The 224435-nt window shown below is 51.9% G+C and overlaps 4 protein-coding genes, 2 non-coding genes and 1 pseudogene across 24 annotated transcripts; 4 read left to right on the forward strand and 3 right to left on the reverse strand.

Moving 5' to 3' along the window:
- Positions 1–1639: 1639 nt before the first annotated feature.
- LOC133234036 (large ribosomal subunit protein uL6-like) lies at positions 1640–2197 on the reverse strand (annotated as a pseudogene).
- An 8541-nt stretch (positions 2198–10738) lies between these two features.
- On the forward strand, positions 10739–10812 carry TRNAI-AAU (transfer RNA isoleucine (anticodon AAU)). The gene has a single exon. It is a non-coding gene; the product is annotated as a tRNA-Ile (tRNA).
- Positions 10813–22256: 11444 nt separating this feature from the next.
- On the forward strand, positions 22257–36112 carry ZNF839 (zinc finger protein 839). 7 transcript variants are annotated; one of them, XR_009732233.1, is made up of 8 exons: positions 22267–22660; positions 27989–28840; positions 29751–29966; positions 31471–31563; positions 32243–32392; positions 33777–33894; positions 34054–34162; positions 35341–35426. XR_009732233.1 is itself a non-coding variant. In XM_061395422.1 (8 exons), exons 1-8 carry the CDS (start codon positions 22373–22375, stop codon positions 35538–35540), a joined length of 2001 nt encoding a protein of 666 aa, XP_061251406.1. In that variant the 5' UTR covers positions 22270–22372; the 3' UTR covers positions 35541–36112. The 7 variants fall into 7 exon arrangements, 6 of the variants coding, with proteins under 6 accessions (XP_061251410.1, XP_061251407.1, XP_061251406.1 ...); XM_061395422.1 differs by having other exon boundaries at positions 22270–22660; positions 32291–32392; positions 33777–33917; positions 35341–36112; XM_061395421.1 differs by having other exon boundaries at positions 22272–22660; positions 33777–33917; positions 35341–36112.
- Positions 36113–39194: 3082 nt separating this feature from the next.
- Positions 39195–53803, reverse strand: CINP (cyclin dependent kinase 2 interacting protein). Of its 3 annotated transcripts, none has more exons than XM_061395435.1 (5): positions 53725–53803; positions 48883–49051; positions 46653–46782; positions 40744–40873; positions 39195–39637 (listed from the first exon to the last, which is right to left on the reverse strand). In XM_061395435.1, exons 1-5 carry the CDS (start codon positions 53729–53731, stop codon positions 39435–39437), a joined length of 639 nt encoding a protein of 212 aa, XP_061251419.1. In that variant the 5' UTR covers positions 53732–53803; the 3' UTR covers positions 39195–39434. The 3 variants fall into 3 exon arrangements, with proteins under 3 accessions (XP_061251419.1, XP_061251416.1, XP_061251418.1); XM_061395432.1 differs by lacking the exon at positions 53725–53803 and adding an exon at positions 53164–53660; XM_061395434.1 differs by lacking the exon at positions 53725–53803 and adding an exon at positions 52766–52817.
- LOC133234844 (U5 spliceosomal RNA) lies at positions 47671–47787 on the forward strand. Its single transcript, XR_009732337.1, has one exon. It is a non-coding gene; the product is annotated as a U5 spliceosomal RNA (small nuclear RNA).
- Positions 53804–53896: 93 nt separating the features above from the next.
- On the forward strand, positions 53897–155016 carry TECPR2 (tectonin beta-propeller repeat containing 2). Of its 7 annotated transcripts, none has more exons than XM_061395414.1 (20): positions 53897–53986; positions 68192–68480; positions 87385–87513; positions 87912–88043; positions 93979–94136; positions 101218–101530; positions 103308–103440; positions 103869–104207; positions 105316–106268; positions 108533–108716; positions 111502–111675; positions 113373–113553; positions 114772–114913; positions 117735–117975; positions 118658–118747; positions 120075–120308; positions 128978–129126; positions 150854–150995; positions 151306–151455; positions 151749–155016. In XM_061395414.1, the coding sequence occupies exons 2-20, from the start codon at positions 68262–68264 to the stop codon at positions 151898–151900; spliced, it is 4215 nt and encodes a 1404-aa protein (XP_061251398.1). In that variant the 5' UTR covers positions 53897–53986; positions 68192–68261; the 3' UTR covers positions 151901–155016. The 7 variants fall into 7 exon arrangements, 6 of the variants coding, with proteins under 6 accessions (XP_061251398.1, XP_061251400.1, XP_061251404.1 ...); XM_061395416.1 differs by having other exon boundaries at positions 103890–104207; XM_061395415.1 differs by lacking the exon at positions 53897–53986 and adding an exon at positions 67244–68040.
- A 3617-nt stretch (positions 155017–158633) lies between these two features.
- On the reverse strand, positions 158634–161602 carry ANKRD9 (ankyrin repeat domain 9). 5 transcript variants are annotated; one of them, XM_061395430.1, is made up of 4 exons: positions 161515–161602; positions 160435–160509; positions 159706–159736; positions 158634–159569 (listed from the first exon to the last, which is right to left on the reverse strand). In XM_061395430.1, the coding sequence occupies exon 4, from the start codon at positions 159528–159530 to the stop codon at positions 158730–158732; it is 801 nt and encodes a 266-aa protein (XP_061251414.1). In that variant the 5' UTR covers positions 159531–159569; positions 159706–159736; positions 160435–160509; positions 161515–161602; the 3' UTR covers positions 158634–158729. The 5 variants fall into 5 exon arrangements, with proteins under 5 accessions (XP_061251414.1, XP_061251411.1, XP_061251412.1 ...); XM_061395427.1 differs by having other exon boundaries at positions 158634–159736; XM_061395428.1 differs by lacking the exon at positions 161515–161602 and adding an exon at positions 160922–161288 and having other exon boundaries at positions 158634–159736.
- Positions 161603–224435: the final 62833 nt, after the last annotated feature.

Below are 224435 nucleotides of genomic sequence, written 5' to 3' on the forward strand. Positions count from 1 at the left end.
AGCTTTAACTGGGCTGGGACACACTAAATAATTGTCAATGGATATCTTTTCTTTGCAGTCTCATGTTACAATTGAATATCCACTGACTATAGATAACATAGTCCCATGATTCAAAATTCAAAAATAACAAAAACAGAACAGAGTGGAAATCCTCCCTCCCACTGTTCTGTCCCCAGTTCCTCTCCACATAAAGTAGGTAACTCGTTATAAGGGATCTTTATTCTTTTTTCCCTTTCTTACATCAGTGGTAGTCTCATATAGACTCCGCTTTGTATTTTGCATTTTTTCCTTGATACTTGGATACTTTCCCCTAGCAGTACCCAAAGAGTTTCATTCTTTTATTTAATGGCTCTTCTGGTTCCTGGTTGTCTGTGTGCGCTCACTCGTGCCCCACTCTTTGCGACCCCATGGACCGTAACCCACCAGGCTCCTCTGTCCATGGGATTCTCCAGGCAAGGATACTGAAATGGGTTGCCATTTCTTCCTCTCGAGGACCTTCCTGACCCAGGGATCTGACTCTCATCTCCTTGGACTCCTCGATTGACAAGCGGATTCTTTTACCGCTGAGCCACCTGGGAAGTCCCGCCTCATGGTTGCACCATCTCTGATTTAACTGGTTCCCTGCTGGACATCTCGGTTGTTTCTAATAAGCTGATCTTTCAAACACTGCTGCAGTGACCAGCCCTGAACATACATCATGTTCCATACGTTCATGTATACACATAGGAGGAATTCTTAAAGTGGAGCTGCTGAGTCAAAAGGCTGTTGTTGTTGTTGTTCAGTCACTAGGTAGTGTCTGACTCCTTTCAACCCCATGGACTGCAGCATGCCAAGCTTCCCTGTCCTTCACTGTCTCCTGGAGTTTGCTCAAATTCATGTCCCTTGAGTCGGTGATGCTATCTAACCATCTCATCCTCTGCCTTCCTCTTTTCCTTTTGCCTTCAATCTTTCCCAGCATTAGGGGCTTTTCCAGTGAGTCGCCTCTTTGCATCAGGTGGCCAAAATATTGGAGCATCAGCATCAGTCCTTCCAATGAGTGTTCAGGATTGATTTCCTTTAGGATTGATTGGTATAATATCCTTGCAGTCCAAGGGACTCTCAAGAGTCTTCTCCAGTACCACAATTCGAAGGCATCAAAAGGTATCTACTTTGTTTTGTTTACTTCTCTTTAAAAATTTGAGTCAAAATCACATAACATAGAATCAATCATTTTAAAATATGACATTCAGTACATCCATGATACATGATGCTAAGTGAAATAAGCCAGACACAAAAGGCTACCTGTTGCAGGATTCCATTTACAGAGTAATTCCAGACTGGACAAATCCATAGAGGCAGAATGTAGATACAGGCTTCCAGGGACTGGGGGAATGAGAGTGGCTGCTAACAGGTAAGGGATTTCTTTTTATGGTGTTGACAGCATTCTGGAATTAGATAGTGGTGATGGTTGCACAACTTTGTAAGTCTAGTAAAAACCACTGAATTGTATGTATTAAATGGTTAGAATGGTCCATTATGTGAATTTTATCAAGTGAATTTAAAAAAAACCAGGGTGATTATTGCTGGTATTATTATTGTTTTTTTTTTCCAAATCAAAAGAGCTTTTATTGCATCTTTAAAATATCACAAATGAGTCCGAAGAATCATCTGGCATCTTGTGGTTTCTGTAGCCGGACCACCCAGAGCTTATTCATCAGCCTGCTGAACTGTTCCTTTTTCAGAAACATAGATACCATCCAAAAATTTCCTGATATCCTTGTGGCTTGCTGAATCTGACACAAGTTCCGTGTGGTTTCCTTCAAGACTCAGCTCATCTTCCTGGGCTTGAGGGACTGAATAAGCCATGTCTAGGCTCATCTGACCCCTGTGGATGTATTTTCCATCCCCGAAATTTTCAGATTTCAGCAAGAGAACCATTCTCCTGAATAGCAACATCGATGGGGAAGTGAGCACGCACAGACCTCATCTTGTAACAGAAGCCCAGCGTGACGCTTTTGATCATGTTCTGTACACGACTACAGATCGTGCAAACAGTAACCAGTTCCTTTTTATTTTTCCACCATTTGTCAACTTGGAGCCTCTTCTTTTTCTTTCCAAGGAGACTGAATGCTACATCGATGTGATTGAAGTCCCTCCACTGGGTGCCTCTCGGGCCCTTCACTGTGCATCCCTTCAGAGTAAGCGCAGAGTCAGACATGACTTAGCCACTGAGCACTGCTGCTGCTAGTTCAGAGTAATGTTGACATTTCTGGAACGCCGGCAGTCCAATTGCTGAGAATGGTCTACATTCTCGCAGTGGATGAGGTGTGGGTATTACTGTGGGTGGTCCTGTCCTTGTTGGCTCTGAACAGCCACATCTAATCTCTCCAGATCCCTGGAATTGATTTCTCTCTTCTTTCTCCTTGTGGTCTTTCCCCTTATGTGGGGACTTGTATTTAAGTCACATTGATCTCTCTTTCTCACACTGTCTTTTTCATATTCGTTTCTTCTACCAAGGTAGGTTCTAAGCTTCCTAGCCCACCCACCTGTCTTTTATCTCTTCTGCAGGCAGAAGGACTTTCTGGGTAGTCACTGAATACCTGTTAAAAGGTGAACAGATGAATGCATTTAACATCATCATTTGGATCTTCTATTCACCTTCACTGTGGACAATTAGTAGTGAAATCCTGAAGAAGCCCAGGGGGGGTCCTGATCCTGAGGAAGGGTCACAGCAAGGCGTCCCCGGTAGGCAGACACAGCCCTGGTGCGCCTCCCCAGGTGAGCAGGGGCTATTGGACTTCAGCCCTCCAGCGCCACGAACATCAGCACCCTGGTCTGCAACCTGCACTTTGAACCTGGAGGCCTTGGGAGAAGGGAGTGGAAGGGCCTTCGGAGTGGAAGATCAAAGGAAACAAACAGGGACCTTAGTAGGAAGGCAGAAAGGGAACTGTGTGAGATTTTGCCTAGAGCGGAGGTTCTCAATCTTTAACTTGCACTGAACTCACCTGCCTTCAGATGATTCTAGACTCTGCAGGGCCCCGACCGCAGACTTCCTGACTTTGTCATTCTGGGGTGGGACTTGAAAATTCACATCTTGGGACTTCCCTGGTGGTCCAGTGGCTAAAACTCTGCGCTCCCAATGGAGGGGGCAGAGGTTCCATTCCTGGTCAGAGAACTGGATCCCACCAGACTCAACTTTAAGACCCAGTGCAGCCAAATAAATAAGTATGATAAATATTAAAAAGAAAGAAAATGTGCATCTCCAACAGAATCGCAAGTGATGCCACTGCTGCACTTACAACCATATTTTGAGACCCACTAGCCCATTCTTTATTTAATTCTAAGACGACTAGGAAATGCTACTTCAGATTAGCCTGGGAAGTCTTTCTGTAGAGTTTATAGACAGCGGGTTCAGCCTTCTCGGGTTTCAGGTGTGTGGCCTATGTCCTTGCTTCTTTAGACCACTCTTCCACTAAAGGACAAAAGAAGAATTGACAGATGAGGAATAACAGGCTGCGAGCTCCTCCAGGGAGGCCCACCCTGAGCCCCTTGCCCGCTCAGCACAGATAGCCACCAGGCGTATGTCACATGCTCGAAAGATGCTTGTGAATGAAACCAGCCTGCATCCCTGGAGCTCTGCTTTTAAAGCTCTGCATGAATACCACCTAATTATAGCCACTTGCGCCTTTTGACTCATTCCGAAACTGTTCCTCAGACAGTTCATCCTGTATCCCAACATTAGCTTTTCCCTAATTTCCAGTCTCAAGAGATTCAAGCTATGTTTAGCAGACAATCTGTTTCTGCTGAGTTTCTTAATTAATGTTCAAAGCAGGAAATGGGCAGAAGCTAGAAAAATTAGGAAAGACAGAAATTTCATACATGTTAACCTCGATGAGGTGGATGAAACGCAAATCTACCTATGGATATTAGAAATCAGATTGATTTTAGAAAATAATGGAGTTCTCTGGTAACCTAGGGGCTGGGACTCAACGCTTTTGCTGTTGGGGCCTGGGTTCAACCCCTGGTCGGGGAACTGAGATCCCACAAGCCATGTGGCATGGCCAAAATAATAATAATAGTAATATAAAAATAAATAATAAATGTAGCTCAGAGGAAACTTAGCAAGAGCAGGAATGTAAAATAAGAGCAAGAACATTAGCCATTCAAATGAACATGAAGAATGGCAGTTAACCAAAGCAGTTATGAATGAGGTTGTGGTCAAGTGTGAATGTAAAACAAGTCAACGTCAGGCTAAAGAGGAGTCCAAGCACTTTTCCAGCAAAAAGACACATGGAACAATAGATTTTTAAGTGTGAAAGAACTTTTCTCAAGAAGAGAATAGAAAAATTCTTAAAGTAGTAGGAGAGTGAGCCAAGTGAGTGACCCCAATCAGTGAGCCAAGTGGGTGACACCAGCCGAGTTACAGGGACAGTGTTTCCTCATTTCTGAACAATGAGGATAAAAATACCCTCTGCGAAGAGCAATGCAAAGAGTGAAGAGTACATGCGACATCTCTGTCTCTCTAGAGTATGCTGTTTGATTTTTTCCCAGAGTCTGAAACCAGACAAGACCCTGTAGGACTCCTGGGCACAAAAGCCTTTCTGTGTCCCCTTTTAGTGTCTTGTTTGTAGGAAATAGACGTCATTCAGCCCCCATGACCTCCCCTGAGTCCCAAGGAGCAGGTTCACACGGTTGCCACCTAGGGAAGGGAGGAGATGTGGAGACAAAAGCGGAGCAGGCAAGCCAAAGGGGAATGGAGGGACTGACACGTGCAAATGGGCATATGTAGAATGAATAAACAAGGTCCTCCTGGATAGCACGGGAAACTGCGTTCAGTATCCTGTGATAAGCCATAACGGAAAGGAATATGAAACAGATCGTGTATATGTATGTGTGTGTGTGTATAACTGAGTCACTTTGTTGTATAGCAGTAAGTGCATCCGTACTAAGTTGCTTCAGTCACATCTGACTCTTTGTGACCCTATGGACTATAGCCAGCCAGGCTCCTCTGTCCACCGGATTCTCCAAGCAAGAATACTGGAGTGGGTTGCCCTGCCCTCCTCCACGTAATCTTCCCGACCCAGGGATCGCACCCATGTCTCCTGCATTGGCAGGTGGATTCTTTACTGCTGAGCCACCAGGGAAGCCCATTCTTTTCTACTTCACCCAGAACTCTGTCTCCAAAATTTAATTTGGTATCAGTGTATGGAGGCTGGATTCTGCATCAGGTCTAAAATAGGCCTGGCAGAGAGCAAATGTTCGATAGAGGTTCTTGACTAATCAGGAAACACCATCAGCTGTCACCTGCTCTGTCTGTCCTCTGTGATGAGGGGCAAGCCGACTTTTGATGAGTGTTGAGCATCCAGGGCAAACCTTGGGCATCCGAGGTGACTCAGTGATAAAGTGCCAAGTGACGGACACAGGTTTGATCCCCAGGTCAGGAAGATTCTCCTGGAGAAGGAAATGGCAACCCACCCCAGTATTCTTGTCTGGGGAAATCCCATGAATGGAGGAACCTGGTGGGCTACAGTTCGAGTCACACAGTTGGACACGACTTAGCAACTCAACAACAATAACGACAAGGGTAAACCTTAATCCGTGATAGGGAGGAATTGAACAGGCAGACTGACAGGTTGTAGAAGTCATATGGCCTGTTGTTGGGGATCCAGAGAGGGGAAGGTCCTTACCAAAGTCCCCCACTCACTGGTGGACCCCTGGGCTCTGACCCGGGTCTTCGGCTTCCAGCTCCCTGTGCTTCTACAGCTGTTGTGTCTAAAAGAGACCTTTATAAAAGCTCTCCAATGAATGCACGTACTCTCAAGAAGTACATTTTACAAGCCCTTGAATCAACCTATTTGTTGTAGCAAATTAGAAGCAACATCTGAAAAACCCTTCTGTTTGTCTATTTTTCTTTTGTATTGTCTAACAGCTTTGACATAGTACATATTGTACAATGAAGCATTTCACTTCTCTTTTTCCTTCCCTTCTTTTTTTTCCAGAATCGGCTGGCAAGAATTCAGCTTCAATGTTGAAAGTGCTTTGCTCTCTCTTTGTCTCTGTGCACCAGGGCCCCTAGTCAAAATGAAAAATGTAAAAAGGGGACTTCCCTGGTGGTCCAGTAGTTAAGACTCTACTGCAGGATCATGGGTTCAATCCCTGGTTGGGGAACTAAGATCCCACAAACCTCGCTGCATGGCCAAAACAGAAAAAAAAAAAAAAATGCCAGGACAAAAGGACTCGCTTCCAGATTGAAAAGGCCATGAAATGCTCAGCACAGTGAATTTGACATTCATTTAACAAATAGTTAATTGAATGTGTGCTGTGCCTGGCACTGTTCTAGGAACGTGGGATCCATGAGTGTGAGGTCGGAGGGAGAGATAAGTGATGCTTCTGCAAGCCGGGGAGCATCCAGGAAGGCCCGCAAACCGCCAGGAGCGTGGGAGCAGGCATGGAACAGGTTCTTCCTCAGAACCTTCAGAGGGAACCAACCTTGAAGACACTGTGACCTTGGACTTGTGGCCTCCAAACTGTGAGCGAATAATTGTGTTGTGTTCATCACCCAGTTTGTGGGGTTTTATTATGGCACCTCTAGGAAACAAATGGACTTCCCTGGTGGCTCAGATGGCAAAGAATCTGCCTGCAGTGCAGGAGACCCCAGTTCAATCCCTGAGTCGGAGAAGGGAATGGCAACCCAGTCCAGTATTCTTGCCTGGAGAATCCCATGGACAGAGGAACCTGGCGGGCTACAGTCCAGGGGGTCACAAAGAGTCAGACACGACTGAGCGACTAATACACACACTGAGAGGAGACGAATACAGGGGTGCCTTTATTTTCATACCAAAGGCTGCAATTTATAAACAGAATGACAAGTTTTATAAGTTGATTTTAAAGCAAACAACTAAAATCTGAGATAGTTGCGTGCAACAAAGCACCCCTTGGATATTTAAAAACCCATGTAACTATACGGGTTTAATTCTGATCATGTATGTGTTTTCCTGGACTTCCCGGGTGGCTCAGATGGTAAAGCATCTGTCTACAATGTGAGAGACCTGGGTTCACTCAAAGATTGAAAATTAGGACTTGTTTGTCCTGGAAGCCCTGTAAAATGGGGTGAGAAATGGCCGGAGAAGTTCAGAAGGGTTTGGAGAAGAGCGCTGTGCAAAAGCCCCAGCCTTCCGCCAGCGCCGGACTTCGAGGAGCCCAGGCACCCAAGTGCGCAGCTCCCTACGTCGGTCTAGGGTGCCCCCTGCCGGCTATATTTAGTCACTGCGTCTCCCGACCTTGAATCCTGAGTGGCCTTGGCCGGGAGTGCCTTGCTTGCTCAGGAAACGTGGCTGGAACAACCACGAAAGAGGGCGATGAGGCTGTGGCAAAAGAAAGTGGGGAAATGAGCAGGTTAGGTGGGGTCTTTCAAGCGGCTGTTACTCCGGCTGTGGGATTGCCAGATACAGTACAGGATGGCCAGCTGAAACCGAATTTCAGATCAACCACATACTGGTTTAGTATATGCACTAAGTCTCTTTTTCAGTCATGTCCGACTCTTTGCGACCCCATGCCAGGCTCCTCTGTCCATGGGATTCTCCAGGTTAGAATACTAGACTGGGCTGCCACGCCCTCCTCCAGGAGATCTTCCCTACCTAGGGATGGGACTTGCTTCTCTTATGTCCCCTGCATTGGCCAGGTGGGTTCTTTACCACACGGGCCACCTTTAGTATAAGTATGCCACAGGTAGTGTGCAGGACAGACTTATGCTAAGGTATTTGCTAAATCTGGCAACCCTATCAGGGCTGGGCCAGAAAAGGACAGTTTGAACTTAGAGAAATAACTTTATCTGACTTTGTTTTAAAGTGTAAGATAATTTTGAAATTAGTTCGTTTATCCATCTTGTAACTGAGAACCCCAGGACAGACCCCCTCCCCCATGTCCTCTGTGCTGGCTTCTCTCGGAAGCGCCTAAATAATAGTATCTGATGCACAGCGCCTGAGTTGTTTTACAGGTGCTAACAATCACCACCAAATGGAAGAAATTAAAATCTTGATGGCCATGAGCGCAAAGCCCCAGACCTACTGGTGCTTAAGGATTGATAATGTTAACCCCATGACACCATCCCGGTACTGCTATCACCCAATCAGAGAACTGAGTATGAGCTCATCACACACCCCGTGATGCCCCCTCCCTCACCTGGCCTTTCAAAATGCTTTGCTGAAACCCACTGGAGAGTTGGGGTATTCCGAGCACCAGCTCTGCTGGACTCCTTGCTTGGCTCCCTACAATAGATGTCGCCCTTTCCTTCACCATGACCCGGGGGCAGTAGGTGGGCTTTACAGTGAACAAACGAGGGGACCCAAGTTTGGTTCAGTAACAGCCTGACTCCTGTTTATTAATCATGTATTATTCCAGACAGGGTGCTAGACTCTGGACATTCGCCTGTAAGCAAAATGGGCAGGATGCCTGCCTACAACTCATCGTAGGCAGCTCACTCTACCCCCTTGGCTTACACCGATCTATCCTTGTCCTTCAGAACACAGTCAAGCATCCCAGTCTCCAGGAACTTGTCCAATCAACCCTCCACTAGCACCACAGTTTAATACACTCATCACGGCACCTAAGCCTGTCTAAGCACTCTAAAACCTGTCTTTGCCAGACCTGTCTATGCCTTAAGTAAGGCATAGTTTTTCCTCCTCCCTCCTTTTGAAGGTGTCTGGGAATTGTCATCATTTTGCCCTCTTTTGTTAACTAGCACATGAATAAATCATGAAATAGCTGTGGAATGGGCAATGTGACAGCCACTGCAAAGGCATAAGGTCTGTATGCAAAAAAAAAACAAAACCCCAAAACAAAACAGGAGAAAAGTGCTGGGAAGACAAAACCCAAAGACGTCCATTCCTCCAGCCGTGTGTCCCCGGGGTCTCTCGGTCCCTGAGAGGCCCGAGCCGCCTGCGCTGATGAGGCACAGGTCTGAGCTCCGTGAAGACAAGATTAGGTCTGTTTTGCTCACAGCCGAGTCCCAGGGCTTAGCGCACGGCCAGGCTGAATAAGCATGTTTTGACTGAGTGGCTGTTTGTCCACGCTTGGTTCTCCAGCCTCCCTGCTGGGGAGGTGAACAACTTCACATCTTTTCATGATATTTATTTTTTACTTCTATTTAATTGGAGGATGATTACAATATTGTGATGGTGTCTGCCATACATCAACATGAATCGGAAACCTCCCTCCCCATCCCACCCCTCTAGGTTGTCACAGAGCCGGGGCTTTGGGTTCCCTGTGCATCTTTTCATGACATTTATTTTATTTATATTTTGGCCGCATCTGGAGGCTTATGAGATCTTTCTTCCCCCACCAGGAATCGAACCTGGAGCCTTGGCAATGACAGCTCAGAGTTTTAACTACTGGGGAATTCCCTACTTAACATCTTTTCAATTAAATCTGTTCAGTTAAGATTAACTAGGCTTGGCTTCTGTTGCTTGCAACAGGGAACCTTGATGAGACATCTCCCATGGGAGCAGTTTTTTTGGAGTGATCAGACCAGAGGCCTAGACTAGGAAAAGCTGGAGCTCCTTTTCTGCACTCCTGGAGCACCTGCGCATTAGCGCTGGCCGCGAGGGCCTCTCAGGGACCAAGAGACCCCGGGGACACACGGCTGGAGGAATGGACGTCTTTGGGTTTTGTCTTCCCAGCACTTTTCTCCTGTTTTGTTTTGGGGTTGTTTTGTTTTTTTTTTTTTTGCATACAGACCTTATGCCTTTGCAGTGGCTGTCACATTGCCCATTCCACAGCTATTTCATGATTTATTCATGTGCTAGTTAACAAAAGAGGGCAAAATGACGACAATTTCTAGACATTTCCAAAAGGAGGGAGGAGGAAAAACTATGCCTTACTTAAGAAACATTGAGGAACCACTTAAAATGACATTTTCAATCACTTAGAGATATACATATAATAGAATATTAAGTACAAAAAGCAACATAAAAATTATTTTCTTTTTCACAAGGTTGCATATATTTAATACACCGCCCAATGAAAAAAGATTGGCAGGAAGGATGCCGAGACCCCAGTAGCCATTGTTTCTCGGGGCGGTGGGGAATTCGGAGGTTCTTTGGTCCTTTATCTGGTGTTCTGCATTTTCCAAACTGCATTTAGCAGTGCCCAATGCTCTTGATTGGAAAAGGCAATCACTCCAGTACTCTTGCCTGGAAAATCCCATGGATGGAGGAGCCTGGTAGGCTGCAGTCCATGGGGTCGCTAAGAGTCGGACACGACTGAGCGACTTCACTTTCACTTCTCACTTTCATGCATTGGAGAAGGAAATGGCAACCCACTCCAGTGTTCTTGCCTAGAGAATCCCAGGGACAGGGGAGCCTGGTGGGCTGCCGTCTATGGGGTCGCACAGAGTCGAACGCGACTGAAGTGACTTAGCCATGCCCTTGATACACGAAGTTTCCACGCTGTGAGATTCGCGGTGATGAATAAAAATAGCACCGAGTTGGAGAATCCTACTCCCCAGTTAAGTTTCAGGGGCAGCTTGCATTTGTCCAGTGAAAGCCTCCAATTCGCTCTAAGAAGTCTCCTCCCCTCTCCTTAAAGGCCTCAGTTGTTTTATCTGGCCCATGGGGGTGACTACGAGGACGGCTGCAGCCCCGGCCGGCGGGCGCCGGCTGGAAGTCGGCGCGGCGGACTCCGCCGGGAGGCGCTTGGTCGGCTCCATGCGGCGCAGGCGTGGATATCTGGTAAGTGAGCCGGCGGCGCTTTGTGCTCAGGTGGCCGGTTAGCTCAGTTGGTTAGAGCGTGGTGCTAATAACGCCAAGGTCGCGGGTTCGATCCCCGTACGGGCCACAGAAGGAAGACCTTTTTTTTCTTTTATTTTTTCCAGCTAATGGGTTTGTTTCACAACTGTCTTGAAAAATAGGCTTTTTGAGTGCCGTGGGGCCGCGTGCAAACAGAAGGAATCGCGGAGTCACTCTCGACTTGGGTCGAAAGTCGGGGCGGAGTGCAGAGGCGGGGCGGGGTACCCCACTCCCCGCGCGCTGGGGGCATGCTGCCCCTTTCGGGCCTATTTTAGGATACTCTCCAATGTCACTGCGGGTTGCTCCCCAATGCAGAGCTTCTGAGAGCCCTCGGGGTACCTCGGTTTTCAGTAGTTTCTTAGAGTTGAAAATCCAGCCTTGGAGTTCATTCATTCCACACGTTTTTTGTTTTTTGTTTTTTTAATTGTTGTTGTTGTTGCGGTTCTTTCTTTCTTTCTTTTTTTTACGGAACGCTTCACGAATTTGCGTGTCATCTTTGCTTAGGGGCGCTATCTCTATATCCTTCAGATTTTACTGTACGTGCTGCCAAAGCGAAGGCCATTCCACGCGTGTTTATGGAGCGCCTACTGCACGCGTCCTAGTCCAGCTGGGGAACCCGGAAGGAGACACGCATCCCGGCACGCGTGGAGACAAGCACCGGCCAGATGGCTGCCCAGTCTGTAGTGAGGGTTAGAAAGCCAATAGGGTAGCTTTCAGGACATGAGAAAAGCCCTTTCGGGCCTAACTAACTGGTGTTCCAAGCCTGGCCACCACGCTTGTCCTTGAACAGGTCTCCGTAATCATGAGATCTGTTTAGTTTAGTTTCAATGCATTTCAGTTTTAGACATTAAAGATGCTTGCTGCTTGGACGAAAAGCTGTGACAAACCTAGACAGCATATTAAAAAGCAGAGACATCACTTTGCCGACAAAGGTCTGTCTAGTCAAGTCTATGGTTTATCCAGTAATCATACGGGGATGTGTGAGTTGGACTTCATAGAAGGCTGAGCACCAAAGAATCAATGCTTTTGAATTGTGGTGTTAGGGAAGACTCTTGAGACTCCCTTGGACAGCAAGATCAAACCAGTCAATCCTAAAGGAAATCAACCCTGAATATTCACTGGAAGGACTGATGCTGAAGCTGAAGCTCTAATACTTTGGCCTCCAGATACGAAGAGGTGACTCACTGGAAAAGACCCTGATGCTGGGAAAGACTGAGGGCGAGAGGAGAAGGAAGCACAGAAGATGAAATGGTTGGAGGGCATCAATGGACGTGAGCCTGAGCAGACTCCGGAAGATGGTGCAGGACAGGAAAGTCTGTCATGCTGCAGTTCATGGGGTCGCAAAGAGTTGGGCACGGTTCAGTGACTGAACAACAATTTTTAGACAACCTACATGACATGTGTTTTTCCCCCTCAAAAACCATACCTCCACTCCACAGGGAAGGGAGGAGAGGGTGAGACAAATGGAGACAGTAGCACTGAAACGTATGTATTGCCATACGTAGAACAGAGAGCCAGTGGGAATTTGCCTAAGGAGGGAGGGAGCTGAACCCAGTGCTCTGCGACAGCCTAGAGGAGTGGGATATGGTGCGAGGCGGGAGGGAGCTTCAAGAGGGAGGGGCCACACGTATCCCTGTGACTGATTCATGTTGATGTATGACAGAAACCAACACAACACTGTAAAGCAGTTTTCCTCCAATTAAATAAAATTTTTTAAATTAAAAAAAAAAAACAAAACACAACAACAACTCTGAGCCACCAGGGAAGCTCTAAATCAATGAGAAAATAAATGAAAAGCTCAGGATGACATCAGTCCCGGTTGTCTAAGTCCTGGTGTTGTGTGGATGAAAAGCAGCAGGCAGCCAGTTATGAGGATAGTTGGTTCAAAGTCACAGCCAAGTTTGTTCACATTTTTCCATTTCTAAACCATCCTTAAAGAAAATCACGTATGGATCACACCGTCCTCACAGCAGTCCAGCAGAGCAACCATGCCATCTGAATCCATGTTTACACTAATAAAGAACCAATCGTTCCTGAAACTAGTAAGGATGTGCTTGGTCTGTTCCGCAGCCCCTGTCATAAAAGGTTTTAGTCTTTCTGGTCTCTTCTTCAAGTGTCCCTTTGATTGACCTCGTGTAATCTTCCATGCATTTCTTGTGAAACCGTGCAACCCACACTGGGACTTGAGCCCAAGGTCTTTTAACTGAGATCACACACCTGGTCTCAGGACTTCATGAAGCTCAGGTTCTTGATGTCTCATCGCAGAAAGAATTCTGTGAGAGACAAAGCGATAGGTAAGAAGTGGATTTATTTAGAGAGAAACACTCCACAGACGGAGCGTGGGCCATCTCGGAAGGCAAGAGCGGCTCCAGGGTGTGGGGTTGTCACTTTTTATTGGGGCGGGTAATTTCATATGCTAATGAGTGCCTGTGAGTATGTCACTTAGCTCGCTGATACGTTACAATGAGCATATACTGAGGCTCAAGGTCTAGTGGAAGTCTCATCGCCATCTTGCACCCCGTTGGCTGTAACCATTTATGTTGCATCCTATGGCTCTGCCATTCTTTTCAAGATTGTGCCCCACCCCCTTCCTCTCCTGTTTCACTTGTAGGCTTCTTTTGTGAAGTGGATTTCCTGCACGTGATGGCTCATGACAATATCAGTGTCAGTGATTGCTATGCTTTCAGCACCTTCATCCTTGGGGTCTTCAGCAGAGAAATTTCCACCGATGAGCGAGTGAGTCATCGGTGTTACCCTCTGTCCTGCTGGCCATATTCGCTTTCACCTCCAGACACAATCTGTCCACCACAGTGCATCTGCAACGTCCCGGATGTGGTAGATGGCAGAGAACATCTCATCATGGCTGATGAGGGCCTCGTAGATGATCGTGATGGTGACTGGAGGGAGACCACAGCGGCGCTAGCTTAGTAGGAAGCTGGAGCTCAGAGCAAACACGGTGCGGCCTAAAGTGGGGGTGAGCAGGCGGAAGAGCTCAGTAATAACAACCTGAAGGGCACAGAGAACAAACTGTTATCTGGCAAGAGAAGTGACAGTACCAAAGATAATAAACCTGTTGTAAAGACTCCCAGTTCTGTTTCAAAGGTAAAGATTAGCCTGAAGCGCTTTCTTGAGCTATTTTGCAGAATTTAAACTCCCTCCACCAGATCTACTGGAACCTAAAGGTTCATGATGTTGATGTTTTCTGACCCTCCTGATTTCAATCAGCATCTTTGCCCCACTGCTATGCTGAATTCTCCTCTGCTCAATCCCCTTCATGAATATGTATATACCACCCAAGCCCCTTCCCCAGTTTTGCTGTTTGAATTGACACCACTTTAGGAAAGACCCCTGGTGTTCTCCTTACTTCCTGCAAGGAATGCACCCTTCCTTCAGTTTTTGACTTGGCTGCCTTTTGGGTCCACACTCACCTAGAGGTGAACCCAGCTTTTGGGTAACAGAAGCATCTGGAAATCTTTTGCTACATTTTGTTTTTTGTTTTTCAGAGAGATCTTAGACCTCACATTTTTGTTAACTTTTTATTTTGTATTGGGATATAGCCAATTAACAATATTGCTATAGTTTCAGATGAACAGTGAAGCGACTCAGCCATTCATATCCGTATATCCATTCTCCCCGCCACTCCCCTCCCAGCCAGGCTGCCGCCTAGTACTGACTGGAGTTCCATGTGCTACAGAGTAGGTGCTTGTTGGTTATCCATTTTAAACAGAGCAGCGTGTACATGTCCATTCCAAACTCCCTAACTATGCTTTCCTTGGCAACAAATTCATTTTCTAAGTCTGTGAGTCTCTTTTGAGTTCATGTGTATCATTTCTTTATAAACTCCACATACAAGAGGTGTCATATGATATTTCTCCTCGTCTGTCTGACTTCACGCAGTATGACACTCTAGGTCCGTCCATGTTGCTGCAAAGGGCATTATTTCATTCTTTTTAAAGGCTGAGTAATACCCCATTGTATATATGTACCACATTTTCCGTACGCACTCCTGTGTTGATGAACATTTAGGTTGCTTCCATGTCTCGGCTATTGTAAAAAGTGCTGCAATGAACATTGGGGTGCATGTATCTTTCCAGACCATGTTTTTTTCTAGATATATGCCCAGGAGTGGGGTTGTAGGGTCATATGATCCCTCTGGGCTTCCCAGGTGGCTCAGTGGGTAAAAAACCTGACTGTGATGCAGGAGATACGGGTTTGATTCCTGGGTCGGGAAGATCCCCTGGAGGAGGGCACCGCAACCTACTCCAGCATCCTTGCCTGGAGAATCCCATGGACAGAGCAGCCCGGCGGGCTACAGTCCAAAGGTTGCAGAGTCGGCCAAGACTGAGCAACTGAGCACAGCACATGGGAGGTCTATTTTTAGGGTTTTTTTCAGTTTACCATCTGGTGGCTCAGTGGTAAAAGGGACCCCTGTCAATGCAGTATTCTTGCCTGGGAAACTCCATGGACAGGGAAGCCTGGCAGGCTAGAGTCCATGCGGTCGCAAGAGAGACACGACTTATCGACTAAAAAACAATACTGTGCTCCATAGTGGCTGTACCAATTTACATTCCTCCCCACAGTGTGGGAGAATCCCCTTCTCTCCATACCCTCTCCAGCATTTATTGTTTGTGGACTTTTTGATGATAGCCATTCTGGCCAGTTAGACTTCACATTTCTTCCTCTCAGTTTTGCAGTATGTAGCGAGAGGGCAGCTGGATGAATTTCTCACTCATAGACCAAGTCAGGCATTTTTAGATTTTTAAAAAATATTTATTATTTGCCTGCCCTGGGTCTCAGTTGCGGCACCAGAATCTCCCATCTTCGTCGCTGCAGCGGGATCTTTAGTTGTGGCACGTGAACCCTTGGATGCAGCACATGGGATCTAACTCCCCCACCAGAGATTGAACTGGGCCCCCTGCGTTAGGAGTACGAGTCTTAGCCACTGGACTGCCAGGGAAGTTCCCAGGAGTTCTTCGTTTAGCAAAGGCTTTTAAGGGTGGATGCCATCTTACGTCAAGGTCCAATCACGTTTGAAAAAATCTCAAATGAGAACATCTGCTAGACTGTTCATTCATTCTTTTCTCAAATATGCCTCAAGCTCTGACTGAAATAAGTGACAGCTCAAGTCCCCAGACTACAGGCTTAACACCTTTGGCGAGTGCTCCGTGTGTACTAAAAGTGTGATGGAGGGCTTTCCTCGGGGCTCAGTGGTAAAGAATCCGCCTGCCAATGCAGACGCATGGGTTCAGTTTCTGATCTGGGAAGATTCCACATGCCATTGGGCAACTAAGCCCGTGCATCACAACTGCTGAGCGTGTGCTCTACAGCCTGGGAACCGAAGCCCTTGTGCGACAAGAGAAGCCGTCGCAATGAGAAGCCTGCATACTGCAACCAAAGAGTAGCCCCCCGCCCGCTCTCTGAAACTAGAGAAAGCCTGCCTGCATCAGTGAAGATGCAGCACAGCCAAAAATAAAATAAATAAAGTTATTTTTTAAAAAAAGTGTGACGGGACCGTTATTATTACGAACAGTTAGGAAAACCTGGGGCTCCTGACCCCTAGAATAGGCACCTGCACTGAGATTGCATTTCACACTGAAATCAAGCAGGACCCTGTGGGCTCCTAGGCATGGAAGCCTTTATTATTTTATTGTATTTATTCATTTATTTTATTTTTGGCTGTGTTGGGTCTACGTTGCTGCGCAGGCGTTTCTCTCAGAGTGGAGTGCTACTCTCAGAGTTTCTCAGAGTGGAGGCTACTCTGTGGGTGCGGGCTTCCCTCTGCGGTGCCTTCTCTTATTGCGGAGCTCAGGCTCTAGGGCACGCGGGCTTCGGTAGTCGTGGCTCCCGGGCTCTAGAGCACAGGCTCAGTAGTTGGGGTGCACGGGCTTAGTTGCTCCACAGCATGTGGGATCTTCCCGGATCAGTGACCGAACCCATATCTCCTGCATTGCCGGGTGATTCTTTGCCACTGAGCCACCAGGGAAGACCCCGGAAGCATTTCTGTCCCCCATCTCTTGTTTGTAGGGGAGACTCCAGCCTCCATGACCTTCCCTGAGTCCCAAGGGCAGATTCCAAGAGTTGCTAATCGAGGGAGGAACAGCTAAGAAAGGGCCTGAGGCAAGACTGAAGAGCCCAGAGAAGCTCACCATGATTAGACCACTCCTGGATGGGCCCTGTACACGCTCTAGTCTTGTCAGCAACCCCGCCCTGGGGCTTTAGCTATAAAACTCCTCATCAAGTCCTCCCAGGGGAGGACACGCTATTTTGAGAGATACAAGGCCGCTGTGGCCCCTTTGCCTGGCAACGCGACAGAGCTATTCATTTCTATTTCACCCAAAACTCTGTCTCCGAGATGTGGTTCAGCACCCGTGTAGAGAGGCTGAGCTTTCGGCGTCAACACCTGGGGTGTGTACAACAGGCACCTTGTTAGATGCAGAGGCCTCGCCTAAGTTGCTGCCCTCTGAGCCCATAACTTTCCCTAAACAAGGACTTGAAAGGGTCCAGAATTCACCTCTATGGCATAAAAATTATTTTGAACAGAGGCCATTTTAGCTCCTGAAAAGTCTTTTCTGCCTAAAGTAGAGCCTTCCGGAAGAATTCGGTTGTCGTAAATCCTCTTTCCTGGGAACAACCAGGCAAGGCTGACTTTCATCCCTGGACAGGAGAAGCCGCCATCACCCCTACGCAGGCATTGTCAGGAAACTATCCTACCTCCCCTCTACTCTAGGGAAGGGCCTATTTATCTTTCCCAAGTTGTTTGTTTTCCCATAAGTGCCCTCTCCTACCATCCCTTTCCCTGTTAAGATAATGTATAAGCCCAACATTTTTCTGTGAATTCCATTGGTACATTACTAAAAATACATTATATTAAAATTTGCCTGTTCTTTTTTGTGTGTTTATGTGTGTGTTTTGGCCATGCAGCATGGTTTACTGATTAGAGATTGAATCCAGAACTCCACAGTGAAAACACCAGATCCTAGCCACTAGGCCACCAGGGAACTCCCTAATATTTGTCTTTTCTCTGTTAATCTGTCTTTTGTCAGCTTAATTCACAAGACCCCAGAGACAGAACATAAGAGGATAGAGGAAAAGTTTTTCCTCCCTGACAGGCTCAAAAAAGATATATGGGATAGTGTTCTAGATGAGGGGCCAGTCCTTTCTTAGATGTCAGAGAGGACCTGTCTGGCATTTGAGGATGAAAGGATGAGAAAGTCTTTCATTTGAAAGGTTTTTTTTTTTTTTTTTAATGAAAGAAGAAAAGGATTAAGAAATTGGAACAAATTCCACAAATCTGATCTCTTTTCTGGCCAATCCTTAGTGAGGCTACTAATGAATTAAGTCAGACACTGCAGGGAGCACAGTGCAAGGTAATTGACTATGATGATGAGATGATGCTGCTGCTGATGGTGAATGATGATCGTGGTGGTCCAGTGGAGAGAAAAAGTATCAGAAAGATTACTGGAAACTTCTCTGGTATAAATAAGCCTGGCCCCCAGCTTCCCCAACCATGAGCATCATGGATTCACCATATTACGCTGCAAATGCTAGTTTCCTCCCTTCCAGCCTAGACTGTACGTAGAGGGCAGCGATGATGACTCACCCAACAAGCGCTTAGTTAGTATTTGTTGACTGATGGCCCTACGGCCGCCTTAGTGCTTGTGGCTATAAGACACTGGGAACCGGGAGCAGCGAGGAGGGGAGATTGGGAAAGGAAGAAGAGGGTGTGGCAGAGCTGCGACTGAAGTGTGAAGAGGGGTGGGGAGGTTCCTCTGCTCATTCATTCATTCATTCATTCATGTTCATGCATCTATCATTCACTCCCTGAGCATGAACCAACGGGCACTGATGAGTGAAATGATACCCTTGAGGTGCGCCCCCTTTGGGTGAGCGGGCAGGAGGAGTGGGCCGACAGGGAAACAATTTCGGGGTTGGGGACCACACTTGATAAAAATGCACACTTCGAACTCCCTCACAGTTCAGTTCAGTCACTCAGTCGTGTCCAACTCTTTTTGACTCCGTGGACTGCAGCACACCAGGCTTCCCTGTCCATCACCAACTCCCAGACCTTGCTCAAACTCATGTGCATTGAATCGGTGATGCCATCAAACCATCTCATCCTCTGTCATCCCCTTTTCCTCCTGCCTTCAATCTTTCCCAGCATCAGGGTCTTTTCCAGTGAGTCAGTTCTTCACATTAGGCGGCCAAAGTATTGGAGTTTCAGCTTCAGCAGCAGTCCTTCCAATGAATATTCTCGACTGGTTTCCTTTAGGATGGACTGGTTGGATCTCCTTGCAGTTCAAGGGACTCTGAAGAGTCTTCTCCAACACCACAGTTCAAGAGCATCAATTCTTCAGCGCTCAGCTGTCTTTACAGTCCAACTCTCACATCCATACATGACTACTGGAAAAACCATAGCTTTGACTAGATGGACCTTTGTTGGCAAAATAACATCTCTGCTTTTTAATATGCTGTCTGGGTTGGTCATAGCTTTTCTTCCAAGGAGCAAGTAAGTGTCTTTTACTTTCATGGCTGCAGTCACCATCTGCAGTGATTTTGGAGCCCAAAAAATAAAGTCTGTCACTGTTTCCCCCTCTATTTGCCATGATGTGATGAGACCAGATGCCATGATCTTAATTTTCTAGATGTTGAGTTTTAAGCCAACTTTTTCACTCTCCTCTTTCACTCTCCCTGAAAGTTTGCATCAAGAGGCTTTTTAGTTCCTCTTCACTTTCTGCCATAAGGGTGGTGTCATCTGTGTATCTGAGGTTATTGGTATCTTGATTCCAGCTTGTGCTTCCTCCAACCCAGCGTTTCTCATGATGTACTCTGCATATAAGTTAAACAAGCAGGGTGACAATATACAGCCTTGACGTACTCCTTTCCCTATTTGGAACCAGTCTGTTGTTTCATGTCTGGTTCTAACAGTTGCTTCTTGACCTGCATACAGATTTCTCAGGAGGCAGGTAAGGTGGTCTGGTATTCCCATCTCTTGAACAAATTTTTCAGTTTGTTGTGATCCACACAGTCAAAGGCTTTGGTGTAGTCAATAAAACAGAAATAGATGTTTTTCTGGAACTTTCTTGCTTTTTCCATGATCCAGTGGATGTTGGCAATTGGATCTCTGGTCCTCTGCCTTTTGTAAATCCAGTTTGAACATCTGGAAGTTCATGGTTCATGTACTGTTGAAGCCTGGCTTGGAGAATTTTGACATTACTTTGCTAGCATGTGAGATGAGTGCAGTTGTGCAATAGTTTGAGCATTCTTTGGCATTGCCCTTCTTTGGGATTGGAATGAAAACAGACCTTTTCCAGTCCTGTGGCCACTGCTGAGTTTTCCAAATTTGCTAGCATATTGAGTGCAGCACTTTCACAGCATCATCTTTTAGGATTTGAAATAGTTCAGCTGGAATTCCATCACTTCCACTAGCTTTGCTTGTAGTGATGCTTCCTAAGGCCCACTTGACTTTGCATTCCAGGATGTCTGGTTCTAGGTGAGTGATCACACCATTGTGGTTATCTGGGTCATGAAGATCTTTTTTGTACAGTTCTTCTGTGTATTCTTGCCACCTCTTTTTAATATATTCTGCTTCTGTTAGGTCCATACCATTTCTGTCCTTTATTGTGCCTATCTTTGCATGAAATGTTCCCTTGATATCTCTAATTTTCTTGAAGAGATCTCTAGTCTTTCTCATTCTATCGTTTTCCTCTATTTCTTTGCATTGATCACTGAGGAAGACTTGCTTATCTCTCTTTTCTATTCTTTGGAACTCTGCATTCACATTGGTATATCTCTCCTTTTCTCCTTTGCCTTTAGCTTCTCTTCTTTTCTAAGCTATTTGTAAGGCCTCCTCAACCATTTTGCCTTTTTGCATTTCTTTTTCTCTGATTCCTAGAATGTCGATGTTCATTCTTGCCATCTCCTGTTTGACCACTTCCAATTTGCCTTGATTCATGGACCTAACATTCCAGGTTCCTATGCAATATTGTTTTTACAGCATCGGACTTTACTTCCATCACCAGTCACATCCACAACTGGGTGTTGTTTTTGCTTTGGCTCCGTATCTTCATTCTCTCTGGAGTTCTCTCTCCACTGCTGTCCAGTAGCATATTGGGCACTTACCAACCTGGGAGTTCATCTTTCAGTGTCCTATCTTTTTGCTTTTTCATACTCTTAATGGGGTTCTCAAGGCAAGAATACTGAAGTGGTTTGCCATTCCCTTCTCCAGTGGACCACGTTTTGTCGAACTCTCCACCATGACCCGTCTGTCTTGGGTGGTTCTATAAGGCATGGCTCATAGTTTCATTGAGTTAGACAAGGCTGTGGTCCATGTGACTGGTTTAGTTTCTGTGATTGTGGTTTTCATTGTATCTGCCCTCTGAGGGATAAGGATAAGAGGCTTATGGAAGCTTCCTGATGGGAGAGACTGACTGTGGGGGAAACTGGATCTTGTTCTGATTGGCGGGGCCATGCTCAGTAAATCTTCAATCCAATTTTCTGTTGATGGGTGGGGCTGTGTTCCCTTCCCAGTTGTTTGACTGAGACCAAACTATGGCGGAGGTAATGAAGATAATGGTAGTGATAGTGGTGGTTTAGTTGCTAAGTCATGTCCGACTCTACAACCCCATGGACTGTAGCCACAAAGCTCCAGGCAAGAATACTAGAGTGGGTTGCCATTTCCTTCTCCAGGGGATCTTCCCGAGCCAGGGATTGAACCTGGGTCTCCTGCATTGCAGGCAGATTCTTTACCAACTGAGCTACGAGGGAAGCCATGACGAAGATAATGGCCCAGTGCCCCCGACCCTGCAACAGGCCACTGCTGACCTGCACCTGCCTCTGCCGGATACTCATGGACACTCACAGGAAAGTCTGAGTCAGTCTCTTGTGGGGTCACTGCTCCTTTCTCCTGGGTCCTGGTGTGCAGAACATTTTGTTTGTGCCCTCCAAGAGTCTATTTCCCCAGTCCTGTGTAAGTTCTATAAGCAAATCCCACTGCCCTCCAAAGTCAAATTCCCCTGGGGGTTCTCAGTCCCGTTGCCAGATCCCCGGGTTGGGCAATCTGTTGTAGGTCCTAGAACTTTCTCAACAGTGGGACAATTTATATGGTATAATTGTTCTGCAGTTTTGGGTCGTCTGCTCTGCAGCTCTAAGGTGGGGTTAATGGAGACCTCCTCTAACAGGGCTTCTGCCACAGCCAAGCCTGCCGCACCCAGAGCCCCTGCCCCTGCCGCGGGCCACTGCTGACCCAGCCTCCGCAGGTCCAGGGTTTTCAGGTGACGCTGATAGCGTTTGGATAAAAACGTTAGGCCAGGAGCTCTGGAACCTCGAAGACTTTTTGTTCTTTTTGTTGGACACCTCTTGCAGGAGGTGACAGAAAGACGAATATGGCCTGACAAAGAGGCAAAGTGGCCGGGTAGAGTTCTGGGCGGGAAGGGGCGGCAGGGCGGGGCCTGCTCAGGCCCCGCCCACCGACCCGCTCTGTCTGTCAGGTGCGGTCGCCTTCCGAGGTGTCTTGGCCTGCGGGGCACTCGTAGCTGCCTCCTTTCCCAGGTGACGCACATTTGAGCCGCCGGCGCTCGGTGACCCGGGTTCGAGTCCCCGCGTCGGCTGTCATGGCGGACGCGGAGCCGGAAGCTGAGGGTGGCAGTGAGGACGGCTGCAGTGGCAGCCGGGCTCTCTCTTCCCAGCGCGGGAGCGCCGCACGCGTGGCCCCGCTGGGCCCCGAGCAGCTGCGGCGCGTCCTGGAGCAGGTGACGAAGGCGCAGCCGCCTGCAGAGCCGCCGCCGCCGCCCTGCGTGCTGGACGCGGCGCGGCGGCTGCGGGACGCGGCCCAGCAGGCCGCCCTGCAGCGGGGCCCCGGCGCCGAGCCCCCGCGCCCGCCGCGCCTGCTGCCGCCGCAGGTGAGGAGGGGCCGTGGGGCAACTGAGGCCCGGAGCGTGCCGAGAGGCCTCGCGCGGGGAAGGAAGGCTTCTCCGCTTAGGCCTTAGGGCCGCCCTGCCCGAGAGAGCGGCCGTTACAGTTCAGGGCGTCCCCATACTCGGCTCCCTGGGGACGGCAGGTCCCCCGCCCCTGTCAGCGCCGGCACCGTCGGCTCCTCCACCCCGCCGGGCCCCTGCCCGGGGCTCCTTCGCGCCGCCTGGCTGCTCTCGCGGGCGTTTCGTCCCGTTTTCGTTGAGCGCTCACGGTGTCTAGGCGCTGCGGCGGGTGCGGCGTTTGAACCCAGTCCATGAGGAGCGGCCGGACCTGGAGGCTGCTCGCGAGTGAGGGGTCCCCAGGCCTGACAATGGAGCGGAGGCCTGAATAGCTTAAAAGGAACCAACGTAGAGGGTCTTTCAGGTGGAAGGTGCTGCAAATGGCCCGGCCGAGACTCGGGGGCGGAACGAAGTACATTCTAGTGACTTGATGCAGCACCTGCTCGCAGTGGTGGCGCCTGCGTTTGCAACCCCTGTTACAGACCCGGCAGGTGCCTGACATTCGCTTAATGAATGAAACCCGTGGGAAGCACTCCGTGTGCTAGCCAGCGTCCTTTCTCAGTGGCCTGATTTCCGGGTCACACAGCTCTTGGCCGCTAAGGAAGCTGGAACTCGAACATGGGTCTTGCCATCCCAGAGCGTCCAGAGTAGCATCCGAGCCTGAGGTCGTTCATGCCACCTGTGAAGTCACATCCCCTTTCAGCACTGGGCTTGTGAATGTCACCGTGCTTCTCACTCCAAAAGTGCCACAGAGATCCTGCCTCTAGAAGAAATAGGTAGTAGAATCAGCAGTCTTCACGAAGTTTATATTTTCGTTTCTGAGGGATTTGGCCAGTTAAGATTGGTACCCAGTTGGTCATCAAGACTGGAGAGTTGTCTCACTCAAGTTTGGGGAGACAAGTATGACTGCCCAAACACCAAACTTCTTAGAAGTGTGACCTTGGGTAATTCAACCTCTTTGGACTTTGGCTTCCTTATTTGTAGGACGTTTGTCTCCTACTGTGCTGAAGAAATAAATGCCTCCCACCGAAGTCCCACAGCAGGTCTGTGGAGTCAGAAGGGTTCCGGTGGCCGAGTCTGTCCATCTCCTCTCTGTATCCGGCACTGTGCTGGACTGCTTGGGTCTCAGCAACCACACAAAAGTGTTTTTATCGGCATTTTATAGATGAGGAAGGAGCTGAGAGAGGCTGAGTGATTACTCCGAGCCTCCCCAGGCGTGGCTGCACTCCAGGGTCTGTTGAATGTGGCTATAGCTTTTTGGGTTAGATAACTTAGGAAGAGCCCAAAAATGATATATTCCCCAAAATGAAAGCAAACTTAACTTGAGTTAGACAGCATGATCATGTTCTCTAGCTCTTCTCATTGGGGTGATATAAATACTTAATGCATTCATGGTACTGTGGTTTTGCACTCAATTCTGGTAATGCTCTTTCCCCCTGGCTGTGCCACAAAGGCCACAGAGACGCACGAGATGGAGTTATGATGTGACCAAGGGGGTGACTCGTCACTCAGATGACTTCTGGTCAAGGGCAGAAAGCTAGAGATACTACATAAATAGGACACGGCCAAATGCACTTAGAGAAAGGGCCAAGTTGCTTTTGGCCGAGGGGGATGAGAAGAGGTGGTCTGAGCTAGACCTGGGAGGGTGGGTCCAAGTGGAAAATACAGAAGAGAAGAGGCGGTGGGGGGCGGGACCCAGGCGTGATTGGAGAACCCAGGCAGAGGAGGGTCTCTGGGGGGTGGTGTGGATTCAAAGGTACAGACTAAACACTCCCTCAGGTCAGCACCCTCAGGTCCCAGCCTTTTTCCTGCCCCACAGAGAGATTTTTCAGTTTCCTCCACACAGAGTGCTCCTTTTCATGCATCGGTGCAGTCACACGTTTTTCCTTACACCTAGAACATCTGTTCCAAAAATTCTACTCATCCTACAAGGCCCCCTGCGGAGGTCACCTCTTCGGGAAGCCCGCCAGCCCTGAGCTGCCCCTGCTTCTTTCACTGCACCTGTTGCGTCGTGGCAGTGATGTTCTCCTAGCAGCATTCCGCAATTACTGCCTTCAGGTGTAGCTGTGGAGCTTTTGAAAGCACAGACGTTGAGGCAAAGTGCAGACCTGAGTCAGCAGGGCTGCAGGTGGCAGGCCTGGGAGGGGAAACCCGCCACCCGCGGGTGAGGCTGGGACCTGACTTATTTATGAATTGGCCCCCAGCGATACTCAGGAAAAGTCTGTTGAATGAAACAGACATATAACAGGTATCAGGTAGAATACCCACTTGGTAAACTAGTTTGCAGAGCAGATTAAAAATCAGACCAGCTTTGCCTCTGAAGTAATTCAGAAACAACAGGATTTGCTCTGTGTGTGTGTGTGTGTGTGTGTGTGTGTGTGTGTGTCTGTAATGGCATTATCTGATAATACCCCAGGAGCTTAGAGAAACATTCTAAGTGATTGGTAGTAAAAGAAACAAATGTGATTCTTAAAGGATATGCAAAGTAAAGCTAGTTGTCATTTGATTCACAGTGGCTCAGGGCTAGCTCTGCACACCTACTCAAAAACCAGTATATTGAATTGTCTGCTGTTTGTAGTAGTATATAATGTGCAGACAGATCTACTCCAACCTCCAACTTGATTTCATTGTGGGTTTTCATTCTGTCCTGTGTTTTATTTTTATTGACCCTCTCCTTGGTAGAGGGTTGAGTCCAAAGAGGGCCTCTTAGTGGCCCCAAATTGGTGGTTCTCAACGGGGGCAGTTTTGCCCCACAGAGGGCACTTGGCAAAGTCTGGTGATATTTTGGTTTTGGTTTTAATCTGTTTGGCTGCACTGGGACTTAGTTGGGGCACGCGGGGTCTTCATTGTGGAGCACAGGCTCTGGAGTGCGGGGCACCGGCTTAGTTGCCCAGAGACACGTGGGATGTTAGTTCCCCAACCAGGGGTGGTACCCACATCCCCTGCACTGGAAGGCAGATTCTTAACCACTGGACCCCCAGGGAAGTTGCTGGAAACATTTTTGATTGTGACAGCTTGGGGAGTGCTGCTGGCTTCTGCTGGGTAGAGGCGGGGCTGTGCTCAACGCTGCCCAGCTCAGCTGGCATGACAGACTTATTGGTCCAAGATGTCAGCTGTGGCAAGTTGAGAAAGTCAGCTCTGGGTGATGAGGTTTATCTGTCTTTTCTCTTTTTGTTTCTGCTCAGTGAAGGCAGGAACCTAGATTTGCTGCCCCCCCGCCGAGACCATGACTGCTGTCTCCCGAACACCTACACTTTGTATCAGGCACAAGGTCACTGCTCAGTAACTTGGTGCGGACTTCCCTGGTAGTCTGGTGGCTAAGACTCCGCACTCCCAAGGCAGGGGGCCCAGTTCGATCCCTGGTCAGAGGACTAGATCTTGCATGTCACAACCAAGAGTTTGCATGCTACACTAAAGATCCCCCGTGCCAGAGTGAAGATTGAAGATACTGAGTGTCGAAACTAAAACCTAGCATGGCCAAATAAATAAATATTCTCTAAAAAGCACTTGTGGAACCTGGTCGGCAGCAGCCCTCACCTTTGGCGGGTGCTTTCTGTTACAGCGCTGCCTTCAACCCCCTGGACATACATCCCTGTGACAGTGCCAGTGTTCCTTCTGGGATCCAAGAAGCAAGACTGCTGGGTCAAAAGGCACGTGCATTTAAAATGTTTTCAGGGACTTCCCTGGCCATCCAGTGGTTAGGACTCTGCTCTTTTACTGCCAAGGGCTCAGATTCTATCCCTGGTTGGGGAACTAAGATCCCACAAGCCATGGGGCCAAAAGGATAAAATAAAACTTTGTTATATGTTAAAAAAAAAAAAAGCTGATGAAGAAATGCAGCCCAGCTCCTAGGTGTGTGCCCTGGAGAAATTTACACGTGTGTACACACACATCTGCGATCCGTGACCGTGCAAAGCAGACCAGAGAGCGCGGGGCGGGAGGCCACCTGTGCCTTGTGCTACAGAGCAGTGAGCGCCCGAGGGCTACGCACTTCCCCGCGGAGGAGTTTCACGAGCAAGGCGGAAAACCACCAGGATGCCAGAGATGACGCTCACTTGTGTAACATTTGAAAACGCATCAAGACAGAACAGACAAGTGAGCGCCCGAGGGCTATGCACTTCCCCGCGGAGGAGTTTCACGAGCAAGGCAGGAAAACCACCAGGATACCAGAGATGATGAGCAGTGAGCGCCCGAGGGCTACGCACTTCCCCGCGGAGGAGTTTCACGAGCAAGGCGGGAAACCCACCAGGGTACCAGAGATGGTGCTCACTTGTGTAACATTTGAAAACACATCAAGACGGAACTGCTTATTTTCAGGGACACCTACAAGTATAATATGGGCTTCACTGGTAGCTCAGCTGGTAAAGAATCCACCTGCAATGCAGGAGACCTGGGTTCGATCCCTGGGTTGGGAAGATCCCCTGGAGGAGGGCATGGCAACCCACTCCAGTATTTTTGCCGGGAGAATCCCCGTGGACAGAGGAGCCTGGTGGGCTGTAGTCCATGGGGTCGCAGAGTCGGACACGACTGAGTGACTAAGCACAAGTGTGATATAAAGAATGCGTGCAAATGACAAACAGCACATTCGGGCTGGGGGAAAACAAGGCGTGCAGACGTGGGGCAAGAAGGCTTCCCAGTGTAGGAATGTTGCGTGTCAAAACGTAGGTGGTGGGGACCCGAGTTGCATAGTTCTTTATGGCTTTTTTGGTTTCCAGAATTTCACTCAAAACTTTAAAAAATAAGGCCATGTATTGAACTGAGTCCAATTTAGAGTACTAAGAACTCCAAGTACATGTGGTAAAACTATAAAGGATATTTTTTAATGGTTCATGTGATCAACTGAGTGGATTTTAAAAAAAAATGTAAAAAAAAAAAATGTAGATACTGGGTTAGCTAAAAAGTTGATTCGGTTTTTCCCGTTAAGATTGTACAGAAAAAGCTGAACAAACTTTTTGGCCAACCCAGTGCTATCAAAAGGCATTTATGTAGGAATGGTGAGTAGTTACATGAACTTTTATTTTGTGTATATAAGCAAATGCTTCTTATGTATGCAAGTACAAGAAATGTGACGTAAAATAGATGACTATGGACTGGGCAGAAAGGTTGAGAAACGTCAGTGTAAACAGAATAGATACAGAGTTTTTTATATGTAAGATGTGTAAGTTAGAAAAAAAATTTCAGCAGTGGGTTTAAGATGGGAACAAAATTGCAGAAATGTGATAAACACAGTGCTTCTTTTCTTTTTCTGTGTTTAAGCAATTGGAAGCCATTTGCATCAAGGTAAGATCTGGAGAGACGAAAGGTCAGGAAAAGCCGATGCCCGCGCTGGCCACCATCCAGTCCAAGCTGGCCGGGCCGGACCCGCCGCCCAGCGGGCACTGCAGCGCGGTGGGGCTCAGCTCTCAGCTGCTGGGGCCACCGCCACGCGTCCTGAGTCACCATCCCCGGCCTCCGGTTCGCGTGTTCATACAGAGGCCGCTGCCTGCCCTCTGGCCAGTCCCTGTGAAGACAGTCTCGGCCACCGAGCCTCCGAGTGGCCGAAGCACTGCGGCCGTCCGTCTGTCGGCCTCTGACCCGCCGGCAATCACATCTGTTTCATCCAGTTCAGCAAATTTATTTATTTCCAGCTCGCAAACAAAACACGCTGAGAAACTAAAGAAGTCTCTAAAAGTGAAAACACGTTCTGGACGGATATCTCGACCTCCCAAGTATAAAGCTAAAGATTATAAATTCATCAAGACAGAGGATTTGGCTGATGGTCACCCATCTGACTCCGACGACTACGCCGAGCTGAGTGTGGAAGAAGACGAAGATCAGAGAGGAAGGCGGGCGCTCTTTGACTTAGCAACCTGCTCCCTGAGGCCCAAAACTTTCAAGTGTCAGACGTGTGACAAGTCATACATAGGAAAGGGGGGGCTGGCCCGGCACTTTAAACTTAACCCAGGCCATGGCCACCTGGAGCCTGAGATGTCGCCATCTGAGAAGGCCAATGGGAGCATGATCGCGGGCCCCACGGAGGGCAAGACCTGCAGCCTGGCGTCCCAGGGGCCGCCCACGCCAGCTCTGCCAGTTGAGGAAGGGGCTGCGTCAGCGCGGCGTGGCCTTCAGGTAACCTTTCTGTCGGTGGTTGTGTCCTCGTTCCTGCACGTTGTCCTTGAGTGGACGATATGTGCGCACTGGTGCCGGGTGGGCACGGAGCAGTGTGCCTCCTGTCTGGGCAGCCTGGCTCACCGCGTGCCGTGGAATGCAGGCGCGGGTCCTGCAGGGCCGGTTAGGGAAACGAATCGCAGCGCTCTTGCTGATGCTGACATGACCGTGGCCTTGGGAAAGGTTTGCGTGGGGGCACTGGTCCACAAGGCTGCTTCCTGGACCGTCTACAGTAACACGTGGCCTGCCAGGTTCTCTCCCCGCTTTTCCCCTTTCAAAACTCACAAACAGAGCAGATCCAGTCACCATGGATTTGCATTACCACTTCAGCATGTATTTACTGAAGCCCAGTGTGTGTGGGGTGAACATTTGTGTGACATGTGCACTAGTCCGTTATTTAAAAACAGCAGTTGAGGTGTTTCCCTGGCAGTCCAGTGGTTAGGACTCTGAGCTTACACAGCCTGGTTAATTTTCTAAAGTCCACCTCTGTATATTTCCAAAGGATGACTTTTACGGTATTTGAAGTGTATCCAATAAAAAAAGTTTAGAAGTCATGGGTGAATTATGAATGAACAAAACTCCGGTCAATTTTTAATATGCCAGTGACATCAGAAGAGTTTTTCGTTTCATTTTGGGCACAACTCCATGATTATGGTTTGTCAGCCCAGATTTGCAGGCTGGTGTTCATCTGGTATCTTAAAGGGAACCTTTGTTTAAGATGCATTGATTATCATTAATGTGTCTTGATTATGCCAAGAAGAATAATTTACAAGTTCCTTGTTTTGATGATATTTTTTCTTCTCTAAGGTTTTCATTACGGTGTATAAAGCATGATTATTTTATTTTGGTTTGGGTGTGCACCCCAATCTAGAATGGTCAGTCTGTGGAAGTTGAAGAAGCGCTGGTATCTGAAGCAAAAAATGGAAGTTTTTCAGCCCTTTTGGGATCAGAGAGACATCCCGGACCTAGAAGAAGCAGCTTCTCCATGGTCCCCGCAGAGCCCAGCACGGCCGTCCTGGAGCGGAGCGGCACAGCTCACCCGCCCGTGGGTGCTGGGGCCGCGAGGAGCAGGGCCAGGCTCCAGGAGGTGCGTCGCCCTTAGAGCCCCGTTCTTGAAACCCGTGTCTCTGGCATGGTATGTGGCAACTCTCTAGGTTTCTGAATTTCAGAGTAAAATGCCCAGAAGGACTCAAACAGTTCACCTGATGTGTAATGGGATGAATGCTCTATTCAGAGATGGCATTGCCCGAAATGATTCTTAGGTGTACCAGCTGCTTGCCTTGATAACTTGTAGAATAATTATAACTTGGGTTTGTGTGGAAGCAGTTTAGAAAAGAATAGAAATGGTGGGGTTTTTTTTGTAAAAAGTTTCAAGATATAAAAGCATGTTTCGGGTTTTAAATTCTAGAATCTCCTTTCTAGCCCCTTGAAAGTAGGTTTATTGAATTTAGTTAGATTGGCTTAGAAGAGTGGGACCCCAAACTTAGGTTGTCTTTGGCAAGGATATATTTATTTGCCTGCATCTTAAAGAAAATAAGTAAAAAAATAGCAAAGGGAAAGCACAGCTAAGTACGTGAGACAACCAGCCCCAGAGAGTGGCTTTCTGGGCCCTGGGCCTCCAAACTACACATGAGGGGAAAGTGGTTTTCAGAGAGGAAATGGCTTTCTAGAAAGCCTAGGAGGCTGCAGGATCCAGCGGGAAATTTAAACCCGGGTGAATTAACTTTCCTCCCCATGGGCTTGTTACCAAGTCCTGGCTGAGTGAGTTTTAGGAGTAGGAGGTCAGGAGGCTTCTGATGTGATTTGCTCACTAACATTTGAAACGAGCGAATGGCTTCCATCCTGGGAGCACTTTCTGCTGGTTCCAGCCGCGCTCAGTTCACTGTGTGTCAGTAGCTCCGCTTAGATGAGGAACTGGAACCCCAGAGACACTCCCTGTGGGTCAGGTCAGTGAGGCCACTGGAGTGCGTGGCTGGGACCCGCAGTGCCGCACTGTGCCGCGGAGAATCAGGGACCCTCTGAGGAGCGCCTCTTTTGATCCCACACAAGAGAAGCTCCCCAGAGATGGGCACTGGTTTACACACGACTGGGGGTGTCCGGTATCAGGCTCCGTCCGGGGTGTGGGGGTACACCGTGCCCACGACGCCGTCCGAGGACTGCACCCTCCTGCGTCATCCACGCCCCCCGCCCAGCCCCTCCCCATGTCCGCGTCTCCTCCTGCCTGTCCCTGTGCCTTGGTGTGGTCTCCTGGCTGCGGGCTGCCTCAGGACTTGCTGTGTTTTTGGCTCTGACACCAGTTGGTGAGCCCTGGGGAGCGAAACCTGTTTCCCCACCGTGGCTGTGTCCTCATCCAGGGCCTGGTACCCACTGCTCGCTCAGTGCTCCCGTCAGGGGCAGACTCTGAATGCAGAGTCGATCACGGGACTGGTTATGCGTGAGCATGTGAGCTGTGTAGCAGGCACAGCGCTCCCAGTTGAGAGTTGCTTCGTCACTGAGACTAGGCAACTTTCTGCTTCCTGTGGTTTTTGTTGCACCAACTTGCTGGCTGCTGGGAAATTCTTTCAAAGATGTCAAACACTTTCTTCCGGTAGCTTCTCCACCAGTGTGACCGGGACGATCTAGTGGAGTTGGCTCTGCCTCGACTGGCTCAGGTTGTGACCGTGTATGAGTTTCTTCTGATGAAGGTGGGTCTTCTTAGTGTTTCTAAGCAATTGAGGGGATGATCTGAAGTTATTTAGAAACGCATCCTTTATAATATTTTCTTAGACGGAGCCAGGCCTTGGGAATCATCTCCTTTCCCCAGAGAGGGCTAAAGTGGGCCGGCTGGTCCGGCCTGGGCACCCAGCACAGGGCCGTCAGGCAGGCCCGCGTGGACTCGGTGTGCGGGAAGAGCCACAGTCACCTTTCCTCTCGCACCCACGCCCCTGCCAGCCGCCTCCACGGCAGCCCCGTCCCCGGGGAGCCTGTGCTGAGATGTGGCCTTGCTGCCTGCACCCACACTTCAGGAGCACCCCAGGAGTGGAGACCTGGCCCTCCCCCGGCTGCAGGCCCCAGAACGTGCCTGTTTGGTCCTCAGGGCCTGTCTGTCCTGTTCCCCCGGCCGCCGTTCTGCGGTGGCCCTCAGCAGGGCTGGTTTGTTTCCTGGGCTGCTTCTTCCGGGCCGTCTGCTGTCCCACTGAGCGCAGTGCAGGGCACACTTTACTCTCGCTGGGGAGCGAAGGCCAAGTCTGCTGACAGCAGCTGGGGGCTTAGGAATGTCCTTCCCGCCTTAGGATTCCTCTCTGTGTTTTCCATATCTTTGCCTTGGGTCGAAACATCTTTTTTTTTTTTTTTTTCCCCTTTGTCATCTTTATCTTCACTGAGGTTGAAAAAGGTCATCTAGCAAAACCTCTCTTCCCATCTGTATACAAGGAGTTTGAAGAGCTGCATAAAATGGTTACGAAAATGTGTCAAGATTACCTCCATAGTTCTGGACCCTGCTCTCAGGAGCCCCTGGAAGTAAACAACAGTAAGGTAACAAGCTCCCGTGGGGAGTCTCGCCCAGAGCCAAGGGGAAGCTGTCCAGTAAAGAAGGAGGATGTTTATTTTAGTCATGACATCTTCATAGTCAGCTTCTGTTTAGCTCTTTCTTCCAAAAGTGATACATGCTTTTTTCAGAAAACTCAGAAATGCAGATAAGCTAAAAAAAAAGGAAGCACCCACCATCCTCCCACTCACCGATGATCACAGTGAATAGGTGGTATCTTTTCTTCGTTATGTAGGTTTTTGCAAAGGGATGAATCACACAGGGACCAGCAGTTATTGTTCGTGGTTGTGTTCCCAGAGCTCCCATTTCAGTGTCCTTGCCTTTAGCTATTTTGGGTCCTTGACAGAAATACGCTGTAAACTGACGTGGTTTTACTTGCTTTGGATAAAACCTTCCACTGGGCAGAGCATGTGCCCGTGGGCAGGTCATCCGGGGGACTCCCTGCGCCCAGCTCAGAGACTCAGGTCCTCGCCCCGCCGAGCGCCTCTGGCTGCGCCAAGTCCCCCAGCTCCCCCCTCGGCAGAGGGCAGCCCTGAATCATCAGTCGTCTTTTCTGGCTTTCGAGATGCTGTGCTTTTCAATAGTCTGGTTTTGCCACACTCTTTTGACAACATGGGTGGGCTTGGAGGGTATTATGCTGAGTGAGAGAAGTCAGAGAGAGGAAGGCAAATACCATGTCGTCTCACTTACATTTAGAATCTCAGAAAGGACAACAAACCAGTGACTACAGCAAGGAAGTAAGTAAACAAAGCGGGGTCAGGTGTATTAAAAAAATTGCTCCTACAACAATGAGTAACACTTAGGCCATGTTGACTTTAAGAGCTCCTAAAGTTTGATTATACCCACAATGGAGCTGCCTGCCTAGAAAGGGTAGTGTTTCAGAGGCTCAGTAGTTGTGGTGCTGGGGCTTCGTTGCCCTGAGGCATGTGGGATCTTCCTGGACCAGGGATCAAACCTGTGTCTCCTGCATCAGCAGGCGAATCCTTTACCCCTGAGCCACCAGGGAGGCCCTATGTTTTATCGCCTTAAATTACGTTTTTTTTTTTTTTTTAATGTAATGGATTTTTCACTAAGCCTCACATAGATGCCCCGGTTGGCAGTGGTCACCTACCTGTTCATACATAACCTGCCAGATGAGCAGGCGTGGATGCCATCCAGGAGGAATAGTGGGCAAGAAAGTTACCGTGGAGTCAGACTAACGTTGTGCAGCTGTGACGCCAGTGCGTCTTCATCCTTCCCATTGTCCTCATGGCACCTTGCTGTACAAAGGGACTCCATGGGTTCAGACTCAGGCCTTTATTCTTAAGTGTGGACATGCTTCTGAATCTTGTGTTTTGAGTGAAGCATCTCTACGGGCCCCTTTCTTCTCAGGTTGCCGAGTCCATAGGAATCACAGAGGAATTCCTAAGGAAAAAAGAAGTACATGCAGACTGCATTCCCTGCAAGTGCACCAGCCCGGAGGAGGCCCCAGAGGAGCTGGAGGGAGCAGGTCCGCAAAAGAGGGCGAATGAGGTGGGCATGGCCCGAGGGGCGCCAGCGGGGAATTGTTGGGGTGGACCGCTGGGACTCACAGCACTTCTCCAGGGAGAAGAGGTGCCGGTTGGCCTGTTTCTTCCTAGTCTTAGCTGGTTGGGCCTTCTCTCCCTAGATTGCAGGGGACGGGCTGGCCTCAGTGAAAAGGACCAGGAGAGACGAGTGTCCTGCTGAAGACGGGGGCCTGCAGAGGCCGGCCGCGTGTGCCCCAGCGGCTGGTATGGGTAAGACAGCCCTCGCGGTGTGCACCGCGGGGCTCAGAGACCTGCTGCTCAGGGGGGACGGCGCTCCTGTGGCCGCGTTTCAGAGACCCCTCTGGTTTCTCTAGAGTTTTACCCCAGCCTCCCAGTGTTTATTCCCCAGGAGTCTCAGGTCTTTGGGGTTTCCTTGAGTCCTCTATTGGAATAAAGAGCTGCCTCGTGGTGCTGAGTGGGTGGTACCTGGGAGGGCCCCGAGGAGCTGGGGAGACCTGAGAGCAGGGACTGGTCACAGGACATGTGAGCTTGGCTTTCGTGAGACTTGGCTCTCAGTGCCAGCTGAGAGTTAACGTTGGAAAACAAGACATGTTCTGGTTTTTATTTTGGTGCTAGCCAGAACGGATCCGTGAGACACCTGGAATATATCGCAGGCGTAACTTTCCAAAGGAGAAGGCAATGGCACCCAACTCCAGTACTCTTGCCTGGAAAATCCCATGGACGGAGGAGCCTGGTCGGCTGCAGTCCATGGGGTCACTAAGAGTCGGACACGACTGAGCGACTTCACTTTCATTTTCACTTTCATGCATTGGAGAAGGAAATGGCAACCCACTCCAGTGTTCTTGCCTGGAGAATCCCAGGGACGGGGGAGCCTGGTGGGCTGCCGTCTATGGGTTCACACAGAGTCGGACAGGACTGAGTGACTTCACTTTCACTTTCATGCATTGGAGAAGGAAATGGCAACCCACTCTAGTGTTCTTGCCTGGAGAGTCCCAGAGACAGAGGATCCTGGTGGTAGGCCATCTATGGGGTCGCACAGAGTCGGACACGACTGAAGTGACTCAGCAGCAGCAGCAACTTTGCAAAATGTTATCACAGCTGCCTAATAACCTTACCTGATCCTTAGGTCTCTAATATAAAGAGGCCTCCTCCCCTTCAGAAGTTAGGACTTAATTCTTCCAGACAGGAGGGCAGGTTTATTCACAGAACAATGAGGGCTGTCTGGCACCTGTTTGGAACACAGCTCCCCTCGCCTCACAGGTCTGCGTTTCCTTTCAGCTTCATCCATTCCTGGAAGCTGCCAAGTAACAAGGAGGGTTTCTGTTTCTGTTTCAGGGGCAGGAAAGTTACTTTGGACTAGCTTGGTGGGATAGTGATACGTGACTGGCAGCAGTTCACAACTGACTCTGTTTTTCTGAACTGTTTAGGTTTTACCCCCCGAGTGAGTGGGGTCGCCTCTCCCCGTCCTGAGGAAAGCCCCTCGATCCCGGCTCCTGAGCGCAAGGGCAGCGTGGCACAGGTGGGCCACCAGCTGGCAGCACTGGCTGGTTGGACAGCTCGGGGTGGGCCTGCAGACCCCACTGCCCTGTGCCCGGATGCCCTGGGCCAGGGCTCCCCCGTCCCTTAGGGGAACCGGGGACGTGGGCCCAGCACCAGCTGGCAGCACTCCCCGGGGAGAGTGTCCAGATACTGGGGCTGGCCTGGGGAGCCCGGTTCTCTGCAGCGCTTCAGTCTCCAGCCTGGAAACTCAGAGGCAGGAAGTTTCCGTGAGGCGTGTGGCTCCCACCCGAGCAGCCCCGAGTCCAGCGCCGGTGAGGCCCCTGCCCCTCTGCCCAGGAAAGCGTGGTCCATGGACGCCGTGCCAGCCAACTGTGTGCACAGCACCGAGTCCAAGCGGGGCCTCGGCCCAGCCGGGGCAGATGCCAAGTCCTGAGGGGGCCCTGCAGGCCGCAGGGGGCTGGGACCAGCTCCTCTGAGAGGCACACAGACCAGGGGCTGGAGGCAGCGCTGCCGTCCGGGAGGCCATGGCTTTTGAACTCAGCGATGGGTGCCCCATGCTCTTGTCTCAGGAACAGGAGCAGACGGCTGTTCAGACTCTGACAGGCTTCCCTTGTTCCTTTCGGGTTCCGTAGTGTCCAGGGAGGGGAGTATTGTCACAGTGATGGACGCGGAGGGGCCTGCCCTGCAGGCGGGCCCCCCGGAACGGCTCCTCTGGAGGCTTGGAGACGCAGCCCTCTCAGTGAGATGGGGTCAGAGCCGCAGCCCTAGATCTGTGTGGATTTTACCCAGAGAAGGTGTGTTTCAAGGAACGTGTATTTTTCTAATGTGAATACTGACACAAATGAACATTTTATTTATAATGAACGTCTTTCTACCTCACTGTCCACCTTTTTCTACATCTTGCTTGCTGTGATGATGGTGGGTGCGTTGCCTGGTGATGGGTCCCTCTGACACATCTGCCCCTGGGAGCCTCTGACAGCTGCTGCAGGTGGCGCCACACTGGTTCTGGGTTGCCTCCCCTGCCCCCAGTCACAGAAAATGATGTCCCCTTCCTCCTCAGCGATGTGCTGCTTTATACCAGACTTGGTCCACACGAGAAGCTGCTTCTGGGTTCAATAAATAAATATGCAAGCTTGCTATCTGGGCAGCATTTTATTGGGCAGTAGGGGAGAGCGTTGTTTGTGCTGGCACTCGGTGGATAGGGAGAGAGGCACAGGGCAGGAGCCGCAGCCCCTCCGTGTCCCGCTTGTAAAGCCACTTATCAAGCAAGGTCTTTCCGTCTCTTCTTGGAATGTTTTCCTGGGCTCTATTGGGGAGAAAGAGAGGGCCATTTGTCCACACTCAGATGAGAGCATCAAAAGGGCACAGCTGTCCTTTCCCCACCTTAGCCGACACCATCAGGAGGGACCCTGGACGCTGGGGCCGGGGCTGTGGGCTGTGCCCTCCCTGTGCTGTGGAGGAGTGGGCTTTATTCTCAGGGACTGGGTTGCCATGCCCGCCTCCAGGGGCTCTTCCCAACCAGGATCAAATCTGTGTCTCTTGTGTCTCCCAGATTGGCAGGCAGATCCCTCACCACTGCACCACCTGGGGAGCCTCTGAGTTCCAAAGGGCAGCTTCAGACAGCTGCTCATCAGGGAGGTTGGACTGAGGGGCTGAACTGAGTCAGGGAAGGGAGGGCATAGAGCAACAGGGAGGAGCTGTTGAGAAATAATAGTGCAGCCCCGGGCAGGTCACGGTTCCTCCTCAAACGATCTGATCAGTCTCTCAGTCGTGTCTGACTCTGGACCCCATGGACTGCAGCACGCCAGGCTTCCCTGTCTATCACCAAGCCCCTGAGCTTGCCCAAACTCATGTCCATTGAGTCTGTGATGCCATCCAACCATCTCATCCTCAGTGGTCCCCTTCTCCGTCTGCCTTCAATCTTTCCCAGCATCAGAATCTTTTCTAAAGAATCAGTTCTTCCCATCAGATGGCCAAAGTATTGAAGCTTCAGCTTCAGTCCTTCAAATTAATATTCAGGATACATAGAACAGTATCTTCGAGCTCTTCTGCTGGGTAGGTGTCCCAAAAAATGGAACATGTTAACTACTCAATGAAACATTCTCCAGAGAGGTCACCCCGACTCCAGATGACCTCTGGCTTTGAAAAATGCAGGCCCTGCGGGGTACTAAGCAGAAAGCCTGCCCCCTTGACTATAAGACACCACACAACCCCTCACCCTCACCCCGGGTGGGACACAGCTATTTTTTATTTATTTATATTTGGCTGTGCTGGGTCCTGCTGCTGTGCTGGGTCCTGCTGCTGTGCAGGCTTTGCTCCAGCTGCTGCAAGCGGGGGCTACTCTCATCACAGTGCTCGGGCTTCTCACTGCTTGAGTTCCCGTGTTCCGGGGCACAGGCTCTGGGGCACGGCCTCAGTAGTTGTAGCACAGGGGTTTCATTGCGCTTTGCCATCTGGGATCTTCCTGGCTCAGGTATCAAACCCATGTCTCCTGCGTTGGCAGGCGGATTCTTTACCACTGAGCCACCATGGAAGCTCAGGACACAGTTTTGAGGGCATTAGCCCAACGTGGCCCCCTTCCTTCACCTGACAAAGCAATTCTTTTCTACTTCACCCCAAACTGTCTCCAAGATTCACTCCAGCGCCGGTGCACAGAGGCTGGGCTTCAGCATCAGCAGCGTCATTCATTCCCATTAAATCTCCCTGGCAACCTCGGTGTCCATGGGTGAGGTGTCGAGAAGACAGGATGTGCCCTAGAAAGGTTGAGCAGTTCTTCAGTGTCTCCCCTGAAGAACATTTACTTTTTTAAGTACCACACCCCATCCCAATCCTAAAAACTGACCCCATGCCTCTGAGGAGGGCTGGTCCTGCCCACCTGGCTTGGGACCACGGCAGGGAGCCCTGGGGGCAGGATGCCCCTTCTGCCGAATGCCAGTCAGGCGGTTTCCAGGCTGCAGGACATCTGACGGGCTACTATTATGGTTGGGTTCTAATAAATACTGCCAAGGAGAGAACAAGAAGTTCTAAGAAGTGCTGCTTTGGAATGCTTTACACATGCCAACTTACACAGTGAGATTCGCTCCAAACACACCCCCGTCACATACAGTCTTTTATTTCTGGATATTTTCTTTCTTTGCCTGGGAAGCACTTGTTCCTGAGCTGCTAGGACTTGAGTGTCATGAGACTACATCCCGTATCACAGCATGACATTTCTTAGACTTCTGTTTCTGGGGGAGCAATGGCAGAACTGACCCCCAATATCTTGTTGCAGACATTGCCAAACTAGGATTTAAACCAGAAGGACATGGAAGACACTTCACCTGGCCTGTCATGGCCTAAGTACAAAGATGGGCAATTTTTTGGTAGCTAGTTCTCATTTGCATGATGCTGATCTTTATTCAGTGACCTCTCAAGTATTTTAGACACTAGTTGCAATTACAAAGCTAATGTGCACTCAGTCGTGTCCAACTCTTTGGGACCCCAGGGACTGGAGCCCACCAGGCTCCTCTTGTCTATGGAATTTTTCAGGCAAGAACACAGGAGTGGGTTGCCATTTCCTTTTCCAGGGGATCTTCCCAGCCCGGGGACTGAACCCAAATCTCTTACATTCCTTGCGTTGGCAGGCAGATTCTTTACCGCGAGTCCCACCCATCTTAGTTGTAGTTACAAAGCTAATACAGTCCCACAATTTTAACAATACAAATATTAAACCAGGCATTTTCTACACAAGTGGAATCTATGTAAAATAGACCTAATTGACAAAAACCAGATCACTCAGTCGTTTAGTTGAGGAACTCATTTATTTCATGCGGAAGTCTTCATAGATGCCACATTCACAACAGGTGCAGACAAGGCTGAGTGGTAGACAATGTCTGGAGAGGCTGCAGAGAGCTGGTGCAAGGATCGAGCACAGGGCCTGATCCAGGGTGCAGCCGGGGGGCGTGATCCCAGGGTACCGCCCAGCGCCCACCTGGAAGTCTGTCCGCTGGGGGGGTCTGGAGCCCGGAGGCGTGGGGGGAGGTCACAGCACGCGGTGCCCGGTTTCCAGCAGCATGCTCTCCAGAAGCAGCCAGCTCCCAGCCTCCAGGTAGGGCTGATGCAGCCACATGGACAGGTAGCTGAGGGCGAGGTCGCGGTCGGCCGTGTGTGCCAGCTGTTCCACCACCGTGCGCTTCAGGCGGAGCTCCTGGCTGTACATGTCCGAGAGCTTGCGGGAGACCTCGTCTGCAACAAACGCGGGCCCCCTCGAACAGCAGCATTTGCTGGAGGGGGATTTTTTGGCCCTGCTGCACTGCTTATGGGATCTTAGTGCCTGGACCAGGGATTGAACCCATGCCCTCTGGAGTGGCAGCACCAAGTCCTGACCACCAGGGACTTTGAAAAGCTGCTCCTTAAAAGCCAGAGTCAGCAGCAGAACTACGAGGAAGACGGACTCTGGCCAGTGTAGATCAGGATCAGATAACAAGGGAAATGAGTGTCATGGAATTAAAAAGCACCTGTAACCTTCTCTACACAGCTCTTAGGAGCCTACAGTCACTATACAGAGTGCACTCATCTCAGACCGACAACATTCAATGAACACGTTACATTAGGTGATTTTATCCTTCTCCCTTATTTAGAAGTGAGGTCTCAAAGCGACATCAAATAGTTTAGCCCTTCTTTTAAACTAATGATGCTAAAAACAGCCCTGACTGCACAATTTATTTAAGTAATGGGGTTTGTTTTCCCAGCAGCCTGCCTTCATGGGGCAGGCTAAAGTGATCCCCATTTACTTTTTAAACAAAGCAAAACAAAAAGTGAAAATCTATCTTTCTACCAAAAAAAAAAAAAAAATCCTGCCTCTGCTGAGGTGGCTAAGCTCATTCTGCCCACTGGCTTTAAAGGAGTAACGGCAGCTTGCTTCATGGGTCTCTAATGATGTTTAACACTCTTTGCTGATTGTTGTTCAGTCACTAAGACGTATCTGACTCTGCGACCCCGTGGACTGCAGCCGCCAGGCTTCCCTGTCCTTCACCATCTCCCGGAGCCTGCTCAAACTCATGTCCATTGAGTTGGTGATGCCATCCAACCATCTCATCCTCTGTTGCCCCCTCCTCCTCCTGCCCTCAATCTTTCCCAGCATCAGGGTCTTTTCCAATGAGTCTTTGCTGGTTAGTAGGTAATTAAAGCCAAGAAGAAACACTCATCTAAGATGCCTCCATCTCCCTCCCTCCCAATGGATCCTTCTGAATTGAATTTCAAAGTCTTGTCAGCTTTAGAGGGCCAGATCTAAATGGCATGAAATGCTCTCAGGATCTACCCTTGAAAAGCAGGCACAAAGAACTACTTACAAAAATGAGCTGTGGGCCACGTGTGGAAGAGCGGGGGGCGCTTTCTCTCCTCCCCATGATGGTAATCCTCTAGTTCACAAACGCCCTTGGTGGTTGAAGACAGCTTTTCCATCTTCATCTGTATTTTCGTCTGAAAAAGATATTAACTTAGACTATGAGAATATTATTGGAAATTCAGTCTTAGATTCAGTAACTCTGAAGATTTCAAAGCTAAGAAATGTAAGTCTGTTGAGAGGTAAGTCCAATAACTCAACACCATTCACTCCGTGTGCAGCAAACTTCTGGGAGATGGAGGTGAACGGTTGCTTTGATTACACAAGTTTGGTTTACTTCAGTAATAAACCCTGGATCTCCATTGCTGGAGAAGAGGAAGCTTGCGAGCACTAGCTCTCTGAACATCACTCACTTTTTAGCACCGAAGACCTAGAGGGGTGGCAAGGCAGGCTCTCCCTTTCATGGAATGAAAGACAGGAGAAGAGGCATGAAATGAGCTCACCTCTGACTCCGATGAACTGCCTTTGAGTTTGATGCCAAAAACTCAGCCTCTGTGCACCAGTGCTGAATCAAATCTCAGACAGAGTTTTGGGTGAAGTAGAAACGAACAGCTTTATTGCTTTGCCAGGCAGAAGAAGACATGGCAGCCTCTTGCTCTGAAAAACTGTGTGTCTGCGGCCCAAGGGTATTTGACGAGGAGTTTTACAGCCACAAGGGGTGGGGTTGCCAATAAGATTAGGGTGTGTGTAGGGCCTGGTCTCAGGTGGTCAGGCCTCCTAATCTTGATGAGTTTCTCGGGTCCCTTTAATCTTGCCTCAAGTAGTTTCTTGACTGCTCCTCTCTAAATTAGCAACTGCTGGAATCCACCCTTTGGAACTCAGGGAAGGTCAGGGAGGCTGGAGTCTTTTTTTAAAAACAAATTATTTATTCATTACAATTTTATTTAATGGTTTTTGGCTGTGCTGGGTCTTTGTTGCTGTGGGGCTTTTCTCTAGTTGCAGCGAGCGGGTTGGGGGGCACCCTCTGGTTGCGGTGCTCGGGCTTCTCACTGCAGTGGCTTCTCTTGTTGCCAAGCACGGGCTCTAGAGCAGAGGCTCGGTAGTTGTGGCTCACAGGCTTAGCTGCTCGGTGGGATGTGGGATCTTCCCAGACGAGGGATCGAACCCATGTCTCCTGCATTGGCAGGCGAATTCTTTACCACTGAGCCTCCAGGGAAGCCCCGTATTTATTTATCTGGCTGTGCCAGGTCTTAGCTGCAGCACTTGGGATCTCTGATCTTCGCTGCAGCACGTGGGATCTAGCTCCCCAGTCAGGGATTGAACCCGGGTCCCCTGCACTGGGAGCGTGACGTCTTAGCCACTGGACCACCAGGCAGGTCTCGAGCCTGGGGTCTTGCCTACAAACAAGAGAGGTGGGACAAAAAGGCTTCCGTGTCCTGCTTGGTTTCAAGTTCACTGAGACCTCTGAGGCTTGGTTTCATTGTTGATAAAACTGTAATAACGAAAGGCAGCCCAGCATGCTGCACACGGGGAGGCAACAGCGAGCACGTGAGCTGACGGTGCCTTGGTGCACGTCAGGAGCTTGCTGCAGTGGGGCCCAGCCCAACAGACTGCCTGCTAACACAGGGGCCGGGGGACTGAGCGAGTGCCTGCGGGGTGCCCGGTCGGAGCCACGTCAGTGTTTGTGAAGACAAACACGTGCAGTGACCAAGCTTTCGGATTTCAGTAGCATAGGTCTGTGTGCGTGCATGTTAAGTCACTCCAGTCGTGTCCAACTCTGTGTGACCCCATGGACTGTAGCCCACAAGGCTCCTCTGTCCATGGGATTCTCCAGGCAAGAATACTGGAGTGGGTTGCCATGCGCCCCTCCAGGGGATCTTCCTAACTCAGGGATCGAACCCGGGTCTCTTATGTCTACCTGCATTGGCAGGCAGGTTCTTTACCACTAGCGCCACCTGGGAAGCCCCATTGCAGGGTCTGCTGCTGCTGCTGCTAAGTTGCTTCAGTCGTGTTCGACTCTGTGCGACCCCATAGACGGCAGCCCACCAGGCTCCCCCACTCCTGGGATTCTCCATGCAAGAACACTGGATTGGTTGCCATTTCCTTCTCCAATGCATGAAAGTGAAAAGTGAAAGGGAAGTCGCTCAGTCGTGTCCAACTCTTAGCGACCCCCTGGATTACAGCCTACCAGGCTCCCCCGTCCATGGGATTTTCCAGGCAAGAGTACTGGAGTGGGTGCCATTGCCTTGGCCCTAAGTATGAAGTTAGCTTTATGTACACAGCGGGGTGTAAGAAAAGCTCTACCAGTCATCAAAATCTTAATTCCCTGCACCTGGTCCTTCAAGCACTCTCTAACTACATGAAGCGGCTGAACTAAATTTAGCTAACATTAGTTTTTAAAGGACCAGACTCTTCCCAAATCTTTCCAGGTTCGATATTTCATTTGGCCCGACGCCAGGAGGTAGGACTCATCACTTCCGGATGACAGCTGGGAAAATTCTCAAGGTTGCTGAGCTCGGGACGAGGCCAGGCCTCAACATCCCATCCCCAGCCCTGCCCTCTGCGTCCTGCGGCAGCTCCCCGCTGCCACCTAATGCTTAGAAGAGCTGATGAGCCCAAGGACAGCAAAGGAAACCCCGGAGGCTCCAGCCTGGGCCGGAGGGGCCAGCTCCATCTGGGGGCTCATTCAACAGTAACGACACCAAAATCACACACGCCACAGCCCTGAAGTGACACGCTCGCAGCGCCACGTCCCTCCTAAAGGCAACAGCCCTCACTGCGAAATGTTCGTCCAGCTGAGGGACACGGACACCTCCACCCTCCACCAAGGCCAGATTCAAGGACAAGTCAAGCCTGGGAAACCATTCTCTCTAAAGGCTGGAGGAAAACAGGAATAATGATATCAATATTCTCGTAACATCAACTTTGGTTTTGAAACTGAGAACTAATTCTCAAACTACTTTATGTTTTTTTTTTGGCCATGCTATGCAGCTTGCAGGATCTTAGTTCCCCAACCGGGGATTGAACCTGGGGCCCACAGCAGTGAGAACTGAGTCCTAACCACTGCACCACCAGGGCAGTCCCTTGAACCACTTATTCCATTTAAAATAGAACAAACCCACTGGGGCAGAGAGCTCGGGGCCTGACAGCTAGCACCCAGGGTCAGCCCAGGCTGTCTGAAGGAAGCCGATGGCGCCCACTCCAGTGCTCTTGCCCGGAAAATCCCATGGACGGAGGAGCCTGGCCCAGGCTTTGTCTGAAGGAAGGCGATGGCGCTCCACTCCAGTGCTCTTGCCTGGAAAATCCCATGGGCGGAGGAGCCTGGCCCAGGCTTTGTCTGAAGGAAGCCAATGGCGCCCCACTCCACTACTCTTGCCTGGAGAATCCCATGGATGGAGGAGCCTGGCCCAGGCTTTGTCTGAAGGAAGCCAATGGCACCCACTCCACTATTCTTGCCTGGAAAATCCCATGGACGGAGGAGCCTGGTGGGCTGCACTCATGGGGTCGCTAAGAGTCGGACACCACTTCACCTTCACTTTTCACTTTCATGCATTGGAGAAGGAAATGGCAACCCACTCCAGTGTTCTTGCCTGGAGAATCCCAGGGACAGGGGAGCCTGGTGGGCTGCCATCTACGGGGTCGCACAGAGTCGGACACGACTGAAGCAACTTAGCAGGCCTTGGGAACTAGAGCCACTGTGGGGCATGCGGTCACCTCAAACCTAGCGGCCATTTTCAGCTGCCCTGCTGTGGGTGAAGGGGCCACGGACAGGACGTGTCACCTGCTCAGTCCATCAGGCTGGGTTTTCTGGACCTTGACTCAGGTCTGACACCCCCCCAGGCCACCCCTCCTCTGCACAGTCAGCGGGGCTGGGGAAGGGGGTCCCGTGGCACCAGACAGCCACGCGAGAACAGGGAGAATGGGGACCACGCAAGCAAAACCAGTCAGTCCCTCCTGCCTTGCCTGAAACGGGAGGCGAACAGCCTCTTCCCCTTGTTCCTGCCCAAGCCCTCCTTCCCCACCGTGGTGTGCATATGCACAGAGTTATAAATGAGGGAACTGCGTGCTAAAGAAAGCCAAATGGCATTTAGAAACAAAATCCTTCCCAGGGTTTTTACGTTTCGTAAAAGTCACGTTAGCATGTGCCTGAAGTGTTTCTCGTTCTGATCCAGCTGGGGGTTCTGTGAGATGTTTTGTGTGGAGAGGGAGGCGGTAGGCCACGGATGATGAAGTTCTAGTGCAAGTGTTGCCACGTCGACCAACAGATGACAGCCTGGCTGCCTGTCCTTAACTTTGTTGAAAGCATTTCAGTATACACATGGAACTATATTCTATATGCCGTAACACACCATAATGGAAAAGGATATGAGAGACAGTATGTGTACATGTGTAACTGAATCACTTTGCTTTACGGCACAAAGGAACACAATGTTGCAAACCAACTAGACTTCAAGGAAACAACAGAAACTGACAAGTACAAGCTAAGAGTGACCAGAAATAAACAATAAAAACTGACAAGTACAAGCTAAGAGTGACCAGAAATAAACATTTCAATATAGGAACTTAGCCATCCAGTTTTTTCGCTTTCAAGCAACGTGTGCACTGGTGTTTTGTCCAAACAAAACCACTTGCCAAAATCAAACGGGTTGATGTGGGGGAAAACATTGATTACTCTGCCTGTGTCGATTCAGGAAGCCTAGGTCCAGAAGCTGAGGTCAATGACCCAATTATTGGAGACACAGCAGTGACCAGAGAGATGCGACAAAGCAAACACCTACACGCCTTCCCCTCCAGCCTTCCTAGCAGTGGGAGTGCTGAGAAGGGATCAACGACACAGGCCTGTTTCTGCCTGAGCACCTGAGAGGGGTGGGGCAGGTGGGCAACTGTTTCTTATCACAGCACCACCCGAAGGCGGTGTTACAAACCAGGACAATCACAAAACCCTGATCTTTACTTAGAGGAGACAGATAGCTGCCCCCCTCCGCCCCCCGCCGCAGCAAAATATCCTGAAGACAGTAGTGCATTTCGATCAAAGGAAAGGCGAAACCAAGATGTCCTTGGTGCCCTATTTATTTTTCTCGTTTTCATGTTTCAGAAGCCATTACAGCTTATAAAGGATGTGCTTCTTTTCTGAAAAACTCATAAACCTATAGTCTGCCTTTAATAGGCGGAATCCTGACTTTGAACAAGTGGTATCTTGAAGAAATACAATGATACTCGACATATGCTGTTTAAAAAGATAAGGAAGCGTGTAAAGCATTAGAAACACATCAAGAAATGTTAGAACATATAGACGCTCTATGTGGAGAAGCTTTAGTTATCTGTGTTGAAGATGTGTAAAACCCTATCCCTGTGTCTGGCTGAGACGAGGGTGTTTCGTCCACACGAGGTGGCCAGCGTGGTGGGTACCGACATCCAGCCTTGAGTTAAACAACACTTCAGAGCATCTCTTATGGGTGAGATCAGGGCTCTCAGGCCAGATCCAGCTCCATCTATTTTTGGGTGTCCCTTGAGCTAAGAATGGGTTTTACATTTTTAAGTGGTTGAAAAAAAAATCAAAAGCAGAATATTTCATGTGACACATGAAAGCTGTATGAAACTCACAGTTCAGCGTCCATGAATAGAGCTCTGCTGGCATGCAGTGGTGCCCACTCGCCTCTGGCCGGCTGCTGAGTAGAGGCGAGCAGCCCGCAAGCCTAATTTGCTTCCTGTGGGGACCGGGAGCAGGGACACTGCCCTGCGACAAGCCGATCAGAAGGAAGGTCAGGACAGCATCTCGGAAACCAGATTTATGGGGCAGGCAGAGCAAGAGACCAACGAGGAGGTGGAGAAGGGACAAACAAAATCTCGGAGGAGGGAAGTGTGGAACCCTGCCGGGCGCCGGCGCACACTCGCCCCGGGGCAGCGACACCTTACCAAGCCTTCCAGGGTGGCCTGCAGCTCCTCGCACAGCGTCTCGAGCTCCCTGCTGTATTCCGGGTGCTCCTTTTCGGCACCGTCGTCAGAAGCCAGGCTGCTGCTCGCTAATTCTATCTTGTCTTTGCTCCTGAACCAGATGGAAAAGCAGGAACAGAACACACTCCATGAGGTTGCCTCCCTTCATTAGGATGAACCCTAGAAAACTCAATATCCATGGACATGTGTCATCATCGACTGTTTGCACCGGTGTCATTTCACATCATCATATTTACATGTTATTTACGCACACAAGGAATATGTCCATCCACTGCTCGATTCTGCCCTAGAACAAAGTCAGTTCAATCCAGCCCTGTGGCGTCTTCAGTGGACAAGACATGGTCATTTCCTCAGAGCCCGCCAGCTAGGAATGCGTTTTGTAAATGGAAAGCTGTGATCCATGGCACCTGAAATTAATCTAGTGGCTCCACAATCAACATTCAAGTGAAAAAATGAAACATTAGAAGATTATCAGAGAAGATCTTCTCGTTGTTCTTCATTTTGTAGTCCAAAAAGTTTTAAAAAAGATTTTTGGAGCATACTTGATTTACAATGCTGTGTTAGTTTCTGCTGTACAGCAAGTGAATCAGCCATACATACACATATAGCCACTCTTTTTTAGATTCTTTTCCCATCTAGGCCATTACAGAGTATTAAGTAGAGTTCCCTGAGCTATATAGTAGGTCCTTATTAGTTATCTATTTTATTTACAGTATGTGTGTATGTATGTATCAATCCCAAACTCCCAGTGTATCCCACCCCCAACCTCCAACTTCAGAGAGCATCTTATGGAGTCAGGTAAGAACTGCTTCATGGAACTTGCTGAGCAGGAGAAGGGACCAGAGGGCTGACATGTCTGATGTGCTTGGGAGAGCTGGCGAGGGCCAGGGGTCCAGCCCAAGAAGTTAAGACTCTAGACTCCGGCTGGTAGACAAAAGATATGCAGCTTTGAGAAATCAAAACTACTATATATAGATCCACACTCATGTTTCTCTTCAGGTCATTTAAATCTTTCGCCTTTTACTAAAAGATTTCCATGGGTAGGAACAAGCTTGAGTCTTGATTAAATTTTTTGAGGCCTTGCGTAAGCCAGGCTGATTAGAAAAAAAAAACAAAACCCAAACTAAAAATATATATACAGGAAAATGCAAAGAATAATAAAGCAAATCTTTCAATCAGAACTGGTAACTGCCAACAATTTCTTCATTTTCTTTTGTCTACAGTTTCTCTTTTGTCTTTTTAAAAGAACTTGCTAAGGGAAAACACACTCCAGCATGTCTCCTCTGCTCTGAACACCCCACTGGGTGTTCTGACCACGTCTGGCTCCTGGTCACCATAGGGAGATAACCAGGGCAAGGTCTGGGAGGGTCTCAAGCCCAGGGGCTTCTCTCCCTGTGGCATCAGGGCCCAGGGAAGCGTTCAGGTTCCCCAACCTAGAAGCTACCTAAACCCCTGTCCTTCCGGGTTTTTATGGAGGCTTCCTTACGAAGTCACAATTGATTAAATGATTGGCCATCGGTGATTAACTCAACCTCCCCAGAGTGCAGGTGAGGGGGCGGGGCTGACAGTGCCAACTCCAATTGCACGGCTGGTGTCCCCCTCCTTAGGGGTTTTCCAAAAAGCCCCCTTATTAACACAGGCTTGGATGTCTTAGGAAGGGGCCTGTTATGACCACAGGGCACTCCTTAATCATTCTGGAGCTAATTCAGGAACTGGAGGACCAAAGAACAAGTATTACTATAACTAAAGATTCTTCCGTAGGTCAAGTCCCTAAGGAAATCATAAGCGTTTTAAGAGCCATGTGCCAAGAACAGGGACAAAGGCCAAATCTATGTATTTTCTAGTGATAGTCACAACACCGCAGAAATAAAAAGCAGCAGTCTGGAGATGAAGTGGAACCTGCCCCACCATCCCATTCAGTCCTCCCAGAAGGTACCAGTGCCTGAGTCTGTCTCCTCCCAATCCATTTTGATAATTTGACATGCAGATGTAACCACAAACGATTTGTAGCATAATTTTGTTTCTAAAACGCACGTACCCTTCACACCTGCACGCACTGTTCTATCAGTGCTTGTTCACTTTGTTTATCCACGTTGCTGGAGGCTACCTGGCCCACTCTAAAAGATGCCCATCAAGTGTCTGCCCGATCGCTAAGGCCGAAGCGCCCAGAACGTGTTCTGCTGGTACTTACGACAAGCTGATTTTCATGTTGGCGATACTGTTTGCAGTAGCAAAACCTCCATCGTTGAGGGTTTCCCACTTCAGGATTAAATTATGCCAATCGGCCGCATTGTCCTTAATTTTTCTTGCACTGACAGATAAGACAGGTTTTCTTGGCGTTACAGTTCCAAGAGTCTTTGCTAATAAGGAGGAAGAGAAACATCACTTTATGAAATTCAAGATCACAGTTGGGGGGAAAATGGTCCTTGTGATTTGCGACAGTAAGACTATTTAAAACACTACATCGACTGGACAGATCCTGTTGTGAAAATGAAGACGTGCGGACGAATGTGAAAGTTCCTGGGACGAGACAAAGAGAATTGTTTCTACCTTAAAAGTCTCGGCAGATATAGCCGAGTCCTCTCGAAGCCTAATGGCTCCACACTTTCACGCTGAGCACTCTGTGATGTCAATGTGAAAGTCGCTCAGTCGTGTCCAACTCTGCGACTCCATGGACTGTAGCCTGCCAGGCTCCTCTGTCCATGGAATTCTCCAGGCAAGAATTCTGGAGTGGGTAGCCGCTTCCTTCTCCAGGGGATCGTCCCAACCCAGGGATGGAACCCAGGTCTCCCACACTGCGAGCACTGTGACCACTTGTGAAGGTCGGGATGGAGGCAGAGCTGTAACTCTGTGCTGCCAGGCTCTGATGCCCCTGCCTTGGTGCTCCCATTCTCTAGCCTCAGGCACTCTGATACCTGGCATTTGCTCCGAGCCCTGTGGGTAACTGGTGCTAGGCACTCCAACACTGACACGGCTGGACCCCAGAGACGCAGCGACGGTCTCGATGCTGCCAACGCAGGAGGAGGTCCAAACTCTTTCAGGACCTGGCTCCCTCTTGGCCTCGCTGCAACCCCCACCTTGAAGCCCCTCAATCTCTAACTAAAGTCAACTACTTGTAACTCTGGAAAAGTCCTCTGCATGTGCAGTTCTCTCTGCTAGAAAGTTCTTTCATTCCTGAAAATGATGCTGCCCATATCCTGGGACCCACCCAGACCCCAGCTCCTGTGGGAAGCAACACCCAGACTACTCAGGCTGTCTGGCCCTCCCACCCCTCTCTTCTTCTCTACTTAGAATCCCTCAGGGACTTCCCTGGTGGCCCAGCCCAGGTTCGATCCCTGGTCAGGAAACTAGATCCCACATGCCACAAATAAAGATCCTGCATGCTGCAATGAAGATCGAAGATCCCTCCTGCTGCAACTAAGACAAACACAGCCAAAAACCCAAAAAATCCTACAAAGGCATCTCATGGCCCACAGGATAAGGTCCAAATTCTCAGAGAGGTCCGTAGGAATCCAGGACACACAATTGTTTGGAGTATAGATTCTAAAGACCAGGCTGACTGGGTTTGAATCCCAGCTCTGTTACAGCCACCTGTGCAATCTTGGGTAAGTTAGTTAACCTCTCATGGTTTCAAAGTGTCCATCCGTAAAATGAAGATAAACTACATCTCCTTCTGAGTTAACGTGAAGATGAGATAATATACGCAAAGCTGTGTGGGCCTGGCACATGGCAAGTATCCAACACAGTATGTGTTACCTCAAGGGCCTCTCCAGTGTTTTGTCCACCACCACCAAGCGGTGCACTCAACCCTGACACTGCCTACTGGGAGTCAGCATCAGATTCCACAAGTTTAACGGCTCAGTCCTGTAAGACTCCTCTCCCCTCCCTCCACTTCAGATCCCAGCTTCAAGTCCAGGTGGCCACCTGTGCCTCTGACCTACAGGCTCCCCTCCTGAGGTTTGATTAACTTGTTAGAGTGGCTCACAGAGAGCTCAGGAAAACATCCTCCTTACTAGGCTGCCAGGGAGAGCCAGATGGGAGCGACGCGTTGGCCGATGCATGTGGGCAGGGGAGCAGAGCGCTCTCCCTGCACCCCCAGCCGCTCACCAACCTGAACGTTCTCACAACCCTTCACTCCTGAAAGTTCTCACAACCCTTCACTTTTGTTTTTTTATGGATGCTTCGTTACTTGGGCACAACTGATTAAATGAGTCACCGCTGGGGCTGATTTAACTCCAGCCTCTCTCCCTTTCTTGGAGATGGTGGTTGAGGTGGGTGGGACTGAAAGTTACAACTCTAATCACACGGGTGGCCCCCCCTTGACAACCAGCCCCCATCCTCAGGCTACCCAGGGGCTTCACTTTTAAATATCATTGATTTTTTTCATTCATTCTTTATTTAGACAATTGTCCAGTATTTGCTGAAACCTACATGCAGGTCAGGAAACAACAGTTAGAACTGGACATAGAACAACAGACTGGTTCCAAATAGGAAAAGGAGTACGTCAAGGCTGTATATTGTCACCCTGCTTATTTAACTTCTATGCAGAATACATCATGAGAAATGCCGGGCTGGAAGAAGCACAAGCTGGAATCAAGATTGCTGGGAGAAATATCAATAACCTCAGATATGCAGATGACACCACCCTTATGGAAGAAAGTGAAGAGGAACGAAAGACCCTCTTGATGAAAGTAAAAGAGGAGAGTGAAAATGTTGGCTTAAAGCTCAATATTCAGAAAACTAAGATCATGGCATCTGGTCCCATCACTTCATGGGAAATAGATGGGGAAACAGTGGAAACAGTGTCAGACTTTATTTTTGGCTCCAAAATCACTGCAGATGGTGATTGCAGCCATGAAGTTAAAAGACGCTTATGCCTTGGAAGGAAAGTTATGACCAACCTAGATAGCATATTGAAAAGCAGAGACATTACTTTGCCAACAAAGGTCCATCTAGTCAAGGCTATGGTTTTTCCAGTGGTCATGTATGGATGTGAGAGTTGGACTGTGAAGAAAGCTGAGTGCCGAAGAATTGATGCTTTTGAACTGTGGTGTTGGAGAAGACTCTTGAGAGTCCCTTGGACTGCAAGGAGATCCAACCAGTCCATCCTAAAGGAGACCAGTCCTGGGTGTTCTTTGGAAGGACTGATGCTAAAGCTGAAACTCCAATACTTTGGGCACCTCATGCGAAGAGTTGACTCATTGGAAAAGACTCTGATGCTGGGAGGGATTGTGGGCAGGAGGAGAAGGGGACGACAGAGGATGAGATGGCTGGATGGCATCACTGACTCGATGCATGTGAGTCTGAGTGAACTCCAGGAGTTGGTGATGGACAGGGAGGCCTGGTGTGCCGCAATTCATGGGGTCGCAAAGAGTCAGACATGACTGAGCGACTGAACTGAACTGAACTACATTACACCAGACATGGGCAAGGAAGTGCGTGAACTACGCAGACCAGGGCCACTTCCATAGAACTTACTTTCCAAAGAGGAGGTGGATAACAATTAGGTGATTATCCGTTTGTTTGTTTGTTTTTCCTTTTTGGCTGCACCATGCAGCATGTGGGATCTTAGTTCCCAGACCAGGGACTGAACCCAAGTTCCCTGAACTGAGTCTTAACCACTGGACCGCCAGAGAAGTCCCTATGATTATTAGCTTATATCATAAATGCCAGAGAATAAGAGCGAAGCGTGTTAAGAGCGAACCCCGAAGACATTGTCATTTAGGCTGAAACCTAAATGATGAAAAGTCAACAGCAAGGACCCTAAGTGAGAATGAGCTTGGTGAGTGTGAAACAAGACCCATGTGGCCAGAATGAAAAGGAGAAAGAGGGAGCAGTAGCTGAGGAGGCAGTCAAGACAGCCAGAAAGTGTTAGGCCAAGGTAAGGCATTTGGGTTTATTCCAAGTCAATGAAAAGCAAGCAGGAAGCTTTGAGTAGCTACATGACCTGACATAGGTTTTTAGAAAGTCACTTCCACAAAGAAGTCTTCTTGGATCCCAAGGTTAGGTTAGGACTTACTGCACTCTACACCTGAACACCCTTGACCTCATGAAGTTTCATTCATGACACTCACCAACGCAGTGTATTTGCTTGTTTAATGCCCAATACATTCCTTGACAGACTAAGTTCCACCACAGTAGCGACTAAGGCTGTCTTGTTCCCTCTTACAACTTCAGCACATAGTGAAGGAAAGTCGCTCAGTTGTGTATGACTCTTTGCGACCCCACGGGCTATACAGTCCATGGGATCCTCCAGGCCGGAATACTGGAGTGCGCTGTAGCCTGTTCCCTTCTCCAGAGGGTCTTCCCAACCCAGGGATCGAACTCAGATCTCCCGCTTTGCAGGCGGATTTTTTATCAGCTGAGCCACAAACGAAGCCCTCAGCACATAGTAGGTGCTGACTAGAATGTGTTAAATGGAGAAAAAAATCTCTTACCGCCTGTACCACAATCTTCTAAGGAGTTCCCTTACCGAATAGGGGCTCCTCGAGGGCGAGGAGCACGTGAGAGTCATTATCTGTCTGCCCCAAAACACAGCACATATTTAGGAACCAAAAACAACGCTCTGACTTCAAGGAACTCAAACGAGATCAGGTATCAGCCACAGAGCAGGACAGCAGCATAGCGGGTATCTTACTTATTCTCTCCAAGCCTCGACTTCCCACCTGTTGATGACACTTCAAGGTATCGTGGTGAGGCTCAGTGAGCACTCGCTGAATGACAGCTTTTGTTACAAGCAGAAAAAACTCTGTGGCCAGGAACTCTGACTGACGGGATTTCAGAGAAAGCGCTCTGCTGTTGCTAATTTATAACGACAATTTGAGTGTCAGGATCTGCTGACGCTCTTTTGATTATTTTGGCAAAACTGACTTCCAGACCGACTGCGGAGCCTGTGCCGGGGCCAGCGGGCTGGACCGGGGCCAGGCACGAATCGGCACGCAACCAGCGAAACCTCCGGCCGCGGGTCCAGCTCCAAGACCAAACGGCACCACTCGCACCCTCCCGCTTGGGAAAACTGGCCCTTCTCACGCACCTTCCATGCCTTCCGCAGGGATCCCGGGAAAGAGATCCGAAGCCCCGCCTATGGACCGGAAGTCCTCTGCGTCACTTCCGACACGCCCACCGCCCCTAGATCGGGCTCTGCCGCTCTAGCCGGCGGCGGAGCCGGCTGTTCCTCGGCGGTGCCCGTCCCGTTGCCCAGGGAACGGACTCCCGGCAGTCCCCGCGGCCCGGAGTCCATCCCCATCTCCTCCGGCCCGGCCGGGCCGACGAGTCCGGAGGGGCTGCCGCGGGAGGTGAGTCCCGCCACGCCGCCCGGCCCCGCGCTCCCCCGCCCGAGCCGAGCTCCTGCGCCTCAGGGTCTCACTGTCCGTCCCGCCCCCGTTCCCGACCCCCGTCTCGCCAGCGCCAGGTGGCCGAGGCCGTTGCCGTGGCGCCCGAAGCGTCGGACCCCGTTCCGGGCAGAAGCGGGCGGCCAGCTGAGGGAGCCGTCGTCGCCCACGCCTCTGGGCGCCGCGGGTCCGCCGCCCCGCGCGCGCGGCTCGCTCGCCTCTCAGGTTCCGCGCCTTCCGTCTGCCCGGGCCGCGCCCTCGCACCCCCGCCGGCCCCGGGTGCCGAGCTCCAGGGTCTTTCTGAGGGACCCTGCGCCTTGTCCCCCAGCCCGAGCCTCTCAGTCCCGGTCCCTTCATCCGCCCACCAGCGCCTGGCACCAGGCCTTGGCTCGTACCCAGTCGATGCTAAGTGTTCGTTAAATGGATAAGTGAGCGACTCTCCTCTCAGTCCTTTAAGGCCTCAGGCAAGATAGTGAGTGCAGGTTGAAGAGTGCGGCACCTCGGAGTCAGACCCGGCGCACAGCACTGCCCCTTCCTAGCTGTGTTTCAGGGCAAGTGATGTCTCCGTAAACTTGAGTTTCACCGTCAGTAAAGTAGGGATTGATAATAGTTTCCAGCTCTGGCTGGGTGAGAGGATTAAACGGGTCAGTGCTTGTGAATTGCTCAGCACCGTGGCCGGGCGCTGTGCATTTCAATCAAGACTAGCTAGCCCCTGCGGTCCTTACCCGCACACCCTACTTACTTTTCTCTTCTCTGCTCTTTTGTTCTTCATCCCTTTTCTTGCTGAGATTCAGGAATTTTATTCCGTCCTATTGCTTCTGTTGACGTTTGTTGGCAGAGTGCGGGGGACCAGCTTGGCAACACCCTTGCCTTATCTGCTGGAGCGATCAGTTGCACTTGGGCTTGACTTCCTCCTAGTAGCCAAGGTCTTGAAAACTTTTATGGAAAGGAGTTCTGGAAATCCCCAAACCCAGATCCCAGGATGGACGGAATCTGGGAATAAAGTCATTGTAGCCCTTGTGTTCACCAGCCCTGGTCCCCTGAGCTGCAAACCACTTTTTACTTCCTCCCACCTAGAAGCTACCATGCACCTTGGTGAAGCTCTGAATTTGTTTGTTTGTTTGTTTTTGAACATCCCTTGTTGGTTCATTCAGCAGGTAGTTATTTGGTGCCTGTTGTATGCCAGCCACAGTACCAGCTTCCAGAGACGCTGTGGTGGACCAGACAGACCCAGTCCCTGTCCCCAGGGAACTTTCCAGGTTGAGAACCAGCAGATGTAGGTACAGGGAATGCTCTGCTCGAGTTTTCAGGACTGGCTTGGAGGCTGGTGGTGGAATCAGGGTGGTCCTCTTCTGAAGGAGTGACTAGTAAGGAGCTTTTGTTAGGTTTAAGTTACTTTGTAGTCTCATTGTCTTTTTCAGTGTAAGATTGGCTCCTATTGGATTCGTTTTCCATTTTCTCTAAGAGAAATTAGACCTTAAGTTTGGGGGAGGCCTCATTTTATCTTAGCTTCTGTGTAGTTTGGACAAAATGGTTCCTGGAACTTAGTGGGGAAAAGGGAAGCAAAAAGGCATCAGGCAGAGTAGCTGACTGAACTTAGAAAAGTGGAGAATGGATTGGAAAACAGTTACTCATAACAGAAACAAATTTGGAGTCAGGCCTGGAGAGATGTCTAGATACAGAAGAGCATAAGAGCGTGGTAGAATCCAAGGGAGTAGCTGATGGCTCTGTGAACTGCTGAGACAGAAGTGAGCTGTCCTTCGAAGCGTGTGTCAGTTTTAAATGAATGTATTCTTTGGACCCAGACATAAAGAGACCATTGAGTTTTTGCATAATGATGGATGTAAGTGATGTGGAGTGGTTTTATATGTTGTTCTACCATACCTCAGGAATTCTGGCCGTGTTTAGAGAGAGATTAATTCAACAGATATGTGTTGATTGTACCACACTCCCTGGTGGTCTTTTGGAGACGAGCAGGATGTAGATGAAGACTGGCAGGAAGCCACCGAGGAGGATAGAGAGCAAAGCATGTGGTAACCACGCTCATAGCGTTCTGTGAAGGCGGAGAGACACCAGCGAAGTGTCAGAGGGAGTCTGAAGGCTTCCTGTGGCCAGGGCGTTCTTACAAGATATGTGTGGGGGATGGGGAAGGAACGAAAGGGACTTTGCAAAAACCGTGGGAGTTTGGGGCTGTGCTGGCAGACTACTGTGGCTGCAGTGTGGGGTATATGGAAGGAAGAGTGGCCTGAGATGAAGCTAGATACAGGCTGCCTTGTTGAAATGCTCAACTTCATGCTCTGATCAGACTTCAGCCTCTGAGCACTGGCTAACCATCAGGCTTGGGATCAGGGAAGTAACCAGATTTCATTTGAAAGATAAATAACTGCCTCCATCTCATTATGTTCAGCCATAAGATTTTATGTGAAGTCAAGTGGGCCTTAAGAAGTATCACCAGGAACAAAGCTAGTGGAGGTGATGGAATTCCAGCTGAGCTATTTCAAATCCTAAAAGATAATGCTGTTAAAGTGCTGCACTCAATATGCCAACAAATTTGGGAAACTCAGCCAGTCTAGGACTGAAAAGGTCAGTTTTCATGCCAATCCCAAAGAAAGGCAATGCCAAAGAATGTTCAAACTACCACACAATTACATTCATCTCACATGCTAGCAAAGTAATGCTCAAAATTCTCCAAGCCAGGCTTTAACAGTATGTGAACATGAACTTCCAGATGTTCAAGCTGGATTTAGAAAATGCAGAGGATCCAGAGATCAAATTGTCAACATCTGTTGGATCATTGAAAAAACAGAAGAGTTCCAGGAAAACATCTATTTCTTTTTATTGACTACGTCAAAGCCTTTGACTGTGTGGTTTATAACAAACTGTGGAAAGTTCTTCAAGAGATAGGACTACCAGACCACCTTATCTGCCTCCTGAGAAATCTGTGTGCAGGTCAAGAAGCAACAGGTAGAACCAGACATGGGGCAACAGACAGGTTCCAAATCGAGAAAGGAGTACCTCAAGGCTGTATATTGTCACCCTGCTTATTTGACTTATATGCAGAGTACATCATACGAAATGCTGGGCTGGATGAAGCACAAGCTGGAATCAAGATTGCTGGGAGAAATATCAATAACCTCAGATATGCAGATGACACCACCCTTATGGCAGAAAGCAAAGAAGGACTAAAGAGCCTCTTGATGAAAGAGAAAGAAGAGAGTGAAAAAGCTGGCTTAAAACTCAATATTCAGAAAACTAAGATCTTGGTATCTGGTCCCATCACTTCATGGCAAATAAATGGGGAAAAAATGGAAACAAGTGACAGACTTAATTTTTTGGGCTCCAAAATCACTGCAGATGGTGACTGCAGCCATGAAAGTAAAAGATGCTTGCTCCTTGGAAGAAAAGCTATGACCAACCTAGACAGCATACTAAAAAGCAGAGACATTAGTTTGCCAACAAAGGTCCATCTAGTCAAAGCTATGATTTTTCCAGTAGTCATGTATGGATGTGAGAGTTGGACCATAAAGGAAGCTGAGCACCAAAGAATTGATGCCTTTGAACTAGGGTGTTGGAGAAGACTCTTGAGAGTCCCTTGGACTGCAAGGAGATCCAACCAGTCCATCCTAAAGGAAATAAGTCCTGAATATTTATTGGAAGGACTGATGCTGAAGCTGCAATACTTTGGCCACCTGATGAGAAGAACTGACTCATTTGAAAAGACCCTGATGCTGGGGAAGATTGAAGGCAGGAGGAGAAGGGGATTACAGGATGAGATGGTTGGATGGCATCACCGACTTTTATATGCACATGAGTTTGAGTAAGCTCCGGGAGTTGGCGATGGACAGGGAAGCCTGGCGTGTTGCAGTCCATGGGGTTGCAAAGAGTGACACGACTGAGCGACTGAACTGAACTGATAAGATTTTAATACTTAAAAGAATAGTGGATGTTGTAGCCGGAGTTTAATAATAGACTGTACAACAGGGAGACTAATTACCACTTCGTAGAGATTTTGGAGAGAATCCTTAAACCATTAGATTTGTCAGGGTGCTTTGGCAACTTCCAACCATTGTACTAGGTGGATAATTTAGACCATTGTACCAAGTGGATGATTTTTAAATACTGCCAATCAGGTATTTGGGTGCTATCAGTCAGTGTGAAGTCAGCTACAACCTTCCAGATGTGTGAGTTGTGGTTATAATGGGGGAGGGAATTATCCTGTCTTGAGGAAGAATGTTGTGATTTTTATATGTTTAATGGAAATATCCATGACCAGAGAAGCATTATTGATTTTAAAGATTGGATTGAGAATATTCTTTTGCAGTAAGACCTGAAGTTAACTTTTAAAATTTTTTCATTCAACAGGTTGATGTTGAACATCTACTCCATGCCAGAGGTGTTGTTAGATACTAGGCTTTTCACTGGTAAACAGGAGAGAATTTGTGTTCCTTACAGTTCCCTAGTGGCTCAGAGGTTAAAGCGTCTGCCTCCAATGGAGGAGACCCAGGTTCGATCCCTGGGTCAGGAAGATCCCCTGGAGAAGGAAATGGTAACCCACTCCAGTATTCTTGCCTGGAGAATCCCACAGACAGAGGAGCCTGGCGGGCTACAGTCCACAGGGTCACAAAGAGTCAGACACGACTGAGGGACTTCACCATCACCTTCACAGTCTCATCAGTGAGATGATCATTAAACTGTTTATCAAATAAAGTAATTAAAAGTGTGATGAGAATTATGAAAGATAGGATGAAAAGTTGAGGGATGTGGGGACTGATGGACACTGTCAGTGATCTGGTCAGTGGATGTCTTTCTGAAGCCAGATGTGTGGAGTGAGATTCAAGGTGGTGGGGAGCAGGGAAGATAGTCAGTTCTGAAGCCCAAGGAGGGAATAAGTGGGTGGTAGAGACAGAGCTTAGAGGATGAGTGGGGAGAGGTGGATGTGTGATGGGGGAGCCGGGAAGGGGTCAGGCCAACAGGGCCTCGTCCACAGAAAGGTATTTGGCTGACTCAAAGCACTCAGAAGCCCCACTGAAGAATTTTGAATAGGGTGAGTGATATGAGAGCCAGCCATTTCTCTTTCAAAGAACTTTAAAAACAAAACAAAACACTTTTCCGGAGCTGTTCTAGGTTTATAGCAAAACTGAGGGGAAGCTGCAGATACTTCCTTATACTCCCTGAAAGTGAAGGTGAAAGTCGCTCAGTTGTGTCCAACTCTTTGCGACCCCATGGACCATACAGTCCATGGAATTTTTCAGGCCAGAATACTGGGGTGGATAGCCTTTCCTTTCTCCAGGGGATCTTCCCAACCCAGGGATCGAACCCTGGTCTCCCTTCCCTTGCACATGTATCCCTCCCTTATTATCACCATCCCCCACCACAGTGGGACATTTGTTACAGTTGGCGAACCAGCATTGATACAGTGTTATCACCCACAGTCCATGGTTTACCTTAGGGTTGGTGGTGTGCATTCCGTAGGTCTGGACAAGTGTGTAGTGGCGTGCATCCATCATGGTGTCAGTACTTTTACTGCCCTAAAAATCCTCTGTGCTCTGCCTGTTTATCCCTTCCCTCCCCACCCAAACCTTGGCAACCCCTTTTCACTGTCTTTATAGTTTGCCTTTTCCAGAATGTTACGTAGTTGGAATTACACAGCATGAAACCTTTTCAGATTGCCTTCTTTCATTTAGTAATGTGCACTTCAAATTCTCCATGTCTTTTCTTTCTTTTTTTTTTTCTCCATGTCTTTTCATGATTTAATAACCCATTTATTTTAGTGCTGAATAATATTCCAGTGTCTGGATGTACCAGAGTTTGCTTATTCATTCACTTACTAAAGGACATCCTCATTGCATCCAAATTTTTACAGTTATGATTGAAGGTGCTATAAATATCCTGGTGGGTTTTGTGTGGATGTAAGTTTTGAACTCCTTTAGATAAGTACCAAGGACTGCATTGCTGGATCATGTGATAAGGTTATGTTTAGCTTTGTAAGAAGCCTTCATACCGTCTTCCTAAGTGGCTGCACCGTTTTGTAGCCCCACCAGCAATAAATGAGAGTTCCTGGTGCCCCGCGTTCTCAGCAGCACTCGGTGTTGTCAGTGGTGGAGATTTTGGCCATTCTAGGTTTATAGTGGCTCTTGTTTTAATTTGCATTCTCCTGATGACATACGATGTGGAGCATCTTTTCATAGACTTATTTGATATCTGTATATCTTCTTTGGTAAGGTGTTTTATTAAGATCTTTTGCCCATATTTTAATTGGGTTCTTGAGTTTTAGAAGTTCATTGTATGTTTTGGATAGCAGCCCTTAATCAGGTAGGTATTTTACAAATATGTTTCTCCCAGTTTGTGACTTGTCTTCTCTTTCATTTGCGTAGTCTTTTGTAGAGCAGAAGTTTTTAATTTTAATGAAGCCAGCTTATCAGTTACTTCTTTCATGGGCCGTGCCTTTGGTCGTGTTGCCTAAGACGTCGTCACCGTGCCCAGTCATCTGGGCTTTCCCCGGTATCGCCTTCTGCATGTTTTGTCGTTTTCGTGTCTTACGTTTGGGCCTGTGATCCTCTTTGAGTTAATGTTTGTGAAGAGTGTAGATTCTGTGTCTAGACTCACTTTTTTCCCTGTGGATGTCCAGCTATTCCAGCACCATTTGTTGAGAAGGCTGTCTTTGCTCCACTGTCTTTGCTCCTTTGTCAGAGGTCAGTAGGCTGTGTTTATGTGGGTCTGTATCTGCACTTTCTCTTCTGTAGCTTCATTTGTTCTTTCACCAGTACCACACTATCTTGATAATTGGTGCTTTATAGTAAGTTTGCAGTCAGATTATATCAGTCTTCAAACTTTATTTTTTTTTCCATCAATATTGTGTTGATGGGTCTTCTGACTCTATAAAACTTCAGAATTATTTTGTTGATATCCACAAAATAACTTACTGGCATTACACTGAATCTGGAAATCAAGTTGGGAAGAACTGACATCTTGACAATATTGAATTTTCTTAACTATGTACATGGGATACGTCTCCATTTATTTAGTTCTTTGATTTCATTCCTGTGACTTTTGTAGTTTTCCTTGTATAGCTCTTTACATATTTTGTTAGGTTTATACTTAAACATTTTATTTGGGGGGATCCAAATGTAAACGATACTATGTTTTAATTTAAAATTCCACTTGTTCATAGCTCCTATATAGGAAAGTGATCGGCTTCTGTTTCTCTTGTATTCTGCAACCTTGCTATAATTGCCTATTAGTTTCAGGAGTTTTATTATTATTTGGGGTTTTCTATCAAATGAACATGTCATCTGCAGAGATAATTTTATTTCTTCCTTTTCAGTCTTACATTTCCTGTCTTATTGTATTAGCTAGAACTTCCAGTATGATACGGAAAAGGACTGGTGAGAGGGGGACATCCTTGCTTTGTACCTGGTCTTAGTTGGGGAAACTTTGAGTTTCTCACCATTAAGTATGATGTTAGTTGTTGGATTTTTTGGTAGATATTCCTTATCAGGTTGAGGATATCCCCTCTATTTCTGGTTTACTGAAGCTTTTTGTCTTGAGTGAGTGTCAGAGAGCGGATACTTCTTGTTTTTTTGGTAAAAGCTTCATTGAAAATTCACATCCATGTGTATTACCCATTTAAAATGTCCAATTCAGTGTTTTTTAGGATATTCATAGAGTTATGCAGCCACCACTACAATCAATTTTAAGACATTTTACCCCCCTAAAAAGAAACTCCAAACCCTTTAGCAACCATCCCCACCCTCACCCTTTTTGCCTCCCAGCTTTAGGCAGTTACTGATCTACTTTTTGTCTGTAGACTGGCTACCTCAGGCCATTTGTGTATTTCATCTTGGTGGAATCATCCAGTGTATGGTCTTCTGTGTCTGGCTTCTTTCACTAGGCATAATGTTTTCAAGGCTTATCATATAGTGTGTATCAGTACTTCATTCCTTTTTACTGCTGAACAATATGTTCTGTTGTATGGATATATCCTGTTTTGTTTATCCATTCATCAGTTGATGGACAGTTGGGTTGTTTTACTTTGGTTTTATGAATGGTAATATTTTGAAATTAAGTTTATGTGTTCAGTTCAGTCGCTCAGTCGTGTCCGACTCTTTGCAACCCCATGAATCACAGCACGCCAGGCCTCCCTGTCCATCACCAACTCCTGGAGTTCACTCAGACTCACATCCATCGAGTCAGTGATGCCATCCAGCCATCTCATCCTCTGTCGTCCCCTTCTCCTCCTGCCCACAATCCCTCCCAGCATCAGAGTCTTTTCCAGTGAGTCAGCTCTTCGCATGAGGTGCCCAAAGTATTGGAGTTTCAGCTTTAGCATCAGTCCTTCCAATGAACACCCAGGACCAATCTCCTTTAGAATGGACTGGTTGGATCTCCTTGCAGTCCAAGGGACTCTCAAGAGTCTTCTCCAACACCACAGTTCAAAAGCATCAATTCTTCAGTGCTCAGCCTTCTTCACAGTCCAACTCTCACATCTTTCATTTCTCTTGGGTATATAATTAGGAATAGAATTGCTGGGTCATATGGTAAATCTGTGTTTAATGTTTTGAGGAATTGCCAGACTTTTCCACAGTGACTGCCTCCTTTTATTCTCTACCAGCAATGTATGGGGCTTCCTAGACAGTGCTAGTGGTCAAGAACCCACCTGCCAATGCAGGAGATGCAAGAGATGTGGGTTTGCTTCCTGGGTCAGGAGGGTCCCCTGAAGTAGAAAGTGATAACCTGCTCCAGTATTCTTGACTGGAAAATCCCATGGACAGAGGAATTTGGCAGGCTACAAGCTGTGGGGCCACAGAGTTGGACACGACTGAGCGTCTAGACAGCAATGTATGAGGGTTCCAGTTCTCCACACCTCTGTTAACACTTATCTGTCTCTTGATTATAGCCATCCTAGTGGGTGTGAAGTGGTAATGTCATTGTGGTTTTGTTTTGCATTTTCCCTGATGATTAATGATGTTGAGCATCTTTTATTGTGCTTATTGGCCATTTGTATGTCTTCTGTGGATAAATGTCTATTCAGATCCCACTATTCAGTTGGTCACTTGAAAATTATCTTTTAATTATTGAGTTTTAAGAATTTTTCATGTATCGTGGATATAAGTCCTTTGTCAGATAAATGATTTTTTTCCCAGTATGTTGGTTGTCTTTTCTCTCTCTTTTTTTTTTTTTGGCTGCACTTTGCAGCATAGAGGGTCTTAGTTCTCCTACCAGGGATCAAACCTGTGCCCCTGTGTTGGGAGTGTGGAGTCTTAACCACTGGACCACAGGGAAGCCCGTCTTTTCATTTTTCTTTCTTTAGTTTTGGCTGTGCTGGGTCTTCGTTGCTGCGCCCAGGCTCCCTGCAGTCATGGTGAGCAGGGGCTGCTCTTTGTTGCAGGGCTTCTCATTGCCGTGGCTTCTCCTGTTGCGGAGCGTGGGCTCTAGGCACATGAGCTTCAGTCGTTGTAGCACTCAGGTTCAGCAGTTGGCTCGTGGAATCTTCCAGACCAGGGATGGAACCCATGTCCCCTGCCTTGGAAGGTAGATTCTTCCCCATTGTACCACCAGGGAAGTCCATCTTGTCACTTTTTTTTTGATGATGCCTTTGGAGCACAAAAGATTTTAATTTCGATGAAGTTGGAGAGCTCGCTGTGCCCGCTGTGTGTGAGCATCGACTCCCAGGGCGGCTGTGGAAGCAGGAGAGCAGTTGTTCCAAGGACCGCACGGGGGTCCAGGGGAGGGGGGTGCTGGCTTCAGCTCAGGCATGGCCACAGAGCTGAGAAGGGGCCAGCGGGAGGCGGCTGGGAGACAGGGCTGGTGGAACACGATGAGGGATTGCTGTAGCGGGGAGCGAGGGAGAGAGATCAGATGTGTGCTAGGATTTCAGCTTAGATAATTTCAATCAGCTACCTGTCGCCTGCTATAGAATTACGGTCGTTCTTAATGGTGCTTGGCAGGTGAGTCCTGTAGTCCCTTCTCATACACTTGAAGTGGCTTTTGGTTGTATGATCACCGTGCCAAGGAGCTGGTCCAGGGACCCTGAACTTCTGTATTATCCTCTAACATCTCCTAAGCCACCTCCAACAAACATGTTGTGTATGTTTGAATAGTGTGCCTGCCCTGCAGGTGCAGCTTTGAGGCGAATCCTTTGCCCCCTTCTAACCAGACTGCAGTCTCCAAGCCCCTTCCGTGTGGAGATTGTGGAGCTCTCAGCGAATGCTGTCAATTCAAGTGAATGAGTTTTTGAAATCTAAATGTCATAATTTGACTGAGCTACTTTGAGGGAAAAGGCTTTAAAGGAGGAAACAATATTCGCTGACATTTGAGAAGTGCTCAGTACTTCTGCCTGCTTCCTTGGAGACCTCATCGGCTAGAGCAGAAATTAAAACACTGGGAAAATTTCAGTTTTTGAGTCTACTGTGTTCTCCGTAGTTTTTTTAAAATATAGTCATTAAAAATCTTATTCTAGGGGAGTATTTAATGACGTGGCAAATGCTCATGATTTATTAAGCATTTATAACGTAGCATCTCTCTGATGGGATTATGAATGGCATTTATTTCATTCGTTGTACTTTCCTATATTTCCACAGTTTTTGAGGGTAAATGTTTAGTTTTTACTTATTTCTTGTAGGGGCTGTGCTGGGTCTTCATTGTGGCGCGGGGTCTTCTCTGATTGTGGTGCGGGCTTAGTCGTCCTGTGGCCTGTGGGATCTTCGCTCCCCAACCAGGGATCAAAGCCATGTCCTCTGCATTGCACCGCGGAATCTTAACCACTGGACCACCAGGGAAGTCCCGATAGAGAACATTTATCTTGTAAAAATAAACTCTTACTTTAAAAGTGCCGTGTAAACTAGGGCGCGTCCGCGTGCGTACACGCGTGAAGGAAGCACAGCTTTTCCTGCGCCTGTGCTGCCCTGCCCTTGGAGACGGAGAGGAGACGGTGGAAACAGGCCAGCATTTCTCGCCGTGAAGTGGAGGTAACGGTGGTCAGTGATGCCTTCCCTCCTGAGGTTTTTGGTGAGGATTTAATGAGTTCGTGTGCTGAAATAGTTTCCCTTAAGCACTTACGTCTGCGGTTACATTATCGCTATTTGCACTGTTACCTTGGCTTTCACGTCCCATGTTCTTTGTAGTGGTCTGCGTGCTTTCCCAAGGGCACTGAGCGTGGCTGTTCTCTCTAGAGTTTGCCTGATAACCTCTTCATTTTCGCTTGATTTGGGGGTCATGTGGCTCTTGCCCACCTCTCTGGAGTACTTACGCAAATCGAGGATTGGGGAGCACATGCATTGCTTAGCCAAGACAGCATTGCCCTTACAGAGTTGGCAGTTTCTGAACTATGCTGCTGTATGGACAGGATCAGCATTCACTGTCAAAGTTTCTGTTGTTGTAGCCTCTTGCCTGAACAACAACAAAGCTGTTGAATCTGTATGACCCCAGGCACAGTTCTGAACCTCCCAGAGTGCTTCAGCTTCTGCTAAAAGAGGGCATATTAGCGTTCTGAACCATCACTGTGCTTGTGCTTAGTCGCTTCCGACTCTGACCCACGGACTGTAGCCCGCCAGGCTCCTCTGTCCATGGGGAGTCTCCAGGCAAGAATACCGGAGTGGGTTGCCTTGCCCTCCTCTAGCAGATCTTCCCAGCCCAGGGATCGAACCCAGGTCTCCTGCGTTGAGGCGGATTCTTTACCGTCTGAGCCACCAGGGAAGCCGAAGAATACTAGAATAGGTAGCCAATCCCTTCTCTAGGTAAACTTCTCGACCCAGGAATTGAACCAGGGCCTCCTGCATGGTAGGCAGATTCTTAACCAGCTGAGCTACCAGGGAAGCCCTTCATCATCACAGAGGGACATTATTGTGTACTTATAGAAACAGTGCTTGTAAGTTACCTTGCCTCCTTCACTGTACGTCTTGTCTATTGTGACTATCAAATGAAATAGGGATTTGAAAATGTCCTACAGATCTAGAGGATTTTTATTCCAGCATTGAACTGGGGCCATACTGGAGGAAAAATGAGATTTTGCTTCATTTCCTTTCTTGCACTCATTCCTCCCTTGCCAGTTTTCCTTTTTCATAACTCATTCATTTATTCAATAAATACTTCTTGCCTCTGATGTTGCCGAACCTTTTCTAGGTGCCAGGGCCTAGAAGGGTGAGTGAGGTGGATGTGTGGGCTCTGCTTTTTGGGGGGCTTACACCCGTGGGGGGGTCAGGCAGAGCAGGCTGTCAACAGAAGAGGAAGAGAGTGTGTGGAGAAAGTGCAGCAGCAGTGGGGTGTGATGGAGAGCCCTTTGGAAAGGCTTAGGACTGCTCAGCTGGCAAAGAATCTGCCTATGGTGCCGGAGGTCCCAGTTCGATTCCTGGGTCGGGAAGATCCTCTGGAGAAGGGAGAGGCTACCCACTCCAATGTGCTTGGGCTTCCCTTGTGGCTCAGCTGGTAAAGATTCCACTTGCAATGCGGGAGACCTGGGTTTGATTCCTGGGTTGGGAAGATCCCCTGGAGAAGGGAAAGGCAACCCACTCTAGTGTTCTGGCTGGAGAATTCCATGGACTGTATAGTCCCTGGGGTCGCAAAGAGCCAGACACAAATGAACAACTTTCACTTGGAGGACTTGAAGGGCGAAAAGGCATAGATTCAGGTCTTATCCATGTGGCCTTGGACAAGTCCTGTGGTCCTCTGGCCCTTGGTATCTCATGTAAACGTTTGTAGGGTAAGGATTGAATGGATGAGTGAGCACTTCATAAATTATAACACAGTATGTGATGACTGAGCATCTTTATTGAGGGAAGTTTTGTGTTTTTTTTTTTAATTATCTGTGCTGGGTCTTGCTGCTGGATGGGCTTTTCTCTAGCTGCAGCAAGCAGGGGCCGCTCTCGCTGTGATGTGCAGGCTTCTCACCGCCGTGGCTTCTCTTGCTGCCAGAGCGCTGACTCTAGGGCGTGTGGGCTCAGCAGTGGCGGACCCCGGGCTCGAGAGCACAGGCTCAGTAGTTGTGGCGGTCAGGCTTAGTTGCTCCGTGGCAGGTGGGGTCTTCCCGGATCAGGGATCGAACCCATGTCTCCTGCATTGACAGGCAGATTTCTTACCACTGAGCCCCTGGAGAAGTCCAAGGAAAGCTTTGAATCCACATTTCCCAGAGGTGTGGGTGTCAGGGTGGCACAGGGGAGGCGCTGTGTGGCTGAGGAGGCTGTGGGCGTTTCTCCCCCCGCAGACAGCATTCCTCCGCCTGGGCTGGCCCACTGCTCTCCTAGTGGGAGTGAGTGCAGTGTCTTGACTGTTTCTTTTACACAGTACTATTATTATCATCTGTTTGGCTGCATGGTGTGTGGGATCTTAGTTCACTGACCAGGGATCCAACCCATGCCCCCGGCAGTGGAAGTGTAGAGTCCTAACCACTGGGCTGCCAGGGAGTTCCTCTTCTCCACGTTCTGTGCTTCCTGGTGGGCTTCAGAGTTTCAAATGTTTCAGAGAAGCTTTCTCCACACTCTAGTCCATGCTAGCTCTCTCCTTCTTCTCATTGAGACCCACAGGTTAGCACCAGTCATATCTGGTTTTGTGTCTTTTCAGGTTCTTTTGCCTCCCTGACGAGATCATAAGTTGCTTGAGATTCAGAGCTATCTTTAATATTCTTCCCACCCCTTCCCCACCATTTATCATGATATAAATTACAGGGGGCAGAAAATAGTGGAATTCAAAAAGTGAGTCTGAATTGTAATGTTGTTGATTTATTTATTTATGGCTGTGTGGTCTTTGTTCCTTTGCGCGGGCTTCCCCTACTTGCAGTGAGCAGCAGTGACTCCGCTCTAGTTGTGGTGCACGGGCCTCTCATCACCGAAGTTTCTCCTGCTGTGGAGCACGGACCCTAGAGTGCAGGCTCAGGAGTTGCGGCTTGAGGGCTGCCAAGTGCAGACTCAGCACTTGTGGTGCGTGAGCATACACCCATGAATCTTCCAGAAGAAGGGATTGAACCCGTGTGCCCTGCACTGGCAGGCAGATTCTCACCCATTGTGCCACCACGGAAGTCCTCAAAAGTAATCTTAATGACACTTAGTTTACTTTCCCTGTGTAATTAAGCTCTGACTATAATTTATATCCACCTGAAAGTTCCTTGTTCCCACTGTGAAGTCTGACTTGTCTTTGCATGACTAGACATCGAAAGCGTTATAATGCCTTGTTCTTCAGCCCCAGGTTTCCCCAGATGCCGGTTAAAATCCCTCATCCTGCCTGATGATCACCGGTGGAGACCTTGGCCATGGCATCTGTATCGGAGCCTGTTACCTTCAGAGAGTTCTGCCCTCTGTACTATCTGCTCAATTCCATCCCCACGAAGATCCAGAAGGGGTTCCGCTCGCTGGTGGTCTACCTCACGGCCCTCGACACCAATGGGGACTACATCGCCGTGGGCAGCAGCATCGGCATGCTCTACCTGTACTGCCGGCACCACGACCAGATGAAGAAGTACAACTTCGAGGTGGGTGCCGCTTGTCTTCCACTGAGCGTGCGGGGCCCTGGCTGGTGTGTAACACGCCTGTGAGTCCCAGGATCGGGGGTGTTACTTCTGAGTTGCTGAAGTATGGCCTGAGTGTCCTACCTAAAGAGTACTTTACAACCATCTTTCAGGTGGAGTGCAACTAAAAATGCATTGTTTTAACTTGTTTTTCTTGCCTCCAAAAATCCAGCGTTACTTTAAAAGAGAGCATTATAGTGTTTAACACTTTGAACTTTGAAAATAGGCACAATTTTCTAAGTGGTTTTTTTTTTCTTCTTCTTTTTTTAAAATTTTTTGGCCATACCATGTGGCATGCAGGATAGGACTCGGGTCCCCTACAGTGGGAGCATGGAGTCTTAACCACTGGACCAGCAGAGAAATCGCTCACAGTGTTTTCTGAGTGTTTTCTCAAGAGTATGTTCACCGACTGATTCAGATAATCTCTAGGTATTCTGGCAAAATTATTAAGAAAAATGGATCAGGATCAGTGTTGGGTAGGTGCCAGAACGCATACATCTTAAATGAGGACACTTCTGTAGTGCCCTGCTGTTGGGGTCCTGACCGACGTCTCTTCTGGGTTGCTGACTCAGGCATCTCTGTTATTGTAGATGTTGGGAATGCACCATCACCGTATTCACCTGTCTCGTTAGTATCTGTGATTTATAAGAACATGGGTTTTGTGAGAGACTCAAGGGTGACTGAGTTGTGGCTCCTGCCACGTGGGGCTCTACACTGTGGTTAGTGGACTTTTGCAGACTAAGACAAGGCTTTTGTATTTGAAAGAAGTGTTTACAAATATCTATGTTTTAATCAGTATCGACTTATTAAAGTTTAATTTATAAAGTTTGTTTTTCTTAAGCCTCTGTAGTCACTTAAAATAACACACATGGTTAGCATCCATATAGTACTTACTATGTGCCAGGCATTATTCTAAACCCTTTACATATATTAACTCATTTTATCCCCACAGAACTCTATGAGGTAGAGAACACAACTCTATGTTGTTTTGTCATCTCCATTTTATCAGGGAGACAACTGAGGCTCAGAGAGGTTGAGTGACTTGCGAGATAGTCAGAAAGTGGTGACACCATGGTCTGAGCTTGGGCAGATTGGCTCTGGAGTTTATATTTGTATTTTTTGTATGAAAATTAAAATTATTGCTATTTGTTTTCTTGATTAATAGGGCATATTACTTGTAGGGGACAATTACTTGAATGATGGGAAGTCTCTCATCAGAAACTATGGACGCTGGAAGATGTTGGTACAGCATGTGTAAAGTGTTGAAAGAAAAGAATTTTCAGCTCAGAATTTTTATCCAGCAAAAATATCTATTAGGAAAGAAGGTGAAATAAAAATGTTCTCAGATGAAGGAAAACTAAGGGGATTCATTGCCAGCACACCAGCTCTAAATAATTGCTTTAGACAAATGATAATTGACACCAGAAGGAAACTTGGAACATCAGTAAAGAAGGAAGAATAATAGTAAATACACTAGGCTGTTTTCCTCCTCTTGAGTTTTTTTTAAATATTCTTGACAGAAAAAAATTATATCATTGTGTGATTGAGTTTTCAGTTTATACACATGGAGTAATATATAAAAGAATTATAATAGGGGAGAGTAAGGGACCTGTAGGGTAGTAGGGTTTCTTCATTCTACTGAAGAGGGTCAATGCTGAGTCTAAATAGATTTTGAAAAGCTGTGTGTGTGTGTATGCGCGTGTGTGTATTTGTATATCTCCCACATTTGATCTGGTAATCCTTAGAGCAGCCACTTAAAACCCCTGTACAGCATGGTATAGTAAAAAATTACTATAGACATACCAAAATAGAATGTTAAATATATTGAGACAGTTCTCAGGAAAACAGAAAGGGTAAACAGAAGAACGAAAAACAGGAGTAACAAACAAAAAACAAATAAAATCATAGACTTAAATCAAAACATACCCATAATTATATTAAATGAAAATGATCCATACACATCAATTAAAAAAAATTATTGGGATGGAAAAAAAAAACTCATAAACAACTATTTGTTGTTTGTAAGAAACTCATTCAAATATAATCACATGTCAATAGATAAAAAGGAAAAGGATGAAAAAATGTACCATGTGAATGCTTATCAAAAGAACGTTGAGGGCTTCCCTGATGGCCCAGTGGTAAAGAATCCTCCTGCCAGTGCAGGAGACACAGGTTCGATCCCTGGCCGGGGAAGACTGCACATGCCACAGAGCAGCTAAGCCTGTGACAGCTCCCGCGCCTGTGCCCTAGAGCCCCCAGTGCCACCACGGCTCCTGAAGCCCCCCTGCCCTAGAGCCCACGCTCCACAACAAGGGGACCACTGTGATAAAAAGCCCTCGCTCCGCAAGTGCAGAGTGGCCCCCACTCGCTGAGATTGCAGAAAAGCCCACGCAGCAACAAAGCCCCAGCACGGCCAAACAGAAACAAATGAAAGTATTAAAAAAAGAATGCTGAGTGGCTGTATTAATACCAGAGTAGTCCTCTGAGCAAGGAAATAACCAGAGAGACAGTATTTAATGACAGAAGCGTCAGTTCAGTGAGAAGGCGTAGTGGTCCTACGGTGGTCCCTAGTGTACTGTGCTCCTTAGCAACAGGGCTTCATGACACATGAAGCAAGAGCTGACGTAGCTGAAAGAAGAAGTAGGAAAATCTGCAATTCTAGCTGGAGATGTCCACACCCCACCGTCAGTAATAGTAGCAGACAGAAAGTCAGCGGGCGTGTAGTAGACCCGAGCAGCCCCACCCACCTTTGTGATCTAAGTGATGTTTACAGAGCACTCCACCCAACAGCAGCTCAGAGCACGTTCTTTACAAGTGAACATGGACCAGTCACCAGGACAGACTGTATTCTTGGTTGTAAAACACTCCTCAATAAATTTTAATTGGAGCAGACTTTACATAAAAACCACAGACCTTCAATTTGTAAAATAACACTGTATCTGTGAAGCACAATAAAACGAGGCATGCCTATAACTATTTTTAAAATTTCTGCCTCCAAACTGAAAAAAAACTTAAGGAAGCAAGAGTTTAGTACTCCCCAGAGTGAAAGCACAAGTTGCATCTGCTGCCAGTTTCCTAGTTTTACTGGAACTAGTTTTCTGTTTATCAGATGAGCCCCATGAACTCTGAAGGGATGTGCCATGTGAGGACAGCCTCTGCAGGGACGAGCAGAACTGGGGGACTCTGGTGCAGATGACTGGACCCAGGAAGGTAGAAGGGGACCCTGGGAGGTTCTGTGCACAGCGCCATAAGAAAGCATATTTTACTGGGCCCAAATCCACACTTGGCAACTCTGAGTATCAAAAGTGTTTTTGAATACCCATTGGGTGTAGAATAGAAGCATATTGTGGAGAATCACAAAGGAAATAGAAAATAAAACTTCTCGTTTTGGAGAGAACAGAGAATTTGGGTTTAGAATATTAGGGTTTGAAAACAAAGTTAAGTATCTGTATGTAAAACACATAGGAGAGGATCTGGAGGAATACCTCCAAGCTGTTCATTATGATGACAGAGGGACTGAGAGTGAGGGCAGGAAGGAGAAGGGAGGTATCTTTCTTTTTTTTTTTTTTACTTTATTATTTTTTATTTGAAATATTGCGGACTTATTAGGATTTGGACAATAAGTGTGTATTCATCTGTTACTTGTGTAAACACAACAGAGGTTTGTTTTGAGCTTTGACTGTCAGTCATTAGTTGTGTGAGCTGAGGATGAACTAAGTATTCATGTCATTGTTCCTGTAATTTTCGGCTTTAGAGCTGGGGGTCTTGGAATCATTTGGTACAATCCCTGTATTTTACAGATAAAGAAACAGTGAGATTCCTGCCCCAAGCCACATAGCTGGTGGCCTAACCATTTTGCTGTCTTCCCATGTGAGAAGGCAGGGCTTGCATAAAAGTCTGGATTTAGAGCACAGTGGAAACAGATCAATTAAGAGTTTCTTTGGAATTTCCTAGTGACAATTGGGAGGTGCATCAGCTAGGTTTTTTTTGTTTGTTTAAAATTTTGGCCACACTGAGGCATATGGGATCTTAGTTTCCCAACCAGGGTTCAAACCCATGCCCCTCTGCAGTGGAAGTGCACGGCCTTAACCACTGGACCATGAGGGAAGTCCCTCAACTAGTTTAGTTTAGGGAATGTCTAAGACTTGATGGGAAGGTAAATACAAATTAGTTTTGTTGTTGTTGTTCAGTTGCCCGGTTGTGTCTGACTCTTTGTGACCCCATAGACTGCAACACGCCAGACCTCTGTATCCCTCACCATCTCCAGAAGTTTGCCCAAGTTCATGTCTGTCGCATCAGTGATGCCATCCAGCCATCTCATCCTCTGATGCCCTCTTCTCCTTCTGCCCTCAATCTTTCCCAGCATTAGGGAATTTTCCAATGAATCAGCTGATCGTATCAGATGACCAAATGACTGGAGTTTCAACTTCAGCATCAATCCTTCCATTGAGTGTTCAGGGTTGACTTCCCTTACGATTGACTGGTTTGATCTTGCATTGCCCGGGACTCTCAGGAGTCTTCTCCAGCACCACAGTTCAAAGGCATCAATTCTTGGGCGCTCCGCCTTCTTTACGGTCCAGCTCTCCCAACTGTGTGTGACCACTGGGAAGACCATAGCCTGGACTGTACGGGCCTTTGTCAGCAGGGTAGTGTCTCTGCTTTTCAGCACACTGTCTAGGTTTGTCATAGCTTTCCTGCCAAGAAGCAAACATCTTCTGATTCCATGGCTGCAGTCACCATGCAAAGTGATTTTAGAGCCCAAGAGGAGGAAGTCTGTCACTGCTTCCACATTTTCTCTCTCTGCTTGCCGTGAAGTAATGGGGCCAGATGCCATGACCTTAGTTTTTTAATACTCAGTTTTAAGCCGGCTCGTTTACTCCTCCTGCACCCTCTTCAAGAAGCTCCTTAGTTCCTCTTCGCTTCCTGCCTCACTGGTAGAGAGAGGGGCAGACCACCCCGGTGTACTCACCATGAGAACCTCATAGCTGTATAAAAGGGCAAAAATTAGTTTACCCTCTAATCAATCCATATGTGGCATGCACGGGTGAAAGATTAGGTTTTTAAATGAAGTTATTTTCCAAAAGAAGAAAGCAGATCTCTTATATGATAAAGTCTGAGGTGTTTTCAAGGATAATGCTTTTAGAAACCTTTTTTCTTACGCAAGTTAGTGGGAGAGGGCAGATGGAGACACAGGAAATGCTTCCTTGCTAAGTGCAAAAGCATGAAGGAAATGCTGTGAGGACCTAATTAAGTACAGAAGTGTTATAAACCTGTTGGTAAATATATGGGTGTGACACACATAAGAAGAGACCAGAAAGTCCAAAAGATAAGCTGACCTGTGTTTCTGTTTTTTTGCTTTGAAATTAAATGTGATTTCTCCTTAGCACCTAGCACGTTGTTGAAATTTCATAGATTTGCCTTCAAAACTGTCTTTGCGTTAAGCCTAACTGTGCAAGTTCTCATTTCTGCAACTTTTCCGTACTGGTCTCCTGGTGAATTTATTCAGTAAGTGTTTATTGAGTATTTACCTTGTGCCAGCCCATTTTAGGACTTGGAAATGCAGTGGAGAGCACACCAGCTCTAACGCGGAGAGCAAAAAATGAGTGCAAGAAGGCCACGTGGCTGGGTGGGGAGCAGTGCTAGGGGAAGGGGGAGGGGAGTTGCCAGCAGGAGTGGCTGCTGACAGAGCAGGTGACAGGTGAACACAGACCTCCAGAGAGTGAACAGCTCACCAGGAGGAGCTTCCTGGTGGCGGGTCCAGGTGGAAGGAAGGGGAGCCCTGGGCATGTGAGGGAACGTTATGAATGGCTCATTGACTGATGCCTGTTTTATTTTTTAAAGTGATGCAGAAATGAGAGCTTTTGAATCACCATGTCAGCCAGAGGTGTGTGTATCTAATGCCTTCCGTGTCCTGATGGAAGTCATAACTCTTAGAGTTGTTGCTGAGTAACAAGAGTTATAAGGCTTTGGTGATTAAGACAGTGTGGTATTACTACAAAAATAGATAAAGAGGTCATTGGAACAGACTAGAGAAGCCAGAAAATCTGCATGTATATGAACACAAAGTGATAATACAAAGATTTTCTGGTAAATGATGTCAGCAGTTGGACAAGAATATAGGGGTGGAAGTGAAACTTGATCCCACCTCACTTTGTACGGCTATTTTGTCTTAGCACTTCAAAGGTACTGTGCCATTGTCTTGACTGCTGAGACTTCTGCTGGAGGTCTAATTGTTTTTCTGTAGGTAATCTGCCTTCTCTGTCCTTAAGATCATCCCTAATGATAGAGTCTCAGGCCCCTGCGACTTCCTTCAAACCTAGTAGACCTTTCCTACTCCAATTTGCCTCAAGGAAATTGTTCCAGAAGAAGATGCCTTGGTTTAACTTTTACATCATTAAAAAGTTGTATGAATATTGAAACTTTGGTTTCAGTTAAACTGTGGTTTATTAAACTGTGGTTCTTTGCTAGCAAAGAAGAATAGTGAAACACTTCTTATGAATTTAGTGAGTTTATATATGTTTGAGTCTTCTTAAACATTTCTGAGTAGTTCAGATCTGTTGGTTGCTTGATGTGCTAGCAGTTTCTATGAAGGTTCAGCTTTGACACAGCAAAAGCAGCTCCTAAAGAAAGCCTTGTCAAACGTCACAGCTTCCTTGAGCTTGCTCACAAAGAACACTTTTTCCCTGGTGTTTTTTGTTTTGTGTATAAAGGGAAAAGTGCCTGCCAAGGAGCCTAAGAAACTTGGCTAAGACCTATTGGTGAAGTGATTGTCCAGAAAACCACTGCTGGTTTCTTGCAAATCAGAGGTTTTTCTCTTAAGCTAATTACTAGATTTCTGTTTGAGGAAGTTAAGTTGCCACTTAGAGGCAACAAGAAGTGTCCCTACTCCCCTCCCTGGAAGCTGGAAAGGAGGGAAATAGAAGAGTTACACTCATAATAGATAAGCTCTTCGGAGGACAGTCTCCTTAAAGAGACAGAAGAGTGGCTCCCAGGCCAGAACAGGGCAGAACTGTTTTCATTTCAAAAGGACGAGTATATGAGAGAGGAGAGGGCCGGCAGGCTGCTGTGTGATTCGGGAAACTAAACGTTGGGCTGAACCGGGCTTTGCTGGAGGTGGGCGTAGCGATTCCCTGAGGGCTGTGATGCCCTTGGTGTGGCTGGCACTGAGGCTTACTGAGGTTTCCTCAGAAGTTGCCCCATGCTTGCTGAGCAGCTTTTGAACTAGAACTTGCTGCCCACCTACATCGGCCAGTGGGGGCAGAGTGCCGGTTGTTCCTACATGAGCCTTCTGGTTTGTGCAAGCATTCGTTCGCTGTGAAATAATCATACATTGGCTTTGGGGTTCAGCTCCGTGTGAGTTGGTGATCACAAAACAGCCCTCCTGGGCTGATGAACAGCAGGACACGGAACGGATTGAATACTCGGATCGGGAAGCTTGAGGGCAGATCCTTCGGGTGCCCATTCACCAGTGTGGATCTGTGTCTTAGGCACTTGTATACACTTCTGTGTGTAAACAAACAAGCATGAAAGCTCTGAATAAGAGCATGGGAGTGATGGATCCCAGTTCCACAGCGGTGGTCTGATACAGCAATGCAGTCAGGTGTGGGGGGGTGTGGGGCATAGAGGGCTTCGAAGGTGCTCTTGGTGATGAGTGGGGACTACACAGGTGCTCACTTTGTGATGGCTCTTCTAGCTGTGTGATCACGTGTGTCAGTTCAGTGCAGTCGCTGAGTCGCGTCCGACTCTCTGCAATCCCATGGACTGCAGCATGCCAGGCCTCCCTGTCCATCACCAACTCCTGGAGCTTGCTTAAACTCATGTGCATCGAGTCAGTGATGCCATCCAGGCATCTCATCCTCTGTCATCCCCTTCTCCTCCTGCCTTCAGTCTTTCCCAGCATCAGGGAAATGAGTCAGTTCTTCGCATCAGGTGGCCAAAGTATTGGAGCTTCAGCTTCAGCATCAGTCCTTCCAATTAATATTCAGGACTGATTTCCTTTAGGATGGACTGGTTGGATCTCCTTGCAGTCCAAGGGACTCTCAAGAGTCTTCTCTAGCACCCCAATTCAAAAGCATCAATTCTTTGGTGCTCAGCTTTCTTTATAGTCCAACTCTCACATCCATACATGACTAGTGGAAAAACCATAGCTTTGACTAGATGGACCTTTATTGGCAAATTAATGTCTCTGTTTTTTAATATGTTGTCTAGGTAGGTCATAGCTTTTCTTCCAAGGAAAAAGTGTCTTTTAATTTCATGGCTGCAGTCACCATCTGCAGTGATTTTGGAGCCCAAGAAAATAGTCTGTCACTGTTTCCATTGCTTCCCTACCTATTTGCCATGAAGTGATGGGACCACTGGAGAAGGGAATGGCAAACCACTTCAGTATTCTTGCCTTGAGAACCCCATGAACAGTATGAAAAGGCAAAAAGATAGGACACTGAAAGATGAACTCTCCAGGTCGGTAGATGCCAATATGCTACTGGAGATCAGTGGAGAACTAACTCCAAAAAGAATGAAGAGACGGAGCCAAAGCAAAAACAACACCCAGTTGTGGATGTGACTGGTGATGGAAATAAAGTCCAATGCCGTAAAGAGCAATATTGCATAGGAACCTGGAATGTTAAGTCCATGAATCAAGGCAAATTGGAAGTGGTCAAACAGGAGATGGTAAGAGTGAACGTCAACATTTTAGGAATCAGCAAACTAAAATGGACTGGAATTCGTGAATTTAACTCAGATGACCATTACATCTACTACTGTGGGCAAGAATCCCTTAGAAGAAATGGAGTAGCCATCATAGTCAACAAGAGTCCGAAATGCAGTACTTGGATGTGATCTCAAAAATGACAGAATGATCTCTTTTCATTTCCAAGGCAAACCATGCAGTATCACAATAATCCAAGTCTATGCCCCGGCCAGTAATGCTGAAAAAGTTGAAGTTGAACAGTTCTATGAAGACCTACAAGGCCTTCTAGAACTAATACCCCCAAAAGATGTCCTTTTCATTATAGGGGACTGGAATGCAAAAGTAGGAAGTCAAGAAACACCTGGAGTAACAGGCAAAGTTGGCCTTGGAGTACAGAATGAAGCAGGGCAAAGGCTCATAGAGTTTTGCCACGAGAATACACTGGTCATAGCAAACACCCTCTTCCAGCAACACAAGAGAAGACTTTATATATGGACATCACCAGATGGTCAACACTGAAATCAGACTGATTATATTCTTTGCAGCCAAAGATGGAGAAGCTTTATACAGTCAGCAAAAACAAGACCGGGAGCTGACCATGGTTCAAATCATGAACTCCTTGTTGCCAAATTCAGACTTACATTGAAGAAAGTAGGAAAAACCACTAGACTGTTCAGGTATGACCTAAATCAAATCCCTTACGATTTTACAGTGGAAGTGAGAAATAGATTCAAGGAATTAGATCTGATAGAGTGCCTGAAGAACTATGGATGGAGGTTCGTGACATTGTACCAGAGGCAGGAATCAAGACCATCCCCTATAAAAAGAAATGCAAAAAGGCAAAATGGCTATCTGAGGAGGCCTTACAAATAGCTGTGAAAAGAAGAGAAGTGAAAGGCAAAGGAGAAAAGAAAAGATATACCCATTTGAATGCAGAGTTCCAAAGAATAGCAAAGAGAGATAAAGCCTTCCTCAGTGATCAGTGCAAAGAAATAGAGGGAAACAATAGAATGGGGAAGACTAGAGATCTCTTCAAGAAAATTAGAGATACCAAAGGAACATTTCATGCAAAGATGGGCACAAGAAAGGACAGAAATGGTATGGACCTAAGAGAAGCAGAAGATATTAAAAAGAGGTGGCAAGAATACACAGAAGAACTATATAAAAAAGATCTTCACGACCCAGATAATCACAATGATATGATCACTCACCTAGAGCCAGACATCCTGGAATGCGAAGTCAAGCGGGCCTTAGGAAGCATCACTACAAACAAAGCTAGGGGAGATGATGGAATTCCAGTTGAGCTGTTTCAAATCCTAAAAGAAGATGCTGTGAAAGTGCTGCACTCAGTATGCTAGCAAATTTGAAAAACTCAGCAGTGGCCACAGGACTGGAAAAGGTCAGTTTTCATTCCAATTCCAAAGAAAGGCAATGCCAAAGAATACTCAAACTACCTCACAATTGCACTTGTCTCACACACTTGCAAAGTAATGCTCAAAATTCTCCAAGCGAGGCTTCAACAGTACGTGAACCATGAACTTCCAGATGTTCAAGCTGGATTTAGAAAAGGCAGAAGAACCAGAGATCAAATTGCCAACATCCACTGGATCATCAAAAGACCAGGAGAGTTCCAGAAAAACATCTACTTCTGCTTTATTGACTATGCCAAAGCCTTTGACTGTGTGGATCACAACAAACTGTGGAAAATTCTTAAAGAGTTGGGAATACCAGACCACCTGACCTGCCTCTTGAGAAATCTGTATGCAGGTCAGGAAGCAACAGTTAGAACAGGACGTGAAACAACAGACTGGTTCCAAATCGGGAAAGGAGTATGTTAAGGCTGTATATTGTCACCCTGCTTATTTAACTTATATGCAGAGTACATCATGAGAAACGCTGGGCTGGATGAAGCACAAGCTGGAATCAAGATTGCCAGGAGAAATATCAATAACTTCAGATATGCAGAAGACACCACCCTTATGGCAGAAAACAAGAACTAAAGAGCCTATTGAAAGTGAAAGAGGAGAGTGAAAAAGTTGGCTTAAAACTCAACACCTAGAAAACTAAGAGAATGGCATCTGGTCCCATCACTTCATGGGAAATAGATGGGGAAACAGTGGAAACAGTGGCAGACTTTATTTTTGGGGGCTCCAGAGTCACTGCAGATGGTGACTACAGCCGTGAAATTAAAAGATGCTTGCTCCTTGGAAGAAAAGTTATGACCAACCTAGACAGCATATTAAAAAGCAGAGACATTACTTTGCCAACAAAGGTCCGTCTAGTCAAGGCTATGGTTTTTCCAGTAGTCACATGTGGATGTGAGAGTTGGACTATAAAGAAAGCTGAGTGCCAAAGAACTGATGCTTTTGAACTGTGGTGTTGGAGAAGACTTGAGAGTCACTTGGACTGCAAGTGGATTCAACTAGTCCATTCTTAAGGAAAGCAGTCCTAAATATTCATTGGAAGGATTGATACTGAAGCTGAAACTCCAAAATCTTGGTCACCTCATGTGAAGAACTGACTGATTGGAAAAGACCCCGATGCTGGGAAAGATTTAAGGCAGGAGAAGGGGACAACAGAGGATGAGATGGTTGGATGACATCACTGACTCAGTGGACATGAGTTTGGGTGAACTCCAGGAGTTGGTGATGGACAGGGAGGCCTGGCATGCTGAGGTTCATGGGGTCACAAAGAGTTGAACACGACTGAGGGACAACTGAACTGAACTGAACTGATGGAATCAAATGCCATGATCTTAGTTTTTTGAGTTTTAAGCCAGCTTTTTTATTCTCCTTTTTTACTTTCATCAAGAGGCTCTTTCATTCCTCTTCGCTTTCTGCTGTAAGGGTGGTGTCATGTATATGTCATGTATATTGTCTTGCATTTATGATCGTATTTCACTGTTTCAGAAAATGAAAAATAACCATGCCACGAGACACTTGATGTGCAGCTGACTGCACCCCGAAGGCAGCAACCTTGCCAGCCCATGCCTCTCCTGAGCGTGTCAGAGCTAGCCGTGTCCCTCCGGGACTGTGAGACCCCCGAAAGCGGCACCTTTGTGTCCCCACAACAAGCACAGTGAAGCCACCAGTAAACACTTAACTGCTTAACCCTAGTTCATCTCATTTTAAACTAGCAATTCTTTTATATAGGCTACTTGATATTATTAAGGTCTATCTCATTTGTAGACTCGTATGAAACAGTACTAGATCGGTATCTTAATGCTCTTAGTGTGGTAAAAATCCCATTATTAAATAATGTGTTAAATGAAGGATTGATTTTATGAAGTAGATGTATTGCTAAAAATTATAATATTAACAGTGGATTTGAGCCTTGAGTGTTTGGGTATCTTAAAAGAGGTTTTGTATATCAATGCAGTCATGAAAAATAATCTTTAAGTATATTCTCTCTCTAAAGTAGAATTGTTGGCAATGTCTTTGTTTTTAAAGAGGGACTCACAATAAATATTTTTTTTAATCTTTATTTATTTTTTTTTAATTTTATTTTATTTTTAAACTTTACAATATTGTATTAGTTTTGCCAAATATCGAAATGAATCCACCACAGGTATACCCGCGTTCCCCATCCTGAACCCTCCTCCCTCCTCCCTCCCCTACCCTCACTCTGGGTTGTCCCAGTGCACCAGCCCCAAGCATCCAGTACCGTGCATCGAACCTGGACTGGCGACTCGTTTCATACATGAAATTATACATGTTTCAATGCTATTCTCCCAAATACTTTTTTAAAATTGTTTTTTGTTTTAATTTATCTTCTTGGCTGTGCTGGGGTCTTCACTGCTTTGTGTGGGCTTTCCCTAGTTGCGGTAAACCAGAGCTTTTCTTTGTTGCAGGATGTGGGCTTCTCACTGCAGTGGCTTCTCTTGTTGCAGAGCACGGGCTCAGTAGTCGTGGCCCGCGGGCTCTAGAGCACGGGCTCAGTAGTTGTGGCGCACGGGCTTAGTTGCTCTGTGGCACGTGGAATTTTCCCAGGCTGGGGATCAAGCTTTGTGTCCCGTGGAATTTTCCCAGGCTGGGGATCAAGCTTTGTGTCCCCTGCCTTGGCAAGCAGATCCCTGTCCTCTGCACCGCCAGGGAAGTCTGTTAATGTCTTTGAACTCTGTGTGTGGCTTGGTGGTAACCTGACTTCTTTCCCGCCATGGGGATGGATGGTGTATTGAGACCCCCGAAGCCACCACTGTGCTCATTCCATGGCACACATCCTCCTGGCTGCTCCCAGGCTGTTCCTCCTTCAGGGTCATAGCCTGCATTGTGATCTGACAATTCTTCCTGCCTTCTCCAGCTGCATCCCTTTTTCCCTCACAGATTTTTGTTTTCACAGTAAGTGCCTTGAGTGTCTGATTCTATCCTCAGGGGCTGCTGTCTGTGCATACAGACTAATGCAATAGTATAGTTCTGTCTTCCAAGACTTCTGCAGCCAATTTGTTCTGTCAAATACTGTGAGAAGAGTGTTGAAATCTACAAAATAACAGTGTGCGTGGTTTATCTTTCTCCACTCTTAGTTTCAACTTGTCTGTGCCTTTAAATCTATAGTGCATTTCATGTTGATAGCGTAAATTTAGGTCTTACTTTTTTAATCCAGTTTAACAGTCTCTACCTTCTAATTGGCATATTTAGGCCACTTATATTTAATGTCCTTCTTGAGGTGGTTTAAGTCAGGGTTTCTCAACCTGACATTATTGACCTTTGGCCTAGGGGTGTTGTCCTTTGTGTTGTAGAGTGTTTAGCAACATCCCTGGCTTTAAACTGCATTTTATCATGATAGCCTGTTTTAAAATCTTGCTGTACTTTAGTTGAGATTTTTTTGTGTCTATATTCACGGAAGGTTATGTCTTTATCTGGCCTTTCTCATTATGCGTGTGACAATTTGGTATTTTCATTCTACATTTAACTACTCAAGTTGGACATATTATATTTTATAATCACTGTTTGGATTTCCTCACAGTTTTATCGGCATCTTCACTTGCCATCCCTTGTTACATTTTGGTTTCCTTTGCAACCAATTTTCCTTCTTGCTGGAGTGTGTCCTGTAGTAGTTCTTGGGTTGAAGTCTTTGGGTGGTACTTCAAAGTACAAAATCAAGTACTCTTGATGTTTTGTTCGTCTGAGTGTCTGCCTTTGTTTGTTTGTTGCCATGCCACATGGCTTGCAAGGATCTTAGTTCTTTGACCAGGAATTGAACCCAGGCCATGGTAAAAGTGCTGAGTCTTAACCATTGGACCGCCAGAGAATTCCTGTGTCTATGTCTTTAAATTGTTTAGAAAGACATACTGTTCAAGGCTATCAGTTCTGTCTCTTAGCACTTTGAGGATGATACTCTACAGTCTCCAGGACTCCTTTGTTGAGACATCTTTTATTAATAATTATTCATATTTAGTTATTTGCCTCTTTTCTCTGACATATGAATATCTCCTCATTGCTTTTGAGGTTTTATTGTTTGAAAGATATGTGTGTGTGCATTTCTTTTCATGAATCTTGTTCAAGGCTTGTACTCCTGAGGATACAGGCTTTTCCCTAGTTTTGGATAGCTTTTAGCCTTATCTCTGAAGGCACTGCCCTCTCTAATCCTATTTCCTTTTCTTCTGGAATCCCAATTAGATGTAGGTTGGATTTTTGTATTCTATCCTCTGTGACTCTCAACTTCTCTTTCTTAATTTATATCTTTGCTGCACAGATCTGTCATCTAATTCAGTGATTTTTCTTTCAGCTGTGACTAATCTTTTAATCCACCACTAAGATTTTAAATTCTTTTGATTCTTTTTCATGTATATTTAATTATTTCTGATAGTGGTTTGCTCTTATGTTTCAATTTCCTTTATAGTCCTTGAAAATTTTAAAGACTTTTTTGTTATTGAAGTATAGTTGATTTATCGTGTTTCATGTGTATAGCAAAGTGATTCAGTTACACTTTTTCAGATTCTTTTTCACTGTAGGTTATTACAAGATAGTTCCCTGTGCTATATAGTATACCGGGGTCCAGCCCCGGTAGGACCCAGGGATTCCCTCAGGAGGACGGCATCGGCGATAAGGATAGTAAAAGGGGAGAGAAAGGGGCTTGATCTACCTTGGTTTACACAGAAAGCCAATAAAGTCCGTGACACCAGACTTGCCCTGTTCACGGAGGCCACAGGCGCCCTCTCAGTGGGGTGAAGACGCAGAGCACCCTTGCCCTGAAGACACTGGGCGCCTTCCCAATTGAGTCTTAGAAGCCCGGGCAGATAAGTGAACTCAGGGAGCCCCTGTGCTCCAAGTAGTCATCCTGAAGGAAGAACAGAGAGAGAAAAGGAGGGAAAAGAAAAAAAGAATGACACGGGGAGACCAAGCTCTGATGAAGCCAGGTCCGTAGCTTTATTTTCAAAAGGAGCTTTTATACCCTAAGTTGTACATAGAGGATAATAGCAGGTATAGAATCATGCAAGGTCAGCAGTCCTTGACCCTTACTGAGACCAGGCTTTCTTTCTGCAGACTTATCATATACAAAGGCTTTAGGTGATTTACATCATCTTCTGGCCAGAAGGCCTGTTAACATTTTTCTTCTGATAAAGCTTAGTCAACCAGAAAAACTTATTTTCTCCAAAGGTGATTTTTCTGAAGTTTGGCGCCACTGCCTGAAAGCACTAGATAGAGTTGTATTCCTGTAGGGCAAAAGGTGCAGTGGGGGATAACAAGGAAAGAATTTATTAACTCAAGGGTCTAGGGTTGTTAACATTAAGGTTACTACTTATATTTCTATATACCAACTATATTAATACACTCCCAGGGACACAGTGGGTAAGGGATATGGGAACTTGGCAGCAAGCATTAGTTCAACAATGAAATCTTCTACCAGTTCTATTCTAATATTTTTTAACTCCCCTAGAAGCTCTGCATTGTTAAAATATGCCAGCTTCCCGTGCCTCTCGTGGTTGGGAGGCTGTGAACAATCACATGCGTAGCTGTAGGAGTCCGGATAAACCTGTCAGGCAAGTTAGAAAGCTATCTGAGGGATTTGAATTGGAACACTCCTATTATGCCCAGGAGACTTATTAACTAGAGCTCTAAGTTGATGTCCTTCAGAAAAAGGTGGTCAGGAATAGCCCCCTGTTAATGTCAGAGGAGTTGGTGAAAGTTATAAAGTAGTAAGACAGACAGATTCTGGTTTTGGGATAGATGCTCAAGCAGGTCCAAGGGGTCCCTCGAGTCCTGATTCGCCTTTGCCTTCAGGTCCTCTCCGCATGACCTTTGTCATGGGTGGGATCTCCCATGCTGGCTCCCGGCAACAGGTCTCTATTTTTTATTTTATATGTAGTAGTGTATATCTGCTAATTCAAAATTTCCAATTTATCCTTCCCCTTAAGCATATTTCCATTACAGTTCTGGTTCTTCTTAGTCTACATGAAAGTACTTGAGTTGGGATGAGGGGTTGTCCAGTTCTGTTGGTGCTCTTTCGGTTGAGTCCTCTTCATGGGCCTGTTTCCCTGTGGTCATCTCTGGCTGTGAACTGTGTGGCTGATCCCAACACGTGTGAATCCTGAGGGGCCTGGGCCGAGACTGAGTCCCCAGAGGTGGGGTTTATGGTCACTCTGCCAGGCCCCTTGAAGCATTACAGACAAGGAAGCGTGTCAGAAGCTGCCTGCATGGAGCTGCTTTTGAGTGGGGAGGGAGAGTAACTTTAAACCCTGGTGCTGGATGGGGCAGGTTTGTGATTACAGATCCTTAGGAACTGCTCTTTTTATTCACTCCAGTCAGTGCCTGAGATACAAGGCTGAGTTCCTTGTCAGCTCCATTTGCCAGCAAATTGACTTTTCCCTAGTTTACACTTTCCCTGAGCGTTAGGTCTTCATGGGTTCTTGCTTTACGGGGAGGTCAGGTCCAGCTCCCTACCTCATCTGGCCCGAAGCCTTGTCCTCATTCCCCCTACTCACCTGAGAAAATCCCAGGTCTGGATGTTCACCAGTCACTGGGCAGCCTGTGGCTTCAGGGCTGGCTTCTGTCTGGTTTGACAGAAGGGCTCTCTTGGGTTTTGGCTCTTGTAGATTTTCTTTATAGAGGTCGGCTGAGCGTTTAATAAGTGCTTTATGTATCTTATTCAGCATTTCTAGGTGTTTGGAGGGCAGTGTTTTTCAGAACAGCTAGAGTGTTATCCTGTCAGAAGTTGAAACTTCATATTTTGTTTCTATCTGAAGTATAGTCGGGTATGATAGTCTGATTCTTTGGATGTTTTGGTTCTTACGTCAAGAATGATGACATGTATTAGTAATCATATTAAAGAATGTTAAGTCAAGCCTAGTACCTTGGTTTATTAAAAGCATGTTTACAGGCGTTGCAGTTTCCAGCCCATCTGTGCGATGATTTTTATTTTGAAGCCATTCATTCAGAAAAATTACACAGCTGTTCTGATTTTGTGCTATGACATGGCAAGATCTCCAATAAGTGATTTGGATTACTGATGGAGTAGCAGTTTTTGTAATTACAAATTCCCAGGAAAAATATTCTTTTTTATTTTGGGCATGCCATGCAGTGTGCAAGATCTTAGTTCCCCAAACAAGGATCAGACCTGCACACCCTGCAGTGGAACTGCAGAGTCTTAACCACCGGACCACCAGGGAGGCCCCGCTGGCATGTCAGATGATACACATCTAAGGCGTGTTGTGTGCCTTTCTCGCCTGCGAGCGGAGGTGGAGCCGTCCCTAACAGTCCCTGCCTTCCGCTCACCGTCCTGCTGCTCCTTGGCCGACCCTGCCTCCCACGTCCACAGCCATGGGTCTGCTGGAGCCCCGAGGCAGAGCAGGGCCTGGCCTCTGCAGTCACACTCAGGCAGAGTCCTGACTCGGTTCCCCTGGGCTATGTGACCTGAGACCAGTCTCACAGCCTTGGTATCACGAGGATAGCTCCATCTCCTATGCTCTTGGTGGTCTGAGGATCCCAGGAGGTAATGCCTGTGCAGTGCTGGCCAGGCGGCCTGGCGCAGGACACGTGCTTCTGAGAGGCCTGTGCCCTGTCCCTTGCTGCTGCCAGCATCCTCATCAGGCCTCACACTCGTCTTTCCTCCCTGGGGTTCTCCACCCTGGCGCATGTGGAGTTGGCCACTTCTCTTGACTGGGTGCGAACTTGCTCCGCCTGAATGAGCGCAGAAAGCTCCCGGCTGGTCCTCCTGTCTGGGCCCACGCCTCCTTCCAGCCTGTTCCAGAGGGTGTCCCAGTAAGACTTCAGACTGGTATACTTGCAAAAGCAGGCATCTTCAAGGGCCCGCTTTTCCTTCCTGTCACTTAAGATCTAGCTCCCTTACCCCCTGTCATGCTCTGGCACCAGGCGTGTTTATAGCCTGAGCAGGGCCTGAAAGCGAGCTCCGGCGTGACCACCTCCGCTCGCTGGGGCGGTTCTCTGCGTGCATGTCTTGCTGCTGCGGCTCCGCTTTGAGAGGCCGGGCCCTCGCCCTGCTGTGTGTTAACCCAGCAGCTGACTCAGGATCCTGAAGGCGCAGGGTGCACTCGGGTTTGACAGATTGATTACCATGTAAATTACCGCATCAGGGTTCAAAACGGCCTATTGAAGATCTTGCCATTTGTCTTAGCAAGGTGGAAATGGTTGTGTAATTTTTTTGAATGAGGGGTTTCAAAATACAAAATGACTATTCAGGTGCGCTGGAAGCCTAAAGATCTGTATTCAGTGCTTGACATGTGCTTTTTACTAAACCAGTATAAGAAGCCTGCGTTAATGTTATTTAATGTGATTATTGATCTAAGAATCTAAACACACCAGGAATAAGTTTATGAAGCACTCTCAAGTGTGTTGTTGATCCTCCAGCACACCTGTGTGGCAGGTACACACCACGGATGACAGCTGGTGGGTGACTTGTCCATGTTGAGAGAGAAGGAAGCAGAGCTTGGGAGTGGGACAGCTCTCCTGATTCCAGACTCTGATTTCAGGGGGAACAATCTCTCTTGTCCAAGCTCCTTAGAATTCTCTTGAGAAGAGCTCAGTGGTTCACACTTGCCATTTTAAAAATAAAAAACCTGGAAAGAAAAAGATATAATTATCTCTCTGAACTATATTCATTTTCAATCAGGAGTATGTATAGGCTGCTGTGTGGTGAGGTTTTCCATTTCACTTGTAGGTGCTGTTTCACAGTTTGAAATCTGGCCCAGTGACAGGCCCATTTGATTTTAGATGTTTTCTCTTTCAGGGGAAAACGGAGTCCATCACGGTGGTGAAGCTGCTGAGCTGCTTCGATGACCTGGTAGCAGCAGGCACAGCCTCTGGGAGGGTTGCAGTTTTTCAGCTTGTATCCTCATTGCCAGGGAGAAATAAACAGGTAAGTGCCAGCCATTTTAGCATTTCTTAATTTCTTGGCAAATTCCTCTCATCCTTTAAAATGAGAAGTCCTCATCTGCTGAGAAAATATTTGCTCAGAAAAGCCTAATTCTGTGCTCTTCATAGTCAGATAACATTTTTGTTGCTGGTAAGACACTTGGTGAAAAGCGCATATGGGTAATTTAAATTGCTTAATAGCCTCTGGCTCCTCTCCGTCAGTTTTCAAGGTAAATAGACAGATGGGCCCTTGTGCAGGGTTTTGCCTGGAAAGCAACTTGGGAACACCAGTTACTCCACAAAACAGGAGGGGTTGCATACTGCCTCGTCCACACAGCTCTACATCTCACAGTGTCTCTCCTTTTCTTTTTCTTGCGTGTTATTTTTATCGTTTATTCATAGCTTCGGAGGTTTGACGTCACTGGCATTCACAAAAATAGCATAACAGCTCTGGCTTGGAGCCCCAATGGGATGAAACTGTTCTCTGGAGATGATAAAGGGAAAATCGTCTATTCTTCTCTGGATCTAGATCAGGTAAAATCATTTTCAGAAGTATTGTTGGTCTGATACTTGGAGAAATTATAGCTGGTCAGTTTGTTTTCTTGATCCTTGTCCCATTTTTTTCTGTCTGCGCCAGTCAGCTGGTGGGATCTCAGTTCCCCAAACAGGGATTGAACCCAGGTCTCGTGAGTGAAAGCCTGGAACCCTAACCTCCAGGTCCCCCGGAAATTCCCTGTGTCTCTTTCTGTCCTCAGTTGCTGTTTGCAGCATTTTCTTTCAGGGGCTCTCCTGACGCTTTGTGAGCTTCTACTTCTGTGTGTTAAGAGTTGGCCTTTGTTTCTACTCAAGCATACGCTTTTCTCATTCTCCTGTTGTCTGTTGCTGCCACTTAGAAAAGAAGCCACTACCAAGCCTTATTCCTTGACAGTTTGTAGAGGAGGACATGAAACATTTCAAAGTCACGACAATTGTCAACTGAAAACTAAAAAGCACAACCTAAAAGTTGAGAATCTGTATTCGGTGGGCTTACTGAGGACTTAAGCCTGGGAGACAGTCTTAGGTAGCTCTGAGGGATCCTTCCAAAGAGGTTGGGGAGGAACCAGGATCTACAGGAGCTTTGAAAGAACAAACCTGCTTGTTGAACATCAAGAAGTGTGCTAACTAAAGAAAAAAATCTCTCAAGTTAACGAATTTAGCACTTTTCTATGTGTGGGAAGATGCGAGAGTCTGGGCTCACTGAGATCACATTCCTTTGATGTGCCCCTTAACACTAGGGCCAGTGTCCCGTGCTTTTCAATCCTGAACCCCTCAGCCACATGTTGGGGGTGGCCCACAGTGGCTGCTGGCTTGATGCAGGGTAGCCTGTGTATCTCCACCCTGAGCTCCCTGAGGGTGCGCCCTGGGGTAGGGGAGAGGACAGCCCTGTGGCTGATGGCTGCCACCTCCCTTGTATACTGACATGGCAGGCAGCAGTCTTGGTCCACTCTGTGGACAGCGGTCAGAGTGGGTGGTGAGCTCACCCCAGCCAAACTTTGGTTGTGAGAGAGTGGTGGAGGAGGAGGAGGCTTGGTGGCAGCAGGGAGCCAGCTCCATCCCTGTGTTTGCTCATTAAACCTCTGGACAGAGCCCTAAGCCTCACATTCTGATCTTCAGTCAGTAGATAAGAAACCCAGGCTCCCAGGGGTCCAGGCACCAGGTGACGCCCAGCAGAGCTCAACTTCAAACCGAGGGTCTGCTTCTGTTGTGTGGGTGGCTTGAAGCCTGCCTGTGCTTTGTTTTGTCAGATGTCTGCCCGGTTGGAATTCTCTCCTTGGTGGTATGCTCCTTTCGTCTTCTTCTTTGTTTTGTAGCCATTTTTCCTAGTGCGTCCAGAAATTCAGCGATTACTAGCTGGGTAAATCTGAGTCCCTCTAATCCGAGACTGACCTGTCTATCACGAATATTCTGTTGCAGTGTTCTCAAACTGTTTGGTCCCAGGACCCCTTAACACTATACCTCTTAAAAAGAGGACTCCAGAGAGGTTGTGTTTGTATGGGTTAAGTTTTTGTATATTTTTGTGAAAAAAATACTACTGAGAATTCCCTGATGATCCAGTGGTTATGACTTCAGGCTCTCAATACAGAGGGCCCAGATTCAGTCCCTGGTTGGAAAATCCCACAAACTGCAAGGCGAGGCCAAAAACAAAACACGGAACATGGGACGTGCCTGGTGGTCCAATAGTTAAGACTCCTCGCTTCCATGCTGGATGCCTGGGTTTGATCCCTTGTTGGGAAACTAAGATCCCACATACCTTCCAGTGTGACAGAAAAAAAATAAAAAACTACTACTACTTTCAGGAGTAGCATCACTTTATGTTTTTGCAAATCTCTTTATATATGCCTTAATAGAAGACAGCTGGATTCTGCATTCAGTCTGTCATAATACATTGTTTTGGTTGGGGTATATCAAGAAAATCTGGCCTCACACAGGTATGTGGTGGGAAATAGGAGTGTTTTAGTAGCCCTTCCAGAGAACTGTGTTATGTTCTTCTTTAATCACATGCCCAAATTGACTAACGGTAGTTTCTTTAAAGGTTGGTTACAACATGGAATCTGAAAGCATGTGGATGAATTTTTGTTGCTCTGTTACAATGAAATCCATTGGTCTGTCTTGCACTTTGAAGGGCTCCTTGACTCATTTTATTTGATTTTGTAATTCTGTAATTTTGTGTGTTGGTCACTTGGAAAATATTGACATACTGAGTGATGCTGCTGCTGCTGCTAAGTCGCTTCAGTTGTGTCCGACTCTGTGCGACCCCATAGACGGCAGCCCAGCAGGCTCCCCCTCCCTGGGATTCTCCAGGTAAGAACACTGGAGTGGGTTGCCATTTCCTTCTCCAATGCATGAAAGTGAAAAGTGAAAGTGAAGTCGCTCAGTCATGTCTGACTCTTCGCAACCCCATGGACTGCAGCCTACCAGGCTCCTCCGCCCATGGGATTTTCCAAGCAAGAGTACTGGAGTGGGGTGCCATTGCCTTCTCCGACAGAGTGATGCAGATCTTCCAAATGTTGATGCAGATCTTCCAAATGTTGATACATTTAATTTTATAATATAAAGCAAAAACTCCAAAATCACTGCAGATGGTGATTGCAGCCATGAAATTAAGACGCTTACTCCTTGGAAGGAAAGTTATGACCAACCTAGACAGCATATTAAGAAGCAGACACATTACTTTGTCAACAAAGGTCCATCTAGTCAAGGCTATGGTTTTTCCAGCGGTCATGTATGGATGTGAAAGTTGGACTATAAAGAAAGCTGAGTGCCAAAGAATTGATGCTTTTGAACTGTGGTGTTGGAGAAGACTCTTGAGAGTCCCTTGGATTGCAAGGAGATCCAACCAGTCCATCCTAAAGGAGATCAGTCCTGGGTGTTCATTGGAAGGATTGATGTTGAAGCTGAAACTCCAATACTTTGGCCACCTCATGCGAAGAGCTGACTCATGTGAAAAGACCCTGATCCTGGGAAAGATTGAGGGCAGGAGGAGAAGGGGATGACAGAGGATGAGGTGGTTGGATGGCATCACCAACTCAATGGACATGGGTTTGGGTGGACTCCAGGAGTTGGTGATGGACAGGGAGGCCTGGCGTGCTGCGGTTCATGGGGTCACAAAGAGTTGGATACGACTGAGCGACTGAACTGAACTGAAAGCAAAAACAGCACCTTTGTTAACATCTCCATCATTCTGATGAGAAAGGTCTTGAGCTGTTGGGAATGTCAGGTTCACAAGAGTGGATACAGGTTTTCAGATTCTGATCTTCATTTGTGAAGATCAAGTCTTACTATCAGCAACAGATACCCTCACTTATTTTCCTTGAAGTGACAGATATGCTTTATTCCTTCTGAGAAAATGCCTGCCAAAGACCCAAGTTTGAATAATTCTAGTATTTCAAGTAAAAATGTATTTTGTGGGGAAAAAAAGTTCAGCTCCCAGCTCATACAGTCGTCCAAGTGCTCCTCCTCAAAAGAACCACAGGACTTCAGCCTCAGCCGGAGAGCTGTGTGCAGGCCCAGTGTCATCACAGAATAAAAAAACTGGTGTCTCCAAGGTCAAGAGTTGTTGGGATTGTTATTTTCCTGCATCAAAGACCTTCTGAAGGGAAATTTACGTTTTTGCCGCACATGTCCAGTGGCCGGGGCACCATAACAGCTCCTGGAGTTTGGTGCCCTTCTCGCCTTGGGGTCCCTCCAACCCCGATCTTTCAGGAGCTCTACCCACCAGCAGTATGAACCACTGCTCCATGAAGAAGGCGGGCGAAACCTCATAATGAAAATGACTTTGACCTCAAGAAGTCCTAGGGGACCCTCAGGGACTGTGGGCCACACTTTGAGAACTGCTCTCCAGGAAAACCTGCTGTTAAGGTTTTCAGGGATCCCGTGTGTGCAGCTTCCTGCTGTCACTCCCACAGCGTGGGTTGCACCATGGGAGCGTTGCTCATGCACATCAGGAAACGGAGGGAAAAGTCGCGCAGAGAGCACTCTCCTTGTGTGCTGCTGACCCTGCTCACAGCACCCATTGTCTCGCTGTGTCTCACTGTGAGCACTGTTCCCTGAACCCACGGTAGGCAAGGTGCGGGCTAAGAGGCTGGAAGAAAATGTGAGGAGCCGTAGGAACTGCAGACACGTTTATTCTCTCCTAGCTGGCACAGCAGACATAACCGCACACAATCCTTCAGGGCTTTTCCAGGCGAAGCTTGTTTATGCTCAACCAGAGCAAAAGTAGCCTGTGGCCAGGCGAGCGCCTTGTGACGCACACGCACAGTGCCTTAAGCCGTCTCGGCTGCTACGCAGCTGCACAGCCACTGTTTACAGAACGTGGAACGGGAGAGCCTGACCGGTGCCATCTTGTTAATTTCCCCACACTTTGTTCCCAGCTTTATTGAGGTTCTGATCCGTTTTTAAAGACACAGGTGTTTCATGAGATTTGCAGAAAAGATGTATGGTTTTGCACAGTGAAACTCGCTCAGTCCTGTCTGACTCTTTGTGACCTCATGGACTGTACAGTCCATGGAGTTCTCCAGGCCAGAATACTGGAGTGGGTAGCCTTTCCCTTCTCTAGGGGATCTTCCCAACCCAGGGAGCGAACCCAGGTCTCCTGAATTGCAGGTGGATTCTTTACCAGCTGAGCCACAAGGGAGGCCCTTTGCACAGTACAGTGCAATGAATTTGATTCCATTATGAGCTAAGTCAAAAGTTGAAAAACTGCAGTTTGTGTAAGTAAAGGTGGGACGGAACTCTGGCCTCATGTCCATGATAGTGGAGGTAATAGGAGTTCCCCTGTCTCAGTCATGCTGGTGGTTACACACCGGTATGCATTTGTCGAAATTCATAGAATCATGTATCTAAAAAGGGTGACTTTTACTGTATGTAAATCTTACCAGCAAATCTGATGGCTACTCCCTTTTTCCCCACAAAGGTCTACGACGTTGCCTCAGTATTTCTTACGCAGTTAAAGAAACAGGCTGTAGGAGAAGAGTGGCTTACAGGAGCGGATACTTGACCCAAAGACACATCATTTGTGTCAGCGATGAAGTGCCTCGCAAAGCTTTACTTGGTTCTTTAACATACTTAGTAACATTTTCATTTCTTTCTAACCTGTCTCTTCTGACCCTTTCAGTAGGCCAGGATATAATGTCCCCAGAATTACTTTGAACCCTTTGTGGAGGAGGTTGTGATGTGAACTTGATAGTTGTCACAGTAGTTTTTTAGAAAGTCCCATTGTGTTCTGTTGGAATAAATAATATACATGGTGCTGCATATTTCTGCTTAGATCTTTATGGATTCTTCCTTCTTTGCACCATGTTGCAGGGAAAGAGCAAATTAGCCAGGATGGCGGTGGCCATGGCCTCTCGCTCTCACCCCACGAGTTGTAAATTCATGGTTTTGTGACAGCCGAGGTGGTTTGTAGCACTGTGCGCACCCAGTGACCTATATAAGCGCCATCTGAGAAACTCAAAGGAGCGGCGAGTCGAGGCGTGTTGAGTTGCATCGTCGTTGTTGCTGTTGCGTCAGCCGGTAGAGGGGGAAGTGTGTCTGCCTTGCTGCTGTGAATGACGGATGTCATGGTTCCTGTGGCTCCTCACATCTTCCGGCTTCCCTGCTCGTACCTCGCCTACCCTGGGTTCAGTGAACAGGGAGGTACAGAGTCACACATGTACTGAAAGCATTTTAAAAAATCATACAGAAGTTTTAAGCGTTTCTTGGCAACCTTGCTGTGGCCTGACCTAGATGGTAACCCTGACGGTTTGCTCACCAGTGAGGGCTTCTCCGGGTAGTATCATCGCGGTGGGTTGGCACTGAACCCGGTGAGGATGAGAGCCTTCATTTAAGGTAGACGTTGGCAGGAATGCAGACACAGGAGGACCGCGGGCCAGTGCCGGGAGCTGGGGGCCCTGGAGCTGGCCCCATGGGCCTCACGCGCCTCTCTCCGCAGGGCGTCTGCCAGTCGCACCTGGTGCTGGAGGAGCCGGCCTCCATTGTGCAGCTGGACTACAGCCAGAAGGTGCTGCTGGTCTCCACGCTGCAGCGGAGCCTGCTATTCTACACCGAGGAGCGCTCTGTCCAGCAGGTCGGGACACAGCCGAGGAAAAGGTGAGCTGCGCTGGGGTCACAGCGCAAGGGACAGGGCTCCACGTGGGTCCCCAGCCCCCCGCCGCATCTCCTGCCAGCGTTTGCTCCTCGCAGACCGCCTTCTGCACAGCTTGGTTCAGAGGTCAGGGTCGGGTGGGCATTCCGCCTCACCCCCTCCGTGAGCCACACCACTGTGGACGCAGGTGGCCGCAGCACTACTGGCTGTGTCTCCCGCTGTGGAGCCTAGTGAGGGGTGTGGCAGGACGTGGGCTGTGGCCCGGGGTGGGCTGTCCTGAAGAAGCGGGGCCGGCCTGGACGGGGTCAGAGCTCCTGGCTGAGAGACGACCCCTTCTATGACCTGCTCCTGGTGGAAGAACAGCTGCAAGCAGGGTTGGTCCAGCCGCATCCCCGGTGGCTGGAGTTGGAGGAGTGCCAGGGGAAGGGACAGCGCTGTCTGCAGAGGCCGGGGGTCAGGGGACGGCCGGGGTCACGGGAGCTGGGAGGGGGTGGAGTGGAGGGTGGGGAGCAGACAGCCAAGAAGCCCGGGGGTGAACGAGCGTGGGGCTGGTGGTGCCAGCCTCTGGTCCTCTCAGCGTCCGTTATGCTGTGTCCAGGCTTTGCAGGAACACAGTGCAAGTTTATTCCTTTCTCTGTTGGCAGAACAGCCCATGGCTGTTCACACAGTCACATCTCCCCTCAGCTTCGCCTTTCCATGTTGAACACCCCCTTAATTCCATTGACAGTTGGTCTTCTTATAACGATCATCTCCCTTTTGGCTCCTGGGAAGCCCAGCAGGACCCGCTGCTTGGGCTTGGTGGTCCTGCAGACTTGGCCAGACTCTCCCTCTGCTGGAGTTGGAGGAGTGCCAGGGGAAGGGGCAGCGCTGTCTGCAGAGGCCGGGGGTGGGGGGATGGCAGGGGTCACGGGAGATGGGAGGGGGTGGAGTGGAGGGTGGGGAGCAGACAGCCAAGAAGCCCTCCGCTCTCCCCCTCACGTCTCATCCTGGCTTGTCTATCGGTGTCTCTCTGTGTTGTGTCTTTTTGGAAGGAAGGTGGCATGCAGAGAGAGAGACTTAAAAACCAAATACCTCCACGTGAATCGGTACCCAGCAGTCTTTGCCTTCACACCTGGCCTTCTCACCTCCAGCATGAAGCCTTAGCACCTCTTCTGACCCTCTCCTGGTGGGTCTCTGTGGCCGGGTCTTTGCGCACACTTGCCAGGCACCATCTCAGGGTGCCGAAACAGCTGAGTCCCCTTTATGTTAGGGAGCTGTGTTAGAGAAGTAGGGCACAACAGAGTGAACAGAAGCACTTCCAACCTGTGTCCTGACAGCTTGTCTCTTGTCGTGTGCTTTGTTAGATCGTGGTTAGAAAAGGACCCCAATGACAACTGCCTCCCAGAGCTGCAGCTCCGGTCATCAGGCATCCCACCGGCCAGCACCCGGGGCTCAGCGGGGAGCCAGGCTCTGCCCTCGGAGATGCCGGTCTCGGCGTGGACAGTGCTCTGAGGCAGCATCTGGGTGAAGGGTCGGGTAGAGGCAGTCGGTCAGCAGAGGCCTCTGGGGAAGAGATCCTGGGCTGAACCCTCCAGTGTGTGAAGAGCCTTCCGGTCTCGGGAGCTGCCGAGGCCCTGCGTTGGGCCCGGGCCTGGAATGTTCAAGGAGCCAGAGGGGGACTGGGGCAGCTGTGGAGGGTGGGCGGGTGCTGGAAAGGAAGACTCGAGCCAGTCCTTGCCCTGAGTTATTCCAGGCCATACGGGAAGCCAGTGGGGGCTTTAGGCAGGAGGAGGGCGGCCTGAGCACGCCTGGTTCTGCACAGCAAGGAGGCAGCTGCAGGAGTCCTGGGGGCGGCGTGAAATCCACCTGGGCCCCCGGCATGAAGAGGGGTAGGGCAGGGGGGAAGGATGATTTGGGGATGAATTCGATACAGGGGGCGAGGGGAGAACAGAGTAAGGAAGGATTTCTGTGCCCTTGGCTAAAGCAACCAGATGGAGAGAGAAGCCCTTTAACTCAGACAGGAAGCCCTGGGTTAAGGTCTGGATGTCTGGATTCTCTCTCCGGCGTGTTGTGTTTGAGATGCCTGTTAGGTGACTAAGCCGGAATCCCCGTCGGGAGTAACGTGTTCAGGTCGGCAGCTCAGGAGAGGGGGCTGGGCCAGAAATGAAGATGAGGTGGTCAGATGCAGGTGACACTGAGCCCCCTGGCCTGGGTGAGGCCATCTTGGGAGCGTGTTTCCCATTCAACCCTGGAGGGTCCTTCCTGGGTGTCTGCTCTGTGCCCAGTGCCCTTTACAATCTGGGGAAGACTGCTGTGAGCAAGGGGAACAAGCGCTGGTCTTCAGGAGCTCACGTTCCTGTGGGGGAGACCGACGTTAAATAAGCGTGTTCTAGAATGTGCAGCTGTAATAATAAATGGGTGGAGCTGTGAGGATGTCTGTCTGGTGTGTTTTGGCTAGGCAGACGTGTCCCCACCCTCCTGTGCAGTGGGGTCTGAGCCGATTCCTGGGAGAGGGCGGGGGGAGCCGTGAGGACCCCTCAGAGAAGCACAGGCCAGGTGTTGGGGCTCAGAGGAGGGGCTGGGAGCCCATCCTGTAGGCTTCACGGCCCCACTCGGCGCTGTGTTACTCCAGCGCTTGAGAGTCACGAGTGGCATTGACTCTGGCTGCCCTGTGGAGGGGGCGAGGGCGGCCACCACGGAGGCCACCAGGGTCCCGGGTGACTGAGGTGAGAGTCGGGCTTACACCAGGGTGGGGTGGCAGGGATGCTTTGAGGGCAGAGCCGATGGGTTGGCTGGCTCTGGGGTGTGGGAGGAGGAGAGCTGTCAGAGGCGGTGGTCCGGGCAGTGGGTAGAGTGTCGCTGCGGGCAGGGCGTGGTCTTCCTCTGGGGCCAGGCTGGGGTGGCGGGTGGGGGCGACGTGGGCTCAGGGCTGTGGGTGGCTGCAGCGGTGCCCTCGAGGGTGTCTGGACAGCGTTTAAAGCTCTGGGACCTAGGAGCTCTCTGATGAGTGAGTGTCACTGGCAAAGGGAGGTCTTGTGTGCCAGCACACCCCGTCTCTACCTGTCAGAAAGAGCCGTGTTGCAGCCGCCGAGTGGCCCCGAGCCATGCGCCCAGCTGGGCCTCTGATTCTGGCAGTGTGGTGGCCAGGCCCACCTCCCTTGTGGGGACTTCCGTGGGGTCTAGTGCTTAGGACTCCGCTCTTCCACTGCAAGGGGTATGGGTTCAATCCCTGGACAGAAAACTAAGATTCCACATGCCGTGTGGCTTGGACAAAAAAAACACCTGTAGGGTGCAGGCCGCGGGGTTGGGGGAGCTGAGGGAGGAAGGGTGGGCTGCACGCTAGGTGTGGGTGTGGGGGTGTGGGGGTCGGAATGTGGGTGTGGGTGTCTGGATCCCTGGGTGTCTGGGTCCCTGGGTGTCTGGGGGTGTGGGTGTCGGGATATGGTGGGTGTCGGGGTGTGGGTGTGGTAGGTGTCATGTGGTTGTCTGGGGGTGTGGGGGTGTAGGTGTGAGTGTTTGGGGGTGTGGATGTCTGGGTGTCTGGGGGTGTGGGTGTCTGGGTCTCTGGTGTCTGGGGGTGTGGGTATCTGGGTCCCTGGGTGTCTGGGTCCGTGGGTGTCTGGGGGTGTGGGGTTGTGGATGTCTGGGTCCCTGGGGGTGTGGGTGTGTGCGTGTCTGGTAGTGTGGGTATCTGGGTGTCTGGGTCTGGGTGTCTGGGTGTCTGGGGATGTGGGTGTCTGGGTCCCTGGATGTCTGGGGGGATGGGGGTATAGGTGTCTGGGGGTGTGGGTGTGTGGGTATCTGGCTGTGTGGATATCTGGGTGTCTGGGTCTGGGTGTCTGGGGATATGGGTGTCTGGGTCCCTGGGTGTCTGGGTGTCTGGGGGTGTGGGTGTTGGGGTATCTGGGCATGTGGGCCTGAACGCAGGGTGACCAGGTGGTGGTGCAGGTCACAGCCCTGAGCCCGGGAGGGCCGCAGTGGAGCCAGCTTGGCCCGAGGGGGGCGGAGGCTGTCCTGTTAGCGGGGCAGCTGGGCCTGGGGAGAGCTGCAGGGAGTGGTGGGTGATCCAGCCTGTGAACCCCCTCAGATTGAACAGAACAGTGCGTGTGTGTCTCCCAGGCGATCGCAGCGCCCAGCCGTCTGCTTCTCCTCCGTGTCCGGTGGTAGGCCTCCCGGGTCAGCAGCACCCGCGGCCCTGGGGTGAGTGTGGAGCCTGGGCCCCCGCCCAGCCACGTGGGCTCTGGGGCAGCATCACTATCGTGCCCTCTGGTGCCTTTGGGTGTCCGGCTGTTGAGCCTGCCGTCCAGGCTGTGGCTTGTCGTCTCGTTTCCGGCTCTCTGTCTTGCTCAGTATTATTGTACATAAATTAGAAAATTTGATTGATGGTAGAATTTGATAACTAGAAATACTTCTCTCAACATTGGTGTGTCTCATAAAGGAAATGACATTTTTTAAAGTCATGGTTGATATTTCTAGAAAACAGACCCACCAAAGTAGAGAAACTCGGTTGATTTGTGATTTTAGAATCCTGCAGAGCTTTGACCTTAAAAGTTAGAGTTTTTGTGTCTGATTCAGAATGACTTCAGCCAGCGCTAGGGATTCACCCTGCATGTGGGTGGCGGCCGAGTTGGGGTGGAGGGCCATTTGCCCTGGGCGGTATGTAGCCAGTTACCCCTGGCTCGGCCGCCTTCTCCCAGCCTGCTGCCAACACGGTTCAGCGGCTCCTTAGAGCAGGGCCCCGCCTTCCCTGCTCAGCTTGTCCTTCCCCAGAGGGTCATGGTCTGCTCAGTGTCCAAGGTCTAGCCTTCCACGGCCCAGGCACAGCGTGTCCCCTTTGTCTAGAGGCCTCGAGCAGCTCTTGGAGCTGCGGAGGCGGCGCGTCTCTGACACACGTCCGCTGCAGTGTGTCACATGCCGGGGCCGAGACCGTCCTCCTGCATCCTTCCTGTTGCCTGCACCACAGCTTCTCACGTGCTGTGGGAGCTCACTAAATGTTGATTAAAATGAAGGCTTTAGTCACCCCACCTGAAGTGACAGATTTTTAAGAGGACTTGTTAGTAGAAGGAAAATACTTCGATTTGGAAGTTGGATCACCAAATAGAAATAGAAATAGGAAAGGCAGGAGGAAGAGGTTATGGGCTGTCCTGTTGGAACTCTTGTGGGCGTCTCTATTGAGAACCTTGCCAGAACAAGTCACCAGAGGCAGTGATCACCACGGTGCTGACCGTGGAGTTGTCCAGGAGTGACCCACGGTTTCGGGTTGGTCTGACGATCTTAACTTCAAAGTTGAATTGATATTGTGTCCTCCGTGGACCCTGTCCAGAGGGATGCAGTGAGATGCTGAACCGCAGAGAAGCACCCAGCTGAGTTCATCTGCGTGGGGTGGGCACTGGCACGCCCCCTGGGAGTCAGTGCTGCTGTGCAGGGCTAGGGTGAGGCGGGGCCCGGCACCCACAGGAGTGCGACGGCAGAGGCAGCGGAGCATCTGGGGCCTTCAGTGTCACCGGCGTTGCTTGTCATCTTCATGGATTGTCATTAAGCCTTTGAGGTGGGAGTTGTTACCCCTGGTTTACAGATGAGGGAGCTGAAGTCCACAGCATGGAGTGAGTGGCAGGGCTGTGGGACTGCCCTGCAGCCCCGTGGCTGAGACTCTGCACTCCCAACGAAGAGGGCCTGGGTTCAGCCCTTGGTCAGGGAACTAGATCCCAAGTGACACAGCTGAGAGTTTGAATGAAGATCAGAGATCCCGATGCTGCAACTAAAGCCTGGTGAGGCCAAATAAATATTAAAAAACAAGCCACAATTCCTTCTGCTGTTCAGAATCAGGGAAGTACTCTGACAGAGAATCAGAGGGTTTAGGATTAAATTGAACTCTTACTGTTTGAACCCTGGGAGACACGGGGGTTCGGCAGAGATGTGGAGCGGTGGGAACTCCCAGGTTGGTGTAAACACACCGGGAAAAGTTTGAAATTGTCTCTCTGACCTGAATCTGCTCTTAATCAGCAACACGGCAGTCACGTGACAGTCCAGAGTCCACTCTGAAATGTCCGTGACAAACTCTCAGACCTGTGTACCAGGAGGTTATGTGTAGACATGCTCATGGTGAGCACAATTCAAAATGAAAAAGTGGGAATAATTCAAATACTCATCAACCTGAGGGTGAATAAATCATGGAGTCCCATATAGCAGTGAAAATGAATGAGCCCCGTGCTTTTTTCAACAAGGATAAATCTCAGAATTATTAGATTAAAAGCAAGTTGCAAAGGACTACAAATAGCATCATACTTTGTAGCACAAATTACAGACAAAAGTATGTCTGTACCAAAGTACGTAGCATTTAGGAGTACAAAGGTATGTGGTTAAAGTGTTGATAGAAGCAACGGAGTAATGAACACAGAATTCAGTGTAGGACTCACACCTGGAGCCCAGAGGGGCAGGGACCTTTGGAGCAGGAGAACATCAACGATGCGGCTATTGGCTTTATTTCCAAAGTTGAGGGACAGGTTCTTGGGTGTACATTTTGTTATTTGTATGTTTTAGCTATTTCATGGTACTAAACATAGGAAAACAAAAAATCCCACCTTGCCTGAGGATCAGAATGGAGATTGTGGTTTTAAGAGAAGTTCTGAAAGGGCTGCCCCAGTTCTGGGCCTGAAGCTAGTTCCCTGGGGTGCTGGGCGAACCCAGCAGCAGGCGTCAGAAGGAGCAGACTTTGAGAGCAGTGGGGCTGCTCGGCCCTGGGCGTCTCTCCTCCTGCCGCTGCGTGCTCTTCTCTAGGACAGGAGTCCTGACTCCGGCCTCATGGGGCTGTGGTGAGGACTGCACTGGCACGGTGTGTGTAACTGGGATGCGTGCTCCGCGGGGTGCACACTTGTGAGGCTGCTGTAGGGGGTGCAGGCAGAGGCCGTGTCCTCTGTGGGCTTGGGGTAGACCAGCGGGTCACTTCACCAAAACCCACACTGTAGAAAAGGGTTTGAAAAAGAATCAGTCTTGTTCTGGCTTAGTCCAGAAATTCTTGTTCGACTTAAAATGAGGGGTTGACAGCTAGCACTTTGACTCAGCCCGTGTCTCTTTCTTTCTTCCCTCCCTTTTCCCTTGTCATCTCAGCACTGGGAAGTTTGGTGCCTGCTTTATACCAGGACTCTGTAAGCAAAGCGATCTAACCTTGTACGCGTCCCGGCCTGGGCTCCGGCTGTGGAAGGCCGACATCCACGGGACTGTCCAGGCCACGTTTATCTTAAAAGACGTCTTCGCTGGAGGAGTCAAGCCTTTCGAGCTTTACCCACGCCTGGACTCCGCCGAGCGGGGAGGGTGCAGCTCACCTGAGAAGCACCTGGGGCTCGTGTCGTGCTTCTTCCAAGAAGGCTGGGTGTTGAGTTGGAATGAATATAGTATTTATCTCCTGGATACCGTCAACCAGGTGAGCAAAGGGATGGCACCGCACCTTCTTCTAGAGGCAGGAGGGTGTGCACAGGCCTCCTGCTTCCTCTCAGGGTGGAACAGCCTGGGTCCTGTGCATCGCCTTTTCCATTGAGCTGGTCATGGAAACCAGGTGTAGATTTGAAAAAATATTTGCTTTAAATATTCGTAGTCCTATTCCCTACTAAGAAAGTGTGTGTGTGTTTTATTTAAGCAGAAAAGTAAATGTTCTCTATCGTTTCTTTGAATCATGTGTTTTATGGCTACCAAATTACCGTGAGCGTAATGAAATCAGATCAAAACTCAAACATTAACAGAAAGAGTGAGACAGGGACCCACTCCCCAGGGTTTCCCCAGGGTGAGGCTGAGCGAGGCAGGGGGCCTTTCTCTAGCTTTCTTTCTACCCTCTTCTTTTACCCTTATTTCTCCTCCCGAGTGGAGCTACTTCGTGCCATTTTTCCCCCACTTTACTTGATGATGTATTTGGACACCTTTCCAGCATTATTAAATCATGGTTGGAAACAATTTCTGTTTAAAGTAGGGTGATGAGATTATTGCCAATAGAGATTGCTTTAGGATTTTTTTTTTTTTTAACTGTTCAGTTTTAGTATATTCTTTGTTTAAAAGTTTATTTTTAGTTGCACTAAGTCTTTGTTGCAACAGGGGGCAGGGACGGGTGAGTTGGCCTAGGGAATCACCAAGGTGCCTTTAGCCCTGAGTTTCTCTTCTTAAGGAACGTTTGAAAGACATTTTTGTGTTCTTCCCCAGGTCTAGAGAACACCGCTTTTCTTTTTTCTTTGGGTACTCTTTGAACTTAATGTGTACTTACTAGTTGGTGGGGTCAAGGTATACTATAATGATACATCAATTCCTCTCTTCTGAACACTCACCCAAAGCTTTCTCCAGTAGGTGTAATTAACTTCATTTTGTAGGTGGAGAAGTGGAGCCAGAGAGGCGGGGCATGAACAGACAGTCTGAACGTGGCAGCACAATCAGAAGCTTTCAGACTGCTGTCAGGATTATTTAAGAATTAACAAAGGACTTAGACCCATTTTCTCCTTTGCGTTGAGCTAGTCTCTTATTTGCTGTTGACTGAGAAGCAAGAATGTTTTTTAGTCAGCGAGGGCTCAGGGTTGTCCTGTGTTTTGGGTGCTGACGGCTTTCAGATGCGTTGGAGGAGTCCTGTCTCCCTCCTCGTTCATTCACAACCGCAACTCGCAGTGCCCGCCTGAGCTCTCCTGCGGGAATCCGCATGGTGGGGGCTCTAGACCTGCCAGCACACGTCCAGCCCAGGAGAGATGGGCCGGGCGGGGGTTAGTGTAAAGGGCTGTGAGCTCTGAGAGTCTGGGCATCGCTGAGGAGGGCCCGCTTGTCAGGAACTCTTCCCGAGGAGGTAGCATCTGAATCTAGTTGAAACTCCCAGTGACCTAGGGCCAGGGAGAGAATCCGAGTGGAGGGCATGGCATCACGGGGTCAGGGCCAGGGTCCGGACTGGCCAGTGGATGCGCCTGCAGCAGGGTGGGCGTGGGAGCACAACCAGGGCCAGTGGAGAGAGCGGCCGGGGGCGGGGAGAGACTGCAGGCTTGGTCCCAGAAAGGTACTGACGGGTACTCAGTCACCATCAGTCAGGTATTACCTCACTTTGGGTTGAATTACTCCCAAGTTTCAGAAAGTCATGACAGCAAACAGCAGCTATTTGACTTCTTTGGATTCCAATGTGTTTGTACAGATTGAGCTATTATCATTGCCTGGTTTTGTGATTTTCTTTTTCTGGACAGGCCACAATTGCTGGTTTGGAAGGATCAGGGGATATCGTGTCTGTTTCCTGCACAGAAAATGAAATATTTTTCTTAAAGGGAGACAGGAACATTATACGAATTTCAAGCAGGCCTGAAGGACTAGCGTCAGTAGGTTTGTATTTGTTATAAAATGTATTTATTACAAAACTTTGTTATAAAACGTATGTAATTAAAGTTTATAATGTAGAAAACTTACCACTTTTATTTACCCATTAAGTGATTGTAGCTTTATCTAAATGAGTTATTCAGAGGGAGTTTCCTTTGATTCTTAAGAAACAGTTTATGATACTTTTCTTGAAGATCACCTATTTTCAGTCAGGGTCTCACATTTGCTGGAATCGTTTCTGTGGGTCTGGAGGGTTGGGGGTTGAGTGAATAGGAAGGGGAGCTCAGCACCCACCTGAGTAATCTCCGTCTGATGCTCTGAGCCAGCCTGTGGGATCGATGTGTAAGACTTTCGAACACTGAAGTCTGTCACCTGGGACACGTGTTTTACCTTTAATAATAAGAGCACATCATCTTTCCCCCCGATAACCACAGTAAAACCAGCCTCTTTACCAGTGCGGGACGGCCTGGAGACATCGGCGTGCGCAGAGCAAGTCCACGGGCCGCGTGCGGAGAAGCCGCCAGCGGCCACGCCTTCCGAGACGAGGCTCCGGGGCTCTTCGGTGGCCAGCTCCGTGGCCAGCGAGCCCAGGAGCAGGAGCAGCTCGCTCAACTCCACGGACAGTGGCTCTGGGCTGCAGGCAGCCCCCGAGCTGGGCAGGGGCGGCCCGCTCACCTCGAAGAGATTCAGCGTGATCAGCTCGGAGGACTTCGACCAGGAACTAGTGGTGAAGCCTCTCAGAGTGAAAAAGAAGAAGAGGACGAAGAAGACAGGTACCGTCCGCGGGAGAGCGCCTGGGGCCCCCTCCCGCCACGTGGGGCCTCTCACCAGCCTGGGGTCGGGGGCTGCTCGCCGAGAGCACAGGCAGCAGTGTCTGTCCTCCTTGGAGGAGTTTCACTGTGAAAGCTTTATCCAGTATTTAACACAAAGTGTTATACTTTTAATGCTTAAATTAAAAATTTGGTTTATTCATGTATATCATCTGCTGGACCAGAGAGTCTATGAGCTCAGAAGGAAAGCTGTGGGAATCTTCAGATGCATCACTTTATGTCTAGTGTTGGGTATGTCATCAGATACGGGATTTTTTTTTTTTTTTTTTTTGCCATGCTGTAGGGCTTGTGAGATCTTAGTTCCTCAACCAAGGTATGAACCCATGTCCTTGGCAGTGAGCTTGCAGAGTCCTAACGACTAAATTGCCAGGGAAGTCCCCAGATATGAGATTTTAAAATCGCTTCCTTTTGACTGCACTGGGTCTCTGGAGCTGCGCCTGGGCTTTCTGGCGGCAGGGACTAGGGGTTGTCACCAGTCTAGCCTCCTTGCAGAGGCTCCTCGTCGCGGCTTACAGGCTCCGGAGCTCGGCCTTCAGTCATTGTTGCTCTGCTTAGTTGCCCGGCGGCATGTGGGATCTTCCCGGACCAGGGATCAAACCCACATCCCCTGCTTTGGTAGGTGGATTCTTAACCTACTACCAGGGAAGTCTCAGATACAGGATTTAACATGAAATTTTTTTAACTTATTACTTACTCCTTGATGCTTATTGAGCCTCTCTACTAAAGATCGCTACAATATTGAAGGAAAATGTTATCAGATGCTTTAATATTTTAATAAGTTCAAAAAATTGTTCTGTGATCCATTTGTTCCTTTGTTTTTGCTTAGTTAACATTTATTGAAGGAAGCCTCAGAGCCCATCATGTGTACAGTATTTGCATTCATTTAAAACACCCCCACATCGGGATACTTTGTACTTGAGGGATTTATTCTTCACCAATTACAGCTCCTTCATTTAAGACGCCTTTTTCCTTAAGCCAAGTTTTTGTTTTTTAGCTCGCGTCTTGCCGCTTGTGTGGCATCCTGCCTAACCCTAACCGTTCTTGTTTCAAGTCGAAGGTGGGAGCAGCGCCACGGGCCCCAGCCCCCTTGAGCCGACCCCCGGCCGTGAGTGTCCTGGGGACAGCCCCCAGTCCGTGAACACGGACCTGCCGTCTGCAGCCTCCAGCTTGGGCAGCATCGTGGACCGGACCAGTACAGGGTCTCCTGACCAGGAGAGCAGTCTCAGCAGGGAGGCCAGTGGTGTGCTGCTGGAGTATAGCGACCCTGAGGCATTCAGTGTCCTGGAGGTCCCCCTGCCCGCCCCTGACCTGCTGAACGGAGGAGGTGAGGGGAGAACTGAAAGCCCCCTGGGCGACGGCGAGGGTGGGACCGAGCCGCCCTGTGGGGCGGGGAGTTCCTCCTGGCACCCGACGGAGTTTGCGGAGGACACTGAGGACATCGTGGAGCTTGAGGAGGAGCCTCAGCCTGCGGACAGTGGGCCGGGCAGCACAGCAGAGGCCCGGGGGGACGGGGCCGTGCAGCCTAACGGCCCCCCGGGTGCTTTCTCAGAAGCCTGCCTCCTGGACTCGGCGCCGGAGCCTTCCCACCTCAGCTGGGCCCCCAGTGCAGAGCAACGGCTTCCGGGGGCCACGGCTGATGAAGGCAGAGCTGAGAAGCCCCCCGAAGAGCAGGGCTTCCTGACGCACATGGGAGCCCCCCACAACCTCAGCCCAAGTCCCCAGCGCACCGCTCCTGACGCTGACACGGGCCAGACGGTGGTCGTCACTTCCAAGCGTGACCTGGGTGGGGGAGGCCGACTACCTCCCCGGACCTCGGCCGCCAGCTCCCAGGAGCAGCCCCCACGGGACCAGGTGCTGACATCCAGCGATGAGGAGGACATCTACGGCCACGGGCTGCCCTCTTCATCCTCGGAGACGAGCGTGACGGAGCTGGGAGGGGGCCGCTCCCTGCAGGACCTGAGGCAGCTGGGCACGGACGACCCCGGGCTGCTCAAGGCCGATCAGGTACGAGGGCTCCTTCCTTTAGGGAAGTCGCTGGCAAACTGACACTGGGAAGAAGTTACACTCCCACTGTCAACCCTGTGAGCCAAGTGCTGGAGGCCCAGATTTGAGGGGACTCCAGCACAGGGGTCTGAAATGGCCTGGGCTCCTGCTGACCTGCCGTTCCCAGTCAGTAAGCAGCAAGAGCGGCCTCTCACCATTGATCCTGACCCAGGAGGGCCAGTCCAGCATGGGCACCTAGTGTTCATCATCCTGGAGAGTGGCTGGGTTGGCCGGGGGCCACTCCAGGAACCCAGTGGGCAGGCCCGTCCCCTCCTGGAGGAGAAGGCGCGGAGCAGGCCGGAGGCCAGCACTCCCTGCCCCCATCTCCTCAGACGTGCATCTCTTTGACTCAACATCGGTGCCAAGGTGTGATGGGTGTAGAAGGGAGCTGCTCCCTTCGGAACCTGAGGCAGCTGGGCACCGATGACCCTGGACTCCAGGCATGAGAGCTGCAGTAGTTTAGGTCCCGAGCTCTAGAGCGCAGGCTCGGTAGTCTGGATCCCCCGGGCTCTAGAGCGCAGGCTCGGTAGTCTGGGTCCCCCTCCCACCCCCGCCCCGGGCTCTAGAGCGCAGGCTCCGTAGTTTGGGCCCCTGGGCTCTAGAGCTCAGGCTCAGTAGCTGTGCCGCATGGGCCTAGTTGTTCCTTGGCACGTGGGATTTCCCCGGATCAGGGATCAAAGCATGTCTCCTGCACTGGCAGGCGGATTCTTTACAGGGAAATCCAGCAAGTAATTATCATTAGATGTATTTGGATTCAAAGCTGTGTACTGTACCTCTTCTTGCTGTGTGGCTGTGAGGTGTGGCCTGTGGGTGAACCTACAGCCACGTGTGCCGTCCCCAGATGCCTGTGGAACCTCTGTCCCACCGAGGCACAGCATTGGGGCAGCACCCACAGGGGTCAGGTGCCACACTCAGCCCTTTACAAATTCAACTCGTTTACTTTTCTGGAAACAAAAACCACAAGCTCTAGGTGCTCCCATTTCACTGGAGGAAGTGGAGCCTCAGACACTTCGTTGGCTTCACAGGATCAAGTAGCAAGTAGGGCCAGGGTGGCCCTAGGGTCCCCTCTCTCAAACTTTGGTGCTGTCTGTCCTGCCTTGAGAGCAGAACCTCGCACTTACTTGCTTTAAGACAGCGTGCCCTTTCCCGCAGTTTTCTGTGCATTCGCCCTTTCTTGAGTGCCTTCGGCTGCCAAGGTCTGCGTCTGGTGCTGGGACACTGCAGTGCTTGTGACGGGCAGTCCTGGGTCCCAGAGTCCAAGTCAGGGAGGAGCCAGATAATCTGCAGATCCTCCTAGTGGAGCAGGACTTGGGCGCTGGTGATGAGCATAGGGCGGAGAGGGGGTGGCCACAGGGCCCCCACCCACCCCAGCATTAGCCAGGCAGCTCTGGCCTGCGTGATTGGGCTTCTTGGGCAGAGTTTTAGAAAGTCCTTGGTGAGAGGGCCCCTAGCACTGTGAGGACCTCGCCTGCCTTCACCCAGCCCAGCCATCTGAAAGCCACATTTGGTGGGTTTTGAGGGGGTAGATAAGGCGTGTCCTGGGGAGCAGGGCCAGCTGAGAAGAATTGGGCATCATGCTCTGTGAAGCAGTGAACGAACGTCCTTGTATGGGTGATTGTGCAAATACATGGGTTTCTCTTGCAGTTTTGGAAAACTTTTAATTAAAGTACGCACTTTATTTAGCTTTGGTTTTTGAAAGACTCCTCGCAGCTAAACCTTAGTCTCCAAACTCCAGTCAGGCAGTGTCCTGGCCAGGCGTCCGTCAACCACAGGGTGGGCCGCCTGTTTGGTGACTGGAACAGAACTCAAAAACATCCCGTGAGAAAACAAGGTGGCAGTGCCGTTTCTCCTGTGATGATTAGACGCACAGAGGCCAGTCTGCCCTCAAGCGGGAAGGGAAGCATGCCTGTAGAATGACAGTGTGAGCCCCGGGGTAGGAAAGAGGTTACAGTATCAACGAAAAAGTGTTTATCCAGGGATGTGGTGGGGTCCTTGCAGGGACAGCAGCTCCCATCTCACAGTGTTTCTGAGAGCTGGTCCAGAGACAGTGGGGCCGGCCTTTGCATGGCTGCTCAGAGGGCCTTTCACAGACACACACACACTCACACGTACACAGCCCTTTCAGCTCCGTGACTTTAATGCTGGCGCACTTTTCGTATTGCCGAGTGTGGGGCACATGCAGCTGTGTCTTCTGTTGCCGACTCAGCAGGCTCTGTCCTTGTCAGTTTGCAGAAAGCTGGATGGGCTACTCCGGGCCCGGCCACGGCATCCTCAGCTTGGCGGTCTCCGAGAAGTACCTCTGGTGCCTGGACTACAAAGGCGGCCTGTTCTGCAGCGCGTTGCCGGGCGCTGGGCTGCGCTGGCAGAAGTTCGAAGATGCCGTCCAGCAGGTGGCAGTCTCGCCCTCAGGTTTGCCTCCTGGCTCCCTGCGCCCGGCCCCCCACCCCACGCAGCCGCTGGGCCTTTCCTGGAGGGCTGAGGGCTTTTCTCCATGGGACGTGGACTGCTTCATTTGACATCAACTAAAAATTGTGTAAATGCAGTTCAGTTTTTAGTTTTTTATTAATTGGCAGTGGTAACACATGAACATACTCTTGTTAAGTTATGCAAATAGCTTGAATTTTGAGTTTTTTTTAAAGAAATATTAACATACAAATTTCTCATAAGAATAAATGTGTTCCTGTTTCTTAGTGTTGCTTTAAAGCAACTGAACTAATGAAGATGGGCCCATGGATATGTTGGATAAATTTGAAATATTTGGTTTCTCTCTTAGAAATTATTTTTTAATGAGCTACATACATCTTTGGGTGAACAAGCTACTCCTGGGCTGTGAAAAGAAAATGCATTCAGTCCTTCAAGCCGTGATCAGGCCGTTGTCAGTGGGCTGGGACAGACGCTTCCGGGGTGAGGTTCTACCTCCGCCCCCATCTGCACAGAGCCTTGTGTCTTTCATAATGCTGGCTGCTTTACCTATTTGGGGAGGGGGTAGAACAAAAGTATGTATGTGTATTTGCCTGGTTGTAGCTGGTTTGTTAGAGCATCAGAATGGAAGGCAGATAAGACTGAGCCTGTGACGTCTGGTAGAGGCTCCCTCCGACTCTCCTGGCCTTTGTCACTGTGTAAACCAGTAGTTTGTTCAGGGTTGTTTTCTTCTATCTTTTTCCTGTTTGAAAAATATTTTTCCTTACAGACTAAGATAATAATCTGTTCCATTCAGTTCAGTTCAGTTCAGTCGCTCAGTCGTGTCCAACTCTTTGGGACCCCAGAATCGCAGCACTCCAGGCCTCCCTGTCCATCACCAACTCCCAGAGTTCACTCAGACTCACATCCATTGAGTTGGTGTTGCCATCCAGCCATCTCATCCTCTGTCATCCCCTTCTCCTCCTGCCCCCAATCCTTCCCAGCATCAGAGTCTTTTCCAATGAGTCAACTCTTCTCATGAGGTGGCCAAAGTTATTGGAGTTTCAGCTTTAGCATCAATCCTTCCAATGAACACCCAGGGCTGATCTCCTTCAGAATGGATCTCCTTGCAGTCCAAGGGACTCTCAAGAGTCTTCTCCAACATCACAGTTCAAAAGCATCAATTCTTCGGCGCTCAGCCTTCTTCACAGTCCAACTCTCACATCCGTACATGACCACAGGAAAAACCGTAGCCTTGACTAGATGAACCTTTGTTGGCAAAGTAATGTCTCTGCTTTTCAATATGCTATCTAGGTTGGTCATAACTTTCCTTCCAAGGAGTAAGCGTCTTTTAATTTCATGGCTGCAGTCACCATCTGCAGTGATTTTGGAGCCACAAAAAATAAAGTCTGACACTGTTTCCCCATCTATTTCCCATGAAGTGATGGGACCGGATGCCATGATCTTCGTTTTCTGAATGTTGAGCTTTAAGCCCACTTTTTCACTCTCCACTTTCACTTTCATCAAGAGGCTTTTTAGTTCCTCTTCACGTTCTGCCATAAGGGTGGTGTCATTTGCATATCTGAGGTTATTGATATTTCTCCCGGTAATCTTGATTCCAGCTTGTGTTTCTTCCAGTCCAGCGTTTGTCATGATGTACTCTGCATAGAAGTTAAATAAGCAGGGGGACAATATACAGCCTTGACGTACTCCTTTTCCTGTTTGGAACTAGTCTGTTGTTCTATGTCCAGTTCTAACTGTTGCTTCCTGACCTGCATACAGATTTCTCAAGAGGCAGGTCAGGTGGTCTGGTATTCCCATCTCTTTCGGAATTGTCCGCAGTTTATTGTGATCCACACAGTCAAAGGCTTTGGTATAGTCAGTAAAGCTGACTTTATGTAGTTGTGAACTTTACCCTTTCCCTCTCATTTACCTCTGGGTTCATCTCCCCAGCCGGTTATAAGCTTCGGTTCTTCCCTGATTCTGTGAATTACTCTGTGTCTCCACACCGTTCAGTCCCTCACCGCTCCAGTGGGAGCTCTGTCTCCACCAGCTTGGTGCTCTGGCTGAGCCGTTCTGCAGGGCCCCAACCAGGCTGGGCACTCGGGGCTGTGGGCTGTGCCGGCCGCCTCTCCCGCGTCTGTGCCTCACGTCGGACCCTCTGTCCAGCCTGTGCGCTCTTGGTGACTCTGGTGGTTTGTTACACCTTGCCTCCGTCTCCATAGACAGGCTTCCTGTTTGCCTTTCCTCCTTCCCTCCCCATTGTCTGTTGAGTAGAATCCTTTTCTAAGTGGGAAAAGGGACAGCCCAGCTCAGATGTGTCCTTTTCCTGCACCGTGTCCCTTTGGCTGGCCCAGAATTCACCCTGTGCCGTCGAGTCCCTTCGGGTGCTCTCTTTGCCGGGACGCTCACTGTGCCTCAGGACGGCCGTCCGGGCCCTCACCCGGCACGCCTAGCAGCGTCAGGACGGCTGTCCGGGCCCTCACCCGGCACGCCTAGCAGCACTGCTGTCTCCCACGTGGCGTGGGCCCCTGACGCCCGCCCTGTGTGCTGTGTCCTTGAGGCAGTCTCCCTTCCTGACGGCCTGCGGGCTGCTGGCGACCCCCTTTCACACATGAGGAGGCGGCTAAGGGGGCCCGGGGGCTCGCGCCTCAGCACTGCCCTTCCCCGGTCGGCGTAGCAGCAAAGGGGGCATGTTGGAGAAATCGCTTGCCCGCAGCACCCAGAAGGGAGTTTAGCGGGGTAAGCATTCTCGGTGTTCATTGGCCCTTGAATAGAATTTTTATTTCCACAGGCGCCCTTCTTTGGAAGATTGAACAGAAGTCTAACCGAGCCTTTGCGTGCGGAAAAGTGACCATCAAGGGGAAGCGCCACTGGTACGAAGCTCTGCCCCAGGCGGTGTTTGTGGCCCTGAGTGACGACACGGCCTGGATCATCAGGACCAACGGGGACCTGTACCTGCAGACAGGTGGCTGCCCCGGGGTGACTGCACTTTGGTGGCAATGTGCTTGGAGGCGGTGAGGGAGGGGCTGGGTGCGAATGGAAGTTAAAACGTCTCCAGAAAGAGAGTATTTGCCATTGTTTCCGGAAAGAGAGTATTTGCCGCTGAAATCTATCGGCACCTTTCTGCTGCTCACTCACGTTCAGCCCAGGACACATTTACAGCGGGAATTAATACAATTGTTTTGAATCTTATAGGGCTAGCCATTCATTGCATGTCCCTTTTCCTGTGGTATCAAATCTGCAGAGGAAAGAGTAACAGAAATGACATTAGAATCATTTTTCCCTTTAACTCATGACAGTTTTTTCAGCCCGGTCAAAGCCCTGCTTCCGTATCCTTATTTACACATGGGTCAGGAAAAAACATCGAGAAATAATCTGCTCCAAATAGCAGTTTATCTCGTCCTAGGAAACTGCCCTGAGGGGAACCTTTAGCTGTTGGAAGAGACTCAGTGGGACTTGTTTATTAAAAATAAACTGTAATGAGAGTCAGTGTTTATGTACCGTCAGCAAAATGGGATATGGGTTTCCAAAAGCAACATGATTTAGCAGTACCTGGAAATGAGTCCAGGGCAGGAGCTCTTTTTCGCTTGTCAGGAGGCCCTGTTGGATTTATGTAAAGATCAGTCTTTTGACCATTTAATACTGCTGCTTCCGAGAGGATGTTTCCATCTCTTTTGGGAACGGTCAGCCAGGAACAGCTCTGGGGCTGGAAGCCCTTCGCACCTGGCTCACTCTCGGCTGTGGGGATGCCAGGATGACAGCAGCTCCTGCCTCGGCCCAGAGGGCAGCCCTGCCAGCTTCGGGCCCGTGTGCCCGCCAGTCCCTCCAGCCTGTTCCTGTGGCTTCCTTGAAAGTGAAAAATAGCTGGGAAGACAGGCACGTCCAACTTCCAGAGGCATCTGAATATCATTCCTGCTGGGGAAAGAGGGCACTCTGGCCTGGGGATGAGGGGGGTCTTAAGAATCACCTGGGCAGTGATTTCAGCCCAACTCAGACCCACCCAGAGCTACTGGGTTAGAGTCTCCAGGTTTGGCCTGAGAATTAGTAGTGTAAGAAGTCCCGTAGGTGATTCCCACCGCATTGAGTCCGAGGAAATGCAGCCCAAGGACTGTGATACCGAGAGGCACTTTAGTGATAAGTAGGGACACGTCAGGGAGTGCAGAGACCCAGCTGCAGGCCAAGGCCGCAGGTATGGGCTTTAGGTAGCAGCTGCTCTGCCAATTCCCTTAGGAATGGCCTCGGAGCTCCTGAGACAGGACTTGCAGAGTCTGCGAGGGCTGTGGCCACTGAGTGCGGAGGGCCTCTCTGCGCACTGGCTCCTCTGGGCCAGGGCCCTCCTGGCTCGGGTCTGGCTGCCCTCCTGTGCTGGGCTTTCACGTTCTCTCAGCACTTGTTTAGCTACTTGGGGACACTAGAACGTCCTGAATTGTTGTTATTCCAGTTTCCAAAGAGCGTCCAAAAACACTACAGATGGACGTTATATTTAAGCACTGTTTAACCATCTTAGGTTAACTGAACCTTAAAAAGAGAAAGCACTTACTATGAAAGGAAAGGCTATTAATAACAGAATACCAAAAAAGAAAAATAAGCCAGCAACAGGATGAGAATGGGGAGTGAAATCCTGATGGTGTGTCTCTGGGGGCTTTCCACCCTCCCCGGCAGGTCTCAGCGTGGATCGCCCCTGTGCCAGAGCCGTGAAGGTCGACTGTCCGTTCCCGCTGTCCCAGGTCACTGCCCGCAACAGCGTGGTGTGGGCGCTGACGGAGCAGCGAGCCCTCCTGTACCGGGAGGGGGTGAGCAGCTTCTGCCCCGAGGGGGAGCTCTGGAAGTGCGACATAGTCAGGTATGCGCGCAGGGGCAGATGCGGTCTGTGTCCTCCTTGTCCCTGTCTGGTCTTTGTCAGCTTGATGCCCCTTAAGGGACGTGTGAGCCTTTCCCAGGCAGAGCTGGTTCCCTGAAGGTTTCCAAGGTTGTGGTGTTCTCTGGTATTGTCAGAGTCAATGCCAGGAGCCTGGGCTTTGAAGGCACCCTATGCCTCCCTCTGACTGGCAGCCTGGACGTTGGGTCAGAGCTCAGTTTTAAAAATGCTTCTACCCTTGAGCAGCATTTGTGTGTGACCTTGAGCCCCACGTGTTCACAGGTCTCTCATGGTGGTCTTTCTGCGGAACTGCCCAGCGTCAGAAAGTTTCTGTTTAGAGTCTCAGATGACTGAACCAAATATTTTCATTTATTATCCTCCTCGTCAGCTGAAATTATCCATGAATTACAGTTTATTTGGTTGCTTTCTACCAGTCAGAATTTTCATTGCAGAATTACTGTCAGGCCATTTTTCTAGCATGGAATTATCAGTAGTCCTTAGAAAAGTTAGACTAGGATAGTCTTGGTTTGAGTTTAGCATCCCAGGAAACTTGAGTGAGCTCCTCTTGAGAGCCGGGGGCGGTACTGGGCTAAGAGTGTGAACGTGACCCTGCCCTGGCCTCACAGAGCTCCCGTCTCGGGGAACCACCCCCCGTTGGTGTAGGTGGTCCCAAGCTGGACAGGGACATGCCTCACGGGGGCGCCCCGGCCCCCCTGCAGAGGTCAGGGAGGCGCTGTGCTGGGGGGACTGCAGCTAATCCCTGACGCTGGCGGGGACATCACTGGATGGCAGAGGGAGGGTGTTGTCCACTGAGAGGGCGGGTCTGCCAGGCTGCTACTGCGCTGCACAGCCTGGTGCTAAGGGGTTCTGTTCACTTAATTGGTGGAGGCAGGGGTGGGATGCTGGATCACGCAGGCCTGGCATCCCCCACACGCCTGCGCTTCTTCCTGGGTCGTCTTCTCTAAGGAGTGTTCCCCACCGTCCTGGGCCTGCAGTGTGTCCCTCAGGTCCCACCACATGTCTGAACTGCACATACTGCACAGCCATTGAACTCTGAACTCAGGCTTCCTTCCTTGGAACTTGCGAGTGGGGCTCATCTCTTGTCCCACACTGAGCACCCCCCAGACACTTGACGTCAGTGTCCCAGACACGCTGGGAGCCGAGAACCTGGTGCTGACGCCACGCTGCTGTCCTTGTTTGCAGTGAGCGGCAGGCTCTGGAGCCTGTCTGTGTGACTCTCGGGGACCAGCAGAGCCTGTGGGCTCTGGACGTCCGAGGAAACCTGTGGTTCCGGACTGGCATCGTTTCCAAGAAGCCCCAAGGAGACGACGACCACTGGTGGCAGGTAGGTGTCTAGCTCCAGGGTCCGTGCCAGGGCGCCTCCCATTTGGCGCCCCTCCCTGTTCCTTATGGAGCTCAGGGAGCTTGGGTTAAACCAACAGTGTTCACTTCTGTTTCATGAGTTATGCGTGCTCAGTCGTGCCTGACTCTTTGCAGCCCTGTGAACTCCATGAAATTCTCCAGGCAAGAATACTGGAGTGGGTTTCCACTTCCTTCTCCAGGGGACCTTCTTGACCCAGGGATCAAACCCACATCTCCTGCACTGCAGGCAGAGTCTTTACCCCTCAGTCACCATTTGAGCACATCAGGAATATCAAGGCTTTTATCACAGAAAGTAACTTGGAAAGCTCTTTTTGCCTAAATATGCAGGCTTAGTTTATTTAAATTTTGGTGTTATTTAGAAATTTGATATTACAGGCTAAATCGACCTAGTGACATCCATTTGAAGACCTAGGTGATACTAATATTTAACTCTGAAAGAGTGTACTAAGAAAAGAGATTAGATAATAGGTGTGAGAAACCCAACCCACAATTAAAATTCACTATCTCTGCTTGTACAGAAGGCCTGTAAATAAATGGTATTTCAACAAAGGAAGGGGGAATTTTCCCAGAAAAGTAAACACTGACAAATAATATGGTGTAATTAAGCTCTCTTTACCCCTCTGGCAACATTCAGCGTAAACGTGTCGCCCGCAGTCCCCAGCATGGTGAGTGGGACCGTGCTGGCGTTCACGCCGAGGGGCGCGCAGAGACTCTTCCTGTGTGAGCCCCACTGGGTCAGGCGCTGTCCCTCAGGCCTGCCTCGTTGAGGGCAGGTCTTCCATCGGCCGCTCTTAGGTCTTTCAGATGAGCATGTGGAAAAGGAAGTTGTGTTTGCTCTATGTCTCTAATTTAATATGCCAGGTGCTATTTGAAAAGTTATATAAATGATTCAAAAATACTCTGTATTTGTAACCCTATTATATGGTTTTACACACACACACACACACACACAAAACGTATATATGTACTGAATTCTGTGTTTAAGTAGCCTAAGGAAAGCTAGATGCTGTTTTATCATAGTATTCAGAACATTGTCTTCAGAGAGATGTGACAGAGTCGTCTCTGGGGTGTTTGGAAGCAAGCTGTTTCAGTTACTACAGGATTGATCGCTCTGTGGTGCTCGAGTCAGCGTTATGTTTGGTCATTAAACCGTTCTTTTTTAACTTGCATCCTACTTATCGGCCAGGCCTGGGTGCTGGGACTGAACATGTCCCAGGCTTTCCGTGTGGCCTGGCACCGTACCCCATGAGGAAGGGCAGTGGTCCCCAGGCTCTGCCGGCCTCCTGTGGACTCTGATAGAGTCTACCCGGCCAAGCTGGCACGACTCTGCCCATAAGAGAGAAAGAGACCACAGGCTCTGCAGCTAACAAATACCATTTGCTTGAACCTCGGTACAAACAGCAACTCACAGTCAGCCTGAGTTCCATCACCGCGAGGAAGGGCTGTGTGCACACACGGAGTGCAGTGCTGATTTTATAGCTGCTTCTGTTGCATTTGTTTTGTTTATTACACGTGAGATTCCCTGTCGGGAGTGATTTCACATCACTCAGCATTTTGTTGTGCATGACCTCGTAGTGTGGCCTGCACGAGGCCGTCCTAAGAGTGGGGCCGTGACATTCTCTATAATTAAATCCACCAGGGTGGACAGACTCGGGAAGCCGCGCAGTCAGAGAGCTTTCTAGCAACCAGAGCTGCCCAGCAAGGAGAGGTTTCCTTAGACGGCCTGGAGAAAGGCCTCTTTCAGGAAAGGGAGAGAAGCATGTCCGGAACCGGAGCCCAGGTGTGCTCCACATGTCCAGGCCAGGTTCAGTCTGTACTGCTGTTCCGGCGTAGTTACTAACAGTGCCAGTGAGGTCAGGGCCTCCCTGTGGCTGATGGGAAAGCATCTGCCTGCAGAGCAGGAGGCTGGGGTTTGCTCCCTGCTCGGAAGGAGCCCCTGGAGAGGCATGGCTGCCCACTGCAGTATGTTTTCTGGTTGTGCTGGGTCTTCGCTGCTGCACTGGCTTCTCGTTGCAGAGAGCAGGTTGCTCACCGCACTGGCTTCTCTCGTGGACACAGGCTCTCGGCGCGCAGGCCTCAGTAGTCGCGGCTCCTAGGCTCTAGAGCACGGGCTCGGTAGTTGTGGCGCACGGGCCTGGTTGGCTCTGAGGCATGCAGATGCTTCCCGAATCAGGGCTCAAAACCAGGCTTCCTGCATTGGGAGGCCGATTCTTTACCACAGAGCCCCCAGGGAAGCCCCCACCCCAGTGTTCTTGCTTGAAGAATCCTGTGGACAGAGGCACCTGGCGGGCTACAGTCCATGGGGTTGCAGAGTCGAACACCACTGAGCGCCTCACACGTTCACTTTCCTGTTAGGTCACGAGTTGCTCCATCACTCTACCTATACTACCTTTTTAAAACCATGTTATGATTCTAAGTATTGTACCGGTTGTCCTTTGGAACTTTCTAAATTTCAAAACAAAATAATCCTTTCTCACTGATTTAGAATAAAAGACTTAGGGGTGCGGCGGGGTGATATTTAGTCGTAAAAGGAATGCATGCTTGTAAGAGGTGCACGCAGTAGAGAAGTATGTAAACTAAAGGCAGGTGTTAGCCTCCCCCTGAATCGACCCCTTGGAGGTAATCGCACCCTGCGGCAGGGCTGTCCCCACACCTGTCCCCAGCCCTCACACGAGCGAGCGCGCGCGTGCAGGTGGGGGCGGGGCCTTAGCTCTCGGGCCGCGCACATACAGAAGGCGCTTGTGACTGCACTGAGAGCAGGGTGCCTGCCCGCCTCCCTCCAGGTGAGCGTCACGGACTACGTGGTGTTCGACCAGTGCAGCCTGTTCCAGACCGTCATCCGCGCCACGCACTCCGTGGCCACGGTGGCCCAGGCGCCCGTGGAGAAGGTGGCGGACAGGCTCCGCACGGCATTCTGGTCCCAGCAGCTGCAGTGCCAGCCGAGCCTGCTGGGTGTCAACAACAGCGGCGTCTGGATCTCCTCGGGCAAGAATGAATTCCACGTCGCTCGAGGGAGTCTCATCGGTGGGTGAATTACTTCCACGTCAGCTTGATGGGCCGCTCCACTTAGAGTCAGCTTTGAAAGTACGGCTTTAAGACTCCGCTTGAAGAGATCGTCTAGTGCCAGTGGTGTGAAGTGTGTGATGGAGGCGCCCTCTGTGCTCTGACAAGTGTCCTCTTTTTCGTCTGTCGTTCCTATGATTGGACACCGGTGTCTACCTGGTGTGTCGTCAGTTTTCACTAGGGGTGTCGTAGGATATAAGGAGAGCGCAGAGAGCTTGTTTTTATGTCAGCAGTTTCCATTTACATGAAAAACTCCTCCCATACTTAGAGTCTAGTGAGAGAATAGTCCGTTTCCAAAAGAGAAAATTTCTGCCCTGTGGGAGACGCGAGGCTCGGGCGAGATCTGTAAACGTAGGTGTAAGTGCCCAGGTGCCGGCTGGGCCTTCGTTTCTGTGAGTGACCCCTGCTCAGTGGGTCTCCTCCAGCTTGTCTCCCCTGGGTGGCCTCCCCCAACCTGGGCAGGACTGTAGCTCTGCCCGTTGGGCTGGCTCTCGCAGTGCTGGCTTGGGTCTCCAACGTTAAGGGCCCTCCAGAACCCCTCCTCTGTGAGGGGTTTTGAAGACCAATTGAGGCCTAGAACTGAAGTTCTGAAGTGTTCTGAAGTTCATCTTTCTTTAACACACTCTTCCCTTACTCTCTGCAGGCACTTACTGGAGTCATGTTGTTCCCCGGGGGACCGCCTCTGCCACAAAGTGGGCCTTTGTGTTGGCGTCCACTGCCCCCAGCAAGGAAGGTGGGTTGGGGTGCCACTGAACGGTTAAATCCATGGTCTGATGTGGTCGAGTTGGGGTGGGAGCCTGGCCGTGGTGGTGTCACGGGCGAGGGCCCCCGAAGCTGGACAGGAGAGAAGAGCCTGGTGTGGGGTGCTGAGGGAGTTGAGTCTGGAGACGAGGCTCCTCCTGACGGCTGGGCGCATCCTGTGTGGCGGCTGAGGCTGGCAGCCGGTACCGCAGCAGCACATCTTGGGGCCATAGCACAGGCCAGTCGGCACCAGGCTTGTCCGGGTGCTGGGCCATTTCCCCTGTGATCCTCGTTTACAGATCCCCCTGCTGGCCTCAGTCCCACTGCCCCCTGGCAGGCAGGCCTCCCAACTCCACTCAGAACTCAGAGCCCCTCCTGCAGCTCAGGGTAGTCAGGTGGCCCTGCTGGCAGCCAAAGCATCCACCCAGGATGGTGCCGAGTCCAACGAGACGATGCCATGAGTCTGTGGTTCAGAGGGAGCGGCCGGCGAGGTCCAGCCTGTAGCCGCCAGAATGTGGAGGATTCGGTCAGTGCAACAGAGTACTCCCTCGCCAGACGGTCTGACCGCAGTGCCGAGGGAGAGAGCTCTGAACACCACAGGTGTCCTGAATGCGGCCACCAAACTGACCTGAGCTGACGGGAGGCCCCTCCTGCCCTCGTCTGTCCTGCGGGTCGCGACCAGGACGCGTTGCGCTGTAGAAGCATCACTGCCTGCCTGGGTTGGGGTGGCGGCTGGAGGGTTACCAGCTGACTCCTCTGGGCTGTTACCTAAATATCTGGCATGACCGTGACGTTACGTTTTCAAACTCCCCCAAAAATTTAATTTCAAACTGTATCTGGCCCCAGGTTTTAGATAATCTGACTGAGATTTTAAAACTTCTCTAAGCATGGTTTGCATTTTAAAGTGAATTGAGCCTCAAGGACTCTGAATAAATGGAGACAATGAAAGCGTGTAATTTGGGGGTGAGGAAAGGGAGAAGAGGCTTCCTGGTGTTCTGGGCCTCCTCCAGCAGCCTCACCCTGCTGCCCGCCTGTCACCCGGGCAGAGGCTCCTCGGTGGCGTACTGCCAAGGAGTCGCTGAGCTTGCTTCCTCAGGACCCTGGCCAGTACACCACGATGAAGGCTTCCCGGTTCATCATAGAACATCCAAGGTCTGGGCCACTGAGCCGGTGACGTGGGCTTCCAAGATCTGAACTCTTTTGTTTTTTCTGAGTGTGTTGGGCTGGTTTCCTGTTTACTGGCTGCTCCTGCCCCACGGTGGGGAGCGAGGGTGGGCACCGGGCTGGGGCCTCACAGTGATGCTGTGACCTCTCTGCAGGAAGCTCGCTGTGGCTGTGCCAGAGCAGCAAGGACCTGTGCCGCCTGAGTGCCCAGCACGCCCAGTCCCGCCCGTCCACTGTGCAGCTGCCCCCTGACGCCGAGATGAGGGCCTACGCCGCCTGCCAAGATGCCCTGTGGGCGCTGGACAGCCTCGGCCAGGTGTTCATCCGGACGCTGTCCGCCAGCTGCCCCACAGGCATGCATTGGGCCCGGCTGGACCTCTCCCAGCTAGGTAGGCTGCCTGCACTGCCGCCCCCGCCCGCCTTCAGCCGCGTGGAGATGGGAGCCTGACCCGCCTCCCAGGGCCCCTGTGTTCAACCGAGTGACTTCTTGGAGGCTGCTCGCTAAATTGCAGGAGGCCGATTAGCCGCTCTTGCGGGTTAATGGGCCTCCTAAGAATCTAGTGAGGGGCCTCCCCTCCCCACCCTCTCCAGGTTGCAGGGTTTAGAACCCAGGAGGAACATGTCCGAGAGAGGGGCCAGGAGAGCCACTCCGGCCCATCCTGCAGTGCGTCTGCCTCTGTTGCTCAGTGCCCGTCCGGTCTGGGCACCGGGGTCAGGCCTGCGGCTGGGACAGCCCTCCTTACCCCGCTGCCCAAGGTGTGCGGATCCCCACGTGCTCTGAGTGTCCCCACCAGGGCTGCAGGGTAGCCAAGCAGCCTGATGCTGCTTATAAGTAATTCATTCCCATTCCGGGAAATAAGAGTGAGCTGCACTTTCAGGTCATCCTCCCGGCAGAGTGTCAGGCGTGGCTGTCGGGAGGCGAGGCTCTCCCAGCCCCTCCAGGGCCCATGTGAGCCTTAGGAATACTTCTCAGCCGGATGGGTTCCCACCTGGTGAACTGACAACCAGTATTCTATTAGGCGATAGAATTGAATTTTATAAGCATTTAACATTTGAGAATTCAACCACGTGTTCTCGTTTAACAAATAAAAAGGGAGGACGAGGAGGGAGGAGGGGGCGTTGTCCGCCTTACCCCCGGGCAGCCCTTGCTGCGCCTCCAGCCAGCGGCCTCTCACCACCATCCTGTAATGCGCAGAGGCTCCGTTGTTCTTTGGTCCCACGAGGCCCCCAAGTATAATCAGCTTAGCTGGAGAAGCAGGTTGGCTCTCAACTAAAGAAGCAAGCTTTGTTCCAAAGCTAGGGATTTTCCAGGGTCGTTTAGATTATTTATGCTTTTGGCATCTCCTTGTTTTGAACCTAAGCCCCACACCAGGGTGGGTCGCGGTCCAGCCAGCAGAGCATTCACCCGGCCGCCACCCCCAGGAGGACCGGAGTGGCCTTGCTGGCCGTGCTCCTGCCTGCACTGTGGGGTGCCCTCCTGCCTTCCCTGGGACACTTTGGCATGATCTTAGTTTTTTGAACATTGAGTTTTAAGCCAGCTTTTTCACTCTCCTCATTCACCTTTATCAGGAGCCTCTTTAGTTCCTCTTCACTTTCTGCCATAAGGGTGGTGTCATCTGCATATCTGAGGTTATTGATATTTCTCCCGGCAAACTTGATTCCAGCTTGTGCTTCATCCAGCCCAGCGTTTCTCATGATGTACTCTGCATATAAGTTAAATAAGCAGGGGGACAATATACAGCCTTGACGTACTCCTTTTCCTATTTGGAACCAGTCCGTCATTCCATGTCCTATTCTAACTCTTGCTTCTTGTCTTGCATATAGGTTTCTCAGGAGGCAGGTAAGGTGGTCTGGTATTCCAGTCTCTAAGAATTTTCCAGTTTGTTGTGATCCACACAGTCAGAGGCTTTAGTGTAGTCAATGAAGCAGAAGTAGATGTTTTTCTGGAATTCCCTTGCTTTCTCCATGATCCAGTGGGTGTTGACAATTTGATCTCTGGTTCCCCTGCCTTTTCTAAACACAGCTTGTACATCTGGAAGTTCTCAGTTCACGTATCACTGAAGCCTAACTTGAAGGATTTTGAGCACAACCTTGGTAGCATGTGATATGAGTGCAATTGTATGGTAGTTTGAACATTCTTTGGCATTGCTCTTCTTTGGAATTGGAATGACAACTGACCTTTTCCAGTCCTGTGGCCACTGTTGAGTTTTTCAGATTTGCTGACATTTTGAGTGCAGCACTTTTAACAGCATCCTTTTTTAGGATTTTAAATAGTTCAACTGTAATTATATCACCTCCACCAGCTTTGTTCATAGTGCATACATGCGTGTGTGCTAAGTCACTTCAGTCATTTCCGACCCTTTGTGACCCTATAAACTGTAGCCCACCAGGCTCCTCTGTCCATGGGATTCCCCAAGCAAGAATACTGGAGTGGGTATCTTGCCATGCCCTTCTTGAAGGGATTGTCCCAACCCAGGAATTGAACCCACATCTCTCAGGTCTCCAGCACTGGCAAGTGAGTTCTTTACCACTAGCTCTACCTGGGAAGCCCTTCGTTCATAGGAATGCTTCCTGAAGCCTGCTTGACTTCACACTCCAGGAGGTTGTTGCCTTTTCATTTTGTTGATGGTCCAAAATGTACTCTCTTTCCTGACTTCATTTCTCTGTTCCATTAGCTTCTCTGGCTGTTTCTGCTTCTCTGCTGGCCAATGTGGTCGACAGTGTCTCTCTGTCTTCCCCAGAAGGTCTCCTGGGCTGTCTTATCCTCTGCTTCCCTCCATCACTGCCAGGGCCAGAGCTCCGCACCCCTGCATACACTCCCGCACGGCCATCACCGCCTCTCGGCTCTGGTGTGCCCCCTCCCGCCACAGCTGCCTGAGCTCTCACACACTCCCACACACACCCCCGCACACACTCCCGCGCGGCCATCACCGCCTCTCGGCTCTGGTGTGCCCCCTCCCGCCACAGCTGCCTGAGCTCTCGTCCTAAAACTCGGCTCGGGACGCCACCCTTGCTTGACCTTAAGTGGCTCCACATGCCCTGGAGTCAAGTTCCAGTCTTGGGGTGACTCCCGCACCCTGGCGGCCTGGCCAGCTCAGCCTGCCTTTTGAGGGCCTGGTGCTGTGGGGTTCCCAGTGCTGGCCATTGCTCTTACCGTGCCGGGCTCCCCTTTCTCCCCGTCATCTAGAGCATCCACCCTGCTCTTGCCTTCCTCAGTCAGCGCCCTGTTCCCACGCTGTCCCAGCACTCATTTCTTTCAGACCCTCGAGGAGCTTCCATTGAAGGTGGAGGGCCCCGCACATGGCCATATCCACCCACAGCAGAAATTAGACTGTCAGGCAAGTTGTCATCATTTTGCAACTCCCATTTCTAAGTAATTCTGGAATATGGGTTTTGATTCCTTGTTACTGATCATCACAAATAAAACTAGTAACAGGTAAAAGATGTCTTCACCATAATTCATTAGTCTAGGTCCACATTATCATCCACTTGCCCAAGGCGTGAGGTAGGAGATGCTGGCTTATCAGAGCTGCTCAGAGATGTGCTTTATTACCTGGTTCCCTTTCAGTCCTGGCCGCTTCTTTACAGATGTTCTGACACTGAAAACAAAAAAACAGAAACCCATCTTCCCAGTGCTAGCAGTGTGATCCAGGCTACCTCATGCCAGCCTTGATCGTGGGCAACACCAGGTCATTTAAAGTCTGGAATGTCACCACCTCTTACAATGTAAGTTAGGTATTTCACTTTTAAGAATGACTTTAGCAAAGTATCAAATCAAGAACATGCTTTCTGTCTTTTCTGTCTTTCTTTTTCAAGATGTAGCGTCCCTCTTTTCTATCCTTGTACAAATTACCAAATCGCTGCTTTGGGATTAGACTAAGAATTATTTTTCTCTCTTTAAATTCAGGTATAGTTGGTCTACAGCCTTGTGTTGCTACTAACAAGCACAGCAAAGTGAGTCAGCTATACATGTGTCCACCCTTTTTTAGATTCTATTCCCATATGACAGTGTTGTATCAATTGTTGCTCTACAGCAAAGTGATTCGGTTATACCTACACACATGCACACACATATATTATTTTCCATCATGGTTTATCCATCATAGAATATTGACTGTTGTGCCCTGTGCTATATAGTAGAACCGTGTTATTTATTCTACGTGTAATAGCTTAACATCTACTAACCCTAACCTCTGAATCCATCCCTCCCTTAACCCCAACCCCTTGGCAACCACCAGTCAGTTCTCTATGTCCCTGATTCTATTTCTGTTTCATAAATAAGTTAATTTGTGTCAAATTTTAGATTCCACGTATAAGTGAAATTATTGTTGTATGTAATTATTATATGTACAAATTATTATATATATAGACAAAAATTACTATATTTGTCTTTCTCTTTCTGACTTCATTTAATGTAATAATTTCTAGTTGCATCCATGTTGCTACAGGTGGCCTTACTGGCATTATCCCAGATGTTTATCCATCCGTCATCGATGGACATGTAGGTTGCTTGCATGTCTTGGCTGTTATGACTAGTGCTGCTGTGCAGATGCAGGTGCCTGTATCTTGTGGAATTATAGTTTTGTCCAGATAGATCCCCAGGAGTGGGATCGCTAGATCATGTTACCTCTATTTGTAGTGTTTAAGGAACCTCCATGCTGTTCTCCACAGTGGCTGCACCAGCTGACGTTTCCCCCGACAGGGCAGGAGGGCCCCTTTGTCCACGCCGTCCCCAGTGTTTAATTTTTGCAGACTTGTTAGTGACAGCCATTCTGACTGCTGCGAGTGGCACCTCCTTGTGGTTTCAGTTTGCGTCTCTTAGACTGAGAGACTTCTTCAGTTAAATGTTTAGCTGCTGAGCTCAGTTATAGAGACCGAATATGAAATATTATTACTTAAGACAAGCCTAGTTTTTAGAAAAAAGTTGCATCGTTTAGCAGATATTTAAGACGCTCATAACATTTCATTTCCCAGTACACATAAAATGCCTGTGTCAGGCACTAGAATGTTCAGCGAACAAATGCAATCTGTAATTGAGTTCATCTGGTCACAGAGTTTAATGAAGACAGATTCAGCGTCAGCTCATGCCTTTAGGTAACAAATAGGACCATATTATATAGTAATTTATGCAGAAAAGCAATTTTATAAATAGTGAAAACCAAATAAATGCCACCTTTTGTTCTAAAATATATGTTTAAAAAGTAGTCTTAAAGGGAAAACGTCTGATCTGTTGAATAAAGTAATTAAAACTTTTTTTTTTTACATGGGAGCGGAAAGCAAAACAGAAGACAGGAAAATTATAGTGTGTCTGTTAGCTGGACTAGTGTTGTAGTTAACAAGCCCCGGATACCCGCGACTTAACACACGCTTGCTGCTCTCTGCTCCCACGAGGTGGTTCTCGCCCGGTCGTCATCTCGCGGGTGGTGGCTGACTGAGCCCTGCTGTGCACTGTGGCCACTGCACATGGACCACTGAAGGGAAGGCCTTCTTGCCAGCTCATTTATGCTTCAGCTCAGGAATGACGGACCCCTTCCGCTCACAGCCCATTGTCCAGAACCTGTGGGGGGGGAGGGGGGTGCCCTTAACTCCAGGGGCTGTGACAAGCCCGGGGGTGCTGGGGAGCTGTGTTTGGCACCACCTGTCTGCACCCCATAGGCCTGCGTCCAGGCAGCCCGAGAGACCGTCTGGGAGGTAGGACGCCACAGCAAGGCCCTTGACTAAATGTTTTCTCTTTTGACCTGTCTCTCCCGTTTGAAATAAATTCACTTATACACAGGCGTTTACACTTGTTCTGGAAGACGCTGGCCTTGTAATGTGAGCTCTGTGTCTCACTAGGGGTGGAGCTCGTTGCTCACTCTGAGGTGCTGATCCAGGGTGTTTCTGTCACCATGGACCTTTCTTCACAGGAGCAGTTCCTAGTAGGGCAGGTTGACGATCCCAACATAGAATCCTTTTAAATTAACATTTTAAAGTGAGAATTTGTTTCTCAGCTATTTCTGTAATTTACTGCTGGAAGTACTTTATTTGGATTGCTACAGATCTTTTAATATGTAATGTTGGAGCCCTGGGATGTCTATTTTAACTCTGTAAAAGATTTTTAAAATACAGTATCATCTTTAGGAAATTTTTCCAGTAGTAATGGACTAATATTTTTAAGCTAAATACACGTGATGAGATTTTCCCATTGCAGGATCCGTGCCTGTGATCTGGTGATGACGCGGGCTGTCATCTGATGCCAGTGACAACTGTGTGGGGTGGCCAAGAGCCCCCTGCCAGTGAGCCTAGCTGCACCACCTTTTTCCTGCTCTACAGTCAGAATGACTCATCCCCTAACTCAGTCACCAGAAGTCAAACCATTCAACTTGAAAAATGGGCAAAAGGCTTGACAGATACTTCACAAAGGAAGTGCCCCCATAAGCACATTAAAAGGCTCTCAGCATTACTTGTTATCAGGAACATGCAAATTAAAACAATGACAAGATGCCACTTTACTTCTACTAGGATGGCCGACATGAAAAGAGACCCAGAGTGGATGCTGGTGAGGTGTTGGCCGCAGGTGGGTGTGTAAGATGGGCTACTGGCGGCCTCTTTGGAAGTTAAACATATAAATGTTATAGCCCAGAGTCCCACTCCTAGGTGTTACTCAGGAAAAACAACACACGTTCACCAAAAAGTCTCCTACAGGAATGACGACAGCAGCTTTGCTCCTAGCAGCACAACGTGGAAGTGACCCGAGTGTCTGCCAGTAGGAGACACTAACTGTGGCTATTACCTGCAGCGGGATGTTACTCAGCAGTGAGGAGGAGTGAATGGCTGACTTCCCGTCCAGAACATTACACTGAGAGCAGGAAGCCGGGCCAGGGGGAGTGCCGGCCTTGATCCTGTTCTCCTGGACTTCTAGACCAGACTGACTGGATCTGTGGCAACAGAAGTCAAAACAGTGGCTGCCTCAGGGCAGAGGGTGTTGACCAGAAGAGGCCTGAGGGAACTTTCTGGGTGGTGAAAATGTTCTGTGACAGGATAAGACGCAGGTTACTCCGGTATATTCACTTGTCAGCAGTGATGAGGCTGAACTTGTAAGATCTGTGCACTCAGCAGGTGTGGAGCCCGAGGCCAGAAGCAGCCGGCAGGGAGAGTTGGCCTGGCCTGGGTTCAGACCCCAGTGCACCCTTGCCTCCTGGCTTAGCCGCCTTCTCTCTGGGATCTTGGGCAGATCTCTTCAGTCCACGTCCTGATGGCCTCATGTGTGAGCTGGGGCAATAATAACCAGGTATGGTTGTTGTGAGGTTCAGCGACTGTTGGCTGTTGCTCTTTCTCCCAGATAAACTCTTAATCAAATATAATTTCTCTTTAAAGGCTCCTCCCACTTCTTTTCCTCTTAAAATTAGCTTAATAAACAAGGAGAAATGTAAAAAGAGAAATGAAGATTCCAGGAGGCTTCATTAGTCAATTGTAATTGGAAGGATTGATGCTGAAGCTGAAACTCCTAGTACTTAGGCCACCTGATGCAAAGAACTGACTCATTTGAAAAGACCCTGATGCTGAGAAAGATTGAGGGCAGGGGGAGAAGGGGACGACAGAGGATAAGATGGTTGGATGGCATCACCAACTCGATGGACATGAGTTTGAGTAAGCTCTGGGAGTTGGTGATGGACAGGGAGGCCTGGCATGCTGCAGTCCATGGGGTCACAAAGAGTCAGAAACGACTGAGCGACTGAACTAGACTGAATTCTGATTAGGATCAAGATTATGCAAACAATGAATTCTCTCACCCCAGACCCAGAATTTGCTACTAACGGTTGTGTATGTGATGAAGCTTATTGTGAGACCCATTCAGTTCAGTTCAGTTCAGTCACTCAGTCGTGTCCGACTCTTTGCGACCCCATGAATCGCAGCATGCCAGGCTTCCCTGTCCATCACCATCTCCCAGAGTTCAATCAAACTCACGTCCATCGAGTCTGTGATGCCATCCAGCCATCTCATCCTCTATCGTCCCCTTTTCCTCCTGCCCCCAATCCCTCCCAGCATCAGAGTCTTTTCCAGTGAGTCAACTCTTCGCATGAGGTGCCCAAAGTACTGAAGTTTCAGCTTTAGCATCAGTTCTTCCAATGAACACCCAGGGCTGATCTCCTTTAGAATGGACTGGTTGGATCTCCTTGCAGTCCGAGGGACTCTCAAGAGTCTTCTCCAACACCACAGTTCAAAAGCATCAATTCTTTGGCGCTCAGCTTTCTTCACAGTCCAACTCTCGCATCCATACATGACCACTGGAAAAACCATAGCCTTGACTAGATGGACCTTTGTTGGCAAAGTAATGTCTCTGCTTTTGAATATGCTATCTAGGTTGGACATAACTTTCCTTCCAAGGAGTAAGCGTCTTTTAATTTCATGGCTGCAGTCACCATCTGCAGTGATTTTGGAGCCCAGAAAAATAAAGTCTGACACTGTTTCCACTGTTTGCCCATCTATTTCCCATGATGTGATGGGACCGGATGCCATGATCTTAGTTTTATGAATGTTGAGCTTTAAGCCAACTTTTTCACTCTCCTCAAAAGGCTTTTTAGTTCCTCTTCACTTTCTGCATAAGGGTGGTGTCATCTGCATATCTGAGGTTATATTTCTCCCAGCAGTCTTGATTCCAACTTGTGTTTCTTCCCACCCAGCGTTTCTCATGATGTACTCTGCATAGAAGTTAAATAAGCAGGGCGACAATATACAGCCTTGACGTGCTCCTTTTCCTATTTGGAACCAGTCTGTTGTTCCATGTCCACCATGCTGAGGTATTAACCCGTGCTTGGTGGCTCAGGGCGTGTGCTGATGGCATCTTGACTCCTCTGTCTCTGGTGTGGGAGGGCTGCAGTGTGGCGCCAGGCGGGTGGCTGGGCACCCAGAGGCCTTGGTGACTCTCGTGTGCGATAATATTCTCCAGCCATAGAGTTCAGCTGCACACGCAGTGTCATTTCTTCCTTTGAAGAACAAAATCAAAGTTCATAGCTTACATGAGCCGTGAGTCATCACACGAAAGTGGCTAGCACGTGTGCCTTCTGTCTGTTTACAGGAGCTGTGAAACTGACGAGTCTGGCCTGTGGAAACCAGCACGTCTGGGCCTGTGACTCCAGGGGTGGCGTTTACTTCCGCGTTGGCACCCAGCCGCTGAACCCCAGTCTGATGCTTCCGGCCTGGATAGCGATTGAGCCGCCTGTCCAGGTGAGCAGAGGTTGCCTGATCCCAGCTCCCCAGTTGGCCGGTCAGGTGCTGAGGTGGGGAGAGGACGCACCTGCCGACGAGGGCCTCCCAGCAAACGGGGCGGAGGCGCGTATCCGAGCGCCGGGGGCTGAGTGTGCCTGGGGTCGGCACACACTCATTCCCTGGCGTTCCAACTCAGAGTCTGGTATTTGTGGAGTTTAGAGCTGAACAGGTTCACGATGATCTGAGCCAGGGCTGCTTTTTCTTTCTCAAAAATGTTTTGTTTCTGACTTTTTAAAAATGAGCATTATTTTGTTTAAAGCAAATAATATCCAAAAGGAAGAGAGTAGAAGTCCCGTAAAGATCTTGTGAGGAGAGAGCCTATTATCATTATTTTGTGAGTGCCTTTTCTATTTTGTTGAAGAAGTAGTTTTTCCTTTTTAAAAAAATATTTATTTGCTGCATCAGGTCTTAAGTTGTGCGTCACGCGAGGTCTCTGTGTGGCGCAGACTCTCTAGTTGTCACACGAGGTCTTTCTCTGTGGTGCAGACTCTAGTTGTCACGCGAGGTCGCTCTCTATGGCGCAGACTCTCTATAGTTTCACGCGAGGTGTCTCTCTGTGGCGCAGAGTCTCTTGTCGTGCACATGCTCAGTTGCTCTGACACATGTGGGGTCTTAGTTCCCCAACCAGGGATTGAACCCACGTCCCCTGCTTTGCAAGGAGGATTGTTAGCCACTGGACCCCCAGGGGAGTCCCCAGAAATTATTTTTCTTATGCATCCCATCCCATCCCCAACGCCTATCGTATTTTAGTTTACCATGTATCCTAAATGTTTTTCTTTTGACTGTTCTACCACTCAAATCAAAAGCTGAAGTCTGATTTTCGTGCACTCTTTAGTTACTCTTAAATAGCTAGTGGCCCTGGTGACTATGCTAAGTGTACTTCTGTTAAAACTTTTGCAGGAAGGCTGTGATTTAATGAGCTATTTACTCCAGTGCTTTCTAGTCCCCATTTGTGACTTTGTTGGGAAAAAAATGAAGCCTCACGCGCAGCAGCGGCGGGAGTGGCTGGCTGAACAGACGCGTGAATGGAGACGAGGAGCCCGGTGTCGGGCGGGCGCCTGTGCTGCTGGCCGTCTGCATTTGGGCACCATAAACCCCCAGGGGTGCGGCAGCAGAGGCCAGGGTGCACGGCTGAGGACCGCCTGTCCTGCCCGGGAGGCCTGGGATGCGTGCTGGGAGCCGCTGTAGTCAGAGGCCCGTGCTGAGTTCTTTCAGGCCACTGGCCACGGCCACAGGGAGGCTCCATGCGGATCTTCCTCTCACGGGGTCATGACGAGAGTGAGTGGAATCGTGTCTGAGTTCGAAGGTTCTGTGTGCACACCGGCCCCGTGTTCCTCTGCACGCAGTGCTGGCTGACAGCTGCAGTTCACGCAGCACAGGGGACGGGGTGTGGCTGGCCGCCCATGTGGTGCTCTGCTGATGGGTGGCGAGGGTTTCTCTGCTGTTCTCAAACTCTCCTTAGACGAGCCGGCACCCTCTTGTCTGACTCCTTTGGTAGTCATCGCCACCTCCTAGCAGCTTTATCTTAAAGGAAGGGTTATAATTAACTCTTTACGGTATACAACTCAGTGCTTTTTAGTATATTTGCAAAGCTCTGCAACCATACCTGCTCTCCAATCTAGAACTTTCTCACTTGGAAAGAAACCCCTGGCCCACTGGTAACCTCCTCTCAGAATCGTCACCCCGCGGCCCTGGCAGCCACCCGTCTCCTTTGTGTTCCTATGCACTTGCCTGGTCTGGATTTTCCTATTTTGTGTAAATGGGGTCTTGTAATTGGTGGCGTTTTTATCTGCCGTCTTTCACTTAGCGTCATCTTTTCAGCGTTCATCCACACTGTAGCACGTGTCAGTACTTCATTCCTTTAATGACTGAATAGTATTCCATTCCATTCTACCAGGGCTTCCTGGTGGCTCAGCTGGTAAAGAATCCGCCTGCAGTGAGGGAGACCTGGGTTCAGTCCCTGGATTGGGAAGATCCCCTGGAGAAGGGAAAGGCTACCCACTCCTGTATTCCGGCCTGGAGAATTCCTTGGACTGTATATTCATGTTGGACACAACTGAGTGACTTTCACTCATTCCGTTGTGTGGATTTGCCATGGTTTGTTTACCCATTCGTCAGCTGATGGATCTTTGGGTTGTTCCCACTTTCTGGCTGCTATGGATAATGCTGCTGTGAACATTCTTGTACAAAATTGTACAGACTTGTGTGTTCAGTTCTGTTGGGTCTGTGACTTTAAGTGGATTGTTGGGTCATATGCTGATTGTATGTTTAGCTTTCTCAGGAACTGCCAGACTGCTTTCCATACTGGCTGCACCGTTCTACATTCTACCAGTAACGTGTGAGGGTGCTGACTTCTCTACACCCTTATTGAAAAACTTTTTTTTTGGCCAGTTTAAAAAACCTGTCTTAGTGGGTGTAAAACAATATTTCATGATGGTTTTCTTTAAAAAACAGGGTAAAAAGTTCATTGAAACAGGAAACGCTAATTTTTATATTATGGGGGTTACTGAATGTTCTGATTTGTATTAAAACAGTCCTATACACAAAGGAAAGCTGATGTGATCCAAACTGGCAGTTTTGTTATAATTCAGTTGAGTTTTAATTTAGATGTGACTGATGTGTAGCACTGTGTTAGTCTCACAGGCACAATGTGATTCGGCATTTGTATATATATTGCAAAGTGGTCGCCACAGTAAGTCCAGTCAACACCTGTCATGATGCACAGTTTTCTCCTATGATGAGGACTCTGGACCTGCCCCCTCAGCACCTCGCAGGCCTGCGGTGCAGCATTGCCAACCGCGGCCACCGTGCTGACCATTGTATTCCCACGTCCTCACGGTTTTCATTTGCATTTCCTGAAGGGCCAGTGCGCATCTTGTGTGTTTATTCGTCATTTATGTGTCTTATTTGGGGAACTAACATATTCAGATACTTTGCTCATTACAAAGATCATGGCATCTGGTCCCGTCACTTCATGGGAAAGAGACGGGGAAACAGTGGAAACAGTGTCAGACTTTATTTTTGGGGGCTCCAAAATCACTGCAGATGGTGACTGAAGCCATGAAATTAAAAGACGCTTACTCCTTGGAAGGAAAGTTATGACCAACCTAGATAGCATATTCAAAAGCAGAGACATTACTTTGCCAACAAAGGTCCATCTAGTCAAGGCTATGGTTTTTCCAGTGGTCATATATGGATGTGAGAGTTGGACTGTGAAGAAAGCTGAGCGCCAAAGAATTGATGCTTTTGAACTGTGGTGTTGGAGAAGACTCTTGAGAGTCCCTCGGACTGCAAGGAGATCCAACCAGTCCATTCTGAAGATCATCCCTGGGTGTTTGTTGGAAGGACTGATGCTAAAGCTGAAACTCCAGTACTTTGGCCACCACATGTGAAGAGTTGACTCATTGGAAAAGAGTCTGATGCTGGGAGGGATTGGGGGCAGGAGGAGAAGGGGACAACAGAGGATGAGATGGCTGGATGGCATCACCGACTTGATGGACATGAGTCTGAGTGAACTCCAGGAGTTGGTGATGGACAGAGAGGCCTGGCGTGCTGCGATTCATGGGGTCTCAAAGAGTCGGACACGCCTGAGCGACTGAACTGAACTGACTGACTTGTCTTTTCACTGCTGAGCTGTAAGGCTTTTTCATATATTCTGGATGTGTGCATCTCATGTGTGCATACCCACCCACTCAGTTGTGTCCCAGACCCTTATGAGAATTATGATTTACAAGGCTTTTCTCCCACCCTCTGGGTTGTTCCTTCACTTTCTTTACGGTGTCTTTTAAGGCGCACAGAATTTTTAATTTGATGAAGGCCGTCTTACCTCCATTTTCCTTCAGTTGCTCATACTTTTGGTGTCATCGAGGATGACGTGAAATCATAAGCTCCTCTTCTTTCAGCATCTATATTCTGGAAGAGCCTCTAGGAAGCAAAGCTAAAATGGGGGGACGTAAGCTTTACTTGGAGTGCTCTATTGACTATGGGCTTCCCTGTAGCTTAGTTGGTAAAGAATCTGCCTGCAATGCAGGAGACCCTGGTTCGATACCTGGGTTGGGACGATGAGCTGGAGAAGGTTAGGTTACCCACTCCGCTATTCTTGGGCTTTCCTTTTGGCTCAGTTGGTAAAGAATCCGCCTGCAATGTGGGAGACCTGGGTTCAATCCCTGGGTTGGGAAGATCCCCTGGAGAAAGGAAAGGCTACCCACTCCAGTGTTCTGGCCCAGAGAATTCCATGAACTGTATAGTCCATGGGGTCGCAAAGAGTCAGACACAAGTGAGCGAGTTTCACTTTAACTGTAACTAACTATTGACTGTGGGTTGATGAAAGCTTTGCCCAAGAAAATGCCAAAATAGAACAAATTCAAATGAAAGGGCCTCAAAGCTGTACACTGAGTAAAGTAGTGACTGCTCAATGGGCTGTTCAGCATTAACTGTTTCGGGCACTTCCGTTGAATGGACCACATTCTCTTCGTAGCTTTCAGTGTGCTGTAGGAGAAGTGCACATTGAGCTTGTAGCTACAGAACTGGTTCCTGTGGGGAAAACCAGGCTTTACCCTTGCACAGGCCTTTTGCTACGCTCTTCCACGGTCTGCTGAGGACCAAGGCCTGGGCCGCCTACTGACTGCAGGAGCCCCAGAGCACCGAGTCCAGGCAGCGTGCCACAGGCTCAGCCGGTGGCCCCCCAGGCGGGGCTTTAGGACAAAGCCTGCCTTTAAATTGAATTTCAGATTAATCTTCAAGTTGCAGAAGTTCCTGAGAAGACTAGTCCAGTGGCAGAGTGGGGATGGTACAAGGCCTTGTAAAATGGTTTAGAAAGTCGGGATGGTTTGGTTGAATGCAGGTATTAGAATGTGGATGGTGTTTCTGTGTTTTGATCATAATCGACCTCTCTCTGCTCTGTTTTATTTACTCCTGGGCACGAGCATCCTGATCTCCAGGTAGGATGTGTGTGCAGCTAGTCTGTGGAGGCCACAACAGGCCTTACAGGGCACAGAGTGGTGCGGCCGCAAGGGCCTTCTGGAACCAGCAGCAGTTTCCCTGTCTCTGCGTCCTGCTCTCTCTGGGAGCACCTCCCTCCTGCAGTAGTTTCGGGGTGAAGTTGTAACCAAGTACTCAAAACAAATGACTCAGTTTGCAGACTTGCTAACATTTGGAAGGATGTGGAAAAAATATTTATAGTTGTGTTCAGCATGGTTTCTTTGGAGCTTGCTGCTTTGGTGGGAGCGTTTTCTGTCCGCACTAGTGGTGCCTCCACAGTAGCACAGCTGATGCTGTGACTTCACAGCACTGTGGGCACCGTGAGCCCCCCGCCTGCACTGGCCCACCGCTGCCTTCAGAGGGCCTCCCCTGCCCTCCTGCCCGCCCCACCTCTGGGCAGTCCCTGCTCCTCCTCAACATGCCCGGTGTCCAGGCCTCCCAAGGTGGGTGGCTCCAGCCGGGCTCCAGGGTCATTTACTTGGCGTGGATTACAGCTTTGTCTGGAAAAGAGAGAGACCAGCAAAATCAAGACTCATGTGACTGGCAAATGGTGAAAACTTATTTTAAATTCAACTACTGTAGGTATTTTTAGCTATATGAACAACAACTAAAAAAAACAAACATGCACGCATGGTAACGGGAAATCCCATGAGAATGTCATGCTCACAGGTGGTGCTGGTGGGGACGGAGGTTGATGCTACTTTACACAACCAGATCTCAGAGAAGTTCTCAGCTCGGGGCAGTAGGCTTGCTTCAGAGAGGCGTTAGAGTGAGAGGGGACCCTGCCCGGCTGGGACCTCACAGGGAAAGCTGTCTTCACCCTCTCTACTACCAGCCAGGGTGCGTGGGCATCCCTGGATGCAGCTCCACCACCGCCCCCGCATGGCTGGCATAGGTCACTCAGGCGGGGACAAGATGGCAGAAGGAGATGGTACCCACGCCCCAAAGCCAAGCTCTGCAGGTCCAACCTGGTGCCTGCTTCCAAGAGTCTTGGGGTGTTCTGAAGACTCATGTTCCCTCTTGACATCAAAGTACAAGGCCTTGGGGTAATTAAACCAGATTCCTCTCACCGCATCTGGGGCACCATGGGCTAAATCCCTCCACACAGCCCAGTGAGCAACATCGCACAGGAACACCACACGGCGTCCTGGGATGGGGAGCTCGGAGCTCCGCGTGCCAAGCTTAGGACACCATTGCATCTGACAGTCCCTGGTTTTTAATAACAGAAAGAGAAGGGCTTCCCTCGTGGCTCAGTGGTTAAGAATCCTCCTGCCAAAGCAGAAGACACAGGTTCAGTCCCTGGGCCAAGAAGGTCCCACGTGCTTCAGGGGAGCTGAGCCCGTGTGCCACAGCTGCTGAGTCTGCGCTCCAGAGCCCGGGAGCCTAGAGCCTGCCCTCCTCAGTCCCAGGAGCCACCACCATGAGAGAAAACCTGCATGGCCACAAAGCCCCAGCACGGCCCAAGATAAATTATAAAAGAGTAAGACAGGAGAATGTTGTGAATTCCATGCCTGGTGGAGGCCTCTGCTCCTGAGGGCTGAGGCGAGTTCTGCCAGACACGGGCAGCAAGGAGGAATCTTGCTTCCCACAGAGAAACGCTCACAGCACACTGTTGAATAAAAATGTCAGTTACCAAAGTCTGTCTGATGATTCTGTTTTTGTGTGAAAAAAAAAAAAAAGACATGTACATTGAAAAAGTCCATAAAGACATCCTGCAAAATGGTAGCCGGGGTGACAGCTTCACTGTGCTCTTGTGGCTGAATGCTCTCCCGCCTGTAATTTACTTCTGTTCTGTGAATATCTTGCAGTGAACTTAATTACTTACGGAGTAAGTCCTTAGTTCCTAACTGAATCGTCTGCTAACGAGAGTCCACCTTGGAAAATAATCAGAAATGTCCCAAAGCTCTTGTGCTGCTGTTTATATGACAGTGTCCAGTTCAGAGACCAAGTGTGGGGAGTGAAGCTGGGTGGTGCCCACCCCGCTCTTGTGAAGAGTCTGCAGTTATACTAATTATGAGTGGTTAGGACACCATTGGAAGGACTGATGCTGAAGCTGAAACTCCAGTACTTTGGCCACCTCATGCGAAGAGCTGACTCACTGGAAAAGACCCTGATGATGGGAGGGATTGGGGGCAGGAGGAGAAGGGGATGAGAGAGGATGAGATGACTGGATGGCATCACCCACTCGATGGACATGAGTTTGACTTTCCGGGAGTTGGTGACGGACAGGGAGGCCTGGCGTGTTGCAGTTCACGGGGTCGCAGAGAGTCAGACACGAACTGAACAACTGAACTGAACTGAAGGACACCGTGCTTCCACTGCAGGGGGCACGGGTTCAATTCCTGGTCGGGGAACTAAGATCCCACAAGCCATGGGGCACAGCCAAAAAAAACTTGTATCAAACAGTAAAAATGTTTAAATGAATGCAGAACGGTGCACTGAGCCGTGCTGGGGAGTGGGGGTGGGGGGGTGCTGCCTCTGAGGGAGGGAAGTGATAAGAGACGTCAGGCAGAGCGGGGTAGGCCAGGGTCCCAGCCAGGAAGGAAACCCAGGTCACTGAGGGTTGCCAGCTGCGGCTTCTGTGGATGAAATCGGCCTTGAACTCACAGAGCCAGGGTGCGTTTCCGGTCAGCAGCAAGAAATTGGTCTGGCCAGTGTTTCTGAGCAGGGAAAGGCGCTGCTCCGTGGTGTGCCGGGTAGGATGGTTTGCTGCTAGGGACGGTTTGTAGCTGGGCACTGTCCGAGCCTGTTGAGACATCAGTTTCTTGTTCTTCTCAGCGCTGAGTCCTGAGTCTTGCCCAGTGAGACGCTCTGCAGAGGAGGACGCAGGAGAAACATGGGGTGGCGAGGGCCTAGGTTCCAGGGAACTTGACTGTCGGCCTGGAGAGTCCTCAGCAGACTCCAGGGGCAGCCGGCGTCCTGGGTGGCCGGCATGATGGCTCTGGGTGAGGATGTCCTGCGGAGCCGCCAGACTCTTCGGCCTGGTCCCCTGGATCCGGAGCGCACATCTGTGAGATCACTGCGCTGGGGGGAGGGGTGTGGTAACCCGGACCCCGAATATCTGGGCACAGAAGCCTGTCTGTGCTGGGGCCCAGGCTTCTCCCGGTGACAAGGCTGGCTGCCCCCGTGTGCCCCTGCCAGCTCTGTGGCTGACCCGCCAGGGCTCGCCCAGGCAGCGTGGCGTGTGTGTGCAAACTGCCGGACGCCACCCCACCTGTCTGCACACAGGTGCCTGGGACAGGCTCACGGGAGGGTGTGGCGGGCGGCCTCTCCTCCTCAGCCGCGGGGGGCAGTGCTGGGCGCACAGGTAAGGACAGCTCACCAGTCAGCCGGGTCTACCCAGTGGGCCACAAGCACCTCATGTCCCCTTACGGTCCCCGCTCAGGAGAACAACTGTCTCTTAGCTTCGTCTCCCTAAATAGCTTCATAGGAATCTGTGTCTCCATGCTTCTAGCCCTGGGGTCTTCATCTGACTCCTGCTGGAAGCGGGGGGTGCCTCTCCCCCCAACCATCTGCCCTGCCTCCCCGCCTACCTCCTCCCAGCACTACAGAGCTGCAGTGGGGCGCACACCCTTCAGAGCTGAGCTGGCAGTGAACTGCACCCCATTTTCTTATCTGCGAGACTGTTTTCCTTGGGTTTGAGCATTGTCTTGTTTTTCCATCTGGTTTTCTCTATGGTTTGCATATTCAGCCTCAATGTTTCCCCGCCAGCTGAGTCCATTTCCCCTCCATACGCCCAGACACATCGGTTCCATCCCCTTCTTGGAGCTGTCTCCCTGGACACCCTGGCCAGCTGCAGTCTGGCCTGCCGCTCTGTCCTCCTGGGGTCACCCTTTGTCTTGCTGGTGTGTGGGATCTCTTCTCTTCTGGATCCTGTGTCTTCCTCTGCCTGTTGCTGCTGTGGTGGAGTTTTTCCTCCGGTCAGTTCCTGAGAAAGGTTTGTGGAGGTAACTTTTGGAGACATTGCATGTCTGAAAGTCTTTGCTCACGTTCGTCCTTGACTTTGTCTTGAGTTTAGCAATCTAGGTTGGAAATCATTTTCCTTTAGAATCTGTAGGTTTTCTTCCATCATTTCCTGGCGTCCAGTATTCCTGTCGAGATGTCTGAAGCCATTCTGATACTTGATCCTTGCTACCTGACCTGTGTTTTCTCCCTAGAAGTTTGTGAGATCTCCTTGTTCCCATTGTCTTGGGAGCAGAGAGTAGTGTGTGCCTGGGGGAGTCTGTTTTAGTCTTTGTGCCAGGAAGCCTTCCAGCCTGGAGCTCGTGGCCTTTGTTCTGGGATATATCCCGTGCTTGTGCTGGCTCATGCTGGCATCTCCTCCAGGCCTCTGCCCGACCCCCTGACCCCATTCTCCCACCCCACAGGTGCTCTTCCTGGGCATCTTGCTTTTGTGCCAGGCCGCTGCTTTTCTTACCTTTTCTCTCCTATTTTCTTTCTCTTACACTTTTATCCCATTTTCTTCTTCATCCTGCAATCCCTCTATGGGGCACTGTCTGAGCCTGTTGAGACATCAATTTCTTGTTCTTCTCGGCAGTGAGTCCTAAGTCTTGCCCAGTGAGCCCCTCTGCAGGGGAGGACACAGGAGAAACATCAAGTGCCCAAGGAGCCTGGCGAGGGCCTCTGGCTCATTTTCCGGGGAACTCGACTGTCGGCCTGGGGAGTTTGCGGCAGACTCCAGGGGTTTTATCTGTTAAAATATGTATGTATATAATATACATATGTAAATGTTAAAACATGTTTGTATATACTTTTCTTTTCCTCCACACTCTGTATGATTTGTGGGATCTTAGTTCCCCAACCAGGGGTTAAACCAGGCCCTTGGCAGTAAAAGCACTGACTCTTAACCCCTGGGCCACCGGAAAATTCCCTCTGTGATTATATTTTAATTTCTGGATACTCCTGTTGCTGATTCTCAGTTGTTGAGTCTTCTCTTGCCCTCAAGGATGTTTTTTTCTTTCTTTGATTTTTTGATTCTGCTAGGTCTTTGATGGGGCTTTCCAGGTGGCACCACTGACTGGTAAAGAACCCGCCTGCCAATGCAGGAGACATAAGAGATAAGAGGATCCCCTGGAGGAGGATGTGGCAACCCACTCCAGTATTCTTGCCTGGAGAATCCCATGGACAGAGGAGCCTGGCAGGCTACGGTCCATGGGGACTCACAGAGTCGGACAGGACTGAAGTGACTGAGCACAGCACAGACCTTTATTGCTGTCCTAGGGCTTTCTCTCCTTGGGGTGAGTGGGGGCTACCCTGTAGTCGTGGCGCACAGGCTTCTGATTCTGGGGGCTTCTCTTGTTGCACAGTATGGAGCCCTCGAGCGTGGGCTCCGTACTCGCGGCTCCCAGGCTCCGGAGCGCAGGCCCCATACTCGCAGCATCCCGGCTCCGGAGCACGGGGTCTGTACTCGCGGCTCCTGGGCTTAGTGGTTCCGCAGCATGTGGGCTCTTCCCAGACCGGGAATTGAACCTGTGTCCCCTGCGTTGACAGGTGGACTCTGATCCACTGCGCCACCAGGGAGGCCCTCCGAGGATGTTTTGAAGTTTCTTGCCGGGCTGAGACCCCATGTCCCTTGAGCTGCTGCCTCCTGTCTCTCCTGTGTCCTCTCCACACAGCTTTCCTTAGACAATGGTGGTCTTATGTACTGGGGGGGTGGGGAATGAGCGTGCGTGAGGCTTGCTGACGGTGGTCTCTCCATGGTGGTTGGGCCGTGTGGTTTGCTGGGGGCAGGGGGGCTTCACTCGGCTCCTGAGCCCCTTCCTGCTCACCCACTGCCTCCCAGTCCGTGCATTGTGTGGCCTCTGCTCGCGTCATCACCCCTGGGCTCCCCACGCTCCTGTGAGAGGGGAGGACACGGTGCCCACTGCCCGGGAAGCTGTGGGCGTCACAGCTCTTCGGCGGCTGGCACCCCCGCCCCGCGCTGAGCACCAGGGCATTGCACGCCCCTTCTCCCACTGGCGGAGTCAGGGCCCCTCCAAGGATGCGCCCCTCCTGCGCCCCTTCTTTGTCTCCTCGAGCACCCCTGGCTGGGGTCGAGGTGTTGGGGGCTCCTGTCACACACGCGGTCCTCTGATGCCCTTAGTGGTGCTGCCTGCAAGGGCAGGATAAGACCTCCAAGAATGGAGGCTCATGCCGTTGGCCAGCACAGCTCCATTTTGAGGAAAAACACTTTTTGAGAACTGCCTTTATATCCCACCCCACCCCACCGTGGCTCCATTTGAACACCTGCTGTTTTGAGCTTCCATCTCCTCAGACCCCGTCCTCCTGGGTTGGCCCTGCCCTCTCTCCTCTTACTGGGGGGCTGTGACTCCCGGCCAGACCCCCCAGCCTTGCAGCCGTCCCCTCACCATCTCTCAACTTGTCGACCCAGAGGCCAAAACAAACGCCCATGGGCCCTATCCCGGCCGACAGGTGTGTGCGAGTGCCCCCCCGGAGGCCCCTCCCAGGGCCTTGCCCTCCTGGCCTTCTCCCGGCGAGCAGGCCCCCAGCACGGGGCGCTCAGCTCCACTGCTGAGTGTGAGAAGCCCTCTGAGCACCTGGGCCAGTGCCCCGGGGTCAAGTCTCCACAGACTCGGAGCACAGTAGTGCCAGCGCCCTCGCTGACCCTGCATGCAGGCTGCGGTCCACTCCCCGGCACGGCCGCCCCTGCCAGCCCGGCTCAGGAGGAAGAGAACGTGACCTCTGCCCAGGAAACCTGTTTCTCAGTGTTTTCCTTGGCACATCCCCCAGCAGCTAGCAACTGCTGTATCTTACTGGATTCCGAGGTTGTGCCGGGGAAGGAGTCACCCGTCACCTTCTGGCTTTGCCATCAGCAGCAAGAGGAAGAAAGAAACCAGGAACTTTGCTTCAGTCCAGAGCCCGCGTCTGGTGGCCTCGCCCAGCTGGGTCAGCAGTTCAGCAGCGCGGCTCACCCTCCAGAGAAAATCCTGGACTTCAGCCAGATACTTTTAACACTAACAGCAGAGTGGCTCCCACACGACTGCCCCGGGGGCCAAGGCAGCGTGCAGAGCGGGGTCTGCGGGCCTCGGGTTGAAGACACCCCCAGGCTGCCCGGCAGGCCCCAGGGCAGCCAGGACCACCGTGCCCCAGCCCCGGAGCATGAACACCTGGCAGGGGAGCCCCGCGGGCTGTCTGCCCCTGCCAGCTGAGGACGCAGAGCCCAGGAGGGGAGGACGGGCGTGCCCAGGCAGCACGCTGAGAGCCCACTGGCCCTGCATGTAGATACAGGCTGTTCACCCCAGTGTCCACTGTTCAGGCTCCCGTGAAAGGAGGAGGAGATGAGAGGCGGCACGGGATCCGCCCCAGGGAAGGCACAGAAGAACTGAAGTGACCAGACAGAACTCAGGGAGCGCGGAAACCTGGGGCCACGTGCCAGGGGCTGAATGTGCCCGAGGCTTGGCAGCCTGGGGCTTCCTGCCGCTGCCTTGGGGTGCTCAATCCAGACCCCGCATCCTCCAGGAAAGGCAGAGTTCACCGCGTCTCCCAGATGTTAGGTGGGCTCGAGGTTCATTTGGATTGAGGGAGGGGGAGCCTGCAGGGGAAGGAAAGCATGACTGGCCGCTGTGCGGGGTCAGGGTTTCTCTTCAGAAGCATCTTTCCCAGTGGCGTCTGTGTGCCCAGCAGGCTCCCGGTTCATTCACCTCGGTGTCCCCGAAATATTCCTTCACGTGAACTTTATCCAAGGTCACATGAAGTCCGTACCAGAGTGATTTGTCTAGATAAACATTTATTCTGACTGTAGAATTTTTGACTTTTTTTCTTTACGCCTGGGTTTATTAACATTGCTGGGCTTTCCAGGTGGCGCTCGCTAGTGGTGAAGAACCCGCCTGCCAGTGCAGGAGATGTAAGAGACACGGGTTCAGTCCCTGGGTCAGGAAGATCCCCTGGAGGCGGGCATGGCCACCCACTCCAGTATTCTTGCCTGGAGAATCCCATGGACAGAGGAGCTGGTGGGCTACAGTCCATGGGGTGGCGAAGAGTCGGACACGACTGAAGTGGCGAAGCACACGTGCACACTCACGTTCTGCCTGCAGGAAGCGTGTGTATGCACACATGTGTATTCATTCCTTGGAATCGAGGCCCAGTCTGCCAGAAGTTTGGAGCCCTCTGGTCTGAGCCCTGGACACCTCATTTCTAGAAGATGGGCAGGACCCTCACTTCTCAGCCTGAGTTTTTGTCCATTTTCTCACCCAGAATGTGAGGGAGTTGGGCTTAACCGGTCTCCTAGGGCCCTTGCAGCCCCAAGCTGGTTTTGGCGAGCCCTTGGCTCAAACCAGCCGGAGTGCTCTAGAGAGGCGGTGCTAACGCCCCTCTCCTCCCGGGGGTTCCAAGCCTTGCTGTCCCCCAGATGCCAGTTATGTGGGGGTTTCTTGAGCAGAGGCTCTGTGCCACCAGCCATGTGTGGCGCTCTGAGGGCTGTGAAAATGAAAAAGCAAGTCCACCCAGCCTTGAGGGGAGGGAGTGGGGGGGGCCCTTGGGGCAGGCCCTGTGGGGTGGGCCTGGACGGGTCCCCTTGGGCTGGTAGACGGGGCAGCGGCTCCTTCAGGAGGCCTGTTTGTGGGTGCCAGGGCCTGGCCAGCCATGGGGCCAGAAGGGGCTGCTACTCGGGGAGGGCACAGGGGCAGGGGTGCCCTGCAGATGGCAGGGACCGCAGCCTGTGGTGTCAGCCAGGCGCACAGCTGGGTGGGCTTGAGGCCCCTGAGGCCGTCAGGCCGCACCGCCAGGCCCCGAGCTGGCAGTCTCGTGAAATGGGGTAGAAAACCAGCGCTGATGAAGATGGCAGAGCAAAGGGTGGAGGACCTGTGGGGGAGCCCTCTCTCTGCTTCCGGTGCCCCCAGCGGAGAGGCGGGGACCAGGGCCATCAGCTCCCTCGGCACCGTCCTTCGTCTCTCCTGTGAGCGCGTGGCGTTTTTGTTCAGCCCTCACTGGAGCGCGGCTGATTTGCGGCGTTGTGTTGGTGTCAGGTGTGCAGCAGGCTGAGTCCGTTATTCACATGTGCACTCTTGTTAAGCTTCTTTTCCCATATAGGCCGTTACAGAGTATGGGGCAGAGCTCTCGTGCTCAACAGCAGGAAGTTCTTATTAGTAACCTGTTTTATATATAGTAGTGTGTATGGGTCCATCGCAATTCCCCATACATCCTCCCTCCCTGTGCCCTTGGCAACTATACCTTTGTTTCCTACATCTGTGACTGCACTTCTGTTTTGTAACTGAGTTCACCTGTGCCCCTTTTCTAGCTCCCATGCGTAAGCAGCCCCGTAGGAAATCTGCCTTTCTCTGTGTGACTCCCTTCACTCGGTAGGCAGTCTCTAGGTCCATTCACGCTGCTGCAGAAGGCTTACTTTGGTCTCTTTATGGCTGAGTAATATCCCACTGTGTACATGTAGCACATCTTCCTGACCCACGGCTTCGGCGGCGGACACCTGGGTGGCGTCCGTGTCCTGGCTGTTGGAAGCGGCACCGCAGTGGACTTTGGCGTGCACGCATCCTTTTGAATCATGGTTTTCTCCAGGTATATGCCCAGGAGTGGGATTGCTGGATCGTATCGCAGCTCCAATTTTAGTTTTTTAAAGGAACCTCCACACTGCTCTCCATAGTGCCTACACCAGTGTACATTCCCACTAACTGTGGGAGGGTTCCTTTCTCTCCACACTCTCTTCCAGCATTTGTTGTTCATAGGTTTTGACGATGGCCATTCTGACAGCTATGATGTGGTACCTCACAGTAGTTTTGATTTGCATTTCTCTCATAATTAGTGGTGTTGGGTATCTTTTCACGTGCTTTTTGACTGTCTGTATATCTTCAGAGTATGTGGTCTTACCACAACTAACTTAACAGCTATCGTCCAAATTCTTGGGACATCCAGTAGATGAAAAGCTCAGAGCCAGATTGACAAGTACTGTATGTAACTGGATGCCAGGGAACACAGAACCCATCACACTTCTAGTACATGTTCTTGAGGCTCAGAAGTATTTTATCTGCACTTGGCAATTACTATGAATCCCTTCACCTGAGAGCAGTCACCCTGGGCCCCAAGTCAGGGCACACAGCGGTAGGACCTTTGGAGTCCTGGTTTGGGAACAGTCTGTCACTGAGAACTTCACTCCTTAACCTCAGTGTCGTGTCTAGTCAGGATCTCAGTGTATAAAATAAATTCTAGGAAAGAGTAATGGCTTGTCCTGTAACACTGATGACTTGGAGTAAATAAAATGTGTTACTTGTTGGTAATGATTAGTGATGAGTGTTTATCTTTTGAGAACATGGGACAGCAGCTTGAGGTGTTGATGGGCCTGAGCAGCCCCTTTGATTTGTAAACATCAGAGCATGTTGGTGGCTGTAATCTGGGTGCTTCCAGAAAGCGGGTGTGGCCCCTCCCCATCACCCGCCCTGCAGCTGCTCTTTAAAGGGCACTTAAAACTAAGGAGCAGGCGGACACCCACACACACTCACACATGCACAAACACACACTTTCTGTCCCAGTCTTTGGAAGCACACCAAGATTATACATGTTTTTTTGGTTTTTTTTTTTTTTAGCATTTCCAAATGATTTTTAAATCTTTAATTCCTTATTTACCCCATTTTATAAAACAGCATCCTTTTCTCTTTTTTCATTTTTGTGGTTTTGAATATGAATAAACCAAAACTCAAGGCTGCCTGTTGCTTTTCCTCATTGAAACGTTTGTTGCAGTGACTGCAGACTCACAGGCTCTGTAAGGAATCAGAGACCCTGCGCGGCTTACCCAGTCTCCCCAGTTGTGACTTTCCTCATAGTGATAGCACATGGTTACAACCGAGGCCTGTCTGCTTTCTATTTTTTAAAAAACTGTGGTAAAATACACATACGTAAGACTTCCCATCTGTGACATTCGGCACGTTCACATGTTGTGTGATCTCTGTCACTACACGTTACCGGGACAGCGTCATCGTCCCAGAGGGTGCGCTGTGCCCAGTGAAGGCCTCCTGCGCCCCAGCCCCCGACAGGCATGCATGTGCCTCTCTTCGTGTTCATGCCCTTCTCCTGGATGTTTCTGTAAAAGGAGTCACGCAACACGTGGCCTTCGCGATTGGCTTCTTGCACCGAGCATCCTCTTCTCGAGGCTCATCCGTGCCTTATGGCTGTCAGCGCCTCCTCTGTCTCTGTTGCTGAATGCCCTCCATCGTGTGGTTCAGGCCACGCTCTGCCCCCTGCTCATCAGTGGGCGGACATTTGGGTTGTCTCCACTTCGGGGCTATTATGAAGAACATTGCCGTGAACACTGGTGTAGCTCTTTGGGAACATCTGCTCCACTTCTCGAGGTGTGTATCTAGGAGTGGGATTTCTGGGTCCCGTGGGAATTCTGTGTTTACCCTTTGGAGGAACTACCTAAGTGTCTTCCACAGCAGCTGCGCCGTTTTACCTCCCCAGCAACATATATGGGAGTTCGTGTTTCTCCATATCCTTACTAATACTTTTTTAGCCATCCTATCAAGTGTGAAGTGAAACCTCATTGTGGTTTCACTTACATGTCCCTGGTGACTGATGACATTCAGCCCCTTTTCATGTCTTTGTTGGCCATCTGTACATCTTTGAAGAAAAGTCCACTCACATCCTTTGCCCTTTTAAAACTTCAGTTATTTGCCTTTTTGTTGTTGGGTTTTATTTTTTTGTTGAATTTTAAGAGTTCTTTACTCTGGATACTAGACCCTTATCAGGAGAAATTTCTCCTATATGTTGGTTTTTTCACTTTCTTGATGGTGTTCTTTGATGTACAAAAATTTTTAATTTTGATGAAGTTCAGTTTATCTTTTTTGTTATTGGTGCCTATCTAAGAAACCATTATGAGATTTAGCCCTTACATTTATCTTTGATACGTTTCAGGTTATTTTTATATATGGTGTTAAGTGAGGCTCCAGCCTCATTCTGCTATGTGCTTGCTATCTAGTCATCCCAGCACCATTTGCTGAAGACTTCTTTTTACTAAATAATCTTGGCAACCTTGGCTAAAGTCACTTGACCATATGGATTTATTTCTGAATTCTCAATACTGTTCCATTGATTTACGTGTCTTTTCTTATGTATCACACTGTTTAATCACCATGGTTTTACAATAGTTTTGAAATTCCAAGTGTATTCTTTTCTTAATACTTAGTTCTGTCTGTTTGGCTGCATCAGGTCCTGGTCGTCACACAGGATCTTGCGTTGAGGCGCACAGACTAGGTGCCGCGTGTGGGCTCAGTAGCTCTGGCACGCCGGCTTAGTTGCTCCACACCACGTGGGATCCTAGTTCTCCAACCAGGATTGAATCTCTGTCTCCTGCAATGCTAGGCAGATTCTTGCCTGGACTACCAGGGAAATCCCCAACTGTGTTCTTCTCCGAGATTGTTTTGGCTGTTCAGGGTCCCTTGCAATTGCATGCGAGTTTTCGGATCAGCTTTTCCTTTCTCTGAGAACGCTAGCTGGGGTTTCCGACAGGGACAGCATTGAGATGTGTAGATGGCTTTGAGTAGCACTGCCTTGCCTGCTTCTGCGCCATAGAGCAGCAGAGCAGTTTTTACAGAAGGCTGCAGCCCACATCACCTGGAGAGCTGTTGTGAAAGGTCCCTGCACGAGTCCCAGGGATTCCAAGCTTTGAGAACCACTGTGGTCTTACTCATCTTCCTCGGGGCTCAGTAGGAGTGAGCCTCCCAGTTTGAGATGGCCAGCTCATGGGAGAGCAGGCTTCCCAGCCATCTCCTGTTCAGCCCCTCCTGGCTCTCTGGCTGTTTGACTGCGGGAGTCATGGGAGAGCAGGCTTCCCAGCCATCTCCTGTTCAGCCCCTCCTGGCTCTCTGGCTGTTTGACTGCGGGAGTCAGGTCACTGGAACTTGTGCTGGGCCGTGTTCGGGGGCTCTCGGGGCAGGTGGCAGAGAGTGCATGTGCTTCGTGGACTCTCCCTGGGCAGGTGTCTGTCTTCCCGCTGCTGCCTCCAGCTTAACCCCTCTTCTCCTGGAGGCGGGGGCAGTGTGCCCGTCGGACCTGCGCTGAGTCCTCCATTCAGCTGGGACGCCCTCTTATTCATCGCGTCGTTTCTTGCCATCTGCCCTCAGATGTGTTTCCAAACCTCTGAACACCTCCAATCTCAGAGCCCTGGAGAGGCTGTCCATGTTCTGGTTCTCAACAGGCCGCTCACACCAGCCACCCAGAGAGTGGCCTTTGAGATGCCTCCCTGGGTGTCCTGGCTGTGGTGTGCAGGTAGGGTGAGGGGTGTTTGTTGAAGACACTTTTGTGGTTCAGTTGTTAAGCCGTGTCCGACTCTTGGCAGCCCCATGGACTGCAGCACACCAGGCCTCCCTGTCCATCACCAACTCCCGGAGCTTGCTCAAACTCATGCCCATTAAGTTGGTGATGCCATCCAACAGTCTCATCCTCTGTCGTCCCCTTCTCCTCCTGCCTTCAGTCTTTCCCAGCATCAGGGTCTTTTCAAATGAGTCGGCTCTTCACATCTTTTCAAATGAGTCAACCAAAGTACTGGAGCTTCAGCTTCAGCACCAGTCCTTCCAATGAATATTCAGGGTTGATTTCCTTTAGGATTGACTGGTTTGACCTCCTTGCTGTCCAAGGGACTCTCAAGAGTTTTCTCCAGCCCTGCCCCAGCCAGTTTGTGGACGCTGGCACGCAGGGCGACGCAGGTGCTGCCTGCCCGCCTGGTGGGGGCACCTGGAATGGCCAAGCCACTGCCCGCGCAGTGGGACCCCTGGCCGGGAGCACACGTTCTTCAAGAACAGGGGCGTGCAGAGGCACCTCAGCCTCCAGGATGTGTTCACGCGGGTGGCTGGGGAGCCTGAGAGGCCCCGAGTGCTGAGGTCACCTGTCGGGCGGCCAGCTGCTGCCAGGTGCTTGGCGCCCTGGAAGACTGTGAGCACCACCAGCATTCTCTGCACGGATACATCTGCTCCTTCTGCAGGCGGGCCTTCCCCTCCGGTCACCTGCTGGACCCCCACGTCCTGGAGTGCCATGACCCGCCGTTCCAGATCCTGGCCGAGCACGGGACATGTCCCAGTGCCGGGTGGAGGGCTGCACAGAGGCGCTCGGGACAGCAGGGACCGGGAGGAGCACCTGGTGACGTGTCCCCTCACCCTGCAGACCCCCGCTTTGATAGACGGAGGAAAAGCAGAGGCCCAGCCCGCAGGTGTCCACAGAAGCCATGGGGGAGGACCGGGCGCCTCAGAAGGAGACACCATGGGAGTCTGCTCTGAGCACACAGAGGCCCACCCAGAACCTCCGAGAGAGAGGCGGGCCTACGGCCACAGGATGCCGTCACCATCTGTTCTGGTCAAGGTGCCGCAGGAGGATTTAAAGCGCCGGGAAGAGAAACAGGCAGCAGTGATGGCGGGGGCACTGCCAGGCTTCTCCTCTCGGCCCGCCGCCCTCCTTGTGCTGGGCCCCGTGATCGACCAACTGACCAAGGCCAGAGGCCATGGGGGAAGCCGTGGGGGACCCGCATATTCTGGGACAGGACCCCCTGTGTGGTGACTGGGGTGCGGGGAGCAGCCGCCACCCCTACTACGTCCTTAGACACATGGAGCAAATGGTTTTCCCTAAGTGTTGTAAATGGCTTGCGACACCTGGAGTAATGGTTTTCATTTAAGGAGAAAAAAGCCTTCTCCAGCACCACAGTTTGAAAGCATCAATTCTCCAGCGTTCAGCCTTCTTTATGGTCCAACTCTCACATCTGTACATGACTACTGGGAAAACCATAGCTCTGACTAGACAGACGTTCATCGGCACAGCGATGTCTCTGCTTTTTAATGCATTGTCTGGGTTGGTCACTTTCACAGGAGAATGAAGAGGCAGGGAGGGAGCTTCATGGGGAGGCACTTGAGCAGGGTGGGCTCCAGCTAACCTTGAGGGCGAGGGGCAGGCCTGGAAGGAGACGGGCATGCTGCTAAGGACTGTCTGCCTGGCTCTCCAGGTGGTGGGGGCCCGGTCCCACACCTGTGCTGTGGGCCCACAGTGCCCTGGGAAGGCTGCTGACGGGCAGCGGGGCAGGGGCCAAGGGGTTCTGAGATAGTGCAGAGCAGTCCAGGGGGTTAGAGAGCCCGAGGGCGGAGGGCAGAGGGCTGGGGGAGGTGGGGGTGTTCCCCCCATCCCTCCTCCCGCCCTCCTCCCCAGCCCTCGCCCCCTCCCTTTCCCAGTCCCCTCACCCCAGCACAGCCTTCCCATCTGTCTCTCCGTGTTCTGCTCATCCACAACACGTGGCCCTGAAAGTCCGTGGCTTCTGACCGCAGCTGACAGCTGCTACCTCTCAGTAGTCTGGGTCTGGGGTGTGGGCAGAGTCCAGCGTGGACAGCTCCTCCCCCTCACCACAGTGGGGCCTCGGGGGCATGCGTTCTCTCCCTCCTCGGGACGTCCACACTGCAGACTTCACGCCCCTCCAGACCAGGCTCAGCCCTGCCTCCTCGATGCTGACGTCGCGTTCTTCTTTTGGTCCAAGAAGTGACAGATGGGGTTCCAGGGCTGGGCACAGACCCCCGTCCCAGTGGGACCGAGGAGCTCACGGCCCCACCTGACACGGGCAAGCAAAGGCCCTTTTACTGTTGACGTTCTCAACTGAGAGGGTTTAGGGTGTGCCTCAGCTCCCGGCCCCAGAGCTCTGATCGCACCTCACAGACAGAGTGCTGCGGACTGTGGTCGGCTCGTGCCCACAGCGGCCAGCTCGTGCCCACAGCAGCCGGCTCGGGGTTGCCGGGGTGTCAGTGGGCCTGGTACTCTCGGAGCGCCGTGAGGATGCAGCCCCACCGTCTCCGCTCAGGCCTGCTCTGCAGTGTGAGCGTCCCCTCCCCGAGCCCTCTGTGGGATGGGGTATGGCGAGGGTCTCTGGCCGCCTCACTTGCCAGCTCTTGGCCCCTGCCATGCTCTTGGCAGCTCTGCACAGCCGGCCCGGCCCCATCGGCCTGACAAGTGGCAGAAGAGAGGGGCTTGGGGCGTGAATGAGGAGGCCCACCTCCCAGACCCCGCCTCAGCCTCCTCCCCAGACCACCGCCCTCTTAGATCGAGCTCCCAGCTGGAGTCACCTGCCTCCTGGCCAGAGGCCCTCTGTCCCAACACACTTGACAGCAAGTGCGTTTTTCAGTGACTTTTATCTAAGATTAAGCTTTCATTTTGAAATCTTTAAACCAACAGAAAACGTAGAGGCAGCGGACTTCCCTGCTGACCCAGTGGTTAAGACCACGCTCCCACTGCAGGGGCTGCAGGTTTGCTCCCTGGTCAGGGAAGTTCCACATGCAGCACAGTGCAGCCAAAAAAGTAAAGCAAACCTAGGGGCAGGTACTGGTGAACTCTGATGGACTCACCCAGAGTCACGCCCACATGGGGCCATGTGTGCGCTCTCCAGGCGTGACGCTGTGAGTGCCCTCAGAGGCCAGACCCCCGCCACCTCCCTCCCCAGTGGCCCCCAATGTCTGTCCCCGCCTGCATGCAGCACACCTCCCTCCCCAGCCCTGGACCCAACGCGTCTCTGCCGGCAGCCCTCCCTTCTCATCACCCAGCCCACCGCTGGGCCCGGGACAGGCGGCCTCTGGAGAGTCAGGCTCCGTGTTTGGGAGGACGTCCCTTGGTCTGAGTCTGCCAGGCGCCTCTGTCCCCGCAGGGCTGCCCCTGTCTGCTGCTCCCGCCGTGGCAGGCTGCCGTGGGCTGGGGGGGACTGCCCCCTGCGATCACACACCCCCATCTCCTTCCCTACTTCCAGCCTGCCGGGGTCACCTTGGTCAGCGTCCACTGCAGCCCCGACGACCAGATGCTGTGGGCCTTGGACAGCAGGTGGAACGTGCACGTCCGAGCTGGGATCACCGAGGAGATGCCAGTGGGGACTGACTGGGAGCATGTGCCAGGTAGCGGTGCCGGGCAGGCAGCGGCCACACGGGGCTCGTCAGACCACTGACAGCAGGCGTCTACCCCATCGCCCCAGGGTGGGGACCCCACCAGCAGAGCGCCGGCTCCTGGTCCCTGGGGTTCCTTGTGAGACAGTCATTTCTGGGGGCCTCTGGTCCCAGGCTCACGGCCGTGCCTGCCCTGCCGACAGGGCGTCCTTTCCCGGGGCTCCTGCCCTGTGCCCAGGGGAGAGCAGGCTCTCGGGGAGGGTCGGCCCACCCCTTCTGCACCCCGGGTCTGAGAACAGTCACATGCTCTGTTTGCCTGCAGGGCTGCAGGCCTGCCAGCTGGCCCTGAGCGCCAGGACCGTGTGGGCCCGGTGCCCCAACGGGGACCTCGCCCGCCGGTACGGCGTCACCGACAAGAACCCTGCCGGGGACTACTGGAAGAAGATCCCTGGGAACGTGACGTGTGTTACAGGCAGGTGCTGGGTACCGGGGCACCGTGGGTGGTGCAGGGGGCCTCTCAGGGGGCTGCTCCCACTAGGCTGGTTCTCCCAAACGAGACCTATCCCAGCATCACACCTGAGGGGTGCCCAGCACCTGGACTCTGCCAGGGTCTCCCAGGAAGACGGGCCACAGGCCCGCCCACTGGAAGGCCAAGGCGGCTGCGGTGCAGGTTGAGGGGTGCCTGGGGCCACCCCTAGGCAGTGCCTGCAGACGTGGAGCCCCGGCTGGGGAGTAACAGTGTGTGGCCGGCTCTCGTTCCCGCAGTGACCGCGTCAGATGAGCTGTGGGCAGTGGGCCCACCCGGCTACCTTCTCCAGCGGCTGACGAGGACGTTCAGCCACTCGCACGGGGCCCAGGGCAGCCACGCCACCACCCCGCACCCTGAGGACCTGGAGGACGAGTGGGAGGTCATCTGAAGGTGCCCCCGGGAGGGCAGACGCCGGGCCCCGAGTGGGGACACAGTCGGCTTCAGAGTCACTCGCCCCAGACACACCTCGCCAGCTCCCGTCAGACACGTCTAGCCAGGTCGGACGGCCCACTTTGCTTTCATCCGTGTTCGTCTGTGTCTCGTCCCAGAACCCACAGCCTCGGCCGAGGGTCCGAGCCGTCACGACAGCAGCAGGGCCTCTGGACTCCCGCGGAGGCCGTCCCGGCTGGGGCCGGCGGCTGCTGCGGTTGCATGCAATAGTCCCCGCTGCGCCGCCGCCGCCGCCTCAGCACCGGCCGCCCCCAGCCCGGGTCAGCGCTGCCCGCTCCCGCCGGGGCCGCCTGCATCACGGCGGCCTCACCTCCTCTCTGAGACGCGGTCCCGGCACACGTTCCCTGCGGGCGCGCCGGATGGGAAGCCAGCTGTGCCGGGACGGGGCTACACGCACGCACATGGCACATGCACGCACGCACGCGCGCGCACACCGCCCCCCTCCACCCCCGACCCCGCCTTGGGGCCAGGCCCGCCCCGGCAGACACACAGCTCAGCCGGAACAATAAAGGCCGGTGGGCGAACGAAACCCGACGTGTGCGCGTGAATCCGAGGCGGCGGAGCGGCCGCGGGGCCTGAGCCCCGCTGTGACGTAGGAACGTCTCAATGACACAGCCCGCGCTGCTGGGGCATCGCAGAAACTCGGGCACCCTCAGAGGGTGAACCTCCTAGTGATTGCCTTTTCTGTTGTATTACAAACCTACCTGAGATACCTCATCTGAAATCCGATCTTACAAGTTTGAAATGTATTTTCTGGACCCAGTGGAAGGCCTCTCGCCCCTTCACGTGGTCTGTCCTGAGCCCGCGCTGTTCTCCGCTGCGTGTCCTCCTGGGCAGGGCAGCCTCCGTCAGCGGGCATCCACCTCGGGAAGCTAGGTGCCCTCACAGGGCCACAGCTGGTGCCTGTGTGGTCCATGGCTGCGTGTGGCTACGTCAGACTTCAGTCCGTGGCCTCGCCCCGCGGGGCCCCCTCGCGTCCCCCAGCTCTGAGAGGCAGCCCCCGCCGGCCCGGCGGGAGTCCTGCCGAGCTGCTTTTTTTAGCCTGCCTTTGGCGTGAGGCCCTGTTACTCGAAGCCTATTTTCTACTAGGCAAGTGTGTCCAAGAGCCCCTGGGCCACAGGTGAAAAGCGGTAAGATGCGCTCTGTGACGGGACCCAGCCAGCCAGGAGGACGAGAAGCCGCAGTGCCCGCCTGCACCTCACCCCTCACCCCGACAGAGCGCTTCACGCGTGCCAACAGCGGAGGCCCCTGTCCCGTGCCCGCTGTGCCTTGTCCGGCTCCTCTCCCCGCTTGGCAGAGCTCTGCTGAACCCGCGGGACTTCAGTGGATACTTTGCAGTGACTTGTAGCTTCAGTGCTTTGTACAAGTTTCCTTTCTGGTTTCTCAGTTGTGCTTTGAGACAGTGCAATAAACTCGACCTCTCCCCCACCCACCCAGTCCAGTCTGACGTCTGAAGGGGAAAAGCTGCCCTGAGTGGCAGTCGTGCAGGCTGCTCCCACCCATGCCACCGGGACTCTGCTGCTGGTGTTCCTGGCCCAGCCCCCCCGCCAGGAGGGTGTGCCGGGGGGTGGTCCTGGGGGAATGTCACTCCAGAGGTGCCCCTGGGGGCAAGACCACGGGCCTAGTCTCCACCCACGACCCAAAACCAGATACCAGAAGTGCCCGGGTGGAAACCAACACGTGGAGAAATCGTGTTCACAACACAGCAGGCCAGCCAGCCGCGTGCCAGCAAACAACCCGAATGAGACACGTCAGATTCGGTCAAGACCTGGCCAGGCTTTATGGAAGACTTCTGTGAAAGCTTGACCGGGAAGGCGTGGCTGATGTTGCCGAGGGAAAGCCACAGACACCATGCAAAGACATCAGTCCTCTCCAAGGCATTTACAGCTTTCTCTCCATTTGTCAAACTCTCCACTGGGGTTCTTTCTGTTGGGGGAGTTAGGGACGACTCCATAAAATAACGTTTGTGCCCACAGATGTGCTCCGAGGGTCTCCCAGCTCACTGGGGCTCCAGTGAGACCCAGCGAGGGGAAGTAAGTTGCTCAAGGCGGCAGAGCGCGCTGGGACTGGACCCAGCTCCAGGGGCTCCAGGCCTGTGCTGGGAAGAAACAGGTGGGCAGTGCTGAGTGATGACGGGCCAAATGAAGCAGGCCGTGGGTGGGAGGGCAGTGACATCAGCGGCCCAGCAAGGACCATGGGGAGTTAGCCAAATGGAGGGGGAGGCGACTGCGAGCTGGCGTGGCCCTCAGCCACACCGCTCCGGTGAAGCAGATACCAAGTGGACGAGAGAACCTTAAAACTAGGGGGCAAAGGACAGTAACTGACTTCTGGATGGCAAGAGCTTTCTAAACCCCAAAGTGGTGGGGAAAGTCAGAGGAAAATAGTATATTATTTCCTCAATTGATTTCCTCAAATTATAACGATCTTATACATAAAAAAAAAACATAAAAGGGGAAACAACTGCAGCAAGTCAGAGGAACAGCTGAGACGCACCTGTGGACAGAGGCGAAAGGGCACTGCCTTAAGAGCCCCCAGGGTGCACGTGGAGCTGGCAGCAGCCTTACAGCCTCACAGCCTGAAAGCCCTACTTCTAGAAACCTGTCCTCAAGAACAAACCCAAGTCAGGTGTACAGCGGGGGCATCCATAGTAAGTGTGAAACACTAAAAACAGCTGACCAACAGCAGCTGACATGTGGGGACATTCCTCTCGTGAAACAGTATGCAGCTGTTAAAACCGTGTGCCCGGGAGGAAATCTGTGCCAAGCAGTCTCTCGGGCAGTTTGACTGTATCATCGCTAAATCTCTTGGGCGTGGTAAGGAGAACGTGGTTTTGTAGGACTTTGTACACAGAGAGGAAGATAACACACGTGTTTGCGTTGCTCTCTCCTAACTTCTGGTGGGTTTGAAACCTTTCATAGTAATTCCAAGGGACACAGAGGGGCAGACACGACACGCAGCTGTCGCCTGTAGCGTGTACCTTTTTGTATCTTTTGAATTTGAGCCATGTAAATGTATTATTTATTCCAAAAATAAATAAAATTTACATTTTAAAGACTCAGTCCTCTCTAACATCAACTCCTTGTCATACCAACACTAGTGGAATTAAATAATCACAAAATAAACACCAGAGGCTGTTTTACACAATGTTTTACAACATATGGAAATGCTTATTCTACAGTAAGTTTTTAAATACTCAATTTGATCTGATGGCAAATCTGTACGTAAGAAATAAGCATAGAAAAAAATTTTAGCATATGTATATGAGTGCATAGAAAAAGCCAAAATACACCAAAATGCGCGCAGCGGTCGCCTGGGTGGTGGGGGGCCCGCAGGCAGGTGGCCCCTTTACTTGGGAGCTGCGCAGGCAGGGCTCTGATCCATCCTGCCCTGAGTTTCCCGGCACAGTCTGAGTGTTCTGCCATGAGCCTGCATCTATAAGCAGAAATTCTTTTTAAAAAATCACTGAAGATACAGGAATCCCCTGGCAGTCCAGTGGTTAGGGGTGCAGGACTCCAAGCTTCCACTGCCAGGGTACAGGTTCCATCCCTGGGGGGAAACTAAGATACTCACAAGCCACTGCCAAAAAAGAACACTGAAGATAGAAATCTCTTCACCTCTGACTTGACTGGGATGGTTACACATGTACTGACGGGGGGCTAACTCCTCAAACCACACAACTGAAGTCTGCATTTATTACGTGTCAGTCATGCCTCAATTTTAAAACGGAGTGGGACAAAACCGGTCCCCTCATCCACTCGGTCTCCTGGAGCAGAAGCTGGTTCTCCACCGCCTTCCCTAAGCACGCCTCCACATTTGCCTTTCAGGAGGCATCCTTGTTCTGCACAGGACTGGGGAAAACTGCTCTCAGTACAATATTTGAAGGTTGAAATCGGGAGGAAAGGAAATCAGTGGGGAAATCGAGGTAGTGATGGGAGAAGTCAGCACACGAGGAGGTGAAGTAAGGCCCCGGCGCGGGGTTGTGTTACCACCCCCAAAGGGCGCGGTTCAGGGCCGTGTGTCCCTTCCAGGCTCCAGGAACAAGTCATAGCACCTCCCCGACAGGCATCTGGGGTGCCCAGATTCTGGCCCCAGAGTTCTCCTGTTTGGGAGTTCACCAGGCCCAGGGGTGGGCATGCTGGAGGCAATCTGGCCGATGCCAGGTTTCCTTAGACAAGGTCCGTGGAATGAAGGAAGTGAACAGAAGAATTCTGCCCGAGTCGTGGGCCTTGCTCCAGGCAGAGCTGTTGCCTGTGAGAAGCCGCCAAGGCCACCCGCCAACAGCCGAGAGCCGCATCTCCCGGCTGCCTCTGGCCCCCTCCAGGCCATCAGGTTCATCGCCAGGGCGGCGGTGGTGATGGGGCTGGGGAGGGGCCCCTGCGGGAGCTGGAGGGCCCCGGGTAGTGATAAGACAAGCACCAAGGCCCAGCCACCCTCGTGCAGGCCAGCAGCAGCAGCCAGATAACCCCGAGGTCTCCACCCTGCACTGGGCTCCAGGTTCTCTGTACTCACACCAGGGCGCCCTGAGCCAGGCGCCCCAGGCTCCGCGGGAGCTGCGCCAGGAATCAGGCCCCGCTCTGCTTCCGCAGGGTGTCCTCGGCCTTCCCACAGATCCCTGTCCCGCCCAGCCACGGCGAGGACACCCCCACTGCCCTTCACCCCCCAAGCTACAAAGCTGGGCTCTGGCTAGACCCCCCCACCCCGGCTCTGGTGCCCACAACTCCTGCCCAGATCCTGCCCTGCACACAAGGAGCCTCCCAAGGGTCACCTCCTGCTCACTGGACAATGGATTCTGTGGGGTCCCCACCAGGGAGCCCCCCCAACCCTGTATCACCCCATCCTCAGCCCAGGGAGCTCAAAGGAGTTTGTCACCAACGGGTCAGCTGTAGGTTTAGCAGGGAAGCGAGTGAGGGCCTAGCCCTGGGCCTCGGGCCAGGAGGGCTCAGCCCAGAGTGGCCAGAGCTGGAAGCAGGGAGACTCGAGGGGAAGTCTGCACGCCCTGCAGGTGCCCGGGCTCTCTCCAGGTGGAAGCTCCAGGGCACAAGTGCGCCCCGAGTCCCCAGAACCTCCCGAGCCCAGCCCCCAGGAGCCACAGCACGTGGTCTGCATTCGCCATCTCCTCCAAGGAGCGTGCCTCCCCAGCAACACATTCCCGGTCTTCATACCCCAGGGCTCCTGATGCCCCACATTTTAAGGTAGAAGAGCTGTTAGTATCCACTGCCCGCCAAGTGTCAAGGTTCAGAAAGTCGGTTTAACTGGGCCAGGACACAGGAGGCACCCTCACCCCCACCAAGAATCTAGGGTCAGCACTGGGTAGAACTGACCCCCACTGTCCCCTACCCCACAGGGCTGTGCTCCTGCCCACCCTACACTTCCCAGGAACATCCTTTTAGGTAGGGAGCTTGGAAATGCTCCAAAACCCCTCTGAGGGCAGTTGGGGACACTGAGGCCCAAGGCAGGGATGTGCCCAAAGTCACCCTGAGAAGATATGGCAGATACAGACCAGAACCAGGGCGCTCCCACCCCTCCCCTCCCACAGCCATCACCCTGGCACTGCCACCACCTCCCCAGCCAGACTCCCCTCAGGGACGCCAGGGGCAAGGAGGGCAGTGGGCGCCCCTGGCCAAGCAGTCAGGGTTCATCGGGCAGCTCCTGAGCCCTCAACTCCTGGCAGCACACCGTGGCTCTCCAGCCCAGCCGGCACGGGTTGAATTTCACCACCCTGCAGAACTCCCAGGCACAACAACCTGGCCATCATCCCTGATCCCAACGTTCCTCCGGGCGTGGATGCCGCTTTCCCTTGGTCCTTAAGGGTTATTGTAACATCTGTCAACAAGCCTCCATCTTCAAACCCTTCCTGCAGAAACCAGCTCTACCGGCTGAGGCAGGAGAGCTTGCCCACAGGGTGTTGCCAGCACCCACAGGTGCCATCGAACACCGGGGCCTGGGTCTTGGGAGCCCATGCCCAGGGTGAGCAGGCAGGCCTGCAGGAAGGCACATCTAACACCAGGTGAGGGGAGGCTGAAGCTGGGGGCCCGAGGCAGCTGCATCCATGAAGAGAGGTGAGAAGCAGGCCCCGACACCAACTGCCAGAGGAGAAAAAAGCAGACAAGAGGACGAGTCCAGGCCTCAGCCTGTGTGGGTGGGAAGAGCTCCACGATACCCAAGGAGGGGCAGTGGCCAGGGCAGGCTGGGGAGAAACAGGAGGCGCAGCCTGGGTCCTGCCCCCAACACCCGGCGCGCGGGCCCTCCTCCGTCCTCAGCTCTCAAGACCCGAGCCCCAGCCCAAGCCCACAAGACAGCTGGCAAGGCCTCTCTTGCTGACGGGATAGAGGCCCTCCAGCCAGTGACCACACGGCGGTTCCCTCGGCCTCCAGGCCTTTGCACAAGCCGGCCCCCAGCACCTGCCCAGCTCCTCCTCCGCTCAGCTGTCTCTCCCTCTGGGACACCTTCCTGGAGGCTCTAAATCAAGGCAGGGCTCCGGTCCTCGAGTCTGAGCAAGTAGCTGAGGACAGGGCCCAGCTCTTGGGAGTCGCCTGACCTCGCAGCCCCGCTCCACGCACGCAGGGAGGTGGGAAGCTGAGCCCGACCCCATCTGGAAGCCCCGCAGCTCACGGCTCGCCTGCCCATCCTGGCCTGGCCCCCCGAAGCACGCCGACAGACGAAAACAGAGGTTCTGCCGTCCAGAAACAATATATGTAAAGTGCCAGGTACAACGCTCTTAAAAATTGTATGCTCCAGAAGTCCAGGGCCCGGAGCGCCCCCGCGGTCTAGCCCTTGCCCGTGAGGTCCAATGGCTGCAGGAAGGGCGGCAGGGGCAGCTCGTCCAGGGCCTCGGGGAAGCGGCCGGGCGAGATGGCGGTGACCAGCACCTGCATGGCGCGCGCGAAGAGCGAGGGCGGCGCGAGGCCCGCCAGCCACTGGAACTTCTCCTCGCCCAGCAGCCGCCGCCAGCGCGGCCGGTCACCCAGCAGCTCACGGCGGGCCGGGCCGGCGGCATCCGCGGGTGTGTACAGCGCCAGCAGGTCGAGCAGCAGCAGGCGGCGCTGGCGCGGTTCCCCAGGCAGCGGCGCAGGCGCCCCGGAGGCCGCAGGGGCGGCGGCCCCGGCGTCACGGCCCAGCTGGCGCAGCAGCAGCTCGAGCGGCGTTAGGCCGCCGCCGTCGCGCAAGCCTGGCGAGGCGCCGTGGCCAAGCAGCAGGAAGAGGCACTCGGGGCGCACCAGCTCGCAGGCCACGTGCAGCGCCGTGCCACCACCCTCCACGCGGCTGCAGCCGCGCCGGTCGAGCAGGCGCGCGCGCTCCTCAGCTGGGAAGTCGCGCACGGTGCGCAGGATGCGGCGCAAGATGCCCACGCGGTTGTAGCGCACGGCCAGCGCCACGTGCGGCCCCGGCGCCGCGCAGCAGCGGAAGCCAGCGCTGGGAGGCGCAAGGGCGCGCCGCGGGAAGGTGGCCAGCAGGTAGTGCGCGTACCCCTGGTGGTCGTGCACCAGCGCGTAGAGCAGCGCCTCGGACGGCGAGTAGGCGGCGGCGCGGCCGCGCTCGTCCCAGTGGAAGGCCTCGCTGGCGCGCATGTCCTCCAGCAGCCAGACAGGCAGCAGGTCGCGCACGGCCTGGTAGAAGGCGAACGACGACTTGCGGCACTGCTTCTGTGCCCTAGAGCGCGCCGCCCCTGTGCCCTCGGGCCCACCTTCCGCGCCGCCCCCCGGCAGTCGCGCGTCCCACGGCATGCTGGCTGGGTGTCCTCACCTCACGGCATGGGCCCTCGGGGGCCGACCACCTGCAAGCAGAGGAGAGTCCAGTGAGGGTCGAGGATCCAGGCGGGAGACGGGGGTCTCCCGTCGAAGCCCCCCACGCCGCCCCACCTGGCTGGGCCTGTCTCGTACCTGCCCCCACCCCCAGACTCCAACGGGCTGTCCCAGTCACTCCTCAACAGCTCGCTTCTCTTCCAGGCCCTGAACCGCTTCCCACATCCCAGATCTAGTGGCAGCCGGTGGCCCGCCCTGAGATTCGTCTCCTTCTCTGGTACCTCGGCCAAGGACCCCCTTCCCCTCCCTCTGCCCTCATAACCCGCCACCTACCGTCGCCAAGACCACACTGAAACCTCACATCCCCTCCAGGCCAGGGACCCGCCGGAAGAGTTCCTGCTCCCACCTGCGGCAGCTGCATCCAACCCCAATCAAGGAAAAAGCCAGGCCGTGGTGGGGGGCCGAAGAGCTGCATCTCACATTTCAAGCTGAACCAAACCCTTTCTATAGTCCAAACTCCCTCTCCCCAACTCCATCTAACCTTGACCCTGTCATCTGACCCCTGCCTGCAGCTAGGAGACCCTGCCCAGGGGCAGAGCTCCAGACTCAGACCTACCTGGTTCAGTTCAGTTCAGTCGCTCAGTCGTATCCGACTCTTTGCGACCCCATGAATCACAGCACGCCAGGCCTCCCTGTCCATCACCAACTCCCGGAGTTCTAACTAACCTACCTGGTTAGTGCACCGCAATGACCAAGTTCCGTGCAGGTGGGTATATCACTGTCCTCTGAGCCTCAGTTTCCTCATCTATAAGAAAGAGGGAAGGCAGGCTGGGAGCCACAGCAGGGAGCGGGCCTCCAGCCTTCCACCCAAACACGGTGTTTCCGCGCTGTCCCCGCCCCCAGCTCCCGCGAGGAGGCAGGGGGATGAAATCAACCCAGAGACCCGTGTGTACACTCTTCAGGGCCTGCAGACCCCGCTCCAGGTCTGCTGGCTCCCTTGGTCTTCCCGGAGGCTGGACAAAGCAGGGCTTGCCATCCCACTTTCCAGCAAGGGACAAACTTGTCCAAGGTCAGCCGGCAAGTCACGGCAGAGCCAGGCCTGGACCCAAGATCTCCTACCTCGTACTTCGGGCTCATTCCAGAAGTGGGGGGACCCGCCAACCCACCGGGAACCCAGCTTGAGCCCTAACCTTGTCCCCAGAGCCCCCTGCACCAACCTGAGCCCTGCCTTCCAGCCCCTGGCCCCAGCTCTCCACCGCATTTTGTCAAGGGTAAGCCCTTGGGTCACAAGGGCCCTGGGTCAGCGGGTAGGCTGAGTCCACACACACCGGGTAACTAAGTTACAGACACGGGCACGGGGCAGGGGACGGTGGGGGAGCTGGAACCACAGAGCCCTTTAAGGGGGCACCGTGACTGAAACGCGGCGCCCCACGCCGGGGCCTCCGCGCCCCGGGTGTACCCTGTGTGGACACTGGGCGCCGGGCGGGTTACGTAAAGTTGGGCCGGCCTCACGTCACTGGGCAGCGAGTCACGGTCGCGGCTCAGTGAATGGGGGGTGGGGGCTGGGCCACCGAGGGCAAGGCCGCGCGCCCAGGGCCGCCCGCCAGCTCCGCCCCGGCCCCCACCGGCCGCACGGCGGGACCCCGGGTCGCGGGGGGGCGAGGCCAGAGTATCTGCGGGCCGGTGGCCGCCGCAGCGAGGGCTGCACCTGCGTGCGCGTGTGTCCAGGGAGGATGGGGGGGGCGACGGCCAGGGGGTCGCGCCCGGGACGGGAGCCGCACGCCGAGCGGGCCGAGGAAGGGGGACTCACCTTGGGGGCTGGAGGGGCCGCGAGCCTGGCGTCCCCGCCGCCGCTGCGGGCGGGAGCGCGCGCTGTCTCCCCGCGGGTCGGTGCGCAGGCGAAGCTCCCAGGACGGACTGACGGACGAGAGGCTGCCGCCGCCGCCCGCGCCCGCCTCAGCCGCGCTCTGAGCCGCCGCTGCCGAATCGCTGGGCGGCGGTGCCGGCGCCGGCGGCGGGCTGGCGGGCGGGCGGCGGGCGGCGCAGTGCGGCCCCGGCCGGGCAGGACCGCTGGGCCGCCCGCCGCCGCCATTGGTCCGCGCCGCCGGCCTCCGCCGCCGCCTATTGGCCACCGCGCTGCACCATTGTTACGTCACCGGCCGGCGGGCGGGGCGCCCGGGGGGACCCGCGGAAAAGTTGGGAGAAACTTGCGGGCGCACGGGGGGCGGGGCCGCGATGGGAGCGAGCGGGGCGGGGCTCCCGGAAACCGGAGTAGCCGGCGGAGAAGAGCTCCGGGCTCCGGGCGGCGGGCCACCAGCCCCGGGAGGGCCCCTCGGCCTGCGGTGCCTCCGCTCAACGAGTCTGCGCTCACACTCAGGAGCCCGGGCTCCGCCGAGCGTGACTGTCCTCGGCACCCCAAGAGACGTCTTCCACGTCCCCTTTGCACTGACCCTCTGTGACCTTGGGGATGACCCCCGGGACCGCACGTGGAGGGGGCAGGGGGAAGGGGTTGTGACCTCTTAAGAGCCCCCGGCCGCGTTCTGCCCAAGAAGGTCCGGGCATCTGGAGCCCCTGCTCCAGGCTGACTTTCCCAGGGAATAGATGGTGAACCGGATGCAGACAATCACTTACCTGTGCCTAGTTGCACCAATCTCTGTGCTAAACACACTTGATTTCATTTCCACAGCCAGTGGCGGTGGGAATTATGACCCCTGATTCACCAACCATGAAATCGGGTCTCACAGGGAGATGACCTTCATACATTGTTGTTGTCCAGTCGCTCAGTCTTGTCCGACTCTCTGTGACCCTGTGGACTGCCACACTCTGGGCTTCCCTGTCCTTCACCTTCTCCCGGAACTTGTTCAAACTCAAGTCCATCAAGTCGGTGATGCCATCCAACCATCTCATCCTCTGTTGTCCCCTTCTCCTGCCTTCAATCTTTCCCAGCGTCAGGGTCTTTTCTAATGAGTCAGCTCTTCTCATCAGGTGGCCAAAGTATTGGAGCTTCAGCTTCAGCATCGGTCCTTCAAGTGAGGAACACACAAAAGGGAAGCTGGACACTTGTGTTTCTTTTCTTCAGACATTTATGATTGAAGGGGTCCTGGCCTTCTGGGCTTTCTACAAGTAGCACACACATGCCCAAGATGCCACCAGATCCTGCTACCCAAACTGCTGCCTGCCTTAGTGCAACATGGCCCTGCAGGCCTTACCATACCTTGAGGCAGGTGGGGCAGGGATCCATTATCAGCACCATAGTGCGTGCCTGCTCAGTCGTGTCCGACTCTCTGCTGCCCCGTGGACTGTAGCCTGCCAGGCTCTTTTCTGTCCATTGAATTTTCCAGGCAAGAACACTGCAGTGGGGTGCCATTTCCTACTCGAAGGGATCTTCCCAACCCAGGGATGGAACCCATGTCTTTTGCACCTCCTGCATTGACAGGCGGATTATTTACCACTGGCGCCACCTGGGCAGCCATGATCAGCACCAGATGTACAGAGATGGTCATGGACCAAGGCTGGGGGTCCAGGCTCCACCTCTGCCCCACTTCACCTTTCATTGTGTCCTCCCCTCTTTAGGCCTCAGTCTCCTACATCTTCTCTCAGCTGTCCCGTTGCTGATGTTTCTGATGGGGGACAAGGCAAATAGAAATTCTGGGGTTGACATTTGGCCTTTCATAGCCCCCAGGCCCTGGGAGACAACCTAGGGAGGTGGTGTCCCAAGTGAACTCGCTGTGGTTCAAGACACTAACCACATGGCTCCCATGTGCCGAGGCTGCTCCTCAAGGGCTGGAGGTGAGACCTCACACCGTCTGCACGGCCGCCAGTGGACTGAGGATGAAGGGGCCTCAGCTGTAGGTGCCTGCTCTGCAGCTGGCCTCTGGGCAACTGTCTCTCCACCCCCAGCCCTCTTGGCCCTCTGCTTCAACTTGCCCTCCCCACTGCTTGCTGCTGGCTTTCCCGAAGGGAAAGAGCCTTTTTGAAGGCCTCTCTCAACATAAAACCTGGCCCTGTTGCCCCACTACTTAAAGCTGCCCTCAGAAATGAGTTTAGCCAGAAAGACCAGGTGAGGCAGAGGAAGGGTGATCCTGGTCAGGACACAACCGCGGCAAAGGTCTGGGCCGTGACCCAGGGCGGCTGCAGAGGGCAGCGGGAGGGGAGCACAGGCCTTGAAGGCCGGCACAAGGAGCTGGGGTTTGTCCTGAGGACCTGGAGGCGGAGGGGGGTGGATTATTTCAGGCATAAATAATAGTATTGATAGCTTTTCCATGCCTGGGAACCCATGAGCCAGGTTGGGAACGAGCCTGTGGGGACGTCTGACGGCCGGTGTGCGCGTCTGGCGGCCCAGCCTGGCGCTGGCGCTCCCCACAGTGGTGGTGGACCTTGGAACCCTCTCGTCGGCTCCGTCAGCTCCCAGCCTCGACAAGCTGTCTTTCTCTCCCAAGTCACTTTCAGACTCACCCTCTGGGGTACATGTTACTCTGGGTCCCACACCATCCCTGCGGAGGAACCTTCTGCTGGCGAGAGCTGCCTGTGCCCAGCACGGGTGTGGAGCCCTGGGGCTACTGTGAACACCCTCCCCGCGCCTCCGTGGGGCTGTGATGGCTTCCAGCCGTCCAGGGTGGCCCTGGGGGCAGGTGCCCCCTCACCCAGAGAAGCAGTGTCCTGCCCTCTGGAGCTGTGGTTGGGGCTGTGAACAGAGTTTCCCCGGGAGGGCAGATGGGCTCGGTGGGGAGTGAAGGGGCTGGGGGTGGAGAGTGGGCACAAGCCGGGGCATAGGGCTCAATTTTCACAGACTAAGGGGGGATCTGAGGGTGGGCAGATGGCCTTCTAAATATGGCTTTGACCTTTGATCCTGTCATGCTCCCACTCGGACCTGACCCGAGACACACTCCCCTCTCTGCTGGGAGAGCTTGTCTCACCCATGGGCAGGTGTCCGCGTGCGCCCAGGTCCAGAGGGACCCAAGGGTCAGTGCGAGGACTTGGGGAGCAAGGGCTCTGAGCAGGGGCCCTTCAGGGGCTAGGAGGCTTTTCTCAGGCCCCTCTGGCTGCAGGGAGCCAACCCCAGGGGCAGAGGGTGGAAGCCCCAGTAGCCGACCAGCCTGAGAAGGGGTGGCTGGGGTGAGCGGCAGGGAGCTCACAGGGGAGAAGCAGAAACGATGAATTCTGTGTGCGCTCGGGTCAGCTGGGTAGGTTCCAAGAGGGAGAGTGCAGTCCAGAATGCCTCCCAGTCAGGCTGAGCACATGGAAGGGTGGGGAGGAGCAGGGCGCCCCCAAAGATGCCTGTCAGCCACTCTGGGGGTGTCTATGGCAACAGGAAGTGGAGGGAGAAGCCCTGGCCGGTGACAGAGAAAAGGTACTGGAAGCCTGACACGGGAGGGAAGTTTGGGAGGCCAGGCTTGACATCTAGCGCACAGGGTAGGGAGAGGAGGCAGGCGGAGCCAGGAGCTGGGAGAGGCCATCGGGGGTTGGAGGGCACAGGCGCCCTATGGAGGAGGGAGCAGCCACCTGGGGCAAGTGCCACCAGAGGGTCGGGAGGATTTGGCTACACGGAGGTCATGGTGCCCTCTCCAGAAGGTCATGGGCAGCCGGAGAAGCCTGTGGAGAGGGGAGTGGGGGAAGGGCTGGGAAAGATGTGTAGGAGCAGAGGAAAAGGGGCAGGAGGTGAGCAGGGCTAAAGAATGCAAGAGATGGGGGTTCCCTGGGCGGTCCAGTGGTTTGGACTCGGCTTTTTCACTCAGTGGGCCAAGTTCCCATCCCTAGTAGGGGAACCAGGATCCCGCAAGTCTCAGGGTTGGGCCAAAAAAGAATGAAAGCGTGAACACTGAACACATAAGTGCTGCACATGCAGACGTGTGCACTAGGTCATGGCTGGCTGCGCTGTGTACACACGTGTGTGCACGTGTCCGCATGCAGTGTGCTGCATGTGAGCAGGACACTGATGGGCCAAAACACTGATGCAGGAAAGACCTGTGGAGCCAGGACCTTCCGGCCCTCAGGGACGGCCACCAGGCGCGGAAAGGAGCCCCCAGCCTCCAGCATGGACCCTTCTTCCTGGGCAGCATAGGGTTGGGCATGGTGCCAATGAGAGCAGGGGGACAGGTGAGTCAGAGGTCTGCTGTGATGACTTCTGTGTCCAAGGTCATCTGCTGAGAATGACAAGGGGTGCAGGGTGGGACCTGAGAGGAGTTCACTGACCTCACGGAGACCCTCCCTGACCTGAGTCCCAGCTGTCGGAGCAGAGGGCACGTGGCAGGTGGCCTGGGCCTGGGAGCGCAGTTCAGGGCGCACACTGCACAGGGAGTCGGGGGCAGAGAGCTTCCTGGGGGAGGCTGGTGCCAAATGAGCTGGGCACTAGTCACTGCTCACCAGCTGTGTGTAACTGCACCTGTCCAAGCGCCAGTCACTTCCCTGTGAAATGAGTCAGCTAGAGTTTTGTATTTCAAAAGGAAGGTGTTCCAAGGGGCAGGCTTGGCCATGGCCAGTATGGGAAGTGGCCAGGATCAGGTAAGAGGCTGGGAACATCCCTCTCACCCCCACCTCACCTGGGCCCTGCACTTCCACCACTGGGCTGGACCGGGTCAAAGCCCTCCTGGCCTCCAACGGTCTGTATTCAGAATGAATAAGGAGCTCCTGCAGCCAATTAGAAGGACTAACCCAGGACCATGGGGGAGGGGTATGAATAGGCAATTCACAGGTTGGCCAGTAATCGCCTGATACTCAGCTCTAACAATTCTCCTAATGGCAAAACCCAATAATGGAAAACCCAAGGAGACGGATAACAGCCTGCACCGACAAGGTCAGGAGTCAGGCCCTCACTCTCACACGGGGGCGGGCAGGCCCCTGGGTAGGCCCACCGGTGGGGAAAACACGCGTGCTGTTGGGTGGTACCTTTTGTGGGTATCTTATTCCGGATAAATACTGGCCCAAGTGCCAGGTTCCATGTACGATGCTCACTGCTATGGTGTTTGTTCACTTGCTTAATTCTTTACAGTTTTAGGAGAGAATTCAAGTTTATTTTATAGGCAGACCTCAGAGATACTGCAAGCTCTGTTCCGGATACCATGATAAAGCAAGTATCGCAATAAAAGGAGACACAAAAATATTTTGGCTTCCCCAAGCATGTGAACATTACATTCACACTACACCAAAGTTTACTAAGTGTGCAATAGTAATATGTCTTGTGTCTGACTCTTTGCGACCCCCATGGACTGTGGCATGCCAAGCGTCCCTGTCCATCACCAACTCCCGGAGCTTGCTCAAACTCATGTCCATCGAGTCAGTGATGCCATTCAGCCATCTCATCCTCTGTCATCCCCTTCTCCTCCCTCCTTCAGTCTTTCCCAGCATCGGGGCCTTTTCCAATGAGTCAGCTCTTCGCATCAGGTAGCCAAAGTATTGGAGTTTCAGCTTCAGCATCAGTCCTTCAAATGAATATTCAGGACTGATTTCCTTTAGGATTGACTGGTTGGATCTCCTTGCAGTCCAAGGGACTCTCAAGAGTCTTCTCCAATACCACAGTTCAAAAGTCTCAGTTCTTTGGTGCTCAGCTTTCTTTGTAGTCCAACTCTCACATCCATACATGAGCATTGGAAAAACCATAGCTTTGACTAGATGGACCTTTGTCTGTAAAAGAATGTCTCTGCTTTTCAATATGCTATCTAGGTTGGTCATAGGTTTACTTCCAAGGAGCAAGCATCCTTAATTTCATGGCTGCAATCACCATCTGCAGTGATTTTGGAGCCCCAAAAATAAAGTCTGACGCTGTTTCCACTGTTTCCCCATCTATTTCCCATGAAGTGATGGAACCAGATGCCATGATCTTTGTTTTCTGAACATTGAGCTTTAAGCCAGCTTTTTCACTCTCCTCTTTCACTTTCATCAAGAGGCTATTTAGTTCCTCTTTGCTTTTTGCCATAAGGGTGGTGTCATCTGCAAATCTGAGGTTATTGATATTTCTCCGGCTTGTGCTTCAGCCAGCCTGGCATTTCTCATGATGTACTCTGCATAAAAGTTAAGTAAGCAGAGTGACAATGTACAGCCTTGACCAAGTAAGTACTCCTTTCCTGATTTGGAACCAGTCCATTGTTCCATGTCTGGTTGGACCTACTGCTTCTTGACCTGCATTACAGATTTCTCAGGAGGCAAATAAGGTGGTGTGGTATCCCTATCTCTTTAAAAAAAGCAAGGTACATACCTTAATTAAAAACTACTTTATTGTGGGGCTTCCCTGGTCTAGTGGCTGAGACCCCGTGCTCCCAAAGTAGGGGGCTGGGTTCGATCCCTGGTGGGAGAACTAGATCCTGCATGCTGCAACCAAGAGTTTGCTTGGCGCAGCTGAGGATCCCTTGTGCTGCAATTAAGACCTGATACCATCAAACAAATAAATCAACTCATTAAAAAAATACTTCATTGATAAAAATGCCAAGTATTATCTTGGCTTCAGTGAGATGTAGTGGGAACATAACTGATGACAGAAATCAGAAAAATATGAATGAGAAAGTTGGAAATATTGTGAGAATTACCAGAATGTGATACAGAGACACGAAGGCAGGAAATGCAGTGGGAAAATGGCGCCAGTAGACTTGCTCTCGGAGGATGGCCGCCAGCCTCCCGTCTGAGCAAAGCGTAGCATCTGTGAGGCACTGGGAGTGAAGTGCAGTAAAGTGAGGTCTGCCTTGGGAGACGACGCAGGTCAGCCACCAAATAAACAATCACTGCTGTGGGGTTTTTTCTCTGTATTTTTTTAAATTACGAAAATATGATACTGCTGTGTTTTTAATAATAAAAACTGGAAACGTCCTAGGTGGCCATCCGAAGGGGAGCACAAAATGATCACGATGCCTTTTCCCAGCTGGGAGGCGTGCATCCTCCCCCACCCCCGCGGCCCTGCTGGCTCTCAGAGAGGACCTCGTGCAGGCCTGCAGCCTAGGGCACATCCCCCTCACCCCCACCACGCCCCCACCCGCTGGGAGACACTCTTGATAGCATCTCTGGGTCCGTGGGGGAATCCCTGGAGACAGCCATGCCTGAGGACTCTGGCTCTCTCATTAAGTGAGCCAGCTGAATTTTTATTTTTTAATTTACTATTTAATTACATACATATTTTATCTAATATTTATATTAAAGTATAACTCTCTTATTTAGTATTTTATTTAATATTTAAGTCATCTAGTTTTAGGATTAGGCCAATTGGAGAAAGGGCTTTGTCACTTGAAAAAGCCCTGAGTCAAGGGTATTTGCTCAGGACAGTCCCTGGTGTCCCCCTTGTATTAAAAAGCAGAGCCATCACTTTGCTGACAAAGGTCCATCTAGTCAAAGCTATGGTTTTTCCAGTAGTCATGTGTGGATGTGAGAGTTGGACTATAAAGAAAGCTGGGCGCCAAAGAATTGATGCTTTTGAGCTGTGGTGTTGGAGAAGACCCTTGAGAGTCTCTTGGACCACAAGGAGATCCAACCAGTCCCTCCTAAAGGAGATCAGTCCTGAATACTCATTGGAAGGACGGAAGCTGAAGTTCTAATTCTTTGGCCACCTGATGTGAAGAGCCAGCTCATTGGAAAAGACCCTCATGCTGGGAAAGACTGAAGACAGGAGGAGGAGACGACAGAGGATGAGATGGTTGGATGGCATCACCGATCAACGGACATGAGTTTGAGTAAGCTCCGGGAGATGGTGAAGGACAGGGAAGCCTGATGTGCTGCAGTCCATGGGGTCCTAAAGAATCGGACACAACTGAACAACAACACTCTCAACAGGTCCTTGTTTACATTTTTTTTTTCTCTTCTCAGCTTACAGGATCTAGTTCCCTGATCAGGGATTCAACCTGTCTCCCCTACAGTGGACGGGCAGAGTCCTAACCACTGGACCGCCAGGGAGATTCCTGCCTGGCTCCAGTTCAGGGCGGAAATCTACAGCTGCCCTGTGACTCATGCTCAACCCAAGTATTAATATCAAGCAGCCACAGCCTCCAGTAAAGAACCTGAGTCTCCCCATCTGTCAGTGGGGATCAGAGAGCTGTCCTTGAGAAGTTATGGCATTCTTGCAGGACTCCGCTGTGCTGGGCACAGAGCTGCCCTCAATAACTGAGCTCTTAGGATTAATTTTCAACATTTCAGCATAAAAATGTTAAAAGAAAAAGCACATATATGTTTTGGTTTTTGGTCACACTCTGTGGCAAGCGGGATCTTCATTCCCTGACCAGAGATCAAATGTCCCTGGCACTGGGACCACAGAGTCTTAGCCACTGGACCCCCTGGGAAGTCCCTCGTGATGTTTGAAAAATACTGGAAGCCACACAATGATGTGTGGGTTGAAGGGCCTCCTGGAGAGAAAGTCAGGGAGGAGGAGGAAGGGACTCTTGATTCCCTGCACCTTCTCTGTGGTTTGAGTCATTCTCATATTCAAATATTATTTGTGTAATTAAGGCAAGTTTTTAAAGAGGCAGGTCCTGTGGGCGAAATGCTGCCTCATGGATCTGCCCGGTGAGGAAGGTTGCATTGTCAGCCCGCTCTCCAGGTAGGGAACCGAGCTCAGAGAAGAGACAGGACTCTGCCCACAGGGTTGGAGCAGAGAGGCCTCATTCCAGTCTGGGAAGGAAAGGCTCTGCTTTTGTGAATTCCCAAGCCTTGGTGAAAGCTGACGTAAGTTCTGCTAGAAATCTGTGCCACTCACAGGATGGCGGGGGCCTCAGATGCAGATGGGGGTGGTGGGGAGCCCCTTCATCCCTGGCCAGGGGACTTGGATGGTCAGCCAGCCCTTCTGAGCAGCTTAACTGGGTAATTCAACTGACAAGCCCCTGGAGCCTGCTCTTGAGGACCAGAGGTGAGCGGGCAGGAGAGGCTTCCAGGATGAGGCCACCTGAGATGAAGACCAGCACCCGTCACATCACCCCCAGGACTGCGTGCAAACACCCTGCCCCGCTCCTCGCCACTCCGTCCCCCCTCCAGGGCCAGGCTGCCCCGGACCCTCCAGGCTGCAGCTTCAGCCTCAGCCTCCTTCCGCCCAAGGGCACCCTGTCAAAACAAGTCAACTCAGCCCTTCTGCTGGGAGCCTTTCCTGCTCAAAGGTGCCGCCTACCTGCGTGGAAAACCCCCGCTCTGCCTCAAGGCCAGTTGTTCAGTCGCTCAGTGGAGTCTGACTCTTTGTGACCCCATGGACTGCAGCATGCCAGGCTTCCCTGTCCTTCACCATCTCCCAGAGTTTGCTCAGACTCATGTCCACTGAGTCAGTGATGCCATCCAACCATCTCAGTCCTCAAGGCTGTACCCCTTCACATTACAGGAGAACCTTGGCCTTCAGGCCCCAGAAGTCTGAAGGGACTCACTTCAGGTGTCGCCTGGCTAAAGGAGTGGGCCCCGCCCATCTGGCCGTGTCACCTACAGCGTCCTGCAGCCTTAGGGGTTTCTCCTCTGTTTCACCCTCATAGGGTGGGGCCTGCCTGTCCCGGGGGAGGGTAGTAGGTGCCCCATAAATGCAGGTGACTAAGTGCAGAAGGAGTTGATCAGGGTGGGGCTGGGGCGGGCTAGGAAGTGAGGGAGCAGGCTGGGTGGGAACCTGGCAAGGCCCCATCACCGCATGGGAGAGCAGGCCGGCCCCTGGACAGGCTGATTCACCCCTGCTGCACCGGGTCCCAGACACCAGGGAGCCCTGGGCTCGAGGGGCCCCAGCCGGGGCCCAGCCCAGGTTCCGGCTGGCAGGAGCCCACAGAACTCGGACCTGGCTCCTCCTGGGGGCGGCTAGCTGGCAGAGCAGGTTGCAGGGGGAAGGTGGGCTTGCTGTCTCCAGGAGCCTCCCAGCACAGAGGGGCTGGACTCCTGCCCGGCTGTGCCTTTAAGCCCATGCTGCCCCTGAGGCCAGGTGAACATCCGGAGGGGCTTCCACCAGGCCTCAGCCACTCTGGGGGGCGGGGGCAGCACTCCAGGTGGGCTGCGCGGTGGGCAGCCCCCCACTTTGTGGGCCCTCCGGCTTTGTTTTCCACATCCTCTTGGGTAAATAGTTGTGGCCTGCAGTGCAGTGAGTCAGCAGGGGGAACTGAGGCCTGGCCCTGGCCATTCAGCTCAGCCAGCTGCGCACAGGAGCCTCCGCCTTCTCAAGACCCCAAACGGTCGGTGTCTGGATGCCCACGTCCTCAATATCACTTTCTCGGGGGACACCAGGGGAAACGGGTGCGGGGAGGCGCAGCCAATGGGCAGGGGGGCGTGAGCGTCAACTAGGTTTACAGGACTCATCAGGTCCAGGGCTTGGGGAGGGGAGTCCCCCTATCGGATGCCGCTGTGCAGCCACAGGGAGGCGGCGGAGGTGGGCGGGGCGGGGGGAACGCCCTGACTCAGTTTCCGCGTCCGCTCAGTCCGCGACACGGCGTCCGGTCCCACCGCCCGGCACGGGCCGACACCGCCACCTGGCGGCCCCGCGCGTTAGCGCAGCCCGCGGGCCGTCTCCTGGCCCCGCGAGGGAGCCGGGCGCCTCGGTCACCGGAGGACGGGGGTCGTCTGAGCGCCCTTGCGCCGCGCCGGCGTCCACGAACAGACTCCCACCCCGCCCTCCACTCGCCGTGCGGCCGCCACCGACCCCTTCCCATTCTGGGTCTGTCTCTGCCGTGACAGTCGTGCCCATCTTACGCCGGTGGCCACTCGGCCGCCCCCTCGGGGCCCGCGAACCCCGCTTTCCTTCCGCGCGCGCGGTCACCCAGGGTGAGCGGCACCCCCCCCCCTTTCCTAGTGCGCGAGGCCACTGCCCCGAGAGGCCACTGCGAAATCCGGGGGGGGTGGCGGGGGGCGAAGTGGGGCCCCTCCCTGCGTTACCCCGTCCAGGCACCTCCCCTCCTGGGGTGCCCCGCCCCGGGGAGGCCTCGGACCCCAGCAGGGCGCAGGGTGGGGAGGGCAGCAAGGCCTCTTGCCCAACAGAGGCCCCGGTGCCCCGCCCTGCCCCAGTCCTCCACAAAGGCCTCCTCTCCCCGCCTCAGGGAACAGGACTTCCCACCAGCTGTTGCCTTCCCCGGAATGCAGTCCACCCAGCTGGGCCTGCCTGGACAAGAGGTCTAACTGCCCTCTCCAGGGGAGAGTTCATCCTACCTCGGGCCCATTTTACAGAATGCTGGCACTGAGACCAGAGTGTCCGCAGAAGCAGGCCACAAGGTGCCGGCCTGGGAGGTGGGCTGGCAGGAAACAACGGTTGGTTGTGACACACTGCTGTGCCACCCACCCCCATGGCACCGCGTCCCAAGCCTGTCTCTCTGCTCCCACTCCAGGGGACAATGGACAGCACATGCCTGGCAGAGCCCACTGAGGGTCTACTGTGGTCTGGATGGGAGGCTCAGGGATCCCCCTGGGGACCGCTTCTCACTCTGCCACCGCTTCTCCAATGGGAAGCCGAGGCTCTGCAGAGGCAGGGAGGGCCATGCCAGGTGGCACTAAGGGCCTGAGCTTTCCCGATGACCCCTGTGCAGGGAGCATGGAACTGGGCTGCAAGGAGACAGGTCAGTAAGGCCTGGGAGGGACTTCTCTCCAAGGACAGGGAGGACTGCACAAACTGACCAACTCCAGGAGCAGTGAACAGGAGGGAGGAGTGGTGGACGGTGCGCAAGCTGCAGTTAGTCTGCCAATAAGCCCTGAGACCAAAGAGGCTTCCCCAGGTGTATCGGCCACCTACTGCTGTGTAACAAACAGCCCCACGTCGGTGGCTTGAAACAATGATTGCTTCTCGCCATCCTCTGGGTTGACGGCACAGTTCTTCATATTTTGCTGGCTGAGATCATTTACACAGCTGCAGTTAGCTGGGGGCTCGAAGCGGGTGAAATGTCCAAGATGGCTTTACCCACACAGCTGCAGTTGATGTTAACTGTCAACTTGGCAGCCAAATAAATAAATATTTTTAAATAATTAAGTATACAGAAGGATATTGCATAGGTTATATGCAAATACTGTGTCACTTATTATTTTTTGCTGCAGCACATGGCCTGTGGAATCTTAGTTTCCTGACCAGAGATTGAACCTGGGCTCAGGCAGTGAAAGCCCGGAGTTCTAACGACTGGACAGCCAGGAATCCTCCTATGCCATCGTGTACCAGGGACTTGAGCACCCTGGGATACTGGTATTTGCAGAGGTCCTGGCACCCGGCCCTGTGCTTTATCCTCCTCTACTTGGTCTCTACACAGGGCTAACCTGGGCTTCTTCACACCATGGCAGCTATGCTACACTAAGACAAGCTTCAGTGGGCAAGAGCTCAGCAAACCTCCACTTCCATCACATTTGCTAGTATGTCATTGGCCAGGATAAGTGGCATGACCAAGCCCGGAGTCAGTGTGGAATGCGACTTCCCCAGGACATGAATACCAGGAAGCATGAGCCACTGTGGGCCACCAACTTTACAGCTTACTGAAGTGGAAAAGAAGGAAGACAGACAAGAGACAGGAGAGCTTCGGGGGTCAGAGTAACCGAGGAGGCCTCCTGAAGGAGGAAGGGCTTGGCGAAAGAGGGCTGGGAGCTCTGTTCTCCACCCTCAACCCCATCCCACCCCCACCCCGCTCCATCCCGGGGCCCATGGAGGCTGGAGGATAACCATCCAGGGAGGAAAGTTACAAGCTGGGGAAAACATCTGGAGATGCGTGCTCTGTGGACAATGAAAATAGGTTGATGTAATAGGGTGATCGGATATGGGGGTGGGGCAGCTGCTTTAGACAAGGTGGTCAGGGAAGGCTTCTCAGAAGAGGTGACATTTAAGCTGAGTTCAACCAAAAAAAGGAGCCAGGCCTGGGGAGGGCAGGGGAAATGAATCACAGGCTAAAGCACCAGCCCTGAGATGGGAATGAGCTTGACACGTTTGAGGGTTAGTGGGCAGATCAGGGTGGCAGGAGAGGGGTGGGCAAGGGGCAGGGTGGGCAGGGTCGGATTGTGTTGAGTCTTCTGTGTGCTGTGCTATGCTCAGTCGCTCAGTTGTATCCAACTCTTTGTGACACCCTGGACTGTAGCCCGCCAGGTTCCTCTGTCTATGGGATTCTCCAGGCAAGAATACTGGAGCGGGTTCCATTTCCTTCTCCAGGGGATCTTTCCGACCCAGGGATCTAACCCACGTCTCCTACCTCTCCTGCGCTGGCAAGCAGATTCTTTACCACGAATCGCCTGGGAAGCCCCTGTTGAGTCTTGAGGGCCTGGACACTGAGGCTGCATTTGCTCCAAGTGCAGCCCAGTGTCTCCCAAGGATCAATATGACCCAACCCAACTCGGTGCTCAGTGTCTCCACGGAGGTGCTCAGTGTTATCTACTGAGAAGCTACTGTATGCCAGGCACTGTTCCAGGCACTTGGGACTCACTGGTGATCAAAACAGAGAACCATCCCTGCCCTTGTGGAGTGTGATTTGATTTGGGATTAAAAAAAAAAAAATCACTGCTGGAACTTCCCTAGCAGTTCAGTCGTTATGATCCACGCTTCCAATGCAGAGGGGTTTGATACCTGATCAGGGAACTAGGATCCCACAAGCCACAAAGTGCAGCCGAAAGATAAAAAAAAAAAAAAAATTAAAGTCACCTCCCAAAAGGAGGTGGCTGAGCGTGAGGAGAGGAAACTAAGGAGGTGGGACTGTCAGGTCTAGGAAGCGGGGGGCGAAAGGTAAGAAGATAAATTCAAGAATGAGCTTGGGAGATCATCTTCACAGTTCGAAAGCACCAATTCTTTGGTGCTCAGCCTTCCTTATGGTCCAGCTCTGACTACTGGAAAAACCAACTTTGACTATACTGTCAGGAAAGTGATGCCTCTGCTTTTTAATATGCTGTCTAGGTTTGTCATAACTTTTCTTCCAAGGAGCAAATGTCTTTTAATTTCATGGCTGCAGTCACCGTCCACCATGATTTTGGAGCCCAAGAAAATGAAATTTGTCTTGCTTCCATTTTTCCCCATCTATTTGCCATGAAGTGATGAGACCAGATGCCATTTGATCTTAGTTTTTTGAATGTTGAGCTTTAAGCCAACTTTTTCACTCTCCTCTTTCACCCTTCCCTGGAGAAGGACATGGCAACCTATTCCAGTATTCTTGCCTGGAGAATACCATGGACAGAGGAGCCTGGCAGATATAGTCCGAGGGGTCGAAAAGAGTCATACACGACTGAGCCACTATCCCTCATCCCTCTTTCACCCTCATCAAGAGCCTCTTTAGCTCCTCTTCCCTTTCTGCCTTAGAGTGGTATCATCTGCATATCTGAGATTGTTGATGTTCCTCCTGACAATCTTCGTTCCAGCGGGAAATCAAAAAAATGAAGGATGCACCATGTCAACTGTTGACAAGGAAGTGGCGTAGCTGGAACTCTCATGTGCTGGGAGTCGGGTGCAGCCACTTTGGAAACCTTTGGCAGTTTCTGGATGACCCAGTAATTTCACTCCCAGGTAACCTTTGGCAGTTTCTGGATGACCCAGTAATTTCACCCCCAGGTATATATCCAAGAGAAATGAAAATATATGTTCCCACAAAGACTTATACATTCACAGCAGCATTGTTCATCACAGTCCAAAGATGGGAACGTATGTCCACATGCCATTAACTGGCGAATAGATTAATAAATTGTGGTCTGTCCACATAACGGGAAATTATTCACCAATAAAAAGGAACAACCTCTGGGCTTTCCTGGTGGCTCAGTGGTGAAGAATCCGCCTGCCAATGCAGGAGACAGGACTTCAATCCGTGACCCAGGAAGATCCCACCTGCTGCAGAGTAACTAATCTGGTGCACCTCAGTTATTACGCCTGCGCTCCAGAGCCCAGGAGTCGTGACTACTGAGCCCACAGGCAGCGTCTACTGAACGCCGAACCCCTAGAGCTGGTGCTCCTAGAGCTTGGCAATAAGAAAAGCCACCGCAAGAAGCCCACTCTCCGCAAGTAGAGAAAAAGGGCCTTGCAGCAACGAAGACCCAGCACAGCCAAAGATAAATAATTATTTAATTTTTAAAAATTGAAAAAGGAACAAAGTCTGATACATGCCACAAGAAGGAAGAACCTCAAAAATATGATGCTAAGTAAAAGAAATCAAACACTCCAGTGGTCAACAAGAATGTGCTGCACACTTCAACTTGCATTAGGAGGATAGATCTTATCACAATAAAATACAACTTAAAAAAAAAAATCTAAGAAGGAATCCCTAAACAACTTGGGGCTTCCCTGGTGGCTTAGATGATAAAGAATCCACCTGCAATGTGGGAGACCTGGGTTTGATCCCTGGATTGGGAAGATCCCCTGGAGGAGGGCATGGGAGCCCAATCCAGTATTCTTGCCTGGAGAATCCTCACAGATGGAGAAGCCTGACGGGTTACAATCCATGAGGTCGAAAAGAGTCAGACACAACTGAGTGACTAAGCACATCACACACACACACAAAGAAACCAAACACAAGAGTACATATTGTGAGGTTCCATTTTGGCAGAGTGTACAGAAAAAGCATATAGGTAACAGGTCAGTGCTTGCTGAGGTGGGAGCAGGGATTAACTGAAAAGAGGTGCTGGGAACGTGGGTGGGGAGGGGGATGGAATGGCCTAGAACTAGACTATAGTGGTGGCTGCACAATTCTCTAAATGTGCTGGAGATCCCTGAGTTGTGCCCTTCCAACTCGGGAAGTTTCATGGCACGAAAGCGATACATCAGCAAAGTTCTCAGAAGGAGAAGGAACCCAGGGCCAGGCCTTCAGGGTGGGTGGGGCTCGGCTGAGGGCACACCTGGCTGGAGTCGGCCCCAGCCTTCCGGGTTTCAGATCCCAGACCCACGGGGGCCTGTGCAGGGTCGTGGCACCCTGGGTGCCACCCTTGCCCCTTAGGCCAGGAACCCCAGCGGGGTAGGAGCCCAGATGATGAGGGATCCCTTCTAAGCTGTTGACAGAAAACCCACCGTGAGCGAATGAGGCCTGCTGTGAATGATCAAGGCTCCAAACCAGTAGACGTCACCCCCCAAGTCTGAATCTTTCTAACCTGGGGAAATCAGTTTCCTCCCAGTAACAAGTTCCAGCCCCAGGAGAGGACCTGCCCAGCTGCACAGGTGAAGCGGCAATTAGGGAGGCTTCTCTGTTGGGGTGGGGGCCTGGTTCTCAGTTAGGAGTAGGGGGCAGAGGAGGGTGGGGAGTGGGGGGCGGAGGAGTGGGGAGTAGCCCCCGGACAGTCACAGGTCACCTTCCAGAGCATCGGCTTTACTCAGGCATTTGGGATGAGAAGTGGAGATTTGAGTAAATGCATAAAATCGAAGTCTTGTTACTGAAGCGCCCCCACGTTAAAGGGACAGAGCGCGACACCCACAGGCACTTGGTTTCGTGAACCAGGGGATTCCATGCCAGCAGCCGCCGTCTGAGCCCACTGGCCTGCACAACTAAGGGGCTGCTGACGGACGAGGTGGTGTTCCATCTGCCACCGTGGAGTCAGCAAGGGTGGCATCTGCGGCTGCCTGCCAGGCCCCCCAGGTTGGCAACGTGCACGCCAGCCTCTCACCCCAGAGCCCTGCTCTCATCTGTTCTCTCTGAGTCACAGAGCAGCGTGGGAGGGAGACGGGCAGGGCAAGGAGCCATGTGCCCACTTGACAGAAGGCAGCACTGATGCCAGGAGAGCCCGGGGGCCAGGAGGAGAGGCGGCATGGTGCTGAGGGTCCCGCCGGAGGACTGTGGCACCAGGTCCTCGTGGTCCTCTGGGTTGGATCTTGATTCCAGCTGCCTACCCATTGCCAGGCAGTAGCTTGGATATCTTGGGGTTGGGGGGAGCGTGGCTTCTCTCACATGTCCCCCAGGATGAGGAGGGCTCAGGGAGGGATGCAGCTGCACCCAGAGTCCCTGGGGTCTGGGATGCTCTGGGGATGTCAGAGCCACCACGCCGGGAGTAGGGGCTGTTTATACCGCTAGGCCGAGTCACTGCAACTTTCCATCAGTCAGTCCGTCTGACACCTGGGGACCTGGGATGGTGGGGGACAGGGGTGCAGGCAGGTGCTTCTAAGAACAGATGCTGGGTGGGCTCAGGGGGTTTGGGACACGTCAGCAAAGGCTGACTGGGGGGGTCCTGCCCTCTTCCTTTCAACTGGGAAGAAGGGACTGTGTTCTTTTAGGGATCTGAGTGAGATTTTCTCATTCAGGGCTTAAGCTACTTCAAAAACATTTGGGGCCCCTGCACTCCGATGAGGTGCCAAGTCACAAACCCCAGGCCTGCTCAGCACCCAGACCTGGTGGTCCCTTGTGAAGTCTCCTTGGAGAGGACACCCTGGGAGAGGAAGTGGAGCCCTGGACTGAGTCAGACAGACCCAGCTGGAAACCCAAAATGCCAGTGTGTGCTGTGTTTAGCCGCTCAGTCGTGTCTGACTCTTTGTGACCCCATGGACTGCAGCCCACCAGCCTCCCCTGTCTATGGGATTCTCTGGGCAAGAATACTGGAGTGGGTTGCCATGCCCTCCTCCAGGGATCTTCCCAACCCAGGGATTGGCAAGCTGGTTCTTTACCTGCTGAGCCAGGGGCTTCCACGAGATGGAAGTTTAGTTTCCACTCACAGTGCAGATGGTCAGAGGCGGTCAGGGCAGCATCGGGAAGCTGGGCTCCTTCTGTACATGGCTCTGCCATGCACGGTTTTTATGTGGAAAAACTGTAATCCAAGATGGCTGCTGAAGCTCCTGCCATTACATCTGCATTACAGGCAGCAGGAAAGAAACAGGCGAACAGGATGTGCTTGTCCTTTAAAGACCCTTTCTGAAATGGAACACTATTTACATCTAGGCCAAAACTATATGGCCACACCACACCTAGATGTAAGAGGGGCTGGGAATTCGTTCCAGGCAGCAAATACCCAGACAGACCTTCAGAGGTTTTATATCCTTGGACAATGGAGGTGGCAGGGTGGGGACAGGAACCTGAGGGGCCGAGAGAAGTCTCTGCACCAAGCTCTGACAAGCTGTGTGCCCTTGGGCAAGCCCCTTCACCTCTCTGAGCTCCTGGCTGACTCTGTGAGCCAGGCCTGTAGGAAGACTGTCTCCAAGGCCCTTCCCTGCTCTGACATCTCATGACTCTGCAGCAGGGAGCCCAGGGAGGCGGAGACCAAGGGTACAACAGCTCCTTTTAAAAAGTGCCTGTTCCAAGATGCGCAGATCTGCAGCAGCTTAAAACCTGACTATTGATTTTCAAACTGCCAACTGATTAACACAGCTTGGGAGACCCTTTTGGGGAGGCGGGCAAGGAAGGCCCCCAAGGTCTTCCTGAGACAGGAGGGATCTGAGGGGGCAGAAGTCGGCTGGCTGTCCTCTCTTAGGGCCGTGGAGGCGGCAGGGGAAGAGAGGACCAAAGCTGAGATGGGTGCCTTTGGGGAGGGACTCGGGGTGAAGAGGGGCAGTGTGGAGGAGGAGGTCACCCCCAGGAGCTGGGATGGCTCTCTGGGGGTGGGGTGGTGAGTGGGGAGGAAAGAAATCTTGGGTTGTTTTCCTCCCAAGGCTTTCTGTTCCTTTTCTTTAATATTTATTTGCATTTATTTATGTATTTGGCAGCGCTGGGGACCTTTTCTTAGTTGCGGCTTGTGAGATCTAGTTCCCTGGCCAGGGATCAAACCCCAGCCCCCTGCTCAGTGTGCTTAGCCACTAGACCACCAGGGAAGCCCCTGGTGCTCCCTTTTCTCCTAACACCATCCCTTGTATGACTGTGATAACAAATATTAAAGCGATCTAGAGACCTCCCTGGTGGTCCAGTGGTCAGGACAGGCTCAACACTCTCACTGCCCAGGGCCGGGGTTCAATCCCTTGTCAGGAACTAAGATCCTGTAAGCCACGCAGTGCAGCCAAAAAATAAATAAGGAGCTCTTCAAAAAACTGAAGAGTCATCTGACCTGCTGGAATTGGGGACCCGAGGCTTTGGGACACCCCACTTGCTGGCTCAGGTCCTTATGGGACTGGCAGGAAGAGGTAGGCCCTGGGGAACTGCAGGGGGTCTGCCGTGAGCCAGGCCTGGGGGTGGCTTGTGACTCGTGTGTAACCCAAGGGTGATACCCGGCAGCCAGGCCCTGGGAGCAGCCCTCCCCGTCCCTTCCCATCCCTTGACCCCCACCTCTGTGGGGTGGCCCCGGCGGTCAGGGAGCTGGGAAGACTGGCCCCATCACACAGCAGATGTCCTGGTCCTCGTCCAGGCCCGAGCGAGGCCCAGGGGTGCCTGGACTTTCTATGGGATGGGGCGAGGGGATGAGAGGGGGAGAAGCACATTCTCCCTGTCTCAAGGTGGGGTCTCAAGCTGCTTGATACAAAAGACACGTGACCCTGGTGAGCAACGGCAGGATTTCAAGTCCCCAGTCCTCCATGTGCCAGCTGCGTAACCCCAGAGCAGCCACACAGCCTCTCTGTGCCTTGCTTCTCCCATCTGCGGAATCAGGAGTCAATTGAGAGGCTCCACAGTAGCTCTCAGAGCGGCCAAGCGCCTGCTCTGTGCTCCTGCTCAGTCGTGTCTGACTCTGCGACCCCTGAACTGTGGCCCACCAGGCTCCTCTGTCCATGGGATTCTCCAGCCAAGAACACCGGAGTGGGTTGCCATGCCTCCCGACGGGGGAATCTTCCTGACCCAGGGATCGAAGCCGGGTCTCCCACATTAGTGAAAGCTGATAGGATGGCTGCGGTTACTCAGTGACAATGAGTCAAAGCCCCCGACCCGCCCTGACGAAAGCCGAGGGCACTGGCCACACCACAGCCTCACGGATGAGCCAGGAGCACACTGGACCACCCGCTTCTCCTGCCAAGGCGGAGACAGCAGACCGTGTGGAGATGAGACTTGTTTGAAAGGCAGACAGACGCCAGTCTGGGCCGCCCGTGTCCCCACCTGGACCCCAGGGCAGCGGGACTGGCAGAGGGCTTCTGGGGTCCCCCGACTCCTCAGACCTCCACTGCGGTGGAGAGGTGACCTCCACGGGGGGCCGGAGTAAACGGGCCTCCTCAGCCACCAGCTGCCCGGCCTGCGCCCAGCCAAGCCCCGACCGACACCCTGGGGCCGGGGGCGGGCTCTGTGCTCTCAGAGGCCCAGGCCAGGGGCAGAGCCGCTCTCCTGAAATCTGAACCCCTCTCTCCATGGGTCCCTGCTTTGGACAGTTTCCTTCTTCAGGCAGGAAGCTTCCTCCAGCGGTTCCCCCCTCCTCCCAGGATGAGGCCTGCAGTCCACTCCTGCACCTGACGGCCTGACTGACCTGCATCTCGTCAGGGGCCCAAGAGGCCCATGCACGCATGCTCAGTCGTGTGTGGCTCTCTGCGGCCCCGTGAACTGTAGCTCTCCAGGCTCCTCTGTCCACGAGATTTTCCAGGCAAGAATACTGTAGTGGGTTGCCATTTCCTTCTCCAGGGGACCTTACCCCCCAGGATGGAACCAGCATCTCCTGTCTTCTGAACTGCAGGCGGAGTCTTACCACTGCACCACCCGGGAAGCCCTGAAGGCTCACCGGCCAGCCTTTAAATCAGCCCTGCCACTTCCAGGCAGTGTGGCTTCAAGCAATCACTTAACCTCGCAGAGCCCACTCCATCAGTAAACTGGGGGTAACGTGGGATTCTTGTGAGGCTACGAATAGCATCTGTTGATTTGTGTGTGTTTCTGTCCTTCAGACTCTCCTACTGTCCACAGTACATTTGCTTAGCGGCTCTTGATGCTGTGTCCTTGGCTCCCAGAACAGGCGATGCAGGCCCCTGCCCTTGGGGGTGTCCACTTCAGTGGGGGATAGGTGATCAGGGCCCACCGCTCTGGCTGATGAATTAATTCCAACTGAGGAGGAATGGGAGGGACTGTCTAAGGACGGACAGATGGGGAGGAAGGCAAAGCCTCGCTGGCAGGGGCCCTGGCAAAGGCAGAGGCCTGAGGTGTGAATCTCAGAGCTGCAGCGCGCAGGCCAGTGGGGGAGGCGCGGGCAGCTTGGGCAGACAGGAAGGTGCGTGCACCTGTGGGGCTGAGCTTCGGGGAGGGGCTGGCCCAGGCAGTGGGGGGCTTGAGGGGACCTCCAGAGCCCTCCACTGTCCACCCCCACACCCTGGTGTTCCTATGGAGAAACAGCCACTGCCTTCCAGGGCCTGCACTGCCGGCCTGGCCTTCCAAGACTGAGGGTAGGAGGGTTGGGCCCCAAGTCCCGGCCCTAAAGTAAACCTGGCTCTTGTAGAAGTTTCCACATGTTTAAACGCCAGGCACCAGCCCCACCTGCTTTGAAGTTCTTGGCAGTCCATTCCTAAGGCCACCAGGCTAATGGGGGAGAGGGGCAGGCCACACGCCAGGCTGGCACTTCCGGATGTTCTTTGGTCCTCACTGCAGACCTTGAGGTGGGTTATTCCCACTCCACAGGCTGGAGACTGAAACCGGGCAAGTCTGAAACGCTAGGGCTTTTACTGACCCCTGGGGGCTCAAATCCCAGTCTCTAGGCCTGGCCCCAGCCACAGTTTGGGGCTCCTCGAGGCTCTGCGGGGGTCCATGGTCTGATTAGAACATCACTTGATGCTCGAGTCAAGAAAGCTCCTCCCAGAGACCCTGGGGTGCGCCCCATCCCCACCTAGGGCGAGCTCTGGGCATGCCCTCTGTGCCCGTGACCACGGAGCTCCTGAGGCTGGGCACGAGCCAGCTCCCAGCTGCCCAGGCAGGGAGGGTGTGCAGGGTCCCTGGCAAGCGGTGGGCGTGGGGATGTTTCGTTACATCAGCCCCCCCAGCCGCTCAGCGCGAACGGTGGGTGCGGAGAGCACCCTGGGAACTAAGACGCGGGAAGCTCCGGAGGCCCCGCCCTACCCCCCGGGTCTCCCGAGGCCCCGCCCCTCCCCTGCTCTCCCGGAGCCCCGCCCCTCCCCGGGTCTCCCGGAGGCCCCACCCCTTGGTCTCCCAAGGCCCCGCGCCACCCCGCCCCCTGGGTCTCCCGAGGTCCCGCTCCGCCTGGAGCTGCCGTTTGGGCCAGGGCCGGCTTGGCCTCCAGGTCACTGCGGTCCCGCGCTGAGGGCGGGTGGGTCAGTGGGTGGACTCCGCCGGCCCTGATGTCCTCAACCGGATAAGGGCCATTGCTCCCTCCCGGTGACCCTGCAGGGCAAGGACAGGAGCCTTCAGGGTGGGATTGAGCCCCCAAGGCGGGATTCACTCACCCAGGATCAGAGACCAGGAAACTCTGAGAAGAGAGCCCCAAGGTTCTGCAGGAGGAGCTCCATCCTGCCAGCCATTGCTTCTGAGGCCTCGGACCTGGGGGACTGAACGAAAAGCGCTCAGCTGCCTGAAGGACAGGGACCTCACAGGATCTCACACGACCCCCAGCAGCCCAAGCTCTGGAGGCCGTCCTTGGTCCAGGCTTCCCTGTCCTGGGGTTCTGAAGTCTGAGAGTCCAGGAGCTGCGTTCTGAGATCTGGGTTCTAGCACCTGAGGTCCACAACCCCTCTAGTGACCTGGGAAGGAGGTGAGGGGCGTGGGGTGAAGAGGGGAGCCCCCAAAGTCCAGGAGATCCAAGTGCGCAGAGCCCAGCCCCACCCAGCCCACTCGTTTTACAAAAGTGAAGACTGAGGACTGGGCCTTTGGCGCCGGCGGGGATCTGTCCCAGGGCACTTTTGAGCAGGGATCTGGTGTGTGGGAGGCGGGGAAGGCGACCCTGGGCCTGAGGTGACCCTTCCCCTCCTCCACCAGCTTGGGGACTCCCTGGTGGCTCAGAAGGTAAAGCATCTGCCTGCAATGCGGGAGACCTAGGTTCATATCCCTGGGTCGGGAAAATCCCCGGAGAAGGAAATGGCAACCCACTCCAGTACTCTTCCCTGGAGAATCCCATAGATAGAGGAGCATGGTAGGGCACCCAAAGAGTCTTTGGGGTCCCAAAGAGTTAGACACGACTGAGCGACTTCCCTTTGTTTCCTCCACCAGCTGGAGGCGCTGCCCTCGGGGCCCCCGCCTCTCCAGGTGGGGGGGATGGAGGCCCTTCCTGGGGAGGCCCGGCTGCTCGCTCTCCCGAGCCCGTAGCTTCCGCCCCCGCCCGGTCTCCTCCTCCGGAGCCGGGACTCGCTGCTTGCTGCCAAGAACGCCCACGGCCTGCCAGGCCGGTGGGGGAGGACGCGCGGGCCCCACCCCAGCCCATCCGCACGGATCCTCGGGGCCCTGGGCAGGTCTTGGGGGAAACTGAGGCCCGGGGCGGGGGGATGGGGGACTCAGGGTCCTCCAGGCCCCCGGGCTCCGCAGGAGTTTTGGAGGCTGTGCTTTAGGTGGGGTCTCTTCACCCCCTCTTTTCAACCGTGAGAGCGTTGAAGGGGAGGCTGCCGGGCTTGGAGCCAGGGTCGGGGTGGAAGGGGGAGTTGGCAGGGGTCCTGGCAGGAGGCCGGGCAGGGGGGAGAAGCCAGGGCCCCTCTCGGTGCTCCCTCCTGACGCCTGCCTCCCCCGACTCCTCAACCCCCCTATCCATACCCGAGATTCTCCAGCAGGCTGCCCGGCAGGCAGGCTCGGAGGGGTCTGGGGCCCAGAGGGGCTGAGGGCTGCCTTGGGAGGCCCCAGGCACCACACACCCCAGGCTGCAGGGAGGAGGGTCCTGATGGGATCCAGGAGGGCCTGGGCTGCTGGTCACACACGGCCTTTTAGGAAGAATAAGCGTTTCCCCTGCAGCTTTGTCCTGGGGTGTTTGGCAGAGTGGTGTTTGAATTCAGAAGGAGGCCAAAACTTTTCTTTCCCCCGGGCTATAGACTGGCCCAGGGGTCGTGTGTGTGTGTGTGTGTGTGTGTGTGTGTGTGCGCGCGCGCGCGTGTGTGCGCCCTCACTGGGTCAGAGTTAAGCCTGCATTCGGGTTGAGCGTGTTGGTGACAGTCTTACAGGGGCACATATGTGAGTATGTCCTGGGGCTGTGGGCTAGGGTGTGATCCGAGGTGGTAAATCGCTCCCTGTCTCACACACACACTTGAGTATTGGGGTATCCAGGGCAGACTTCCTGTCCCAAACATGCCCCTGCCCCTCCATCAGCTTGTCTGGAGTTCCTCCTGAGCATCTTCTTGTTGGTTTTTTTTTTTTTTTTTTAATATTTGTTTATTTTATTTTGGCTGTAACGGGCCTTCCTTGTGGCACTTGAGATCTTTAATTGCGGCTTGTGGGATATAGTTCCTTGACCAGGAATCAAACTCAGCCCCCTGCATTGGGAACGAGGCATCTTACCCATTGGGCCACCAGGGCTGTCCCTGAGCATCTTCTGAGTGGCATACATGTTCCCTAAGATGGAGGGGTCATGCCCAAACCTGGAAAACAGACGGGGCTGCGTGGCAGCTGAGTTACCTGCTCCCGCAAGCAGGGTTTTGACACAGGCATGGCACATGCTGACACATGAGAGGCGCTCAGATGGCCTGCCTAGGACGCTGAGACTGGATAGGCTGTGGGGGGCTCCTGTCTCTCGCCCTGCTCTGCTCCTTCCTTGGGAGGGGACCCCAGCAGGGCTGGTGGAGCTCTGTACCCCGGGCTCTAGCTCCCTCTGCCTCTGTGTCACTGGCTGGGCCAGGGTCCGTCCTCCCCAAAGGTTTCCTTGTATCTGGTTCACTCTGCTCCCTCTTCCTTTCTTTCCTTTCACACTTTTTCATCTTAATCCCTTTAAGCCCCCTGAGGCCTCAAGCCTAGACCTCGTCAGCCTCTCTTAAACTATGTCTCAAGTGCCAGAGCAGCGATCAGAGACCCCCGCGGGACGGATGGAGGGAGGAGCCCCCACCAGGCACCCAGGCTGCGCTGCTCACTCCTTCCCACCAGGCTCATGCAAGCACAGCCACACGGGAGGCCAGGAACTGAGGCTCACGGTGTGAAAACCTTGCCCAGAGCCCAGGGCCACCTGCCTTACTCCCAGACGCCTGAGGGTTGGTCTTCCTGGGCTTTTTCCTCCACACACACACACACACACACACAAATCTATTTTATGACAACATTACCGTAAATAATATATTAATAATATATTAGAACTTTTCTTCATCCTAAAATTCCCCCCATTCTGACTTTAAATAAAATTGAACCATTTCATGGCCCCTACAAATATTGTGGCCCCAGCACCCAGATGCTGTGTCTGAGGAAGGGGGGGTTGGCCTGGCAGGCTCCTCCCCTTGGAAGGGGACTTGAACCCAGGTCTTCTGAACCCCCAACCTCTTCTCCCCCCAAGTCTGCCACTTTGGGGAAAGACCTGGTGGATTTTTGCTGCTTTTTGGTGTTTCTTACTAGCCATCCTATGGCTTGGACTGTCTTGTTTTTGAGTGCTTGTAACAACACTGATAATTAATAAGAATGATGATTATTATTAATATGATATTATTACTTATCATCACTCCTTCACAAAGTCTTTGACCCCTCCCAAGCCCTTTCTTCTCTGTTATCTTATTCCCCCAACAATCCTGGGATGAGCATGGAGAGCCATCGTTACTTCTGTCCTAGAACTGGGCCAACTAGGACGCAGAGGACAGGTAAGCAGTGCCGGCTGGTAGGACCAGAGCCCTGGGCTCTGCACATCCGCTATCTGCCCTCTATCTGGGTGAGCAGGTGGCAAGAAGGGGCCTTGGAAACGTACCTGGGCGAGATGGGAAGGTTGGAATTTAAAGGGCAGAAGGGGGAGCCGTGAAAGGAGGAGTTGGCAGGTGGGGCAGAGGGATGGCTGAAGGGGAGGGGCGGGCAGGTGTCAGCAGGGGAGGGACACATACCTTCTAGCTGCCCATGGGGACAGGAAGAGTCCAGGGCAGCCTTCTGGAAGGAGCTGAATGGAGGCGGGGGGGGGGCAGTGTGGTTACTGGGAGGGAGAAAAGGGAACCCCGGGGGACATGTGAGAGGCACAGCCACTGAACCTCGGTGACGGATGGGACAGAGAGCTTAACGTGGGGGTGGGCAGGGATGCTTCCTCAGTTGAAGCTCTTAGAAGCCCCAGAGGCTGGAAACACCATAGCCATGTGGGTAATTAAACCACGACCGTGAGTCAGCTCTTCACTGACGCACTGGAAAAGACCTGACACTGGGTAAGACTGAGGGCAGGGGGAGAAGAGGGCGGCAGAGGGTGAGATGGTTGGATGGCATCACCAACTCGATGGACGTGAGTTTGAGCAAACTCTGGGAGATGGTGAAGGACAGGGAAGCCTGAAGAGCTACAGTTTATGCGGTCCCAAGGAGTCCGACATGACTTCGTGACTGAACAACAACAACAGTCTCAGAAGTGATGACCTATCAAGTCTGCTCTTTTCATGGCACCCTGAAGGGGCAGGCATTATGCCCAGGTATGAATACCACCGCCATGATCATCTGGGGTCTTTGTGAAAGCTGCCCACCACGATCTCAAGGATAAATTGTCCATTTTGAGTGGGATAAGGGTCTTCCTAGAATCTAACACGCTCAGGATGCAGCATTCACTGTGGGCGCTGATTCAGGACCACTATCTACCACCCTGTACCTGCTTGCTAAGTTGCTTCAGTCACGTCCAACTCTTTGCAACCCCATGGACTGTAACCCGCCAGGCTCTTCTGTGCATGGGATTCTCCAAGCAAGAATACGGAAGTGGGTTGCCGTGCCCTTCTCCAACCACCCTATGAGGTCAGCGCTATTATCCTCCCCATTTTGGGGGGACACAAAGAGGGAAGGAGCTTGTCCTCAAACCCCACAGCCCGGATCAGGCTGGAATTCGAACCCACACGGGTTTGAGCCCAAGGAGGAAGCTGGGTTGGGCATGGCGAGTCTGAGGAGCCTGCAAGTGCCCTCAGGGGTGCCTTTGGGTCTGAAGTTCAGGAAGAGGCAGGTTGGAACGGCACACGATGGGCACCCTTAGCTGCGGGAGGGGTGGGGTGATGAATCCTGGGGAGGCAGGCTCACCCCCAGGAAGAGTGGGTACAGACCGGGTAGAACGGGGGTACAGACCACCTCCCTTGACCACCATAGATCTGCCTCCTTGGAGCGGTGGTGGGAGGGGGCAGAGACAACCCGAGAGTGAGGGAGGCCACGGGGTTGGGGGGGTGGAGGTGGGGGGACCATCTCTAGAGAACAGCCCGGCTGTGTTAGAACAAACCTTAGAACAAGCCCTAAGGTTTCTGTTGGGGGTGGCGGGGGAGTTGGGGGCGGGGGGAGGCGTGTCCCGGCCGTGGCCACACCCTCTGCGCTCTCAGCCGGGCGAGGCAGCCCCAGGCCCCGCCCAGGGTGACACCCCCGGATGCGGCCTCCCGGGTCACCAGCCTCCAGGCAGGAATGTGTCACGGGTGCCGCGCCCAGGGGCTGTACCCCCTCCCCAGCCGGTCCGACCCGTTGACCGGGCGCCCGGTCGGCGGTCCTCTGCCCTCAGCCTCTGCGGCCCCCACCGTCTTTCGTGGAGCAGCCCACCGGCTCCAAGCAGGCTGTCGCACTGCCAGGTGCCTCCTCCTCCCGGGAGCCCGCTGGGCCTCCTGACCATTCCCAGACCCTTCGAGGGGGCAGATGAGGGATCTGTGCACAGAGAGCTGCAGGAGTCACCCTCACGCCCCAACAAAAGCAGACACGTGATGCTTTCTCCCCAGAACCGGCTTCCCAGCGCTCGCCAGGTGCCACAGGCTGGTCCTCTTTCCCCGCCCGCCTCCAGACCAGACGGACCATCTCTGGAACCTCCGGGCTGTTCGCCCGATCCCATCTGACTTCCCAGCTCCCCAGCTAAGCCTCCTGCCCTCGGGCGGGCGGATGCCCTCCAGCGCGCTGGGCGCGCGCCCTCTGGCCGACCCCGCTCTCCGCAGGCCCCGCCCGGGGCTTAGCCCCCGCATCCTGGCCCACCGCCTTCGCCCAAGCGGGTCCCCTGCCTAACACACAACCCTCCCTCCCCAAATGCTCAGATCGCCGCCGAGCTTGAACCAGCGACCTAACCACTCTGGGCCTCAGTTTCCCCGGCTGCAACAGGAAGCGAATTCTGGTCGGGGAGCTGGGAGGAGCGAAGGGCGCGCGGCCTGTGGGGCGCCCGGCGCACGGGAGGGCCCTGAGCCTCGCGGCCTTCTGGTCCAGTCTGCCAGCCCGCTGTGCTCCTCTTCCCGGCCAGGTGCTCGCCGAGCCTTGCCAGGTGGTGATGACTCCACTGGCGGCCCATCCCCACCCCACGAAGAGCAAGCTAAGGGCCCCTAAAACGCGGAGCGGGAAGCCCGCGGGGAGACCCTCTGTGAGTCCGCTGGGAACAGGTGGTGGGGTGAAATCCGAGAGCCCGGGGCTCCGCCTTACCCGGGGCTAGGGATGGAGGGGGCTGTGTGTGCGTCTGTGCCTGTGTGTGTATGTGTGAGAGCCCGGGGCTAGCTTGACCCGGGGCTGGGGATGGGGCCTCTGTGTGTGTGTGTGTGTGTGTGTGTGTGTGTGTGTGTGTCTTTGTATGTGTATGTCTGTGTGTGTGTATGTCTGTGTGTGTGTGTGTGTGTGTGTGTGATGTTTTGCCCGCTCAGCCTGGCTGAGCTCCAGGAAGACTCGGTCCGCCCCCAGCCCTGCGCCTCTATGAAATGGGGCGATCGCACCGCCTCCAAGCCGCACCCCTAACTGCGGGTCTCTCGAGGGAAGGTTTACTGTCCAAGACCGACAGTAATGCACAGTCACTGGAGTGGGGGGGGGGCATCAGTAAATAACTCCCCTCCCCCATAAAGTGAAGAAGTGAAGTCGTGTCCGACTCTTTGCGACCCCATGGACTGTAGCCTACCAGGCTCCATCCATGGGATTTTCCAGGCAAGAATACTAGAGTGGGTTGCTATTTCCTCCCCCATAAAAATACCACCAAATCTGTCTATGACCCGAACTCCACCCCTAGGAGTACCCTTGCCGCTATGGGGCGGGGGAGCGGAGCGCGACCTCACGAGGCAGGTTTTATTATTATTACCCCACGTTTCAGGGGAGGAGAGGGAGGAGAGAGAGATACCGAGGAGTTCAGTGGCCCCCAAGGTCTCAGGAGGGGGAGATGCCGTCGAGATTCAAACTCCCCACCCCCACCCCCGCCCCCACACACACCCTTGCGCGCTCCGTCAAGGGCCGCCCTTCTTCCTTGGTAAGGACTCGCCACTGTCAGGCACCTGCCCCAGCTCAGCCCAGGAGCAACACAGCACAGCCCGGGACCGGGACTGGGGACCGAGCTGGGCTTGAGGATGCGAGTGTCGCGTGCAGACGCGAGCCTGTGGACTTGGGGCTCCACACCGCGGACCCGCGGGAGAGCGGCTCCCCCGGCCTAGGGCGCATGCGCACCCCTGCATCTCACGCGAGGAGATTATTTGGGAACTTTGAACCCTGTCCCCAAGCCCCGATGGGGAAGATTAACCCAATTGTTTTCAAACCCTGGCCTAGCAAGAGCCCCGCACCTAGGCTGCCCGCCCCGTCTCTCAGGCTGGTCTGCGACGCCCCCAGGCTTTGTGTTGGGCGATTGTTGACCCATTTCACGGGCGGCAAGTGGGCTGGGGATCCCAGGGACTCTTTCCTGTGGGTGTGGACGCCTCCCTGCCCGCTGGAGTCCCAGCTCCAGAGGCCCACCTTATCCGGGAAGCCTACTCTCCACTTGGTGACTCACCGCCCGGGAGTGGGTCCTTTGTTCAGTGCCCTGGGCGCTGCAGGGGAAGGCACGCAGGCCCCTGCTTTATTCCTCCAGCTCCGGGCTGGACCACTGTGCGGCCTTGCCCCAGACCAGCACTCGAGGTGCTGGACTCAGTGGCCTGGGACAGCTCTCCAGTTCTGAGTCTCCTGGGGCCCCAGAGCTGGTCCCACTCCTCTGGGCTCACCCTGGGGGGGATATCTAATCCCTCCTTCTAAGAGTACCCTGGTTTTCCAGGGGGACCCTACCCAGCCCCCTTCCAGGGATGCGGTGTCGGGGTGGCACCCTACCCTCCTAGATCTAGGCCTGCGACCAGAATTCTGCCCCACTGGTTTGGAGAAGGACCCCCAGCCCTGCGGGGGGGGGGGGGGGCGGGGCGGGTGGAGTGGGTGCTGGTGACCTGGGGCCACCTGGGCTGCCTCAGGTGGAGACCTCATACGAGGGAGGGTGAGGGGCAGAGAGCACAGCCCCGGGCTCAGCTGCTGCTGGGGCTGGGTGCACACTGCACTTGTCCGCTGACTTTCTGGCTTCAGGCTGTTTACGGGTTTCACCTCACCACTCACCACCTGACCCTGAGGATCCTCTGGACCTGGTTATTTGTCCACTGGAAGCTGCACAGTGGGGTCTGCTGCCCATGTTCCTGCATGCAGCACCTACTCTCTGAGACGGAACATGTCCGGAGTGAGGCATACACAGCCCTGCCCCCGGGGCTCACAGCCTGGGGACGCTCAGGGGGGTCTGTGCCACGGAACTGTGGGGAGGGGCACGTGAGGGGGGCCGGGGCTGGAGACTGCCTCAGGGGGAGACCCTGAGAGCCCTCAGGAAATGACTGGGGAAGGGTCTGGAGTTGAAGAGAGAGAAAGAGCTCCAAGTTTTCCACCCAGAGACTGGGGAGGATTCCTGGTCTCCCTTGAAAGAACGACGAGGTGGGGGCGGGGCGCGGAGACCGCCCGCAGAGCATTGTGGGCCTTTGGATCTTAGCCCAGCCACACATGGATGGGCTGTAAGCAGGAGTTTAGTGCGGCCAGTTAGGGTTTTAATAGATCCCTCTGGCCTTGGTGCCTTCCCAGGGCTCTGCCAGCTTGTGAAGGAAAGAATTCCTTGCTTGTCATGCAACGCTGCCACAATGCCTCCTCGCCCTGGTGGCTTCATAGGGGTCGAGGGACATGGATGGGAGCCCCACTTTGCAGATCTTTGTGGATGCGAGATCCTGGACCACTTGGAGAAGGCTTCCTAGGAGAGGGGCCCCAGCCTTCAGCCTAGTGGGGATCACCGGGAGATATGCCCAGAGGGGGGGGAGGGGAGGAATCCCAGAGAGGGGACAGCATGTGCAAAGGCACAGAGGCAGCAAAGAGTGCAGGTGCCCAGGGAACCCCTGCATGAGAACTTGAAGGACTTGGCGTGTGTCTGCACGTGTGTCAGTGTCTCTCTGAAGGTGCAGGCAAGGAGCAGCAAGAGGCCTCTGCATTGGGTGGGCTGGTGGTTGCAGGAGGTGGGTGGTGGAGGATGGGCAGAGGGGGCAGGGAAGACCGCATCAAAGCCAGGCTGTCAGATGGGGGAGGGTTAGCTGGTGGGTAGAGGGGGGAGGTTAAACCTGGAGACTAAACCTCATGCTCACCTCTGCTTCCTCTGGAAACTTCATAAAAATGATGGCAAAACAGTTTAAAAAGGTATAAACACGAGACAGGAGAGTTCTGCAGATGAGAGGGGCTGCATGTTTTAGGAAGATGGAAACTGACAGGGCTCTGTGTGCCTCCCTGGGGTGGCCTGTACCGGAGACTGGCACCCACAGACCAGCAGGGACTGGTGGTGGGGCTAGGTCTGGGCCCCACTGTGGAAGGTGGGGCCGGGTCTGATGACAGCCCTTGTGGTGGACAGACCCTAATGCGACCCCAGTGATTTCCTGTCCCCTGATATTCACACCCCTGTGTAACTCCTGGCAGGAGCTGTGACCCGCTTCTAACCAATAGACTATGGCACAGGTGATGGGACGGCCCACTCCTCTCTAAGGAGACCCTCCTGGCAGGCTGGACAAGGTAAGCAGCCTTGAAGAGGAAGCCCATGAGGCGAGGGACGGTGTGTGGCCTCCAGCCACCAGCATGCAAGAAGCTGGAGCTCTCAGTCACACAGCCACAAGGACAGAAATCCTGCCAGCAACCAACCGAATGAGCCTGGAAGTGGATCTTTTCCCCAGTAGACCCTCCAGGTGGGCACGCGTTGAGTGGCACCTTGATTGCAGCCACGTGAGACCCCAAGCAGAGCAGCAGCCCACCAAGACCTCCAACCCCTAGCAACTGTGAAAGAATAGATGTCTGTGGTTTTCAGTTTTTCCGTCTGTGGTCATCTGTTACTCAGCGTAGAAACACAGACTCCGAGGCCCTCCCACAGCTGCTCACCATTCACTTCCCCGTTTGCACCAACCCCTCCTGCAGAAGACAAAATGCATCCTCTCTGGAGAGAGATTCCAAAATCAGGACCTCGGGCATGGCAGAGGCAGGAATGAGTGTGGAGCTGAAAAAGATGCTTGAGTGACCACGGATTCCCAATCCTTCCCTGCCCTGCCTCTGGAATGCCAGCAACCAAGTGTGTGTCCCTGGGCGGAAGATGGAGGGTCTTCTGTGGACACCCCGAAGCACCAGCGCGGGAAGATTCCCCATCACTCATTGCCCTGGGCTGCAAAGGCCATGTGACCTGCTTTGGTGAATGAAGAGAGAGCGGAAGTGACAGGTACTTTCTGAAAATGTGAAAAGTCGTCCTGTGGTCCCACCATTGCTCTTTTCCTCCGCCACAGAAGACAGTGTCCTACGTGGAGGCAGCTCCTTCAGCCGAGGGCCCAGGATGAAAAGGACACGCGGAGCAGAGCTGCAGCGACCTGCAGGCACCAAATACACCTTTGCTGTTGTGTGTCTCTGAGATTTGGGGGGGATTGTTTGTTACTGAAGCATAACTTTGCAAAGCTGACTGATACACCCAAGAAAGCTGCCTGGATGCCTGAAAATCCAGGGCGTCCTTCCACACACAGGGATTCCAGCTGGCCCATCTGTGCCCCCTGGGGGTGTGTGTGGCAGCTGAGTGTCATCAGACATTGAGGAAACCCATCAGTGGAAGAACAGAGACCAAAACAGAGAGGAAAGGAAGTAGGGTGAAAGGAGAGGAATCGGGGGCAGAAGGAAACGTCAGAATTAATCCTAATTCCTTAGAGAGAACATTAAACCAGAACAATGTTATTTGTTTTAATGGAGCCAAGAGCTTGTAGAAGTTGAAAAGACAACAGTTGAAATAAGGATGGGAGTAAAAGGCAGGGAAATCCCTAAGGAGTAGACCTAAATGACAAAGAAATAGGGGGGAAATTAGAGGATAAGCGCTAAATCCAAGTACAGAAGTCCCAGAAGGAGAGGCCTGCAGAGTGTGAGTCCCCAGAGTGCAGAGGCCTGCCCCGCACAGAGTTGCACAGAGACCATCCCCCTCTTCCCCTCCCCTCAAGGCAGAGGGGTTCCAGAGTGCCAGGGATAAAGCAAAGATACTAAACAGTTCCAGAGACGAAAAGTCTGTCTCATGGAAAGGACTGAGATCAGAGACACTCTGGGCTTCTCAGCAGCAGCACTGGGAGCTAAGAAGTCAATGGAGAAATGCCTTCAAAGTGCTCCTGAAGGAGCTTCCCTGGTGGTCCAGTGGTTAACAATTCACCCTGCCAAGCAGAAAATGCAGGTTCAACCCCTGGTCTGGGAACTAAGATCCCACATGCCATGTGACATGGCCAAAATGTTTAAAAAATAGTTTAAATATTTTTAATTAAAAAATTAACTCTAAAAATAATTGCTGGCAAAAATTATTTTTAACTTGAAATTCTATACTTAGCCAAGCTATCACCAAGCATGATGTTGGCTGAAGACCTCTTCAGATGTGCAAGAGTTATACTAATCAATCTTCCATGCTCCTTTTCTCAGGAAGTTCCTGGAGGAGGTTCTCTAGAAAAGCAAGGAAACCAAGAACTAGAAAGACTGGGTTGGGGAAACAGAAGCAGCCAGCCTGGATTGTTGAGGGGTGGTGATGGTGGTGGGGTGGTTCTGGCAGGGAAGGTATGGACCGAGCAGAGCACAGTTTCTTTGATAGGTAAGAAATAATATTTAGAGACTGTCCACCATCAGGTATACTTAGAAATGGATAAGTAGGTAAGCTATTAGTAACCCATCATTGCCTAACAAATTGCCACAAATTTACCTTCTGGGCAGGTCTAGGCATAACTGAACTGGGTCGTTGGCTGAAGGCGTCACAAGGCTACACTCAGGGTGCTTGATGGGACTGCAGACTCATCTGAGGCTGGACTGGGGAAGGATCCATTTCCAGGCTCACTGACGATGTTGCTGGAACTCAGCTCCTTGCTGTATAGGACTGAGGACTTCAGCTTCTTGCTGACTATTGCTCAGCATCTGCCTTCGACTTCTAGAGGCCACACACAATTTCTTGCTGTGACCACACGACTTGGCAGCTTGTTCCTTCCTAGCCAAGGAGGGTCCAAGAGACACCTGTGTGACAGGCTCTATGATCTTATACCACATGACCATGTCTATCCCGTCGCCTTTGCCATGTTCAGTTGGTTAGAGTGAGTCAAGGTCACGCCCACACTCAAGGACAGGGGCTGCAAAAGGGTGTGAACACCAGATGGTGGGGTCTTCGGGAGCCACTTATTTCTATTAAGTAATTTTTATTGGAGTATAGTTGCTTTACAATGCTAGCTTCTACTGCATAGCAAAATGAATTAGCCATACATATACAAATTTCCCCTTTTTTTGGATTTCCCTCCCATTTAGGACACTGCAGTGCATTAAGCAGAACTCCCTGTGCTCTGCAGTACATTCCCATGAGTTGTCTATTTTATGCATAGTATCAATAGTGCCTATGTGTCAGTTCCAACCTCCCAGCTCCTCCCACCCCACTCCCCCTCGGTATCCATACATTTGTTCTCTGTATCTGTGTCTCTATTTCTGCTTTGTAAGTAAGGTCACCTATACCGTTTTTCTAGATTCCACATATATGCATTAATATACGATATTTGCTTTTCTCTTTCTGACTTACACTCTGTATGACTCTCTCTAGGTCCATCCACGCCTCTACAAATGATCCAATTTCATTCTTTTATATTGGGAATCACTTTCTTAAAATTTAGGACCCACTTTTAAAGCAGCCTGCTGCTGCTGCTAAGTCGCTTCAGTCGTGTCCGACTCTGTGCAACCCCATAGACGGCAGCCCACCAGGCTCTGCCGTCCCTGGGATTCTCCAGGCAAGAACACTGGAGTGGGTTGCCATTGCCTTCTCCATTGTGTGAAAGTGAAAAGTGAAAGTGAAGTCGCTCAGTCGCGTCCGACTTGTAGCGACCCCATGGACTGCAGCCTACCAGGCTCCTCCATCCATGGAATTTTCTAGGCAAGAGTACTGGAGTGGCTTGCCATTGCCTTCTCCGTTAAAGCAGCCTAAACAAAGCTAATTATTAACTTCATGAAAAACTAAAAGTTAAACCAGAAAGGAAATACAACCACATTACATTACTTGACTCAGTAGCAAACAGTGTTTACATAATTGTTAAACAACTGAATATTTGTTGAACCAAAAATTGTTGCATATTGGTAATAAGAAGTGACAGAGAGGGAGAGTGCTGTGTGGGTGTGTAGCTGGGTGTGTAGCTGAGGGGGACTGTGTGTGAGAGAGCTGAACCCTTGTCTTCTGTAAGAGGAAGTCAGTAGATAATGGCTCAAATTGGTAAATCAAGTAATAGCAGCACAGGCATGTTATTTATAAACATGGAGATAAAACCCAGAAGAAGCCAAAAGCGTTGACTGTGGTTGTTTCCGGGGAGGGTTGGGGGTGGGGCGGTTGGGGAGGGCCTGCTGCTCGACACTGTAGGCCTGTGTATCTTGGAAAATTCTGTGCGTGTCAAGGGCATATACTTTAAACTATTACATTGCTCCGATAAAAATACACATTAATTAATAGAGAAAGAGATAAGGGGGAGGAGCACCATCCCCTGGAGGGAACAGTGGAGTCCCTGGGGATAATGAGCCATCCGAGCTTCTTACGCTGCGGGGAGGCGTTCTGAGGATCCAGGGCAGAAATGGCAGTCCCCGGGGCAGAACCTGAGTGGCACATACTTGGGGGAATGTGGTAACCGGAGCTTCCACAGGGAGAATACGGTAACAACCTGAGTACTGGGAGGGTTTGGGAAGGAAGTGGGGAGGGGCAACCGGGATCCCTCACCCGGGATGCGGGGAGCCTCAGGCCTCGGGCAGATGCCCCCACCCTCATAGTCCCTCTCTCCGTAGACATTTCTTGGAAAAACTCTGAAGGTTCCTGTGAGGTTTTGTTTTTCATTCAGTAGATTTTGTATAATTTGCTTTTAATCTAAGTAATAAGTGTTTCTGGTACAAACACTGGGGAGCACAGGATGTCTTGGAAAAGCGCAGCCCCGCAGTGGTGTCCAGCGGGGTGACTGCTGTCAGGCCGTGCGGGTCCCCAGGGGTCCTCCTGTTCCTGCTGACGTCTGTCTCTCTCTCCCAGGCACGCAGGGGTCTCTCTCTGCACGCCCGTGGTCTGCACCCTGCTTTATTCACTTTGCCGCCTGGCCAGGCACTCTTCTCTTACACCAAGACCCCCAGAGAGAGCCGTCTCACCCCTTTTTCCAGACCCCTGTGCCAGGAGCCCCCACTGGTGTGCCCAGTTCCCAGTGGTGGGTGTTCAGCTGGAGTGTAGGATTTTGCTCTTAGTAACTCAGCTGCTGGACATGAGTTTGAGCACACTCTGGGAGTTGGTGATTGACAGAGAAGCCTGGCGTGCTGCAGTTCATGGGGTCCCAAAGAGTTGGACACGAATGAGTGACTGAACTGAACGAACTCAGCTGCAGCTGGACACCTCCAGGCAGACTGCCGGGCTTTCTCCCCCACCCCCTCACTGCCCTGGGAGCCTGAGTCTGGCTGGGAACACCTGTCACAGGCCTGAGTCCTAGGACCTCAGCAGTGTGGCCTGAATGTCTGAGGAAGGTCTGGTGCAAAGGAGCTGGGAGGAGAGGAATGGTGTGAGAGGTTGAGACAGAAAGGGATCTCTGGGGGTGTCTGGCACTCACGTGGGGCACGGGGCCATGCAGGGCTGCCCACCTGCCAGGCAGGGCTGGGACTGGCTGAAACACCCCGTGCCTGGAGCATTGTGGTTGGAGGATGACTCTGGCTTCGTCACTTCCTCCCTGTACCTGCTTTAAAGTGGCCTTGACAACTTGCTTAACCTCTCTGGGCCTCAGTTTCCTCATCTGCAAAATGGGGATGACAAGAGCACAGCTGTCCTCAGAGGGGAGGCAGGAGATGGTTAGGAGGGCAGAGAGAGGAGTCGGGGGCCCTCCGAGGGGAGCGTGGATGGGACTGGACCATGAGAACAAGAAGATCCTCCCGAGTAGAACCGGAAGGGAGTGTTGGTCAGAATTTGGGTCTGAACTGCCTCCTCCCCCCCGCTTCCCCCCGCCCCGCCCCAGTGCTCCAGACCCTCTCTTGGCTGGGCCCCAGTCTCCTGGCCTCAGTTGACTCAACTTGATATTGGGCACGGCAGCCCCAGCCCAGAGGGACAGCTTAGAGCTAATAAGAGACACGTGCCTGCCCAGGGGCCCCTGCAGCCCAAGTCCAAGGCTCCCCGGTGGGGGAGGATTGTCAGGCTCCTTTCCGGAGCTCCCAGGTCTCCCACAATCAGGGCTTAGGTTGTAGCAGGGGAGGAAATCCTGATGGTGGGGATGGGGTCCGAGAGGAAGGGCTGCTGAGCAGCAGAAGTCGGGCTGCCTCCCAGGCTTTCCTGGCTCTAGAATGAGGTGGGGACCAGCCAGAGGGTGGGGCCTGAGAGCAGGGACGGCACACCCTCCCAGGGACCGTCGGGGGTCCCACTGCCTGAGCCCAGACCTCCGGGTCAGTGGATCCCTTTTCAGACACAGACCACCCTCTCCACTCCTACGCTTGCCCAGAGCAAGGCCTGCTGAGTTCTGATGTGGACCCCACTTGCCTCTGACCATGGACACGGGCGCTCCGGAGCTGGTTGCCCCATGCAGCGGCAGGAAGTGTTGCATCTTACCCCATGCCCTGCACATACGTCTTCAATTACAGCAAGGAAAAGCTTATGGAACAGAGCTTACCCTTATTTCATTAAAAAAAAATGCTTCATTTGTAGTTGTCCCAAACTGGAAACAACCCAACTTTGCATCAGCCGTAGATGGATAAACAAATGTGGTGTATCTGTATAAGGGAATACTAATACACAGGGCTTCCCTGGTGGCTCAGTGGTAAAGAACCCACCTGCCAATGCAGGAGACATGGGTTTGATCCCAGGGTTGGGAAGATCTTCCAGAGAAGGCAATGGCAACCCACTCCTGTATCCTTGCCTGGGAAATTCCATGGACAGCGGAGCCTGATGAGCTACAGTCCATGGGGTCACGAGTCAGACACAACTTATTGACTAAACAACAATACATACAACACCATGCATGAATTTCACAGACGTGACAGTGAGTTGAAAGAATCCTGGTGGATTCTTACCTACTGTATGATTCCATTTATGTGAAGTTCTAAAGCAGGCAGGTTAATCTGTGGCAACAAGAAGTTGATCTGTGCTTGTAGATCAGTGGCCCACCACAGCGGCTGTGCTAACCTCTGCTCCAAAGAGGGCAGGGAAGTACTGCTGCTGCTGCTGAGTCGCTTCAGTCGTGTCCGACTCTGTGCGACCCCACAGACGGCAGCCCACCAGGCTCCCCCGTGTGCAAAGGAGGGCCTGACCACACTGGTAAGGTGGAAAGACTGCTTTGAGAAAGAAAGTCTGAGGGGAGCATGAGAGAATTAAAGCAAAAGAGGTGAGGGGAGGGGTGCGTACAGGCAGGGGAGTGGCAGGATTAAAGACCCTGAGGTAGAAGGCTGCCAAGTTCCGGGGCGGGGTGGGGGTGGGGACCTGGCAGCCCTTGCGGCCTGAGCGCCTCTGGAGGCAGGTCTCTGTCCTTCTTGTTCTCTGACGTACCTCCAGCACCTGATACACTGTTGCTGTTGTTGTTGTTCAGTCCTCAGTCATCTCTGGAGGCTCAGTCATCTCCGGACTCTTTGCGACCCCATGGACTGCAGCATGCCAAGCTTCCCTGTCCTTCACCATCTCCTGGAGTTGGCTCAAAATGTCCATTGAATTGGTGATGCCATCCAGCCATCTCATCCTCTGTCACCTCCTTCTGTTTTTAATCTTTCCCAGCATCAGGGTCTTTTCCAATGAGTTGCCTCTTTGCATCAGGTGGCCAAAGGACTGGAGCTTCAACTTCAGCATCAGTCCTTCCAATGAATATTCAGGACTGATTTCCTTTAGGACTGACTGGTTTGATCTTCTCACAGTCCAAGGGACTCTCAAGAGTCTTCTCCAACACCACAGTTCAACAGCATAAGTTCTTTGGCGTTCAGTCTTCTTTATGGTCTAACTCTCACATCCATACATGGAAAAACCATAGCTTTGACTATATGGACCTTTGTCAGCAAAGTAATGACTTTGCTTTCTAATACGCTGCCTAGGTTTGTCATAAGTAGTAGGTTTTCATTAAATGATAACAGAAAAGTGAATGCTGGAAGCAAGGGTGGGTAGTGTCAGGTGAGGCTAGGGCTGGACAGGTGAGACTGTGAGCCACAGGGAACCCTCTGCCTTTATCCCTATGGAAGGGTGATTGGATAAATTATGTGGTTTATCCATCCAGTAGCGTATATTCAAGCCTTCAAAGGGAAAGAAATTCTGACAGAAGCTACAACATGGATGAACCTTGAGAATGTTATGCTGAGTAAAATAAGCCCGTCACGGAAAGGCAAATCTCCATGATCCCGTTTATGGGAGGTACTTAGTGTAACCTTGCTCAGAGACAGCAAGTAGAAGGCCGGTTGCCAGGGGCTGGGGGGTGGGGGGATGAGGAGTGGTTTAGCTTTGCAAGATGAAGAGAGTTCTGTGGATGGATGGTGTTGATGGCTGCACACAGTGGGTATTATTTAATGCCACTGAAGTGCACACTTTTATTATTATTATGGTGGAAAGTAAAGTTTATTTCAGGTGCTGGGAATAGGGCTAGGGACTGGGGTAGGCAGGTGGGGAGGGCAGACTCCTGTCCAAAAGCTGACTCCCTGCCCTGACTGTCAGGGGCAAGAGTTTTTATATGCAGAGGGAGGGGGCTACATGTAGAAATAGCAGTCAGCTCTGACAGTCATCCTGAAATTGGTCATCGGTGGTCTGACTGGCATCATCTTGTCTTTTTTTTAAATGTGTTTTTTAATTGGAGTATAATTGCTTTACAATAGTGTTAGTTTCTGCTGTACAACAAGTGGAATCAGCCCTATGTATATACTCCTCCCCCTGAGCCTCCCTCCCACCCTTCCCCAATATTATTACTATTTTAATTGAAGTATAGTTGATTTACAAGATCGTATTAGTTTCTGGTGTACAGGAAGGTGATGGTCACACACACATATACATGTTTTCTTTTTCATATCCTTCCACTGTGGTTTGTTTCAGGATATTGAATAAGTTCCCTGTAAACTGCACAGTTTAAAATGGTAAATTCTATGTATAAAAAATAATAATTAAACACAAAACCCTCCATTGGCTCCATACTGCCTCCGTGAAGACCAGCTGCATAATATGCAGGGCCCAGTGTAAAAGGAGACTGCAGGAACTCTGTTTAAAAATTAAGAATTCCAGACTGGGCAACAGCAGGGCCGAGGACCAAACACGGGCTCCTCTGGGCAGGAGCCTGAAGGGCTGGCCTCCTCCCAGGTCTCTTCCGGGTCCTCCTGTGAGCTGGCTTGCTTCCAGCTTAGGGAGGGGCCCCCAGACCTCTGCCGTCTGGATCTCTGTCTCTGCTATTCCCTCCGCATAAAGTGCTCTTCCCTGCAGTGTCCTTTGTCATCAGATCCAGGCTCAGCTCTTCCTAATACCGGCTGGCGGTGGAGATGTGGTCTGCTCAGTGACGGCGCCGCCCCGTACCAGCCGGGCCTGCAGACCTGGCCCCCTGGACCCAAGTCACAACGTTTTATTCAGAATAATGACACTGGCTACCAAGGAATAGGCACCTGCCCGTGTCCCTCGGCTCCTGGGCCCTTCCTGCCACCGCCTGGAATCTCACCCACGTGACACGGGCGGGAAGGGGCGCAGAGACCCCAGGCCACTCAGCACCCTCTAAGGAGAGGGTCAGGGGCTCCGCCGGCCCCTCCCTGGCAGCGTGCCCGCCCATTTGCCGGGTCGGGAGACCGAGGCCAGCCCGCCCGCCCGCCTGCGCCGCCTGCCGCTTCCCGCCCCCGCCCGCGGCCGGGTCCTTGCAGCCCCACGCGGAAGAGAAATCCCGCCGGCCGCGGGCGGAGGCGGCGCGGGGACGCGTAGCCATGGTGACCGCGGGAGACAAAGAACCGGCAGCGCCCGGCGACGAGGCGGCGCGGGCCTACGGGGACCCCCGCGGGCGCCCGCCGCCGCCCAGCCCGGGGCTCCGGGTGGCCTCGGGCCAGCCTCGCACACTCGGAGCCTCAGTTTCCTTGTCTGGACAGCGGGCCCGGACGCACTGGCTCCTCTGACCTCTCGCTGGCTTTGGCCATGCTATCCCTTCCTTTCACCGCCTCCTCCCTCGGAAAGATGCATCAGTCTGGAAGGTCCTCCTAAGGAGGCCCCGGGGAGGCAGTGCGCGGGGCGGGTGGGGAGCCTCCCGCCTCATCACAGGAGAAGCAGACAGGCCCCGAATGGGGCCAGAGGGTCCCCCGGCCCCTGCTGAGGCCCAGGGCCGCCCCTCCCAGCATGGAGGCAGGCTGTGAGGAGCCCTGAGTGACCGGGATGGTCCCCCCTCTTGGCCTAGCCCCGCCTTGGCACTGGCCACAAGCCAGGGGGCCCCCCAGGACCAGGTGGCAGAGGCCCCAGTCCCAGCTCCACTTCCGGCCCTGCGTGCCCTCCTGGTGGAGGGGCAAGGGCCAGCCTGGGTCCCCACCTCCTCCTTGAGAGCCCAGAGAGTCTACAGGCTGGGGGACACTGGTCCTCTCCTTTACCCCCAAGCTGAGCCTCAGTTTCCCCGTTTGTAAAAGGGGGTGCACAGAGGTTTCGACTCGAGCTTTTTGCAGCCCTAAACTCTGCCAGGCCTGTCCTGGTCCCCGTGGGCTAATCTGAGGGGTCACAGAGCCTGGGCCCCTCTGGGGTGTGTGTGCCACCCTGGGCACCCGAGGAGATGCTGAGGTAACAGCTGAACAGGTGGTCTTCTGCGCCCAGTCCACTTGGGCTAGACTCCAAGCCAAGGGCCTGGTTCCAGTGAGGGCTGGGCCTGGGCCCTGCCTCCCGGAGCCCCCAGACCCAGGACCCAGTAGAGAGGGCCAGGAGGAGACCTGAGCTTGTTCCTCACCTGACACTTCGGGCTGACCCCAGTTCCTCCCCTTGTGTGTGGCCAGCGGGGAGGGGCCAGAGCGGAGAGGCAGTGAAGAGTGAGGGGTCACTCCCGGCGGGGGGGGTGTCACAGAGGCCCACCCACCCGCTGCTGCTCGGGGTCTCAGGAGCTCAGGGCCCTGAGGCAGGCCAGCAGGAATGCTGCCCCAAGCCTCAGCCTAGCTCCCACCTTGGGACTGCCCTCTCCAGCTGCAGGATGTCCAAGGGCAGAGGCTTCACACTGACCCTCTCATGCCTCCCAAAGCCTGGGGTGTCCTTCGCACCCTTGGCTGCCTGGCAAACCTTCGATTGTCCCTCAACCCTCAGTTCACATCTCCCCTCCTCCAGCCCCCTCGTGGATCCGCACAGCACTTTTTAAAATGTTTGTGTGTGTATGTGTGTGGTAAAAGTCATGGGGTCGCAAAAGAATCAGCCAAGACTTAGCGACTAAATAACAGCAACAAAAGTCACATCATACAAAATATACTATTTTAACCATATTTCACTGCACAGTTCGGTGACGCTAAGGACATCCATGCTGTTGTGCAGCTCTCACCGTCATCCATCTCCTGAATTTTTCTCCCCCAAGCTTCCCAGTGGCTCAGATGAGCCTGGAGCCTGGTGGGCTGTAGACCGTGGAGTCGCAGAGTTGGCCACCACTGAGCAGCCAATAGTTTCTCTCCTTTCAAGCTGAAACAAGCTCATTAAATACCAACTCCTCATTGCCCCTCCCCACCCCCAGCCCCGGGCACCTACTAGTGTACTTTCTGACTATGAATTTGACTATTCTAAGAGTTGGACTATGAAGAAGGCTGAGCACTGAAGAATTGATGCTTTTGAACTGTGGTGTTGGAGAAGACTCTTGACAGTCCCTTGGACTGCAAGGAGATCCAACCAGTCCATTCTGAAGGAGATCAGCCCTGGGATTTTTTTGGAAGGAATGATGCTAAAGCTGAAACTCCAGTACTTTGGCCACCTCATGCGAAGAGTTGACTCATTGGAAAAGACTCATTCTGGGAGGGATTGGGGGCGGGAGGAGAAGGGGACGACAGAGGATGAGATGGCTGGATGGCATCACTGACTCAATGGATGTGAGTCTGAGTGAACTCTGGGAGTTGGTGATGGACAGGGAGGCCTGGTGTGCTGCGATTTATGGGGTCTCAAAGAGTCGGACACGACTGAGCGACTGAACTGAACTGAACTGAGGAGTCAAACAGTATTTGTCTGGATCTAATGTATGGTGCTCAGTCGCTCAGTTGTGTCTGACTGTTTGCAGCCCCATGAACTGTAGCCCACCAGGCTCCTCTGTCCATGGAATTTTCCAGGCAAGAATACTGGAGTGGGGTAGCCATTTTGTACTCCAGGGGATCTAAATCAGGGACTGAACTCGAGTCTCCTGCGTCTTCTGCATTGGCAGGCGGATTCTTCACCACTAGCACCTAATGTGCGCTGAAATACATTTTGCAGGTTAACATGTATCCTATAAACAGATTGTGCCTTCTCTCCCGCCCCCACCACGTGCTATACAGTAGGTTCTCATTAGTGATCTCTTGTATACATAGCACTGTATATATCCAGACAGCACTATTACCCTCCCTGGTGGCATAGTCCCTCTGCCGATCTGTGCCCCCTGCAGCCAGGGAAAGGACACGGCTCTCTGTGGGGTCGCTGTCTCCGCCCCTCTGGGCCTGGTGTATTTGTGGGACCACCTGATAGAGACTGTCCTCTGAGTAGGGAGACAGGATCCTCCTCCCCTTGGTGAGGATGGGGACACTGAGACCCTCCAACAGGAAATGATGTGGCCCGAGGCTGCAAGTGGAGCCAGAGCTGGGGCCGCAGCCGGGTGGCTCCTTCAGGCAGGGAAGGGGCACTGCAGTTCAGAGGGCATCGCCAGAGTCCGGCTCTGCTTGGGTTCAAGTCCCCGCTCTGCCGCTGTCTCACGCATGTGGCACTGAGCAGGTGACTTCTGATTACTCCTGTGCACAAGGGGGACGATGACAGATGCGGCTTCACGGGAGCCAGCAGGTTAATCCGTGGAGCACTTGGCAAGAGCTCACCTGGGCTAACTCTGATGAGTAGAGCCTTGGCAACCACCTCGTTGGCATCCCTGCACCTGCCCCCATCCACAGACAGGGCCAGGGGCCTCTCTGCTCCCTGTTTCCCTCCTACTTAGCCTCCAACAGCAGAGACTTGGACCAACTAGACAGGCTAGGGAGGGGCATTCCAGGCGAGGGAACACAGTGAACAAAAGGCCCTGAGGGATGGGATCAGCTAGGGGCCGTTCCAAGAACAGTTTGGGATCAGGTTCTTTTTGCAGGAGCCCCGGGCATTCACGTGATTGGAGAGGCAGGGACCAGACCTCGAAGGGCCTTGAATGCCAGGCTGAGAAGCTTGCTTTGGCCTGGAAGTGTCTGGGAGTCACCAGATGTTCGGGGCTGGGACCAGCCATGGTCATGTAACTGGGGCTGGACCGGAGGGTCTGGTGGAGGCCCAGTGACTGGTAGGGTGGCCTCCAGGACAAGGAGGGTGTCCAGTGGATGCAGTGCTGCCCCCAGCAGCCAATTCAGGACTGCATGCTGCAGACCCTCGATTAATGAGTGAATGAGGCTGTACTCGGGATGGGAGCCACTTAAGAGGTGGGCCCATGTGTCCCATGAATACTGCAGCCCTGGTGAAACCGCTGGGAAGGGCTCTGGGGAGGGGGGCTGTGGTTCCCTCAGCCCCACACGGAGCTCAAGAGAAGAGTGGCTCTGTGTCCTTGGCAGAAATGGGAAATCACCCGGTTCCATCTTGCCTGTGACTCTATTTGGGGATCCAGCTGCCCCTGCATAGCAGCTGCCAGGCAGTCTCTCCAGGGAGCCACAGCTGTCCTCCACGGTGGGACATGGGGAATAGAGGGGGGCTGCCCAGGTACCAGGCACCAGAAGACCCAAGGTCCGGGACCCACCAGGGTCACAGTCTCCGTTCCACCGCCAGGGGAATGCGGCAAGGGGTGGGTGGCCAGCCCTGCAGCCCACCAGCTGTGAGGTCTGGGCAAGTCCCTTCCTCTTTCTGAATTATATTATACGGGATGGGCTAGGTTATGTGATACTAATAAGCAACCTCAGATTCTTTTTTTTTTTTTTTTCCTTTTCGCCTACAGATTTTAAAAAATATAGGTTTTTGAGATACCATAGAACTCCCCACCTGAAATGTACAATTCAGTTAGTGCACTCACAGAGCTGTGTAACCATCACCATAAACAATTTTAGAATGTTTTCCTCACCCCCGAAAGCAACCTTAAACGCACTGGTAATCTATCTCCATTAACCCACTCCCTACTCCCAGCTCCTGGCAAGCACTAATCTTTCTGCCTGGATAGCTTTATCTATTCTGGATATTTCATATAAATGGAACCTTGTATGTTGCCTTTTGTGGCTAATTTCTTACCATAATTTGAAAGTTAACCCATGGTGTACTTTGTTCCTTTTAATGATTGAATAATATTCCATCGTATGGGTAGAAAACATTTTGCTTATCCATTCATCAGTTGATAGACACTAAGTTCTTTCTGCTGCTGCTGCTGCTAAATCACTTCGATCATGTCCGACTCTGTGTGACCCCATAGACGGCAGCACACCAGGCTCCCCCATCCCTGGGATTCTCCAGGCAAGAACACTGGAGAGGGTTGCCATTTCCTTCTCCAATGCATGAAAGTGAAAAGTGAAAGTGAAGTCGCTCAGTTGTGTTCGACTCTTCGCGACCCCATGGACTGCAGCCCATCAGGCTCCTCCGTCCATGGGATTTTCCAGGCAAGAGTACTGGAGTGGGGTGCCATTGCCTTCTCCGAAGTTCTTTCTACGTTTTAGCTATTGTGAATAATACAATGGTGACCATTTGGGTACAAGATTTTTGTAGACCTAAGTTCTCATTTATCTGGAGTGTAGACCTAGAAATGGGATTTCTGGGTCTTACGGTAACTCTATGTTTAACATTTTGAGAAACTGCCCAGATGCTTTTCTAAGTGACTGTACTATTTCACATTCCCACCAACAGTGTATGAGGGTTCTGGTTTCTTCATTTCCTGCCAACGCTTGGTATTGTCTGTCTTTTTGGTGAAAGCCATCCTTCTGGGTGTGGAACCTCACTGTGGTTTTGCATTCCCCTCCTGACTGGTGAGCATTTTTTGATGTGTTTATTGGCTATTTATATATCTTCTTTGGAGTGACATCTATTCAGATCCTCTGCCCATTTTCAATTTTTTAAAGTTTTAATTGTAGTTGATTTACAAAATATTAATTTCTGATTTACTGCAAGATAGTTCATATATATATATATATATATATCTTTTTCATAGTTTTTTCCATTATGGTTTATTACATGATATTGAATATAATTCCTTGTAGTATACATTAGGACCTTGTTGTTTGTCTATTTTATTTTTAAATTTAATATTTATTTATTTGGCTGTGCCAGGTCTTAGTCGTAGCACATGGGGTCTTTGATCTTTGTTGGCGGCATGTGAAACCTAATTCCCTGACCAGGTATAGAATCTGGGCCCCCTGCTTTAGGATCTCAGAGTCTTAGCCATTGAACCACCATGGAAGTTCCATCTATTTTATACATAATAGTTTGTATCTGCTAATCTTAACCTCCTAATTTATCTCTCTCCCCCTTTCCTCTTTGGTAAACATTAGTTTTTTTCCCCCGTCTGTGACTGTTTCTGTTTTGTAAATAAGTTCATTTGTATCATCTTTTAGATGCCACATATAAGTAAAGGGCTTCCCTGATAGCTCAGTTGGTAAAGAATCCACCTGCAATTCAGGAGACCTCGGTTCGATCCCTAGGAAGATCCCCTGGAGAAGGGATATGCTACTCACTCCAGTACTCTGGCCTGGAGAATTCCAGGGACTATATAGTCGATGGGGTCCCAAAGAGTCAGACATGCCTGACTTTCACTTTCACTTTTCACATGTAAGTAATACCGTGTGATATTTGTTTTCCTCTATCCAACTTGCTTCATTCAGCATGAAAATCTCTAGGTCCATTCATGTTGCTGTGAGCAGCATTATTCATTCTTTATTACTGTAACGTTCCACTGTGTGTGCGCGCCACAGCTTTGCTCCTTTGTCTGTCGGTGAACATTTGGGTTGCTTCCATGTCTTGGTGGTGGTGGTGATTTAGTCACTAAGTCGTGTCTGACTCTTGTGACCCCATGGACTGTAACCTGCAGGCCCCTCTATCCTTGGGATTCTCCAGGCAAGAATACTGGGGTGGGTTGCCAGTTCCTTCTCCAGGGGATCTTCCCAACCCAGGAATCAAACTCAAGTCTCCTGCCCTGCAGGCAGATTCTTTACCAACTGAGCTCTTGGCCACTGTAAATAGTATGGCTATGAATATTGGGGTGCATATATCTTTTCAACTTAGATATATGCCCAGGACTGGGATTTCTGGATCTTATGTACTGCCTTTTTTTTTTTTTTAATTAGACTTTATTCTTTAGGTTCACAACCCAGTGAGTTTACAACCCAGTGAGTTTTCCCATATGCCCCTCCACCCCTGTTCATTTGTTAGAGGCACAAAACAGCAAGGGACATTTTCTTGGTCTTGTTTCACGTCCGTCACGGGCTGGCAGGGTCTCTGCTCCAAGTCTCCTCCCTCCAGGACGCAAGCTGTTGGAGCTACACTGGTGGCCATGGTGGGAGTAAGGGGGAAGTGTTCACTCACCCACTGGCTCTTAAAGCTTCCACTCAGAACACATCACTTTGCATCTCAGTGGCAAAGTGAGTTCCCCAGCCATGCCTCCCTCCAAGGAGATGTGCAGTCTTCCCCTGAGCCTGGAAGGAGAGGATTCCAGCATCTGCGCACACCTCTGACGACTCAGCAGTTGAATGGTGTCCTTTCCTGCAGGACTTCTCAGTGCCCTCACTGCACTGCTGTTCCCTGTCCCTCTCTGGAGAGAGTGGGGCGCAGCGGGCAGAGGAGCCCAGATTTACTTGCCTGGGAAACCCTTTTCTCCCAGAGCATCTCATGGGCTGAGAGTTTCCTAGAATCCCCTTTGGGAACCACTGCCAATTCCTAGAACAGGGATGGGCAGACTTTTTGGGAAGCATCGGATAGCAAGCAGTCTAGGCTTTGCAGTGGGGGGAGGAGCCTCTGGACCAACTCTAGCTTTGCGTGAAAAGCAGCTGCATGCAATATGCAAACAAGTGGGCGTGACTGCGTTCCAATAAAATGTTATTTATAGAAACTGAAGCTTGAATTTCAGACTCTCTTGATTTTTCCAACCATTAAAAAAAAAAGTAGATAGCCAAAGTGGAAACAGAGACTTCCCAGTGGTCCAGTGGTTAAGAATCCTCCTTGCAATGCAGGCGACTCGGGTTCCATCCCCAGTCCGGGAACTAAGACCCCACTTGCCTCGGTGCAACTACTGAGCCCGTGAGTCACAACGAAAGATCCCGCACGATGCCACCAAGACCCCAGATGATGCAGCTGAGACCCGACGCAGCCACATCAATTAAATAATTAGTTAATTAAAAAAAAAAAGTGAAACCATTCTCAGCTCATGGACTCTATGAACACTGGTGATGGGCTAGATGTAGCGTCTTTGGGTTGGTCTGCTCACTCCTGTCCTGGGGGATGAAGCCCAACCCTTTGCCTGGCATTCAAACTCTTCATGTTCCTCAGCTTCCTCTGCCACCACATCTCTACACAGAACCAGGCTTGGGATGTGGTGGGTGATTTTCCAGGAACAAGTCATATTCTTTCACTCCTGGGCCTTTGCACAGGCTGTTCCTCCCTCCAGGAATGCCCTTCCAGCTCTTCTCAGTTTGGGAATGCTGCAGCCTCTCTTGGCCCTAGGGGAGGATCAGAAAAGCTGCCATGGCTGTCGGCTCCTTCACACCCAAGTTACCTTTGCCTTGTGTTCTGCCCTTGTAGCTCAGTTGGTAAAGAATCTGCCTGCAATGCAGGAGACCCGGGTTCAATCCCTGGGTCGGGAAGATCCCCTGGATGAAGGATATGGCAACCCACTGCAGTATTCTTGCCTGGAGAATCCCGTGGACAGAGGAGCCTGGCAGGCTGCAGTCCGTGGGGTCCCAAGAGTCAGATATGACTTAGTGACTAAACCACCACGACTTCTGATTTTTCATAGATGTATTTATTTTCGCAACTGTGAGCTTCTGGAGGGTGGGGACCTTGTCCTCCTGATCTCTGGGCCCAAGGGAGGGAGCGCTGGCATGGCCTAAGGGCCACTAAGGAGAAAGAAAATGAGACCAGGTTGGGGGTGGAGGGGTGCTCCCCAGGGGATCCCAGCCCCAGCCAAGGTCCCAAGATGGGGACACGTTTGGAGCCTGGAGGGACCCGGACACCAGTCTGCTGCAGCCAGGTGGAGGGTGACAAGGGACATGCAGGGGGCTGCAGGGCGACACTAGGGAAGGAGGCCTGTGCGGCTGAGGAGCAGGAGCCACAGGAGGCTCTTGAGCAGAGAGTGGCTTGATGGAATTGATCTCTGGCGTGCACTAGCTCTCATCGTGGTCTCGGCCAGGTCCAGCCCCTCTGGCCGTTCTCCACGGCCCCAGAGCCCAGTGGAGTCTGTGAGCTTGGGTCCATCTGTCTTTGACTGAGAACAGGGGTCCCTTCCCAGCTTTTGAGGCCCCTTCTTGGCGCTCCTCCGAGGTGTCCAGATGCAAGTCCTGGACCAGCACTCAGAAGTACAGGTTCAAGGTCTGGTTCCACCTGCCCAGCTTCCTGTGCTGTCTGGAACAAACAAGTCCCTTCCTTTCTCAAGGCCTCATTTTGCACATCTGTCAAGTGGGAGCAATGACCCCTGTGCTGGAGGCCTCCCGTGGTGCTGCGAGGGTCAAATAAAGCCTGGTCTCAAGGGGACTGGGGCCAGGAGAGAGCTAACCTTGATGGGGGACCCTGTCGCTGTGTCCCCGGCACCTGGCTCAGCAGGGCGCTCTCGGGGTGTGGAGCCGATGTGAAGACGGCAGAGGCTAATGGGAATTCCCTGGTGGTCTAGTGGTTAGTGCTTCCCTGGTGGCTCAGCTGGTAAGGAATCCACCTGCAATGCAGGAGACCTGGGTTTGATCTCTGGGTTGGGAAGATCCCCTGGAGAAGTGAAAGGCCACCCCACTCTAGTATTCTGGCCTGGAGAATTCCTTGGACTGTATAGTCCATGGGGTCCCAAAGAGTCCGACTCAACTGAGCGACTTCCACTCATACTCACTGGCGGTTAGGACTCTCCCCTCTCCCTGTCAGGGCCTGGGTTCAATTCCTGGTCAGGGAACAAGACCCCACAGCACAGTCAAAGAGTGAAGGAGGCTGTGGGCTTCTCTGGTGGTGCAGGAAGGCAGGGGACACGGGTTCGATCCCTGGTCCGGGAAGATCCCACATGCAACTAAGGTCGTTCGCCACAACTACTGAACCCACGTGACTAGAGCTTGTGTTCTGCAACTAAGGAAGTCACCTCAATGAGAAGCCCGAGCCCCACAACTAGAGAGGAGCCCCCGCTCGGCGCAACTGGAGGAAGCCCACAGAGCAACGAAGACTCAGCGCAGCCAAAACTAAATTAAAATAAATAAATAAAGTGAACGAGGCTGAGAGTGGGCTTAAGTGAAAGGGGCTCAAGTCTCTGAGGTTCAGATAAAACCGCTCAAGCCTCACCAACGCTGGCACATGGCGTCAGAGCATCCTGTAGCAGATCAGGTCCCATTTAGACCTGAAGCTGAGGCAGAAGCCTCTTATTTTACAGATGGGGAAACTGAGGCCAGAGAGCCCCAGGGATGGGCTCAGGGGCCCCTGGGGCAGCCCTAGTGCAGCAAGTCTTGGCCCAGGTTCAAGCTCCACCGCCCTCTGCCTTGGGGGTCCCTTGGCAGCATCCAGAGAAGTCTCGGACACTATGCCCTCTCCCCAGGAGACACAGATGCCAGGATGTGCGGGGAGTCGGTGCCGCTAATTAGTCACATCATTTTTGGCATCTCACACAGCCTCGGGGAAGTGGAGAATGTCACTGTCAAAGTATTTTTGAATATTTGCCTTCTCAGCAAGAAGACGCTGTGAGAACACTCCGTCTTGCATACGGGCGGCTACTAACAGAAATAACAAGCGCCGTGGGCTGGAGGGATCTGGGAGCCCGAGAGAGAGGCCTGAAGGAAACCCTGGAGCTGCTGGTCACAGCTGCACTGCTCTGCCCCTCTGGGCCCGGTGTCCTCACCGTAAAGAGACGCATCCATTTATCAGATACTTGCGGAAGCCCACTGTGTGCCATGCACTGCTCTAGGCTCTGGAGAAACAGAGTGAGCAAAGAACACAGGAATACTTGCCCTCCAGCGGCTGTCATCCTAAGCGCGAGCCAGACAGTGTTTTTGTGGTTCAGTTGCTCAGTCATGTCCAGCTCCTTGCAACCCCATGGACTGCAGCACGCCAGCCTTCCCTGTCCATCACCAGCTCCTGGAACTTGCTCAAACTCACATCCATTGAGTCGGTAATGCTATACAACCATCTCATCCTCTGTTGCCCCCTTCTCCTCCTGCCTTCAATCTTTCCCAGCATTAGGGTCTTTTCCAATGAATCAGTTCTTCACATCAGGTGGCCAAAGTATTGGAGTTTCGGCTTCAGCCTCAGTCCTTTCAATGAATATTCAGTGTTGATTTCCTTTAGGATTGACTGGTTTGATCTCTCTGCTGTCCAATGGACTCTCAAGAGGATTCTCCAGCATCATAGTTTGAAAGCATCAATTCTTTGGCATTCAGTCTTCTTGATGGTCCAACTCTCACATCTGTACATGACTGCTGGAAAAAACATGGCTTTGACTAGATGAACCTTTTTCGGCAAAAACACACCAGCTGATGACGTGTGCAAATGAAAACGTGTGTTGGGTGGAGGGTGGCCTGTTTCAAAAGGGCGGTCAGATCCGAAAGAGGTAAGGAGTGAGCCGAGGGGGTCTCTAGGGGAAGCGCACTCCTGGCACAGAGAACAGCAGATGCCAAGGCCCTGAGGGCTGGGCGAGCTTGGTTTGTTCGAGGAGCAGCAGGAGGGGTAGTGGGACGACAGCCAAGTGGCAACAGAGAGGAGGCCAGGTGACAAGACAGGGTCCAGGAGGTCCCAGGGGCCTGCTTGGGTGGGGCCTGCTGAGCCATGGGAAAGCCTTTGTTTCCATTCTGAATAAGGTGGGAGCCACTGGAGGGTCTGAAAAGTGAAAGTGTTAGTCACTCAGTTGTGGTGTCTGACTCTGCAAACCCTTGGACTAGAGCCCGCCAGGCTCCTCTGTCCATGGGATTTTCCAGGCAAGAATACTGGAGTGGGTAGCCATTCCCTTCCCCAGGGGATCTCCCTGACCCAGAGGTCAATCCCAGATGTCCTGCACTGCAAGCAGATTCTTTACCGTCTGAGCCCCCAGGGCAGCCCGGGGAAGGTTTAGAGCAGGGGAATGGCGTGATCTGGTTTTTGTTTTCACCGTCTTCCTCTGGCAGAGGCCAAGAAGCCAGTCGTAACAGTCCAGGTAAGAGGTGACAGGTCTCCTCCCGGGTGGGGACTGTGGAGGAACCATTGGAGGCTGGATCCTGCACACGCCTGGGGGCTGAGCAGATGGCGGGTGCGGAGTTTGAGGAGGAGAGAAGCCAAGCAAGGTGCCTCCAAAGTTGTGAAGTGAGCGCGTGGGAGAAGAGGTGACAGTCCCTAGGGAGGGGCCAGGGCGTGATGCCCATGGGACCGGACAGTCCTGGAGCGGGCGGCCGGGCTTGAGGGCTGAGTTTCTGCTGGAGATGTAGACCTGGGAGTCATCGGGTAGAGGTGTTCTCAAAGGCCACAAGCCAGCCTGAGACCACCAAGGGGTGAGTGAGAGAGGAGGCTGGGGCAGATAGTACCAGCAGTGTCTCCCACTCAGGGAGCACTGGCGGGTGCTCAGCCCCCGGTGCTTCTCTCACTATGACGGTGGTGCCTGATACCCAGGCCGCTCCATCACAGACCACGTCCAGGCAAAGAGCTGGGGTGGCAGTTAAGCCTGTGTATTGCAACTACTGAGCCTGTGCTCTGGAGCCCGGGAGCCACAGCTACCGGGCCCACGGACCCCAGAGCCCATGCTCTACAACCAGAGAAGGCACCGCAGTGAGAGACCCTCGCACTGCAGCTAGACGGCAGCCCCCTCTCACCACGACTAGAGAGAAGCTGCAGTAACGAAGATTCAGCACAGCCAAAATAAATTAAAACCATAAAAATCATAATGAAAAAAAAAGAACTGGGGTCAGAAGGCTGAGGGACAGAGTGCAGGGTGCGCAGCTGCGTCCAGATGCAAGGCCGTCTACCACCTGCCCCACCATCCCCTCTGGCCCTATTGGGGGGGTCCTGGCCTTGAATTTGAAGGCTGGGCTCCAACCCTGGCCCCTCAATTCCTGTATGTGTGTGTGCTTGAGAGAGAGAGAGAGAAAATACACATAAGATGTATCACTTTACCATTTTGGCGCCTGCCTATAGCTCAGCTGCAGTTGGGTCCATCCACAGTATTGTGCAACCATCTCGATTATCAGTTGCAGATCCTTCTCCTCGCCTCGGCAGGAAACCCTGGCCCCATAAACAGTCACTCCTATTCCCTCTTCCCCAGCACCGGACAACCCAGATCTGCTTTCTGTCTCTGTGGACTTGCCTGTTCTGTATTTCACAGAAATGGAATCAGACACCGTGGGGCCTGTTTCCTTCACTTAGCATGTTGCTCTCAGGCTCATCTGCACAGTCTCCGTCGGCCCACGGTTCATGCCTTTCTTTGGTGGGGTCCCTCCATCCTTGGCCGCCTCTGCCACCTGGAGTCACACACCTTAGTTCATTGGGTTGACGTGAGGAGGTTTCAATACAAAAGAAAGTAGTGAGCCCTCCTCCCCCTGGGCTGGGCCGGGGGAAGAGGGGTGGGCCTGGTGCCCACAGTGTGGATGGGAGGGCTTTCGGGGTCTGCACGGTCAGGGGTGATGCCTCAGCTTCCCCCACAGCGGGACTTGGAACCAGCTCTAGCTGTGGGTGAAGTCAGTGACCACTCACCCACCTGATTTTTGGCTTCCAAGATTTTGCTGCTCTTGTTTCTGTCCGTTTTGGTAGGGCTTGAGGCAAGACTGAGGGCTTCCCTGGTGGCTCAGAGGGTAAACCATCTGTCTGCAATGCTGGAGACCCGGGTTTGATCCCTGGGTCGGGAAGATCCCCTGGAGAAGGAAATGGCAACCCACTCCAGTACTCTTGCCTGGAAAATCCCACGGATGGAGGAACCTGGTAGGCTACAGTCCATGGGGTAGCAAAGAGTTGGACATGACTGAGCAACTTCACTTTCTTTTCTTTTCTGGGGCAAGACTGAAGGTGAGTGAATGGGCTCCACCGACCATCATTCCATTCCTTCGAAGGCTTCCTGAGATTTCTGAGGCAGCCCTCGGGGACAGGCTTCACCTGCTCCTCAGAGGGGTGTCTGAACAGGCGGAGGCTGCACCCTGGAGATGGGGCGGGGCTGCCCCAGGTCTGCCCCATTCCTCCCCTGGCTCTGAAAATGCCGGGTGTTTGGTAAATCGGCCCGACACTATTGAGTTGTGCCCTTGCTTGAAAGGACGCCTTCCTCCGGGGCCACCCATCAGAACCCCTAACTTTCACTGAGGCCCACGTGTTCTAGGCCAGTGGGAAGACAGATATCAGCAAGACAGATGTTCAGGGGGATTCCCTGGCGGTCCAGTGGTTGGGACTCTGCACTCACTGCTGAAGGGCTGCATTCAATCCCTGGTCTGGGAACTAAAATCCCACAAGTTGTGTGATGCCGCTAGAAAAAAAAAAATCCTTGTCCTCGTTCAGTCGCTCAGTTGTGTTCGACTCTTTGCAACCCCATGAACTGCAGCACTCCAGGCTTCCCTGTCCTCCACTATCTCCCGGAATTTGCTCAAACTCATGTCCATTGAGTCCATGATGCCATCCAACCGTCTCGTCCTCTGTCGCCCCGTTGTCTTCCTGCCCTATCTTTCCCAGCATCAGAGTCTTTGCCAATAAGTTGGCTCTTCAAATCAGGTGGCCAAAGTATTGGAGCTTTAGCTTCAGCATCAGTGAATATTCCAACTCCCAATGACTATTCAGGGTTGATTTCCTTTAGGATTCACTGCTTTGAACTTGCTCTCCAAGAGATTTTCAGGAGTCTTCTCCAACACCATAGTTCAAAAGCATCAATTCTTTGGCACTCAGCTTTCTTTATGGTCCACCTCTCACATCCAGTACATGACTACTAGAAAAACCATAGCTTTGACTAGACGGACCTTTGTCGACAGAGTAACGTCTCTGCATTTTAATATGCTGTCTAGGTTTGTCATAGCTTTTCTTCCCAGGAGCAAGTGTCTTTTAATTTCATGGCTGCTGTCACCATCTGCAGTGATTTTGGAGCCCAAGAAAATAAAATCTATCATTGCTTCCACTTTTTCCCCATCTGTTATTTGCCATGAAGTGATGGGACCGGGTGCCATGATCTTTGTTTTCTGAATGTTGAGTTTTAAGCCAGCTTTTTCACTCTCCTCTTGCACCTTCATCAAGAGGCTCTTTAGTTCCTCTTCTCTTTCTGCCATTAGAAAAAATAAAATAAAATTTTTTTAATTAAGAAAAAAACAGACAGATGCTTGGGCCAGAGGGAGGAAGGCTGGTGACAGGGTGGGAGGACCAGGGAGAGGCTTCTGCTGAGCCCCGCCCTTGGGCCACGGTAGCCCTTCCTGCAAGTGGTGAAGGGTCTTCTTCCGGCCTTACCTTCACCTACACCACTCTCAACAGCCCCCCACCCCACGTGGGTGCCACGAGGAGGACCTGGAGGTATATTTTCCTCTAGGCCAGGCACCGGCCAGGGCTGGAGCACGCTGTGAGTGGGACAGACAGACAGGTCCTGGTGCCAAGGTGGAGTCCAGTGAGTGAGTGATAACACATGAGAACAAAGAGCCGCAACTGTCACTGAGATAAAGCTGAGGGCCTGCGGGAGGCCGCCTTGGCTGCTGGAGGTGGGAGGTGGGAGGGCTCCCAGGAGGTGACGGCAGTGCGAGAGGCGGCAGGGGCTCCAGGCCAGGAACAGCCTGTGCACAGTCCTGGAGGAGGTGAGTGGGTGGGCAGGGATCAGAGGGCGGGAGGGGAGACCCATACCCACCCAGGGCCTGGTGCTTGCTGAGGAGGCTTTAAATTGTATCCTCAGCAGGAAGCCTGGGGGTTGCGAATTGGGAAGGCAGGTTCCAGGTCTCCGGCTGTCCTGGGACTTCCCCGGTAGTGAGTGGTAAAGAATCTGCCTGCCAATGCAAGAGAGAGAGGAGACTCGGGTTCAGTCTCTGGGTGGGGAGAATTCCCTGGAGGAGGAAATGGCAACCCATTCCAGTATTCTTGCTTGGGAAATCCTATGGACAGAGGAGCCTGGCGGGCTACAGTGCATGGGGTCTCCAAGAGTTGGGTAGGACTGAGCGACTGAGCATACACACACTGTCTGGATGTCCTGGGGCAAAGGGATGGTGTCTGACACACATTCAAGCTGGGAGGGAGGAGGAACTGCCCAGGTATCCTGAGCTGCCCTGCCTAGAAGAAGACCCCGCAAGGCTCCCCTGAGCCTGGCACCTGAGGCAGTGACCTGTCTCCAGGACCCATCACTCCCACATCACCTGCCAGGGCCATCTGTCTCCCCGTCCGTGTGTCTGTCTGTCTCAGGGGGACTTTAGCAGGTTTGCCTTTTTCTGCCACAGCATCCCGTGGAGTTGGGGTGGAGAGGAGTAGCTAACTCCCACTGTCCCTCCTGTAGATAAGGGGTGCGTCCTTGGACAGGAAACCACACGCTGGAAGGCAGTTTCTAGATGAGAGACACCCTGTCTCTGAGTGTCTAAATGTCTGGGTACAGCTGGCGGCAGCCTGAAAGCTGGCATCTGCCAGCCGCGGGGCTACCTGGGAAGCCACACATGCTCAGTGTTTATTGCACGGCGACACGTTTACACTCTGACTTGGGTTTTGTCGAAACATCCCAGACTGACCCCAGGACACTTAGCAGAGGTGATTTAATGAACCCTGCTGTGTGTGAGGCCCTCAGATCAGAGTGGCCTCATAGAGCTTACATTCCAGAAGGAGAGAAACACAGAGCCCCACAAGGTGGTTATCACTGTGACTGGTGCCAGGAAGCAGGATCACGGGGACCTGGGCTGGGACAGGGGCCTCAGGTGGTCAGGGAGGGCACAAGGGCTCCCTGGAGGAGGTGACCCGTGAGCTGAGACAGGACGCAGTGGGCCATGTGGCCTGGTGGGAGCGGCATGCCCCAAGCAACCCCAGGAAGGCAGAGGTCCCCCAAAGTGGGGAAACGAGACAGACCTGGGGCTGCAGGGCCTTTGAGCTCTAGCGATAACACTCCCCGTGGCTACCTGCAGGCCTGGGGATGGGGTCTGTCTCAGCTGACCTTCCACAGGCCTGTAGCCTGCGCTCCCCTCTGCCACTTACCCCAGGCCTGTGGCCATCTCCCAAGCCTCTTGGGGAGGCTTCTTAGATAAAGACGGACATATTCCCGAGGCTACTTGAAGGAAGGGCGGCAGGAACAGGGCAAGAAGGACCTGGCCCTGGTTCTTCTGCTCCTGAGTCCTTCCCTGATGGCAGGCTCCGACTGGGCCTCTGACCTCTATTGTAACGGAAGGGTCAAGGCTGCAAGACTCCACCTGGGGGCTCACAGACTGCACATCGGGGACCTGACTGAGCAGGGAGCTGCAAGACAGGACCTAAGGGGCCCTTCCTGTAGTCACTATGCTGGTCCTGGCATCCCAGAGGAAGCCAATGCGGGGAGCCAGACCCAAGACCTCCAGGCCCAGCGGGGAGGCTTGACTGAAAACAGCTTTACCGAAAGCACTTACGAACTATACAATGTACCCATTTCAAGTGTACAGTTCAGTGTGTGTGTGCCCTCAGCTGCTCGGTCGTGGCCGACTCTTTGCCACCCCATGGACTTTCCAGGCAGCTCAGTGGTAAAGAGTCTGCCTGCCCATGCAGGAGACACGGGTTTGATCCCTGGGTTGGGAAGATTTCCTGGAGGAGGAAATGGCAACCCACTCCAGTATTCTTGCCTGGAGAATCTCATGGACAGAGGAGCCTGGAGGGCTCCAGTCCATAGGGTCGCAAAGAGTCGGACACAATTAGCAGAGATCAAACCTCCATCTCTGGCGTCTCCTGGCACGAGCAGGCCGATTCTTTACCAGTGCGCCACCTGGGAAACCCGTACAATTCAGTGGTTTTTAGTACAGTCAGAGTCTGGGACCAGCACTACCAGCGGTTTGAGAACATCCCATCACCTCAGACGGAAACCCCACACCCAGCATTTCACTCCCTAGTGCCCTCCTCTCCCAGCCCTTGGCTCCCTGCATTCTTCTTTCTGTCTCTATTCATTTGTCAATTCTGGGCATTTTCTATAAAGGGCATCATATAACATGTGCTCTTTTGTGACTGGCTTCTTTCATCCTACATAATGTTTCCAAGTCTCATCCATATTGTAGCATGTGTCTATTTTTTCCTTTTTATGGTTGAATAATATCCCATCTTATGGTGGTCCAGTCGTTAGGACTCTGTGCTTCCAATGCAGGGGCCACAGGTTCAGTTCCTGATGGGGGAACTAAGATCCCACATGTTGTGGCGATGCCAAAAAAAATTATATAATAAAGTTAAAAAAAATTCCGTCTTATGAATAGACCACATTTTGTTTAACCGTTCGTCAGTTGACGAATTTACGCTGTTTCCACTTTTTATTCCCTTTTATTTGGGCTGCGCTGGGTCTTCGCTGTGGCTCGTGAGCTTCTCTAGCTTCAGTGTGTGAGCTTGGTTGCCTTGAGGCCTGTGGGATCTTAGCTCCCCAACCAGTGATCCTGCCCGTGTCCCCCGCGTTGGAAGGTGGATTCTTTTTGCTTTTTTTTGACATGACATTTTATTTGGAAGGTGGACTCTTAACCACTGGACTACCAGGGGAGTCCTTGTTTCCACTTTTTGACTGTTGCGAATAACACCACTATGAGCATTTGTGCACAAGCTTTTGTGTGGGTGTATGTTTTCATTCTTTTGGTTATACACCTAAAAGTAGGATTGGTGGGTTGCATGGTAACTCTATGTTTAACTTTTTGAGGAACTGCCAGCCTATTTTTCAAAGCAGCTGCATCATTTCACATTTCCGCCAGCAGTGTATGAGGGTTTCAACGTTTCCTCCTCCTCCCAATACTTGTTATCACTACTCTTTCTTCATGACAGCCATCCTATGGGATGGATACCTGGTGCTATCTCATTGCAGTTTCGATTTTCATTTCCCTGGTGGCTATTGTCGAGCATCTTTTGATGTGCTTATTGACCATTTGTACATCTTCTTCACAGAAATGTTTAGATACTTTGATCCATTTTAAAATTGGTTTAGGTCCTCCCTGGTGGCTCAGTGGTAAGGCATCCGCCTGCCAATGCAGGAGACATGGGTTTTCCCAATCTTTGATCTGGGAAGATTCCACATGCCGTGGGACAACCAAGCCCGTGCACCACAGCTACCGAGCCTGTGCTCTGGAGGCCAGCGTCACCACTGCTGAAGCCCTCTCACCCTAGAGCCCTGCTCCACAGCAAGAGAAGCCACCACAAAGAGAAGCTCGCACATCGTAACCAGAGAGGAGCCCTTGTTTGTCACAACTAGAGAAAAGCCTGCAAAGCAACGAAGACCCAGCACAGTCAAAAATAAAGAAATAAATAAATTGGCTTGTTCATCTTTTATTACTGAGTTGTGAAAATTCCTTACATATTCTAGATCAAACCCTTTACCAGGTATGATTTATAAATATCGTCTCCCATTGTGTGGACTGTCTTTAACTTTCTTGATAGTATCATTTGTAAAAGAAAAACAAAATATTCAAATTTTGATGAAGTCCAATTTACCTATTTTTTCCTTTTTGTTCCTTATGCTCTTGGAACTGTGTTTAAGAAGTCTGTGCTTAAAAAAAAAAAATGTCTGTGCTTAACTCTAAGTCTCTCCTTGTGAAATGAAAATTTACTCCTGAGTTTTCTCTTGAGAATTTTATAGTTTTAGCTCTTACAGTTAGGTATATGATCCATTTTGAGTTTTTCTTCAGTTATTAACACATTTAAGTAACAAAATCTGGAGGCAGGTCTAATATCTGCTGTGATTTTGGAGCTGAGTGTACACACTGTTCTGAGATCTCTCCAACATGTAATGTGATGAGACAGTATTATGATTTCTATGGGTAGACAGAGCCCTAGCCATTGCTAATATCGCCTACATTCATAATTGAAGAAAATGATAGATTTCAGTTAAAGGTTCATTTAAATAAACCTGTAACTACCCTCCAGGGGCTTCATGGTACCTCTGAGCTCTATCCACGGGTTACAGGTTAAGAACTCCTGCTGCTGCTGCTGCTAAGTCGCTTCAATTGTGTCCGACTCTGTGCAACCGCATAGACGGCAGCCCACCAGCCTCCGCTGTCCCTGGGATTCTCCAGGCAAGAACACTGGAGTGGGTTGCCATGTCCTTCTCCAATGCATGAAAGTGAAAAGTGAAAGTGAAGTTGCTCAGTTGTGCCGGACTCTTAGCGACCCTAATGACTGGAGCCCAGCAGGCTCCTCCGTCCATGGGATTTTCCAGGCAAGAACTCCTAGGACAGCTAAAATTTCTGCCTGGAATCTCAGTTTCCTAAGAGTCTTCTGAGGGAATGAACCTTCCCAGGACTGGCTTCTGGCTGTTTTTCTGCCACAGCCCAGCATACACCCTTCTTCCTGGCTCCAGCTTTGTAGAAGCTATTCCTTGCCTAGCAAATTTCTAACAAACCATCTAACAATAATACTAAAACTAAAAAAAAGAAAGAGTAAGAATTATAAACACAGGACTTCCCTAGTGGTCCAGTGGCCAAGACAACATGCTTGCAATCAAACCAGGGCCCAGGGTTTGATCCCTGGTCAAGGAACTAGATGCTGTGTGCCACAACTAAGAGGTCACATGCCGTTACTGAAAGGTCCCGAAACGAAGATCGAAGATGCTGCGTGCTGCAACTGAGGACCGGGCAGCCAGATATACAAATAAATGAAATAAATATATAAAAAACAATTATAAACACTGTGTGTAGAATCAGAGGGCCTGCCAGATGGCGCAGTTGGTAAAGAATCCCCTTGCCAACGCAGGAGATGAGGGTTAGATCCCTGGGTTGGGAAGATCCCCTGGAGAAGGAAATGGCTACCCACTCCAGTATTCTTGCCTAGGAAATCTTATGGACAGAGGAGACCAGCGGGTTGCAAAAGAGTCAGACATGACTGAGCACGCATGCAGGCATGCTCACACGGTATGTGTAGAATCAAACAAGGTCTTTTACCCACATCCTCAAACTTCATCCTCCCTGCCTTCCTAGGTCTCTGCTGAGGCATGTGGCTTGCATGGCTCTGTGGCTGAGACCTGCTGTGGGGCACGTGGGGCCACGTGGTTCAGACAGATGTTTTTACCTCTAGGTGCCTCAGTTTCTTTACCTACAAGGCATGGATGAGCCCCATGGGATTACTGGGTGAATTAAAAGAACCCAAGATCTCTACCTCAAGAGCAGAACCAGGCAGAGTTATATACCTGAAGACATTAGCTATTATTTTTAAGCCTTTCACAGGAGACTTTCTCTGCCAGCATGCGGGAGACCTGGGTTCGATTCCCAGGTCTTCCCAACCTGGGAAGATCCCCTGGAGGAGGGCACAGCAACCCCCTCCAGTATTCTTGCTTGGATAATCCCCAGGGACAGAGAAGCCTGGTGGGCTACTGTCCCCGGGGTCACAAAGAGTCGGACATGACTGAGTGACTAAGCAGGGCACAGCATATCCGTTCTTTCCTTCTGCACTGGGTTAGTGGTTACTTATTTGTATTATTCAGGATTCTATGAGTTGTAGCAGGATCTCTAATCTCTCTATCTCAGGATCTCCAATGGCCCTATTTAAAAAGCCAGGGTTTCAGGCCTGGCTTACGGGGCGTGAGCAGTGGGGACAGGTCAGAAGATTGTATCAGACTCAACTGGCCTTTCTGCATAGACTGGGGGTGTAAGAAGAGCTTCAGTGAACAGGGCCTGGGCTGGCGTGGGGGAGCGAGCCCTTGCAGGGCAAGTGCCTCCTCTAGCTTCTGGCCCCTCAGCCCGTCTCGCCTGTGCCATCCCTGGCCTGGCCTTGGAAGTTCTAGGCTTTACAGCCTTGGGTCCTGATTTCAGGGAGTGAGATCCCTTCCTCATTGAGAGCTCCAAGAAAAAGTTCAGGCGAGAGCCTTGATTGGCCTGACCAGGTCATGTGCCCTTGTGGAGCCAATCACTGCAGCCAGAGTTCTGGGGCCTTCTGATTGGCCAGACCTGGGTCACGTCCTGGTCAGAGATGGGGAAGCCCCAAGCCAACAGCTGGGAGAGGGGTGGTGCGCATGGGCTGCCTCTTGGGAGATGCTGGGCTGACAAAACCCAAGGTCCTCCTCAAGGGTGTATTTCGAAAACGTCGTCTCCGTCAGACCTCACCTGTGCTAGGAACCCTTTCCTCACTGGGCTTGGCTCCTGCTCTGTGCACGCACGGGCAGCCTGTGTTCCCTATCATTGTTTTTCACTCAACAAATATTTAATGAGTTCCTACGATACACCAGGCACAGAGAAGGGGGTCCAGGAGGAACTCCAATACCTACAAGTCGGAAGGAGAGGGTGGAAGCTGCAAAGGGGGCTGAGGGGGGAGTGGTCTGTGAAGGAGGAGGAGGAGGACCAAGGTCCAGGGAAGTGAGGGAATTTCCCCAGGGAGGAGTGGCAGACCCAGGTGCTGCTGAGAAGTGCACTGAGAAGAGGAAGTGACCGCCGGATTGGGCAGGAGGGAGCTTGTGGGTGACCTTAGCAATAGTCAAGGGTAGGG

Source organism: Bos javanicus, chromosome 21 (assembly GCF_032452875.1).
Source record: "Bos javanicus breed banteng chromosome 21, ARS-OSU_banteng_1.0, whole genome shotgun sequence".
NCBI lineage: Eukaryota > Metazoa > Chordata > Mammalia > Artiodactyla > Bovidae > Bos > Bos javanicus.

What these genes read in the sequence shown, in the direction of transcription:
- ZNF839 (XM_061395421.1), top strand. Translation starts at nt 22,373, where the DNA reads ATGGCGGACGCGGAGCCGGAAGCTGAGGGTGGCAGTGAGGACGGCTGC. An exon ending in CAGCGCGGCGTGGCCTTCAG is followed by an intron (nt 28,841 to 29,750) that starts GTAACCTTTCTG and finishes ACCCCAATCTAG; the next exon opens with AATGGTCAGTCTGTGGAAGT. An exon ending in GCAGGGCCAGGCTCCAGGAG is followed by an intron (nt 29,967 to 31,470) that starts GTGCGTCGCCCT and finishes TTCTTCCGGTAG; the next exon opens with CTTCTCCACCAGTGTGACCG.
- CINP (XM_061395432.1), bottom strand. Translation starts at nt 53,233, where the DNA reads ATGTGCTGTGTTTTGGGGCAGACAGATAATGACTCTCACGTGCTCCTC. An exon ending in CCTCGAGGAGCCCCTATTCG is followed by an intron (nt 49,052 to 53,163) that starts GTAAGGGAACTC and finishes CCTCCTTATTAG; the next exon opens with CAAAGACTCTTGGAACTGTA. An exon ending in AACATGAAAATCAGCTTGTC is followed by an intron (nt 46,783 to 48,882) that starts GTAAGTACCAGC and finishes CATCTGGTTCAG; the next exon opens with GAGCAAAGACAAGATAGAAT.
- TECPR2 (XM_061395414.1), top strand. Translation starts at nt 68,262, where the DNA reads ATGGCATCTGTATCGGAGCCTGTTACCTTCAGAGAGTTCTGCCCTCTG. An exon ending in TGAAGAAGTACAACTTCGAG is followed by an intron (nt 68,481 to 87,384) that starts GTGGGTGCCGCT and finishes TTTCTCTTTCAG; the next exon opens with GGGAAAACGGAGTCCATCAC. An exon ending in GAACGTGACGTGTGTTACAG is followed by an intron (nt 151,456 to 151,748) that starts GCAGGTGCTGGG and finishes TCGTTCCCGCAG; the next exon opens with TGACCGCGTCAGATGAGCTG.
- ANKRD9 (XM_061395427.1), bottom strand. Translation starts at nt 159,686, where the DNA reads ATGCCGTGGGACGCGCGACTGCCGGGGGGCGGCGCGGAAGGTGGGCCC.